Source organism: Bos mutus, chromosome X (genome assembly GCF_027580195.1).
Source record: "Bos mutus isolate GX-2022 chromosome X, NWIPB_WYAK_1.1, whole genome shotgun sequence".
Lineage (NCBI taxonomy): Eukaryota > Metazoa > Chordata > Mammalia > Artiodactyla > Bovidae > Bos > Bos mutus.
In genome coordinates this window covers 52164417-52452774 of record NC_091646.1, presented here as the reverse complement: position 1 = coordinate 52452774, position 288358 = coordinate 52164417, and the positions used below count along the sequence as shown (strand labels likewise).

Below are 288358 nucleotides of genomic sequence, written 5' to 3'. Positions count from 1 at the left end.
TTAAACAGATCACTGAAAAAGAGTATTATCCTATTTCATCAGGATACAGATTTCAGGCAGTGACAAACTACATTAATATCTATACATCTTTGGAAATATCAAGTCTACATTTTCATAGCTTAGGTCTTATTACTGTATCTTACATGGAAAAAATATATAATTCAAGCAGAGAATTTTAACTGAATTTTTTATTAATACTTTGTGATATCTATAACACACAAATGGAGGTTCGTGACATTGTACAGGAGGCAGTGATCAAGACCATCCCCAAGAAAAAGAAATGCAAAAAGGCAAAATGGTTGTCTGAGAAGGCCTTACAAATAGCTGAGAAAGGAAGAGAAACAAAAGGCAAAGGAGGAAAGGAAAGATATACCTATTGAATGCAGAGTTCCAAAGAGTAGCAAGGAGAGATAAGAAAGGCTTCCTCAATGATCAATGCAAAGAAATAGAGGAAAACAATAGAATGGGAAAAACTAGAGATCTCTTCAAGAAAATTAGAGATACCAAGGGAATATTTCATGCAAAGATGGGAACAATAAAGGACAGAAATGGCATGCACCTAAAAGAAGCAGATATTAAGAAGAGGTGGCAACAATACACAGAAGAACTATACAAAAAAGATCTTCATGACTCAGATAACCACAATGGTGTGATCACTCACCCAGAGCCAGATATCCTGGAATGTGAAATCAAGTGTGCCTTAGGAAGTATCACTACGAACAAAGCTAGTGGAGGTAATAGAATTCCAGTTGAGCTATTCCAAATCCTGAAAGATGATGCTGTGAAAGTGCTGCACTCAATATGCCAGCAAATTTGGAAAACTCAGCAGTGGCCACAGGACTGGAACAGGTCAGTTTGCATTCCAATCCCAAAGAAAAGCAATGCCAAAGAATGCTCAAACTACCACACAATTGCACTCAACTCACGAGATAGCAAAGAAATGCTCAGAATTCTCCAAGCCAGGCTTCAACAGTATATGAGCTGTGAACGTCCAGATGTTCAAGCTGGATTTAGAAAAGGCAGAGGAATCAGAGATCAAATTGCAAATATCCACTGGACCATCGAAAAAGTAAGAGAGTTCCAGAAAAGCATCTACTTTTGCTTTATTGATTATGCCAAAGCCTGTGACTGTGTGGATCACAACAAACTGTGGAAAATTCTTAAAGAGATGGGAATACCAGACCACCTGATCTGCCTCCTGAGAAATCTGTATGGAGGTCAAGAAGCAACAGTTAGAACTGGACATGGAACAACAGAATGGTTCCAAATCAGGAAAGGATTAGGTCAAGGCTGTATATTGTCACCCTGCTTATTTAACTTATATCCATAATACATCATGTGAAATGCCCAGCTGGATGAAGCACAAGCTGGAATCAAGATTGCCAGGAGAAATAATAACCTCAGATACACAGATGACACCAGGCTTATGGCAGAAATCAAAGAAGAACTAAAGAGCCTCTTAATGAAAGTGAAAGAGGAGAGTGAAAAGTTGGCTTAAACCCAACATTCAGAAAACTAGGTCATGGTATCTGGTCCCATCACTTCATGGCAAATAGATGGGGAAACAATGGAAACAGTGAGAGACTTTATTTTTGAGGACTCCAAAATCACTGCAGATTGTGACTACAGCCATGAAATTTAAACATGCTTGCTCCTTGGAAGAAAAGCTATGATCAACCTAGACAGCATATTAAAGAGCAGAGACATTACTGTACCAACAAAGGTCCGTCTAGTCAAAGCTATGGTTTTTCCAGTAGTCATGTATGGATGTGAGAGTTGGACCATAAAGAAAGCTGAGCGCTAAAGAATTGATGCTTTTGAACTGTGGTGTTGGAGAAGACTCTTGAGAGTCCCCTGGACTGCAAGGAGATCCCACCAGTCAATCTTAAAGGAAATCAGTCCTGAATATTCATTGGAAGGCCTGATGCTGAAGCTGAAACTCCAATACTTTGGCCACCTGACGTGAAGAACTGACTCATTAGAAAAGTCCCTGATGCTGGGAAAGATTGAAGGCAGGAGGAGAAGGGGATGATAGAGGATGAGATGGTTGGATGGCAATACCGACTCAATGGACATGAGTGTGAGTAAGCTCTGGGAGTTGATGATAGACAGGGAAGCCTGATGTGCTGCAATCCATGGTGTTGCAAAGAGTCGGACATGACTGAGTGACTGAACTGAACTGATATCTATATCAAGATTTTTAAAAACCTGAGCATGTATATTTTGAAACTACTGTGGGAAATACAAATTAGTATTTTGTATATAACATGGTAGATGCCATTCAGAGTAGTAAATGGGACAATTTATTTTTGCATGTTTTTATTTTCTATGTACTTGTCTTTTAAAATCTTGTTTCTTGGTTTTTGTTTTTGTTCGTGGGTTTACTATAACAAAATGATATTTGTGTAGTTTCCAAGTTCCTTCAGAAAAGTGTATGATGTTGTAATTTAAGGTACTGAACCATATTAGTTTTATCCAAATTAGTAGGTTTTTTAAGAAACATCATTCCAACATTTTAATTGAATATGGCAAATAGAGTGGCTCCTATGTCCAAACTAAAACAGAGTCTACAGAACTTGGAATTGATGGCATCCTGGAAATTAAATGTGTCAAAATCACTCTTTTTCCCAATTATTTAAATTTCCTATTTCAGCTCATGTTCATATGCTATCCCCATTCTCTTAGGCTCTTCTATGTGTCAGGAAATGTGACTATCACATCTATAGAGGCCCATCCTCACAGATGATCATCCAGGAGAACTGAGAATGCTTTCCCTTAATTTCTACCTTGGAAAAAATCCTGATCCCTAGGATCATTAGACTGACAAAGGGGCTAAGATACTATTATAGACCGAGACTGATCAAACAACTTTCTCTGGTTGTGAGAGGGAGTTTTCACAGAACCATATAGATTAGAGAAAGCTGAGTTCCTCAGAAGAATGAAGATACTAGTAACAAAAAAGAGAGGAGAAAATACTGATGTCCACTGTATAATCCAATAACAAAATTACATATATACAAGTATATATCAGATCAGATCCGATCAGTCGCTCAGTCGTGTCCGACTTTTTGCAACCCCATGAATCGCAGCATGACAGGCCTCCCTGTCCATCACCAACTCCCAGAGTTCACTGAGACTCACGTCCATCGAGTCAGTGATGCCATCCAGCCATCTCATCCTCTGTCGTCCCCTTCTCCTCCTGCCTCCAATCCCTCCCAGCATCAGAGTCTTTTCCAATGAGTCAACTCTTCGCATGAGGTGGCCAAAGTACCGGAGTTTCAGCTTTAGCATCATTCCTTCCAAAGAAATCCCAGGGCTGATCTCCTTCAGAATGGACTGGTTGGATCTCCTTGCAGTCCAAGGGACTCTCAAGAGTCGTCTCCAACACCACAGTTCAAAAGCATCAATTCTTCGGTGCTCAGCCTTCTTCACAGTCCAACTCTCACATCCATACATGACCACAGGAAAAACCATAGCCTTGACTAAATGAACCTTTGTTGGCAAAGTAGTATATACATATATATATGAATACATATATATATATATATATATATATATATACATATATATATGTGTGTATATATATGTGTATATATATATATATATATATATATATACACATACACATACATACACACACATATCTCCTTTTAGATCATCAGTAGATGTTTTATAGTCATGTTTATATAGATCCTATATACCTGGAGAAGGAAATGGCAACCTACTCCAGTATCCCTGCCTGGAAAATTCCATGGATGGAGGACCCTGGCAGGCTATACTCCATGGACTCGCAAAGAGTTGGACATGACTGAGCGACTTCACTTTCCAATGCAGGGGATCCCTGGTCAGGGGACTTAGATCCCACATGTTGCAGGGCAGTTCAGTCCACATGCCTCAACTACTGAGCCAGTGCACCCTAGAGCATGTGCTCAGTAACACAAGAAACCCACGCATGGCAACAGGAGAGGCCTGTGCCACAGTGAAGACAGAGATTAGCCAAAATTAGAAAGGAAAAAATGACTGGACTGAAAGTCCCTGGAGGTCCCTGTGAGATCTCTGGTCCCTGTGGCCTCACATTCAGCCCAGCGTATACAGTAAAAGGGACAACACTTCAAGAGTCTGAAGAATAACCCAACTTCCTCAGTAGGTGACATGCTGAAGAAGGAGGAGCAGGACAGGTTTATAAACCTGCAGAGACTGAAAACCGCACATCAGTCTAATTTGTTGGTTGGGAAAAAAATGTAAAATGTCTGTTTTCTGCTTTATACTCTTCTCTGACTTCATGATTTGCTACAGTGAACATGAAGAGTCCAAGACAAAATTACTTTTAAAGGAAAATACAAATAATCACTTGGCCACTTTAACCTAACCAGCTGGATCCACCATAAGTGGCAAGAGGAGGAAGGAGCAGCAGTTCTCCTGTGACTAGAAAGGAGAATCATCTGGGGTAGGGAAGGGGAAGGACTCTTTTAAAAATCCTAATGTCTGGACTTCCCTGGTGGTACAGTAGATAAGAGTCTACCTGCCAATGCAGGGCACATGGGTTCTGATCCCTGGTCTGGGAAGATCCCACATGCTAGAGAGCAACTAAACCCATGTGCCTGGAGCCTGTGCACCACAATGAAGAGTAGACCCCACTCACTGCAACTAGAGAAAGCTCGCGTGCAGCAACAAAGACCCAGTGCAACCTAAAATAAAATTAATTAATTAAAAAAAAGATCCTATATACCATCTAGTAATATATTTCTGATTTGTTTTTTATTGATGTATAGTTACAAATTAGTTTTTAACCAATTAGCTTTTTGTAGAACAATTTCTTGAATTGCTAATGAATTTTCAGCTTTCTACTGACACACATCTGTTTTCTTGTTAACAATAAATTTGGCTCACCACAGTGATTTGATAATTGACCCCCAATTTTTGCATACTGGTGTTACTGATGAGTAAATCAGGAAAAAAATTAACAATGAAGGTTTCAAAACATAACCCATTTTCTAAAAAAATAATTAGAAACTAGGAGACATGATTTTTTTAAAAGGAGAAACAATGTTATTATTAATGAAGTGGATATGACCTTTGTGATATCATATTAATTTTGTTTCCTTTCTATGTGTAATTTTGTTCTACATAAAATAATTTTGCTCTCTATAAAAAATTTATATTTCTGGATAAATCAGTTGTTGCTGTTTATAGACCATCTGAAAAATATATCTCTTTTAGGGTTCACAAGAGACTTAGAAGCTAGGTTACTTATTTGTGTCTTAGAAATGCATGAAGCAATATTGATTACTTTGAATTCTCTATTTGGCTTCTTTAATGTAAGTGCTGGTGTTTTCTAATGCACACCTCTCACTGTCATAATGCTTTGTCAGCCTTCACATATTATTTACTAACATCTTGGTATTTTAAAGATGAAAATATAAACCACAGATAAATTGGATGAATTAAACTAGATCGTACAGGGTAGGATCAGAGTGGGGGAGAGCCTTCAAGCTTCGAATTCCTGTCTTCTCTGCAGAAACAAAGTTAATCAGTTTTATAACCAACAGGAAAAAGCTTACAGTGTGAAGGAACTTAGCTAAGAAATTGTGAAGGCACAAGCTAATTAGAATACAGAGCTACTTGCACGATCTGACAGTTATTAATTACATGTTCTTGTCCTGGCTCAATTTCAGGCAATTTGCTGCTAAACAAAATTTTTTTAAAAAAATTTTAGTTTTCAGTCTTGCAGAGAAAAACAGTCCTTCAAAGCACCAACCAAAAAATAACTGCTCTATAAGGTGCAAAGGAAGATTTTAGATTTAAATTTTGGGGCCAGTGTTTTGGAGGTTTATTCTCTTTGCTATACATCACGACTTTAATGGAATAGTTTGGGAGCTCATGTGCTTACCTAAGTGAATAGCTGAACTTGTTTAAACACTGAAGTAGTTAATGGGAGATAAGTGTACATTTGCTTTCTTTTAGACAACAGATACACTTCTGAGAAGTTATATGTAACTGAATTTTTATTAAGTCATATTTTAAGTGCATAGAAACTGTCTATAGAACCTCAGGAGCCTCCTGGATTCACATACAAGGATTACTAGAAAAGTAGAAAGTTTCAGTTGCTCAGTCATGTTCAGCTCTTTACAACCCCATGGACTGTGGTCCTCCAGGGTCTGCTGTCCATGGGATTCTCCAGGTAAGAATACTGGAGTGGGTAGCCATTCCCTACTCCAGGATTACTAGAACTTCTTGCTAAAAAACAAAATTCAATTAAGTAAATTTTAAAGACCTAATTGGTTTTATGACAGCATTCCATCTAGCAGATAGAAAGGAGCTCCAATGAGTAGTACAAAATGGAAGCCTTTTATAGGCAGAAGGAAGGGGGGAGAAGTAGATTATTTCAGTTTGAGATAACCTACCTATGGGGGACTTCCCTGGTGGTTCAGATGGTAAAGTTTCTGCCTGCAATGCGGGAGACCCAGGTTCGATTCCTGAGTCTGGAAGATCCCCTGGAGAAGGAAATGGCAATCCACTCCAGCACTCTTGCCTGGAAAATCCCATGGACGGAGGAGCCTGATAGGCTACAGTCCATGGGGGTCACAAAGAGTCGGACACTACTGAACGACTTCACTTTCACTTTTCACCTATGGGGGATGGAAGAAGAGTATGTGGCAGATTATTTTACTGGCTCTGAAAATTCCAAACTGACCAGTTGAGATTACATTCCTGGGAGTGGTTGTAACTGTAGTTAGGTCAGGTATTAAGTCTTAATTTGCTGACCTAGGGCTTAGTACAAGTAACTCCATTTGGGGCCTATTATTTCTTTTTTAACACACTGAATTGTTCCCCTTTAATTTTTTCCCGCTAGAGTTTAATTAGATTGGCATCTTTTCTTGAAAATTAGTTGGCATATAACCTCCTTATAGGATCTGAAGGTTTTGATATTTGACCCTCTGTAGATAAGAGTTACATGCCTCTGCCAATAAAATAAGGACTGCTAGAGGCTTTGCGGTAATTCTTTTCTGAGACTAAAACTATTAAAAATTGGTGGCAACATATTGTAGAAATAAATGAAAAGTGAAAGCATACTAAGTAAAGTTTTAGTCCTCAAGGCTGAGTTTCTTCATTGTGCTTTGCCCATAGTTGTGAAGTAAGTGGCTGAGGGTCTTGAGGTATGGGCCAGACATATTTTGAGGAGAAAGTGAGTCAACAGAAAATGGTAGCTCAAATAACCCCCAAAGTAGATTCCCTATGAAAAAGCATTTCAGGTGGAGAGAACCAGAATACAGCATTTTTCAGGAAGGGACTGTGAGTAACTGGAGGGGACAAACACATGAAAACAGCCCATAGAAAAGCCTCAGAAAAGGCAGCACTTAATACTTCTGTTGTTTTGAGGGACAAAAGAATTTCCAAGCTGGTGAAAATAGACCCTGTTCTATTGAATGCCAAAAAACCAATTAACAGTTACGAAAGAGAGGAAGGAAGTATGAAGAAGTTCAGAAAGAAATGGAGGAAGAGAAATATAAATATCAGGTAGTGACAAGAATGGAAACTATGGAAGAAAATAGATACATTAGGGTGCATGTAGAGAAAAAAGTGCCTCAAGAAAACAACATGAAGTCAATAGCTCTATAGAGGAGAAAATAATACGAGAAAATATAATGGAAAACCCAAAAAACAGTCAGCATCTTCCCCAGGGAGACACTGAGGGAATCAGGAGAGCTATAAGAAGGATGAAAAGAGAAAAAAAACCTTAAAAACAAAACCACACATGAATGACAAAGAATTAGAGAAACAAGCTGCCCTAGTTGGAAGCCGACTTCAAAAGCACTAAGGGCAAAGTCAAGAGAATTTCAGAAAGTTTAAAGGAAATCTTGAAGAATTACTTAAAATCAGACAACCAAGTATAACACACTTAAAAGCATGTGAATGCATTGTGTAGTATAAGAATAAAAAAGGCAGGATTATAAAAATGCAAAATGTTGTGGTGGCTTATGCAATTTCAGGGCAATAAATCAGATTTAATAATAAAAATACTTTCAATAAAATGGGTGAATATAGATTATTTCTGAATGAGTCACTAGATTTTTTTTATGATACATACATAGAAGAGTCATTAAATATAGGAAATCTAGAAGGGATGATGGATGATTGTGGATGAGATGGAAAATAGGAAAACAGAAAATCAAGTTTGTGCATATTGTGCACCACAAAAAATGAGATTGCTTCTCAAAAGTTCCAAGAATTTTCCACTTCTTAAAACAAGAATACCAGAGAATATATTGCTAAAAGATTTTGTGTATGTTATTTATGTTTTAAGATTTACTACACTTCATCTTCAGATCATTGAAGAAGTAAACACTGGATAATTAAATTTTTGTATCATTTCAGGGAAATACTTTAATATCATATTCATTGACAAATACTGAGTGAAATTGTCAGAATTTTATCAGTTATTGAATATTTTTATGATATTCATAGAGACATCTTTGGATTCCTTTGTTTTTTTTATTAATTTTTACTGGAGCATAGTTGTTTCACAATGTTGTGTTAGTTTCTGCTATACAGCAAAGTGATCAGCTATATGTATATATATATCCCCTCGTTTTGGATTTCCTTCTCATTTAGGTCACCAGAGAGCACAGAGTAGAGTTCCCTGTGCTAAACAGTAGGTTCTGATTGGTTATCTATTTTATACATAGTAGTATATACATGTCAGTCCAATCTCTCAATTCATCTCACTCCCTCTTCCCCTTTGGTAACCATACATTTGTTTTCTATGTCTATGTCTCTTTTTCTGGTTTGTAAATAAGTTCATCTGTATCATTTTTCTAGATTTTACATATAAGCAGTATTATATGGTATTTGTTTTCCTCTTTCTGACTTACTTCACTCTTTATGACAGGGTAGACATAGCTTTGATTTGACCATATGTTTGAACATTTCTTTTTAGTGCATACCAAGTATTTGCTAGTGAAGGATAAACTGTCTTTAAGTTTAGGTTCTAGTTTCTGTCTTAGAAGCTGTAATAAATTTAAACTGACTTTACAGTTTTGTCTGAATCCATATAATAAGTTTCAAATTGCTTAGAATCACAACATTAAAGTCCTTTACACATATGTTTTTTCACTCAGAAGAACAAGTTTTCTAAGGTATACATGCACATTACTCAAGGCAGTCCAGATAACTTTAGAATCTCTTCTCTACATCAAAAAACAGTATTTTGGCAACATGCTTTGATTCTCATTTTCCAGTATGCACAAAGGTTTTTACATTCTATTTTAAAATCAGCATTTCTATTTTCTTCAGCTTAACGTATCTACAGGTACTTTGCTTAGCACTGTTCAGTTTGGTAATAGTTTACAAAATGCCTACTGTATACCAGGCATTATGTCAGATACTGGGGGCCCAAAAAGAGATTCAGTTATATTTGTTGTTAATCAATTGCTCCTAGTCTCATAGAGACCAATGTGCGGACAGATAATGAAAATAAAATGGCATGAAGGCAGTGGTGGAATAAGTATGAGATTCACAAGTACTGTGGAGAAGGGGATGGTTGGCACTTTCAGAGCAGGCATCACAGAGGATATGAAATCTAGCAGTTCACTGTGTCATGACTCTTGAGATGGCCAAGCATGGAAAGGGTCAAAGGTCACTCCAGACAGAAGAAAGAGCATGTGCCAAGACAAAGATGTCTTAAAACAGTGTAGTCTGTATAAGCGATGAAAAGCAATTTTCCCACTACCATTCTGAGTTCTTGGCTGAAATTCCCTGTAATAAAAGACAGATTAAGAAGTTTATTAACTTATATACCTACTGAATACATGAGAAATACTCAGGAAACTGAGTAACTCCCTCAGATGGCCCAAGAGACAACTTTAAATGCTGTCTTCAGCTAAAGACAAAAATGGATGTTGGGGTAGTGGCTTGGGACTTCAAAGGGGAGGAAGGCAATTAACAACAAAGTAGAAAAGAAAACTGTTTGGTAAATAAATGTTTCCTGGCCATGCAGAAACAATGAAACATATAGTGGACCCTGATCTCTAGGCCCTGTTTCTCCCCCACTCCCACCCCACTACCATCACATCTAGCCCATATTCTTTGCAGCTATCTGTGGTCATAGCTTTATTCTGGGGACAGGCCCGCTGTCTAAATTCTTTTAGGCAGTTAGTGGGAAGGTCAAAGTTTCTTCTTGAGTAGTTTCTCTTCTTTGGGGTATTGATTGTTTTCAGCTCGAAATAATCTGCATCCCAGAGACATTCTAGGGTAGTAAGTTTTGCTCCCCTAAAATACCCACAGTCCTTGGCTCCAAGGCACTAGTAATATATTAGTTTAGATGCAGGCATTATATTCTCCATTTTTCCCAATTATTTCATGTGTTTTCCACATATGATCATGACAATTATAGTACTAAATCCATAGTGCCTAACATGCTTTTCAAGCATTTTGAAGGAAATTCTATTTTCACTTATCAAATTCAAGTTTTTTCAGGACCATCTAAATATTATGCAGAAAGTATTAACAGTTGGGAGCACATTTTATCATTTTTGTCTGCTAGTCAACAATTCAAAGGGTAATTTTTATTCTTGTGGGCTTTTTCTTGATGATATATTTTGATTATTCCTAATATAATGACACAGCAGTCTTTTCTTTTAGTATAGAGAAATGGTTAGCACTTACTGTACTATAAATTCCATTTTTCTCTGAAAGAATGCTTTGTTTATTCATAGGTGGGGCATGGGTTGGGGAGGGGAGAGGATTTCAGTAGGGCAGCAACCTGAGGGGAAAAAAAAGGTAGTCTTTAAGCTTTCCTCTTTAGTTTTTAAAATTTTCTATATATCATCATTCAATCATTTCCTCATTGACAGGTGAGAAGTAGGAAACATGGTTTTATCTATATACAGAGTGGTTCAGGAACACTTTTGTGTGACTTCTGATGAAATGGAAATAGCACAAGACTGATTTGTTGGTCTTTTTTGGCAGATCTGCCTCTATATTGTAAATTCCATGGTAGCCAGGATCTTATCTGTCTTCTTCACAGCTATATCACAAGCAACAAGTATGAATATTTATTGAAATAAGAATGATAAGTAATAAAAATAGATCTCAACCAACTAATCGATAAACTCTTAGGTCTAGTTCAGGGTGGTGGAATTGGATAATTATGTAAGACAAAAGACTGAAAAGTTTCAGTGAAGATACACAAAGATGATGAAAGAGTTTTGCCATACATCAAGTAATTAACCTCCAATTAAAATAAATAAATTTATATTAAAAAAGATGATGAAAGGGTTAGAAAATAAAATCTATGAAGAAGAGAAAATGGTGATTGAATTGGAGTCCAGAGAAAGAATCTGTTAAATTGCTTGTTTTTTTATAGTTTACAGATCACTTTTTTGTGTGTAAACTCCCTTAATGTTTCATATAACAAATATGTAAACATGTTATTATTAATATGACCCATGTTTTAGAGGCATAGAAACTGTGACACAGAGAATTTAACAGACTTGTCACATAGTTGTAAAGTATAATGCATGTTTTCTTAGTCTCACGTCCAATATTTTTTTCCACGATACCACTTTTCGTTTAGTCTCAAAAACAAAGAATTTAATTTGGATGTAAAAAAGACATTTCTTATTACAGTTTATAAATTCTATTAAGTGTATCCCAGTTTGTTCATAAATATCTTTATATTACATTTAGAATAGATATACATCTGTCTGGTATGGTTTGGGAAAGGGTAGAGGGTATGGCTAGAAGGTAAGAGATTACTTTGATGTGGTTTCTTCAAGTGCTAACATTTTAGTATAGTCTTTCTGCCAAGTTTTCAACTTTCAAAATAAAAGTTATCTAACATTTAAAGTTTGACCAAATGATACTATGTTTTGAACTTTATGTCACAACTGGACTTGGCTCTAGGATGTGCTCATTGCATGAGCTGTGTATATTGTTATTCCATACCCAGAGCGTGCAGTGTGAACATAATAGAGATTGAAAGACAGCAAGAAGGGCTTAAAAAGTAACTTTGTGCTTCATGTAGATTTATTAACTCATCATTTTAACCTTTGTACTAAACCTGCTTCCAAACTTTCAGTTCCACAACCTAGATTCCAAACTCATAACTGGAATCTGCTAACTGCTTCTATTTTTATAATAGATTTTTTAGTCCTCTTTTACTTATGTTAAAAGTTTGTCATATATCAACATGAATCCGCCACAGGTATACATGTGTTCCCCATCCTGAACCCTTCTCCTTCCTCCCTCCCCGTACCATCCCTCTGGGTTGTCCCAGTGCACCAGCCCCAAGCATCCAGTATCGTGCATCAAACCTGGACTGGCAACTCATTTCATATATGATGTTATACATGTTTCAATGCCATTCTCCCAAATCATCCCACCCTCTCCTTCTCCCACAGAGTCCAAAAGAAACCAATAAAATATTGTAAAGTTTAAAAAAAAGTTTGTTAAAATTTCACATGGATAGTCAAAGCTAGCTTTCAGTAACAGAAACATTCTTTTAATAGAACCATAAAAGCACATTTGGAAGAACATAATTATTATGTTTTTTCATCATTTTATTGATGTTTCTTTTGCTGACATATAAGATGCTCTCTATTTACGGTTAATAATTGAAATCTCCATAGTATGATTTAATCCCATGATAATATCGGTGAACATATCATCTTGTGATTAGCTAAACAGATGGTTCTTTAACTACTTTGTTAAAAATTTTTCTATAATTTCCAAAGTTTTCCATAATGAGCTTCCATTACCTCAATAATTATAATAAATTAAGCTGAAATAGAAAAAAATTTCCTAGAGTATTAAAATGAATTAGTTTGATTTGAAAGCTGCATGATCTTTATATAAAACTCTAAATATAAAATATATGTGCTCCAATCATGACTGTAGCCCTCCTAATTAGAAAATTATTATATTATTCTTATTTTGGTGTCTCCTTGCTTACATTAAGAATCAAAAGCTGAAAAAAAAAAAAGAATCAAAAGCTGGACCCGAGACACTGAATAGCAAAATATATACTTACAAGTTCTTATTAAGTGACACAGTTCAAAAGGTGAATAAAAAATACTATAGAAAAATAACAAAAGTGCATTGAAATGAACCTATAAATAGAGATAGAAAATGGGCTTATAGGGAAAGAGGAATTTTAATAAATGTTCATTTGAAATATTGGAATATTTTCCATAATATTATTAAACAAAAGTATGGTGTAATAGTTTTAAAGAAAATGTCAGAATATATTCAACACGTTGTGTTTCTTCATGCCTGGCATATAGCAGGTCCTCAATAAGTATTTGTTGCAAGAATAAGAGAACCAACAAGTCTTATTTGAGCACCTGTTATGTGGAGGATAAAAAGCTACAACCCAAACAGAGCTTATGCTCTAATACGGGAGAGAAGAAATATAAGGCGGATCCACAGATGACCACCACATAAGTGTGTGATAAGAATAAACGTTATCTTGAAAGGTCAGAGGAAAGCCAGCCAGATCATTTCCCATCTAGGGAGGTTTTAGAGAGAAAAGGGGACTTGAACTTCAGAATTAGTAAAAACTAAGTGGGCAAAATTACTTATTGTAGAAATTTTAGCAAATATATAGGGATGACTAAATCAATATTACTGTAAGACAATTAATCAAAAACAAATACCAGATCATCAAGAAATCTTTTTATATAATCACCCATTCTTTAAAATTCCATTTGACTTTTGCTTCTTATAATATGAAATAGTCTAGGTTTCTGGAAGCCTCTTTGTCTCTTGGCTTTTTTTCCCCTAATATGTCACGTATATCAACTCTAGTGATGCATATGCAAAACATTTCAGTAATTACTCTGTCAGTCATCTTATTCTTCAGGTTAAACTTCTAACCTAAGTTATCAGAAATTAATTTAAATAACAATAACAGTGTTAATAGTCTCTAGTATAAAAACCTGGGGCTTCCCTGGTGGTTCAGCTGGTAAAGAATCCGTTTGCAATGCAGGAGACCTGGGTTCGATCCCTGAGTTGTAAAGATCCCCTGGAGAAAGGAATGGCTACCCACCCACTCCAGTATTCTGGCCTGGAGAATTCCATGGACTGTACAGTCCATGGAGTAGCAAAGAGTTGGACACGACTGAACAATTTCCACTTACACTTACTTATAAAAATCTGTAACTCTTTGCCTTCCTGGGAAGATCAAAGAGTTTACTTTTTTTATTTGCTCTTTGTCTATCTTTGTGAGAAGTACCTGGTATTAGGAAACGTTGATTTCATCAGAGTAGGGAGAGGTATTAGGAGTAAAGTAAGTTGATTGCCTTATCCAAGATATTTATGCCTATCATATGAATAATATGAAGATCACTTGGATTCTAATCTAGTTTTCTATCCCTTTCATGCATATTTCTCCTAACCCACTTTCCATTTTATCAGATAAAATTTAGCTATGCCTATATGGAGAAGGCAATGGCACCCCACTCCAGTACTCTTGCCTGGAAAATCCCATGGATGGAGGAGCATGGTAGGCTGCAGTCCATGGGGTCGCTAAGAGTCAGGCACGACTGAGTGACTTCACTTTTACTTTTCACTTTCATGCATTGGAGAAGGAAATGGCAACCCACTCCAGTACTCTTGCCTGGAGAATCCCAGGGACGGGGGAGCCTGGTGGGCTGCCATCTATGGGGTCGCACAGAGTCAGACACGACTGAAGTGACTCAGCAGCAGCATGCCTATTTAGCTATGGATTACCTGGCTTAGACGGTAAAGAATCTGCCTGCAGTATGGAAGATCCGGATTCGATCCCTGGGTCAGAAAGATCCCCTGGAGAAGGAAATGGCAACCCACTCCAGTATTCTTGACTGGAAAATCCCATGGACAGAGGAGACTGGCAGGCTACTGTTCATGGGGTCGCAAAGAATCGGACACGACTGACTTCACTTTCTTTCATTTACTTTTCCCTCTTTTTCCTTTTCTATCTCCTGTTTCTTCTTGTTCTTTGTTCCTTATTTATTAAGTGCACAGGGATCATGCAGGTTTTTTTCATTATTCTTTACCCAATTACTAACATAACCCATGGGCTTGAATGGGCATCCATATAAATATATGTTGAATAAATTAATAACTACTTGGTCTGGAAAAGAAAACCCAATTAAATATAACAATATAATCTAAGAATTAGATAGAATGAGATAGTTAGATATCATCATCGACTCAATGGACATGAATTTGAGCAAACTCCAGGAGATAGTGGAGGACAGAGGAACCTGGCATGCTGCAGTCCATGGGGTCACAAAGAGTCGGACACAACTTAGAGAATGAACAACAAAAATCTAAGAAACACAATATAGGAAGATTAATCTAACTCCTGAGTATACACAGTGCATACTAAAATAATATGTAAATAATTTTTTCTTTTATTAACTCTTTTTTTTTTTTTTACGTTGATAGTTTACCATGAAGAAATTAAGAAAAGAGAATAGTTTCTAATGTTTATCCATGTATTGACTGTTCGTAGTGCTCTTTACTCCTTCCTGTATTTCCCAGTTTTGTTTTGATATTATCATCATTCATAAAGGACTTTATCATTTTCTATAGCTCGTGCATGCTTCCTTAGCTTTCATTTCTCTGAAGGTGTTTTCACCCCCATTTCAAAAGATACTTTCAATAAATATCTATTACAGAATTGACAGCTTTAATTTTTCAGCACTTTATTATTTTTTTTTATTTGATAAATTTAACGCCTTTTATGGCCATACCTCATTTTACTGTGCTTTGCTTTAGTGAGCTTTATAGATACATGTTTTTGTTTTTTTTTTTTTTCCTTGTTAATTTTCTGTTTAGTTGATCTATCCATAAGTGTGAGTGGGGTATTAAAGTCTCCCACTATTATTGTGTTATTGTTAATTTCTCCTTTCTTACTTGTTAGGATTTGTCTTACATACTACAGTGCTCCCATGTTGGGTGGATATATATTTATAATTGTTATATCTTCTTCTTGGATTGATCCTTTGATCATTCTGTAGTGACCTTCTTTGTCTCTTTTCACAGCCTTTGTTTTAAAGTCTAATTTATCTGATACAGTATTGTGACTCCTGCTTTCTTTTGGTCCCAATTTGCATGGAAAATCTTTTTCCAGCCCTTCACTTTCAGTCTGTATGTGTCCCCTGTTTTGAGGTGGGTCTCTTGTAGACAACATATGTAGGGGTCTTGTTTTTGTATCCATTCAGCCAGTCTTTGTCTTTTGTTGGGGCATTCAACCCATTTACGTTTAAGGTAATTACTAATAAGTATGATCCGTTGCCATTTACTTTATTGTTTTGGGTTCGAGTTTATACACCATTTTTGTGTTTCCTGTCTAGAGAATATCCTTTAGTATTTGTTGGAGAGCTGGTTTGGTGGTGCAGAATTCTCTCAGCTTTTGCTTGTCTGAAAAGCTTTTGATTTCTCCTTCATACTTGAATGAGATCCTTGCTGGGTACAATAATCTGGGCTGTAGGTTATTTTCTTTCATCATTTAAGTATGTCTTGCCATTCCCTCCTGGCTTGAAGAGTTTCTATTGAAAGATCAGCTGTTTTCCTTATGGGAATTCCCTTGTGTGTTATTTGTTGTTTTTCCTTGCTGCTTTTAATATTTGTTCTTTGTGTTTGATCTTTGTTAATTTGATTAATATGTGTCTTGGGGTGTTTCTCCTTGGGTTTATCCTGTTTGGGACTCTCTGGGTTTCTTGGACTTGGGTGATTATTTCCTTCCCCATTTTAGGGAAGTTTTCAACTATTATCTCCTCAAGTATTTTCTCATGGTCTTTCTTTTTGTCTTCTTCTTCTGGAACCCCTATGATTGAATGTTGTAGCGTTTAATATTGTCCTGGAGGTCTCTGAGATTGTCCTCATTTCTTTTAATTCGTTTTTCTTTTATCCTCTCTGATTCATTTATTTCTACCATTCTATCTTCTAATTCACTAATCCTATCTTCTGCCTCTGTTATTCTACTATTTATTTGCCTCCAGAGTGTTTTTAATTTCATTTATTGCATTATTCATTATATATTGACTCTTTTTATTTCTTCTAGGTCCTTGTTAAACCTTTCTTGCATCTTCTCAATCCTTGTCTCCAGGCTATTTATCTGTGATTCCATTTTAATTTCAAGATTTTGGATCAATTTCACTATCATTATTTGGAATTCTTTATCAGGTAGATTCCTATCTCTTCCTCTTTTGTTTGGTTTGGTAGGCATTTATCCTGTTCCTTTATCTGCTGGGTATTCCTCTGTCTCTTCATCTTGTTTAAATTGCTGAGTTTGGGAGTCCTTTCTGTATTCTGGCAGTTTGTGGAGTTCTCTTTATTGTGGCGTTTCCTCGCTGTGTGTGGGTATGTAGAGGTGGCTTGTCAAGGTTTCCTGGTTAGGGAAGCTTGTGTCGGTGTTCTGGTGGGTGGAGCTGTATTTCTTCTCTTTGTTCAGTCGCGCTGTGGGGAGGGGAGGGAGGGATGCTGCAAACAAATGACACTGGCGCGTGCTCGCAGTGCCTCAGCCACACTGGGTCTGCCCCGCTCACGGGCGGCGTGTAGCCTCCTGCCCACACTGCTCAGGCTCTAGGTTGTTCCGCCGGGAACAATCCGAGGCTGGCCCTGGGTTGCATGCACCTCCCAGGTCCAAGCCGCTCAGGTTCAGGCACTCAGGTAGTCCTCAGAGGCGCAGACTCAGTTGGGGCTGCATTTTTGTGCTCTTCCCAGGTCCGAGCAGCTCAGGTGATGAGGTGTTTGGCGGCGCCAATGCTGCGACTTATCGCCTCCCGTCAGTTGGTTATCTGGGTGTAAAACTGGCGCACCTTCTCAGGCAGATGTTGACCGTCCAGACCCTAATAAGTTTTAGTTAGCAAAAAAGCCAGTTTATAGATAATGTCTCTCTGGGGCTGCAATTGCCCCCTTCCGACTCTGGCTGCCTGTCACCGGAGGAAGGTTTGCAGCCGGCTACCTCTGTTTAGTCCTTTGATCCGTCTGCGGGCTGGGCGTGTCTTAGGTTAGGGCTGGCTTTTTCGCATGGTAGATATCCCACAGTCTGGTTTGCTAGCCCAAATTATTTCGCTCAGATAATGCTCAGGGTATTCAGGCCAGATTCTTACTCTCAGTGATGCAGCCCGCGCCGTGCCTCCCTGCCCAGCCCCGCTTGCTAATGGCGGATGCAGGCGTCTGCGCTGCTTCTCCGCTGGAGGAGTTACCGTAGGGCTGCAATCTGCGAGTTTTAATTGTTTATTTATTTTTCTCCCTGTTATGTTGTCCTCTGTGCTTCCAAAGCTCGGCACAGATTCGGCAGTGAGAAGGTTTCTGGTGTTTGGAAACTTCTCTCTTTTTAAGACTCCCTTCCGGGACGGAACTCCGTCCCTCCCTCTTTGTCTCTTTTATTGTCTTTAATATTTTTTCCTACCTCCTTTCGAGGAGTTGGGTTGCTTTTCTGGGTGCCTGGTGTCCTCTGCCGGCATTCAGAAGTTGTTTTGTGGAATTTACTCAATGTTTAAATGCTCTTTTGATGAATTTGTGGGGGAGAAAGTGTTTTCCCCATCCTACTCCTCCGCCATCTTGGCGCCTTCCCCCTATTAACTCTTTTGAAATATTTCTACTACTCTTTCTCTACCCAGCTCTGCCTAAGAGCACAGAAGACTTAGGGTCTCTCTGCCTCATGCCCTTCAACACTTTTAGCTGTGTAACTTTGAGCCAGTGATTTAATATTCCTGAGCTTCAAGTTTTCTCAGTATAAAATGTGACTAATATCTTGTCTATCTGAAGGTAGTGGATTGAATGAGAAAATCTATTGATCCAACTTATTATGGATAAAAATGTGAATATAATTTTTAAAATTTATGTAGAAAAATGCATGTGGAGTTATTTACTCTTTGCTTATTACTTAAAATTAGTAAGTTACTGTAACTAATTTCACATGAAATTCTAATGCCCCTTTGCTTATTACTTAAAATTAGTAAGTTGCTGTAACTAATTTCACATGAAATTCTAATACCCCTAAATTAAAAATAATTCATACATAAATATTTAATAACAAAACTCATGACTCCTACTTATTAATACTGGTTAATATTATCATTTAGAAGTATGTAATCCATGAAATTTCTAAACACAAATTAAGATCAAAAGCTTTGTCATTCATGATTGCATCCCTAGATGTTTAATGATATGTTTTGAAGGATTAAAAGTTAAAGAACCATTATTAATGGCCCTTCAATTGCAGTCATTGTCAAATACTTTCTATTGGTGAGCTCCTTTTATTTTTTTAACTTGACCTGAACATTTACTCCATATTGTTCTTTTATTCTTTCAATAAAGTTGCACCTAATGTTTGCTATTGTGCTAGGAGCTGCAGATGTAATGATAAATAAGACCCAAGCCCTCTCCTCAAAGAGATCAAATTTTATTGGGAGAAGTGGGCAAATAAGCAATTAAGATATCATGTTGTAAGTGCTGTAGCAGGAGAACTCAGTATGCTTTGCAAGCACATGAAAGCTCTCCCAATCCAGTCTTCAGATGGGGAAGTCAATCAGGGAAGGCCTCCTAGAGGAGGTGTTATCTGTGTTGCATGTCTTCTGCCCATACATGTCCTTCCCAAGAAGGTTGAAATGCAAATTATTTAAATATTTAATGTCTAACTGAGAGATTAAAAAAATGAGAGATATAGTAAGAATTTATGGTTTGATTACTATGAGTTCTGTACTACAAGGAACTATAAAACCCATTTCTGCGACTAGAGGTGGAGATAAAAAGAAAAGAAAAGAAAAAACTAAGAAACAAAGAGGCAATTTTCACGAACCTAGTAAGTAAAGGATAAGGTATGGTGTGGAATCAGATGGTCACTGGTACAATTCCTGGAAATTAAGAATTACAAGGTTAAATGCAATCTGATAGGTGACAATACTAAGGATTTTTCTTAGAGGGTGACATACTTAGATTTTTTAAGTAACAAACAGGATACACATTTTTAGTTATGTGCATTATTAGGTTGTTTATAGAAATGAACATTGCTCTGAGGGCAATTTGCCATTGCACTACTTCTTTAGATGTGTTAAATGGTCTGGCAAATCACCTGTCTAGTCTCTTAGCTAAAATGTGTTAATGTTTTATAATGGTTACTTTTATATCTATTCTTAATTACATTCCTTCAATGTATTCTCAACCCATATTAGTGTATAACTAATGAATTATGTTAATATTCTTTTTTTGTATATGCACATTTCATAGTTATCATTTTTTTTCACTGTTCCTCAAGTTCTTATGTATTTTCAGCACACATCACTGACTAAGTGTTCCTTTACTATATTTTTACAAATAATTTTACAATTACCTCATGTACCGAGCCAAAAAATGTTAGTAAATGACTTGGTTTACTACCAACCCTAGAGAAGCTATATCTAGATCTGCCATTTTAAGGGACTGATGAGGCTACACATTGTACAATTCTTTTCTCCCTTTTAAATTCTTTCACTCCTTTCAGTGGATTCTTTTGGAAGATACTGTACTTTCTCAAGTTTTAATTGTGTAAAACTTTACTCATTTGAATTGACATGCTAATTAAGGTTGTAAAAATAACTTGCTGAATCAAACTACATTTATTTTGATTATTCCCATCCTGGTTTTCTTCATATTTTCATTATTATTTCAAATATGCATTTAATTTTTGTTTTCATGGTAATTTCAGCCAACTTACCTTCATTTAGATCACTTTGTACAAGAAAATGAATTATTTCATTGTTTTATCCATTTGATTGATTTCTGCTATTGTATATACTTTTGAACTGTCCCAGGTCTTTTCTGAGCTTCTCTATTATTTTTTCTGAACTTTTATCACAGATTCACCTATCATTGTTTTATATGCTCACTTTCTTTCTCTTAGATACTTGACCATCTCCCTGCTTATTATTTAACTAGAGAAATTAAATGGAGAGAGAAAAATAGTTCAATTTAATCTCCAAATTTCTTCCTGTCCTCTCTGCTTTTATAGTGTTTTTCATAAAGTATTGCTTCAATATGAAAAAATAATTATCATTTAATTATACATATTCATTTATTTTGTAACCATCATTAACACAATACTTCACACATAGTTGGTTAGAAATGAATGGATGTATCCATAGTTTCTTAAAGTAATAAAAAGTCCTATTCTCACTGAGTCAAGTTCTCATTTGCTTTACCTTAAACTCCTGAGTCTAAAAAGTGAGAAAGAGGGAGGGAGGAGGAGGAAGAGAGAGATATCAAGCATTGCTTAGAAAAAGTTTTCTTAAAGAGCAAATGAGAGAATGAATATATATACATATATATATATATATGTATTTCTAAGAAAGAGAATAAATAAATAAATATATATATATATATATAATATCAAGCATTGCCTAGAGTTTGCTTTAAGAGCAAATGAGAGAATGAATATATATATATTTTCTAAGAAAGAAAGAAAACTCTTAGAAAGAGTTTGCTAAAGTTGACTCAAGTGTCAGGTAATGTCAGGTAATTTTTTTCTGGAATAGATTTTACATTGAGCAAAAGGTATCTAATGTAAAAATATTCTATGTTTGAAAGTCGTTCATTATCATTGACCTTACACAGAAACCTCATGGAAATGAATACAGTTTTCTGAAGTCATTTTTAGATGTAGTCAAATTATATCAGGTCATATACCTTGAAAGTTAACAAAGTGATAATTTCATTTAATTTCAATGGTCAAAAAACATCTTTATCTAGAAAAGGGCATCTGGGAAAAACAAAAAATTAAATATACTTGTATCATGTTTAACTTTGTAGGAAAAAAGTCTAACTTATCTCGAGAAGTAAATATTATATAATAATGAAATAATAAATAATGTTTACGGTGAGACAGTCTTATCTCCAAAAATGAATTTTCAAGTGATTTTTTTTTTCTGAGTCACATCAGTCGTGTCCGACTCTGTGCTACCCCATAGACGCCAGCCCAACAGGCTCCTCTGTCCCTGGGATTCTCCAGGCAAGAACAGTGGAGTGGGTTGCCATTTCCTTCTCCAATCATGAAAGTGAAAAGTGAAAGTGAAGTCGCTCAGTCGTGTCCAACTCTTAGCGACCCCATGGACTGCAGCCCACCAGGCTCCTCCATCCATGGGATTTTCCAGGCAAGAGTACTGGATTGGGGTGCCATTGCCTTCTCCTTTCAAGTGATTATACAATATAAATAAATAGCTGTAGCTCAATGAAATTTAGAGGCGTATAGCTTCAAGGTAATTCAATTAGTTGCTATGTCTTTTGTCATGCTTCTTGATTTTTAAGATATTAGTTTAAAACAGAAATATTTTCATACATTTTCCATAACCTGATTGCTCTTTCATTTCAAAATAAGGATGGAATGGAACCAGAAAAAATAATCATCTTGTAAAAAATATTCAATCATGATATTTTATGTTTTTAAAGATCACTGATGTTTTAGGATATTTATCTAAATTATCTTTCACTTCTAATTGTTTGAATCTTTATTTGCTGGTAATCAACAGCAGGTTACATGCATAAAACCTGTTATAATAAGAATATGGGCAAAACTTTTCTACTTGATTTAATGCGTGCAAATTCAACAATGCACTCTGAAAATGCATTTTTATAACCTACATGTAATATGGAAAGCATTTAGTGCTATGAACAAGTAACCAATTTTAACAAATAGAAAAATCTGTTTTAATGTGATAAATCTACTTCCCTTAGAATATAGTTTATCTAGAACAGGCATGAATATATTTCTATACATTATGACCCACCTAATCAAATTCTTTAGGAGAGGTAATTATTTTATTTTTCAACTTGTATAGTTCATAATTTCCATTAAAAATTGATTATTGATAACTATAGTTTAGAACTCCTGAAGAATAAGCCAATAGCTTGTTCTTTTCTTTTGATACTTTCTGTATAACTACTGGCCCTTGTCAATTAATTCATCATGCTCTGAAGATTTAATCCATCTAGGCTAAAGACCAAGGTACCTTGGTTTAAATTCTCTTCATTACTACTGGCAAGGCCCTTGATTTACTTATCTGTGAATTTCTAGGACATAGAATAGTATATATTAGTTTATCATTAAATGTTACTGAGTGAATTAGATTAATTAGTTCCTTTCAGCAGGCAATTATAGGGCACTTGTTATTCTGTCTCAGAACTCCTATTACATTTCTTATTTGTACTGTTTGATTACTATTTTAATACATACCTTATCTTATGATTGTTTCCCTAGATAGTTTAACACTTTATTTTATTCATATGCAAATTATCAACAGAATTAAATTATATGTTCCTTGTAGTCAGGAATCAGGTCACTCTTTTTATTTGACCCTTTCATAAAGCCAGCACATAAACACACAATAAATATTTTGCTGATTAATCTGAACAGATTGAGAGAACATAGGGAAAATGCTGCCATATTGTCCTATACCACTCAACAAAAGAACACATGTTTTAAGGGAATAGAAATATATTTGTGCTATAAAGTGAAAATAAATTTTACTCAAGAATGTCAGTAATGCTGAAAACAAACCTTGCATAAAATAGTTTGTTCAAAAGAATTAATCAGTGTTGGGGGGGAGTCTTCCATTTTTTATCTTGCAGAATATACTTGCTTCGTAAATTTTGAGTTTGGATTTTATTTGAAATTGAGTTATAAATATGCTTATTACCTAATTTATTTCATGAATAATATCTTGCTCTTCTGTGCCTATTTACTTTCCAACTAATATCAAGACTAGACAGCAGTATGTGTGCACTTTGTCTTATGTTTACGACCTAATGTTTCTTCATTTGTTTACCAAAGAAGTTTCAATAATGTGAAAGTAATGTATTAGTGTACAGAGTTATTCCATGCATATTTTAATTACCCAATGCCAAGCCTGGAGATTCAAAGCATAGACTTTATACATTTAAACCTAGTAGGTTTATAAGAGTGCATAGCATCTATAATCTCCTAGGATACCCCAGCATGATACTCAGCAACAACAGTAGATAAGATTTACTTAATTTTTTCATTCTGCCGAAATCAATCAGTACTTGACACTTTTCAAGAAATCTAATTATAAATAAACCATCTATCTCTTATATCTCTATTCACATTCTGCCCTCATTTTGGCTTCTGGTACTCTCAAATCCCTAAGTTATTCAGGGACCACTACTGTAATGAATAACTGTGGGTTTTCTCTTGACTTTTGCATAAATCTCCCAAGCAAGTACACAATCAACCAAGTCTTACATTCCCTAGGTTTCATCAATGAGACAAGATTTAATTTGGTTTAACAAATTAATTTAATTAACAAGGTTTAATTTGCCAGTTATTCTTCAGTGCAATCTGCCTGCAATGCGGGAGACCTGGGTTCAACCCCTGGGTTGGCAAGATCCCCTGCAGAAGGGAATGGCAAGCCACTGCAGTATTCTTGCCTGGAGAATTCCATGGACAGAGGAGCCTGGCAGGCTACAGTCCTTGAGTTGCAAAGAGTTGGACATGACTGAGAGACTAACACTGTAGTAGTCAGCTTTTAGATCTTTCAGAAAGAATCTTACTGCAAACTAATTAGCCATTTCAAAGTGTTTAACTGTGTGCAATGAATGTTTATGTATTGTATAGTCAATATGTTGCTTCATTCTATACTTATTTTTCTTTACCTGCAGTTATCTTCCTCTTTGTGGCTAAAACAAATGCTGAAGTAATATACTGGCAGAATTTTTCAATATTCTCTGGGAATATGAGACAAAGAGACTGCCTTTTTGAAATAACAAAGCATCTTACTACCTCACTTAGTACTTCTTAATTTGATACTTACCACACCCATGTTAGAGAATGTTGACAAATATATAGAGTTACTGAATATTTTGATAAATTTTGTTTACATAGGTGTGGCATAAAATTACATCCTTCTTTACCTGGAAAAAAAAACTCAGTATGCCCTAAACTGCACTCAATTTACTTTTATATTCAAATACTTTCATAACCTAGAGTCAATTTGAGGTGATTCAGTTCTATAGTATGTTCTATCTATCTATCATCTATCTACCTGTCAACACACACATCAAGATGTAGATCACATATAAAGAAACTGTTCCCTTGATTTAAGACTTGAAATAAAATCAAGACTTAAGATGAGTAAATAATTCAAAAATAACTTTATAGGTCTTTGCACAAATAATATATCTTAGGGGTTTTATATTATAATGAATAATGAAATGCACTTTTTTTCCCCTAAATGACTATGCTGTGTATGCAAAATCCATTATATATGAAAAGGACAAATAACCTGAACTTATGGTGGTAATAACTCACATAGTCTATTAAATAATGCTGATCGTGCTAGAAGGAGAACACCTCTTACCGTTTTTGAAATGGTCAACCAATCAGACACTATATCTATTCTGTTTGGGGAATAAGTGAGGAATCACAAGGAGTAAGGGAGAAAAATCAATCTAAAATAAAATGTGTACAATAGCATTGCCTTTTATTTAAAGTACTTGCATAAGCAAGAAGAAAATCATGATACTTAATGTGAATTTCCCAACTATAAAGAGACTAATCACATGAAAAAGTACTATGAAGTTGGGGGGCACCTATTCAGACCATGGCAGATATGTAGTTGCATTCCATGTGAAGCTTCAAGTGAATATATATGGCAAGAAGAGGATCAAAAACAACTGACATTTGTGCTTGTAATTTTCATCCAAATCTCTCAGACAAGTCAATGAAACCAAACACACATTAAAAAAAAATCATTTCCATTTCCCTGTGGAAGTTTTTGTTTTGCTTGTGGTGTTGGTGGATTAGTAGTAGTAGTGTTAGTTGCTCAGTCGTGTCCAACTCTTTGGGACCCCACAGACTATAGCCCACCAGGCTCCTCTGTCCATGCAAGAATCCTCTGTCCAGGCAAGAATACTGGAGTGGGTAGCCATTCCCTCCTCCAGAGGATCTTCCCGACCCAGGGATCAAACCCAGGTCCCCTGCATTGCAGGCAAATTCTTTACCATTTGAGCTACAGGAAAGCTCCACTGGTGGATTAGTTTCATATGATACTAAGATCTCTGAAATCACAGGGTTATCTTCCAAATTTAACAACCACTAACTAAGGGAAAAGTGTTTCTAACAAATCTGTTTGCTTTTAAGTATTGATTTACTATGTTGGCCTTTCTCCAGAAGATAAATGGGAAGGAGAGTGCTAAGTCAACTTACCTTGTATGTATTTTTATCAGTTGAGCCAGAAGGACAGGTTGGATCTTTGTCTCAGCAGGTAAGACTCTCTAGGAAGAAGAATCACAGGAGATCAGGAGGGGTGGAGACAAGCTATTTACTAAGATCCTAATTAGTAAACAATCGGGGGAATATCTGATTAGGCACATTGTGAAGACTGACAGCAGCAACGGTCCAGGCGTATAGGAAGTTAATGTCAAAAGACCAAACCTATGTGACAGGTAGAAATCCCAGCCATTAGGCAATCGTGTTATCAATTGAGACTAGCTAGGTGTCTCTCTTCCTATTTGACGTATACCACATATGTGGCTGCCACTGGCTGTGAAAGTCATCTCACTTTACCCAAGTACTTCAAGCTGCTTCAGAGTTTAAGATGCAGCTTTCCACAATGCCGAAAAGTGTTCAGTTTTCTACTGCTAATTTTCATGTAAATTGGTGGTTACATTTTAAAACAGCCTTATTGAGATATAATTTAAATATCTGTTTAGTTTTTAAATTAATTTGTATTAGAGTATAGTTGCTTCACAATGTGTTAGTTTCTACTGTACAGCAAAATGAATTGGCCTTACATATACATATAATCCCACACTTTTGGACTTCATTCCCACTCTGGTCACCACAGAACACTGAGTAGAGTTCCCTGCGCTATACAGTAGGTTCTCAATAGTTATCTAGTTTATGCATAATGTCAGTAGTGTATATGTGTCAATCCCAATCTACCAATTCCTCCCACCACCTCACTTTCTGGCTTAGTTTTTTATATGCCTTTCTTCTTGGCACATATACCTTGTAAAAAACTAAAGGTCCCTTTCTTTCATTGTATCCATGACACATTTTCTCCTTTTCTTAAGAGAGAGTTTTCTTCTTAAAATGTATTCTTTACCTATCTGATATAATAGTTGTCAGTTTTCCATCTGTATCATTTATATTCTAACTATTTATTGGACTAAAGCCTGTTTATAAGGAAGGAGATATGTTCATCTGTTTCATGCTGCTGACAAAAGATTCATAGAGATGTAGGCAAAGCAACAGGTTCAGTTATCAATGAAATATAGTAAGGAAGGGGAAACATTAGAAATAAGATCTAATGGCCTAGAGACTAAGCAACAGATTGAAAGCACAAGCTAACGTTACGAATACTGAGCTCACTTCCGTCCTGAGCTTGTTAATTTTGCCTCAGCTGTCTCTGCAGAAATGGACTAAGCCATGCTAACCAACCTGCAGAGATCATTGTGAGGAATGTCGCCAAAAATAATAAAATGTAAGCATCACTAATTTAATTTTCTAGAGAAATTGAAATGAAAAGCAAACCGAGTATCTAGGACATAGTTTTATTAAGTTTATGCAGAGAACAACCTTTCTAACAATCATCTTATTTCTCTTTATGATTATCTAATTTTATCATATTAGTGTTACCAAGGTGCCATATTATATAGGATGAGTAGAAAACTTGAATTCTGAGTAAAAATTACATTTTCGGTTTTATAATAACATGAGGCAATTCAAGATAGGAGGTTTGTGTTTGGTTATTTACATCAATATTGAACACATTGTGTTTCTTTTTCCTTCTAGTAGACTTTATTTTTAAGGTCATTCACATTAGAGTTTTTTTTTTCCCTAATGCATAACTATAATTTTTTTAAAGTATAATCCATTGTACAGGCAAATTTTTAAACGTTTTGAAAAGAGTTTGAAAATATCTTAAATTCAATGAACAGCAGTATTGGATACTAAAATGCATTGGGTAAATTATTTGTGATAGAGCTTTATTTTTAAAGCATGGTTCATATTTCAGAAAATGTACAGGAACTAAATTACTTCCCTACTTTTCCTGAACAACCTTTTACTGTCTTTTATTTTTTTACTTTTTACTTAAAATGTTACACATCAATAGAGCTCTTTTACAACACTCCTGCATCATATGTTCATTTTCTACTGGATTTTATAGAATTCTATATAGTCTGTGGATTATCAAAATCACTGAGCTCTTTAAGTCAAAGTTTATTAATTCAGAGTGGACATATATTGAGGATGTGTGTGTGTTAAGTCACTTCATCCGTGTCCAACTCATTGTGACCCTATGGACTGTAGCCCACCAGGCTCCTCTGTCCATGGGATTCTTCAGGCAAGAATACTGGAGTGGATTGCCATGCCCTCCTCCAGGGGAACTTCCTGTCTCAGGAATTGGATCCACATTCTTTTACATCTCTTGCATTGGCAGGTAGTTCATTACCACTAGTGCCACCTGGGAAGCACTATGTTGAGGATGACTAAATAAAAATCAAAAGAAAGGTATGGGGTTTAGGAAATACTCTAAATTCCTTCACAAACAATAATGTTGTTCATTAGAAACTCCTATTTTTTTCCCTTGAAAACTTTTTTTTTAATCATGCAAGATTTCTTAGCAATGCAACTGTCACATTATATCAGAACAGACAACTGAGATTGATGGGGACTAATTTGACCTTGAATAATGATTTCAAATATTCTGTAGTATACAATGCTATCTATTGTTAACACAGGCAAGATCCTTGCTAGTTACCTCAATGATTACTTGCTATCACTATATAATTATGAAAATAATTGAACAGTTGTACAATTTTATAATTTATGGAATTACTGAACTATTAATCATTTGTTTCTTGAGTTTTAAGCGAACTTTGGGCTCTACTGAATAAATAGAGGTAAACATAATGTCACATTCTGGGAGCTTAATATATTCAAACCTTTAAGCAACAATTCTGTTATACTTCTGTTCTCTTTGTTTTTTGTGAATCTATTGTATGTTTTTGATTTGTGGTTGTAAGCAACAATTCTAAATAGTAGATTAGGAGATAATCTGAAAATAATACTATCGTTTATAGAATGTGTTGCTTTTTAACAAGAAAGATCTCTAGAAAACAATAAAATATTAATTATAGCAGTGCACTGGGGGCGGGGGCAGGGGCGGGGAGGGGCAGGTCCTGTGGATCTATCTCTTGCTTCAATAGTGTTTCCATGTTAGAGACCCAGAGACGACCCTTACTCCAGCCTCCCACAACCCTCCAACATTTTTTTCCAATGTTCCAACCTCTAATCAGCAGCCACTTAGACATCCTTGACCTCCAGGACCAGCCAACACCATTTTTTGAGCTTAACTCCTTTAATACCTGATCAACCATTAAGCTCCCAGACTCATCAGAATTATTACATTGAGCAGGAGGCTGCCATCAACATCTGGGTCACCCTACACTTATTTCTCTCTGGGCTGCCATTTCCACCACGGAGGATGTGACTCTGGACATGTCGGCCACTTTTCTGCGAATTGGCCAAGGAGAAGCACAAGGGCACCCAGCGTCTCTTGAAGATACAAAACCAGCGCGGTGTCAGCGTCGTCTTCCAGGAGGCACAGAAGACGTCCCAGGATGAGTGGGATAAGACCCAAAACGCTATGGAAGCTGCCATTCTCATGAAGAACCTGAGCCTGGACCTGTGGACCTGCATGCCCTGGGTTCTGCCCGAGCAAACCTCCATCCCTGTGACTTTCTGGAGAGGCGCCTCTTGGACGAACAGGTGAAACTCGTGAAGTAGATTAACACCACCCGATCGGCCCCAATCCCCCACTCCCACAGGCTGCCTGAATTGTGTTGGGGGCGGTGAGCTGAGCCAGTAGCTGAAACTCTAGTAAATGGCAACCACGTGACTAACCTCCGCAGGCTGGCTGGTCCCCTGGTTGGGCTGGGCGAATCTCTCTTTGAAAGTTTCACCAGGAGCTTCCGGAGCCCAGCAGTCTTTGAGAAGCCCTCCTGGTGTCAGGGCTGCAGCCTGAAGCCCCTCCCTGCAGCCACTAGGCAGCTTTTTAACCACCCTGGAGCCCTCTCCCAAGCCTCGCACCAAATGAAAACAATAAAGTTATTTGCAGCCAGAAAAAGAAAAAAAAAAGATAATTTACACATGACTTTAATTCTGCTCTTTCTGAAAGGATACCTGGTTTCTGTCTTTGTTTTCCTGAGATACTGAGAATAAGACAAGTAAATTTTGGAGAAGAGGATTTCTTTAGCTGTGTCTCATTTTTTAGAAAATATCTGTTACTGAACCTATTTGTAATCTGGCTTAAACAAGTGAATTATTAATCTAACAGGAGCAAAGACCAGGCATCTATGGTGGGAAACTAACTTTTAAAATTTCTCAAGCCAACACTCAAAGCTTACTCTTTCCTTCCAGTGTCTTATAAAAAAGGTATACTCAAATATATACTGACTTGTATTTTGAGGAGTCTAAGCTAAATGAAAAAAGGACTACTTCACGGGACTTTGGAAAGCTTATGAGAATAAGTTATGTTATTTATTACATGTTGAGGCCGTTGAAAGTGGAACTGGAACTGGGAATTAGATGGCATTGCAGTCAAATGCACCATTAATTTCTTGGAAGCTGGGGAATTAAATTGGACGCAATTAGTTTTTCTCAGTGTTGTGAGCACAGATTGCACACAGACCCCCCTTTCTAAATGTGTGTCACAGACCCAAGGCAACTATGGAAGGACTAGTCCAAGTGTATGTCCTGATCATGAGCCAGTCACTTGTCCTTTCTTTGGAAGGAATGATGCTAAAGCTGAAACTCCAGTACTTTGGCCACCTCATGCGAACAGTTGACTCATTGGAAAAAGACTCTGATGCTGGGAGGGATTGGGGGCAGGAGGAGAAGGGGATGACAGAGGATGAGATGGCTGGATGGCATCACTGACTCAATGGACGTGAATTTGAGTGAACTCCGGGAGTTGGTGATGGACAGGGAGGCCTGGCGTGCTGCAATTCATGGGGTTGCAAAGAGTCGGACACGACTGAGTGACTGAACTGAACTGAATGACATATAAGGACTTCCCAGGTGCCTTAGTGGTAAAGAACCCACCTGCCAATGCAAAATATACAGGTTCAATCCCTGGATAGGGAATATTGCCCCCTGGAGAAGGAAATAGCAACCCATTCCAGTATTCTTGCCTGGGAAATCCCATGGACAGAGAAGCCTGGTGGGCTAAAGTCCATGGGGGTCACAAAGTGTTGGAAATGACTGAGCAACTGAACACCACCAACAGCAATGATGACACATAATGGAGTGTTTAGACATTTCTAGAAATACACAAACTGTTTAAATGTTTGCATTCAAATAATTTTAGCTAAATTCATTTTACATACTTTCTTATTATGTATGGCAAAATTTACTTTCTTTTGGTAAAAATTATCACCTATATCTGCCCAATTGGAAGACAGGACATACTAGAACTTCACTGATAATGAAGAACAGTATATGCATATATTCAGAATATAAACACTACCTTAGATTTATTATGTATAGTAAATAAAGGAAGGGTTTTAATAGATTCTCAATAAAAAGTCTTATCATTTTTTTCTTTCTCAGAATTTATTCTGAATGAGAATGATAATGGGTTTATCCTCCTAACATAGATGCCTAGCCTGTGCTCCTTTTAGAGTAAAATACATCCTCTTAACAAGAGCCTTCCACAATAGGTTTGACAGTACTTTCTGAACACGTTTTAACAGTACTTGAAATTAATCATCCTAATTCAAAATGACAAGTACTCTGATTTACAATTCACCCACACATTTTTAAATTAAAAAAAATTATTTATCTCTCAGAGATGCTGTGAAGGAAACCAACCCCTAAAGGACCAAAATTCTATAATTATTTAAAAGATGTGTCAGTTCAGTTCAGTCACTCAGTTGTGTTCAACTCTTTGCGACCCCATGAACCGCAAGCACGCCAGGCCTCCCTGTCCATCACCAACTCCCGGAGTTTACACAAAATTGTGTCCGTTGAGTCGGTGATGCCATCCAACCATCTCATCCTCTGTTGTTCCCTTCTCTTCCTGCCCTCAGTCTATCCCAGCATCAGGGTCTTTTCAAATGAGTCAGCTCTTCCCATCAGGTGGCCAAAGTATTGGAGTTTCAGCTTCAACATCAGTCCTTCCAATGAACACCCAGGACTGATACCCTTTACAATGGACTGGTTGGATCTGCTTGCAGTCCAAGGGACTCTCAAGAGTCTTCTTTCTCCAACACCACAGTTCAAAAGCATCAATAATTTTGCACTCAGCTTTCTTTATAGTCCAAATCTCACATCATTACATGACTACTGGAAAAATCATAGCCTTGACTACACAGACTTTTCTTGGCAAAGTAATGTCTCTGCTTTTCAATATGCTGGCTAGGTTGGTCATAACTTTCCTTCCAAAGAGTAAGCATCTATTAATTTCATGGCTGCAATCACCATCAGCAGTGATTTTGGAGCCCCCCAAAATAAAGTCAGCCACTGTTTCCACTGTTTCCCCATCTATTTGCCATGAAGTGGTGGGACCGGATGGCATGATCTTAGTTTTCTGAATGTTGAGCTTTAAGCCAACTTTTTCACTCTCCTCTTTCATTTTCATCAAGAGGCTTTTTAGTTCTTCTTCGCTTTCTGCCATAAGGGTTGTGTCATCTGCATATCTGAGGTTATTGATATTTCTCCCAGCAATCTTGATTCCGGCTTGCGTTTCTTCCAGCCCACCGTTTCTCATGATGTATTCTGCATATAAGTTAAATGTGCAGGGTGACAATATATAGCCTTGACGTACTCCTTTTCCTATTTGGAACCAGTCTGTTGTTCCATGTTCAGTTCTAACTGTTGCTTCCTGACCTGCATATAGGTTTCTCAAGAGGCAGGTCAGGTGGTCTGGTATTCCCATCTCTTTCAGAATTGTCCACAGTTTATTGTGATCCACACAGTCAAAGGCTTTGGCATAGTCAATAAAGCAGAAATAGATGCTTTTCTGGAACTCTATTGCTTTTTCCATGATCCAGTGGATGTTGACAATTTGATCTCTGGTTCCTCTGCCTTTTCTAAAGCCAACTTGAACATCTGGAAATTCACGGTTCATGTATTGCTGAAGCCTGGCTTGGAGAATTTTGAGCATTACTTTACCAGCATGTGAGATGAATGCAATTGTGTGGTAGTTTGAGCATTCTTTGGCATTGCTTTTCTTTGGGATTGGAATGAAAACTGACTTTTTCCAGTCCTGTGGCCACTGCTGAGTTTTCCAAATTTGCTGGCATATTGAGTGCAGCAGTTTCACAGCATCATCTTTCAGGATTTGAAATAGCTCAACTGGAATTCCATCACCATCACTAGCTTTGTTTGTAGTGATGCTTCCTAAGGCCCACTTGACTTCATATTCCAGGATATCTGGCTCTAGGTGAGTGATCACACCATCTTGATCTTGTGAAGATCTTTTTTGTACAGTTCTTGTATTCTTGTCACCTCTTCTTAATATCTTCTGATTCTGTTCGGTCCATACATTTTCTGTCCTTTTTGAGGCCATCTTTGCATGAAATATTCCCTTGGTATCTTTAATTTTCTTGAAGAGATCTCTAATCTTTCCCATTCTATTGTTTTCCCCTATTTCTTTGCATTGATCACTGAGGAAGGCTTTCTTATCTTTCCTTGCTATTCTTTGGAACTCTGCATTCAAGTGGGTATATCTTTATTTTTCTCCTTTACTTTTTGCTTCTTTTCTTTTCACAGCTATTTTTAGGGCCTCCTCAGACAGCCATTTTGCTTTTTTGCATTTCTTTTTCTTGATCCCTGTCTCCTGTACAATGTCATGAACCTCCATCGATTGTTCATCAGGCACTTTGTCTATCAGATCTAGTCCCTTAAATCTATTTCTCACTTCCACTGTATAACCATAAGGGATTTGATTTAGGTCATACCTGAATGGTCTAGTAGTTTTCCCCACTTACTTCAATTTAAGTCTGAATTTGGCAATCTTGGGAAGAATCTAAAATTCAAAATGGAAGGGAGATTATAGTCACAATACCTCTTTGGAATCATTTAGCTATTTCAAGTAATATTACATACTTTACAAACAATCAACTTATACTTCAAATAAAACATATTATATATATGATACATCGTTCAGACTATTTTCTTAACCAAGTAATTTTTGCAGATTAGTGGTATTGATGACATAGTGTGGCATGAAGAGATATTTTCTTTCAAATGATTTAGGTTGAAACTAAACATGCCTGTTTTATGCAAAAAGTGTGTGTGGTATATTTTCTGTATTGGTGTCAATTTTTGAGATATACAAGAGTGCAGGACTAATTTGCCTTTTTTTAATCCATGTCCTTTCAATGTGTTTTTTAAAAAGTACTTTTTAATAGGTAAGATGTCACTGTAAAAACTGATAAAAATGATAGCAATTATAGGGTGGATTTTAATCTTACAAATTAAGCTAAGAATTATATTTCAGTTCAGTTCAGTTCAGTTGCTCAGTCCTGTCCGACTCTTTGTGACCCCATGAATTGCAGCATGCCAGGCCTCCCTGTCCATCACCAACTTCCAGAGTTTACTCAAACTCACGTCCACCGAGTCAGTGATGCCATCCAGCCATCTCATGCTCTGTCGTCCCCTTCTCCTCCTGCCCCCAATCCCTCACAGCATCAAGGTCTTTTTTAATGAGTCAACTCTTTGCATGAGGTGGCCAAAGTACTGGAGTTTCAGCTTTAGCATCATTCCTTCCAATGAACATCCAGGACTGATCTTCTTTAGAATGGACTGGTTGGAACTCCTTGCAGTCCAAGGGATTCTCAAGAGTCTTCTCCAACACCACAGTTCAAAAGCATCAATTCTTGGGCACTCAGCTTTCTTCACAGTCCCACTCTCACATCCATATGTGACCACTGGAAAAACCATATCCTTGACTAGACAGACCTTTGTTGGAAAAGTAATGTCTCTGATTTTTAATACGCTATCTAGGTTGGTCATAACTTTCCTTCCAAGGAGTAAGCGTCTTTTAATTTCATGACTGCAATCACCATCTGCAGTGATTTTGGAGCCCAAAGATATAAAGTCTGACACTGTTTCCCCATCTGTTTCCCATGGGACCAGATGCCATGATCTTCATTTTTTGAATGTTGAGCTTTAAGGCAACTTTTTCACTCTCCTCTTTTACCTTCATCAAGAGGCTTTTTAGTTCCTCTTCACTTTCTGCCATAAGGGTGGTGTCATTTGCATATCTGAGGTTATTGATATTTCTCCCAGCAATCTTAATTCCAGCTTGTGCTTCTTCCAGCCCAGCATTTCTTATGATGTACTCTGCATGTAGGTTAAATAAACAGGGTGACAATATACAGCCTTGATGTACTCCTTTTCCTATTTGGAACCAGTCTGTTGTTCCATGTCTAGTTCTAACTGTTGCTTCCTGACCTGCATACACATTTCTCAAGAGGCAGGTCAGGTGGTCTGGTATTCCCATCTCTTTCAGAATTGTCCACAGTTTATTGTGATCCACACAGTCAAAGGCTTTGGCATAGTCAATAAAGCAGAAATAGATATTTTTCTGGAACTCTATTGCTTTTTCCATGATCCAGTGGATGTTGGCAATTTGATCTCTGGTTCCTCTGACATTTCTAAAAGCAGCTTGAACATCTGGAAGTTCACGGGTCACATATTGCTGAAGCCTGGCTTGGAGAATTTTGAGCATTACTTTACTAGCATGTGAGATTAGTGCAATTGTGCGGTAGTTTTAGCATTCTTTGGCATTGCCTTTCTTTGGGATTGGAATGAAAATTGACCTTTTCCAGTCCTGTGGCCACTGCTGAGTTTTCTAAATTTGATGGCATATTGAGTGCAGCAGTTTCACAGCATCATCTTTTAGGATTTGAAATAGCTCAACTGGAATTCCATCACCTCCACTAGCTTTGTTCATAGTGATGCTTTCTAAGGCCCACTTGACTTCACATTCCAGGATGTCTGGCTCTAAGTGGGTGATCGTACCATTGTGATTATCTCTGTCGTGAAGATCTTTTTTGTACAGTTCTGTGTATTCTTGCCACCTCTTCTTAATATCTTCTGCTTCTGTTAAGTCCATACCATTTCTGTCCTTTATTGAGCCCATCTTTGCATGAAATGTTCCCTTGGTGTCTCTAATTTTCTTGAAGAGATCTCTAGTGTTTTCCATTCTGTTGTTTTCCTCTATTTCTTTGCATTGATCGCTGAGGAAGGCTTTCTTATCTCTTCTTGCTCTTCTTTGGAACTCTGCATTCAGATGCTTATATCTTTCCTTTTGTCCTTTGCTTTTCAATTCTCTCTTTTCATAGCTATTTGTAAGGCCTCCCTAGACAGTTTTGATTTTTTGTATTTCTTTTCCATGGGGATGGTCTTGATCCTGGTAATAAATTAGAGTTCTCATCATGTGAAATATTACCTTAATTTGATGAGCAGTTTTGCATATTAGAGCTCTTTCATTGTAGTAGAAAAACATAAAGTCTAATTCCCTGGTGATTTATATAATAGTGCCCAAACCATTACTAAATGCCCTCTTGGTCTATTAATTAGAATTTTGATGATCAGATGAATTATGAGTCATTGAATTGAGCATAATCAATCATTATGTAAGCCCGTATGAGCCATGCTATTGACATAATTATTAAGAATGCCAATTTCAAACTAATATAATATTATAAGTCAACTATACTTCAATTAAAAAGAAAAAAAAAACACAGTTTCAACTTTTCCCATTAAATGTTGGCCAAACAAGATTACATATTTTCTTTTTAAAGTTTTCCTTGCACAGAAAAAATAAATGGTGGGCTTGGCATAACAATAATTTATTACCAGGCAATTATTTATGTCTGAATGTAGTACTTAGCTTTATTTGTAAGATTAAAATTTTAAGAGATATTTTCTTTCAAATATCTTAGGTTGAAAGGTACATGCTTGTGTTATTTCCAGACTCTCCTAACCTAAAGACCATGAATTAGTTGAACCTCTGAGCTCCCAAACTTTCCTTGCAATCTTCATTTCTCCTCTATGTACTAGGAACCAAGTCAGTTTTTTAGAGACTTTTAGTTAGAATTTACTTTTGAGTAGTACTTTCAAGAAGATATAGTTAACTATTTAATAGATGAATATATACATTTCTATCTTTTAAGACCTGAGTTGAAAGAATACTTTTGTGCAACAAACTAGGAGTGTTTTGCACTGATAACAGCTCACATTCATTGTACATTTACTATATGCTCAGCATCATTCTAAGAGCATTACATGCATTTTCCATTATCTCTTCCAACAACCTTTTATAAGTTTTGCTAGTATCCCTATTTAAAAGATAACGAAATAATCACAGAGAGGTTAAATCACTGGCCCAAGATCATACAGCTTGTACACAGAAAAGCTGAAACAGCTCCTATAGAAATTTACTGCATAAAGTTTTCCATTTTTATGCTCAGAAAATCATTCTTTTGTGTTTGGTCTTCATTAACTATGTCAATATCATACTGACTTTTGCCCCAAAGCAGAGCATAAGTAAGTGAGTGAAAGTCACTCAGTTGTGTCTGACTCTTTGTGACACCACGGACTGTAGTCCATCAGGCTCCTCTGTCCATGGGGATTCTCCAGGCAAGAATACTGGAGTGCGTTGCCATGCCCTCCTCCAGGGGATCTTCCCAACCCAGGTCTCCTGCACTCCAGGCAGATGGTCTGAGCCACCAGGGAAGCCCAAAGCAGAGCATACTTACCCTGAAATAAGCACTTAAGCAGTTGTACAGTTAAAAGACAATTGATTTTTCTTCTTCTGAGTGCATGCAATAACATACTTTATGCTGTTTACTAATCTAATAGTGTGGATTCATTGTATATAATGACTGTGTATTGACCAAATTGAAATTTATGCAATATATCAAATTTCTCATTAAGTATATATATTTGTGGCAGATAGATGATTAATACCCCCTGCAACCAAACCCAGAGACTGCTATTATGAGTGGGCTATGTGTTTGCTTTTAAGCACTTTGCCTGAATAAAATGCATTCCAGACCAAAATATTCTTTTTTTTTTCCCCCACAAAACTAGTCTGTTTGTTTTTTTAATAATTAATGCATGAGTTTAACTGAGAACAGATCTGAATGAAGGATAGACTTAAAATGTTGCGCATTTAAAGTTACTGGATGCATTCAGTGAATATCTATTTTTGGTTTCATATATTTGCATGGTGGCATGCCACATAAACCATGGACTAGCCTTATCATCAGACTTGCTGCTGCTAAGTCACTTCAATCATGTCCGACTCTGTGCGACCCCATAGATGGCAGCCCACCAGGCTCTGCCATCCCTGGGATTCTCCAGGCAAGAACACTGGAGTGGGTTGCCATTTCCTTCTCCAATCATCATCAGACTTATGTCCTTTGATTTTTTTGGTCAATGATTTTAATTAAGATGTATCTAAAGTCTTTCATTTTGTGAAACTGTTTCTATACAGTTCTTAACACACCGTGGGAGGAATCTAGCTGAAGATTAACATTTAAATTTTCATGCATTTAAGTTTTCATGTATGCCCACTGGTATACACAGAAGGGAAAAAATCCTAGAATGCTTTCTTTATCAAAATGTATGAATGGTTTTTGACAAATTTCAACAACTTAAGATCAGTTTAAATGAAAATCTAATTAAAATGACAAAAGCAATTCTATGTAAATATATTTATAGTTATATGCCTTGTTCTCAGATCTCAGACGTCCAATCCCCAAATTACATAAAAATTATTATTAATCTCAATAACAAATATGAAAATGAGTATTTTTCCGTTACAGATTTTCTGTGCTTTTTAATTGATAGACTGAAAATTCAGAAGATTTGAGTTTGTAGCATAGACTGCTTTAGATTTCACATTTGCTTTAACTGTTAATTCAGTTATTTTTACATTTCCACCATGATTGACATTGTACAACAATATGGTGTTTATTTCTGTAGTTGTTAAGTTGGTCTATGATGGCTTAGAAAATATGCCATATTCCTTACTGTGTAGTTCTTTTGAAATACCATAAAACTTTTAGAATATTTCTTTGATCATTTAAATTATTAAATGTTAGTCATTGACATTATTGAGAGAGACCATATTTTTAAGAATTTGGCACATACAGTATCGGGCTCAGGCATTACCATTCTTCATATTTGGCAGTTCACTGGAAAGTAAAAAAATATTCAGATACCATTACCATCTCTTCTTTAAAAATACAGACAGTCCTCTAACTTAATGATTTTTTTCAACTTTACCAATGGTGCAAAAGCAATTCAAATTCAGTAGAAACCATAGTTCAAATTTTGAATTTTTATTTTTTACTGGGCTAGCAGTATATAGTGTTACCCTCTCTTGAGGCTGGGCAAGAGTCAGCTCCCATTCAGCCATCACCCATGATCACAAGCATAAATAACTGATATGCTTACAACCAGTCTGTTTTTCACTTTCAGTACAGTAGTAAGTTACATGAGATATTAAGCATTTTTTTATAAAATAGGCTTTGTGTTAGATGATTTTGCCCATTGCAGGCTAATGTATTTGTTCTGAGCAACTTTAGAGTAGGCTAGGCTAAGCTATGATTAAGTGTATTAGTAGGTTAGGTGTATTAAATGAATTTTTGACTTATAATATTTTCAACTTACAGTGTGTTTGGGAACATGACCCCATTGTAAGTTGAGGAAGACCTACATAGACAGTTGCATTCACCCGCAACATACTTGGCAATGAGACTGATATGCACTTGTCATAGAGTCTGTTCATAGAAAATGAGCGATGACAGGACCCAAACATTTATCTTTTCCTTTCTAAAGTTCAGAAATGAAAAAGGTCACTACTGATGTACATAAATATGTACCCTAAATGTCAGGATTCTGTTAGACATAGGCAAAGAAGAAACAAGGAAGAAAAAAAACTCATCAAGAGCATTTACCTTTATAAGAGAGAAGTGTTAAATCTGAAAAGTAAAGTAACTTGGACTACAGAATTAAAGTTTATTTGAAATATTCTGTAAAATAGTATTTCATATCACTTGGATAAAATCACTTAAAAATTCCAATTCCATTTTATATTTTGGATTAAGTAGACTCCTGGTGACCCCATGGACTGCAGCCCACCAGGCTCCTCCATCCATGGGATTCTCCAGACAAGAGTACTCTACTGGGGTGCCACTGCCTTCTCCAAAGTAACATCACACATTAGCATTTATTTATACAAAATAATTTTTAAAGTAATATGCTAGCTATATGAACTTAGGCAATTTACTTAGCTTTCCTATAAAATGAAATATTTCTCACCTTTAAAATGGGGATAACAGCTTTGATACAAAGATTAAATGAATATAATTACATACATAGTTTTAAATAGTTACAGGTAATATATACATTAAGAATATTAAGACTTAGAGAAGAAACATATGGATACCAAGAGTTTGATTGGGATTGACACATACATTGCTATGTATAGAATAAATAACTAATGAGAACCTAACAAAATGAAATAAAAATAACATGAACTTAGATGTTATGCAAAGAATTTTACTAAAATGACTTCATTTTGTCTCTACAACAAAAAAAGAGTATTCACAACATGTACAAGCAGCCTCAAATTGAGACACTGACACATGGCCCAGATGGTAAAGAATCTTCCTGCGATATAGGAGACCCAGATTTGATCACTGGATCAGGAAGATCCCCTAGAGAGGAAATGGCAACCCACTCCAGTATTTTTGCCTGGGAAATCCCATAGACAGAGGAGACTGGAAGGCTATATAGTCCATGGAGTCGCAGAGAGTCAGATACAACTGACCAACTAACACTTCCATACATATTCTGTGGATTTTCAAATATGACTTTGGAAAACTCAGCAGCCATACATACACATATATATTAAATTTAAAATGCTGAAGTTAAGATTATTGAACTGTGTTACAATTTGCTGTTCTTAGCTGGATTATTTGGTGTTTCCTGCCTTAAATTTTCATTATTAAAAGAAACATGAACAGCATAGCTATGAAGGAAGGTTATCTTCACTTAACTATTACAAGATTAATATGCATCAGGAGGCTTATCTGATTGCATCCTTAAGATCATCAGGAGTTAGTTAAAGTGCTAATTCCCCATGTGTAATTGGGCTTTAAAAATTCTATGATTCTCTATTGAAGTGAAGTGCAAGTCGCTCAGTCGTGTCCGACTCTTGGAATGCATCCCTTGGAATTCTCCAGGCAGAGTACTGCCTTTTCCTTCTCCAGAGGATCTTCCCAACCCAGGGATTGAACCCAGGTCTCCCACATTGCAGGCAGATTCTTTACCAGCTGAGCCACAAGGGAAGCCCAAAAATACTGGAATGAGTTGTCTATTCCTTCTCCAGTGGATCTTCCTGACCCAGGAATGGAACTAGGGTCTCCTGCATTACAGGCAGATTCATTACCAACTGAGATATCAGGGATGACTCTCTATTAGTGAGCCAGATATTTTCAGGGCAAAAGCTCTTCCCTAGCTGTCAAGTAGACAAACTTGAAAAGCTATATTAACTCTTAAGATTGCCAAAGAACTATAATTGGCCTAAGGTAATAATTCACTGACTCTCACTTTAGTGATCTAAATGAATTAGGAATTAACTTCAGTTTGCAGTAAACTTTATATTAAATGATAAATTCTAAGAAAATAAAAACACTAAGAAGTAAATTATTTCACTAAATTATTAAAATTTTTATTTTAAACTTCATTTGTATCTTTATGTTCCTATGACTATATTTAATAGATTTGATGGAAAATATATGGATTGATAAATTTGACAAATATGAATGCTCGCTTCAGCAGCACCTATACTAAAACTGATATAGAGACAATTAGCATGGCCCCTGCATAACAGTGACACACAAACTCATGAAGCAGTCCATGTTTTCAAGAGCTTTGGACTGTAAAAAAAAAAAAAAAAAGACATATATGATATTAAAGTAAACAAACCAAGACTTTGAAAGTAAGGTTAAGAAATCTAGGATTGTTACAACTCAACTTTTCCTTCATATAAACTCAAAAAAGCCCCCCAACCACTGCTTCATCTCAGGATTTCCATCCCTAATGGAGGGCATGCAAATAAGTTCAGAAAAGGAGAAAGGCATTCATCATTTGGCATTTGGTATTCTTGAATTCTACTATTCTTATTACAGACTGTCTAGCATCATATGACAATATGAGGTTTTATTTTCAATGTAAAATCTCAATGTTAAGTAGCAAATATGTAGAAGTTTAAAAGTCATTCTGTATGAGTGTTAAAATAACTTGGAATCTTTACATCCTTTCTCTTTTGTTTCTTAAATTTCACATGCTATATATGTATGTTATTTATAAGATTTACCACAAAGACCAAAAGGAGTCTCAAATCCTCTACTTTCATAACTAAAATGTTTGGTTTCTAGATATCTCAAAACATTTATTTTATATATATATATATATATATATATATATATATATATATATATATCCTAATAAGAAAACACACTAGCCTCTGGCTGCTTCAAGGCTATATTTGATGACTCTTTGAACTCCCAGCTTGTTACAGGCAATAGAGAGAATAGCTCTGTTCTCAGTAGTGTTTTTCCTGACAGTAGTTTTGCAGGGTAGTGCAGAGACATCTTTTAAACACACAAACAAATATATTTGTGGTTAAACAAGGACCAGGATCTGCAATGACAACCCAGCAAAGAGCTTCATGCCATATCTTTCCACCTATTTTATAGTCTAGTTTTACCAAGATATTCTCCTAAGAAAATCCTTATCAGGAGGGAAAAAAAAATGAGTTGTATATGGTTCATTCTATCCAGTGTATTAAGCTGTGTTTCTATGGCAACATTTAAAATTTGAAACTCTTCAAAGACTACCATTTCTCATGTTAAACAACAAACTTTTTAGGGAAACTGCTGAACTCACAGTAATGACTTTAAAAAAGAAGTGAGACATTTTTAAGAATTTGTTTTTCTCTATATCTGCAGGAGGCAGGAGAAAAAGGAAAAATGTATAATCTGGCATCCCTTTTCCTTATCCACTTTCTCACTTCAAACAGGTTTCTCATTGTGTTTCTACTCATATTTTCGTAAATTGAAAAATTTGAAATATATTTGTGGTAGGTTTTTGAGGCTGATCAATGTTCTTAGGTCAAAATGTATAGCACAATAAGAGATACTTTATACTACATAGTCTTAACCTTAAAAATTATATCTGTTATTTCATTTGAGCCCCCAGTAATCTTTTCAAGTATATATATCTGCTTAACAAATATGTGATTGAGTTATAATGGAGTGTTTACCTAAAGTCAAATGTGTATTAAAAGCAGTGGTGGTTCTAGAACCTATGGTTTCTGACTAAATTCTGCTCTCTACCAGGTAGTCTTCTTGATACTCTATTCATTACTGTGTTCTAAGAATGTGGTAGATCTTAGATCCCATTTCACAGTTTCATACTCAGTTCACCATGGACCCTGAGTGTAAAATCATAGTTATCTAAACTTTAGAGAAATATGGAACTATGGTTAGTATGATTACAAGTAAATATAGGAGGCACTGTGCTCATTGCTGCCTATATGCTCATTGCTTCTACTTTGTATCCATAAAACAAGCAGACTACTGGCTTTCTAAATATTATATTAACATTTTCCTCAACATAGATGTATTATAAATAATCTAGTGGGATAATTATGAGAAAAATTCATAATGTGAGTTTGCATATTCAGTAGCAGATTTTCTGGATTACTTAATATATCTGTTGTTAGCCAGTTGAAAAGGTTGTATACATGTGATATAGGTACAAACATATTCCTTCTTATAAATATTAGACAAATTAAGCTCAAAAAATTTCGACTTTCTTTAGTTGGAAGTATCTGGCAGTACAACTTGTCATTAAATCCTCTGTTTTTTTAGCTTCAGTGTTTGTATTTGTACATCCTTCTAAAATGCATGAGTCTTCTTGTTTTTATTCAAATATCTAATCTGTCATTTACATCAGTGGAAGAATTCCAAGGAACACCAAAGAGGTAACCAATCTTTATTTATAGGCTCAAGGGTAGAAAGGGACCCTTGGAATGGTCTAATTTTCTCTTAATGTGTTGTACTTAGTTTAGCATGTGCTTGTTGAAAGGTTATTTTGTTTTCTCCTTGACAGTTTCAGTTTAAGGACTTTTGGTACTTACATTATTCCTTTTATTCCCTTGAGTTCATTGTAGTACAGTGAAATAATGAGTCATCAAGTAATATATAATGACCTCAAATGGTTGTTGTAGCTTCCCAAGATGCCAGACATAGAAATAGTTTAAACCCTGACATCTTGATCATTTCACTGAACAAAAATCCAAAGAAGTAGAATTGTAAAAAATATGAAGAACTATTGTAATGCTGAGAGATTTTTAAAGTGTTTAAAGGGTGTTTTGATAATCAGATCTAACAGTGAGTAGGTAAATATTAACTCTGAAAATCATTTGCCTGCAATCATAAGTTTTGTCTGTGGATTCCTAAGATATATTAGGCAAAAAATCCATATAAATGAAATGGATTAATCTAGCAAAATGATTAAGCAAAACAGCTCTGTCTTTAACATTTGGAATTCTCCTTAACCTTGTGCTATAATCACTTTCACTTGTCCACAGCCATTATTCCATGCTAAAATTAGAAATGTGTTTCACTTCTGCTTTCTGAGGGAAGAAAAGACCCATTTTTGAAAAGGAAAATAAAAAGATAATCTGAGCTTTAAAATGCAAAAATATTTCCATTTTTATGCACATTGAAAAAAATCACTGCTAAGAAATCATTTGAAAACAAAATTCATTATGATCCACAGGTGTGACAACTTTTGAATTCCAATATAGACTTTTTTTCTTTCATGAGGATTTATTAATTGCTGAAAGAGTTACTCATGAGAGTTTTTAAAGAGAAATATGGAAAATCATGTCTCCCAAAAAAAGGGCTTATGAAATGCTGGGCTAGAAGAAGCACAAGCTGGAATCAAGATTGCCGGGAGAAATATCAATAACCTCAGATATGCAGATGACACCACTCTTATGGCAGAAAGTGAAGAGGAACTAAAAAGCCTCTTGATGAAGGTAAAAGAGTAGAGTGAAAAAGTTGGCTTAAAGCTCAACATTCAGAAAATGAAGATCATGGCATCTGGTCCCATCACTTCATGGGAAATAGATGGGGAAACAGTGGAAACAGTGTCAGACTTTATCTTTTGGGGCTCCAAAATCACTGCAGGTGGTGACTGCAGCCATGAAATTAAAAGACGCTTACTCCTTGGAAGGAAAGTTATGACCAACCTAGATAGCATATTGAAAAGCAGAGACATTACTTTGCCAACAAAGGTTCGTCTAGTCAAGGCTATGGTTTTTCCTGTGGTCATGTATGGATGTGAGAGTTGGACTGTGAAGAAAGCTGAGTGCTGAAGAATTGATGCTTTTGAACTGTGCTGTTGGAGAAGACTCTTGAGAGTCCCTTGGACTGCAAGGAGATCCAACCAGTCCATTCTGAAGGAGATCAGTCCTGGGTGTTCACTGGAAGGAATGATGCTAAAGCTGAAACTCCAGTACTTTGGCCACCTCATGTGAAGAGTTGACTCACTGGAAAAGATCTGATGCTGGGAGGGATTGGGGCAGAAGGAGAAGGGGACGACAGAGGATGAGATGGCTGGATGGCATCACTGACTTGATGGACATGAGTCTGAGTGAACTCTGGGAGTTGGTGATGGACAGGGAGGCCTGGCGTGCTGGGATACATGGGGTCGCAAAGAGTCGGACACGACTGAGTGACTGAACTGAACTGAATTTGTTATTACTGCCCTATGATACTCTGGTTTTCGGTTGTTTGCTTCCTTGGTTTTTTTTTTGTTTGTTTGTTTTTTTTTTTTTACTTTTAGATCAGAATGAATATGCTATATATGAAGTTTTTCTAATCCTTAGAAAACCATCAAAAGGCTGCTCTGGAATTATCTTCTTTGAGCTAAAAACTAGTCAGATAACAGGTGGCCTGAGTGGGTGAGTATGAAATTCAAGGGCTAGAAGGCAGAGATTTGCTTACTTAAAATCTTCCTCTAGTTCAGTGTTTGAACTCCTTAATTTAATTAAAATACCAAGCAGTTTTATTTGATTTCCTCTCTGTAATAATAAAGGCATTGACTAGTAAAATTCCCTGAAACATTCAAGAAATATATTATGATTTGTATTAAAGGTGTACGTGTGTGCATTTGTTGTGTGTTTGCAGGGCCACTATTGATGGTGGAAATGAGAAATAGGCTGTGTGAATTTTGTGAAGGACTAAAGAGTTTGCACTTTATTCTGTGGTCAATATAGATTACTTGAAGTGATGGATAACATGATCATATCTCAAACAGGAGTTAAGTTATAGTGGCAATATTGAGAAGAATGGGAACAAGTAAGAGTCCACAGGCAGGGAGAACTATGTGGAGACCATTAGAATAGTATAGACAAAATTGATGAAGGCCAACAGGAAAGGAAGGAACAGATGCAGTATTTTTGATAAGCTGATACTTAAGGCTAAGTCATCTGGAAAAACTACCAGTGTATAATATCTCAATGAAATATTGATTACTTTTGTCTTTTTCTTGGAGGTCAATCCTCATTTAAATACAGAAGATATTCAGCCCTAGAGAATAATGAAGCACTTACTGGTACTTTAACCATGACACAATGAGACAGTATATTGGACAGAGTTAAAAATTCTATTTCTCAGCTTCCTAATGACAGAATAAGGCTTTATATTTTAAAACAACAAAAGACTTGGATATTTAAAAAACTGAAGAGCTCAGAAAATAATCATTCACTAATAATAAATCACAATGGACTTTATGGTGGTTAAACAATCTTGAGCACTTGTCAATAAAGGAGAAAATAATGATAATTACAAACAGGCTAAACTTTTTACAATTATTACCTGCCTTCTTAAACATAACAGTCAAGCTCAATTCCATGTATCTGAGATTAAGAAAAAATGAAAATATTATTATGCCTATTTCTAATACTACCATTTTTCACTTTTATAGCTTGCCAAATTATCAAAATGATCCTCTAGGCGGTGGCTAAAAAAATAGGTATTCTAAAGCACTCTATTTTTTGTTTTCCAGAATTCTTATGACATATAAGGACATTAAGTACTGCTTTGAAGCAATGCCATTTTGCAATTAAAATTTTATTAAATTAGTTCTGAACCAGAAAGTCTGGCCATCTTCCTCTCCTTTTTCCTGTTCTTTGAATTATTTTTTGGACCTCAGCATAAATCAAGGAAAACAGACCCTGTGAATAGAGTATGGGCAGAATGTTTCTTCTTCTGAACACATATTGGGTTGGCCAAAAAGTTTGTTCAGGTTTTTCCATAGATGTTATAGAAAAATCTGAAGAAACTTTATAGTCAACCCAATGGTAATTTTTAAAGGTTGATCAGATAGTGTGTACTTGAGAAGATATTTTAAAACTGCATATTTAGGTTCAATGCACAAAGCACACATGAGTACACACACACACACACACACACACACACACACATTTATAAAGACTGGTGTAAAACAGAACTAAATTTAAAGGATCACACTAACCCCCACTCAAATTATGCCAACCTTCCCAGTTGTATTCTTACTTCCATATTCCTAACTCGAACTGGAAAAAAAGAAAGGTGATAGACATTACCAGAAAGTACTGTTGTTGATTTGGTAGTTAGGATGGAAACAAGAGAGAAAACACACATCTAGTGTTGCAATGATGTTGAAGATTAGCAGCTAGACCATACTGGGGAATGAATAGAGCCTTAATAATAATTATTTACAAGGAAAGATAGCATTTATTTATTTATTTTTTCCTTCTGTTTCAAATTCTGGTGGTCTCAATCTTGTGAGGTTCAAATGAAATGATGAATGTGAAAGTGCTTTGCATAAAGTATCATAAATTTTAGAACAGGATACATTTGAGTTTAGGTAACATTTCAAATGATGTAGGAATTTTCATCTCTCCTACTCAGACTTAGTTTATCAGCTACCCACTCATCACTTTGAAAATGTTAGCCTTAAGCCATTTCATTTTTATTATGTAACTACTTAAAAAAGCTATGAACTTAGCTAATAAAATGTGCTTGCTGCCTATGTAATCTGTCAATTAAAAGGGCTTATTTTAATCTATAAAAAGATATCCTCTTAGATTTCCACAGGAGTTTGCTAAAGAAAAAATAAATAAATAAAATTTAAATAAAACAGGCAGAAATATTAAATACTGGAAAAACATCTGCTAAACTATCAATTGGAAACACATTGTTAGACTTGTTAGTAAAATGATTATGTAAACGATTTTAAATTGAGCCCTTCTGTGTGCATGGGTTTGTTTATTCTCTCCTTTATTCCTTCCATACTTAATGTACAATTGCTACATGTCCTGTGTCCTTTCTTGGCAATCTGAAACAACATTACCATCATAGAATTTTTTAAATGAAAGAGAATTTAGAGACTATCCAGTAAGAAAATGACACCCATCTGGAATGTAAGTTCCATGAAAATAGAGGCCATTTTATATTTACAGTATAGCTGCATTCCTAAACCTAATCGCTTATCAGTTCAGTTCATTTGCTCAGTCGTGTCTGACTCTGCATACCCATGAATTGCAGCACACCAGGCCTCCCTGTCCATCACCAACTCCTGGAGTTTACTCAAACTCCTGTCCATCAAGTCAGTGATGCCATCCAAACATCTCATCTTCTGTTGTCCCCTTCTCCTCCTGCCCCCAATCCCTCCCTGCATCAAGGTCTTTTCCAATGAGTCAACTCTTTGCATGAGGTGGCCAAAGTATTGGAGTTTCAGCTTTAGCATCATTCCTTCCAATGAACACCCAGGACTGATCTCCTTCAGAATGGACTGGTTGGATCTCCTTGTAGTCCAAGGGACTCTCAAGAGTCTTCTTCAACACCACAGTTCAAAAGCATCAATTCTTTGGCACTCAGCTTTCTTCACAGTCCAACTCTCACATCCATACATGACCACTGGAAAAACCATAGTCTTGACTAGATGGACCTTTGTTGGCAAAGTAATGTCTCTGCTTTTTAATATGCTATCTAGGTTGGTCATAACTTTCCTTCCAAGGAGTAAGAGTCTTTTAATTTCATGGCTGTAATCACCATCTGCAGTGATTTCGGAGCTCCAAAAAATAAATTCAGCCACTGTTTATCCATCTCTTTGCCATGAAGTGATGAGACCAGATGCCATGGTCTTAGTTTTCTGAATGCTGAGCTTTAAGCCAACTTTTTCACTCTCGTCTTTCACTTTCATCAAAAGGCTTTTTAGTTCTTCACTTTCTGCAATAAGAGTGGTGTCATCTTATGCATCTGCATATCTGAGGTTATTGATATTTCTCCTGGCAATCTTGATTCCAGCTTGTGCTTCTTCCAGCCCAGAGTTTCTTATGATGTAATCTGCATATAGGTTAAATAAGCAGGGTGACAATATACAGCCTTGATGTACTCCTTTTCCTATTTGGAACCAGTCTGTTGTTCCATGTCCAGTTCTAACTGTTGCTTCCTGACCTGCATACACATTTCTCAAGAGGCAGGTCAGGTGGTCTGGTATTCCCATCTCTTTCAGAATTGTACACAGTTTATTGTGATCCACACAGTCAAAGGCTTTGGCATAGTCAATAAAGCAGAAATAGATGTTTTTCTGGAACTCTATTGCTTTTTCCATGATCCAGCGGATGTTGGCAATTTGGTCTCTGGTTCCTCTGCCTTTTGTAAAACCAGCTTGAACATCTGGAAGTTCACGGTTCACGTATTGCTGAAGCCTGGCTTGGGGAATTTTGAGCATTATTTTACTAGAGTGTGAGATGAGTGCAATTGTGCAGTAGTGTGAGCATTCTTTGGCATTGCCTTTCTTTGGGATTGGAATGACAACTGACCTTTTCCAGTCCTGTGCCCACTGCTGAGTGTTCCAAATTTGCTGCCATATTGAGTACAACACTTTCTCAGCATCATCTTTTAGGATTTGAAATAGCTCACCTGGGATTCCATCACTTCCACTGGCTTTGTTCGTAGTGATGATTTCTAAGGCCCACTTGACTTCACATTCCAGGATGTCTGGCTCTAGGTGAGTGATCACACCATGGTGATTATCTGGGTCTTAAAGATCTTTTTTTGTACAGTTCTTCTTTGTATTTTTGCCACCTCTTCTTAATATTTTCTGCTTCTGTTAGGTCCATACCATTTCTGTCCTTTATGGAGCCCATCTTTGCATGAAATATTCCCTTGCTATCTCTAATTTTCTTGACAAGATCTCTAGTCTTTCTCATTCTGTTGTTTACCAAGCGCATATCAGCATAATCCGATTTACCAAATGTATATCAGCAACTTGCTCAAGTTCACAAAACTAGAATCTGGATCTTCACTCCTAGCTTAGGGCTTTGCCTGCCATGCCACACTGAGTTTCTTTAAGGATGTGATGTCATCTTCAAATGAGAAAAATTTAAGTAGGAGGATAACAGTTTCTTCATTATTAATGCATAGGACCTATCACTCAGTAATGTCTGACTCTTTGTGACCCCATGGACTGTAACCTACCAGGCTCCTCTGTCCATGGGATTTTCCAGGCTAGAATACTGGAGTAGGTTGCCATTTACTTCTCCAACTCTCACTAAATTCATTACTCTTGAATCTGATTATGCTGATATACACTTGGTAAATTATAAATTATGCCTACTTCACTTGGTTTATAATTGGACAATATCTGATTACAATTTCTTGACTTAAATTTGGAACCATGGGAAAAACAGTAGAATTAAGTGACCAAAATAACAAAATGCGTATTGTCCTTTTTAAACAAGCTGTAATTAATTACTAGATCTAAAAACATATATAATCCAAGAAGTTTCTTCATTATCTTGCCAAGAATGAAAACTCTGGAAAAAACAGTTATGCATAAGATTAGTTGATAGATTATATTCTGTGTGGATTAAAAGTGTCTGAGATGTGTATATATGTGTATATATATATATATATATAGTCCAAAAAGACACATGTACCCCAATGTTCAGAGCAGCATTATTTACAGTAGCCAAGATATGGAAGCAACCTAAATGTCTGTCAACAGATGAATAGATGAAGCAGATGTGGTACATATATACAGTGAAATATTACTCAGTCATAAAAAGGAATGAAGTAATGTCATTTTGCAGCACCATGGATGGACCTAGAGACTGTCATATTTTTTTTAATTTATTTTATTTTACACTATTGTATTGGTTTTGCCATATATCAAAATGAATCCACCACGGGTATTCAGACAGAGAAAGACAAATATCATATGATATCACTTGTATTTGAAATCTTAAAAAATATACAAATGAACTTATTTACAAATAGAAACTAACCCACAGACATAGAAAACAAACATGATTATGAAAGTAGGGGAAAGATAAATGAAAAGTTTGGGATTAACATACAAGCTATGATATATAAAATAAACAAGGTCCTACTGTTTAGCACAGGGACTATATTCAATATCTTGTAATAACCTATAATGGAAAAAATCTGAAAAAGAATATATATATAGATAGATAGATAGATAGATAGATGGCTTCCTTGGTGGCTCGGCAGTAAAGAATCCACCTTCAAATGGAGGAGACATGGATTCAATCCCTGAATCAGGAAGATCCCCTGGAGAAGATAATGGCAACCCACTCCAGTATTCTTGCCTGGGAAATCCCATGGACAGAGGAGCCTGGTGGGCTACAGTATATGAGGTCACAAAGAGTCAGACACAACTTAGAGACTAATTATTTTGCAGACACCAAAAACTAAAACAACACTGTACATCAACTATACTTCAACAACAAAAATCAATTGTTTAGAATTAACAATTAACATTACCTTGCATTCAGAGAAAGAACTTAAAGATTAGGAAATTCACTTCATAAACTCACACTTATTTTTTCAATAAAATCAGAAATAAATACCTAGAACCATAAAGAGATATATGTTAAAAGTATTAATGGAAGAAAGATAAATTAATACCTTTAAAATGCTGACTGAGATTTAATTAGTGTAGATTAAACTTTGCCATTTTTTCTCTCAACAGTAACTTTTTAGATGTATTTTTTAAGTGAGCAGTACAATTTTAAGTAGAAATTGAATCTTTTATAAAGCTGGACTACTTAGTGTCTATAATTAGTGGGTGGCAACAAATTTACATTGAAATTTCTAGATGACATTTTCATATGTAAGTGTGCTTTTTATGTCATTAAAAATGCTGCTCTTTTTAAACTTCAAAATTCAAAGAAATGAGGTTGCCTTAGAAATGAGATTTTTCATTCTTTTAAAGAATATTTCATTAACTTTCAGCTGCTTATTAAGTTTTAGAGCAAGGGCTCCTAACATCTTCATTGAAATAAACCTTTTCTTTTTTTGCCTACCCAGAAAAAAAAATAGAAACTTACAATTCATTTAAAGATAAGATCTGTCTCCCTGTCTCCCTCTCCCCTCCCTAGTCCCCACCCCATACCTTTTCCTTATGACTGGGAAACCATATAAACTACTACCTGTGTATAGTAGGCGTCAGCCAGACTTCTCCTTAAGCGACCCCCCACCTTTTTTTTTTAATGAAGTAAAACAGTCCATTGCATATAACTATTTGAAAAGGAACAAAGAGTCAGACACAACTGAGTGACTGAACTGAACTGAACTGAGTATGCCCTTATTCACTTCATTCAAAGGTTTCCATTAATATTATTTGTATGTAAATCGAAGCTCCTCTTTCTGCCAAATTGGAAAACATGTACTCATATTGATGATACCAGTTAAGCAGAGCATAATATGAGACTATAATTATGGCAATAATATAAATAGACCAAACATTTCAGAGATGTCACAACTCTGTGTCACTTTTGGAAGTCTGATAAAACACTTCAGTATTTGAAACACAGGTTGACTTCTAAACTTTTTTTAATCCATCAGTGGTTATTACATATACAAAAGATAAACATTCTCTTGGTACTTTTCTTTTGTAATGCATGTGGAAATATAAATAATAAATATAATAGAGATAACTTATCTTTATACTGCTGCTCATCTATGCAAGTATATCATTTAGTCATAAAAAACACTTTTATAACACAAAATGTCACTTTTATACACTGAATGTCATATTTGTACCTCCAAATTTTGCATTCCAAGTAAATGTAAGCTGAAGTTTCACTGAAATAAGAGTTGTGGTGGGGGGGGGGGGAGCTTATTATTCTTAAAATTTATACACTGGCAAAGAAGAGAATAAGCCTTTAGAAATTTCAGACACTCTATATTCAAAGTGATGACTTCTGAATATATCTAATAAAAATTATATTTATAACACAAGAAAGCAGCTTTATATTGAAAACCCTTTGAGACAGTCTATACTAGCAAATTAAATAAGCCACCTGTTTATCATTAACTACTTACCAACTTAGTGTTTTTATATTTTTGTATCAGCTTTACTTTAGAATTCCACTGAAGTATTCTGACATACTTTGTATTATGACTTCTTCTCACATATTGTAAAATGACTTGCTTACCAAGACTGAAGAATGCAATAAGAGGAGATTATTCACTGACCTTAAGTAAAGACATTGCTCTAAGAGCTTTTTCAGTTCAGTTCAGTCGCTCAGTCATGTCTGACTCTTTGCGACCCCATGGACTACAGCACGCCAGGCCTCCCTGTCCAGCACCAACTCCCGGAGCTTACTCAAACTCATGTCCATTAAGTCGGTGAGAGCTTGTGGCCAAGCATATATGTAGCTGGACAAGAGTCCAAAGATTATACTTATTTAAAAAGAGGCATTGATTATACTAAAATTAAATATTCTTTGGGCTTCCCTAGGGCTCAGCTGGTAAAGAATCTGCCTGCAATGCGGGAGACCCTGGATTGGGATCCCAGGGTTCAATCCCTGGGTTGAGAAGATCCCCTGGAGAAGAGAAGGCTACCCACTCCAGTATTCTGGCCTGGAGAATTCCATGGACTGTATAGTCCATGGGGTCGCAAAGAGTTGGACAGGACTGAGTGACTTTCACTTTCACTTTCAAATATTCTTTACCAAGAAAAAGTATGCTTTGGAATGTGTTTTCACACATTTCTTCTTCCAAGCCAGATGTTTAGTAACAGAAAGTACCGCTCTTACTTCAGTCTTGAAATTTGTAAAATCTACTTTAATAGTTAACGCTGGTTCTCTTGCTTATTTCATCAAAGGGGGAGATATTTTTCTAAAGAAAGACAGATGATTTCCACTTTCTTGAGACTATTCAAAAACACACTAAGTGCAAAAGATTTTTGGCATAAAAAGTATTGCAGGTTTTTTTTTTTCAAAATATCAAATTTATGAAAATGGGGATGATAGTGGGAGTATTTTATTTCTCCTCACAGCCTTTACAAATGTTTTATATGAAAGAATATAAGATACCTCTTAAAATAACTGTGATATACATGAATTTGCTATTTTAAAAGTTTAAAATAGCTCTTTTAAAAATCAAAAACCTGTACTGTAAGACTTTCATCTCTCAGGCCAGACAGGTGATGTTTATATAAATATTTTAGATACAATAGGTTGAAAGAGTAAAATCTTTCAACAATAATGAGTTGTAATTTGATACACTGAAAACTAGAAGAGCAGTAATAGAATCTGTGTACTGCAGTCAGAACACTTTAGTAAAATAAATTTGGTGGGTATTATTTTTTTTTTCTAAAGGCAATATTCATGTTTAAAAAATTGTTATATTAATTCTACCACTTATATTATAAATGCCATTAATTTGTGTATAAATACCATGATAGTGAATTAGTGCACCATTGAGTAACAGCTCTAAGATTGATGAATGAATACTTAAACTTTTTAATAGTGTCTAAATGCCCTGGACTAATTAAATCTTCTCATCCCTCCAGAACAATGTTTAATTAACTTGACTCTACAGCTTATAAGCAAGATGTCAATACAGTATTCTTGTTTCACATATTCAGTGGTACTTTGGCACTTTAGTACCTTCAAAAGCTGTTAAGATGAATGCAGCTTAGCTCTTTATATCCTTTAATCATGGAGACCCTGTCTCCATGTAAATAAAACTATCACTTTGCATTGGTGCCACTTCATTGAACTGATCTCACAAATTCTGATTTCATCAATATAGTAATCTATTACTACAACTGACATAATTTTTATTATTACTATGTGTGATTATACATGCTGATACAGCTTTCAAGAGTTGATTTCTCTGCCTACAACAAATGAAACTGAAATTACCAGGGAGATTGTCAGTCCCTGGATTGTCAAAACAACACATTCACCTGAGAGAGGTTATAACAGTAGATTAGTATAGATTCCTAGGCTTCCCAGGTAGCTCAGTAATAAAGAATCTGAACCCCTGGAGTTCAGAATCTGAACCCAGGCTGAACCCCTGGGTCAGGAGGACCCCTGGAGTAGGCAATGGCTATCTACTCCAGTATTCTTGCCTAGGAAATTCCATGGACAAAGGAGCCTGGTCGGCTACAGTCCACAGGGTCGCAAAAGATTATAATACGACTTAGTGACTAAACAACAAGCATAGATTCCTAGGACTTTCTAAAGAATGTAGTCTAATTGTTTTATTTTACAAATGAGAATTCAATTAAGTGTTTTTACCTAGCCCCTACATTTTCCCCATTGTCACTATTCAAGTCAGTGAAGTGTAACAGTATTAAGCCTTCAATAAAGGAGAGTTGATATAAAGCAAAGTGTTTTAAAATCAACAATATAAATTAAGGTCATTTTGGTAATTCTCTGACAGCCTTTCCCTGTTAGCATTCATAATTTATTCTAAAGATTTTATAGTCCTCTGCTGCTGCTAAGTCACTTCAGTCGTGTCCGACTCTGTGCAACCCCATAGACGGCAGCCCACCAGGCTCCCCCGTCCCTGGGATTCTCCAGGCAAGAACACTGGAGTGGGTTGCCATTTCCTTCTCCAATGCATGAAAGTGAAAAGTGGAAGTGAAGTCGCCCAGTCGAGTATGACTCTTAGCGACCCCATGGACTGAAGCCCACCAGGCTCTTCCATCCATGGGATTTTCCAGGCAAGAGTACTGGAATGGGGTGCCTCAGACATGATAAAAATGAATCTTTCATTAAGAAAAAAAACTTTGTTATCTAAAATTTTTAACCCATTCAGGAAATGAGAATCTTGTAGCAGGAGGAAGAAGAATTTTTGGTTACTCTACAGCATGTTTCAGAAATAATTCTCCATTGGTTCCACATTCTCCAGAGTCCTTCTTCCAGGGACATAAAAACAAGGAATGTCAGCACTTTAATGCTACTGAGCATATACAAATTTTGTAACCATTTTCCTCCAGTCAGAAAGTGCTATCTACTCTTTCTTTGAAAAGGTATTTCCACTGATGATCTATTGCCAGAATATTCATCTTCAGTTGTGGCTGAAGCTTCAATGTGAGAATGTATTAGGGACTTATTTCTGAGAGGGCAATATGTCTTTTGGGGGAGGAGCAAGGTTGTTATTTCTAATTCAACCTCTTGTGAATTATTTTAAAATATGAGTTTGTTAAAATGTCCACAATTTAAAATGTTTTGTTTAATTTGGAAAGTAGGCAAAGGTAGAAAGGAAGGAAAAGTTTATCTGTATTACCTCCATCCAAAATAATTATATTTTTTATTAAAGAAACCTTTTAAATAACATTTTTAAAGCAGATTTATGATAAATATCAAGGAACATAACTGTAAGATGAGTACATTAATTAGCGGTCATGCAATTACATTATAGATACAACCTTACATTAAGTAAAAATAACAATATTTTCATAATATAATATTTCAGATAACAAAATAAAATAAAAATCTTATGAATTGCATTTTATTTTCTTTTTGAAAGAAGAATGAGAAATTAAAAAATTACTTTAATATTGGATGTATCTTATATATTCTTTTCTTAGGATAAATAAAATTTGTATGTAAATTCAGTACCTGAAATATCATTTTGAAAATACAGCTATAGTGGAATTCATGGCATTGACTTTATTATTCTGAGGTTCAGAAGAGATTTTGTGAATTAAAAAGACTATTCCTGTCATTTATACCAGTTATATTTTCTTCCAGTAAGCATTTAAACTTGTTTTGAAAAATTATATGAAGAACAGTTACTTGGTATATATTATAAGAGATAAAGTAGAAAATCTATATGAAAAACAATATTCTGAAAACGCACATTGTTCAGAAGGAACTAAGTCCCTGCTGGTTCATAGACACAATTATATTTGTACTTTCACAATACACTATTTTGTGCTCTTTTCATCATTTAATAATGTACCCATGTTTTTTTTGTTTTTTTATTTTTATTTTTTAACTTTTATTTTTTATTTTTTTCTAATTTTATTTTATTTTTAAATTTTACATAATTGTATTAGTTTTGCCAAATATCAAAATGAATCCACCACAGGTATACACGTGTTCCCATCCTGAACCCTCCTCCTCCTCCCTCCCCATACCATCCCTCTGGGTCGTCCCAGTGCACTAGCCCCAAGCATCCAGTATCGTGCATCGAACCTGGACTGGCAACTCGTTTCTTACATGATATTTTACATGTTTCAATGCCATTCTCCCAAATCTTCCCACCCTCTCCCTCTCCCACAGAGTCCATAAGACTGTTCTATACATCAGTGTCTCTTTTGCTGTCTTGTACACGGGTTATTGTTACCATCTTTCTAAATTCCATATATATGCGTTAGTATACTGTATTGATGTTTTTCCTTCTGGCTTACTTCACTCTGTATAATAGGCTCCAGTTTCATCCACCTCATTAGAACTGATTCAAATGTATTCTTTTTAATGGCTGAGTAATACTCCATTGTGTATATGTACCACTGCTTTCTTATCCATTTATCTGATGATGGACATCTAGGTTGCTTCCATGTCCTGGCTATTATAAACAGTGCTGCAATGAACATTGGGGTACACGTGTCTCTTTCCCTTCTGGTTTCCTCAGTGTGTATGCCCAGCAGTGGGATTGCTGGATCATAAGGCAGTTCTATTTCCAGTTTTTAAGGAATTTCCACACTGTTCTCCATAGTGGCTGTACTAGTTTGCATTCCCACCAACAGTGTAAGAGGGTTCCCTTTTCTCCACACCCTCTCCAGCATTTATTATTTGTAGACTTTTGGATCGCAGCCATTCTGACTGGTGTGAAATGGTACCTCATAGTGGTTTTGATTTGCATTTCTCTGATAATGAGTGATGTTGAGCATCTTTTCATGTGTTTGTTAGCCATCTGTATGTCTTCTTTGGAGAAATGTCTATTTAGTTCTTTGGCCCATTTTTTGATTGGGTCGTTTATTTTTCTGGAGTTGAGCTGTAGGAGTTGCTTGTATATTTTTGAGATTAGTTGTTTGTCGGTTGTTTCAATTGCTATTATTTTCTCCCATTCTGAAGGCCGTCTTTTCACCTTGCTAATAGTTTCCTTTGATGTGCAGAAGCTTTTAAGGTTAATTAGGTCCCATTTGTTTATTTTTGCTTTTATTTCCAAAATTCTGGGAGGTGGGTCATAGAGGATCCTGCTGTGATGTACATCAGAGAGTGTTTTGCCTATGTTCTCCTCTAGGAGTTTTATAGTTTCTGGTCTTACGTTTAGATCTTTAATCCATTTTGAGTTTATTTTTGTGAATGGTGTTAGAAAGTGTTCTAGTTTCATTCTTTTACAAGTGGTTGAGCAGATTTCCCAGCACCACTTGTTAAAGAGATTTTCTTTAATCCATTGTATATTCTTGCCTCCTTTGTCAAAGATAAGGTGTCCATATGTGCGTGGATTTATCTCTGGGCTTTCTATTTTATTCCATTGATCAATATTTCTGTCTTTGTGCCAGTACCATACTGTCTTGATAACTGTGGCTTTGTAGTAGAGCCTGAAGTCAGGTAGGTTGATTCCTCCAGTTCCATTCTTCTTTCTCAAGATCGCTTTGGCTATTCGAGGTTTTTTGTATTTCCATACAAATTGTGAAATTATTTGTTCTAGCTCTGTGAAGAATACTGTTGGTAGCTTGATAGGGATTGCGTTGAATCTATAAATTGCTTTGGGTAGTTTACTCATTTTCACTATATTGATTCTTCCAATCCATGAACATGGTATATTTCTCCATCTATTAGTGTCCTCTTTGATTTCTTTCACCACTGTTTTATAGTTTTCTATATATAGGTCTTTAGTTTCTTTAGGTAGATATATTCCTAAGTATTTTATTCTTTCCGTTGCAATGGTGAATAGAATTGTTTCCTTAATTTCTCTTTGTTTTCTCATTATTAGTGTATAGGAATGCAAGGGATTTCTGTGTGTTGATTTTATATCCTGCAACTTTACTATAGTCATTGATTATTTCTAGTAATTTTCTGCTGGAATCTTTAGGGTTTTCTATGTAGAGGATCATGTCATCTGCGAATAGTGAGAGTTTTACTTCTTCTTTTCCAATTTGGATTCCTTTTATTTCTTTTTCTGCTCTGATTGCTGTGGCCAAAACTTCCAAAACTATGTTGAATAGTAATGGTGAAAGTGGGCACCCTTGTCTTGTTCCTGACTTTAGAGGAAATGCTTTCAATTTTTCACCATTGAGGATAATGTTTGCTGTGGGTTTGTCATATATAGCTTTTATTATGTTGAGGTATGTTCCTTCTATTCCTGCTTTCTGGAGAGTTTTTATCATAAATGGATGTTGAATTTTGTCAAAGGCTTTCTCTGCATCTATTGAGATAATCATATGGTTTTTATTTTTCAATTTGTTAATGTGGTGTATTACATTGGTTGATTTGCGGATATTGAAGAATCCTTGCATCCCTGGGATAAAGCCCACTTGATCATGGTGTATGATCTTTTTAATGTGTTGTTGGATTCTGATTGCTAGAATTTTGTTAAGGATTTTTGCATCTATGTTCATCAGTGATATTGGCCTGTAGTTTTTTTTCTTTTTGTGGGATCTTTGTCAGGTTTTGGTATTAGGGTGATGGTGACCTCATAGAATGAGTTTGAAGTTTACCTTCCTCTGCAATTTTCTGGAAGAGTTTGAGCAGGATAGGTGTTAGCTCTTCTCTAAATTTTGGTAGAATTCAGCTGTGAAGCCGTCTGGACCTGGGCTTTTGTTTGCTGGAAGATTTTTGATTACAGTTTCAATTTCCGTGCCTGTGATGGGTCTGTTAAGATTATCTATTTCTTCCTGGTCCAGTTTTGGAAAGTTGTACTTTTCTAAGAATTTGTCCATTTCTTCCACGTTGCCCATTTATTGGCATATAATTGTTGATAGTAGTCTCTTATGATCCTTTGTATTTCTGTGTTGTCTGTTGTGATCTCTCCATTTTTGTTTCTAATTTTGTTGATTTGATTTTTCTCCCTTTGTTTCTTGATGAGTCTGGCTAATGGTTTGTCAATTTTATTTATCCTTTCAAAGAACCAGCTTTTGGTTTTGTTGATTTTTGCTATGGTCTCTTTTGTTTCTTTTGCATTTATTTCTGCTCTAATTTTTAAGATTTCTTTCCTTCTACTAACCTGGGGTTCTTCATTTCTTCCTTTTCTAGTTGCTTTAGGTGTAGAGTTAGGTTATTTATTTGACTTTTTCTTGTTTCTTGAGGTGTGCCTGTATTGCTATGAACTTTCCCCTTAGGACTGCTTTTACCGTGTCCCACAGGTTTTGGGTTGTTGTGTTTTCATTTTCATTCTTTTCTGTGCAAATTTTGATTTCTTTTTGATTTCTTCTGTGATTTGTTGGTTATTCAGCAGCGTGTTGTTCAGCCTCCATATGTTGGAATTTTTAATAGTTTTTCTCCTGTAATTGAGATCTAATCTTACTGCATTGTGGTCAGAAAAAATGCTTGGAATGATTTCTATTTTTTTGAATTTACCAAGGCTAGCTTTATGGCCCAGGATGTGATCTATCCTGGAGAAGGTTCCCATGTGCGCTTGAGAAAAAGGTGAAATTCATTGTTTTGGGATGAAATGTCCTATAGATATCAATTAGGTCTAACTGGTCTATTGTATCATTTAAAGTTTGTGTTTCCTTGTTAATTTTCTGTTTAGTTGATCTATCCATAGGTGTAAGTGGGGTATTAAACTCTCCCCTATTATTGTGTTATTGTTAATTTCTCCTTTCATACTTGTTAGCATTTGTCTTACATACTGTGGTGCTCCCGTGTTGGGTGCATATATATTTATAATTGTTATATCTTCTTCTTGGATTGATCCTTTGATCATTATGTAGTGACCTTCTTTGTCTCTTTTCACAGCCTTTGTTTTAAAGTCTATTTTATCTGATATGAGTATTGCTACTCCTGCTTTCTTTTTGGTCCCTATTTGCATGGAAAATCTTTTTCCAGCCCTTCACTTTCAGTCTGTATGTGTCCCCTGTTTTGAGGTGGGTCTCTTGTAGACAACATATGTAGGGTCTTGTTTTTGTATCCATTCAGCCAGTCTTTGTCTTTTGGTTGGGGCATTCAACCCATTTACGTTTAAGGTAATTACTGATAAGTATGATCCGTTGCCATTTACTTTATTGTTTTTGGGTTTGAGTTTATACACCGTTTTTGTGTTTCCTGTCTAGAGAATATCCTTTAGTATTTGTTGGAGAGCTGGTTTGGTGGTGCAGAATTCTCTCAGCTTTTGCTTGTCTGAAAAGCTTTTGATTTCTCCTTCATACTTGAATGAGATCCCTGCTGGGTACAATAATCTGGGCTGTAGGTTATTTTCTTTCATCATTTTAAGTATGTCTTGCCATTCCCTCCTGGCTTGAAGAGTTTCTATTGAAAGATCAGCTGTTATCCTTATGGGAATTCCCTTGTGTGTTATTTGTTGTTTTTCCCTTGCTGCTTTTAATATTTGTTCTTTGTGTTTGATCTTTGTTAATTTGATTAATATGTGTCTTGGGGTGTTTCTCCTTGGGTTTATCCTGTTTGGGACTCTCTGGGTTTCTTGGACTTGGTGATTATTTCCTTCCCCATTTTAGGAAGTTTTCAACTATTATCTCCTCAAGTATTTTCTCATGGGTCTTTTTGTCTTCTTCTTCTGGAACCCCTATGATTCGAATGTTGTAGCATTTAATATTGTCCTGAGGTCTCTGAGATTGTCCTCATTTCTTTTAATTGTTTTTCTTTTATCCTCTCTGATTCATTTATTTCTACCTTTCTATCTTCTAATTCACTAATCCTATCTTCTACCTCTGTTATTCTACTATTTGTTGCCTCCAGAGTGTTTTTTTAACTTCATTTATTGCATTATTCATTATATATTGACCCTTTTTTATTTCTTCTAGGTCCTTGTTAAACCTTTCTTGCATCTTCTCAATCCTTGTCTCCAGGCTATTTATCTGTGATTCCATTTTAGTTTCAAGATTTTGGATCAATTTCACTATCATTATTCGGAATTCTTTATCAGGTAGATTCCCTATCTCTTCCTCTTTTGTTTGGTTTGGTGGGCATTTATCCTGTTCCTTTATCTGCTGAGTATTCCTCTGTCTCTTCATCTTGTTTAAATTGCTGAGTTTGGGGTGTCCTTTCTGTATTCTGGCAGTTTGTGGAGTTCTCTTTATTGTGGCGTTTCCTCACTGTGTGTGGGTTTGTACAGGTGGCTTGTCAAGGTTTCCTGGTTAGGAAGCTTGTGTCGGTGTTCTGGTGGGTGAAGCTGTATTTCTTCTCTCTGGAGTGCAATGAAATGTCCAGTAATGAGTTATGAGATGGCTATAGTTTTGGGTGATTTTGGGCAGCCTGTATCTTGAAGCTCAGGGCTGTGTTCCTTTGTTGCTGGAGAATTTGCTTGGTATTCTTGCCCTGGAACTTATTGGCCCTTGTGTGGTGCTTGGTTTCAGTGTCGGTATGGAGGCATTTGATGAGCTCCTGTCAATTAATGTTCCTTGAGTCAGGAGTTCCTGGAGTCAGGGTTTGACTTAAGTCTCCTGCTTTCCGGTTATCGGTCTTATTTTTACAGTAGTTTCAAAACTTCTCCTTCTATACAGCACCATTGATAAAACATCTACATTAAAGATGAAAAGTTTCTCTATGGTGAGGGTCACTCAGAGAGGTTCACAGGGTTACATGGAGAAGAGAAGAGGGAGGAGGGAGTTAGAGGTGACCCAAATGAGATTGGTGAATCAATAGCGGAGAGAGTGGGCTAGCCAGTAGTCACTTCCTTATGTGCACTCCACAACTGGACCACTCAGAGATGTTCACGGAGTTATACAGAGAAGAGAAGAAGGAGGAAGGTGACAGAGGTGGCCAGAAGGATAAAAGGGGGGAATGAAAAGGAGGGAGACAGATCCAGCCAGTAATCAGTTCCCTAAGTGTTCTCCACCGTCTGGAACACACAGAAATTCACAGAGTTGGGTAGAGTAGAGAGGGGTTAGGGAGGAGACACAGGCGACCTGGTGGAGAAAAAGGAGAGTCCAAAGGGAAAGAGAGCGGTCAAGCCAGTAATCTCGCTCCCTAGTGAAAAATGGGTCCTGAAGATTGGGTCCTTAAAGGTACAAAATTGGTAACAAATACATAAAAGCAAAAATTAAAAATCTAGAGTAGAGTTTGGAATTTCAAAAATACGATGTTAAAGAAAAGAAGAAGGAAAAGAAAGAGAGAAAAAACGAACAAACAAAAACAAACAAGGTCGTGAAAATTATAAAGAAAGTACAGGTACAAAATTGATAACTAATACCAAAAAGCAAAAATTAAAAATCTAGAGTAGAGTTTGGAATTTCAAATATACAATGTTAAAGAAAAGAAGGAAAAGAAAGAGAGAAAAAACGAACAAACAAAAACAAACAAGGTTGTGAAAATTATAAAGAAAGTACAGGTACAAAATTGATAACTAATACCAGAAAGCAAAAATTAAAAATCTAGAGTAGAGTTTGGAATTTCAAAAATACAATGTTAAAAAAAAAAAAAGAAGAAGAAGAAAAATAAAGAGAGAAAACAAACAAACAAATACAAACAATGTCAGAAAAATTATAAAGAAAATACAGGTACAAAATTGATATCAAATACCAAAAAGCATAAATTAAAAATCTAGAGTTTGGAATTTCAAATATACAATGTTATATAAAAGAAGAAGAGAAAGAAACAGAGAAGAAGAAAAAAAGTCACAGAAATTATATAAAAAAACTTATAGGTACAAAATTGATAACATATACCAAAAAAGTGAAAATTAAAAATCTAGAGTAGAGTTTGGAATTTCAAAAATACAATGTTAAAGAAAAGAAGAAAAAAACAAAAACAAAAAAAAACAACAACAAAAAAACAAGGTCAAAAAATTATAAAATATATATATATATGAAGTTTGCTGAAGAAGAAAAAAATAGGGTTTTTTTTTTTTTGCAAAGTAATAGGTTATAAAAGTGAAAATTAAAGGAACAATAGAGGACTTAAATTTTTTTTAATTAAAAAAAAAAAGAAAGAATGATCGTAAAAATAATAAAAATATATCTAGGACTTTCTTGGTTTTTTTGTGGGTGTTGTGGGTTCAGTTCATTTTTGGCTAGTTCCTTGGTCAGACTTATATTTCTCAAGATCTATAGGCCCCTTCCTATGTAGTCCGTAGTAACCACAGGGTTTTGATCTATTGCCTGTAGCTTCCAAGGCGTTTCCCTCTGTTATATCTTCTTCTGTTTGCTAGTCTCTTCAATATCTGGTTTCCGCCCTGACACAAAGGGCACGGTGGAGGACACTTTTTTTTTTTTTTTAGGCTTACTTGTTCAGTCGCGCTGTGGGGAGGGAGGGAGGGATGCTGCAAACAAATAACACTGGCGTGGGCTCGCAGTGCCTCAGCCACCCTGGGTCTGCCCCCGCTCACGGCACTTGTAGCCTCCCTGCCCATACTGCTCGGGCTCTAGGTTTTTCCGCCAGGAACAATTCGAGGCCGGCCCTGGGCTGCATGCACCTCCCAGGTCCAAGCCGCTCAGGTTCAGGCACTCGGGTAGTCCTCAGAGGCGCAGACTCAGTTGGGCCTGCGTTTTGTGCTCTTCCCAGGTCCGAGCAGCTCAGGTGATGAAGTGTTTGGCGAGCGCCAATGCTGCAACTTATCGCCTTCCCGCCACTCGGTTATCTGGGTGTAAAACCGGCGCACCTTCTCAGGCAGATGTTGACCGTCCAGACCCCCAAGAAGTTTTAGTTAGCAAAGAAGCCTGCTTACAGTTTTATAGATAATGTCTCTCTGGGGCTGCGATTGCCCCCTTCCGGCTCTGGCTGCCTGTCACCAGAGGGGGAAGGTCTGCAGCCGGCTATCTCTGTTCAGTCCTTTGTTCCGTGCGCGGGCCTGGCGGTCTTAGGTTAGGGCTGGCTTTTCGCGTGGTAGATATCCCACAGTCTGGTTTGCTAGCCCAAATTATTTCGCTCAGATAGCGCTCAGGGTATTCAGGCCAGATTCTTACTCTCAGCGATGCAGCCCACACCGCGCCTCCCTGCCCAGCCCCCGCTTGCTAATGGCGGATGCATGCGTCTGCTCTGCTTCTCCGCTGGGGGAGTTACCGTAGGGCTCGCAATCTGCGAGTTTTAATTGTTTATTTATTTTTCTCCTGTTATGTTGCCTGCTGTGCTTCCAAAGCTCGGCACAGATTCGCAGTGAGAAGGTTTCCTGGTGTTTGGAAACTTCTCTCTTTTAAGATTCCCTTCCCAGGACGGAACTCCGTCCCTCCCTCTTTTGTCTCTTTTTTTTGTCTTTAATATTTTTTCCTACCTCCTTTCGAAGAGTTGGGTTGCTTTTCTGGGTGCCTGATGTCCTCTGCTGGCATTCAGAAGTTGTTTTGTGGAATTTACTCGACGTTTAAATGCTCTTTTGATGAATTTGTGGGGGAGAAAGTGTTCTCCCCGTCCTACTCCTCTGCCATCTTGGCTCCTCCCCTCAATAATGTACCCATGTTTTATATGTTTTGTGTACTTGCACTGATTTGGGACTTCCCTGTAGCTCAAATGGTAAAGAATCTGCCTGTGATGCAGGAGGCTAGGGTTCCATCCCTGGGTTGGGAAGTTCCTCTGGAGAAGGGAATGGCAATCCACTCCAGTATTCTTGCCTGGAGGATTCCATGGACAGAGAAACCTGGCAGGCCATAGTCCATGGGGTCACAAAGAGTCAGACATGACTGAGCAACCAACACACGTAACAGAACATCACTTCAAGGTATCTTCAGTTCAGTTCAGTCGCTCAGTCATGTCCGACTCTTTGTGACCCCATGAATCGCAGCACGCCAGGCCTCCCTGTCCATCCCCAACTCCCAGAGTTCACTCAGACTCACGTCCATCTTAAACCCTAGCAATTCGTAGTGCATTGCTTACAAAATGTTACTTTTACTGTATCTTTTCTGTAAAAGCCTTTATAATTCCTTTATTAGAGAGTAGATAAATACTTAAGATCTGTTTTTACTTTATTATGAATTTTGTATAGCTAACAATTAAGATTAGGTTTATTTAACCTCCAGACCTACCTGGTATGACCTCTACAGTTTAGCAGTATAATTTCAGAGTTATTTAAGTTTTTAAAAGTATTATATTTTAGTCAGCTAAATACTGAGATAGATGATTCATATATAAATGTAAAATACATTGGAGAATCTTAACCTTATGGTCTTTGAATGCAAAATTTATTTTATTAGCTTTCCTTTAAAAATAATTACATTCTTAGTTTTTAATGTCTCAGGCCTTTCCTTTTGTACTATGCTTCTGATCTTCATTAAAGTTAGGTTAGATTATGTTAAATGCTAAACTAATCATAAATATTAAACTCAATTCCAATTGTTTTCTAAATCACAGATCTGTTTTAAAAATCTTGAAATGAAATTCACATTAACATCTGGGGAAAGTGCTATATCATCACTAATACTTGGCCTACAGTGCACACAGCTGGTTAGAAAATGAATTATGGTTACCAATTAATGATAAATATACACAACATACTATGACATAATAAAAAGACCATCTTATAATTTAACAGTCAAGTTTAATGAGTAGTACACTTAAATTTAGCTGTTGTTACCTGGGAATAGAAAGCTATTTTATCATTCATTCTTTGATGAAGTCTTCACTGAAATAAGCAAACAATAATAGAAGAGGAGAATTCTAATTTCAGCATATTGGTATTCCTGGCCAGAGAAGTAGGGATGAGAATTTCATCCTCAGATCTACTTATTATGTGGAAACATACAATGCTGAAAGGGCAGAAGAGAAAATAACCACATTTTCAATCACACTCCTCACTCACACCCTAAGTCCTTTTTTCTAGCCAACTCTTGACCATCTTTCAAAACTCACTTACTGTAAGGAAGTTTTAAAACTTATTGTAAAGTAATTAGCCTCTAATTAAAATAAATAAATTTTAAAATAAATAAATAAATAAATTAAAAAAAAAAAAAGTCCCATGTCTCAGTGAGATGTGTTTTTTCCTGGCTCTTACAACACCTTTTAGGTACCTCCATCATAGTATGTAAGTCACTGACCTGCAATTGCCCACTTCATTTTCTGTTTCTCCTACTAGACATTTCTTTCAAACAGAATAATTTAATCTTATATTTCCAGAAGTTAAAGTAAGGACTTATAAAAATTGGTAAATAATTATTAATATCTAACAACCAAGTTTTATTGTACAAATCTATAAAATATCCATAAAGGGCTTAAATAATAACCTTTATTAGTGTGTTGTGGGGCACCATACTATCATCACAAACCACAATAGCTGCACTTGCCTAATTTTGATTAAGGGGATGGTGCTTCTTCATAAGGTAATGCAGAGTTTTTGAGGAATATTCAACTAGAGCTTTAATCAGCTCTTCTTCTGAAGCAATGGATTTTTTATTCAAGTGATTGAAAATGGATAAAAATTGATACCTTTATTCTGTCATGTTAGTAACTCACAACAAGAAAGTTAGATACTGAAAAGGACCACAGCCTTGTAGAATCAGAGCACACCTAGTAGCATTTTGTCTGAAGCAGGACTACCTTTCACTAGAATGGTTCAGTTTCTCTATATCAGAGGAAAATGGTATTTCTGACAATTATTTTTTAATAATTTAAAGGAGAAAATCTCTACAAATGCTTCCTTTCTAAAAAGCTTGAAAAATTTAGTCAAATGCACTTTTAAAAACATCTGCCCAACAGAGAGAAAGAGTTTAATTTTTCAAAAGCAAAATTTTTGGTCACAAGGGCCTCATATTCCCCAATAGTACTTGCCATACAAATTTATCCTCTAGGGTATGAGTATGAGCCAAACATGGTCTACTTAATCTGGATAGAAAGTTCATTTTGAGGCTAACGCAGTGTCATCAGTGTCATTCTGGTTCTATTCTAGTTAATATCACATCAACTTGGCTTCCAGAATGATTCAGTTCTTTGAAGTATGGAGACGTGAGTACATTGTCTTACTTTAATTTAGTAAATAAGCTTTTTGTTGGACAATCTGGACTCAGTTGAATTTGTTAGTATAATTTGGCTTGCCAGAGTCTTATTAATAAATGGAAAACTGGGAACACTTGAGTAATGTGCTGTTCCCAACTGTCATATCTGTGTGACTGCAGAGACAGACTCATTTTCTCTAAATGGAAGCAAGCTTAGGATTTGTAATACATCAAATAATTCATTATAACCAAAACAATGCATTAGACTAGAAGCTAATTTTTATTGGAATTTCAACATAATACTAGTCCCGATATTAATCAGTAACTTAATAGTTCCAGTGAACCACAATATGGCAGATTAAGTATGGTTTGTGATGCAGTAACTTTTAAAGTGAAATTAAGTTTACAGTTATTACTGGGAACATTTCCTGTCACTTGTAAGATGACTCCTCTCTCATTTAAAAAAAATCAGTTGTTTATAAAAGATACCAATTTGACAGCACTGGAGATGCACTTTGTATTTTTTTATTCAAATAATAGGAATAGCAATGCAGTAACTTTGCATAATTTCCAACTAAAGCATCTGTCATGTCTATCACTGTTTTGCAAAGTCTGTTTCCTGGTTGAGGAATTATTTTGGTCAACATATCTTAGCAGCACCCTGGGAAGACAGTCTTTTTTTCCTCAGAGCACTAAAGATGATCAAGACACTTTTTGACTCTATGAGATGCAGATGTATGTCTGCTTAAGAATTTCCAACTTGCAGCCCAACCATTTCTTCCTCTAGAAATTGATGGCAAGAATTAAATATCTTGACATGTGGATGTTCCTAATATAGTCCCTGGTATTTAGTACATGATAGTTTTCCTTTGGGCTTTCCTTGTGGCTCAGCTGGTAAAGAACCCGCATGCAATGTGGGAGACCTGGGTTCGATCCCTAGGTTGGGAAGATTCCCTGGAGAAGGGAAAGGCTACCCACTCCAATATTCTGGCCTGGAGAATTCCATGGACTATATAGACCATAGGGTTTTCCTTTTCCCCTCCAGAATATACCAAAAAGAAATGAAAACCAGCACTATATGATTTTGATTGCTTGACTGTTTTCCATGTGCTTCAATACCATTAAGATGTTTTTCTTTTTTCTGTATCATTTCCTTCTAATCTAACAAAAAAATCTATAAATAAGTGGAATACAATGAAAGAACTTTAACTAAAAGAATGTATTATAGGAAATACCTCACAAAAATAGCTTAACCATAAAGGATTCCTTTACACCATACTAAGTAAATTAGCAACTAAAAAGACAATCTATTGATTCTAGGATAATAGAGCAAGTGCTCTTTCTGAGGTGAGTATTGTAAAAACAAAACTCAGTTAATAGAGATTGAAAATTATAAGCAAGCAATGTTTTACTTATTCATTCTCTGTGATGAAAACATTAATTCTTTAAAACTGAAAAAATGTTTTAACATATTTATCAAGTTTATTGTGTTATAAAAAACATATAAGAAACGAATCACCAGTCCAGGTTCGATACAGGATCCTTGGGGATGGTGCACTGGGATGACCTGGAGGGATGGTACAGGGAGGGAGGTGGGAGGGGGGTTCAGGATGGGGAACATGTGTATGCCCGTGTCGGATTCATGTTGATGTGTGGCAGAACCAATGCAATATTGTAAAGTAATTAGCCTCTAATTAAAATAAATAAATTTAAATTAAAACAAACAAACAAACAAAAACATATAGCCTGCACCCTAGACTGAGACCCCTTTTGATACTACATTGCATCCTATTTATAGACACAAGTTGTCTCATTAAACAGGTATCCCTTGAATGGGTGTCACTATTTTTGCTTTTATCATCACAATCATATTAACAACAACAATAATCTTAATTTCTATCATTCTCAATCCTCATAAAACCCAATGAGATAGACATTATTATTACCTCTGTATTATAGAAGAAGAAATTGAGACTAAAATTGATTTAGTATCTTGTGGAACAAGGCCACACAGTGAGAAAGGAATGAGTTTTCTCTAAAAGAAATATTAAAACACTTTCTTCTTTGGCTTCCTTGGAAATTATTATATAGAGACCAATCATAATTACGTGGAAATCAATGGCAAACCATTGTGTGTGAACTAGAAATAAACACATGCTCTTCAGTCTTATACACAAGACTGTGGTGACATAGAAATCACACCAACAAATACCAGATGCTGAACCTTAGAAGTCACAATAGTGGTAACATACCCTTCTTAACATTGAAACTAAGTTTGTTTTCCTTTATCACAGACTGATGAGAAATGTGAGTTAGAAAGCATTTCTGTATAAAACCAGAGCTTACATGTTTATTATATAACGCTTTGCTTTGTTGTTAGCTCTATATTTTTGACAAGGCATGCTTTTGAGCAATTATTTGAAATTTCTTTCTTCTTAGGCATTTTCTATATTGTGCATGCCTCCTTAATTCTGCATAAATTCTTGAGAAAATCTCAACTTGTTAGAAAAATTTCAAAAGTTTCTTCATTGAAGAAATATTTACTGAATTCTTTCTCTAGGCCTGGTTCTGTCTTAAGGAATTTATTGTCAAATACTACATCGATGATCTGAGACATGGCTTGGATTCACTTTGGTATTTTTGCATGTTTAAGACAAATTACTTCCAAATGTATGGGTACAAATAAATAGGTTGTTTCATAAAATGTGTTTGTCCCAGATGGCTACTACTTGTTAGCAAAAAATAATGTCTGTATATCATGTTGATATCATCACTGTTAGCTTGGAATTCTTGAAACCTTAGGAGAAAAGAATGTAACAAAAGAAAAATGTTGAGGCTTTATCTGCTAATGAAAGACACCTCACTAAGAAAGAAATATTACATTTCTCCAAAATTACTATGTTTCACAGAAAGAACTCCTTCAGGAGAATTGACTATCAATGTTTTTGTATTTTTTTCCTCTCATGTAAGAAGAAATGAAACAGGAATTAAGCAATTGGGATTCCTATTACTGGTTCTATAGGTAGTAATATGTTCCAGTTAGACAAGTAGGAAGCTGGAAGTGAAAGAGTTGGACACAAGTGGTAAGTAAGAACTTTCTTTCCCATATAGTGCCAAAGGTCAACAGCTTATTATGAGAACCAAGAAATCTAAATCCTGCCTAGGGAATTAATGCATCTACGGTCCCAATCTATGCAAAGTCTTAAAACAGGAGAATTCAGGTGGAATTAAAGAATCTGAGGCATTCATTTTCAGAAGGAAATCAGGTTTGGGGCCAGTTGATAATAGAAGTATTAATGAAACTGGATGGGAGCAAGCTGACCCTAGTATTCAGCAGAAGTAAGGGTCCAGAATTCCAGAATCTTAGTTTAAGAAAGAAAACAGTATTCTGAGCCTTATAATTTGTTATCTGATCCCTTTTCCTGTTGAGTAAGGATCCCTAGTGCTGCAGGTACAAAGACAAAGTATTAATAGTAAGGGATTAGCTGGAGAGAAGAAACTGAAGGACTGTAGGCATACACTAATGTGACTCTAGGGGTGGTAGGAGATTGGGGATTGAGTCCAGGGATGATCCACTAGGGTATGGAGGATCTTCATACTGTCATTTTTCAAATCTCTTCAATGAATTCCCAAGCTTGTCTGTTTAATTATCTCATGGGAGTGATTGGAACAATGAATTAAAAATGTTTAGGTCTCTTTTGGTGAAGAGGTTCTTTGAGTTCAGGATATTTCGGTTAATCAGAAAAGTGTTAAATAATTAAATGATTTGAATTTTAAAACAGAAGAATGAGTTCAGGTACTTGGACTGTGACTTTTTTTGGGGGGGGTAGTAAGAGGTGGATTTATTTAGAGAGAAACACACTCCATGGATAGATTGTGGGCCATCTGAAAAGACAAGAGAGAGAGAAAGAGAGGGCTGTGGTTTTTTTAAATGCATAGTTATACTAGATGTTTTGCCTCACTTTAGCATCTCCTTCATTATAACACAAAGCAAAAGAAAATATTGATATATATTTTCATATTACTATACTGAAACATTTGTTCTTAGAGGAAGAATTGATTGGAAATAATTTTTTTCAACAATGTAGTTTTTACTTCCAGTATTAGGTAATCCCAGAAAAAATACTTCACTCTTACCTAAAATTTTGGTAAATTACAGGTTATATATTTTATTTCAAGGATATAATTTTAATATTCATCAGGCACCATTCTGAACACTATCACTTTTCAGCCATAAAGAAAATAGAGCATTTTAGAAATATATATTTCTATATTCTTATTTCATATTAAGACTTCAGATAAGTCACTGTCCATTATAAACCAATTAGTGAGTTCTATAGTCAGCTAGGAGCTTCCCAGGAGGCATAGTGGTAAAGAATCTGCCTGCCTATACAAGAAACGTTGGTTCAATCCCTGGCTAGGGAAGATCCCCTGAAGAAGAAAATGTCAACCCCCTCTGGTATTCTTGCCTTGGAAACCCCATGGACAGAGGAGCTTGGTGGGCTACAGTCCACGGGGTCACAACAGAGTTAGACACGACTGAGCACACAGCACACATAGTCAGCTAGACAGAAAATGCCTGTTCTTGTGAACTTTTCCAGAGGGGATAACTATGCTTAACTTTTTCTTTTCAAAAATTAGGTAGCTTTACCTTATCACATAAAGTTAAAAGAGTTAAGAATTTAGTGTAAGGTCTTTTCTCTGTATATATTTATTAACTAGAGAGGTGTGTGGTTTGGGCATCACAAACTGAGTGGGTATATTCTTTAAACTTCCTGCCTCTGCTTTTGTCACCTAATTACTATATGGCATGTTATAAACCTTCAGTTAAACTTTTCTTTCAAATTTAAAATAACTTTCTAAGTGCCAAATAACTTAGGCATCATAAGAATAAGGATTTCAACAGAACAACATCAGCAGAGATGTTGCCTAGAAATTTGAAAACTTAATTAGCACACCAAACATTGTTAGTCCATTTCAATCTTAAAATTCATAACTTGCTTTTTTTGAAAGCCAGTGGTTTATGGAAAACTTATTCAACAACTATTTCTTGAGTGTCTCTGTATACAAGGAACACTCAAGTTTCAAAGTTCTCATTTCCATAATTCTACACAGACTATTGAAATTGATGATTTCCAGTGCTAATGTTTGTGAAAAACCTAATTTGATTTAACCTACTTAGTGGTCACATAAGATCAGTGAATTCACTTGATGACAAGAAAAAAAATGAAGAAAATAGTCAAGAGATTAGTGCATTGGCCACCATATTTTGAAAAGAAGTAGGACTAACAGAGTGTTGTATTTAATCTTATGCTCATGAAAAATGTTGGGAATAAAATGACATCATTAGAGACATATATAATGAGTCATGAGAGAGAAGCACATCCATATTGAGAATTATAAATTAGCTTCAGATGACTAGTATAACACCTCTATGTAGAATGTTCCAGGACTTCATACCTCACAAAAAGTAATGGAAAATAGATTATAAAGAGCTGACACATATGAAATACATATTATTGAATTCAGAAACGTAAAACCTCTTGCTAAAGAATTACTATAAATGAAAAAGGACTAAGTCCCTGGCAAGGTACAGCTGGACCAGAGTTTCTCAGTCTTGGCATTATTGACATTTTGGGTCAAATAATTCTTTACTATGTAAGCTGTTCTATGCATTGCAGGTGGTTTTCCATCATTCCCAGTCTTAATCCAGGCTTCCCAGATGGCATAGTGGTAGAGAATCCTCCTGCCAATGCAAGAGGCACAGAGGATGTGGGATTGATCCCTAGGTGGGGAAGATCCCTGGAGAAAGAAATGGCAACCAACTCCAGTATTCTTGCCTGGGAAATCCCAAGGACAGAGGAGCCTGGTGGGCTACAGTCCATGGGGTCACAAAGAATTGGACACGGCTGAGCATGCATGTATCCAAATAGTTACAATTTGACCAAAAAAAAAAAAAAAAGTCATGCTTTAGTTATTCACTGTTATCAATTAGCCATCTTTCCCCCACCATGAGATACCAAGATGAATGTTTGAGGTTGGTAGCAGGAATAGAACGTGTTCAGTTCAGTTCAGTTCAGTTCAGTCGCTCAGTCATGTCCGACTCTTTGCGACCCCTTGAATCGCAGCAGGCCAGGCCTCCCTGTCCATCACCATCTCCCAGAGTTCACTCAGACTCACGTCCATCGAGTCGGTGATGCCATCCAGTCATCTCATCCTCTGTTGTCCCCTTTTCCTCCTGCCCCCAATCCCTCCCAGCATCAGTCTTTTCCAATGAGTCAACTCTTCACATAAGGTGGCCAAAGTACTGCAGTTTCAGCTTTAGCATCATTCCTTCCAAAGAATACCCAGGGCTGATCTCCTTTAGAATGGACTGGGTGGATCTCCTTGCAGTCCAAGGGACTCTCAAGAGTCTTCTCCAACACCACAGTTCAAAAGCATCAATTCTTTGGCACTCAGCTTTCTTCACAGTCCAACTCTCACATCCATACATGACCACAGGAAAAACCAGAGCCTTGACTAGACGGACCTTTGTTGGCAAAGTAATGTCTCCGCTTTTGAATATGCTATCTAGGTTGGCCATAACTTTCCTTCCAAGGAGTATGCGTCTTTTAATTTCATGGCTGTAGTCACCATCTGCAGTGATTTTGGAGCCCAAAAAGATAAAGTCTGACACTGTTTGCACTCTTTCCCCATCTATTTCCCATGAAGTGATGGGACCAGATGCCATGATCTTCGTTTTCTGAATGTTGAGCTTTAAGCCAACTTTTTCACTCTCCACTTTCACTTTCATCAAGAGGCTTTTTAGTTCCTCTTCACTTTCTGCCATAAGGGTGGTGTCATCTGCATATCTGAGGTTATTGATATTTCTCCCAGCAATCTTGATTCCAGCTTGTGCTTCTTCCAGTCCAGTGTGTCTCATGATGTACTCTGCATAGAAGTTAAATGAGCAGGGTGACAATATACAGCCTTGACATACTCCTTTTCCTATTTGGAACCAGTCTGTTGTTCCATGTCCAGTTCTAACTGTTGCTTCCTGACTTGCATACAGGTTTCTCAAGAGGTGTATTGTCCTTTATTAAAAATTAAAACAGAGAAAATAATCATAATGAGAGCATATTATTCTTTGGTACAGCTTGAAACACCTTATGTCTGAAACTTAGTCATTTTTTCCTACCTATGAAAAAAGTAGGCAAATAATACAACCAAGCAAAATGATAGAAAAAAAGAAAATTTTACTTTGTGTCAAAACATGGTTGTAATTAGCAATTAAAATTTTACTACTTTTTTTCCTGAAAGTTTTAACAAAGAATATCTTTGGCTCTGTCTCCAATTTTGGAATTATTTCATCTACCTTTTCCTTAACAACTTCATGTTGCTCATCTAAAGAAAAAATGGTGAGATAATTAATGAAAATGTTTTATTTTCCTTTACTCTTGAAAGTTTGAGGGAGAATTTGTTTTATTCTATAATTTTTTATTGGCTTCCATTTATTAGTGATTTCTACATGGTGAAATCCATGTATTTTACATAGAACTGCTTTATTACTGTGGATACCCAAATAAAATTCCATCTGCTTGGGCTTAATAAAACCATGGATTAAATGTGTTCCAAGCTCTGTTCATTTTATTCCATGACTACATATTTATCAGACACTTTTAGGGTAGAAATGCCCAACAAAAAATATAGACAGATCAGAGGGATATATTGTTGCCTACTGGACACAATTTTGCATGCTTAACTACCTGATCTATTCTGTTTTTTCATAAATCAAGTCTAGCTCAGTCATTTTTAATTTACTTCCATCACTTTTTCATTCTTTTTAGGCCATCTCCCAAACTAGTCACTTTAGAAATCATAGCCAACACAAGATGATTTATAAGAAACACAGATTGGGAATTGTGTAGTCAGAAAGGTGATTAATTTTTAGATGTAATAATTTGCTACTTCTTGAAAGAATTCATTTTCTCAACAAATGTAGTTTTCTTTCTCTGTCACTTTTGATCCAATTCAATGTATCTCTCTTGCTATGTTTACTGAGGGTCTAAATTTTTCCATCATGAAATAAATTCACAATTACTTGGATTATATAGGCTACTTTGGGAGATTTTCTTCTTATTATGAGTTGTTTTCTGTAGGTAGAGTATTTATTTGGCTCATTGAACAAACAAAATTTATTTTCATTATCCAAATATATATTTATATAAAGTATCTCATGTATAGGTTCATATATTTTGCATTATCTCAATATTTATGAAATCTTAAATATAATTTTAATGTGTGTGTGCTTTGCAGAATAATTCAAACACATGTATCATGCTAGCTTTGATGTAAGCACTGACTAATGGGAGATTTTTTTCTTGTAAGCATACAAATAAATGAACATTATCAGAACAGAGCATTTCTTTCTTCAAACAAAAAATTATTTTTTTGTAATTGTATGTGTTTTATGAGACTAATATTCAGTAACAATCACATTCATTACTTTTCCCCGAGCAGCTTCCTGAGAAGTAATACATTCAAAATGATAGCATCTGTGATTTATGTGTATCATCATGTATTTTCTGAAAACTGGTATATTCTGTTGACTGTAGGCTTAATTTTAAGCTATTAAATTTTTTTTTTCTTTATGGAGGACTAACTTTTGTAGGAACAAATGAAAAAAATAACACAGTTATCATTTTGGTTTGTAAGAAATAGTTTTATATCTCTGAATGTTGAGTCCTTAGATTATTTGCCAAGCCTTAATGAGTCACCTGGGCTTCCTAGGTGGCGCTAGTGGTAAAGAACCCACTTGCTGATGCAGGAGACATAAGAGATGCAGGTTCAATAACTGGGTTGGGAAGATCCCCTGGAGAAGGAAATGGCAACCCATTCCAGTATTCTTGCCTGGAGAATCCCCTGGACAGAGGAGCCTAGTAGGCTGCAGTCCATAGGGTCGCAAAGAGTCAGACACGACTGAAGCAAAGCAAGCAAGCAATGAGTCACAAAGTTAAGAGTTGAGGAATAATCTTAGGTTATTCTTGAACCCCTGTTTTGTTTACTACTACAATGTAGTCTTCTCTGTCTCCGTATACTGAATATTTTGAGAATCATATCTCTGCTATGGGCTCTGCCAGGTGTTTTGTCTGTTATTTCATTTCTTTACTTTCTCAGCCCCATTATAACTTGCTTGGCCATGATGAAGGATGTATCCTGAACTCAGCACACCTTCTAGGCAACAATCCAGGGACTTCTTCCTCTCAGGTTATTTGCCCCAATTATGTTCAGCATTCACTTATCTAAGCTCTGTGTTTTCTGAAGACACTCAAAAAGCTCTTGATCTGTGGAGAAAGTAATTCAGCTCAACAAATATCAGCAAGAATAGTGATCTTCACTATAAGTTTTTCACACAAGATGATCAACCCTTTGTTGATAAGGACTGTGGTTTATTTATATGTTGGTTCCCAGAAGTCTGACATTATGTACCTGGCACATAATGAGCAATGAATGGAGTGAGCTCGGTGTGAACATTTTTGTGGATACTTTGTTTAAAAATTATGCTAATATTTTTTCTGCAATTTTAAGAATTGGTGTTTGCAAATTTGGAAATGGCTTCTTGAAATTGTTTTTCCAGCTTTTAATCTTTGGACAAAATAGGTATTATCCATGTTTTATATATTGGGCAAGTCAAGGTATTTGACAGACCATACAATGTAGAATGACAAGATCATTTGTTGTCAGTCACTGCGTCATTGTATTGAATGTTATCATGGTATTCTCTAAGTAACCTTTTAAATTTCCTCTAATAACATGATGATCTTTGAAAACAAGTCTTTGAAAAGTGCTCCTGGAAAAGATGAGCAGAAAGGATCAGTCATTGTTATCCATGCATTTTGCGAGTATTATTTTATATATCTAATAAAGTAATGTTAGAACAAGCTTAGCTATTTTCTCTAGTCTGCTTAAAGTTGGCATTACAGTGAAATGTCAGCATTCTTCACCAAAAATATTTGTTAAATTATATATTTGAATAAGGATGCAGTCAAAATACTTGTACATGTGCTTCAATTAATGCCACCATTTAATTAACCTAGTAAGATCATCATTAATTCCAGATAAGAAAAATGCAGCTTCCCAAACTCATTTTTAGGCATATTTGGACTCCTCATTCTTAAATCAATATGATAGATTAAAAATAAGTAATCGATACAGTGACTTCACAGAACACTGCTCATTTATTTCATGAGAACTTTGGAGATCAGACAGATTTTCTCTACCAAGTCATAATTATAATTTTTCATTAAAAATTCATATTCAATATGGGGAAAAAAGATGAGGTGGTTAGAAATCTGTCTGGAAATATATTCCTAGTATTTAAGAACATTTTAATAGTAGTAGTAGTAATAGTCATATTATTCCATTTTAATTTGAATGACCTGTTTAAAACCAGCATCACCTATCTTCTTGGATTATACTCTGCCATCTTTGTAATAAAAGTTGGCTGAAATGGAAGGTTAAAATATAAAACAAAACAAAGAGAAAATTCATCAAAAATGGAGGCAGAATTTCCCAAGGAAATGTAAAGGAATTCAATGAGAGTTGATTTTTTAAAAACTGGGACGACCCAGAGGGATGGTATGGGGAGGAAGGAGGGAGGAGGGTTCAGGATGGGGAACACATGTATACCTGTGGCGGATTCATTTTGATATTTGGCAAAACTAATACAATTATTTAAAGTTTAAAAAAAAAAATGCTGTCCCAAGTCATCAGCAATTTTCAGGCTACAACCTGCTTCTTTTTTACTCTCCCTGTATTTTTTGATGCAATAACCATACAACCTAACATGGAAAGTGACCCTATGGGTGCAGCCACAAAATTTCAGTGAGAAAAATAATTGTTAAAAGACTTGCAGGCATCTCCAAATTTCTGGGACCAACAGTAGACCCCAGTGTCCTCCACAACTCCAGTTACATTCAGATCAAGCCAAAGTTAAAATTTTTAAAGACTCAATCACTGAAAAGATTAAGCTGCCTTCCCAGATAACACTTAGAAGGCAAAATAAAACCAGAAAGGCAAAATAAATATTTTAAACTGACAAGGCAACATAATTTAAGAATATTTTTAATGATGGATTAAATATTGCATAAACTCAGTGCAGAGACAAGATATCCCTTTACCTGATAACTTAAGGCTGCTGGGATGGTTTCTTTTAATTATCCCTAAAAGGGCTTCCCTTGTAGCTCAGTTGGTAAAGAATCTGCCTGCAGTGCAGGAGACCCGGGTTCGATCCCTGGGTTGGGAAGATCCCCTGGAGAAGGAAATGGCAAACCACTCCAGCATCCTTGCCTGGAAAATCTCATGGACAGAGGAGCCTGAAAGGCTGCAGTCCATGGGGTCGCAAAGAGTAGGGCATGGCTGAGCGACTAACACTTACCTACTTGGCACACTAAAACAAAGAATGCTTATTCTAGTTAGAACTATCTATTAATTTGGTTTTTCTCAAACATATTCTGTAAAATCTGTTATGTTTATGGTTTCTAGGACTGCTAGGGTTATAGTGTATTCACAGAAATGTTTCTGTTCTCCTTTGCCTTACAGGATCCCTTTCAAACCTCACTAGTAGTGCAATATACTCTGTATTTCTAACCAATAATCTAGAAATTACTTCTGGATCCTGGGAATGAGGGGTTGCCAAGGGATAGAAAAGCTTGAAGTATTTTTTATTTTAATATTTTCAGTTAATTTTGCAGTTTCCTGTTAAAGCTTTAAAATTAAAAGGCAAGGATTATTGTTACCTTGCCTCTCTTTAGGCTTGTTATTTAGAAAATTATACCTTTTGGCCTTTTAAAAATAAGTTTCCTATCTGGAATATCAGTCCCTAAGGGAAGTTTGTCATGCAAAGCAATTATCTTATTTATTAATGCTTTTAGAAATTTCATGTGTGTCTAACAATGAAAACAATTATTTGATGGGAAAATTTTAAATAGAAACTATCTTTTAGTTGCATTAGAAACTTGTAAAATGAACCACAAGAAGGAAAATATGCCAATTATTGTAGGATGAGAATATAGGTCTAGTTCTGAGTTTTGTTTTGTTTTTGATATTATAGATTCAGACTCCTTAGGTGAGATTAGGATTGGGAGTTTTAAAATATGTTTATTTGTGTATGAGTGGGGACAAGAGACAACAGAGAGAAAGAAAGCTCTTTAATTTTCCTAATATTGAATATCCATATTTCTTAAATAATCAGCTGTCCATCCTGCTCTATCTCAAAATCAATTATCTTCAACCTCATCATGTTTGTCTTGCTTTACTTTCACAAGTTTGTTGTAACAAAAACAAAGAAGTCATTTAAAAATATTGTATTATATAATTCCTAGTGTCATGATCTTTATTCACTGAGACATTTTTACGAGCTATGAATTTTTAATGGCAGAGTTACAAACATTAAGTCTTTTCCAAGTCAACAGTAAGCACTAGCTGGGAACTACCAGGGCTATGTAAATAGTCACTACAGTGAATCAATAATTCCTCCAAGGTTTTGTAAGCTTTTCAACTTGGTTAACTGAAATAGAGTTATGTGTTCACCCTAATGCCCCAAACTCAGTAAGAGAGTTAATATGAGGGTATTTGTCTTGTACCTTGCAAATATGAAGTGTCAGATAAATGCACCACGATAATAATGATGAGTCACAGTGAAGTTTAATGCCATACTTCCCATTTAATTATATCACGAGGTGGATCCATGTCAATGTATGGCAAAACCACTACAATGTTGTAAAGTAATTAGCCTCCAATTAAAATAAATAAATTTTTAAAAAAGATACCTAATAAAAATGAATCTTTTATTGCTTAAAAAAAAAGAGTTGATTTAGCAAACTTCCCTCTTTTCATTAACAGCAGGAATGGTACATTCACACTAGGAAACATACAAAGATCATTAATGAAACAGTTTTGTTCAAGTAGCATGCTTTCAGTATATGACTCAATTCTTCAAAGGCATATATATAATTGAGCATACTTTGTACCATGTTAAACAGGATTATATAGGCGTTAGTCCTTCTCTTTGACTTCAAGTAAGACCATACCATAAGATCACTAGAAAAAATGGAAATACATCCATTTTCTAAAGGCTGAGATAAAATGTGATTCACAAGTACTTCTTGTTAACTACAACAGTCAGGTCATCCGTTATCCCTTGCCATATAGTGAGTGACTTCTCTGGTATATCTGTATCTGCTTATCCTTCCCCTTTTCATCCCTCAGTTCAGTTCAGTCGCTCAGTCGTGTCTGACTCTTTGTGACCCCATGGACTACAGCACACCAGGCTTTTCATCCCTACTCGGAAATAAAATCTGTATTTAATCAATAGCACCTACTATGATGACGCTTCAAACTTAATGAGAAACCAGTATTTGCAGAAGAAAAATTAGAAGTCTTACATATGCTGCTGAAAATCATGAAATTAAGTGTAGCATTTACCTATACCACTTGGGTGTGGAAAATAAGTTTAGAAACTCTGGAAGCAATGCCAAAATCCATAAAGACAGACTGGAATAGTAGAAGCAAAACTGAATGAAAGTACATTCATAATATATTTTTTCATTTATCTTAAGTTCAAGTTGAGAGTGGTTTTATTTTCATTGTTTTGGATTCTGTTAAAGATTTGTGAAACAGGAGGAAAAGGATTTGATGATTAGTGATAAAACTATACAGTACTGATAACACTTCTTGTTCATCTTTCTTCTGTTTCCTTGGAGCATGAACCCTCTGTGAGCTTAGCATTTGCCCTCTTATTATATAAACCCCAAGGAGAAGAAAATAATGTCTTGTTCATAGTAGTTGCTTATTAATGGTTTTCTATGAGTTTTCACTGCAGGGAAAGGAATTAAAAACTTAATAATCCTCCTAGTTCTCTGAGCAGTTTAGAGAACAGGAGATATTTAAAATTTTATGGCAGTATCCTAGGAAGTCATCGTCTCTTTGCCTTTTCTCACATTTAAGATTTTAATTGCCTCAGTGTTTCAGTGACAATTACAGCCTATTCAGAATTTTTCTTTTCATGATCTAACAGCTCTGAGTTTTAGTTTATGGGAACCTTTCCTGAAGTAAGTTATATTTGTTATCTAAAGTCTCAGAAGAATATCAGTCTGTGCAATATGGGACCAATTTCCCATTTACTGCTTTGGAGCCATCAGTATTTTACCTGATTGTATCTGTACATTAAGCAAGCAAAGCTTTTCAATGTTTCCACTTCCTTTTGTGCCACTAATCTAACAATGTACTGACTTGATCACTTGACTTATTAGCCCACATCAATCCAAATAAAGTGTCTTCTGTTTTTTGGCATAAATTTAATTCAATTCTTATTCATGCTTGTTCAAATCCAATGGAGCTTCTCTATTAAGATGGATTATAGCAATATACAATTTCTAATTTTTCCCATTTTGAGCCTGATTTTTTCCCATTTCTATCAGGGAGAATGCCGGGGGGAAAATGAGTTAAATATAAATATTTTAAATGGGCATGAACTAATTTTCTCTAATAGAGAAGAAATAGTTCTACTTAAAGAGAACAAGACCTCACCTGCAATATCTTGCAGTTCTTCTGTTCCTCACCTCTGTTCTCCTCTAGTCATTTTTCCGAGACTCTACTTTTTGCTCATCCTGTCACCCTTACTCTTCTACTTTTCCTGATATATCACAATCACTCTTACTCCACACACTTTGATTCTATTTGTTCATGTCTCTACCACTGTAATAATTGAGCATTTCCCCCATACATCTTATATTAACTGTATTAATATATATTAATATATTAATTAACATATATTAATATGTTTTCTATTGCTGCATAACAAATTACCAAAAATCTAATGGCTTAAAATCATACCGATGTATTAGTTCACAGTTTTGTAGGTCAGAAATCCAGGGGCTTCACCTGGATTCTCTGTTTAAGGTCTTGAAAGGCTGAAGTCAATGTGTCTGCTGGGCAGTGGAAGCTCTGGAGAAGGATCTGCTTCCAGGTTCATTCAGATTGTTGGCAGAATCCGGTTCCTTAGGGCTATAGGACTGTAGTCCCTACTTTCTTGCTGGCTGCCAGCTAGAGGCCACTCTCTGCTCCTCGAGGCAACCCACAGTCCTTTTCACATAGCTCTCTCTATCTTCAAAGCTAGCAACTCCATAAACAATCCTTTTTCATGCTTTAATTCTCTTTAATTACAAACTGGAGAAAATGATCAACTTATAAAGCACTAGTGGGATGAGATTAGGTCTACCTGGATAATCTCTCTTGCCATATAAAGCAACAAATTCATGGAAGTGATAGCATGTATTTACATATTTCAGTCACACTGAAAATGGCAGGGATTATGCAAGGGTGAGTGTCACTGAAGTTATTCTAGAAGATTTGTCTACCATGCTAACCCATTATCATGGAAAGTCTTCCAGTGCCTTTCAAAAATTTTTGACTGATACCACAGTATTGAAATATATTGTGTGCACAACTCAGAATACACACACACTGTAGTTTCACAAAAGAGTATTCTTATTGTGTACAATAAATGATGTTATTTTCTCTTCTATTTCATAAAAAGAAAAGATTGGTTTAACCTACTAAATTTAGTGCAAAACTGTTTTTAGCCAAATTGGGGAAAAACAGTCACCTTTTCCCCCTTTTTGAAAATCCATTTGTAATTTCGGTGATCTGCAAAATTGATCTATGAAAATTGGAATGAGATAACATTTAAAATGAGTTGTCTTTTATTTTAATACTGCAGAAAGTGAAGAGGAACTAAAAGCCTCTTGATGAAAGTGAAAGGGGAGAGTGAAAAAGTTGGCTTAAAGCTCAACATTCAGAAAACAAAGATCACGGCATCTGGTCCCATCACTTCATGGGAAATAGATGGGGAAACAGTGGAAACAATGTCAGACTTTATCTTTTTGGGCTCCAAAATTACGGTGACTGCAGCCATGAAATTAAAAGATGCTTACTCCTTGGAAGGAAAGTTATGGCCAACCGAGATAGCATATTCAAAAGCAGAGACATTACTTTGCCAACAAAGGTCCGTCTAGTCAAGGCTATGGTTTTTCCTGTGGTCATGTATGGATGTGAGATTTGGACTGTGAAGAAAGCTGAGCACCAAAGAATTGATGCTTTTGAACTGTGGTGTTGGAGAAGACTCTTGAGAGTCCCTTGGACTGCAAGGAGATCCAACCAGTCCATTCTGAAGGAGATCAGTCCTGGGTGTTCTTTGGAAGGAATGATGCTAAAGCTGAAACTCCAGTACTTTGGCCACCTCATGCAAAGAGTTGACTCATTGGAAAAGACCGTGACGCTGGGAGGGGTTGGGGGCAGGAGGAGAAGAGGACGACAGAGAATGAGATGGCTGGATGGCATCACTGACTCGATGGACGTGAGTCTGAGTGAACTCCGGGAGATGGTGATGGACAGGGAGGCCTGGCGTGCTGTGATTCACGGGGTCGCAAAGAGTCGGACCCGACTGAGTGACTGAACTGAACTGAACTATCTTATTCTCCTTTTATGTTAATATCACTCCAATGTGCACATGTAATTACTTTTCAAATAATGAAAGATAATTGGGAATTCAATTCATAGATTGTTACAGTTCAGTTCAGTTCAGTTCAGTTACACTTAGGTAGGAGCATTTTAGTCTGTGTAAAAACCACCATATGACCTACCAATATAAATAATCTTTTTTTTAAGTAGTTATAGTGGTAGTCACTAGATGGCAGATGTGTGTTGCCAAAGTGAAAGGTGCCCACATAAGGAAGTCTATTATTAAGTATTAGAATTCTACCTCAGATTTTCTACGGAATCTTGAGATTGTTAAACAGTAAACAGGCCCTAACATCATATAATTTAATATCTTCTAGTTTTCCTTGAGAAATATTTATAATAGATTTTTTTTTATTTTAAGCCAAGACTTTTTAATATACTCATCATACAACTCCAGCACTGTAAGTGGCTTTGGATCCACTAAACTTGAGACCATACAATTTTCTTCCAATACTGTAAACTTATACCCTAACGGAAAACTGAATGAAACATGAATCCTTTCAATCCCAGTTAACTGTTACTTCTTGAAAAAGCCATATTTGACCAATGAATCTAAACTCTCTCCTAGCACCCTACCCTTTCCTTTCTTAGCACCAATCACTACCTCCAGTGATATGGAATTGGTGTGGTTATTTGTACGAAGTCTATTATCTGCAATAGACTTTCTTCTCCACACAAAAAGGGATCATGTCTGTTTTGCCTGTCACCATGTCACCAGCACCTAGCACCGTGTCTGATGCACAGAAGGTCCTCAAGTAAGGCTTATGCAATAAATTAGTGATGGATATGATTACAGATTGTTTTCTTTTTTCCTCATCAAGTGATTTTTTGTTAAGGACCTTGCTAACACTTAGGTACATGTGAGCTTTTCCTTAGGGAGGACCAAGGCTAAAGTGAATCACCTTTGCTACTATTGCAAAAAGAACACAACTACTCTAAGGTATAGTTTCAAAGTCTGCCTGTACAACATTTTAATGAAAATGTTGATTTAAAAAAATCCTCTTGTGCATATAATTTCATGGAGGAAGAGAAGAAATATCAAGCTGCTAGCCAATGTGTACTTTCTTGAAACTGTATTTTCTGTGATACATCTGATTCTATATGTCTGCTAGTTCCCTCATTAACATCAAAGGTTACTGCCACACATTAGTCTTTCCCATTTCTTATGATTCAGTTATGAATTTCGTGGGAAGGAAAGCATGAATCTAGATTTGAAAGCATATATAATATGAGCATAAGAAATATATATTTTCATTTCACTTTAGCAGTTTATACTGGCAGGTGATTTTGTACTCATTCACACTCTTTTTCTCTTATAATAACATAAGTAATATAATGAAGCATTGAATTATTCCTTGAAGTATAATATGAATTATAGCTAAGTGTAAATAGGATTGACATGCTACTCTAAATCATTATCAATAGATGTGAAGGCATGTGATTTTACCTGTCTTTGTCAATAAAAACTGCATTCTGTCATGTTCCAAAGTTTGATGAACATTATATACCTTCCCTAATTTACTGACTCTTCATTTATTATTGTTGTTTTATTCAAATAACAAAATCTCTGCTGAAATAGAAGCTTCAAAAATGTTTTGCTGATGTGCTTTGGATCCATATAAAGATTTAAATAGATAGGAGGTGCTCGTTTTTTCTATACTTGCTTGTCCTGATTTTTTGAACTGGAATGTAAAAATAACCCAGGTATTTGACACTTTTATGCTCATTTCAAGATTTAAGAACAAAGAATTGTTATCTGTTAAAATTGGTTCACATATATACACTTTCCAGTTGGTTTCATCCTCTAAAATAGGCTGGATTATAGTACCATCTTATGCTGAAGTCTATATTTTTGCATAATCCAGTCAAGAGAAAAGTAGTGACCAAATTAACACGTATAATGTATAAAAGTATTTGATGGTAATAAATTGACATGTAATCAATCAGTCATTTTAAATATAATAAGATTTTAATATTTGTCCAGGCTGTTTTGTTCTAGAGTTTATTTCAGTTCAGTTCAGTCACTCAGTCAGGTCCGACTCTCTGTGACCCCATGAATCGCAGCATGCCAGGCCTCCCTGTCCATCACCATCTCCCGGAGTTTACTCAGACTCATGTCCATCTACTCAGTGATGCCATCCAGCCGTCTCATCCTCTGTCATCCCCTTTTCCTCCTGCCCCCAATCCCTCCCAGCATCAGAGTCTTTTCCAATGAGTCAACTCTTTGCATGAGGTGGCCAAAGTACTGGAGTTTCAGCTTTAGCATCATTCCTTCCAAAGAAATCCCAGGGCTGATCTCCTTTAGAATGGACTGGTTGGATCTCCTTGCAGTCCAAGGGACTCTCAAGAGTCTTCTTCAACACCACAGTTCAAAAGCATCAATTCTTCTGCACTCAGCTTTCTTGACAATCCAACTCTCACATCCGTACATGACCACTGGAAAAACCATAGCCTTGACTAGACGGACCTCTGTTGGCAAAGTAATGTCTCTGCTTTTGAATATGCTTTCTAGGTTGGTCATAACTTTCCTTCCAAGGAGTATGCGTCTTTTAATTTCATGGCTGCAGTCACCATCTGCAGTGATTTTGGAGCCCAGAAAAATGAAGTCTGACACTGTTTCCACTGTTTCCCCATATATTTGCCATGAAGTGATGGGGCCAGATGCCATGATCTTTAGTTTTAAAAACAACTAAATAAAACAAAACAAAAATTTCAATTACTTCTGTATATACAGAGAAAATACAGACTGTCAAGGACTACCAGCCAGCCACTCTATCTAAACTCAGGAAAAAAATTTCTAAGAACTTGTTATCCTTAAAACTTCAACTCAAAAAGCTCAAGAACTATTTTTGAGTGCTCACTATGTTCTGCTAAAAAAAAAAAAAAAATTAAGTGATAGAAATTTCTTAAGGAATTCTTACACAAAAGAGCATTACAGACATTTATTTTTTTAATTTTTAATTTTTAATTTTTTTTTAAATATAAATTTATTTATTTTAGTTGGAGGTTAATCACTTTATAATATTGTATTGGTTTTGCCATACATCAACATGAATCCACCACAGGTATACACGTGTTCCCCATCTTGAACCCCTCTCCCTCCTCCCTCCCCCCCCGTACCATCCTCAGGGTCATCTCAGTGCACCAGCCCCAAGCATCCAGTATCATGCATCGAACCTGGACTGGTGACTCATTTCGTATATGATATTATACATGTTTCAATGCCATTCTCCCAAATCATCCCACCCTCTCCCTCTCCCACAGAGTCCAAAAAACTGTTCTATACATCTGTGTCTCTTTTGCTGTCTCGCATACAGGGTTATTGTGACCATCTTTCTAAATTCCATATATATGTGTTAGTATACTGTATTGGTATTTTTCTTTCTGGCTTACTTCACTCTGTATAATAGGCTCCAGTTTCATCCACCTCATTAGAACTGATTCAAATGTATTCTTTTTAATGGCTGAGTAATACTGCATTGTGTATATGTACCACTGCTTTCTTATCCATTCCTCTGCTGATGGACATCTAGGTTGCTTCCATGTCCTGGCTATTATAAACAGTGCTGCAATGAACATTGGGGTACACGTGTCTCTTTCAATTCTGGTTTCCTCAGTGTGTATACCCAGCAGTGGGATTGCTGGGTCATGAGGCAGTTCTATTTCCAGTTTCTTAAGGAATCTCCACACTGTTCTCCATAGTGGCTGTACTAGTTTGCATTCCCACCAACAGTGTAAGAGGGTTCCCTTTTCTCCACACCCTCTCCAGCATTTATTGCTTGTAGACTTTTGGATCACAGCCATTCTGACTGGCATGAAATGGTACCTCATTGTGGTTTTGATTTGTATTTCTCTGATAATGAGTGATGTTGAGCATCTTTTCATGTGTTTGTTAGCCATCTGTATGTCTTCTTTGGAGAAATGCCTGTTTAGTTCTTTGGCCCATTTTTTGATTGGGTCGTTTATTTTTCTGGAATTAAGCTGTAAGAGTTGCTTGTATATTTTTGAGATTAGTTGTTTATCAGTTGCTTTATTTGCTATTATTTTCTCCCATTCTGAAGGCTGCCTTTTCACCTTGCTTATAGTTTCCTTTGTTGTGCAGAAGCTTTTAAGTTTAATTAGGTCCCATTTGTTTATTTTTGCTTTTATTTCCAATATTCTGGGAGGTGGGTCATAGAGGATCCTGCTGTGATATATGTCAGAGAGTGTTTTGCCTATGTTCTCCTCTAGGAGTTTTATAATTTCTGGTCTTACGTTTAGATCTTTAATCCATTTTGAATTTATGTTTGTATATGGTGTTAGAAAGTGTTCTAGTTTCATTCTTTTACAAGTGGTTGACCAGTTTTCCCAGCACCACTTGTTAAAGAGCTTGTCTTTAATCCATTGTATATTCTTGCCTCCTTTGTCAAAGATAAGGTGTCCATAGATTTAAATACATCTATCATATTTTATAAAGATGTATTAACAGTGTATTGTTTCAAAGGGACTATAAACCTAAAGATCTAAACATCATAATGTTTATCGCAGCACTGTTTATAGCAGCCAGGACATGGAAGCAACCTAGATGTCCATCGGCAGATGAATGGATAAGAAAGCTGTGATACATATACACAATGAAATATTATTCAGCTATTAAAAAGAATGCATTTGAATCAGTTCTAATGAGGTGGATGAAACTGGAGCCTATTATACAGAGTGAAGTAAGTCAGAAAGAAAAACACCAATACAGTATATTAACCCATATATATATGGAATTTAGAAAGATGGCAATGATAACCCTATATGTGAGACAGCAAAAGAGACACAGATGTAAAGAACAGGACTTTTGGATTCTGTGGGAGAAGGAGAGGGTGGGATGATTTGAGAGAATAGCATTGAAACATATATATTATCATATGTGAAACAGATCACCAATCCTGGTTCAATGCATGAGACAGGGTGCTCAGGGCTCGGGCACTGGGATGACCCTGTGGGATGGATGGGGAGGGAGGTGCGAGGGGGGTTCAGGATGGCGAACACATGTACACTCGTGGCTGATTCATGTCAATGTATGGCAAAAACCACCTCAATATTATAAAGTAATTAGCCTCCAATTAAAATAAATACTGGAGAAGTCAATTGCACCCCACTCCAGTGTTCTTGCCTGGAGAATCCCAGGGGCGGGAGAGCCTGGTGGGCTGACGTCTATGGGGTCGCACAGAGTCAGACACGACTGAAGTGACTTAGCAGCAAAATAAATAAATTTTTAAAAACCCTACAGAAAACGCCTATCAATTTGAAAGCATGGACCTTTATAGTAAACCATTGTGACTGTTCATTATCACTCTTCTCTAGAACACTGGAGTGGGTTGCCATTTCCTTCTCCACGAATGTATTGCCAAAGACTATCAATTTCAGCTCAGGATGGTACTATAATCCAGAGGATTACAAAGAGGATGAAGCTGACTAGAGAGTGTATTTAGGCTGAACCTGCTACTAAAGGGGCTTCCCTCATAGCTCAGTTGGTAAGATTCTTCCTGCAATACAGGAGACCCTGGTTTGATTCCTGGGTCAGGGAGATCCCCTGGAGAAGAGATAGCCTACCCACTTCAGTGTTCTTGGGCTTCCCTTGTGGTTCAGCTGGTAAAGAATCCACCTGCAATGTGGGAGACCTGGGTTCAATCCCTGGGTTGGGAAGATCCCCTGGAGAAGTGAAAGGCTACCCACTCCGGTATTCTGGTCTGGAGAATTCAGAACTATACAGTTCATGGGGTCACTAAGAGGTAGACACAACTGAGCAACTTTCACTTTCCACTTGCTATTAAAAAGCTATTTTTTTCACCATAAGGATATCTCTTTTCAGTAGTTCATTTAGTCCTATATTTTAGTTCACAGCTTATGTGAGGTACTTTGTTTCTTTCCTTACAAGTGTAAATTCTCATAGTGTTTCTGTATCTCCTCATTTGAGTATCATAAAAACCCTAGAGAGTTCAATTCTAGTTGAGCATAAATACATCAATTCAGTCTTTCTGATTTCAACATTGTCCTTTTTTTTTTTCAAGGTAAGACTACTTATATAAAGGTATTATAACCATTTCTAACTAACTGGTTTCCCTCCCAGTCTTTGAAGACAAAGAAAAAAATCCAGATGCAATAATTTTTTATTGGGAGACATTTCATTACAAATATATTTTGTTAAAGTTGCATATTAGGAAAGCAATCAACATTAACTAAAATAGTTTGGTACCTAATCATATTACTCTGATCATGATTTTAAAATAATTAGATGATTCTATTGACTAATTTCAGAAAACGCACTTGTTCATTAAATCAACATACCTCTTCAATATCTGCTAATCATTTAGCATTCTGTAGAGCAATTTCACGGAGAAGGCAATGGCACCCCACTCCAGTACTTTTGCCTGGAAAATCCCATGGATGGAGGAGCCTGGTGGGCTGCAGTCCATGGGGTCACGAAGAGTCAGACGTGACTGAGCGACTTCACTTTCACTTTTCACTTTCATGCACTGGAGAAGGAAATGGCAACCCACTCCAGTATTCTTGCCTGGAGAATCCCAGGGACAGGGGAGCCTGGTGGGCTGCCGTCTATGGGGTCGCACAGAGTCGGACACTGCTGAAGCGACTTAGCAGCAGCAGCAGAGCGATTTCACATAAAATCAACATACCTCTCTGATATCTGCCAATCATTCAGCTTTCTATAAAGCAATATCAGCTTTTTGGCCACACACTAGATTTTAAAAGGCACAGAAGGATTAAATGAGTTGCCCAAAGCTATAATGTTCAGAAGTAAAAGTTGTACTCAGCTTTCTATCCTTGAACCACAAAACTCAATGTTCATTGAAATGCAATATACTTCCATCTTCCTTTAATAATGAAGTTAGCTTTCCCCACTATTTTATCTTATAGGTTTAGAGACAAAATGTCCTCCAAAAGTTGATTACCTGACTCAAAAATTTTAGTATTATTCAACTTCACATGAAATGGACAAAAGACTTTTTATATGTAGTTAACTACATGACCCAGAGGAAGAAGACATTATTTGGCAACTGTAATAGAACACTTCATTGCCTGAAGAGTCTCTGCTTTCAAAACTACTGATGCAATTAAACAGTGTAATCACTTGGGTTAATCCTAGTTCACCAAAGCTAAAAGCTATCTTTCCTTTATTTTAAACCTTGGCCTATAACTGTGTCAGTTATGCTAAATTCACAAATTGTATTAAAGTAATAATCTAGAACTATTGGTTGGTGGGATTATCTCCATACTGCTTGTTCAGATACACAAACTAGTGTGTTTTCCAACAGAACAAAATTGCCTTCTTTACATTTTTACTCTAATCATGGAACTGTTAATAACTAACAGAAGAAATCACTTTGTCCCTTTGCTATTGTTGTGAGTAAATTAAATGATTGAGAAAGCAACTGTGAGATTTAACAAAGTTTTGCATAAACAACTTATGTTTGAGAATAGCTCTGCCAGTTATTCTTGACAGAGTTAGTCCCTGGAACAGTATGTATAACAGAACCATGTGGGGCTTCCAGACATCTAGGAATTAATACAAATTTGAGAACAATTTTCTTTCCTCTTCTTCCTTCTGTTCCCTTCCTCTCTCTCCCCCTCCTTCCTTCCCCTTCTTCTCTCCTTCTCTTCTTTTTCGTGCCTTTCTGCCTGACTTCCTTTTATTGAATATTTCAAGAGTGAAATATTCAGGAATGCATTCCAAAGTAGCTTTCTACTGCATTTAATTGTGCAGTCTGTGACAATGTCTTCACTTCTTTTATTTAAAGGGAAGATATAAGACACTGATAATAGTAAGACTTTAAACATTTGTGACTCTTAGAGGCCATTTGCTCTTGGCAAGGCTGAACATAACAGGACTGAAAAGAGAATAGGAGACTTGCTTCTAATCTTGACACCAATAAGAATTAACAGCAGGACATTGGACAGGTCATTTATCCCTTCTGGATCAGTTGCTTCAACTGTCAAAACAGGAAGGCAGATGGTCTTTGAACGTCCCTTTCAGTACCTTCCCTGAGAGTGTACATTTTAAGACATAGAAATTGACAGGTACAATGTTGAACTTGGAGGATTTTATACTGGGTTGGCCAAAAGTTAGTTCGGGGTATTCCCTAAGATCATACGGAAAAACCCGAACAAACTTTTTGGCCAACCCAATAGTTTCTTACAGGACTCAACGAACAATTGCAAGCATTAATGGTACAGAGTGAAAGAATATAGACATTGGAATGAACAATTTTTAAATTGAATCCATCTCTACCATTTACAATCTATATGTGTCATTTTAATATCTCAATATATTTTTTAATTTGGTATTGCACTGTTGCCATGGCAACAATTGAAAAAAGTATATAAAGTATTTCTCACAGTGTTTGACATATAATAATAAATTAGTAAATGGAAACAATTATTATACTTTCATTTTTCATCATCTTTTCATGTTGAGAAATTTCTACAGGAATTACTTCATCAGAAAGATCCTTTATTCTTCTCTCTACATATCTTAGAGTGACATTTGGTGATTTACATAGTAACACTTACCAGGGTATACCACAATGACAGATACAGTGGCATGAAATTTAAAAAGTTTTATACTAAGAGCTTTTCTACTGCCAGATGCAAAGTATTGAGCCAAAAGGTATGTGGGAAGCTGGTGAATAAGTTTCCACAAATATTGGCAAGAACTGGGTACTTCTTTTATGAATGTACATTCTCAGTTTTTGGCAAGTTAATTGCAATGACCATTTAGATAATTTCTGGCATTCTCTGAGAAGCAGGCGTTCTGTGGAATCTGTAGAATTTTTCAAGCTATATATATGCAATGTGATATGATTAGTTATGAAGGCACTATATTGCCAACTCCTCTATCTTTGGCTTTTATTTTTTTAAGTTGTTTTTCTATACAGATGGTTTTAATTTAGACCAAAATATTTTAGTAATTTAAAATAAGATCTTAAAACTCAAGGAAACTTTCTTATAATAACAAGTAATTCAATGATAACTGATTTTGTTTCAGAACTCCAATACCCAGCAGATGGTGGGAAAAATTAAATTTCAATCGAGAACAGCAGTGGGTATAAAGTCACAAATATGCTATTCAATAACCTTAAGAACTGAGGTAATTTCCAAAAGTAGCTTCAGAACTTTTATTCCTTTATTTATAGAAGAGATGAGTAAAATCTTAAAAACGTTTAGAAATTATACCAATTTATTTTATCATATATGCTTCATTAATGAAGAACAAGGAAGAACAAGAACAGAGAACAAGAATGCAATCACTACATAGGCAGGAGTCTTTGATTTACTGTTGCATTCCAAGTGTCTAGAATATTGTCAAGTACATACTAGGCATCAAATAATTGTGTTAAATGAACAATACCCTGATGAGTACATAAACTCTCTGCTTATACTGTCTTTCTAAATGTGCTGTTTTTTTGTTTTTTGTTTTTTTTTTTAAATGCCCAAAATGTTCTTTTAGAATCTTGACTTGCTATTTACTAGGAAAAACTGCTTAACCTCTTTGAATCTAGTGATTTCTTTTTCTGTAAAATGACTTGTGGACCTTAAAATTAGATGAAACTAATGAACATCATGCCTGGGACACAGTAGGTGGTCATTAAATGTTTGTGAATTTTATTAGCACTGTACCTACACTTTGAAAAAAATAGGCGCCTATAACTTTAACCTAGAAATTATTTGCAAAATAAGAAAATAGAACTCCCTGTGCCAGTTTTTGAAATGTAACAACAGAAGTAACACTGCCTATGATTTACTACTTAAAGAAGAACAAATGTTCATGTTGATACATGTATTTTTGTTAAACAAATGCATAATTTAGTCAGTGTCATATGCAGTTTGGAAACGTAAAGCATTGTTTAAATGCCATTTCCTGTGATATCATGAAATACTGAGTCCATGAAAAGAGAAAAAAGAATAAAATACTCTCATTAACTTATTTCCCAGCATAATTTCAAAGGTCTATAAAAACCACATATGAGGCAAAGGGATCACCCAGTACCTTAGTGAGGATTTGCACCAAATGTACTTTCCTTTATAAATTTGCTGAGTGAACAGAGGTTTCCAATGAGAAATGAATACCTTTAATCAATGCAAATTTTCAATATATCTAGTCACTGATATTAAAAATTATGTCCAGTTATGAATGATGGAACCAATTTTGAATCTACAGCTGCTAGAGAAATCCATAGCAAATTTAAATATAATATGCATACTACAGGGGAAACTGTCAGAAACCCTTATTTACATTCATCTTCCTCTAAATTATCACCATTGTTATCCTGCAAGATTTTTAAGCCTTTTACCAAATTAGAGCTACGCCCTGTATTTAGTGTCTCCCTTGAGAGCTTAGATGAGAGCTTTCAGTTGTTGTAAGCCATTGTTAAAGTTCAGAGGGTATACTGATGAAAAGACCTTAATGAATTAGTATTGGAAATATGGTTCACTCAAGGACTACTTTTCTCAAGATACGCTATTGTAACACCCACTGGGAAGAAAGCTATCATTGAAGACATATGCCTATATAATTTTACACTATCTAGAAAGATCAACTTTTTTTCTAGAGAAAATGCGCTATCTTCATTATTTTAGAGATAGTTAATGTTTGTGTGTTTTGTTTTTAACAACTAGACTGGTAGCACATTACAGTGCTAAAAACAAAAACTGGGTAGAGCATAAAACAATGAGGTCTTCCATCTTTGAGAAAGCTAAGTATGTTTCATGCTATATAACCTGAAAGCATATATCATTTGTAGTCATAATTTCTTTTGAAAAATTTTCAAATCTACACAGTAGTAGAGACAATTGTATAATGATCCTCTATGTACCCATCACCCTGATTTAATAATGAATAAGATTTTTCAAAGTTTGATTCATCTATCACTTTCTCTTCTACTCTCTTTGTTGAATTATTTTAAATCATTGTGCTTTACTTCAGTATGTGTTTCTAAAATTGTGGATATATTCTTACATACCCATGATGTAATTACCGTATGTAATAATTTTAAGAATAATTCATTGGTACCACCTACTATTCCAGTCTATATTCACATTTTCAACATTGTCTCAGAAATACCTTTTAATATTTTTCCTCTTAGATTTACTTTAATTTTGGGTGACACTGTAGAATAACACGGTGATATTTTAGCAAAGTTGCCTAGAGTTAAAACTAAGTAGCACATGAGTGGGTGGAACAGCTGTGACTGCCTATATATAAAATAATTTTTCAGTGAGATGTAAAAACCGGTGTTACTGTTACTAAGCAGCTGTTATCTCATAAACTGCTTATTTTTGTCAAATTTACAGTGATCAATATTTCATAGATTTTTAACATTAGGTAAATTAATTATCTTCCTTGAAAACATGAATGAAATATTCAACCACTCAAAAGGACTTTGAATCATTATGAAATGATTTCCACTTGTGAAATTATGGTGTTACGGAGGATCATAAAATTTGTATATCCATGGCACCTTTCTTTTCATTCCCCAGCCCCAAAATGCCACACACAAGCACACTTTGAAATCATGAGCAAAAGAATTTGAGGGTTTATGTTGGTTTTGAACTTCTTGACATACATAGGGTATTTTTGTAAATTGAGTTGTACAGGAGGTACTCTGGGAGAGTAATTAGCAGAATCTTTCATGCATTTAGTTAGGAAAAAAGTGAAACCATATCACACGTCATTTGTGGCCTGATATTTAACTTTAATCTCACAGAGATGAGTTATAAAATAGGCATCTCCGTTACATCTCTAAATATTGACATCATATGATATAAAGTTCACAGAGTTGGTGCAAGGAACAGTATTTTCAAAGGTGTTGAACTGATGTACTACTTTTCTCCATAAATAAATAAAATGGAAGAAGAGTACACAAAGGAACAATCAGGTTTAGTTGAGCATTAGACCAGTAAAACAGAAGTAAAACTTTAGATAGATGTGAAACTGGCTAGTACTTCTTATAATTCACTTTTCTGTAAAGTATCCCAGGCATAAGACTTTATAAAATCAGAAAATCACAAATAATTTTGTTTTAAAATTTGTGTGTCTGTGTAGTCTCCTAATCCTCTGAGAATGCGGCATGCATTTAAGAATCATTTAAGGAAGCAGAAAGAAGACATGGGGCAAAAAACGTGCATATTAATTTGTAGGCTGTGCAGGCTGTATCATGAGAATACTCAAGGTAAAAACCACTTTCACATTCAAGTCAAGAGACTTTCTCAGATGAATGTCGTGCCTTACATTTAATTGACAATAACAAGAGGTAGAATGTAGTTGCAACCAAACTTAGCTATTTAGAAGCATCTTATATGTAAGATAGCATAGAATAATGTCCAATATTTATGAAGAAAGCCAGAATCACAGCACTTCAGAGTCAGAAAGGATAGAGATACTTTATCATAACCCTTTCATGCCATGGTTGAAAACACTGAGGCCCAAATTGATTCAGTGACTTATCCTAAACCACACATCAACTAAGTGATAAAAATCAAGACTAGAACCTAGGTTTTCTGCCTCTCAGCCTCATTTCCTTCTTCCTATACCTCACATATTTAACACCTAGGGGACTGAATGGTACTACAGTGATGTATACATTATATGTTATTGGTTATACAATTAATTTTCAATTTGTCTCAATTTTTTGTACTTGTGATAAACTTTATTTTCACATTATTAATTTGTTTTTTAAAGGTATTGCTCAATTTTAGGAATTTATGTGCATTGTACAATAATAAGTTATAAAGCAATAGTAACAGTTGCTTATTTTAGATGGGACAGCAAAACCAGCCCTAGACTGAGCCTTCCAATCCAAAGTGGCTTTTTGTTTGTTTCTCTTCCCATTATATAGGTGATTCTGAAGCTGTGAAATGAAGAGCTGTTGCAAAGATGAGAAGTTAAGAGTTCATTCGGCTGTCCAGATGTATCCAAGTACCCTGATATTTGGCAATAAATACATCTGGGCAACTGATTGAACTTTTCGCTTTTCGGACTCGACTGGATCCCTCTACAGCCAAGAGGGCCTGCTATAATAGCCAAAAGTTTGTGATCTCAACCTAATGAGATGGGAAATGGGAGTTGCTTATGGGAGAAAAGACACCAATGTATGATATAAGTGGGAACACATTTTAATTTGCAGCTGAATTGAATGTTAAGTATCTTTAAAAAGACAGTTTCCCCTTCTAGTTTGTGAAATTAAAATCAGACTAAGAAAATTTTGAACTGTTACCACCACTGACACATGTGTGCTTAACTCACCAGTATAAAAGGACTGGATTTTTTTTATTGTGATTGACAAGACCCAACAAATGCTGACTCATATTATTAGTATATTATAATATTTTAAAAATATCTAACCTCAAGCTATGGCTACATACATAGGTCCATCTAAAGTACTTCTCGCAGTCACTCTTTATCTGACTATGCCATTCCATTTTATTCATAGCAGTTTTTACTATCTGAAATTATCCTACTTATTTAAATGTTTATTGTCTGTATCTCTTACTAGAATATAAGCTCCCCAAGAGCAGGGTCCTGGTCTACTTTCTTTGCTACAGTGCCTAGCAGAATACCAAGCACATAATAAGCAATCAATAAATAACTGAATTCATGAAAGTACTATCATACAGACTATTATACAGTCCTGCAAATCAGTCAAAATTGGTCTCCAACACAGAGATTTAGCATATGATTTGCTCCATGAGTTTCCCTGTTTAAAAGCCTTCACTTTATTAAATGGATTCTTGCATATGTGCTAAGTTGTTTCAGTCTTTGCAACCCTATGGACTATAGCCCACCAGGCTCCTCTGTCCATGGGATTCTCCAGGCAAGAATATTGGAGTAGGTTGCCATTTCCTGCTCCAGGGGATCTTTCCAACCCAGAGATTGAACCCAGCTCTCTTGAGTCTCCTGCATTTGCAGCCAGGTGCTTTACCACTAGCACCACCTGGCAAACCCATGTGGATTCTTAGGTTGAGATAATTCTGGGATAGCTTTCAGGGAGAAAGCAGCTTCAAATTGCTGGGCACTCTGCCCACTAAGGCAGATTCTCTGAATATCTGTTACTACTGTCAGGGAGAGGGAAATTTAACCCCCTACACTTCTTGAGTTCTTGTTGCTGGACTAATAAAATTGAGGCAAGACAAACTAACGGGAGAAAAAGAAACAAATTTTAATTCATGCATATGGAGGACTCATAGAAATAGGACCTAAGAAGTAGCTAAACCAAGAAGTTTTTCTAATTTTTAGACAAAAAAAAAAAAAAAAAAACACATAAATTTGTAAGGAATTGAGAGGACAAAGAAACTTAGGCTTTGGGTGGTTATTTAGTGAGGTAAATTTTGGGCTCCAAAAATCACTGTAGATGGTGACTGCAGCCATGAAATTAAAAGACGCTTACTCCTTGGAAGGAAAGCTATGATCAACCTAGTCAGCATATTAAAAAGCAGAGACATTACATTACCAACAAAGATCCATCTAGTCAAAGCTATGGTTTTTCCAGTAGTCATGTATGGATATGAGAGTTGGACTGTAAAGAAAGCTGAGCACCGAAGAATTGATGCTTTTGTACTGTGGTGTAGGAGAAGACTCTTGAGAGTCCCTTGGACAGCAAGGAAATCCAACCAGTCTATCCTAAAGGAAATCAGTCCTGAATATTCATTGGAAGGACTGATGCTGAAGCTGAAACTCCAATCCTTTGGCCACCTGATGCAAAGAACTGACTCAATAGAAAAGTCCTTGATGCCAGGAAGGATTGAAGGCAGGAAGAGAAGGGGGTGACAGAGGATGAGATGATTGGATGGCATCACCGATGCAATGGACATGAGTTTGAGTAAGGTCCGGGAGTTGGTGATGGACAGGGAAGCCCAGTGTGTTGAAGTCCATGGGGTCACAAAGAGTCAGACACGACTGAGCGACTGAACTGAACTGATCTGAAAACTTGTTAAAAAGTCAGACAAGAAGGATATCAGTTGACTGTCTATTCAATATATATATATTTTTTACAACATTAAGGGTCAGACATAGGCTCTTGTGTATCAGAGAAAACCATCTGCTGCATCACCAGGATGAACTCATACAATTTCCAGAAATCTCATGTAAAGTATGTCTTCTTATGAGTTACTTTATACTCCCCAAATTTTGTTAAAACATCAAGATGAAACGCTAGCATTTTAGTCTCATCAATATCATGTTTGAACAGGTCTGGGAAAGAGAGAGTAAGAAACAGTCTGAGGACAGAAAATATTATTGAAACATGAGCAATGTTTCTTCCAGGTCAAAGGTGGAAAAGGTAATGGTAAAAATGAATAATAAATGGTTATCTTTAGAAGATGCAAGGAAATGTCCAAGGACTCTTATCCTCTCCAAAGACAATTTGGACAAAACAACAGCTCTTCCTTTATTCTTAGGTTTTTTTGATGTCTGTCACATCTTAAATCACTTCAATTTTCTCCCTTTCCCTTTCCTTCAGTCAACTGGTTTATACCCAGCACTTGGCCAAGGAATGTGGAAGTAACCTAGAAAGTACACATAGATGATTCTTCTGCTCAAAAAGTTGTCTCTAGTATACCTTTAGTATACATCTGCCTCTACTGCATCAGACAAAACTTTTTGAACCTTTTCCATTTCTTCACCAAGCACCTCCTCTAATTTGGCTAGCTCTCTCTCTCCCTCTCATCCAACTATATTCCAGACCCTTTCCACACTACTTTATTGAAATGGTGCTAAGGTCACCAGCAGTCAATCTCCTTTTAGACAAATCATACGGTATGCACTCTTGTTCCTTCTCAAAATACATTTGCTTGACATTTTCCCTTTTGCCTATTATTTCCATTTTATTTACTGCCCTCTTCCTTTATTTTTTCTCTAATATCTACTCTCTATTGGTTCAACAGTTGACTCTTCAACCTGATCCTCAATTATGACTTTGCATGTATGTGTGCTGAGTCGCTTTAGTCGTGTCCAACTCTTTGCTATCCTAGGGACTGTAGCCCCTCAGGTTCCTCTGCCCATGGGATTCTCCAGGCATGAATACTGGAGTGGGTTGCTGTGCCCTTCCCCAGGGGATCTTCCAAACCCAGGAATCAAACCCAGGCCTACCACATTTCAGGCGGATTCTTTACTGCTGAACCAACAGGGAAGCCACAATTATGACTTCACTGGAGTCCTAAATCATGTTTTTTTCTTCCCCCTTGTTGATGGTCTTGTTATTACTTTTATCTTTGAATAGACAGCAATGTAGATACTCTCTTAAAAGCTAAATTTAATATGTGTAAAACTGAGATAATGTGGAAAATTGATTTCCCTGCCTCATCTTTGTAGTTTTCACAAATTAATTTAATAGTGTTCAATGGACCACAAGGATGGTCATATATCTCCCACCACTTGGATGGCAAATTGGCATAGAAAATTAGATATTTCTTAGAGAGAGCACGGTACTGGTCTCCCAAGTGAATCATCAGCTTATTTTCCAATAAAGGCAAGAGGTGTAGCATGACTAAACTCATGACCATGCAAAACCCTTATAAGGTCACTAAAAAGAAGTCAGAATTGGAGCTGTATGCTAAAGAAATCTAAACCAGGTCCCTTCATAGTCATTCTTAATATTAGAGCTAAATAAGAATCACACCAATTAGGTATGAAATTAACAAATTCCCAAATCTAACTTTTCATACTGTTCATGGGGTTCTCAAGGCAAGACACTGAGGTGGTTTGTCATTCCTTTCTCCAGTGGACCACACTTTGTCAGAACTCTCTGCCATCTTGGGTGGCCCTCCATGGCATGGCTCATAGTTTCATTGAGCTAGACAAGGCTGTGGTCCATGTGATCAGTTTGGTCAGTTTTCTGTAACTGTGGTTTTCATTCTCTCTGCCCTCTGATGGATAAGGATAAGAGGCTTATGGAAGCTTTCTGATTGGAGAGACTGACTAAGGGGAAAACTGGGTATTGTTCTGATGGGCAGGGCCATATTCAGTAAATCTTTAATACAATTTTCTGTTGATGGGCGGGACTGTGTTCCCTCCCTGTTGCTTGACCTGAGGCCAAACTATGGTGGAGATAATGAAGATAATGGTGACCTCCTTCAAAAGGTCCCATGTATGCACTGCTGCACTCAGTGCCTCCAACACTGCACCAGGCCACTGCCGACCCATGCCTCCACCAGAGACTCCTGGACACTCATGGGCATATTTGGGTCAGTTTCTTGTCTGGGTCAGCTCCTTTCTCCTGAGTCCTGGTGCTTCCATGAACTTCCAAATATTCAAGCTGGATTTAGAAAAAAGCAGAGGAACCAGAGATCAAATTGCCAACATCCACTGGATTATCGAAAATGCAATTGAGTTGCAGAAAAACATCTACCCTTGCTTTATTGAATACACCAAAGCCTTTGACTGTGTGGATTAAAACAAACTGTGGAAAATACTTAAAGAGATGGGAATACCAGATCACCTGACCTGCCTCCTGAGAAATCTGTATGCAGATCAAGAATCAACAGTTAGAACTTGACATGGAACAACTGACTGGTTCCAAATCAGGAAAGGAGTAGGTCAAGGCTGTATATTGTCACTCTGCTTATTTAAATTATATGCAGAGTACATCATGTGAAATGCCGGGCTAGATGAAGCACAAGCTGGAATCAAGATTACTGGGCGAAATATCGATAACCTCAAATACACAGATGACACCACTCTTCTGGCAGAAAGTGAAGAACTAAAGAGCCTCTTGATGAAAGTGAAAGAGGTGAGTGAAAAAGCTGGTTTAAAACTCAACATTCAGAAAATGAAGATCATGGCATCTGGTCCCATCACTTCATGGCAAATAGATGGGGAAACAATGGAAACAGTGAGAGACTATTTTGGGGAGGCTTCAAAATCACTGCCAGAGAAGGCAATGGCACCCCACTCCAATACTCTTGCCTGGAAAATCCCATGGATGGAGGAGCCTGGTGGACTGCAGTCCATGGGGTCGCTAAGAGTCAAACACGACTGAGCGACTTCACTTTCACTTTTCACTTTCATGCACTGGAGAAGGAAATGGCAACCCACTCCAGTGTTGTTGCTTGGAGAATCCCAGGGACTGGGGAGCCTGGTGGGCTGCCATCTATGGGGTCACACAGAGTCAGACACGACTGAAGTGACTTAGCAGCAGCAGCAGCAAAATCACTGCAGATGGTGACTGCAGTCATGAAATTAAAAGACGCTTACCCCTTGGAAGAAAAGCTATGATCAACCTAGACAGCATATTAAAAAACAGAGACATTACTTTGCAAACAAAGGTCCATTTTGTCAAAGCTATGGTTTTTCCAGTAGTCATGTATGGATGTGAGAGTTGTACTATAAAGAAAGCTGAGCACTGAAGAATTGATGCTTTTGCACTGTGCTGTAGGAGAAGACTCTTGAGAGTCCCTTGGACAGCAAGGAGATCCAACCAGTCTATCCTAAAGGAGATCAGTCCTGAATATTCATTGAACGGACTGATGCTGAAGCTGAAACTCCAATACTTTGGCCACCTGATGCGAAGAACTGACTCACTAGAAAAATTCTTGACGCCAGGAAAGATTGAAGGCAGGTGGAGAAGGGGATGATAGAGGATGAGATGGTTGGATGGCATCACCGACACAATGGACATGAGTTTGAGTAAGCTCCGAGAGTTGGTGATGGACAGGAAAGCCTGGTGTGCTACAGTCCATGGTGTTGCAAAGAGTCGAACATGACTGAGTGACTCAACTGACTGAAGTCTAACTTATAGCCATGTTGGAAGAGTCAAAGAAAGCTTTTTCTCTTTTTAATTCATGCCAGCCTTTCTTCCCCATAGTGTTTTTACTTTTTTAAAAAAGATTTTCACTTCCAAGATGACTATTAATAATGGCTTTCTTTGAGTGATCCTGATTCTGATAGTTTGAAATTTAGCAGTTCTGAATATACAGTGAACTAGAGAGCCTATTTGGGGCCACTTGTTTTCAACTGTTCACACTATTTTTGATGATGCCATATTTTATATGACATATGTTAACATATGGGCATAGATTTCATAGGCATCAATTAAATATAATGCTCAGGGTATGAGTTTTGATTAATTATAATGTGACATTAATTGAGGTTATTCTGCAATATCTTGTGTACTATCAAGAACTATATGAAAACTAATATTTGTCCCCAATTTTGCCTTAGCAAATGTAATAACATTGTTAACTGAAGATCTTACAGAGATTTAGGGAGAGCATGAAAACGTTTGAAATTTATGTTTCAGAAAGAAATAAGAGATCATTCTAAATGGGTATTTACTGATCCTAAATTTATTTCTGTGGCTTAATCTGTAATTTTCTCATCATGCTTGAGACAATTTCATGTTAATCAAAGTTTTTCCTCTACACAAAATTATGTATATACACATGCACACACAAATACACATACATACCTACACACATGTATGTGTATATGTATTCTTATAACACTATTATGTTGTTACATGATCAAACAGTTTCTATGAGAATAATATAAATTCTCAATAAAAATCAATCATTCTGTCAGTTATTCCATAAAAGATTCCTTTTCTTTATTTTATAAAACATAAACATTTGACATTCTGTCAAATTTGAATAATTGAACTCACAGGTATTTCTTGTTTCTCTTATTAATTTACCTTATCCAAGGCTCTAAGAGATTTTGTATCCCTTCCCCTTGTAGAATTATGCACAGAACATTTCACATACTGTAAGGCGATGATTTGGGGGCAGATTTTTATGTAGATATCCCTGAAAGATCTCACAGTGAGAGTTGAGGGATAAGAAGAGAGAATAAATTAAATTTGTAGCTTGACTGACTAGAATAACAGTGTTATTGAGTAAGATGGGCAACATAGGGAGGCAGTTTGTTCTGGTAAAAATTTTATTTCCATATTTCTAAAAGGAACTAGAAAATATTAAAAAAGATTACTGACAAATTTTTATCATATCCCTTGAAAATATTTACAAATTAGACAAAAGAGATGACTTTTCAATATTATTTCATGTTCTCGAGCTATTCAACTCTCTCTCTTTCTCCCCCACCCCTCCCACACACACAAACTAAATTTTTCTCATTGACATCCCAATACATACAAACTTAATATCACAATCTTGACTCTTAAAATAGCTCACAATCCCCCAAAAGAATACAGTTACATGTTTGGCATGTATGGAAAGAGAGTTTAATCAAAATCCAGAAAGAGAAGATATAGAGAAAGCAAGATGAAAAATAGAGAACTTTCCCCGCTCTATTCCCAATTAAGAATTGCCACACAGAAAAACCAGCGGGTCTCTATGTTAATCATTAGAATTCAAACTGAGTCTTTTTTCTTTATCAATGTAAAAATTCAAAGTGACATGTTTCACTCTGTGTAAAGATGATATTTCCACAAGGAGCACAGCAGAGATCCTCAGCAAATTTGCATTCAGTCTACTCTTGGCCAACATTTTAGCACACTGAATATAATGAGTGCTAAGCGGTGAATAATCTGTTACATAAATATTTGATAGAGCTTTGCAATGCAACAAGTATCTCCTTCAAAAATAGCCTACAGAAATCAAAGGTACTCACTCTGAAATTCTTTGATTTTTACAGAGTTGTCATGTTTTCTTCCTAATTCCTTTGAAGATGAATTGTCAGTTCTTAATAAATGAAACTAAAACTTTTTCTTTCAATCACCTAGTGCAACTGCACTTTTGTTTGCAATTTTCAACATTATTCCATGTGCCCCGACTGCAGCATACTATCTGTTGGATACCAACTAGTTGGTACATAGAGCGGTTGCTATATTTACTATAGTTAATTTAATCAATTCTTTTTTTTTTTTTTTTTTTTTTTTTTTGGTATAAACCCATTGCCACTCTTGGATAATATTACTGGTTAACACAAATGTATTAATAAAGCTTTCTATGAAAACACAGATTGCTTCACTGAAGGAAAAAAGTTAGAAACATTGTATAAAATAGGTTCACTTTATAAAGAGGCTTAAAATTTTAGTTTTTCATGTTTCTATAAGATGAAACCTTTTTACTTTATACATGCTACTTAATTATTAGATCACAGACTTTCTCTCAATGGTTTGCAAATTAAAAAGACAATATTCTTAATTTATTTTTCAAAACACTAATTTGTACTCCAACAGGGTGAGATTCAGTAGAAGTTCCATATAAAGAAAGTGTATATAAGAAATTTTAGAACAATTATGATGGTTGTATATTGGTAAATAAATGAAATATCTATTCTCTTTGCTATTTTTATCACTTATATGACAATATTTGTTGCTAAATTTAGTATTGATTGTTTCTTATCACTTAATAAGTATATTTGCTTTTATTTAATTAAATGTTATGCAAGTTATTTCAAATTTTAGTAATTCTCTTTTTTTTTCTCTCCCCAGAAAGGATGGCATAGTGAATCCAGTCTGTTAAATTTCCTCATCTCAATTTTAAACTTGGTTGCTTAAGACTGAAGCAATCATGGTGAACCTGAGGAAAGCAGTGCACTCATTCCTGTAAGGATGTTATTACCTATTATTTTTGAAAACTAACTTTTCAGAGTGGTTTGCTCAAAAATGTTAAACAGGTTTTTATATGATTATTCCACTATATTTCCCTCAACATGCATAAATGACTTGCATACCAATAGACTAACATTGGTGTTTTCTATTCAAAATCAGTAAATGGGGAAAAACAATAATTTGAACTCCAATTAAACACAACCACTCAAATGTTCAAACAAGTAAAATTAATCCTGATGTTGTGGTTGCTGTGGTTGCTTTTTCTATGGCCAAAATGTAGAAATGAGAAAAGGTTCTTTCCTTCCTAGACGAACTAAACAGCCAAGAGAATAAAGCATTTTTATAAGTCTCTGGTTTTATGAAGAAAGTTGAGATTTCAAAAGAATGGATCAGAAGTCAGGGAGTAGCATTTGGAGAATGTAGCTGGACAGAGAAAAGTAATACCATTCTCAGAAACCTTGAGACAATGAACTAATAGTTAAAATCAATAGAATAACATAAAAGAGATAAGGAAGAAATTGAATTCAAGTACTGAGCAATTCTAAATGTGATCTAATCCAGGTATATCTTCTTTTTAACTTAGTAAAAAGTTGGATTGTTTTCTTCTAAACTTACACTTTGAGGAATTGGGGGCATGGCAAAAAAGATCCAGGGCTCTGTAAACTCTGATCAGTACAACTGAGAGGCCTTGAATCGCTCTACTCCTACACGATCTCCTCTATGATTTCTACAAAAGTGCTCACTAAGGAAAAAATTTATAGAGCAAGGTAAACACAAAGTACATCAATGTTGGATTCTCTATAATATGTGCATTATAGTCCATCTTGGATGCCGCTGTACATTGCAGTGACGACAGTCTCAAGGATTTGTGATTCCAAGTAAACTAGAGCAGGAAAGAGTGAAGGACAGTGATAAAGAAGGGGAAAGAAGAGCCAGGTGTGGGGAAATGAAAGGACCAATGTTCCCACTCCATGTGGCTGTGTCAACTTAGTATATAGCCATTGTTCCACATACCAAAATATAGGGATATATTGTGTGCTTAGTCACTCAGTAGTGTCCGACTCTGTGATTCCATGGACTGTAGCCCGCCAAGCTCCTCTGTCCATGGGGATTTTCCAGGCAAGAATACTGGAGTGGGTTGCCATGTCCTCTTCCAGGGGATCTTCCCAACCCAGGTATCCAACCAGGGTCTGCTGCTTTGCAGGCAGATTCTTTACCAGCTGAGCTATCAGGGAAGCCCTAGGGATACCTTAAAGGGCACCAAATTATTCTGGTATGAAATGAAATAATTTGTGGTTCAATGGTAAAGAATCTTCCTGCCAATGCAGGAGACACCAGAGATGCAGGTTCAATCCCTGGGTGGGGAAGTTCCTTGGAGAAGGAAATGGCAACCCACTCCACTATTTTTGCCTGGGAAATCTCAAGGACAGAGAAGCATGGCAGGCTATGAACCAGGAGGTCAAAAAGAGTCAGACACTACCGAGCACCATGCTAGAGAAATAAGGGCCCATTCATCTCTGCTATTAATGCCCATCGTCATATGCCATGCAAAAACTCAGTAGATTTAAAATGTACTCAGACCTTTAAATCAAATTATCATTGTTTATCTACTAAGAATGTGAGATTATATTTTCATTAAATATTTAGTAGCAATGAATCAATTATTTGAATTGTTTGGACAGACACTGTGATTTTTGTGTACATACTTTATGAGAATTTTGTGGGCTTAATAGCAATTAATGTAAGCTTTAGAAACAAGACTCAAATCACTCCTCTTTTGTAAAAGGACTATACATTTTTCATTAAGCATGTAAATGTTAGAAATTAAGTTTAATTAGAATGCAGCTGATTCTTGATTACAATACTATAGAAAATAGGATTTACTGCAGTAAAAATCATAAAAATTTGCTCATAAGTAGTGCTCAAAGTGAATTTATTAAATTAAATTTAAACTAGGTAAAAACTTGTCAGGATTATTCCCAATAATATTAATTTATTTAATAATTCACAGAAGATATATTTAGATTCTATAAACTTCCTCAAGAATTTAATATTTGTCTCTTGGACTCTTGAATAAAAAATAAAAATATATTTGACCAATAGAGGTAGGCCAAATGTTTTGAATATTTTTCTATCCTAAAGTTCTAAGATACTCAAATTTTAAAATTCATAATTGAATGTAGTTTTCACGTACATTTGTTACATACAATTTTATTCTGCATTATTTTACCATTGCTACAGAAATATGGAATTACTTAGATGTTTTCACAATTTACTTTGAAAATTTGAAGTTGCACTGCATATCCTGTTAGGACCATATTCTATAGGCATAGGAATAAATATATTTGTGGTTCTGCAACTGCCAATTGAGGATGTAGGATATTATTTTGAGCAGAAAGTCTTATGGGACTACCTGAAATGGTCATCAACTAATAGAAACTAGATTTGTTTTTTTTAATTTCAGAAGAACATATTTTTCATCAGTTTGGCCAGAAAAGACTTCGGATTTAAAATGACTATCTGAACCCAGTTCTGCATAAATATCTTCTTAAAATAAAACTAGGACTTAAATTTTTGACAAATTTTGAAGTACACTGAGTTAGGGTATAGCTACCACAAAATACTTTTTTTTAACTTTGAAGGCAGAAAGAATGTTTGCTCCAACATTTACTGAGGGCCTATTAAGGCAAAGGTATTATTTTGAGACTTTACATTATCATTTAATTTTCACAAAAATAATGTCATAAAGATCATCCTTGTTTTAGAGATGAGGAAATAGATGTTCTGAAAGATTAAGTGACTGGTCAAAAAAATCATTAAGATAATATAGCCAGGACATTGGTCACATGCAATGTCAAATGCCAAATGCAGCAAATAATGTGACAGAATAATCAAAGCTGAGCAAATACCTTGCTTCTATTTATTTGGGTCTTTATTTCAATAATTTCTACACACCTTAATCACAGATTAATTATGCTATAGATTTTTTTGAATCACATATTATTTTAGCTTATTTTTATGTTCCAGGAAAAAATACATCCAGCATTTGAAAAAATTGAATGAGTATCTCTCATTATTTGAAAAAATTACTATGTATATCTCTTCCACAAACATGATGCTTAGGATATCAGGTAGCTTTGAATAATGAGGAAGTAGTTTTAAGCTAAATGTCTGAAGTACTAGTTTTCATCCCCTGTAGAATGAGAAAGTCAAAATATGTTCATTATTTCTTCATTATCTTAAACTATGGAAAGTATATTCACAAGATATTAAGGGAAATAATTTTTAAATATGGTATAAAATTATTATAATATTTTATTTAAGGTTAAACAATGCCAAAAAGTTTTCAGGTTCAGTGTTCAGTTTTGGTGGTTCAGAAAGTGTAGTGTGTGTGTATATATTATAGATACAATTATGATCATAATCATCTAGTGTTAACTACTTCAAATTTCTCTGGGCATTGATAATAAGCAATAGTCAAACCATACGTATATTTTCCCTGTATAGAAATAATATTTTTAGTTCAAAGAACAAGTGAATGAGACAATGAAATAAAAACATTTACATGGAGAACTCATAGACTCTGGATTTTGTAACATTTTATGTTCCATCACCCCATGCAATTTTCTTGCATAGAAAATTTTTTAGCACATGTTGTACCAATAGAGGAAATTTTCTTCTCTATAAATAGCAGGGTTTAACAGCTAGTACATATAGTGTACTTGTTGCTTAATATTAAATAAATATTACTGAACACAGAATACACATAAGAGTCATTAGCAGATAATAATTCTTGCTTTAAAGCAGGAAATATTGAATATGCTTGTCTTTGTCTATTTTGTTAAGGAAAATTAATGTTAGTTTTATTAGACACTTTTGGGACTTACATTGATGTATGTAAACTGAATAAATCTTATGTCACCATCAGGGCAAATTAATTTGGAATGTACAAAACAAAACCACATCTGTGTCTCTTGCATTAGTCTGCCACTTGGCCTGAAATCCTTATTAGTAAAAGTCTACATAAGTACCATCATGAGAAATGTACATTTTAAATGACTTTAAGAAATTTCGTTTCCAGCATAGGAAAGCATCAAACCCATAGGAATTAATTATCACCAGAAATCATCTTCTAGCCTAGAACTGGACCCAGAAAACACAGGACAGAAATGGGGAGAGTATCAGATAGAAGGAAAATGTATAGGACAGCTATTAAAGATACCACGAGCCAGCATAAAGTCACTCAGCAAGTCAAATAATACTGTGGTTTCAGATTGATTATATAGAGTAAAACTAAAACTCAGGCTTTGTAATCAGTGAGACCTGAGTACAGACCCTGCCCCTGCTACTTACTGGCTGTATTTCCTTAAGACAGTTACTTAACTTCTCTGAACCTCAGTCTCTCCATATACATAATAGTCAGTACTGACCTCATGAGGATGTCGTATAAGATCAAATGAGATTACTTAAATATATATATATATATATATTTCAGTAAGTTAAGAACCTGACTCATATTAAACACTCCATAAAAGGATAGAAATAAGAAATACTGAAATTTAATTAAGAGAATAAAAACAGTGATGTGATAATAATTATTGTTAAAGGAAAAACAGTTGTTTTATATAAATAATTTATTAGGTACAAGCAATATAATATGTACCTGATTTTTTTTTTCTTAATTTTCAGTGTGCACCTGATTGGCCTATTGGTTTGGCAATGTGATATATCTGTGAGCCCAGTAGCAGCCATAGTAACTGACATTTTCAATACCTCCGATGGTGGACGCTTCAAATTCCCAGACGGGGTACAAAACTGGCCAGCACTTTCAATTGTCATAATAATAATCTTGACAATAGGTGGCAACATCCTCGTTATCATGGCAGTAAGCTTGGAAAAGAAACTGCACAATGCCACCAATTACTTCTTAATGTCCCTAGCCATTGCTGATATGCTAGTGGGACTACTTGTCATGCCACTGTCTCTGCTTGCAATCCTTTATGGTAAGTACCATTTTATTAGTTTTTCCATCTCAGGCCATGTCATAAATTTCTGTCAGGTATTGTAGTAAACACAAAGTTAACTATCCTATTCATATCATTTGGAAAATTAAGGAAATTGTGTGACAGAAAAATTGGACATATCATATTTAAATAAATCAGTAGCAAATCAGTATTCAAAAAGCAAAACAAGTGTTTTATATTAAAATCATATATAGATACTCTATTGCTTAGTGTCATTTCTAAACAATGACAGTTGCTTTCCAATGTACAGAATGTGATAGTGAAAAAAACACACACCGACCCCTATGTTCTGGGCATAACACATACCTAGTATCATCTTGTATAAAAGGAAGATGAAAGAAACTTATCATCATAAAAAAAAATTTAAGTAATCTTAAAAGTTGGCAAACTAAGTGCTTGCCACATAATAAGCTCTCAATAACAGCTATTCTTCTTCTTCCTAGAGACTATAATTCATATTTTTTACAAGGAAACAGGAATAAAAAATTAACAACTAATTATATAAGTGCAAGGTCACATTATCACAATAAAAATTCAAGCATTTGGAAGTTTTGATATAGGATTTTAGAGAGGTTTTATTTTTCTTTTGATTTTCTGCCATATCTTTGCCGTATTCATTTTAACACTAACTTTTGTTTGTATGTAATATTTATAAAGAACAATCAAAACCACTTATACTAAACTGCTAAGTATCTTTGCTAGGAAGTTGGAGAACCCAGTTTGAATCTCATTGCAGATATACTCATCTCACAAGGAAATGAAATAGACTCCGTGTTCCCTGGAGAGTATAATGTAATTAGACTGGAAGGACTAATACTGGAAATGGATCTAGTTCTCAAATTCTAAAAGAAGATTATTGCATTTAGAAAGTAATCTTCCATGGAACTTAAAAATTAATTATCCTGTTCTAAATACACAGTAGTAATAGATTATCTCAATAGGCATTTTATAAACAGTATTCTCAGGAAATATACTTTCTTATAGTTACTGAGTTTTCATGATGCATTAATTTCGAAGTATACACATTTTACCTTCTCTGTGAGCATTTTACCACACTGTAGCTCCAAATTATGTAAGAAAAGGTCACTGGAATGAATGTACTTTAGAAGACATGCTTTGTTTTCTGGTATCTGTTTTATTTTGTCAGTTTCTCCCTTAAAAATATATGGGTGATCAAAATATAGCATCAGCTGAAATCCAAATCTAACACATCCATCGCCAGCCCTCCCCCAAGCAATAAAAAACAACAAAAACAAACTACACAATATCAACCCCAAATTTGGAGAACATCCACATTCCAAATTATCTGTAAGCAGAAAATAAATAGGAGCTCACAATAGCTCTCTCTTAGGTTCCTACCATGTGCTATTGTGAAGAGGAAGGCCAGTCCAATAAATACTAAATGAGAAAGAAAGAGAGTAGAAAAGCTAGTAGGAGGCCTAAGATTGATCTCAACTCATCACAAGAAAGAAAGTTTACCACAAGTATGAACATTCTGAAAAAAACTTCTCTGGAAGCTCATCCTTCAGGGAAGTAACTTGGAAGTGTACTCAGAACTCAATAAACCAGTGTCAAGGAAGGAACTCTTTGCAGGTTGGAAAGGGTTAAAGGGGAGAGTCCATGGGGTCGCTAAGAGTCAGACACAAAGCAAAGCAACAGTGAAACAATATTTTATTTAAAGTCAACCACTTATGTGATATTCTTTCAAAAGCAAATTTATAAAGACAGAAAACAGATCATCAGTTCACAGGGTCTGAAGGTGGGATGCTGGTTCCAAAACAGCATTTACTTTGGTTCTATGGAACTGTTCTACATCTTGGTTGTGGTGGTTTTATATATATATATATTTATTTATATATATATATATATAAACTTGAAACACTATATTCTAGTATGCAGTTTTAAAAGGTAAATTTTACTGGATATAATTATACCTTAAATTTAAATATAGAAAAATACCTAAATAAAGTTTGAAACAAAGATTCTGTATCCAGACAAATTGGCCATCAATGCTATAAAAGCTTATTATTTTTTTTTAACTCAGGAATTCTGAAACTTTAAGTCCCTCTTAAGAAACTGAATATTGAATGAGATTCATCTAACAAAGAGATGATTGAGAAATTTTCCTCAAAATGATGGATCATAATCATTTAATATATTTAATTTTAGAGCAAGGACAAAAATAAAGGTGGTATAAGGGCATAAGAATACTGTCATATGTTATATGATATATATTATTTGTTATATACACTAACAAATTAGAAGCAATGCAACTAAAAATTGAGAAGAAAAGAGAAAGGGGAAGAAGAAAGAATAATTTCATTCATTTTTCTCTAAAGAAAAGATGGATGTTAAATTATACCCCCGCAAAAAATGGCAGACCAGAAAGTACCAGATTTTATAAGAAAACAGAGGGCTAAGAGTATTAAGCAGGATTTAAATAAAACATGACATAAAGTTAACAACTAGAACAAAGAGACAAACCTATCTAAAACTAAAAGAAATGCAATTAACAGAAAAGCAAAGAAAAAAAAATAAAGCAGAGGAAAAAACAAAGGAAAATAAAGCAATGTTTTTAAAATTATACCATTGTATAATAAGACAGAGTTGAAAACAAACCTAACAGTAAGAGCAATACATGTGTAAGAACCTAACTTACCATTAAAAAAAAAAAGATTTCATGTTGGCATACAAAGAAAAACCTAATTATACTCACTTTATAAGAGAACTCAAAACCCAGTGAATCATAATAGTTTAAATAAAGGGATGAGTGAGCATAGGTATGCTGCTGCTGCCAAGTCACTGTCCGACTCTGTGCGACCCTATGGACTGCAGCCTACCAGGTTTCTCCGTCCATGGGATTCTCCAGGCAAGAACACTGGAGTGGGTTGCCATTTCCTTCTCCAATGCATGGAAGTGGAAAGTGAAAGTGAAGTTACTCAGTCGTGTCTGACTCTTAGCGACCCCATGGACTGCAGCCTACCAGGCTCCTCCATCCATGGGATTTTCCAGGCAACAGTACTGGAGTGGGGTGCCATTGCCTTCTCCCTAGGTATGCTAAGCGAATAGAAATACTAAGAAAACAGAAATCGTGATGTTGATATCTGACAAAGTGAATTTCAAGTAGAAAAAAAAAAACAGTAATAGTTTAAATTCATGATCCATTTTTTCCCCCAAAAAAGATGCTTATTTATGATAAAAAGCTGCAATTAACAACTAATATTTAGTGGTTAGGAATATCTATGACCCCAATAATACAGCAATGCTATTTTTTAAAGGAAAAACTAAAGAAAATGGAAGAATACATTTGTGGATTGTTTTTGTTTAGTTGCCAGTCATGTCCGACTCTTTTGCAACCCCATGGACTGTAGCCCACCAGGCTCCTCTGTCCATGGAATTTCCCAGGCAAGAATACTGGAATAGGTTGGCATTTGCTTCTCCAGGAATCCAACCCCCATCCCTTGCATTGCAGGCAATTCTTTATCATTATGCCACCAGGGAAGTCCACATTTATGGATACATTCTACTAATGGGGGACTTTAATATATCATACTCAGAACAAAAAAATATTGGACACGTAGATCTTATAGATGTATGTTAAACTTTATATCCTTATCATAGAAAGTACACCTTCTTCACAAGTGCACATGGAATGCTCACAAAAATTAATTATTAGGCCACAAAGAAAATATTAGAAAAGTAGAACTATTACAAAAAAAATACTTTCTGATAAAAACACAGTTAACACTAGAACTATTAACAACAATGGTTTAAAGACCATCTGAGATTGAGATATAACAAATTCTAAACAACTGTTGGTTAAAAAGACAAATGCAAATTGAAATTACAAATTTCTTTAGAAATTTGACAGCATAAACACTGCATATTAAAATCTATAGAATATATTTAAAGCAGTGATCAAATGAAAATTCATATCTAATCACATTTATAAGTAAAAATGAAAGTATACAAATGATTGAATTTCTAGAAAGCAACCTTGAAAGAAAAACTGCAAAGTAACCCAAAAGAAAGCACAAAGAAAATAACTAAAGATAAAAGTAGAAATTAATTAGAGAATAAAAAACAATATACCTAATTCGTAATTCAAAATCCTGTTTTTTAAAAAGAAACTTTAAAATAAAAATACTAGGTAACTTAAGCAAGGAAAAAGGAGGAAATATAAATATTCAAAATAAGAAATAACAAGGAAAATAACCATTGAAGCAAAATACATTTTTAAATCATTAGATTACTTTGTAGGTTTATTTGCAAATCATGTGAGCTCGTTAAAAAAAAAACACAGGTAATTTCCTGGAGAAAATCAGGTTAGCAAAATTGACCTCATTAGGTATAAAAAGCAACAAAACAATTTCTGTAGAAGAATTAAAGTTATCAAGGACCTAAAATGGACTTCCCAGGTGGCACTAGAGATAAAGAACCCGCTTGCCAATGCAGGAGACGCCAGAGATGTGGGTTCAGTCCCTGGGTTGGGAAGATCCCCTGGAGGAGGGAATGGCAACCCACTCCAGTATTCTTGCCTGGAGAATCCCATGGAGAGAGGAGCCTGGCAGGCTACAGTCCGTGAGATCACAAAGAGTCGGACATGACTGAAACAACTTAAGCATGCATGCATCACACACAAAAATCATCAAATCCAGATAGTTTCACAAGGGATTTCTATAAAACCTTCAAAGACTGGGTAGTTGTTGTAATGTTCCATAAATTGTTTAAGACCATTGAAAATAAAAAAATTTAAAAAAAACTTCTAATTCTTATATGAAGCATGCATAGGTTTAACATATAAACCAAATAAAGACAGTACAAAGACAGAATATTACAGACTAACAGTTAAGACAGAAATTCTTTATAAACAACTGGCAAACAGAATTCAATGCCACATTAAAAACATTATACTATGAACAACTGTAATTATTTCCAGTAACACTATGTTGGCCCAATATTAGGAATCCCTCAATAAAATATATTAATATATAATATATTATTAGTGTCAACATTATCACTAATTAATATTTGTTAATAGTTAAAGCTAAAATATTATCAGTATTGATACAACTATAATATTTACAGCATTGTATTTATAACATTAAAATATAATTTTTAAGTTATGCGCTTTAGCTCTAAAGATATTGAGTGAAAAAGTCTTTATCCTAAACATTCTAGAAAAGCTATAGTTAATGGAAGTAAACATGTGATAAATAGAATCTTCCTGATTTCTTTGAACTGGTTAACAAGTAGTAGAAGTTCATCTTCTGAAATATATAACACATCTCCAAAATTTGTATACCTGGTTTTTTACCTAACCAATGATTTTTAAACTTTGTAAATTAAATATTATTTATTCAATTGTGTATGGCTTCCAACTTTGCTGTGTTTCTCCCTCTTCTGATTTTCTTACACCTAACTGCTGACTCACTGATTATAAACTTGCCTGGTCCCTAAAAGCATTTAAGTTTGTGACAGGCCTCAGAGCTTGTGGGCACAAAAAAAAGAACCTTGGTATCAATACCCTAAATTCACTGGCTTGTTTTCCCCATGTGCTAACGAAGTTACTTGAATCTCCTAGAAAGATACACATCTTCCCTCCAAATACCTCTAGAAGTCCCTAGGAGTTATCACACATGTGATCATGAATAAAGTCAATGTGCATCATTTACTGCTGCAATTGTTCTGGGCTTTCATCGAGCATGTTTATATTTACCCTCACCTGCCACTACTCACTGTATCTGCTCATCATCCATCCCTCACTGGACATCATCACCTGCCCCTGAGTATCCATCATCATATGCTGGGCATCTGCTGAGTACCGCCATGTCTGTTGGGAATCCACAATCTCCCACCAGGCATTGTGGTCTCTGCTGATGCTCTGCCATTTCATCACCAGTGCCTTCCATGAGAATGCTGCTTTATCTGTCTTGAGTGCTATCACTTGGTACAGCCAAACCTACAAACCCTCAAGATACCTCAAGACAGTGCTGCCTTTGCTTCTGTCTCTATTTTATTTAGTATTCCTCGGGAAAATTAGGAATATGGAGCATGCTTTGTTATCTAAACATTGAAAAAGCAATGCTTGTCCTTGCCCTCTTCACAAAACCCCTCTGTAAAACAACTCTACTTTTTTTTTCTTTTCTACTTAATGTAGTCTCCTCAGGATTTACACATTCTATAGGGCTGGTCTAAAGTATATTTGCTGAGACCTTAATTTCTGTCCTCAGGCATCTACATAAAATACCTCCTGAAAGGCTAAGCAGTGACATTATCAGTCTTATAGCCTAGCACTTATCCCTATATCTGGTATTTTTAAATGAATAAATGAAGGCTTCTTTCTCTCCTGCAAATCAGTTCATGAGGTTAGATACTTTGGATTTCCCAGCCCCACACATTTACACCTGTGAATCTTTACTTACAAAAGTCTACTCCCAAAATTCCCTTTCCCAATGTACTTAGTCATTTCATTACAGCTCTTCATCCTGGGGATGGGGAGAATTTTCTTTACCAAGTACATTTCAATTACAAGTGTAAAAGGGAAGAGTGGCACTCAGTATATTTATAGAAAATTACAGTGACACATATTAAGGAACATGATCCAGAGGTCCTGGTTGTTATTCTTTATACCTTGCTAGAATTCTTTGTACTTCCTCTCTCTTTTTTCATCCTTAGAGCAACTTTTGCAGATTAATTACATCTTTAATTCTCCAACAAATTCATGATGTAATCTTGCTTAACATTCCAGTTCTACTTCCAAAGGTCATTTCACTACAGGCAGATAGGCAGCACTGAGTGCTTACTCAGTGTTGAGCCCTATTCTAAGTGCTATATATTTACAATCTACATTTAACAGGTAGGAAAATCAAAGCACCAAGAGTTTAAGTACTCCCAATGTTCTATTGTCAACTCGAGAAAAAGCCCCCTACATTTTCAACATTAAGAGGAAACTCTTGTCTATCTTCTCAAGTTGGGTTTGGGTTTCCTGGTGGAAAGTCCATTACTGACGTTTTGAATTTTCACTTCACTTTATCTTTTACTTCTATTTGGCTAATCTCAAACATAATTCCTGGTATAGGTATTTTTTGACTTTGGAAAATCTCATTTTTTCATGGAAACTTTCATAGTTTTTTTTTTTTTTTTTTATCATCTTCAATTCAGTTCAGTCGCTCAGTCATGTCTACCTCTTTGCGACCCCATGAATCACAGCATGCCAGGCCTCCCTGTCCATCACCAACTCCCGGAGTTCACCCAGACTCACGTCCATCGAGTCAGTGATGCCATCCAGCCATCTCATCCTCTGTTGTCCCCTTCTCCTTCTGCCCCCAATCCCTCCCAGCATCAGTCTTTTCCAATGAGTCAACTCTTCACATGAGGTGGCCAAAGTACTGGAGTTTCACCTTTAGCATCATTCCTTTCAATGAAATCCCAGGGCTGATCTCCTTCAGAATGGACTGGTTGGATCTCCTTGCAGTCCAAGGGACTCTCAAGAGTCTTCCCCAACACCACAGTTCAAAAGCATCAATTCTTCGGCGCTCAGCTTTCTTCACAGTCCAAATCTCACATCCGTACATGACCACTGGAAAAACCATAGCCTTGACTAGACGGACCTTTGTTGGCAAAGTAATGTCTCTGCTTTTCAATATGCTATCTAGGCTGGTCATAACTTTCCTTCCAAGGAGTAAGCGTCTTTTAATTTCATGGCTGCAGTCAACATCTGCAGTGATTTTGGAGCCCCCAAAAATAAAGTCTGACACTGTTTCCACTGTTTCCCCATCTATTTCCCATGAAGTGATGGGACCAGATGCCATGATCTTCATTTTCTGAATGTTGAGCTTTAAGCCAACTTTTTCACTCTCCTCTTTTACCTTTATCAAGAGGCTTTTTAGTTCCTCTTCACTTTCTGCCATAAGGATGGTGTTATCTGCATATCTGAGGTTATTGATATTTCTCCCAGCAATCTTGATTCCAGCTTGTGCTTTTTCCAGTCCAGCGTTTCTCATGATGTACTCTGCATAGAAGTTAAATAAGCAGGTGACAATAAACAGCCTTGACATACTCCTTTTCCTATTTGGAACCAGTCTGTTGTTTCATGTCCAGTTCTGTTGCTTCGTGACCTGCATGCTAATTTCTCAAGAGGCAGATCAGGGGATCTGGTATTCCCATCTCTTTCAGAATTTTCCACAGTTTATTGTGATCCACACAGTCAAAGGCTTTGGCATAGTCAATAAAGCAGAAATAGATGTTTTTCTGGAACTCTTTTGCTTTTTCCATGATCCAGCGGATGTTGGCAATTTGGTCTCTGGTTCCTCTGCCTTTTGTAAAACCAGCTTGAACATCTGGAAGTTCACAGTTCACATATTGCTGAAGCCTGGCTTGGAGAATTTTGAGCATTACTTTACTAGCATGTGAGACGAGTGCAATTGTGTGGTAGTTTGAGCATTCTTTGGGATCGGAATGACAACTGACCTTTTCCAGTCCTGTGGCCACTGCTGAGTTTTCCAAATTTGCTGGCATATTGAGTGCAGCACTTTCACAGCATCATCTTTCAGGATTTGAAATAGCTCAACTGGAATTCCATCACCTCCACTAGCTTTGTTCGTAGTGATGCTTTCTAAGGCCCACTTGACTTCACATTCCAGGATATCTGGCTCTAGGTGAGTGATCACACTATCGTGATTATCCTGGTCGACCTTATAATGTGTCAATTCCTAGAAAGTTAAATTTTCAGCCTTATTTCCAAGAGTCTTTACCCTAAGCCAGTGTATATAATCCAAGAGCCTTTTAACTTGGTTCAATAATGATGTTAGAAATAATGACAACAATAATTATATAGCTAACTTTAATTGAGCACTGTATAGGAAGGAAATCTTGTCTGGGGCCCTGCAAATTAAATTGGCAAAGGATAGTTTAACAGGAGACAGTTAAGAGGAGAAAGACAGTTTAACAGGAGAAAAAGGTTTATTACTTATGCATACTGAGTTCTTAATAGAAAATAAGTGAAAACCCAAAGAAGCAGTTAAACCTGGGGCTGTAAATATTTTAACAAAGAGCAATAAATTATGGAGAAGTGACAAGACAAAGGAAAAGCAGTTTAGGCTTCTAAGTGTGGTAAATGTGGGACGGTAACTATATGTGGGAAACTAATGGAAGATAAGGGTTATGTTAAAAAGGTTTGTTATGAAGCCTCAATCTTGTGTAATCTGGGGGATACCTGTGTGTCTCCAGAGACTGAGTCATCCTCCTCTTACTGGTATAGATTAGGAGGCAAACACCTTCACAAAGGGAAATTTATACCCTGCCTTTAAGCAGAAAGGGGAGGGTGAAGAGCTTTACCTGTATTGGCTAGTTTTCATTTGCCTCAGTTCAAAATAATCCTATGCCAAAAATGTATATTTTGGGGTGATGTGCTCTGATCCCCTTCAGCATTAATTCTGTGTCTATTACCTTGTTTAATTCCCACACCAACATGCAGGTAGAATTTTACATTTTCCCCATTTTACAGATAAGGAAAATGAAAACACAAAATTTACCTGACTTTAGGATCATGAATGGAGAAGGCAATGGCACCCCACTCCAGTACTCTTGCCTGGAAAATCCCGTGGACGGAGGAGCCTGGTAGGCTGCAGTCCATGTGGTCACTAAGAGTCGGACACGACTGAGTGACTTCACCTTCACTTTCCACTTTCATTCATCAGAGAAGGAAATGGCAACCCACTCCAGTGTTTCTGCCTGGAGAATCCCAGGGGTGGGGAAGCCTGGTGGGCTGCCATCTATGGGGTTGCACAGCGTCAGACACGGCTGAAGCGACTTAGCAGCAGTAGCAGCAGCAGCAGGACCATGAAAGGCTCATCATATTCATTCTTACTTAGATCAGTGATATTAATGGCCCCATTCTGGGACTCACCGTGTGGCTCAGTGGTAAAGAATCTGCCTGCCAATGAAGGATACCCATGAGATATGGGTTCCATCCCTGGAGCTGGAAATGGCAACCTACTCCAGTGTTCTTGCCTGGAAAATCCCATGGACAGAGGAGCCCAGTGGGCTACAGTCTATCACAAAGAGTCAAACACAACTAAGCACACATGCACACATGCACCTCCCCCTGCTACTCAGACTGATATTTTTGCCACTCATCCCTGGAAATGTGAAACTTAGTATATCTTCCTGAAAAAACAAATGCTGATTCTTGTTTCCTATCTTGATTAAAGCTTTAGAGATACAGAGCTCCACAACTAAGAAAACAATCTTTTTTATATCCAGCAGTAATTTCTCCCAGCCCTACAATGATGATAATAGTTCACAGTTCTTTTTACATATACCAGTACTATACAATATCTTGGGTGATAAATACTCTTTTAGATCCATAGTTTTGCTCAAAATAATTTATTTTCAGTACATTTTAGACTCTATTAACATCTCCTTCAGACACAGAGTTTAAAGATCCAGGTTTCAATGCCTTTGTTGCCATGAGACTAGAACATAGAATTAAGGGGGTGTGGGGGAGGGGCATAATATATCTTCAAATAGTTGAAGGATTTTCATGGCTCCAAAAGGAGAAACCAAATAAATGATAAAAGATACAGAAAGAAGCAGATTAGGGTTCATTAAAATGTTCTTTAATGAAAAGCTTTATCTTTCAAAGAGAAGAACCACCACATTACTGGAGGTTATATAAGGAATTTCTGTTTGAGTAGGAGGTTGCACTAGGTATTTTCTGTGTTTTCTTCTATGTTTTCAGACTGTATACTTAAATTTCTACAGATGTCACTTTGAATAATTTATATGGAGTCTTAAATTGTCATTACAGAAGTAGAAAGACAGTGCTTTTGTGAATGATTATTGTTGTTTGTTGTTTAGTTGCTTCATCATGTCCAACTCTGTGTGACCCTATGGACTGTAGCCTGCCAGGCTCCTTTGTCCATGGGATTCTCCAGGTAAGAGTACTGGAGTGGTTCCCATGCCTTCCTCCAGGGGATCTTCCCAACCCAGGGATTGAACCCAGGTCTCCCTCATTGCAGGCAGATTCTTTACTGCTGAGCCACCAGGGAAGCCCTGTTGTGAATGATAGGTAGATGAAAAGAATCACTATTTCATACAACAGGGTTACATTTCACATGTGCTTTCAAGAGACCTTGGGTGAAAAACCTACTCATTAATTATATATTATTTTAACAACTCAGAAGACATTTTCTCTCTTGTTGCCATCTAAGTGAAAAGGAAAAAAAAATTTGCTTAGAATGAATGGACTGAATACTCCAAACCCTCACTTTTAAACATTATGAGATGAATAAGAATAGCCTACTTAGACTTTATCTCAAAGGGTAGTAATTCAATCTTGAATGCTGTCTTTCATATGCTAAACAGAATATCTTACAACAATTCTCATTTACATCTCTGTATTCCTAACACAGTGCTTAAACTGTGTAGTATCTAGGTTTTTGGACTAGTTAAAATTGACTTATTTCTTTTCCTCCTTACTCAAATTTATATACTCTGCAAGTGCTGAAATTTGTTTCATGTTCCAAGATAACAGAAATCTAAAATCTTTGCACTGTAACTCTTCTGCACTCAAAATATAGCAAAGGGAAGCTGATCACATAACACTATATTCCAGATATACACTTCATAAATTGTTTTTCCATGACTTGACATCATCATTTTTTTAAGTAAGAGTATCACCAAGACAATCAAGGTTAAATAAGTTTTTTTTTTTTTTCAGTGTGAATCTTCTCACTGAGAAATATTTAATAAAATAGGAAGTTGAAGCAGAATTTTAATTACCAGCCTATATATCTCTATTTTTATTCTTTAATTACATGGCAAGAGATATTTGAGTGTCTTTATGGAAGTGTATACAATTTCAAATGAACCCAAACCATTGAAGATCTATGTAATTATGAGATCAAAGCTACTGTGGATTTTAACGCTACTCAGAACGAAGCAGGAAAGGAAGCATTCTGAATTAGGTACACACGAGATAACTAGGTCAGGACATCTTCTGTACAGAAAAAGTATTCCGTATTCTAGATCAAGTTCATTTTGGAGCCCATTATCTGCTAATACACACACACACACACACACAAACAAACGGAGTTTCTCCTCAAAATTATTTGGCAAAAACCTTGAAAGAGAACTAAAGGAAAGGCATTTAATGTTCATTAGGCACTTATTCATTTCTCAATTTTACTTTAACCCCATCTCATACAGTCTCAGCTTAAAATCTTTGTATTTGTAGACAGAAGGACTTTTCTGGATTTCCTATTTTAGGAACAGGCATAGAGGAGGAAACTAAATATGTGCTATTAGGCTAATAGATGAAGCTAACTTTCATGCATTCAATTTCAAATGGAAAATATATGCAAAATAGAGAACAGATATATAATGAAAAGTGAATTCCTTATGTTCTTTGAAGTTTTTCTTGTGATGGGAGAGAGTGAAGTTTCTAATTTTCAATTTCTCAAAAACCTAGGATTATAATCTCTGTACATACATGAATTTCACCAGTGGGTGGCATATAAACCACTGTAATCAATCTGTATGTTCTCTGAGAGGGAAACTGGAGTAAAAATTAAATGATTTCAAAAATTTGAATTATAATTTGCTTAAGTTATGGAAATTGTTTATTAAAAAAATCATATAAAAGCTGAGCATGAATATGTTAGTCATATATATATATATATTTGAATTTTGATGGTTTTATGTCCTAAGCTCCAATTCTAGCTAAGAAATACTGTGCTTTAGCTATATCATTTTGATCAAATGACTCAAATAATGCCATATAAATCTTGTGCAAATGTTAGTCACTCAGTCATACTGGATTCTTTGTGGCCCTGTGGACTGTAGCCCACCAGGCTCTTCTGTCCATGAATTCTCCAGGCCAGAATACTGGAGTAGGTTGCCATTCCCTTTTCAAGGGGATCTTCCCAACTCAGGGATTGAACCTGGGTCTCCTGCATTGCAGGCAGATTATTTACCATCTCAGCCACCAGGGAAGTGACTCTGGGAAAATCAATAGGTATCTCTAAGAATTAGATTTTCCTGCATGAATAATTAGTTTTTATTGTATATCTACCATGTTAATATTTTAACCTTCATTACCTCACTTGGCATATACTTTAAAGGTATTTGTGAATATTAATGGACTATTAAAGACTGAAAGTGAAATTATTTAATAAACTGCAAGCCTCTATATGATTTTAATATATTATTTTTAGTATTACATTAAATCAAGCTTCTATATAAAGTTAAATATATGGTATATATGAAAATATAACTATGTATTTTCACATCTGGCTGCCGTCTATGGGGTCGCACAGAGTCGGACACGACTGAAGTGACTTAGCAGCAGCAGCAGCAGCAGCAGCAGCATTTTCACATCTACCAAAACAAAAGTTCTGGAAATATTTTCTTGGTTTATATATAATATAAAATATAATGTAAATCTTCTGTTTAATTATAATGAAGTAAAGGTAAGCTTCTTATCATTTAATTATAGTAGGAATATTAAAGGACCACTTCAGTTCAGTTCAGTTCAGTTGCTCAGTCGTGTCTGACTCTGTCTGACCCCATGAATCACAGCACACCAAGCCTCCCTGTCCATCACCAACTCCCAGAGTCCACCCAAACCCATGTTCATTGAGTCAGTGATGCCATCCAATGATCTCATCCTCTGTCATCCCCTTTTCCTCCTGCCCTCAATCTTTCCCAGCATCAGGGTCTTTTCAGATGAGTCAGCTCTTTGCATCGGGTGGCCAAAGTATTGGAGTTTCAGCTTCAGCATCAGTCCTTCCAATGAATATTCAGGACTGATCTCCTTTAGGATAGACTGGTTGGATCTCCGTGCAGTCCAAGGGACTTTCAACAGTATTCTCCAGTACCACAGTTCAAAAGCATCAATTCTTTGGCACTCAGCTTTTTTTATAGTCCAACTCTCACACCCGTACATGACCACTGGAAAAACCATAGCCTTGACTAGACTGACCTTAACCAAAATTTATTTCATTAAAAAATCCAAGAGAATTTTTAAAGACCAATATTTCATAAATAATTTTTAGCATGCAAAACAATAGTAAATTACTCAATTAACTTTTATGGTGGTTTATTCACCTAAAAGTTTGATTTTAGGTTAGTCACAATATTATTTTACACATAATTAGTGAACTCTAATTAAATTAGTTATATAATAAGCAAAAGTTATATAATGAATAGAAGAGGGGCAATATAGTGACAGAATCTGACTGTATTTAATTCTCACATGAAATACTGTGACAATGTTATTAAGGACTAACCTACTTTTTTTTTTTTTTTTTACTGTGAAACAAAAAATGAGTAAAAATATGATACCTATAGCCCTACATGATATTCTCTTAGAATTTGTTTTTCAGACACATTTTAGGATTATTTGGGGAAAAAAAGACAATTTAAACAGTACACAGAGGTGAAAGTAGGAAAAATAAAAGAATATAGAAAGTAAAAGTGGTAGGTAGACTCACATTGCTTTCTTACCTATTGCTTTTTTAAATTTATGCCTAATAAGGCAAAGTTATGGCCTAAGGAAATTGTTATATGCTAACAAAACAATAACACAAATAAGACTAATAAAAGGTTGTTGCTGAGGCATGAAAGATACTAGGATTCTTGGCCTCCAGAGAAGAGAAATTCAATCTGGGGCCAGTTGATGATGCTTGATTGCTCAGAACTTTTGTGTAATAAAGTTTCATTAAAGTATAAAAGAGATAGAGAAAGCTTCTGACACGGACATCAGAAGGGAGCAGAAAGAGTGCCCCCCTGCTAACCTTTAGCAGTATGTTATATACCTATCAGCAAGCTGTTAATTAGAGAAAGGAGATGTCTCAAAACTGTGGCACCAGGCCTCTCACACATAACATGCATTTTAAGATGACATTGGCACCAGGTGAGTCATCCTGGGCCATAAAATGATTGACATGAATCTAGAAGAAAGGCAGGTTTCCAAGTAAATATATAGTTTCATTAACATAGATTAGGAGAACAATGAATGAGTAAAATATACAGGTTTGAGCCATTATCAGTTCTGAGTCTTAAGCTGAATTGACTTGAAGAAAGTCAGAGTCTAGGGTAAATACATAGTTCATTAACATATCTTAAGAAAAGCATTTCCATAAGAAAAACATTGGTTAGCTCAAGGTTTGAGAAAAGTTAACTTCTGGTGGAGCCAGGTGTCATCATGGCAACACAGAATTTTTAAAGAAACCTCTTTTTAAATTTGTATAGAGAAGGGGGAAAAAAATCTAACACTTAGAGTTTGTTTCCTCCTGCCGCTTGAGAGAGAGAGAAAAAATTTCTGACACTTGCAGCCTATTTCCTCTGTTTGGAGACCCCTGGCCTTCCTGCCTGTTACGCTCTCATGTGGATCATAATAAACTGTGGAAAATTCTGAAAGAGATGGGAATACCAGACCATCTGACCTGCCTCTTGAGAAATCTGTATGCAGGCCAGGATTCAACAGTTAGAACTGGACATGGAACAACAGACTGGTTCCAAATAGGGAAAGGAGTACATCAAGGCTGCATATTGTCACCCTGCTTATTTAACTTATATGCAGAATACATCATGAGAAATGCTGAGCTGGATGAAGCACAAGCTAGAATCAAGATTGCTGGGAGAAATATCAATAACCTCAGACATGCAGATGACATCACTCATGGCAGACAGTGAAGAAGAACCAAAGAGCCTCTTGATGAAAGTGAAAGAGGAGAGTGAAAAAGTTGGCTTAAAGCTCAACATTCAGAAAACGAAGATCATGGCATCCGGTCCCATCACTTCATGGCAAATAGATGCAGAAACAGTGGAAACAGTGTCAGACTTTATTTTTTTGGGCTCCAAAATCACTGCAGGTGGTGACTGCAGCCATGAAATTAAAAGACGCTTACTCCTTGTAAGGAAAGGTGTTGTAGCCACACGTTCCGGGAAACAAACTCACTCAGAAGGACAATGCAGATAGTGGAGTGCAGTTTATTACACCAGTGGGCTGAAGGCAGAGTCTCCTCTTAGCCAAGGACCCCAAACAGCATTTGTGAAAATCTTTTATACCCCATGTATTTGTGTCTGAACCGACCACTCCAAATTCCTTGAGACTTACATAAACCAAGGAAAATACAATCCCAATAACCCCATCATTCACGTGCTATGTGCTCATGTGGTCAAACAGTCAAACAATTAGCCAATAATCAATAAACCTGAGGTTACACTCTGATAGGTACAGAAAAATTTATGGCCTGTCTGGAGGAAGGGATGATTAGTGTATGTTTTCTCTTAGGCGATGAGTAACCTAGATACGATCTTCAAGGTTCCCCTGTCTGGAGGGGGGTCTTATCCTTCTGTGGTTGTTTTCATAGGCACTAAACACAGAGTTCAGAGTCCATTGGAAAGGTGGCCGAGCATGATCAGCATGAACAGGCCTAAGATGGAGTCCAGGCCCTATGAATTCCTTCTTCAACACAACAGCAGTTTTTCAGATTTCATATTTCTATTTATGTGCATGCTGCACACTCAGTCCTTGTCCTACTTATATTATTTATTAAAACATCAAAACATTCCTTTGTTACAGGTATTATTATCTATACTTAAAGCTGAGAGGGAAAAAAATAATGCATATGTGGTGATGTCAAAAAATATTCAAACAGGTAAAAATTATATAAGAGGTTTAATCATTTTTTTGCCTTAAAGAGGAAACGAACACCTTCATATACACCACATAAGGAATGATGTGCTTGGGAAAAAAAAAAACTGCAAGTGATTATTTTTCTGCTCAATTTCTTAGCAATATAACAATATTCTTCTGGATTTTGAAAGGCCAACTACTGCTACTCACAAAAGATTCTTAATTATTTTTTACCTTTGTCAACTAAATGGAAATGATAGATATTTTCTACTGTACCATTTAAATTACTTTGTTGAATTTTTCTACTATGTTTTTTGAATTTTCTTAGCTGTTGTTATAAGTCTTGTGATTTGCATATTTTTATTTTCATTCCTCTAAAAAATTTTGAGATGTCATTCATAGGACATAAAATTCATCCTTTTAAGGTATACAATTCAGTACTTTTTAGTATATTTACAAAATTGGGCTTTCATCATTATCTATTCCAGAATATTTTCATCACCTTAAAAAGATGTCCTAAACAAATTAGCAGTCACTCCTATAATATGCATTTTAGCTTAAAGCAATAGAGGAAAACAATGGAATAGGAAAGACTAGAGATCTCTTTAAGACAAATAGAGACACCAAGGGAACATTTCAGGCAAATATAGACACAATAAAGGACAGAAACAGTGTGGACCCAACAGAAGCAGTAGAAATTAAGAACAGGTGGCAAGAATGCATAGAAGAATTATACAAAAAAGATCTCAGTGACCCAGCTAATCACAATGGTGTGATCACTCACCTAGAGACAGACATCCTGGAGTGTGAACTCAAGTGGGCCTCAGAAAGCATCATTACAAAGCTAGTGGAGGTGATGGAAATCCAGTTGAGCTATTTGAAATTCTAAAAGATGATGTTGTTAAAGTGCTGCACTCAATATGCCAACAAATTTGGAAAATTCAGCAGTGGCCACAGGACTAGAGAAGGTTAGTTTTCATTCCAATCCCAAAGAAGGGCAATGCCAAAGAATGTTCAAATTACCTCACAATGGCACTCATTTCAAATGCTAGCAAAGTAATGCTCAAAACCTTCATGCCAGGCTTCAACAGTATGTGAACTGAGAACTTCCAGACGTACAAGCTGGATTGGCAGAGGAACCAGGGATCAAACTGCCAACATCTGATGGATCATTGAAAAAGCAAGAGAATTCCAAAAAACATCTACTTCTACATCATTGATTACACTAAAGCCTTTGACTCTGTAGATCACAACAAACTGGAAAATTCTTAAAGAGATGGGAATACCAGACCACCTGACCTGCCTCTTGAGAAATCTGTATGCAGGTCAAGAAGCAACAGTTAGAACTGGACATGGAACAATGGACTGGCCCCAAATTGGGAAAGGAGTATGTCAAGGCTGTATATTGTTACCCTACTTATTTAACTTACATGCAGGATACATCATGCAAAATGCTGGGCTGAATGAAGCACAAGCTGGAATCAAAATTGTGAGGAAAAATATCAGTAACCTCAGATATGCAAATGACACCACCCTTATGGCAGAAATCAAAGAGGAATTAAAGAACCTCTTGATGAAGGTGAAAGAGGACAGTGAAAAAGCTGGCTTAAAACTCAACATTCCCAAATAAAAATCATGGCATCTGGTCCCATCGCTTCATGGCAAATAGATGGGGAAACAGTGACAGACTTTATTTTCGTGGACTCCAATATCACTGAGGATGGTGACTGTAGCCATGAAATTAGAAGACATTTGCTACTTGGAAGAAAAGCAATGACAAACCTAGACAGTGTATTAAAAAGTAGAGATATTACTTTGCCAAAAATGTCCATATAGTCAAAGCTATGGTTTTCCATTCGTTATATACATATGTGAGTTCTGGACAATAAAAAAGGCTGAGTGCTGAAGAACTGATGCCTTCAAACTGTGGTGCTGGAGAAGATTCTTGAGAGTCTCTTGGAGAGCAAGATCCAAGTCCAATCCAGTCCATCCTAAAAGAAATCAATCCTGAATATTCAATGGAAGTACAGATGCTGAAGCTGAATCTCCAATACTTTGGCCACCTGATGCAAAGAGCTGGCTCATTTGAAAAGACCCTGATGCTGGGAAAGATTGAGGGCAGGAGGAGAAGAGGATGACAGAGAATGAGATGGTTGGATGGTATCACCAACTCAATCGACAAGGGTTTGGGCGGACTCTGGGAGTTGGTGATGGGCAGGGAGGCCTGGCGTACTGCGGTTCATGGGGTTGCAAAGAGTTGGACACGACTGAGCGACTGAATGGAACTGAATTTCAATAGTACAGAGAAATTTTGCTCAAATATATCTCCATTCTTCCCCACTTCTTTGTGATATTATCATGCATATTGCATCATATACATTAAAATACATCAAAATTGCTTTGTAATTATTGCTTTATGTAGTTGTATTTTGCATAATCTTTCATGTCTTTCATTTAGGATTCAGTTCAGTTCAGTCAGTCATGTCTGACACTTTGCGACCCCATGAATTGCAGCACGTCAGGCCTCCCTACCATCACCATCTCCCAGAGTTCACTCAAACTCACGTCCATCGAGTCAGTGATGCCATCCAGCCATCTCATCCTCTGTTGTCCCCTTTTCCTCCTGCCCCTAATCCCTCCCAGCATCGGAGTCTTTTCCAATGAGTCAACTCTTCGCATGAGGTGGCCAAAGCACTGGAGTTTCAGCTTTAGCATCACTCCTTCCAAAGAACACCCAGGGCTGATCTCCTTTAGAATGGACTGGTTGGATCTCCTTGCAGTCCAAGGGACTCTCAAGAGTCTTCTCCAATACCACAGTTCAAAAGCACCAATTCTAAAGTGTTTCAATTCATATGAATTCAAATTATGATTTAGCCTTTAAATTCAGCTGGAGGATTCACTTAAGTAGAATGTGTAAGTCAAGTATGTTGATGATAAATTTAAATTTTGTTTATCTAGAAATGTATTTATCCTTCGTATTTTAAGGGTAGTTTTACTGGGTATAGAATTCTTGGTTGACAGATTTTTTCTGTCAGAACTTTGAATATGTCATCCCAATGCATTCCGGACTTGTTGATTTCCAATGAGAAGCCAGCTGCTAATCTTTTCTGGGTCAGCTTGTAAATGTTTAGTGATTTATTTCTAACTATATTTAGAATTTGAACTTTGCCTTTTGAATTTGATTATGAAGTGTCTCTGGCTAGAACTTACCTAAATTGTTGAATAGCAGAGGTGAAAGCAGCCATCTTTGTCTTATTCTGTGACTTTTAGGGAATCTTTCAGTCTTTTATCATTGATTATGTTAACCATGAGGTTTTTAAGAATCAGCTTAGTTCAGTGGCTCAGTCATGTCCGATTTTTTGCAACCCCATGAACCGCAACACGCCCGGCCTCCCTGTCCATCACAAACTCCCGGGGTTTACCCAAACCCATGTCGATTGAATAGATGATGCCCATCCAACCATCTCATTCTCTGTCATCCCCTTTTCCTCCTGCCCTCAATCTTTCCCAGCATTAGGGTCTTTTCAAACAGTCAGCTTTTCATATCAGGTGGCCAAAGTAATGGAGTTTCAGCTTCAACATCAGTTCTTCCAATGAACACCCAGGACTGATCTCCTTTAGGATGGACTGGTTGGATCTCCTTGCAGTCCAAGGGACTCTCAAGAGTCTTCTCCAACACCACAGTTCAAAGCATCAATTCATCTGTGCTCAGCTTTCTTTATAGTTCAACTCTCACATCCATACATGACTACTGGAAAAACCATAGCCTTGACTAGATGGACCTTTGCTGACAAAGTAATATCTCTGCTTTTTAATATGCTGTCTAGGTTGGTCATAACTTTCCTTCCAAGGAGTAAGCATCTTTTAATTTCATGGCTTCAATCACCATCTGCAGTGATTTTGGAGCCCAGAAAAATAAAGTCAGCCACTGTTTCCCCATCTACTTGCCATTAAGTGGTGGGACCACATGCCATGATCTTAGTTTTCTGAATGTTGAGTTTTATGCCAACTTTTTCACTCTCCTCTTTCACTTTCATCAAGAGGCTCTTTAGTTCTTCTTCACTTTCTGCCATAAGGGTGGTGCATATCTGCATATCTGAGGTCATTGATATTTCTCCTGGAAAACTTGATTCAAGCTAGTGCTTCATTCAGCCCAGTGTTTCTCATGATGTGACAATATACAGCCTTGACGAACTCCTTTTCCTATTTGGAACCAGTCTGTTGTTCCATGTCCAGTCCTAACTGTTGCTTCCTGACCTGCATACAGATTTCTCAAGAGGCAGGTCAGGGTGTCTGGTATTCCCATCTCTTTCAGAATTTTCCATAGTTTATTGTGATCCACACAGTTAAAGGCTTTGGCATAGTCAATAAAGCAGAAATAGATGTTTTTTTCTGGAACTCTCTTGCTTTTTCCATGATCCAGCAGATGTTGCCAATTTGATCTCTTGTTCCTCTGCCTTTTGTAAAACCAGCTTGAACCTCTGGAAGTTCACGGTTCACGTATTGCTGAAGCCTGGCTTGGAGAATTTTGAGCATTACTTTATTAGCATGTGAGATGAGTGCAATTATGTGGTAGCTTGAGCATTCTTTGGCATTGCTTTTCTTTGGTACTAGAATGAAAACTGACCTTTTCCAGTCCTGTGGCCACTGTTGAGTTTTCCAAATTTGCTGGCATATTGAGTGCAGCACTTTCACAGCATCATCTTTCAGGATTTGAAATAGCTCAACTGGAATTTCATCACCTCCACTAGCTTTGTTCATAATGATCATACTGAGGAATTTTTCTTTTATTCCTAGTTTCCTAGGAGTTTTTATCATGTAATGGTGTTCATTGTTGTGAAGTTACTTTTCTGAATCAAGTGACATAGTCATGTGTTTTTTTTAAAAAAAAAACAATTTTATTAATTGATGTATTATTGATACCTTGATTTTATTGAAATATAATTGTTATAAACATTAGTTTCCAGATACATCATATTGATTCAATATTTATATATATTGTGAAATAATCATAAGAAGTCCAATTGGAATCCATTACCACAGTTTTTTTTTCTTTTGATGAGAACTTTTAAGATCTGTTTTCTTAGCAACTTTCAAATATATAATATAATGTTATTAACTATAATTCCCATGCTGTACATTATATCCCCAAGATTTATTTATTTCATAACTGGAATTTTGTATCTTTTGATCTTCTTCACCCATTCTGGCATTCTCCCCCTTCCCACTGCTGCTGCTGCTAAGTTGCTTCAGTCGTGTACAACTCTGTGTGACCCCATAGATGGCAGCCCACTAGGCTCCTCTGTCCCTGGGATTCTCCCACTGCTAGTAACTACCAATCTGTTCTCCATATCTAAAATTTTGGACTTTTTGTTTTTGCTTTGGATTCTACATTATAAGTGAGGTCATATAATATTTGTCTTTCTCTGACTTATTTCATTTAATATAATGCCCTCAAGGTCCATCATGTGGTTATGAATGGAAAGATTTCCTCTTTTATGACTGAATAGTATTCCATTCTATGTATATGTTTGTGTTTATATATGTATGTGTGTGTGTATATGTATACCACATTTTCCTTATCCATTCATCCATAATTGACATTTAAACTGTTTCCATGTCTTAGCTTGGATAAGGAAATGGCAACCCATTTCAATATTCTTGCCTGGAGAATCCCATGGACAGAGAAGCCTGGCGGACTACAGCCCATGGGGTCACAAAGAGGTGGACACGACTGAGCAACTAACACACACGTGTCTTAGCTATTGTAAATAATTCTGCAGTGAACATGGGGTGCGTGTATCTTTTCAAGATAGTGTTTTCATTTCCTTTGGAAATGGTAGTTATCAGGCTTTCCTGGTGGCTCAGCTGTAAAGAACCCACCTACATTGCAGGAGCCACAAGAGATGTGGGTTTGATCCCTGGATCGGGAAGATCACCTAGAAAAGGACATGGCAATGCACTCCAGTATTCTTGCCTGGAGAATCACATGGACTGAGGAGCCTGGTGGGCTATGTTCCATAGGGTCCCAAAGAATCACACACAACTGAAGTGACTGTGCAAGCATGGATACACCCACATGAAATGTCTATATGTCTTTATCCTAATCCCATGAGCTTCTTAGATGTGTAAATTAATCAATTCAGTTCAGTTGCTCAGTCATGTCTGACTTTGTGACCTCATGGAATGCAGCACACCAGGCTTCCCTGTCCGTCACCATCACCCAGAGCTTGCTGAAACTCATGTCCATCCAATCAGTGATGCCATCCAACCATCTTCTCCTCTGTTGTTCCCTTCTCCTGCCTTCAATATTTCCCAGCATCAGGGTCTTTTCCAATGAGTCAGTTCTTCACATCAGGTGGCTGAAGTATCAGTGTTTCAGTTTCAGCATCAGTTCTTCCAATGAATATTCAGGATTCATTTCCTTTAGGATGGACTCGTTGGATCTCACTGCAGTCAAAGGGACTCTCAACAGTCCTCTCCAACACCACAGTTCAAAAGCATCAATTCTTCGGCTCTCAGCTTTCTTTATGGTCCAACTCTCACATCCATACATGACTACTAGAAAAACCATAGCTTTAATTAGACGGATATTTGTTGGTAAAGCAATGTCTCTGTTTTTTAATATGCTATCTAGGTTGATCACAGGTTCTTCCAAGGAGCAAGCATCTTTTAATTTCATGGCTGCAATCACCATCTGCAGTGATTTTGGAACCCAATATTTTACATCAAATCTGAGAGTTTTTCAGCTGTTATTTCTTAAAAATTTTTTTCTGTCTCTTTTTTTCCTCATTTTCTAAGACTCCCATTGTACATACATTTGATGGTATTCCAGAGGCTCTATTAATTTTTCTTTTCTTTTTTTCTGTTCTTCAGACAGGATAATCTCTTGACCAATCTTCAAGTCTATTGATTCTTTCTTCTTACAGCTAAAATCTATTGTTAAATCCACCCAATGAATTTACAATTTCAGTTATTACACTTTTCAACTCAATAATTTCTATTTGTTTTTGGTTTTGTTTTAAATATTAGATTAATTTATACCCCTCTATGGATTTTCTATATTTGTTGAGATATTTTCATCATAGTTTCCTTCAGTTATTTTAAATATAGTCTACTTCTTTAAATATATTTTTATAGTTGATTTAAACACTTTGTCCAATAACTGTAACAACTGAACTCCCTCCTGTATACAAGAATGTGACTGCTTTTACTCCTACTTGTAGACCATAGCTTCTATTTTCCTTGTTGTCGTGTGTTTTCTTGTTGAAAACTGGACATTTTAAATAGTATATTGTAGCAACTTTGGAATTAGTAACCTTGTCTTTTTTTGTTACTGTTTTCTTCTCATTGCTGCTTGCTTTAGTGACCTTCCTAGATTAATCTTACAGATTCTATATTCCTTGCAATGTGGAGGTGCTAGATAGATAGATACATATATAGATATTACATCTTCTTTATCCATTCTTACATGGATAGACACTTAGGCTATTTCCATATCTTAGCTATTATAAATAATGCTTCAATGAACATGGTGTTGCATATATCTATTCATATTAGTGTGTATATTTTTTTGGATAAATACCCAGAAGTGAAAGTGCTATATTACTATATTACATGGTAGTTCTATTAATTTTTTGAGGCACCTCTACACTGTTTTTCATAGTGGTTGCACCAACTTACTTTCCCACCAAAAGTGCGCAAGAATTTCCTTTTTTCCACATCCTTGCCAACACTTGTTATTTGTTTGTATTTTCAATAATAGTCATTCTAACAGGTGTCAGATGGTTATTGTTTTGATTTGCATTTCCCTAAAGATCAATAATGTTGAACATCTTTTCATATACTTTTTGGCCATGTCTTCTTTGGAAAAATATTTATTCAGTTCTCAGCTCATTTATTAATCAGACGATCTTTTTTTTTTTTTTTTTTTTGCTATTGAGTTTTATGAGTTCTTTATATATCTTAGATATAATTCCTTAAGATATGTGATTGCAAATATTTCCCCCCATTCAGATATTCACCCTTTCATCTTGTTGATGACTGCTTTTGCTCTTCAGAAGTTTATTTAGTTTGATGTATTCCCACTTGCTTATTGGTGGAGGGGGGAGTTGCTTACCGGGGTCCAGCCCCAGTAGGATCCAGGGATTCCCTCGGGAGGACGGCATTGGCAAAAAGAATAGCAAAGCAGAGAGATTAGAGGCTCATTATAACTGGTTTACACAGAAAGTCAATAAAACCCATGACATCAGGTTTGCTCTGACCGTGGAGGCCACAGGCACCCTCTCGAATCGCTGAAGGTGCCCCACCTTAGGCACCTTCTCAAGTGGGTCTTAGAAGCCCAGGCAAGTAGTGGTCCCAGAGGACTCCCACGCTCCAATTAAATGTCCTGAAGGAAGAACAGAAAAGAAAAGGAGAGAAAAAGAAACAAGAAAGAACGACATGGGGAGACCAAGCTTTGAGCAAGGCCCGTAGCTTTATTTTCAAAGGGAGTGTATATACCTTAAGTTGTGCATGGAGGATAATAGGGGGTGTGAAACCATACAATGTCAGCAGTCTTTGATCCTTATTGAGACCAGGCTTTCTTTTCTGCAAACTTATCGTATACAAATGGTTTAGGTGATTTACATCATCTTCTGGCCAGAAGGCCTGTTAACGTTTTATGACTCTGATAAAGGTTTGTCAACCATAAGATTTACTTTCTCTTAGAGTAATTATTTTAAAGTTTGGCGCCATCCTCTGAAGGTGTTAGATAAAGTTGCATTCCTATAGGGCAAAGGTGCAGTGGGCTTATAACAAAGGAAAGAATTTATTACCTTAAGGGTCTAAAGTTGTTAACACCAAGGCCACTACTTATTTTTTCTGTATACCAACTCTATTAATTAATACACTTCCAAGGATACAATACAGGGGATGTGGAAACTTGGCAGCAAGCATTGGCTCAACAATGAAATCTTCTACTAGTTCTATTCTAACAATTTCTAACTCTCCGAGAGGCACTATACTATTTGAATATCTTAAGCCTCCCATGCCTCTCGCGCTTGGGAGGCTGTATGCGTAGCTGTAGGAGTCCGGGTAAACCTGTCAGGCAAGTTAGAAAGCCACCTGAGAGGTTTGGATTGAAACACTCCTATTATGCCCAGGAGGCTAGAGCTCTAAGTTGATTTCCATCAGAGAAAGGTGGTCGGGGATAGCCCCCCGTTAATGTCAGAGGAGTTGGTGAAAGTCTTAAAATAGTAAAACAGACAGATTCTGGTTTTGGGGTAGACACTCAGGCAGATCCAGGGGGTGCCCCTTGAGTCCTGACTTGCCTTGCCCGTAAGGGCTCTCCCGCATGACCTTGTCATGGGTGGGAACTCCCGTGCTGGCTCCCGGCAGTTTTTTTTTTTTTTTTTTTGAGTCAGATTTTTAAGAAATGGTTAAGACCAATTTTAAGGAGTTACCACTCATGTTTCCTTCCAGGAATTTCATGGTTTCAAGTCTTACATTCAAATCTTTAATTTATTTTGAGTTAATGTTTGTATGTTATGTAAAGTAGTAGTCTAGTTTCATTCTCCTGTATGTGGCTGTCCAGTTTTCCCAAAACCCTTTATTGAGGAGACATTTCTCATATCCTTACCTCATTCACTATAAATTAATTGACTCTCTCTCTCTCTGTGTGTATGTATATATATATATATATATATATATATATAAATATAAAATTTTGGGGCTTTCTGTTCTGTTCCATTGATCTACATCCTGTTTTTATGCCAGTACCATACTATTTTGATTACTGTAGCTTTGTAATATAGTTTGAAATCAATACCTCCAGTTTTATTTTTGTTTCTCAAGATAGCTTTTGCTATTTGGAGTCTTTAAGTGTTTCATATGAATTTTAGGATTCTGTGAAAAATGCCACTGGAATTTTGATAGGGCTTGCATTGAATATGTTGATTGCTTTGAGTGGTATGGACATTTTCACAATACGAGTTCTTCCAACATGTAAGCATAGAATATCTGTCCATTTATTTTTGTCTTCCTCAATTTGTTTCATCAATGTCTTATAGTTTTTGGTATACAGATCTTTCAATGTCTCTGTTAAATTTATTCCTTAGTATTTTATTCTTTTGGTGCAATTGTAAATGAAATTGTTTTAATTTCTCTTTCTGGTAGTTTATTGTTAGTTTATAGAAATGCAATAGATTTTTGTATATTGTTTTTTTATATTGCAACTTTACCAAATTCACTCATTATTTCTAACAAATTTTTGATGGAGTCTTTAAGGTAGGTGTATACTATCATGTAATCTGCACATGGTGACAGTTTTACTTCTTCCTTTCCAATTTATATGCCTTTCATTTATTTTCTTGCTTAATTGTTGTCACTAGGGCTTTCAATGACATGTTGAATAAAAGTGGTGAGAGTGGGCATCCTTGTCTTGTTCCTGATCTTAAAGGGAAAGTTTTCAGCTTTTCACTGCTGTGGATGATGTTAGTGTGGACTTGTCATATATGGCCTTTATTATGTTGAAGTACATTCCTCTATTCCCACTTTTTTGAGAATTTTTACCATAAATGGATGTTGAATTTTGTCAAATGTTTATTCTCTATCTATTGAGATGGTCATATACTTTTATCTTTTTGTTGATATGGTTTATTACACAGATGGCTTTGTGGCTGTTGAACCATCCTTGCATCCATAGAACAAATTCTACCTTATCACAGTGTTGATTCTTTTAATTTATTGTTGAATTTGGCTCACTAATATTTTGTGGGGGGTTTTCACATGTACATTCATCAGGGATTTTAGCCTGCAATCTTCTTTTCTTGTAGTGTATTTCTCTGGTTTTGGTATTAGAGTAATTCTGGCCTTGTAAAATGAGTTTGGATGCATTCTCTCCTCTCTTGTTTTTTAGAAGAGTTTGAGAAGGATTGATCTTAATTATTCCTTGAGTTTGGTAGAATTCACCAGTGAAGCCATCAGTCCTGGACTTTCAAGTATTTTTATTGCCTTCATGAGAAAACATTTCCCAAGTCCCTCATTTTGCCACTCTGGAATTCCTGTCCTTGTGAATACTTCTTTATAAGTCTTTAATTATAAAAACATTTTAAACATAACATTGTCCTATTTAATAAAATTAAATGGTTACTTAATATTATCAGCCACCTAATCTATATTCAGTTTTCTCAACTGACTAAAATTAAGATCTAAACAAGTTGCTTCATTTAAATTAAGACCCCAAAACAGCCACACATTTCATTCATTTCTTATGAAACCATTCTTGGAAAGGCTTGGTTCTAACCCTTAGGAGAGGGAACATTTATCAGAAGAAAATACAAAGTCAAGGAAGTACTTTAATTGCAGATGAGAGACTTGCACATATTTTTAGGTTCAAAGGAAATCAGTATGGTTTATGGCTTATAAAACAACCCTCCCCATGTTCAAAGGTCTAATCCAACAGTGGCTATTAATTCCAGTTTAGCCTGGGGTTCAGGAGGAAAAGCAAAAGCTCAGACTGGGAAGAATGAATTTAGAATGGTACCAGGTCAGTAAAAAAGCTGGAGGAGAAAGGATGAAAGTTCTTGGGCAAACCATCAATAATGTAACTTGGCCTTACTTTGGGATGCCAGACTTTTGGTGAATAACTCTTATTTGTGAACTGCTTTTCTATTCTGAATTTTAACACATCTTTCCACTAGTTAACACCAAGGAATAGTATAAAAATCACTGAAGGCCTAGTCTCTATTTTCAGCTTTGCCAGTAACTGTGATTTTCTGAAGTCACTTGACTTCTTTGGGCTCCTTTTCATAATTTGTAAAATGAGAGGACTGGATTAGATGTCTCTAAAATTGCTTTTCTCTCTAAAATATGATTATTCTAAGGCATTCCTTAGGTGTGTGTATACACGCATGCACACAATAAACTGAGATTATCATCAATGACTGAGTGTATCTTTTTTGCTTTCCTTACCTGAAAATCAAGTCCACAAGAACTTTCTTTCCCCATCTCTCATCATAATCTGTTTTATGGAAAGACCCTAAATTTAAAGACTGATATAAACTAATTAGTAGGAAAGAAATATTACCCTTTTTTCCCATTCAAATTCAAGATAAAACATTATTACTATGACAGGTTGTATCTGGTTTTTGTAATAAGAGCTAGTATCATAAGTGAAACTACCTGAAAAAAAAAAAAAATAGCTCTGAGGGAGTGGAAGCAAAATAGTATATTGTGATTGAAAATAACCATATACAGTTTCCAAAAGTTAAATTGTGGAGTAAGCTTTGTCAAATTGAAACATAAGCTCTTAAATCATCTTTAAATTGAGATAACTTTGCAGATATCATGGAGTCATACACTTTTGCAAGAATAAAAGTTATGTTTATCAATGTACTTTTGGGATATGAATCAGATATTTCAGAGATCACTTTTCTTGAACAATATGATGGCTCCATTCCAAAAATTTTAATTTCATATTCATTTATATCATACTTTTTAGCCAACCAAATAAGATAGCTGAAACCACAGAGTCCACCCTCTGACTGAAATTAAACATTTTCTTTTATAAACTGACTACATAAATCAGATAAATGCTAAAATGCCTTTCACTTTGTGCATCTAATCAAATAGCTATCAGATTTGGTTTCTGTGTCCTGTCTAAAATATGCATCTAAACTAAAATTAAAACCTTTATTTTACTCAGAGGTCTCCCCATACTATTTTATTCTGTGACCAGCTTCACTGTATTTAACACCTTAAACATGTTCTTATGGATCCAGAAACAACTAGTAAGTCACCAAGATGGAAATGTCATAACGATGATAAAAAAAGAAAAGAAAAGAAAACAAAGGTCATAGTTAAAATATTCTAACTCATGGGCCAAACCACAACCAATTGAAAAAAAAAAAAAAAAACTACTGAATATCCGTTTTTGTCCAGCATTGAATAGAACAAAGTGGGATATAGAAAAGTGTTAGTTCCAATCTGTGCCTACAAGGGAATTTTTCATATAATTATGTGTATGCATGCATGTGTTTGTATGTGTTGGTGGGAGGCAGAAATTTACATAAAGAGATAATGAACAATGTGAGGTTATGTGCTAATGATGCAAGTGAAGGGAAAGTCACTCAGGCGTGTCTGACTCTTTGCAACTCGGACATGTTCCATGTCCCCATGGAACATATGGTCCATGGAATTTTCCAGGCCAGAATACTGGAGTGGGTAACCTTTTCCTTCTCCAGGGGATCTCCCCAACCCAGGGATCAAACCCAGGTCTCCCAAATGGCAGACAGATTTTTTACCAGCTAAGCCAAAAGGGAAGCACAATGATGCAATGTACTGAACATATAACAAGTAGTGCAGAAATTCAGAGGAAGGACATGTCTCTGTGGTCAACTCTGAGGTCTGATGATAATAAGGTTCACAAAGACAACATTTCAATGACAATAAAATTGACTGCATATTCTCCCAGCTTCTGAATTACCATATAAGTGGTCCCTTTCATACTTTAAATATGTTATTCATAAAGTCCACTTAATTTTGAGGAGAAAGAGAGAAACACAACTTAATTAAACATGCTTTCAGGAGAGCATCTTTTTATTAATAGTTCATTTAAATTACAAGTGGTTATATCTCTGTAACTTTTAGATATATATTCTTAACACACTACTATCTAATTATTGTAAAGGAAAAAATAGATGTAGTTTAAAATGTTGTGACAAATGCTATGGAACTGAACCATGATGGCAAAAACATTATGATAAAGATTTACTAATATTTTGAAAAGTTTTCCCTCAATTGTCATCTGCTACATTAAAAAATGGCGCCAAAATATAAATAAAATGATCATGAATAAAGTGGCCAATAAATGTACAACTGCCCTTATAAGGGCCTCCTCTAAACAGAGACATTACTTTGCCAACAAAGGTCCGTCTAGTCAGGGCTATGGTTTTTCCAGTAGTCCTATATGGATGCGAGAGTTGAACTGTGAAGAAAGCTGAGAGCCAAAGAATTGATGCTTTGAACTGTGGTGTTGGAGAAGACTCTTGAAAGTCCCTTGGACTGCAAGGAGATCAAACCAGTCCATTCTAAAGGAGATCAACCCGGGGTGTTCTTTGGAAGGAATGATGCTAAAGCTGAAACTCCAGTACTTTGGCCACCTCAAGCGAAGAGTTGACTCATTGGAAAAAACTCTGATGCTGGGAGGGATTGGGGGCAGGAGGAGAAGGGGACGACAGAGGATGAGATGGCTGGATGGCATCACTGACTCGATGGACGTGAGTTTGAGTGAACTCTGGGAGCTGGTGATGGACAGGGAGGCCTGGCGTGCTGCAATTCATGGGGTTGCAAAGAGTCGGACACAACTGAGCAACTGAACTGAACTGAACTGAACTAGTCCTTATTAATTATAATTTAAAAGTGTTGAGATTAAGTACTATAAAGTTAACTTATCTCTATACTTTTTCTGAAAATTTTGATTGCCCTTCTCTGCTTTTAGTCCAATCAGTTTTATGTTTATAGATGTTCATTCTGAACAGTTGATAGGGCCTAAAGGGAGAATGGCCTTTGAAGATGCTTTCTGGGGTCATGTGTCAACATTTCAGGTCACCAAATATTTATTGAATTCTCTTTCTGTATTAGGCCCTGTTTTTAGCATTAGGAATACAGAAGTAAATAAATAGGGCTCTAGCCCTCAGGGAATATATTGACATTCAGAAAAATATTCAAATAATTTAAACAAGTCACACAATCTAGTATTTTATTTTTTAATTAGTGTCACTAGATAAAACATTAATTTTCAACATAAGCCTTGAATAATTTCTGGAGGATTTTCAGAATCACACTGTCTAAATTCAGTGACTCTGACTAAGGGAAGCTAAAGGAGAGTTGAAATATCTGGTTCTAATTAAATTTCTTGAGGCAAATAATGGCTTCATAACATTCCTTAGGAAATAAGATTAATTTTTACAGAGATATATAATGCCTGTGACTATGTGACAAAACATTTTTGGAAGGAAATAAAGTGCTGCATTGCTTTTGGGTGTTACTGTTAATGTAGGAATGGGTATCATTCCTTTTCCAAAGGATTTTTTTAATAATGCAAGTATTAGAGATGACTTGTCAGTCTATTTACATTGACAACTGTCAACAAACAGTGGCATTTTTTTAGGTGTTGTAGTGCAACAGAAAGTAGGCTTTGAGGACTTTCCAGGTGGTCCAGTGGCTCTAATCCCAGGCTCCCAATGCAGGGGACCTGGGTTCGATTCCTGGGCAGGGAACTAGATCCCACATGTCATACTAAGAGTTTGCATGCCACAACTAAGACCCAGCAAAGCCAAATAAATTAATTTTTAATAAATAAATAAATCTATTTAAAAAAATAAAGTGAGCTTTGTACCAGATGAACATGGGTTTAAATCCATATATTACCATCTTCTCACCTTAGGTAAGTCATCTTTTATTTCTAAAAAACAATTTATTCACCTATTAAATTGGGAAATAAATATCTAGGTGGTATGGCACTGAGAGAGGCTGTACACAAAGAATATCTGGTACTGAGTATGTGTGTGATATTTTACTTAATGTTAATAAAATAACTCTTAGGAAGGAATGGATTTTAGTAGAATCTTATTTTTAAAGACTTGAATAAAAGTGATCAGGCAAATTATATTGAAGTTCACATGTCACAAACTTCTGAGAATCTGTCCCAGATGAATGATAGGTTAGTAGAATGAGATTTTTAAAAATAGAAAAAAAGACTACACTATCTCATAAGTCAGATTACAAGTGGAAGTGTCTTACAGCTTTGTGAATTGTACTGGATTAGCATATTTGTGTACAGCATATATGACTTGGTGGAGTGGGAAATGATCATACATAGTTCATGCTTTAATTTATATATATATATATATATCTTTGCTGCCTTTTCCATATTTAAAAAATAAGTTTGTATCTGTCATTATGAAAATAGAGCTACATAGATTAAACTTCCTTCATAAGAGACAGTGGCAGACCCTCTGGGACATAGGTGGAGGGTTGGCTCTATAGCATGCAATCTTTGCTCTCCCAGGTCAGGCTTGGAGGACTAACTTTCAGGCTAGTCAAACACTTCCCATCTTGAATTTCTTTACTATCTCTTCAGACTCCACATAAACAAACCAAAATATGGAGAATAAAAAAATATATAGGGCTAAATAATCAAAGAGAATATTAGAAGTTTTGTGTCTAAATCTTGTATCCTTAATCATTGACTGACCAACCTCCCCAGGATTCCATTTGCAAAGACATTTAACAAAACATAAAATCAACACTTGTTGCAGCATTCATTTACAGAACATGGAAAAAGCAAGAGAGTTCCAGAAAAAAACATCTATTTCTGCTTTATTGACTATGCCAAAGCCTTTAACTGTGTGGATCACAATAAACTATGGAAAATTCTCAAAGAGATGGGAATATCAGACCACCTGACCTGCCTCTTGAGAAATCTGTATGCAGGTCAGGAAGCAACAGTTACAACTGGACATGGAACAACAGATTGGTTCCAAATAGGAAAAGAAGTATGTCAAGGCTGTATATTGTCACCCTGCTTATTTAACTTCTATGCAGAGTACATCATGAGAAACGCTGGACTGGAAGAAGCACAAGCTGGAATCAAGATTGCGGGGAGAAATATCAATAACCTCAGATATGCAGATGACACCACCCTTATGGCAGAAAGTAAAGAGGAACTAAAAGGCCTCTTGATGAAAGTGAAAGTGGAGAGTGAAAAAGTTGGTTTAAAGCTCAACATTCAGAAAACGAAGATCATGGCATCCAGTCCCATCCCTTCATGGGAAATAGATGGGGAAACAGTGGAAACAGTGTCAGACTTTATTTTTGGGAGCTCCAAAATCACTGCAGATGGTGACTGCAGCCATGAAATTAAAAGACGCTTACTCCTTGGAAGGAAAGTTATGACTAACCTAGATAGCATATTCAAAAGCAGAGACATTGCTTTGCCAACAATCCGTCTGGTCAAGGCTATGGTTTTTCCTGTGGTCATGTATGGATGTGCGAGTTGGACTGTGAAGAAGGCTGAGCACCGAAGAATTGATGCTTTTGCACTGTGGTGTTGGAGAAGACTCTTGAGAGTCCCTTGGACTGCAAGGAGATCCAACCAGTCCATTCTGAAGGAGATCAGCCCTGGGATTTCTTTGGAAGGAATGATGCTAAAGCTGAAACTCCAGTACTTTGGCCGCCTCATGCGAAGAGTTGACTCATTGGAAAAGACTCTGATGCTGGGAGGGATTGGGGGCAGGAAGAAAAGAGGACGACAGAGGATGACATGGCTGGATGGCACCACCGACTCGATAGACGTGAGTTTGAGTGAACTCTGGGAGATGGTGATGGACAGGGAGGCCTGGCGTGTTGTGATTCATGGGGTTGCAAAGAGTTGGACATGACTGAGTGACTGAACCGAACTGAACTGAAGCTTTTTTGAACAATCTTACCAAGCAAGTATAAGTAAGGAATTATCAAGGCAAAATTTTAGTCAGGAGTGGAACCCACACATAGACTCAGGAGTTTTGCAGAAATTTGCTTAAAAAGGGAGTTTGGAGTATTCAGACAAGAATTCAAACAGAAGATCATGCCCATTTTAAACTGGCACCCTAAAGGACTATACTGTGGTGTTAGAGTAAATAAGAGATAGACCAGAATCATACCCTAATTCCTAGCATCTTCCAAGAAAGGTGACTTGGAATTGAGGGGAGGAAGGAACCTGTCCCTAATCACAAATAATCACAAGCCAGAACTCACAGAGATTTTCAGTGGTCCAAAAATTCAAGCTATAAACTGAGCTGATAATCATGGAATATTATCCAACCCTCCATCGATGTCCCAGAGGCTCTGCCACTGTCTCTTATGGAGGAAGTTTCATCTAGTAGCTCTATTTTCATGATGACAAATACAAACTGTTTTTTAAACATGGAAAAGGCAACAAAGACATATGATAATATTGACATGAACCAGTGCCCCTGTGCAACAATTGTTTGGTTCAGTTGGTCAGTCATGTCCGACTCTTTGTGACCCCATGGATTGCAGCACTCCAGGCTTCCCTATCCATCACCAATTCCTGGAGCTGACTCAAACTCATGTCCATTGCATCAGTGATGTCATCCAACCCCCTCATCCTCTGTCATCCCCTTTCCTCCTGCCTTCAATCTTTCTCAGCATCAGGGTCGTTTTCAATGAGTCAGTTCTTCACATCAGGTGGCCAACGTACTGGAATTTCAGGTTCAGCATTAGTTCGTCCAATGAATATTCAGAACTGATTTCCTTTAGGATCGACTGGTTGGATGTCCTTGCAGTCCAAGGGACTCTCAAGAGTCTTCTCCAACACCACATTTCAAAAGCATCAATTCTTTATTGTTCAGATTTCTTTATGGTCCAACTCTCATGTCCATACATGACTACTGAAAAAACCATAACTTTGACTAGATGGACCTTTGTTGGCAAAGTAATGTCTTTGCATTTTACTAAGGTATCGAGGTTGATCATAGCTTTTCTTTCAAGGAGCAAGAGTCTTTTAATTTCATGGCTGCAGTTACCATCTGCAGTGATTTTGGAGCCCCCCAAAATAGTCTGCCACTGTTTCCACTGTTTCCCCATCTATTTGCCATGAAGTGGTGGGACCGGACGCCATGATCTTAGTTTTCTGAATGTTGAGCTTTAAGCCAACTTTTTCACTCTCCTCTTTTACTTTCATCAAGAGGCTCTTTAGTTCTTCTCCACTTTCTGCCATAAGGGTGGTGTCATCTGCATATCTGTGGTTATTGATATTTCTCTCGGCAATCTTGATTCCAGCTTGTGCTTCATCCAGCCCAGTGTTTCTCATGATGTACTCTGCGTATAAGTTAAATAAGCAGGGTGACAATATACAGCATTGATGTGCTCCTTTTCCAATTTGGAACCAGTCTGTTGTTCCATGTCCAGTTCTAACTGTTGCTTCCTGACCTGCATACAGATTTCTCAGGAGGCAAGTCAGGTTGTCTGGTATTCCCATCTCATTAAGAATGTTCCACAGCTTGTGATCCACACAGTCAAAGGCTTTGGTGTAGTCAGTAAAGCAGAAGTAGATGTTTTTCTGGAACTCTCTTGCTTTTTCGATGATCCAGCGGATGTTGGCAATTTGATCTCTGGTTCCTCTGCCTTTTCTCAATCCAGCTTGAACATCTGGAAGTTCACGGTTCTCGTACTGTTGAAGCCTGGCTTGGAGAATTTTGAGCATTACTTTGCTAGTCTGTGAGATGAGTGCAATTGTGCAGTAATTTGCACATTCTTTGGCATTGCCTTTCTTTGGGATTGGAATGAAAACTGACCTTTTCCAGTCCTGTGGCCACTGCTGAGTGTTCCAGATTTGCTGGCATATTGAGTGCAGCACTTTCACAGCATCATCTTTTAGGATTTGAAATAGCTCAACTGGAATCCCATTACCCCCACTAGCTTTGTTCATAGTGATGCATCCTAAGGCCCACTTGGCTTCACATTGCAGGATGTCTGGCTCTGGTGACTGATCACAGCATCGTGGTTATCTGGGTCCTGAAGATCTTTGTTTAGTTCTGTGTATTCTTGCCACCTCTTCTTAATACCTTCTGCTTCTGCATCAATAAGGAGATAGCAAACAATGCATTTGACAAAAATACAAAATTGAGTAGGTATTTCATAAAACAAACCCAAATGGCCAATAAACATATGTGAAGATGCTCAAACTTACTCATAATCAGGGAAATTAAAACTACAGTTGTGAAAGTCACTCAGTCGTCTCTGACTCTTTGCAACCCCATGGACTGTAGCCTGTCAGGCTCCTCTATCCATGAAATTCTCCAGGCATGAATAATGGAGTGGGTAGCTGTTCCCTTTTTCAGGGAATCTTCCCAATTTAGGGATTGAACTGGGGTCTCCTGCATTGCAGGCAGATTCTTTACCAGCTGAGCTACCAGGGAAGCCCCCCAAAAGCTACAATTAAATACCAGTAAATACTCAGCAGACTGGTAAAAATTAAAATGTGCCTATATTTGTGTTAGCAAGCATCTGGAACAACAGGAAGTCATACACTTGTGACGGGAATGTAAATTGACACAACTATGATGAAAAACAATATATGTACCCTATGATTCAGAAGTCCCATTGCTGTGTATGAAACCTAGAAAAAGGCTTACTCCTGAGCACCAAGATATGTGTAAAAGAATCATTTATAGCAGTATTGCTTGAAATTACCCCAAATTTATACAAACTAAATTGTACAAACTAAGTTACCCCAAATTTGTGCAAACTAAATTGTACAAGTACAGTAAAATGGATACTTAAATTGCTACCTTTGGTGATATAACCGAATACTATACAGATGAGGAAGTTTAGGCACAAAGAGGTACAGATATTTACCCAAAATCAGGCAAATTTTAAAGGACAGAGTTGGGGTTTGCCTCCACACAATCTAACCCGAAAGTCTTTAGCTATTATACTATGCTGCCTGCGTTAAATCTGTTTTGCAGGAAATGAATACTATTAGGTTGAACTGTATGAAACTGAAATTTTTGTAAATCAGGTGTTATTACCAAATTTATATGGTTCAGCCTAATAGTTCTCTTAAGTTCTAATCCAGATGGCCTGAAATCACCTTGCTCAGTGTATCAGCCTACTTCTCCCTAGCTTTCTCACTCAAAATGACTCACTAAGCTGTTGTTTATCAGTGAAAAAAGTTTTCTTTGCTCATAACTTAAAAGCCAACATTGTTAAAGGGCTGTGCTCAATTCTTTATTCTGGTTTTCATTTTACTAAATGACTGTGGAACAGAACAATCTGACTAACCATGGAGAATGGAAATGATGAAAGCAATTACAACTGTCAACCTCTGACAAGAATCTTTGGCATATATTTATACTAGTCACCCACTTCTGAGAAACAAAATTTAAAATTTAAAACCCATAAGAATCTTTTTTTGGTCCACCCTATACTCTGAATGGGGCTTCCCAGGTGGCACTAGTAGTTAAGAATCCTCCTGCCAATTCAGGAGACACGGGATCAATCCCTGGGTTAGGAAGATCTCCTGGAGAAAGGAATGGCTACCTACTCCAGTATTCTTGCCTGGAGAATTCCATGGACAGAGCAGCCTGGCAGGCTATAGTCCCTGGGGTCACAAAGAATTGGATGCCATTGAGTACACACACACATTCCAAATGAGGGTAAATCATCTGTCCCTGGATCTGGTTCCCCCAAAGGAGTCTATACAACAAAATCCCACCAAGTTTGAAAGATCCTTCCAAAATTTCATGGACGCAAATAAGAAAACCCAGGGATCAAAGCCAGGTCTGCCACATTGCAGGCAGATTCTTTACCAGCTAAGCCAAAAGGGACGCCCAAGACTTCCCTACTGGAGTGGGTAGCCTATTCCTTCTCCAGCAGATCTTCCTGACCCAGCAATCAAAATGGGATATCCTGCATTGCAGACGGATTCTTTACCAACTGACCTATCAGGGAAGCCATAAGAAAATATAGAACATTTATTTTTTTATACACACAGAGAAATTTCTCTCAGAATTTTAGTTCAAGGTTTTAAGAAGATAGCAGAAGATAAAGAAAGATGACAAGCAAGTCATGAAAAATTTGGTCACAAGAAAGTCTTTATGATTTCACAGACCAGAAATATCTATTTGTTGGGTATGGGAAAAAAATGAATTAGAAGATCATAGATGCTTGAGACAATGTGTCTTAAGTATAAGAGATTGAATCAAATAATCTGGAAAAAGAAAGCTACAAAGCAGTCATGTGATTTTGTTCTAAAAAGTGTATCTTTTTCTAATGATTCAAAGCTAGGGTTTTCTGGGATGTTCCCTGGTGGTCCAGTGGTTAAGACTTCATGCTTCTAATGCAGGGGGCTTGGGTTAAATCCCTGGTAAGAAGCTAAGACTCCACATGCTAAGCAATATAGCCAAAATAATAATAAAAGCTGGGGTTTTTCTTTTCATGCAGAAATAAACACATCAAAGCTAAATTATAAAATCCTCATATATTCCTTACAATAATGAAGAAATTCATTTATATATATATATATATATATATATATATATATATATATATATATATACATATTGCATTTAGGTTAGTGTTTGGAGGATGAGAACATTCTGTTCAGGGATTAGTCCTGCATAATTCATTTAATAGTATTCATAAAACTAAGAAAAACTAGGGAACTCCCTGTCTCTGCCCCACATGCCCTTGCCCCTACCTCCAGAGCATTTGTAAATCTTTATGAACTAGATAAATTTCAGATTCTAAAGAGGTTTTGTACTTCATCAATATAACCTTCCCAATTTAGATGAAATCAGGTATAGATTAGGACAGTGTCAGGAACATTTTGGGAAATTTTTGTTATGTCTCAAATTCAAGTTTTCATCTTCCTGCTTATGTCTGGGGAGGAAGTAACCTTATTAATATCAGTTTCCTCAAAGTACGTTTGCTCTGGTCTCAAAATGAAGTTCTCAAGAAAGCTCCCCCTGAGTGATACAAGCTCAAGAAGAAATTTATTTATTTTACTTTTGGCCAAAGGAGGGTTTTGAGGAAAGATTTCTGAAACAGTTTAATCACCCTTTTGTGGTTATTAAAATGGAAAACTGCTTGAGATTCTAACTGTGCTGCAGAATACCAAATATTTTAGTGTAGTCATTATTTTGTTGTTGTACAAGAGACTTATGATTCATGCTTTATCATACTTTACACTTACAAGGAATCAAAAATTCCAATGTTTCTCATTAACTGAAGGCATACACACCATACAATGCTGAGTAAAATCCTCTCCATCTGCAGCTTCTTCTTGGAAATGAAAGCCTTTAAATATGTCATTTAATTCTTTCTCAGTTGATTCCTGAAAGGAAGCTAACCTGTTACAGGCCTTTCTCAGAAACAAAATAATTATCAGTAATTATAATTATTAGTGATCTTCATTAGAAGTTATCTTAAATATTACAGTAAAAATAAAGTTACAAAGGACCTCTAAGAACTTGAAAAGTTAACTCTGAGCTTAGCAAAAGCAGTGAAGTAAACTCGCTCAGTCGTGTCCAACTCTTTGCAACCCCATGGACTGTAGCCTACGAGGCTCCTCCATCCATGGAATTTTCCAGGCAAGAGTACTGGAGTGGGTTGCCATTTCATGGGGGCCACAAATGGGAAATACTGCTAACACACCCACAACCAAGGACAATATTGATAAGAAGGGGACAAAGGAAGAAAGTCTTCTCTTATATTTAGATAAGAGTTTGGAGGATGAGAAAATGGCTCAGATATACTCTAGATTCTTCATCTGTAAAATGGGATGATAACAGTAAATATGTCACATGATTTAAGGACTAACCAATGTAATAAACAAAGCTCCTAGAACAGTGCCTGACACATAGTAAGCAATATATGTTACCCACTGAAAAATGAAAACAAGAAAATAAAAGCGTTAGTTGTTCAGTCACCTCTGACTCTTTGTGACCCCATGGACTGTTGCCCTCCAGACTCCTCTGTCCATGGAATTTTCCAGGCAAGAATAGTGGCAAGAATTCCCTTCTCCAGGGGATCTTCCCGACTCAGGGATCAAACCCAGGTATCCTACATAGCCACCAGGGAAGCCCATATTATGTACTACTGATATAAATAGTATTTCAAGGATTTTCTTTCCTACCAAGGTTTTATATTTATCTCTAGGGCCTTAGAGTGTCTTTTGAACAATGCTGAGTTATGTTTGCACATCTAAGTACTTATATTTTGGCTACATTTTGAAAAAAATAAATTGCTTTATTTGTTGATTCTAAATAGACGATAATAGATTGGTTGGTCTGTGAAGGACATAACTGCTTTTTTTTTTTTTTTTTTTTGCTTTTTAGTCATGTTTTTAAAAATATCTACATAATATATACAGTTAGAAGTTTGTCCTATTTTTGAAGATATTTAGGAACAAAGATCCTACTGTTCTTTTTCAGGATAGTCAAAGACCTTGTGATATTAAAAAAAAATTCTACAGTAGGTATAAATGTGGATATTTACTTCTATGTCTTTCCAAGGTCTCATTCCTTCTACCCATTCTATTGTCCGAATAATCCATTGGAGATACAATTCCTTTCCTATCAAATGGATATGTTTTGTGGCATGAATCTCCATAAGTATTGAATTGTTTGAGGGAAATAAAGTCCAAAAATACCATTATGTTGAAATGTTTTACAAAAACAAAGATTTTTGAATCTCAGCCAATGAACCACTTGGGTTAGACAATATCAGTTCTCTATTGAAAAAAAATTTTTCTATTTTATGGAAATTAATTGTGATAAGATATATGATATTACACTGTACTTATAAAATTTCAATTTAGAAGCTAAGTTGAAAAATAAGCACTCAAACCAATAGACATTTTTGTTAGAGATACAGAGTAGAAAATTACCCTTTCCTTTCTCTAATTTAGAATATAGCACTGCTTACCTTCCCACAAAGATATTGTTCTCTATCACGATCTCAGTGTTCTCTGTCAGATCTTTCTTTCAGAAAGACCGTTTCTAGTACTAAGCCCCATGGTCCATCCATTATTTTCCAGACATATGAGAGCAACAGCACAATAATTTTCTAAGAGTCATTCTTGCTTTTTTATCTTCTTGACCAAAGTCCCATACAGTAATATAATAATCTTAGCCAGTGCAGAGAGAAAGAGAGAGTTTGTACAATATTTTTAAAAACTGATAATTAACAGTCAGGTTCTTAGGAAGATAGTGATGTTTAACTGATCTAATCTTTATGCTTCACAAATATTGAAGCTATGTCTCACCAGCTTCTTACTGTTCCTTGAGCTTAGGACAATTAACTTTTGATAAGAAAAATTACTCTATGAGTTAATAATCTTCAAAGAATAATCTTTTCATTATATGTATCACCTGTACCATCCATGTTTACCTTTCTATAAGGGGACATTATGGATTTTCATAGTTATCTTTCTCTTTCACTGATCAGCCTCAAGCATGGTGTAATAAAAAGAGTACAAGATTGAAAGAAGATCTGCATTCTAGGTCTGGCTGTACTAGAGCCCAGCTGTGTCTGACTCCAAAGCTTGAGCTTATTACATTATTTAATAAACACAGTGACACAGAGGTACATGGTGGAAGCAGTATCATTATTCTCATGTGTTAGGATATGATGGAGAATTAAGTGCAACATCTACAACCAAATTGTTTTTCTTCCTTCTGTTGACAATCAGAGGGTAATATGCTTATGACAGTTAATTGTTATTACTGGACCCACAAGCCATGTGTCACCCTTGACCCTGTTCTCTTTCCACTATACCAGGGGTTTCCAACCTTTATGACACCATGGACCAGTTTCATGGAAGACAATTTTTCCATGGACTGGGGAGGGGGTGGTTTGGGGATGATTCAAGCACATACATTTGTTGTGCACTTTATTCCTCTTATTATTACATCAGCTCCACCTCAGATCATCAGACATTAAATCCTGAAGTTTGGAGACCCCTGCACTATAACATTCTTTCTGCCAAATTGTGGCCCTCTTAACTCCAATCCACCTGTAGGTGGCCTAAGGTAAATTTTGGTGAAGACCATTTAATGTAAGGTTTTCTTTTTATTAAGAGTTCAGTTTCATTGAACACAGACAACAGTGTATTTAAAGTTTTTAACCTAAGCTACAGTATATATAAATTAAACCTTCTGGAGCATAAAAGTCCCTACAGATTTTCCTTCTTACCCTTAAATTAATTAATCAGTTAATTGCTGTGCTATCAGGATTAAGTAGTGTGAATGGCTTATGTCCCATAAGTGCTCTCACTTGAGAAGTTGGCAATAAAGCCTAATCAAACTAAAGAAAATTTTGCCAAGGCAGACAGTGTGTGACTGGAATACCCCTAGTAAGACTAGACAAGGTCTATTCTCATAAATAGAGCATCTGGGTACAGCCCAGAATGGTATGTATTAAAGGGGATTTATTTCTGGGATACAGGGAGTGAATTATCATCAGGGAAAGGGGACAAGCGATGTTCCATTGGGACCCAGTAGTAAGATTAACATTGTACTTGTCACTTATATGAGATGTTATGGTACACATGTGCTAAGATAGGCAGGGATCTTTGGAAATCACATATATGAAACAGTCAAATTACAATAAGAATATTTGCTTCCTTCATGGGATTCCACACAGCTCTGAGTGTTAATCTTGCTGTAAATTATGTTAGTATTAACACTGCCCTGTTAATATCATTTCAATAAGCCTGAAAAAAATGGTTTGGACACCTCCATAGTCCCCAGATAATTAGGAAGACAGCTACTAGTTTATACCCAGGGTCTGAGGACTAAAAGAGACCTTAAAATGCAAATATCTCAGCTTCCTTCATTTTACTAGCTTGGAAACTAAGGTTCATTGCCATCAATTGATTACTCTAGACACAAGGTAAGTAATTTGAGATCAAGAAGTGGAGTGTCTTGAACTAGACGGCAGTCCTTTAAAACCAAGAGAACCCTAGGCACTTAGGGCTTCCCAAGCATACCTGGTCTTGATTCCACCAGGAACTGATTAATCTGACAGAGTCACAGTGGCTGGAGTTTTAGTATTAGGAAATGATGTGTGTATTTCAACATGGGTCTTTAATGACTAAAGAATTCAATTGCACATTATGATTTTATTAAATGGGAATGTGAACAGAAGGATGTATAACTTTTTGACTGATGTGTCAGGACAGTAATATGTTCCCTATACACAAAGAACTTTCAAGTAGTGTTTCTATTCTTCAGATTACAATTAAGTGAAAACTCATATTTCCTATACATAGTTAAATATCTTGTGGTGTTAGTTATCACATTAAAACACTAATTAACTGTAATATGTTATTGTTGGTCATAGTAAAGACAATGCATTATTATAGTACTGAAAAACTCTTTCTCACTGTACGTATCTACCTTTCATTTCTAAATCCTTGACTCTGAAAATATTAAGAAACATCTGTGAGTTCTATATTTAATTACTGAATAAAGTATTTTGAGAGATATTTACCTAAAATTAAACAGCCCATAGTAGTGTGTAAATATGTAAATATGTAATATATACTATCTATATATGCTATATATGTAGTATATGGGCTTCCCTGGTAGCTCAGCTGGTAAATAATCTGCCTGAAATGTAGGAGACCCTGGTTTGATTCCTGGGTTGGGAAGATCCCCCGGAGAAAGGATTGGCTACCCACTCCAGTATTTTTGGGCTTCCCTAGTGGTTCAGACAGTAAAGAATCTGCCTGCACTGTGGAAGACCTGTGTTCAATCCCTGGGTAGGAAAGATCCCCCAGAGGAGGGCATGGCAACTCACTCCAGTATTCTTGCCTGGAGAATCCCCATGCATAGAGGAACCTGGCGGGCTACAATCCATGGAGTCACAAAGAGTCAGACAGGACTGAGCAAGTAAGCACAGCATGGCATATATAGTGTATACTTATTTTCCCCCACAAAAGGAAAGCATTGCTCAAGTCTTCAGTACTCTATAGTGCTGAATTAGTTATATTTAAAATTGTCTCTCCATTCTAAATTTCAGTATCATCTATATAGTCTAACATGTATACCAGTTTATGACTCTTTCCTGCTATTAAAAACACGAGAGAGAGAGAGAGAGAGAGAGATCCCCCTCAATTACTTTCATTCTTCTCCCCTTCAAATGATTAGGTACCTAAGCTTAAGTGACACAGAGATACAAGGCATGATCCCTACACTTGATGTTTATAGAAAGAGATTTAAAAAATGCAAAGCAGTTTAGACCAAGTGACACATATACAATAAGTGTCATGTGAGGTGAGAAAAGGAATAGATGACTAAGGATTAACAGAGAGGGACTCATTGAGACAATATCAAACTCAAATGACATTTTCTAGAACCTCAAAGTTGCTATTAGTGAATTTCAAAGGCTAGAAAATTTAGTTTCAGTGTGTTAATTTCTCCAACAAGATGGTATTCTTGGATAAAGAGGATGTGGTATATATGCACAATGAAATATTACTCAGTTATAAATAAGAATGAAATAATGTCATTCACAGCAACATGGATGGACCTAGAGATGATCATACTAAGTGAAGTCAGAAAAAGACAAATGTTATGTGATATCAACTATATGTGGAATCTAAAAAAAAAAGACACAAATAAACTTTTTTACGAAATAGAAACAGACCCACAGTCTTCAAAAACAAACTCATGATTACCAAAAAGGAATTGGGGAGGAGTTGGGGAGAGGGATAAAGTAAGTGCTTGAGATTAGCAGATACAAAATGCTATATATAAAACAAACAACAAAGTCCTATTGTATAGCACAGAGAACTATACTTAATATCTTGTAATAATCTATAATGCAAAAGAATCTTTTGCAAAATATATGTATATTCTGAATCACTTTGCTGTACACCAGAAACTAACACAACATTGTGAAACAACTATACTCTGGGCTTCCTACATGGCACTAGTGGTTAAGAATCCACCTGCCAAAGTAAGAGACTCGGGTTCAATCCCTGGGTCGGGAAGATTCCCTGGAGTAGGAAATGGCAACCCACTCCAGTATTCTTGCCTGGAGAGTCCCACAGACAGAGGAGCCTGGCGGGCTACAATCCACAGGGTTACAAACAATCGGATATAACTGAAGTGACTTTAGCACGCATGCATACTTTAATAAAAAAAGATGGTATTTTCAGATAAATAGTGTCTGTACAGCTCTCTAGTAAGGAATGCCATTCAGAATAATAAAATGACAATAAGGCAAATCACAACATTATGCATTCTTTGGTAGTTATAGCATGACTTATATCACTACTTGTGAGTTTCAAATGGATGGCATGAGCTATAAGTTCAATAGTCACTAAAATCCCTCCTCCCTGAAAAATGAAAAAAATTATTTTAACTACAAAGTTTCTCTCCTTTTTTGAGGGATATTTGGAAGTTTTAGTACATATTTTTCCTAACACGAGGGGCAGAAAATTAAGTCTTCAATATCTAAAAATAGACTACAAAATTTATTTAATGAAAATACAAACCAAGTATTATAGACTTGAATTTAGCAGTAGATGCATTCATTAATTCAACAAGTTAATACTAGGTAGAACCCTGTATTTTATATATACATATATAGTGGACTTATATTTATAAGTATATCCATGTTTATATACATTCCATTATGATAATGTTTAATAGATTTTAAATTAGAAGCATACCCAAACTTCTGAGAGGAATATATTAGCTCAGTAGTTTCATTCACTAATTCATTCATTTATTCAATGACTAGTATTCACTTGGGATCTACTGTGTATGAAGCATTATTCCAGATGCTTGCTAAGAAAGTCTTTAAAATATAATTGGGATTTTGACTGGCAGGGAAGGAGTAGGGCTGAACATTGCAGGTAGTAGGAATTACATAAAAAGAAGTGGTGAATATGAATGCATGATGAGATCCAGGAAATTAACCTTGTGTGGTAGAACAGTGGCTGTGTCAACATTAGAGTAAGCTCTAAAGCATGGGTAGACATCAAATTATAACCTGCTTTGAATTTCAAGTGAATTTGGGGTTACTGTCTGGGTAATATATTTTACCCATTAAAACTATTGAAAGCATTTGATTTTTATTATACAAAAATAAGTTTTATAAGATTATTGGATTCAAGTAGATGAAGATTGGAGGAGGCTGTCTTTTATATACACCCATCCCTAATTCATTTTCTCAAGCTTTCCCAAGTCACTATCATACCTGTAGGACATTTTATGCCCTAAAAGCAACTCATAGCATCAGACTGGTCCTGGCCACACTTCAGATTGTTGACGATTTTAAGCATTATCATTTACTTCCTCAGCATTTTTTGGCGATTGACTATTCCTTATTTTTCTTTTATATTATGCCAAAGAGCAAACATGCATCCTAGATATCAACAGTGAGTACTAAATTGAAGGTGCTCTATGTGTTACTGCAACATTTACATAACAACATGTTACTGGCAGAAGTTTTTAAAGGATAGCCATGGCCTTTGTGGTAAAGACAGAGAGTAATTTGGTTTAGAAGTTAATCAAGAGTATTATTAATCATAAAATACATACTGGAGCACCCATTCCATAGGAGCAAATTTTTCTGGCAGCTTACTTAGCCCTCTTATGACTGAAGCAACTCTCACCTCGATATGAGATGGCTCAGTAGGCCTTTCTATGTTTGTGTCAGCTCATGTTGACACACAGGGACTCAAGGCAGCCTATCAAGCAGTGGAGAATGTAATATAAGAGTGAAAGAACATGGGGGACCCTATTCAGTAACTGAGAATATTTAGCTGTCCTTATTAGGCAGAAAAGAGCAAACAGACCTACACATTAACACAGATGCCAAGGTCCCAGTGTTAATTTTTTTCCTCTGGCCTTCCTCTGTTGCCATAAAACATTAAACAATAAGCTTTTGACAACATCAACCTAGATCATAGTAGAGATTCTACTCAGAATCATACATGTTCTCCCTGAAGTTCATCATCATTGCATCCAAGAAAAAGCAATTTACATAGAATCTAGGCTAGAAACAAATGCAAAATCATTTGTCACCATGGATAATGTTGTGTCTAGATGTGGTAAAATGAGCTCCAATCATGATTACCTTTTCTGCTTTGTTCTTTACCATGGTTGGGGATATATTTGCCTCCATGCTAGCAAGGCATACTTTTATTTTATTTTATTTTTTCTAGAGATAAAAAAGGAAGCCATGATTATGTTTATTTTTATTTATTTATTTTTTTTATTTAGAGGCTAATTACTTTACAATATTGTATTGGTTTTGCCATACATCAACATGAATCCATATTAGGTGTACCTGTCTCAGGGCAAAAAAAAAAAAAAAAAACACAAAACAGAAGCAATATTGTATTAAATTCAATAAAGACTGGAAAAATTGTCTACATGAAAAAAATTAGACAAATCTAAAAGTATGCCTTCCTTCTGGATTATACAGAGTGAAGTAAGCCAGAAGGAAGGCATACTTTTAGATTTGTCTAATTTAAAAAAAAATTTTTTTCATGTAGACAATTTTTTCAAGTCTTTATTGAATTTAATACAATATTGCTTCTGTTTTGCTTTTTTTTTTTTTTTTTTTTTTGCCCTGAGACATATGGGGTCTTAGCTCCCCCTGCATTGGAAGGTGAAGTCTTAACCACTGGATCACGAGGGAAGTCCCAGATTTGTCTAATATTTCTAGTTAGTTCCTACCAAATTAAATATCCACTGTCTGATAGAATTTGAGCATTTGTGAACAACTATAAGGTGATGGCGTCCCACTCCAGCAATCTTGCCTGGAAAATCCCATGGATGGAGGAGCCTGGTGGGCTACAGTCCATGGGGTCGCTGAGGGTCGGGCGCGACTGAGCGACTTCACTTTCACTTTTCACTTAAATGCATTGGAGAAGGAAATGTCAACCCACTCCAGTGTTCTTGCCTCGAGAATCCCAGGGACAGGGGAGCCTGGTGGGCTGCCGTCTATGGGGTTGCACAGAGTCGGACATGACTGAAGCGACTTAGCAGCAGCAGCAGCAGCATAACTACTTTGACAAGCTCTAACTGCAAAGAACTCTATCATCAGGAAAACCTGGTTGTGTGCAATATTACATATATATATATATATATATATATATAGTCAAATGAATGATCTTAATTTTAAAAGACGACTGCAGTTTCCCTAAATTTGGGTGCATTTTCTAAGTCACAAAGTTTCTTTGATGAAAGTAGTAGTGAAGTGAGGTTTAGGGACGATAAAGAATTTCCCTATTCCAAAAGGTCCATTTATGAAACTTCTGTACCATATTCCTGAGAGAGATGTCTAATAAATTGTTTTAAATTGATGCATTGTAATTTTGGAATCAGCAACCAGGGATTTTACAATACAATGATGGGAGCTATCTAGTGAATATTTAGCACTAGCTGTGATGTATTCTTGTATGATTTTAGCTGCATAAAGTTCCAAATACAAGATAATGAGTTTTCTCATCTGTTTCTTTTACTTGAGCAAATAGTCTCTATGGAAACCAGATTCAAAGTCTGGTCTAATGATGCTATTAGACACAGAGATGTGAAATCAGAGTTAGGTCAGGTGCTTTTGCATGGAGTTTCTGTGTTGTTTCATGACACGTCCATTAGGAATATGAGCTAATTAAATAAAAAATGGGGCAGTCATCTTAGAATGTGCCCTGCTGCTGCTGCTAAGTCGCTTCAGTCGTATCTGACTCTGTGCGATCCCATAGACAGCAGCCCACCAGGCTCCCTCATCCCTGGGATTCTCCAGGCAAGAACACTGGAGTGGGTTGCCATTTCCTTCTCCAATGCATGAAAGTGAAAAGTGAAAGTGAAGTCGCTTAGTCGTGTCCGACTACTAGCAACCCCATGGACTGCAGCCTACCAAGCGCCTCTGTCCATGGGATTTTCCAGGCAAGAGTACTGGAGTGGGGTGCCATTGCCTTCTCCCAGAATGTGCCCTAGAGTTTCACAATTCAGCTTCTTCTCAGAAATATGCTTCATTATTTCCAAAGAGCCAAATTAATTGTCAGAACTTCTGTCTCCCTAATCAGACTCAAGCTATTATGTAGCCCATGATGACAAGAAGAGATCAACATGAGGGTCCCTACTTACTTCACTGAGTTTTGCTCAGAATAATGCCTTTTAGCTTTCACTTTCTGGTCTTATTTTACTGACACACTATGCTTAGGTTCTTTTTATCCACAAAGCTGAAAAAAAAAAATGTTACCATCCCTCTCTTTTTATTCTTCCTGTAAGAAAAAGATAAATCAAACGTGAATACTATCTATTCATCTGTCTCTTCAAACATTAAAAGGAACACCTAAAGTGTGCTGGGCTCTGTGTTGAATAAATATATTGCTTTGCCTGTTAGGAGTTGTAATGCAGGAAATGGACACAGTAGCTGATAATTTTAATACATGGTGGCATAATTGTCAAGTTAGATCTATGTCAGTTTCTTGTGAGAGGCTTCCTTCATAGCTCAGTCGGTAAAGAATCTGCCTGCACTGCAGGAAACCCGGGTTCTATCCCTGGGTCAGGAAGATATCCTGGAGAAGGAAATGGCAACCCACTCCAGTATCCTTGCCTGGAAAATCCCATAGACAGAGGAGCCCTGTGGGGTGCAGTCAATGGAGTCACAAAGAGTCAGGCACAACTGAACAACTAACATAGTTTCTTGTGAAGACAAAATGTAGCTAAAGGCTTCATGGAGGTGGTGACACCTAAGCTAGTGATATTGTGTCTCAAACTCACATTTGTCTAGTTTCAAAGTCCATGTTCATTCCATGATAGTGTAAGATTAGAGGATGTACAAGGCTGAACTAGCAATTAAATATTGCTGGAACTAAGAATAGTGAGCTTCTATTTTATATAAGGTTGCTGAGATAAGAATGAAAATCATTAAATAATTCCTGCCAAAATGATGTAATGTTAAAATTGTATATAATTACTTTCTGCTTTTGCAAAATTTTGCAATAGCTAACAGACATTCAAGTGGTCAAAAGGAATAAAATAAAAATTTAGAACCCTTCAGCTTTAGTATATAGATTATGGAGTAAGCTTTGGTAATCTACATTTTAGAAGGAGAAAATCAGCCTTTAACTGATATTTCTAGGGACTTGTTTCAGTAACATAATTTCAGATAAAAAATTATTCAAAAAAGATATCAAAGTCTTAGTGTCTGTTTCCCCTACATTCTTTCCCTGGGCAACACATCTACTTTCATATTCTCAGCTACCATCTGCAATGATATCCAAATCAAAAATCCAGGCCACATGCTTTTGCTACACTTTGAGCCCTTTGTCTTCAGATCTTATGAATATTTTTATGCCAAGAGGAAAGCTTATCTGTTTGTGAAAGAGGCATGACAAGGAAAAAGGAAGCTGATCAGCACCCAGGGAAAAAATACAAAGGTTGAAAGTTAGGTATGTAGCTAGATAGTACATTTAACCTGAGGGAAATAGGCAGGACAAGAACTGGGATTTACCGATGGGTTAAAGGAAACATTTCCCTGTTTATCCTATATCCTGATGAGTCCCCTGGGGTATCACAATTGCTCCATTTTACTTTCCAACCATTTCTTCTTGCCTTTTTTTCCCTCTGATTTTCAAACTTTAGCATATGAGTCATCTGTTCCTCAAGCTGTAGATATAACAGCTTTATTTCCTGATTAACCTTTGCTGACTTCTTAACCATGGCTTGGAGCTTCCTCTTATGATACAGTTTTCAAAAGCCATCCACTATTTTCAACCCTTAAACCTGTGTCAACACCCTATCCTTTGCCATTTCATGTCTTCAGTTTCAATTTTGAAGACTTTCATCACTTAAAGATAAAAAAGCTAGAAAAATTCTTATACTTCATCCTAAAGTGATTATCTGATGGTGATAGTTCAGCTAAAATTTACAGGTTCCGTTTTTAACAACCAATTTATTAAAATATTTTATAGTATATTATATTGAATATTAATAACAGACAAAATGTGGCACCGTTAGACTAACTGCTTATGTCATAGAATGGCTAAGTGTGTTCTTAGAATTCTTTCTTATACTTTCAGAGGAAGCCTTTTATGAGGTGTGATTTGAGGGTCATGTGTTGTTAGTCACTCAGTTGTGTCCGACACTGCGACACCATGGACTATAGCCCACCAGGCTCCACTGTCCATGGGAATTCTCCAGGCAAGAATACTGGATTATGTAGCCATTCCCTTCTCCAGGGGATCTTCTCAACCCAGGGATCAAACCTGGGTCTCCTGCATTGCAGGCAGATTCTTTACCATCTGAGCCACCAGGGAGGGCCCCTGTGATTTGAGGGACACTGCTAAAGTTGCTTTGTCCTCCCATACCACCGAAAATTGTTCCATTATCACTTTCTCCCTATTGCTTTGCCTTTCCTATAATTCTAATCATTGAAATCTAATTTTAATTCAAATTGCTTAATTAAACTATAGGTACTATTAATGGGAGAAAGAGGTTTGAAAGTAATGAAAATGCCCAAGGACCAATTTCATCTTTTCATAATTTTACCCAGACCCCACTCGATGTATTTTTTAGAAGATTAATATGCTAATGTTCAGAGAATACTTTAAGGTCTTTGAACAAAAAAGATATTTAAGTAGTACAATGATGATAGAAATATAAGAAAATATCCAAAGAACATATACATGTCACACATATGGAATACTCATATTGCAGAAACCCTTAAAAATTTCTTCTTTACCTATACATGACATTTCTTGTCACTTTAATCATGGCAATATCTACCTGACTGAAAAAAAAAGCAGGAGTCAGGATAATATTCCCATTGCAAGCACTCATTCCAAAAATTTAATTCACTGAGAAATATATTAGCATATTAAATCTGCAGTTTGCCTATAGAAGCTAAATGTTTGGGTCACTGTACTTCTAAATACACAGTCTGAATAGAGGATTGGAGAGGAGTTATTGCAGGAAGCCTCTTCATGGGAATATTTTTGCTTTCTGGCAAGCTATCATTTGCTCCAAGCATGTGTCTTCACCAGTCATTTATTAACAAGCACCAGTTCATACTCCAAACATTCAACGTTCCTCATGGTAGAACAACCATTTCTCCCTAGTGTCACTTTTTTTTTCCTACTGTTTCTATGTGGCCACAATTTTTGAGATATTTTTAGTCCCACTACTTTCTCTCATATCCCTTACTATTTTGTGAGTGGTTATTCACTCACCTAAATTGATTTTATATAGAAAGCATTATCTAGAGTGGGAGCCACCCCAAAACTCTGTGACTCCTTCCTTGGTTACCCCAATTTTGTTCCCCATCACTTATATGGGTTATACACTTAACAAATCTGCGTTATGGAAACCAGGCCATATTCTTTGAAGACATTCACCAGTAGCTAAGACAGATCCAGAATGTTTAAAGAGAATGATGAAAAGGCCATCTTGTTAAACTCAAATAACCTGTTAGTGAATTGAAGTAGCTGATACTAATTTCCAATTTCCCTGAGTAATATCAACTTATAAATTATTATAGTAAATAGTAGATATTTTGTTAAATAAAACTAAAAAACATGAAATAGTAAAACAAGTATTTGAATATCTTTACCAGACAAAATATCCTTTGATAGTTAAGTTTATGATTAATTTTTAAACATATTCAGGCTTATGAAGGTCTTTATAGTTTCCTATAATTAAATTATTCACATTCATAAAATAGACATGCTCCCCCATAGATGAAAACCTACCCCAAATCCATCGACATCAAAAATATCTTTCACAATCTCCTTTATTAATGCATACAGACATTTAAAACTACATCCTTGATGATTAAATAATGTCAGAAACAGAGTCAAGAAATAAGGATCTGGAAACTCTTGACGATGAGTTGGTGGAGGAGGCCCATTAATACCTTCATAAATTTCTTCTAGGGTAGGATAAAATAGTCGAGCAAAAAATGCTATCCCCATCCTGGTGACTGGTTCATCAGATTGAATCCAAATTCACAACTCTCAAGTACCAAACCACAGTTCAAACATGGAGTATCTAGACAGTCCAAGGAAGCTTTCTGTGCTGGTAGTGATGTAACTTCTGGTGTTTCCACTACTCTTGATAGTCAGTCTGGAGATACAACACAGGACAAGATCTTAACACAGTGAAATCTAGACCTGAGATTAAATGCGGAAGTCTAGAAGTAGATATGCTCCTTCCCCACAAGTTATATCATTCCAGAGTGACAAGTTATGTCTCTACCAAAGATCTTTTCCTGTAGCAAGAATGTTGGAAAACTTAGGTACCAGGAACCCACACAGCGAGACCAGCTGTTACACAGCCTGGCTACAGAAGGCAAGAGCTTGTTGTCAGGAGCTCCTAGTATACTAATAGGTCTGTCTCTCATTGGTCCTAAATCTGGGTGGGGCTGATTATGTCAATAATCAGGAATTGTGACATCATAGAACACATAGAGACTGACATCTGTTATTAAATGAGCTATGTGAAACATTACACAGTACTAAGGCAGACTAATTTCAAGAAGTTTACAGTATACCAGAAGAGATAAAAAGAACAATTAGAGCAAAATATAGATACTAAGATACAGATTTACTCAAGGTACTATGGGAAGATATAGGAAGGGATAATTAACTCTGTATGTTAATAACTTAATAAACTACCAAACTCTGCAGTTTTAGACAGGGCTTCCCAAATTAAACACTGTCTCACCTGGGTCTTTATGTGTAGGAGTTTGTCTAGTGGAGCAGGAAAAGGATCTGAAGAAGAGATATTTTACAGATGTCACACTAGGCAAGAGAGTCAAAATGTACAAAGGTATCAGAAGCTGAAAGCAGGAAGATGGCTAGACAAGAGATTGGAGTACAAAGTGAGATATTAGATTTCAGAGAAATAAGTTTTCATGGCGTAGTTATGACCTCTTTACCCAGGTTTTATACTTAACTGGATGAGGAATATTAATATCTGGCCATGAACACTTTTAAACCATAACGTTTTATTTCTTAGAAAGCTAAGCAAAACTAGCTACTTAATGAAATCCTGAAGATTTTTATAATGCATGTAATAATCTTGGTGACTCTCCTAGAAAGATGTGTAACCTAAAACTATACCTAATGTGCACCAAGCTAGTGCTACAAATTTGTAGGACAGATCATTTTATATGGTTAATTAGCAGAAAGTTACAATGTGACTTGAGTACTAAGAATATACAGTGATATTAAATAATGTAAAATGTTACAACAATGTAATAACAAAACAAATTCTCCTAATCCAAAATGGAGCCATTTATTGTTCAAATCATTGACTGAAAGCAATCTTGTGTTCATCAAGTTCCACAAAGAGAATTATATAATAAGCACTATTTTGTTTTGTAAACAGTTCTTTCCCTAACTAAAATAAAGTTTTATTTACACTTGCCAGGTTTCCTAGAGACTACAGTCAGTCCTTTGAGCTGTTTCTCCACAGATTCGACCAACCATGGATCAAAAATATTTTTTAAAAATTCCAGAAAATTCCAAAAGCAAAACTTGAATTTGCCACACAACAGCAACTAGTTACATAGCAAGGATTATATTTATAACTATTTATATAGATTGATTATATTCTTTGCAGCCAAAGACAGAGAAGCTCTATACAGTCAGCAAAAACAAGACTGGGAGCTGACTGTGGCTCAGATCATGAACTCTTTATTGCCAAATTCAGACTTAAATTGAAGAAAGTGGGGTAAACCACTAGACCATTCAGGTATGACCTAAATCAAATCCCTTATGATTTTACAGTGGAAGTGAGAAATAGATTTAAGGGACTAGATCTGATAGACAGAGTGCCTGATGAATGATGGATGGAGGTTAATGACATTGTACAGGAGAAAGGGATTAAGACCATTCCCATGGAAAAGAAATGTAAAAAAGCAAAATGGCTGTCTGAGGAGGCCTTACAAATAGCTGTGAAAAGAAGAGAAGTGAAAAGCAAAGGAAAAAAGGAAAGATATAAGCATCTTAATGCAGAGTTCCAAAGAATAGCAAGGAGAGATAAGAAAGCATTCCTCAGTAATCAATGCAAAGAAATAGAGGAAAACAACAGAATGGGAAAGACTAGAGATTTCTTCAAGAAATTTAGAGATACCAAGGGAATATTTCATGCAAAGATGGGCTTGACAAAGGACAGAAATGGTATGGACCTAACAGAAGCAGAAGATATTAAGAAGAGGTGGCAAGAATACACAGAAGAACTGTACAAAAAAGAGCTTCACGACCCAGATAATCACGATGGTGTGATCACTGACTAGAGCCAGACATCCTGGAATGTGAAGTCAAGTGGGCCTTAGAAAGCATCACTATGAACAAAGCTAGTGGAGGTGATGGAATTCCAGTTGAGTTATTTCAAATCCTGAAAGATGATGCTGTGAAAGTGCTGCACTCAATATGCCAGAAAATTTGGAAAACTCAGCAGTGGCCACAGGACTGGAAAAGGTCAGTTTTCATTCCAATCCCAAAGAAAGGCAATGCCAAAGAATGCTCAAACTACCGCACAATTACACTCATCTCACACGCTAGTAAAGTAATGCTCAAAATTCTCCAAGCCAGGCTTCAGCAATACGTGAACCATGAACTTCCAGATGTTCAAGCTGGTTTTAGAAAAGGCAGAGGAACCAGAGATCAAATTGCCAACATCCGCTGGATCATGGAAAAAGCAAGAGAGTTCCAGAAAAACATCTACTTCTGCTTTATTGACTATGCCAAAGCCTTTGACTGTGTGGATCACAATAAACTGTGGACAATTCTGAAAGAGATGGGAATACCAGACCACCTGACCTGCCTCTTGTATACAGGTCAGGAAGCAACAGTTAGAACTGGACATGAAACAACAGACTGGTTCCAAATAGGAAAAGGAGTACGTCAAGGCTGTATATTGTCACCCTGCTTATTTAACTTCTATGCAGAGTACATCATGAGAAACGCTGGGCTGGAAGAAGCACAAGCTGGAATTAAGGTTGCCGGGAAAAATATCAATAACCTCAGATATGCAGATGACACCACCCTTATGGCAGAAAGTGAAGAGGAACTAAAAAGCATCTTGATGACAGTGAAAGAGGAGAGTGAAAAGGTTGGCTTAAAGCTTAACATTCAGAAAACTAAGATCATGGCATCTAGTCCCATCACTTCATGGGGAATAGATGGGGAAACAGTGGAAACAATTCAGACTGTATTTTGGGGGGCTCCAAAATCACTGCAGATGGTGACTGTAGCCATGAAATTAAAAGATGCTTACTCCTTGGAAGGAAAGTTATGACCAACCTAGATAGCATATTGAAAAGCAGAGACATTACTTTGCCAACAAAAGTCCATCTAGTCAAGGCTATGGTTTTCCCAGCAGTCATGCATGGATGTGAGTTGGACTGTGAAGAAAGCTGAGCACCAAAGAATTGATGCTTTTGAACCGTAGTGTTGGAGAGGACTCTTGAGAGTCCCTTGGACTGCAAGGAGATCCAATCAGTGCATTCTAAAGGAGATCAGTCCTGGGTGTTGTTTGGGAGGACTGATGCTGAAGCTGAAACTCCAATACTTTGGCCACCTGCTGCAAAGAACTGACTCACTGGAAAAGACCCTGATTCTGGGAAAGATTGAAGGCATGTGGAGAAGAGGATGACAGAAGATGAGATGGTTGGATGGCATCACCGACTCAGTGGACGTGAGTTTGAGTGTACTCCGGGAGTTGGTGATGGACAACGCCAGTGAACTCCTGGCGTGTTGTGATTCATGGGGTCACACAGAGTCGGACACGACTGAAGCAACTTAGCAGCAGCAGCAAATATTATAAGTAAACTAGAGATGATTTACCCTTACAGGATGATTATATGCAAATACTACACCATTTTATGTAAAGGACTTGATATTCTGCCCAGAGTCCTGAAACCAATCTGAACCCCTACTCCCAATACCAAGGATGACTATATTAACTAGTAGAATACTTTATCTGTAAGTCTTTTTTATATGCTTCTACTTGATAGCACAGCCTTGGTGCTGGTGGTTTAGTCACTAAGTCATGTCCGATTCTGCAAGCCAAGGACTGTAGGCCACCAGGCTCCTCTGTGCATGGGATTTCCCATGTCAAAAATACTGGACTAGGTTGCCATTTCCTTCTTCAGGGGATATTCCTGACCCAGGGATCGAACCCGGGACTCCTGCATTGCAGGCGGATTCTTTACTAAGCCAAGCCCTTAACAGTGCCTTATTTGGGGTTATTTTACCATAAATTTTTATTCTATCTCCTTTCAAAATCAATTTGTAATGTTTAGAAAGGCTAAAGAGATATATGGATGATGACTTGAAAAATATTCTACATCAGGCAATCAGGCCCACTTTCTCTTTGATACTTTTCCTCAACTCTAAGCTAAAGCTAAAATAATACATTTTAATGAATAACAAACAAGGTCCAACTGTGCAGCAGAGAAACTCTGCTCAATGTCATGTGGCAGCCTGGATAGAAGCGAAGTTTGGTGGGGGGGGGGGCGGCACGGGCAGAGCCATGAAATTAAAAGACGCTTACTCCTTGGAAGGAAAGTTATGACCAACCTAGATAGCATATTCAAAAGCAGAGACATTACTTTGCCAACAGAGGTCCATCTAGTCAAGGCTATGGTTTTTCCTTTGGTCATGTATGGATATGAGAGTTGGACTGTGAAGAAAGGTAAGCACTGAAGAATTGATGCTTTTGAAGTGTGATGTTGGAGAAGACTCTTGAGAGTCCCTTGGACTGCAAGGAGATCCAACCAGTCCATTCTGAAGGAGATCAGCCCTGGGATTTCTTTGGAAGGAATGATGCTAAAGCTGAAACTCCAGTACTTTGGCCACCTCATGTGAAGAGTTGACTCATTGGAAAAGACTCTGATGCTGGGAGGGATTGGAGGCAGGAGGAGAAGAGGACGACAGAGGATGAGATGGCTGGATGGCATCCCTGACTCGATGAACGTGAGTCTGAGTGAACTCTGGGAGTTGATGATGCACAGGGAGGCCTGGCGTGCTGTGATTTATGGGGTCTCAAAGAGTCGGACACGACTGAGCGACTGATCTGATCTGATCTAATAAAGGAATGATGCTAAAGCAGAAACTCCAGTACTTTGGCCACCTCATGTGAAAAGTTGACTCATTGGAAAAGACCCTGATGCTGGGAGGGATTGGGTGCAGGAGGAAAAGGGGATTACAGAGGATGACATGGCTGGATGGCATCATCGACTCAATGGACGAGAGTTTGAGTGAACTCCAGGAGTTGGTGATGGACAGGGAGGCCTGGCATGCTGCAATTCGTGGGATCACAGAGTCGGACATGACTGAGCGACTGAACTGAAGTGAACTGAAATGTATGCCTGAGTTCCTTTGCTGTACACCTTAAATTACCACACTGTCAATCAGCTATACTCCAATATAAAACAAAAATAAATAAATAAAAGAATATATTTTTCCTTAAAGTAACAGAATATGTAAAAATGCTAGAAACTGATCTTATCATTTCACACAAGTCCTATAATATCAAGCAAAAAGAAATCTAAAACTCTACCAGAAATTAATAAGGAGTACTCAATGTATGGTAGAACTTTTAAGTGTTTATAAAAACTACAATGATGTGACTAGAATGAAAAACAATACTAAAGTTTGTCAACCCAAAGGACCACAAACTATAAAGAGGCCAAAAGACAGTTTATCTGGAGTCTTAGAATTGGAATTCTGGGATCACAGTTTCCAGAGGGACACAGAATAGTGTCCCACTAGAGGAAATGGATAGGGTTTTTTATGTAAAGTGAGAAGTTCATGCCAGCTTATATAAGTTGTTTCCCAAGACTTTGGATTGGAAGATAAATTTGTTACATAAATACAGTTGGGTTATTGAGCATATCTCATCTATTACTATGGAAAGATATGTTTTCTCTAGTTCAGAAAAAAGTACAGATCTCAACATTTTTCCTTTCTTTTGGCAACTTAGCAACTATTCAGCAGTTTTGTTTAGACTGTTCAGCAGAAGTTCAGCACAAGCAGCGAACCTGGAGGTCCTCAGGGCATGTCTCAGTCTTCCCTGACACTGCTTTTTTTCACAACTTCACCCTAAGTGCTCTCTCCTTGGTTAGGATGGAAAAGTGGTAAAAGGAGATCCTAACTCACTCTCAGTCTTGCTTTCCAACTTCCCGTTACAACGAGGGAAGCTGGAAGATAGAAAATCTGTATTCATCTAAAAAATTGACAGTAGAAAAAGTATAGGATACTATATAGTTGGTATATATACCAAATAATGTGGGAATAAACATTTTTTAAAGCACAACCTTCCTGGAAATTCACAAAGCCACATACTTTTTATCATTATTCCTATAATTTGACAAAAATTAAGAATGGGTATACTTCTGTAACCAATTGCAGGCAGATTCTTTACCATCTGAGCCACCAGGGAAGCCCAATCAACTTCCTAATGTTAGTCATTCAGTCATGTCTGACTCTTTGCGACCCCATGGACTGTACGCTCCTCTGTCCATGGGAATCTCCAAGCAAGAATACTGGAGTGGGTTAGTCATTCTCTTCACCAGGGGATCTTCCTGACCCAAGGATCGAACCCGAGTCTCCTGCATTACAGGCAGATTCTGAGCCATCAGGGAAACCCCAATCAACTTCCTACATCTAAATATAAAGTACCTCCTTCCAGCTTTTTAACTCTTCCATTCACAAATACTATATTCTATGACATCATTGCTGATCTCCTTGACTTTTTGTCCAGCTCTCTTACTTCCTCCAAACTTTACTTTCTTCCCTTTCCAGCCTTCTCTGAGGAGCCTTATCTTATAAACCTGGGAAGAGTTAAGTTTGTTATACTCAATATTTCCATGTATATTACCTCGGTCATGGCACTTATCTCATTGTACTGAAATTTGTTTGCATGTTTGTCTCTCCATTATACAGTGAGTAAGAGTTATTAACATAGAAAAATTCTCAATAAATCACAATACAGATTGTATTAACAGGGTGAAATCATGGCTTTGATATGTATATTCAAATACAAATTATCAACTACATCACTTTGAGTATTAACATCACCAAACCTTAGGAGTTTTGGCTTCGATCTGTAACTAATCTACAAGGCTACTGTGATACATAAGTAATATAATCTATAAAGTTTCCTGGAAAAAATTATACTTTAATGCTAGTTTCTTTTTATCTAATGAATTTAAGGATTTTTAAACATATTATGAAATATATAAATATGGCATTGCAGTAGCTTAAATACAATAAACTCATCCTGGTAAAGGCTGAAAATCATTTAATAAATTCAATGCATATTTCTAATAAACATTTTTCAAAGATGGAAATAGAAAGCTATTTCTTAATATATTCTAAGAGCCAGTATAATAATAATGTGTGGATGTAGGATTAAACATACAAAAACATTAAAAAAGTTAAAAGCCTAGTGGTAGGCTTTTAAATGAGACATCAAAAATCAATGAAAAAGAAAACATGTTAGATAAATTTAAATTCTCACTTCATTTCACACATGAAAATAAATTCTATGAAAGATTAAAAACTTGACTAAAACCTATCCAAGTAAAAACAAGAAGAAACTGAAAAGGAGAAATTGAAAAAGAGAAATTGAAAATATCCCAAGTATGGGATCTTTACCTAACATTTAAGATGAAGAAACCATAGATGATTACACAAATGAGAATGAGATATTTGGCTACAAAAAAATATAACATTTCTGACTATGGCAACATTTTTTAAAATATAAAGTAGAACATTACTAATTATCAGAGAAATGGAAAACTATAATGAGATATCACCTCACACCAGTCAGAATGGCCACCATCAAAAAGTCTACAAACCAAAAATTCTGAGAGGGTGTGGAGAAAAGAGAACCCTCCTACACTGTTGGTGGGAATGTAAATTGGTACAAACACTATGGGCAATAGTATGGAGGTTCCTTAAAATACAAAAAATAGAACTACCACATGATCCAGCAATCCCAATACCTGGGCAGATATTCAGAGAAAACCATAAATCAAAAAGATACATGCACCCCAATGTTCATAGCAGCACAATTTACAATAGCCAAGACATGGAAACAACATAAGTGTCCTTTACCAGAAGAATGAATAAGGAAGATGTGGTACACACACACATACACACATGCACACACACACACACACACACACACATACACACACACCCCATGGAATATTACTCAGCCATTAAAAAGAATGAAACAATGTCATTTGTAGTAACATGGGTGGACCTAGAGATTATTATATGCTAAGTGAAGTTTTTTAGTCAGAGAAAAAGAAATATAAAACATCACTCTTATGTAGAATCTAATTTTAAAATGATACAGGGACTTCCCTGGTGGTCAAGAGGTTAAGAATCCGCCTGCCAATGCAGAGACAGGGGTTCAGTCCCTGGTCTGGGAGGATTTCACATGCTGCAGGACAACTAAGCCCATGTGCCACAACTACTGAGCCCCTACTCTAGAGCCCAGGAGCGGCAACTAATGAAGTTGGTGCTCCCTGGAGCCTGTGCTCCGCAACAAGAGAAGCCACCACAATGAAAAGCATATGCACTACTACAAAGAGTGACCCCAGCTCACTGCAACTAGGGAAAGCCTGAACACAGCAAAGACACCCAGCACAGCCAAAAATAAATAAGATAAATAAATTTTTAAAATTCAAAAAAATAATAAAAATGAACTTATTTATAAAACAGAAACAGACTTACAGATATCAAAAACAAACTTATGGCTACCAAAGGGGAAACATGGTGGGGGGGTAAATCAGGAACTTGGGATTAGCATACACACACCATTATATATAAGATAGATAACCAACAAAGACCTACTGTGTAGCACAGAGAACCCTACTTAATATTTTGTGGTAAAATATATGAGAAATAGTCTGAAAAAGAATGAATATACACATATGCATAGCTTAATCACTTTGCTGTACACCTGAAATTAAAACATTGTAAATCAACTATACTCCAATAAATTTTTTTAAATTTTATTTTATTTAACTTTACAATATTGTATTGGTTTTGCCATATATCAAAATGAATCTGCCACAGATATACATGTGTTCCCCATCCTGAACCCTCCTCCTTCCTCCCTCCCCATACCATCCCTCTGGGTCATTTTTTTTAAAATGTAAAACAGACTGGGATAAAAGAATTGCAGTAAGGAACAAACATAAGCAAAATTATAAGATAAAGCAATGATTGATATAAACTATTTGAGACAATTATGTTAAAATACTCTATTATAAAATACACCTATAGTTTTATTTATAAGAATAGTATATAATGCATCCCCTAGATACTGGGTAATTAATATGGATATGATGTTTCCATATTCTCGTTTATACTTCTATTCAAAATCACCATTTCCATTCTCTGTATTAATAATACGATCTGTGTGAAAAATTTTTTACAAATTCTAAACTATATAAGATTATAAAACTTTAAGATGTGTTAATAACACAGAAACTACAGGTAAATCTCAGTCTTTATTCCTTCCAAAATTCTATCTTCATTAAAAGCAACAAGAAATTTTATAAAAACTGTCAGAACCAACTAATCTGGGACTCTGGAAGTTACCTAAAAGCTCAAAGCAAGCCAGGGAGTGCTTATTCAAGAAAAATGACTGAATTTTATTAAGAACAGCAGTCTCTGTAGCATTTTATCTTGCCTAATTTCATGACCCCTCTCAGGCTCCAGGGTAGCCTTGAAAACCAAGAGCCTGCAATCTCAGTGCAAACTAGCAGCCTGATACCTACCAGAGTGCAATAGAGTTAGCAAACTCCTTCAGAGTCTCATTTCCAGACAGTTGTCATTGTTTGACATGTCTGGTGAGTCCCTGGAAGAATTACCACCAACTCTTCTAATACTTTTTCAAAAATTAAAAAAAAGAGGAATTCTTTCCTACTCTTTTTATGAGACTGATATTATCCTGATACCAAAACCAGACAAATATAGCACAAGAAAAAAAAAAGAAACTATAGATCAACAACTTGTATGAATATAGATGCAGATACCCTCAACAAAATACTAGCAAACTGAATCCAGCAAGATATGAAAAAGGTTGGACACCAAGAAAGTGGGTATAATCCCAGAAATGCAAAATTGGGGAAGTGTTCTCAGGTGGAACCGTGGATCTGTCTCTTGCTTCAACAGTGTTTGGACAGAAGGGACCCAGGGACACCCCCCTTTTCCAGCTGCCAACAACCCTCCAACCTTTTTTCCAGTTGTAACCTCTGGAACCAGCCACTCAGCCATCCTCAGCCTCTGGACTAGCCAACACCGTATTTTGAGCTTAACTCCTTAAGACCAAACAACCATGATTCCTCAGAATTATTTCACTGAGATGGAGGCTGCCATCAACCACAGGGTCAACGGCATCTGGGTCCCCCTACACCTACCTCTCTATGGGCTTCTATTTCCACTGCCAGGATGTGGCTCTGGACAGTGTGGGCCACTTTTTCCGAGTTGGCCAAGAAGGAGCAGGGCCCCTAGCATCTCTTGAAGATGGAAAACCAGCACGGTGTCCCATGCCCTCTTCTAGGATGTGCAAAAGCCATCCCAAGATGAATGGGATAAAACTTTGGGCAATAAGGAAGCTGCCACAGCCCTGGAGAAGAACCTGAGCCAGGCCCTTGTGGACCTTCATGCCTTGGGTTCGGCCCCCACAGACCCCCATCCCTGTGACTTCCTAGAGAGCTACTTCCTGTAGGAGCAGCTGATACTCATCAAGTAGATTACAACTACCTGATCAGCCCCATCCCCCCACCCCAACAGGCTGCTGGAGTAGTGGAGGACAGGGGGAAGGTGGGGAGCTGAGCCAATAGCTGAAACTCATCAAGTAGATGGCAACCACCTGACTAACCTCCACAGGTTGGCTGGTCCCCTGGTTGGGCTGGGCAAATATATCTTTGAAAGGTTCACCTTCCAGCACCACTAGGAGCCCAACGGTCTTTGAGGAGCCCTCTGGAGTCAGGGCTGCACCTGAAGCCCCTCTCTGCATCCACTGTGCAGCTTTTTAACCACCATGGAGCCTTGCCAAATCCTTGTACCAAATGGAAACAATAAAACTTTTGCAGCAAAAAGAAAAAAAAAAAAAAAAGCAAAATTGGTTCAACCTGAGAAAATCAATCAATATAATTCAGCTTATTAACAGAATAAAATTTAAAAAATAACCTCACTACCTTAATAGACTCAAAAAAGCATTCAACAAAATCCAACCCCCTTTTGTGATAAAAGAACAACCTAGAAATAGAAGGGAACTTCCTCAGCCTGATCAAGAACTTTGTGTAAAGTGAAGGATACATGTGTATGAGCTTGTGTTCACTTGAATTACAGGTCTTTGATTCCTATTGAAAATGGAGGATCTCAGTACCTAATGAAATGAAATTTCAAATGTTCAGATTCACCATGAAATTTTCTTAGTGACTTGAGTGAAATGTTGTTTAAATTTCCTTCTCTTGAGTACTAATGTCTTTCAAGAATCTAATTAGGATCCCCACTAACATGCTCATTTTATGCAGTTAAAGCAGAAATCTTTTTTGTGTACCTGGATTATTTTTTCAATTCCCAACCTGACCCTAATATAGAGAGAATTAGCTCTATCCCTGATAATGCCAAGCAGCAGCATTGAAGATAACACTAAATCATCTCCATCAATCCTCAACCACATCAGTTCCCCCTTCCTAGCTCTCAAGGTCAGGGGTTGACTAACTATATCCATGTGCCAAATTGTGCTGGCTACAGCTAATGATACATAAAGTTTTCTTGAACATAGTCATACCTATTCTTTCAAAGATCGCTGCTTTCACCCTACCAAAGGAGAGCTGAGTAGTTACGAAGACTAAAATACATATTTAGTTCCTTACAGAAAATATTTGCCATTCTCTCCAGTTAAAATAAATAAATTTAAATTTTAAAAATGCCATTCAAAAATCCCAAGTTTTTGTTTGCTTTTTTGGTTTTGTTTCTCCTTTGGCTTTCTTCTCTCAATTGCTGCATGTGAAAAAAATGCCCTTTTACTCCATGTGTGCTTCTATTTTGCCCAGTTTAGATTTTTATCTTATAATATTTCTCACTATACTATAAAATCATGAGAACAAATATAATGTTTGCCTTCTGTATCATTATCTCCATCTACCTATTATGTATTAAGAACTTAATATTTATTAAATACATATTTCAATGCCACATCAGTAAAACACCTTAAACTTATTTTGGAACAAGGGAGAGAATAAACCCAAAATTAATAAAATATACCAGTTCTCCTAAAATTCATTTCAACATATATCTATAATACTAACAATTCAAATAATCTGAGTAATGTATTACTATGAAAAGAACATATCTGTTATACAATGTAGTAGTTACTTCATTACTTGGCTCCTGAAACACATTGTCACTGGTTTTATGTTTTTTAAAAGCAAACTTGTGAAATTTTAGGGAAATATTTTCAAATGGCAATATTTTCACTGTAAACCACATTTTAGTCATATATACATACACACACACACACAGAGAGAGTTTGTCTTTATGAAATTGTATTTCAGTATTGTCAATATTGCTTTCTGGACCCCATTAAGAAGCTTTAGAAGGAGTTTCTGTTTTCTGTTAATTAAAATTTCACAGTAACTTTTAATCTACTTACATTTTCTGCAGAGTGAACCGTTTGAATAGAGAATAAGTAAAAACCAAAAAGCTTTAGTAAACCTTAGGATGTGGGGATGTTTGAAAATTGGGCGTATGAAAAGTACTGATTAAATATTGGTTTCAATCTGTGATATAAAAGAAGGGAGTTCATGGGGGCATTCAAGGTTAATACCTGGAGTTCACTTGAAGATGTATTTCTAATCCTTGGGTATTCACTGCAAATAATCAAGATGATTACTAACTAGAGAGAGCAGATAATGAGTATGGGTTACAAGTTCACAAGCAGCAGTTACTAAGGTGCTCTAAATAAGGCTATAGATGGTGTCTTTTTGACCTAGCTACTGTGAGTGTTTTAAAACCATGATTCCTACTCAGGGCTTTAAGAAATCTGCCAAGTATCTGGCAGCATGTTGCCGATACTAATATCAGTAGCAGTTAATTCAGACTTGACTAGATATTTAGTAAATATTAACATATAAATGTAAGATAAAATAAATTGATTTTATAGATTTTGTGCTATATCTTTAGCTTAAATGTATTGTAGAAAATGTATCCCACCAAATAGTAAATTAAAGAGTAGCAACCAAATAAGTTAGAAACACTGACCTAAAAATTTCTGCTGCTGCTGCTGTTAAGTTGCTTCAGTCATGTACTACTCTGTGCAACCCCAGAGACGGCAGCCCACCAGGCTCCCCCGTCCCTGGGATTCTCCAGGAAAGAACACTGGAGTGGGTTGCCATTTCCTTCTCCAATGCATGAAAGTGAAAAGTGAAGTCTCTCAGTCGTGTCCGACTCTTAGTGACCCCATGGACTGCAGCCTACCAGGCTCCTCCACCCATGGGATTCTCCAGGCAAGAGTACTGGAGTGGGGTGCCAGTGCCTTCTCCCAGTTAGGGATGAGTTATTCATTATTTGGAATCCTAATTGTTAATAAAAAGTGCATTTTAGTATTAATGAATATGTTATAGAAATCTAAAGGTCTGTTATTAAAAATTTACTCGAACATTTTATGTTTACTTTGGTCTTTAGTGAACGTCAGAATGATGGAGTGGTCATGATACTTATCACTCAAGTATCTAAGAATTATCAAAATTTAATCCTGCTAGTATCATCAAGATGATAAATTATGAATACTTAATACATTTTAAAATATATTTTCCCCTATGATTTAGCAATCACCTTACATAAATGATACAAATAGGCTTTTCCTCCCTTTGGAATGTAAAGTACCATATTAGGGGTGAACTTAATGAATTAAAATGAAACCAAAACCAAAAAAAATCTAGAGGCATAAATTTAAGGCCACAACAATATCTTACTCCCTTATGCGCATTGTTTCTTTTTCTTCCACTACTGTGCTAGAGTGGTCCTTCCAGGTGTCTCAGTGGTAAAGAATCCTCCTGCCAATGTAGGCAGGGGTTGCAGGAGATGGGGGTTCGATCCCTGGGTCAGGAAGATCCCCTGGAGGAGAATACTCCAGTATTCTTAGCCTAGAAAACCCCATGGACAGAGGAGCCTGATGGGCTACAGTCCTTGGGGTCACAAAGAATCAGACACGACTGAGAATGAAAAATACCTAATACTTACTCTACTAGAGTAGAGCCCATAATACAAATAACAAAAATTCTCATTAATGTATACTTGGTTAGGCAGAGAGCTCCAGGAAAATATTCATCATTTCTTCTTTGTCCTTCTCCCTTTCCCACCCAAGATACATGAAATTGTTGAGTCTTCCATTCTCTGGAAAAAATATCAACAGAGAAATGGAAATCTTTGCCATATTCCCCTAGGAAAAGACTTGAAGTCAACTCAAAAGTAACTAGCTCTATTGCAAATCATGTGGGAAACTCCAGGGTAGATGGGTTAAAGGACTATTTCAGGGGAGCAAGTCCAGGATGTTTTTTAAAAGATATTAAACATCATATTGAACCTTTCAGGTGTTAGGTGCTGGTGAAACTGAAGATTCATGAATTTTTACAGGTATAAAAGTTCTCAGAGCTGAGAGGCTTGAGATAGGATAGTACATAAAGCAAAATTTGTTCAGCTAAAAGAATGAGGCTGACAGAATCTGTCTTTAGCTAAGTTTATTTATTTCAGAGTGTGGTGATCAGATTGCATAGCCGTGGAGCAGTGAGTCTCAGGATGTTGCTTCTAGACCTATGCTTTCTGCAAATAACTTATGATACATACAAGATAGTTAATTTCAACTGGGATAATCTTGGATAACTGGAATAAGTGTATGTAGCCCAACTAGGGTCTTCGAGGAATAGAATTGCTTCTACTGTAGTATAAGAAGTCTACGTTTATATTATTTAGAATGGATTATATAATTCAGAGGTTTATGTTATTTATTTCATGAAGGTTGACAGAATTGGGAGCAGAATTGGAGAGTGTTTGTAACCCATGATATATCTTGGCACCCATGTCAAGAGAATTTTATCTTTTAATTTGATAGAAAATTATATTGTTAGAGATACTAGGCTTAAGTTTGAGTATGAGGTGGGTTATCAGTTACCAGCCTTCTAGATCATTTAGGCTATTAGTAGTCATAGCCAGTTTACCAGGAACAGATGACCAGTTTGGAAGAGGTCTTCCTGAAATGATTCACACAAAGATGCATCAAGTTACAAGCCCTTCGACAGAAACTGAAACTTCATGATGCAGTAGCTAACCTTCACATGGGCGGGGAGGTTGAACATCCTGCATAGTGCTGCCAGGAAATCCCTATTTTATACTAAGGGGGGGTTGGCTGGTTGCATATGTAGGATGTCCCATCTCCCCACCCACATCATCAGGACATATACCAGAAACATCACTCTTCCTCACTGAAGAAGCATAAAATCTATGTGCCAAGGAAGTACAGATGCTGAACTACATTGCTAGAGAGGCATTCTGACAGATCTTCGTTAGGGGATAGAGTACTGTGTTCTATGACCTTGGCTTGTAAGAGACAGTGGTGTTTGAGTGGATCTGTAAGCCCGGGGTCAATAGGAAATCATTGAACATATTAGCCTGCAGATGAAGGCTTCCCTGATGGCTCAGTGAGTAAAGAATCTGCCTGCAGTGCAGGAGATACAGGAGACAAGTGTTTGACCCCTGGGTCAGGAAAAATCCGCTGGAGAAGAAAATGGCAACTCACTCCAGTATTCTTGCCTGGAAAGTCCCATGGACAGAGGAGCCTGGCAGGATACAGTCCATGGGGTCACAAAGAGTCAGACATGACTTACTGATAGAGAAGGGCCTGCAGAGTTGCCAGCAACTCTACAGCATACGGGTAATACTTCCAGAATTGCAGCTCCTCCTCTCAGCACTACCAAGTTAGTGGAGTTTTAATAGTTGGACAAATTTACTTAGGGTCAATTTACTCAGAGTAGATAGAAGGAGAGAGAATTTATTTTCTACTGCAGAAAGAAGCAAAGGTTATAGCCTAAAAGGCAGCCCAGAATTTCATGTCTGGGTGTCAAGGTAAAATTTGTTTAAATGTCTGAATTTCAGAAGCAAAAGAAGATCCAGTAATTCTAAATCAAGTTCAAGTAGGTGGAAACACAGTCTAGGATCAGATAAGAATCAAGTTGCAAGGGGGTGGGTGTGATTACAAGGGAGAAAGTTTGTGGCATTCCCTGAAAGCATTTAAAAGAAATAATTAATGTAAGATGCAGAATGCAATGATATCCAGGGTATTCTGTCAAGAGCAAAGTGGTAGGAAACATCAAGAATGTGCTGAGTCCTCAAAAACATGGGATCAGGAATAAAATAGTAAAGCAAAATTCAGCCAATCATATGGGCTAGACCCTTCTACTTCTGGATTCCATAAGGAGGATAATTTCAGAATTTTTTTTAAAAAGTCCATATATTTATTGAATTTATTTATTTAATAAAATATATTTAAATGGAATAAATATAGCTTTATTAAAATTACATTGTTATACTTAATTTCTCAATTTTCTCCATGCACCTGTGTATGGAAATTACTGATCTATAAGAGATGTTGCTGACAGTCAATTCTGTCAATACCATCAACTTGAGTGACAGCCTAGGATTCCATTAAGTTTTCCAGACTTTAAGTTAGGGTGGAACTGTTCCCTAACTTAAAAGACTGGCCATCTAAAAAGACTTTGGGGTTCTAAAAAGGCTTTATTCAGATGAATTCAAATCTAGGTTAAGTTTCCAATAAACTGTCCTGGTTTTGGCAGTCTTCACAGAGTGCAAGTGAGCCAATGTTAGGCTGAGGAAAAGGCTGACTCAGGTTTGGGGATTTAGAAAACTTGTATCCTTCTTTTGTTGTTTTCATTTTTTCTCAGGAGCACAGTCTCCACTGAGATTCTTGCCTCAGCGCATTGCTCAGAAAATTTGTGATTTCATATCTAAGGACACCAAAACCCTACAAAATTTATGGGCAAATCATTCTTCATTTTTTTTTAATTGGAGGGAAATTGCTTTACAATGTTTTGATGGTTTCTGCTGTACAACAACACAAATCAGCTATAATTATACCTATATCCCCTCCCTCTTGAGCCTCCTTACCCTTCCTGCATCCCATCCCTCTAGGTCATCACAGAGTGCCAGGCTGGGCTCCTTTTTTTATATAGCAACTTCTCATCAGCTATCTATTTTACACATGGTAGTGCTGTGCTGCTTTCTCCATTGGTCCCATCCTCTATTCCCCCACTGTGTCCACAAGTCCATTCTCTCCATCTGCATCTCCATGCCTTCCCTGCAAATAAATACCATTTTCCAATATTCCATGTATATGCATTTATATATTTGTTTATAATTATAATCCCCTTATAACTGTTTGTGGAGTCTACAGAGATATTTCTTCTTTCATCACTGATATTGGTACTTTGTGTCTTCTACTTTTATTTATTCCTCAATCTGACTAGAATTTTATCAATTTTATAAAATCTTTTCAAACAACCAACATTTCATTTCATTTGATCTCATTGAATTTCCTCAATTTCATTAATTTCTGCTTTTGTAATTATTACCTCATTTCTTCTGATACTTTGGATTTAATTTTTACCCTTCTTTGTCCATTTAATATAGAAGCATAGATCATGGATTTTAGATTTTTTTTTTCCTTTCTAAAATAAATCATTAATGTTAGAAATTCCCCTCTGAGTACTGCTTTAACACCATCACACAAATTTTCATGCTTTATTTTAATTTTCATTTAGTTCAAATTATTTTCTGATATAATTTGTCTTCCTTTTTGAAACATGGATTGTGGGGAACTGTGTTGTTTAATTGACAGATACTTTGTCTTTTTCAAGGTATCTTTTTGTTACTGGTTTTTAGGTTTATTCTGTTGTGGTCAGAGAATTATACATTGTATAGTATCAATTATATTAATTTCTTAAGATTTAATTTATTGTGTTTCTTCCCATGAACTCTTGCAAAGAATGTGTATATATCATTGTTGCATGGAGTGTTCTGCAAAAGTCAATTTGTTGTAGTTTGTTCTTAATGCTGTTCAGTTCTTTCATACCATTAGTAATTTTCTGTTTGCTTGTTATATCAATTACTGAGGAAAAGATGTTGAAATCTCAAAGTATAATTGTGATTGTACTTTTTTCCCACTAAGGAGTGCACTCTTTATTTATAGAGCTATAAAGAAATGTTGTTACTAATTACTGTAAATGCCAGGACTGTGGTTAATTTGTGGAGGTGAAGAGTTTACAATTCAGTCGGACCACACGGAAGGGCTTCTAAGGTGGCTGGAAAAGTGCTATTTACTTTTTTGGTTATCCTTTTAACCATTTTTAAGCATATATTTCAGTAACATTATGTATATTTACACTATTGTGAAGCCATCACCACTATCCATTTCCAGAATTCATCATTTCAAATTGAAACTCTGAACTCATTAAACAATAACTCCTCATACGCCCTTCCCCCAGCTTACCATTCTACTTTCTGTCTCCATGAATTTGACTATTTTAGGAACCTCATGTAAATGGAATTGTCCCTTTGTATCTGACTTATTTCACTAAGAATAATGTCTCTTAAGTCTCCTCCATGTTGTAGCATGTATCTTAATTTCATTCTTTTGAACATGAAATAATATTCCTTTGTACATATGTTTGTGTGTATGTGTAGCGATTGTACTTCTGATTTCTTTCTTTTCTATCTTTTTTTGCTTCATGAAATTTGAAGCTATGCTATTAGGTACATAAATATTTAGTATGGTTATATCCTCTTGAGGAATTGACACCCTTATCATTATAAAATGGTCTCTGTTATCCCTAGTAACATGCTTTGATCTGAAATTTACTTTGTCTAATATTAATATATAACCCCAGCATTCTTTTGATTAGTATTTTCAGAGTTTATCTCTTTACATTCTCTTACTATATACCTATCTACATTAAATTTAAACTTGTAGGTTTCTTATAGACAGTATATAGTATTTTTATACTTTGTTAATCCAACATGGCTAGTTCTTTAAATTGATACAAATTACACCTTATATCATTTACATTTAATGCAATTATTAATTTGTTTGGAATTATGTCTACTATTTTATCATTTTCTATTTTTCCCTTCTCTTTTTAATTACTTTTTTTCTCTTCTGAATTATTTGGTGGGTCCTGCATTTTATTTTAGTATTCCATTTTCATTGATATATTGATTTTTTGCTATATTCTTTGCACAGATTTTAATGATTGTGTTTAGATTAAAATATACATAGCTAATCTGTCATCATTTCCTAGTAATTAATGTTTTATTCACTTCAAGTGAATATAAAAATCTTACAACCATATAGGCTCCTTAAGCCTTTTGCCTTTTTGTTTTAATTATAATATGGAATTTACCTATATACATTGAGAACCTTCCCAGATGATGTAATAATTTTTGTTTTTGACAGTCACATATCTTTTAAAAACCTAAGAAAAGAAAAATAATTTATTTTCCCAGATTGTTTACCATTTCTGTTGTTCCTCATTTATTCTTAAAGTTTATAAGTTTTCTTTCTTTCTGAAGAACATCATTAAATTTGTTTAAAGTAAGTCTCCTGGAAATCAATTTCTTAGTTTCCTTTCCTAAGAAAATCTTTTTATTTCACATTCATTTTCTGAAGATAGTTTCACTGGATATAAAATTCCAAATTGTGATTATACCTTCTGGTCTCTCATGAAAAAGTCATTTTTCTCAGCTGCTTCAAGAATTGTTTTCTGTATCTTTTTTTTTTTCACCAGATTATGATGTATCTAGGCATGATTTTCTTTGGTTTAACCATTTGGGTTTTGAAGAACTTTGTAAATTTGTAAATTTATTTTTCATCAAATATGAAACTTTTTAGCCCTTTATTTTTTCACATGGTTTTCTCCTGTACCAATATCTCCTCTCTCAAGATTTCCAAGGCAAAAATATTAGGTGTGTTCCCATAGTTGTCGTCCCATAGTTTCTACTGTGCGCGTTTATTTTTAATTTTTTTCTCATTCTTGTTCATTTGGATAATTCCCTTTGATCTACATTCAGTTTTAATGACTCTTCATCTATCATATCCATTCTTCTATTGAGCCCACCCAGTGATTTTTTTTTTCAGCTCTAAACTCTTCATTTGTTTCTTTTTCATAAGTACTACTTCTTATTTGTGAAGTTCTCTTTGTTAATTTCAAGAATATCCACCCCTCCTTCATTGAGTATGGCTATGGTAGTTGCTTTAAAGTCTCTGTAAATTTCTGCCCTGTCCAATTTTTAAATTTAATGTACTTGAAATGTATTTAATGCATTACTGTTTATATTTGTTCTTGGTTTTTGTAAGTTATCAAATTTAAGGGGGAATTCTATTTATCTCTATATAATTAAAGTTTTAATTAGGAATGGCTCCTGTATTTTATAGCATTTTATAAAGATATTCTTAAGAATAAAGCTCATAAACTTTCTTTACAAATGTTAATATAAGAGACTATATTGGCAGATTTTTGTGATATTAAATTATCATTACATTCTTGAACTAAATTTTGTTTTACTGTGATGTTTTACTCATTTTACTCTTTGCTGGGTTATATTTGTGACTATTTTGTTTGTAATTTCAATTCTATATCAGTGAGTGCTATTTGTCTCTAGTCTCATTTTTTCAGTATTTTGTAAGTTTTGATACTGACACTGTATTATTTTATGAAATGAACTGAAGAAATGTTTAAACTTTTTTATGTTTGTTCATCTTTTCATATATGTTAACTTAAAGACATCAATTATAACTTCTCATTTCCATTTTAGCTGTGGGATTATTTTACAGTCCAACATTCCACATGTCTTAATCATATTATCAGAATATTAGAAAATTGGTATTTTATCTGTGGTGGGGTTATGATCTGCAGGGTAGGGATATTCCTTTATACAAGTAACAAATATTTATTGTACCAAGCAAATGTTATCTCCAACATTTCATAGGAATAAATCCCTTTTATTTTTTCATTTCAACAAATGAACTGAAATTCTACAGTGTCTATTATTCAGTCTTTGCCATTATTGTCAATATTGGTGGTGATGCCTGTGAGTTTTGGTTTCTAATCTTGTAATCTGATGTAATCTTTGAATGAATAAATGAGTGAATATAGGAAAATGTCTTATGAAACACTGTGCAATTTTTGCCTCTGAAAACAAGATTTTATCTCTTTTGACTCACTGATCTCCCTCATGGAAATTATGTTATATGGCCTTTTTGCTATGCAACTTCCAACAAACTTTTCACATATTTCTTCTCAGAAATTTATCTAAAGAAAATACACTTTAATTCCATTGAGACAACTTGAAAAATCCATTTGTCTTCTTACAAAGACAAACAGAAACTAAATTTTCACTGAAATTCTAAATATTTTGAATTAAAATGTCTGTAGTTAAATCCAGGAAAAATATTTTTGATAAAAACCTTAGGGAATAATTATAATCAGACAAGTTTGAGAAAACTTGGCTTGCATAAATTCAGAGAAAGTTTTTTGCAATTACTTTTGATAATGAAGTTAATCTAGAAATCAATAATTTAACTCATTCTGATATTTCTATTTTTGGGATAGTTTTTACTTTAGGTGCTTGTTCATTCCCTTTGTTTTTGGATTTTGCTGTCTTATAGGTTTGGAAGTAGACTTCTTGAAAAACCTGCACAAGAAATATTGTCCTGTATTGTAAAAAACAATTGTATATATTATTTAATAAATACTGTATGGTGAGAAGTACCTTTGTGTTTGGGGGAAAAAAATGTCAGATTTGGAGCAAAATTCTGTAGACTTGAACAATTCTGAGACTTTGAGACACATTTTCCTCACACTGTAGGGTAATAGAGTTGACACTACAGCTATATGGAGTAGAACTAAAAATGAAGTACTGAACTAACATTGCTAACACTGTGCTTGGTATAAGACACTGTATAATAGCTATTGTCATTTTTGCCATTATTAAATATGCAATTGCTGAGAACTGAGAACTGACTAGATAGTGGATCTGCAGAGTGGATATGCACCCTACTGAGAATGTATATTGGCATATGATGAAGTTGGGGCTTCCCTGATAGCTCAGCTGATAAAGAATCCACCTGCAATGCAAGAATCCTGATTTGATTCCTGAGTTGGGAAGGCCCTCTGGAGAAGGGATAGGCTACCCACTCCAGTATTCTTGGGCTTCCCTGGTGGCTCAGACAGTAAAGAATCAACCTGCAACATAAGAGACCTGGGCTCAATCCCTGGGTTGGGAAGATCCCCTGGAAGAGATCATGGAAACCCATTCCAGTATTCTTGCCAGGAGAATCCCCATGGGCAGAGAAGCCTTGAGGATTAACTCCATGGGGTCCCAAAGAGTGGGGCATGACTGAGTAACTAAGCACAGCACAGCATGATGAAGTTGGATTTAGGGTGACGTTATAATCTGTTGAGGGGGATATATTTGTTTACAAATTTAATAAATATTTATTGAGTACCTGCTTTGTGCCATGCATTGACCTATGTATCATGAATTAAATAGTAGAAAAATAAAACACAGAGAACAACATTGACCTAATGCATCTTATATTCCAGTGGTTTTAGCAACAAAATTCTCTACATAATGCAGTCAGGTGATACTTGTGTATTTGAAACAAAATTGGAAAAGTAATTTCTGGCATCACTGACTCAATGGACAACAGTTTGAGTAAAATTCAGGAGTTGGTGATGGACAAGGAGGCCTGGCATGCTGCAGTCCATGGGGTCACAAAGAGTTGGACACGACTGAGCGACTGAACTGAACTGAACTGCATTTCTGCAAATTAAACAGGTTGAGAATACACAAACTCTCAATACAATCAACTTCTGGGTGGATACAACAGAAATGAACATTCATCAATATTTTGTTTAGAATAATTCTTAATAATGTCTCTGATTTCTTTGTTTTGCTCCTTGAATTCCAGTGGTTGTTAGTTACACTTCTGGTATTGCCAGTGGAAAATGAAAGTGAAAGTCTCTCAGTCGTGTCTGACTCTTTGCAACCCCATGGACTATACAGTTCATGGAATTCTCTAGGCCACAATACTGGAGTAGGTAGCCTTTCCTTCTCCAGGGGATCTTCCCAACCCAGGGATTGTACCCATGTCTCCCGCATTGCAGGTGGATTCTTTACCAGCTGAGCCAAAAGGGAAGCCCAAGAATACTGTAGTGGGTAGCCTATCCCTTCTCCAGAGGATCTTCCCAACCCAGGAATTGAGCCAGGGTCTCCTGCATTGCGGGCAGATTCTTTACCAACTGAGCTATCAGGCAAGCCCATCAACTCTAAACACAATACAAAAACAACTCTAAACACAATACAAAAACAACTCTAAACATACTGGAGAAAAACCTAAAACAAAGATTCTGGGGTTTCTTAAGACTTGGAAGAAGTGAACAACACTGGCTGAGTTTACAAATTTCATGACTTATTAGCCAAAGTGGAAGATGCAGTCTATGCCAGGTAAAATACTAAACTTCCCAAAAATCTGTAGTTTTAGTAGTTCAGAGGAACTGAAGACAGAATTTGAGGAAATCTCAAAACTAAAAGTTGAGGGAAAATCTAGGAAAGGATAGAGATGGAGCGAACCACAGATTCTTCTCTGGGGAACCATAAACTCTGCTTAAATCTCTAGCTGACCTCTGAACCATGCATGTCTAGGGGGAGAAAAATCTAAATTCCTGAGTTGCCACATTATGAAGTTCAAAATATTCAAGTTTCATCAAAGGTAAGAAGAATGCAAAGAAACTAGAAAGTATGACTCCTTCATAGTAAAAAAAAAAAAAAGTAGAAAATGATACTGAGGAAGCCTAGGCATTAAACTTAAATAGACAAAGGCTTTAAATCAACTCTCAAAATGCTCATATAGCCAAAGGAAATCATGGACAAAGAACCAAAGGAAATAAGGAAAATGTCATGTCAACAAAGAATAGCAATAAAGGAATATAAATTATAGGAAAAAATCAAATAGATATTTGGAGGATGAAAAATGCAAAAACTGAAGTTAAAAATTTACTAGACTGATTCAACTGCAGAACTGAGCAAAAAGAAGGAAAAATTGAAGAACTTTGAGACAGATTAATTGAGCTCATCCAGTGTGAGAAGAAAGAGAATAGATGAAGGAAAATGAACAGCACCCTAGAGACACGTGAGACACTATCAAGTTTACTAACATATGCATAATGATAGTGCCAGAAGAGGAGGAGAAGGGGGAAAACACACAGAAAGAAATTTAAGGAACTATTGGCCAAAATTTTTCACACTTTGAGGAAAGATATGAATCTATATGTATAAGAAGCTCAATGAACTCTATAAACATATATTATTTCAAGGGGTCCACACCAAGACATTATGGTCAAAATTATACAGGATCTTTAACAAGATTAATAATGGATTTCTCTTTAGAAACCATGGGGGCCAGAAGGCTATGAGATTGCAGATTTAAAGCACGCAACAACAACAAAAATTCTGTCAACCAAGAATTCTGTATATGGCAAAACTATAAACTCTACTTCAAAAAATGGAGAAATTGAGATTCAAGGCACAGTAAAGTCAACAAAGCTGATAAACCTTCAACTAGAAATACTATGAAAAAAAGAGAGAAGACACAAATTTCTAAAATTAAAAATGAAAGTGGTGAGGGGCATTATGATTGAACTTAGAGAAATTAAAAGAATTATAAAATAATAAGTGAACAATTGTACTCCAACAAACCACATAACCTAAACTAAATGAACAAATTCCTAGAAACATGCAAACTACTAAAAGTGTCTCAAGAAGAAATAAAGACTCTGATAACAAGTAAAGACATTTTATCAATAATCAAAAAACCTGCCAGCAAGACAAGTTCTGGACCAGATGGCTCCACTGGAAAATTTTATCAATCATTTAAAGAAGAATTAACACCAGTATTTTTCAAACTCCTACAAAATAAAAGATGAGGGAACAATTGTAACTCATTCTATGAGATCAGCATTATCCAGATACTAAATTCAGATTACAAGAAAAGATAAGTATAGACCAATGTCACTTTTGAATATAGATGCAAAAAATCCTCAACAAAATAAAAGCAAACTAAATTTGGCATCATATTATACATCATAACCAAGTGTGACTTATCCCAGGAATGAAAGATGGCTCAGCATATAAAAGTCAATTAACATAATACATCACATTAATACAATAAAGGTAAGAGAAGCACAGGATCATCTCTACTGATAGAGAAAAGGTATTTAGCAAAACCCGTCACTCTTTCATGATAAAAACATGCAACAAACTAGGTATAAAAGGAATCTTCCTCAACACGATAAAGGGCATTTATGAAAAACCCACAGTTAACATCTGGCTCAATAATGAAAGAATGAAAGATTACACTTTAAGATCAGGAAAAAGACAAGACATCTGCTTTAACTACTTACACTTAACATTGCACTGGAAATTCTATCTAGAGAAATCAAACAAGAAAGAAAAGGCAGAGGAAAACTGGAAAAGAAAAAATAAAATTACCACTTTTCACAGATGACATGATCTTTCATATGGAATATCCTAAAGAACCCACACATAAAAATATAGATCTAATAAATGAATTCAGCAAAGTTGGAGGATACAAGATTAATACATGAAAATTAATTATAGTTCTATACAGGAGAAATGAGAAAATCATAAATGAAATTGAGAGAACAATTCCATTTATAAGAGCATCCAAAAAAAAAAAAAAATCTCAACTGATAAAAGCATCAGTGATAGAAAAGAATGAAGTACTGATAGAAGCTACAAAATGGAAGAACCTTAAAAATACTGTGCTAAGTGAAAGAAGTAAGACACAAAATGTTGCCTACTGTATGATTCTGGTTATATGAAATACCCAGATTAGCTAAATTCAAGAGATAAAAAGCAAATAAGAAATTTTCAGGGGCTGGGGAGGGGGACGGGTAGGAGGGTGAAAAATGGGAAAATGGAGAGTGACTGCTTAATGGGTAGAAGTTTCCTTTTGCAATGATGAAATGTTTTAGAACTAGAAAGAGGAGATGGTTACATGATGATGTGAATGCACTAAATGCTTCAGGATTGCACAATTTTAAATGATTAATTTTATAATATGTAAGTTTTACCTCAATAAAAAATAATATATGTAACACTGAATGCATTATTGTTATTGTCATCATTGTCATCATCATTACTATGGAAAAACAATGCATACCAAATTTCACTTCCTTTTAAAAATTTAGATTATGAGAAAAAATAGACTAAAACTATAGTCAGTATAATTTGCATAACATGTTCTTCTTGTCTTCTCTCTGTTCTCTTTCAGATTATGTCTGGCCACTACCTAGATATTTGTGCCCCGTCTGGATTTCTTTAGATGTTTTATTTTCTACAGCGTCCATCATGCACCTCTGCGCTATTTCGCTGGATCGGTATGTAGCAATACGTAATCCTATTGAGCATAGCCGTTTCAATTCACGGACTAAGGCCATCATGAAGATTGCTATTGTTTGGGCAATTTCTTTAGGTAATTAACTTTCTTGGCCAGTAGAATTGCAGCGGCTATGCTCAATACTTTCGGATTATGTACTGTGAACAACGTACAGACGTCGACTGGTAACATTTGCGTTTAATCGGGATTCTTCTAGTTAATGATTATTCTTAACCTATTTATCTGATATTTAGGTTAACAATAATGAAAGAAATGTAAAGCATATGCATATGCAAAAGTAAAGTTCACATTTATGCTGCTAAATTATTTTGTGAGTCAAAGTGCCAATGAATTCTGCAACACAGACACATACCTGTGAGATATTTAAAATGATTTGAAGATGACAAAAATATATGGCAAAGTTTAAATTTTTAAAATAGAGCATTTAAATCTTGGAAAAGATCAATCTATCCCAGAATATTAATCCTAGCATTTTTATTCTAACTCTGTATCTTCAGTAGAAAATTTTATAGTGCAATACAAATCTTCACAAAGTAAACATGTCTAAATTTATACTGTTAATCTATGTAAAATATACTATTTACCCCATATTTTTTAATGTATCCTTGAATTCTGGTTATACAAAAAGAAAAACATCTATTGGTTTCTTTGAAGATTTGGGGGAGGTTGAAGGGATAGAAATGATCTTATTGCTTATATTTTAAATTTGCATACCTTCAGTTCAGTCAGTCAGTTCAGTCACTCAGTCATGTCTGACTCTTTGCAACCCAATGGACTGTAGCACACCAGGCCTCCCTGTCCATCACCAACTCCTGGAGTTTACTCAAACTCATGTCCATTTAGTCGGTGATGTCATCCAACCATCTCATCCTCTGTCATCCCCTTCTCCTCCTGCCTTCAATCTTTCCCAGCATCAGGGTCTCTTCCAATGAGTCACTTCTTTGCTTCAGGTGGCCAAAGTATTGGAGTTTCAGCTTCAACATCAATCCTTCCAATGAATATTCAGGACTGACTTCCTTTATAATGGACTGGTTGGATCTCCTTGCAGTCCAAGGGACTCTCAAGAGTCTTCTCCCAACACCACAGTTCAAAAGCATCAATTCTTCAGTGCTCAGTTTTCTTTATAGTCCAACTCTCACATCCATACATGACTACTGGAAAAACCATAGCTTTGACTGGACAGACCTTTGTTGGCAAAGTAATGTCTCTGGTTTTTAATATGCTGTCTAGGTTGGTCATAGCTTTTCTTCCAAGAATTAAGTACCATTTAATTTAATGGCTGCAGTCACAATCTGCAGTGATTTTGGAGCACAAAAAATTAAAGTCTCTCACTATTTCCATTGTTTCCCCATCTATTTGCCGTGAAGTGATGGAACGCTAATATTCAAGTCACAAAATTTAACTGATTGGCATATAATCCATTTTTTTCCTTTTGTTTTTTCTCTTCCAGTTGGAATTTAAAGTTAGAGTTTCATTAAATAATTCTTCAAAGTTATGTTTCTGTAAAAGATTTCAGTAAATTTTACAAGATCAAGACCATGTTTCTAATATCATTGAAAGATTTTTGACTCTGGATTTATTGATAAAATAAATTTAAGTTTTAAGATTGTTCTATTATAGGTGGCTACACACACACACACACACACACACACACACACCTTTAGATAAAAAGCAATGAAACGTCTTCCAGAAAGAAAAGTGCATCTATATACACAATTTGAACTATATGTCCAAAGGTTTACAGATTTTTACCATCTCCATCCTGAAGAGCTTCTCTAGGAAGATGCTAGTTCTTATGGTGCTTACAAAAGAAATACACAGCTAAATTAAATCAGAATATTAGAAGCATTCAGTTCAGTTGAGTTGCTCAGTCATGTCTGACTCTTTCCAACCCCATGGACTGCAGCATGCCAGGCTTCCCTGTCCATCACCAACTTCCGGGGCTTACTCAAACTTATGTCCATCGAATCAGTGATGTCATCCAACCATCTCATCCTCTGTCATCCCCTTCTCTCACCTTCAATCTTTCCCAGCATCAGGGTCTTTTTCAATGAGTCAGTTCTTCACATCAAGTGGCCAAAGTATTGGAATTTCAACTTCAGTATCAGTCCTTCTGATTATTATTCAGGACTAATTTCCTTTAGGATTGACTGGCTGGATCTCCTTGCAGTCCAAGTGACTCCAAGAGTTTTCTCCAACACCACAGTTCAACAGCATCAGTTCAGTTCAGTTCAGTTCAGTCGCTCAGTCGTGTCCAACTCTTTGCGACCCCATGAATTGCAGCACACCAGGCCTCCCTGTCCATCACCAACACCTGGAGTTCACCCAGACTCACGTCCATCGAGTCAGTGATGCCATCCAGCGATCTCATCCTCTACCATCCCCCTTCTCCTCCTGCCCCCAATCCCTCCCACCATCAGAGTCTTTTCCAGTGAGTCAACTCTTCACATGAGGTGGCCAAAGTACTGGAGTTTCAGCTTTAGCATCATTCCTTCCAAAGAAATCCCAGGGCTGATCTCCTTCAGAATGGACTGGTTGGATCTCCTTGCAGTCCAAGGGACTCTCAAGAGTCTTCTCCAACACCACAGTTCAAAAGCATCAATTCTTCGGCGCTCAGCCTTCTTCACAGTCCAACTCTCACATCCATACATGACAACAGGAAAAACCATAGCCTTGACTAGATGGACCTTTGTTGGCAAAGTAATGTCTCTGCTTTTGAATATGCTTTCTAGGTTGGTCATAACTTTCCTTCAAAGGAGTAAGCATCTTTTAATTTCATGGCTGCAGTCACCATTTGCAGTGATTTTGGAGCCCAAAAAGATAAAGTCTGACACTGTTTCCACTGTTTCCCCATCTATTTTCCATGAAGTGATGGGACTAGATGACATGATCTTCGTTTTCTGAATGTTGAGCTTTAAGCCAACTTTTTCACTCTCCACTTTCACTTTCATCAAGAGGCTTTTTAGTTCCTCTTCACTTTCTGCCATAAGCTTCTAATAATTACAAAAGTATTAACTTCCAACAATTACAGCCTGTGTAATTTAGACAGATTCTTGTGCTAAAGACAACAAAAATATGGAAAAAAATTATAAGCATTGAGAAGATAATAAAATAGTGAGACATCCAGAAAGACAGAGATCCAGAAAAATGAGTATGACTTTTGGGTCGTGTCTGCTAATGAAGCATTTGCAAACCTGAAGATGTGATAAAAGGTTGAGAAGCTCATTCTAATCTCATGAGCCTGGCAAAGGTCAATCAACTTGAGCTTATTTTTGGATCCCAAAGGCCTGTACACTAGAAATACAGATGAAGCAGAGTTAAACAACCATTGACATGGAGTTCAGGCTTCATTCAAGTCACCTATGTAACCAAAAAAATATTGAGCCTGAAAATTGGAATAAAATGATTTCATATTTTTGACCTTTCTAATTTTCTTGATAGAAGCAAAAAAAAAATTATCCTAGGTTTGAAATTATTTCTTTCAATTATTTTTAATTCCTGTAACTGAAATACAATGATAAACAGGCACATGAAGAAACAAGACAACATGAACCATATCAGTTCAATTCAGTTGCTCAGTCGTGTCAGACTCTTTGCGACCCCATGGACTGCAGCATGCCAGGCTTCCCTGTCCATCCCCAACTCCCAGAACTTGCTCAAACTCATGTCCATTGGGTTGGGGATGCCATTCAACCATTTTATCCTCTGTTGTCCCCTTCTCCTCTTGCCTTTAATCTTTCCCAGCATCAGGGTCTTTTCCAATGAGTCAGTTTTTCATCAGGAGGCCAAAGTATTGGAGTTTCAGCTTCAACATCAGTCCTTCATTGGAAGGATTCAATGGAAAAGAAGAAATAAGACAACATGAAGAAAACAAGACAGTGTGTTTTGTTTGTAGTGTGCACATGGAAATTAGCGCTTCCCTGGTAGCTCAGCTGGTAAAGAATCTGCCTGCAATGCATGAGACCCTGGTTCAATTCCTGAGTTGGGAAGATCCCCTGGAGAAAGTATAGGCTACCCACTCCAGTGTTCTTGGGCTTCCCTGGTGGCTCAGATGGTGAAGAATTTGCCTGCAATGCAGGAGACCTGGACTTGACTCTTGGGTTGGGAAGATCCCCTGGAAGAGGACATGGCAACCCACTCCATTATTCCTCCCTGGTGACTTCCCATGGACAGAGGATCCTGGCAGGCTATAGTCCACAGGGTCGCAAAGAGTCAGACACAACTGAGTGGCTAAACACAGCACAGCACGTGAAAATTATAAGCTAAACTTAAATATTTCAGCAAGAAACTGCAAACTATAAAGCATGACATTTAAGATACAATCAATAAACAATGAGAAAATGTGGAACTTAAGCACTGACATGAAAGCTTTAGAACTCAAAGGCAGATTAGACAAGAGAAAGCATTACTGGATGAGAAGACTAAGAGAGCATTACTGGATGTCAGTTACAGGAAACTGTGATGAATGAAGCAAGGAAAATTGGAAGATTATAAAAGAGAAAATAAGAAGATAATAGACATACAGTATAAAATTAGAAGAGTTCCACAAGGTGAGAAAAGAATGGTAGGAAAACAAGATTTGAAGAAATAATGGCTTTTCAAATTGATGAAAGACATGGATACTCACATTTAAAGAGCTCAACAAGTCTCAAGCAGAATGAATAAAAAGCAGTCCACATTTAGAGTCTTCATAGTGACATTGCAGAAAAAGAGAAAATATAAACCTTAAAGAAAAAAAAGATCAAGTTTAGTTCAATAAAGCAATGATAAGATGGATGAATGCCTTCTCAACAACAGTGAGAACTACCATTCAACACTACCTTCAACACGACCATTCAAATGGTAGTGTCAATATATGTATAACTGATATATGTATAACTGAGTCCCTTCACTAATCGTCTGAAATTATCACATTATTAATCAGCTATATCCCAATACAAAATAAAGTTTTTAAAAAGTGAATGCTAAATTAGAATCATATATTCAGCAAAATTATAGAATCACTCAAGAATCAAAGTGAAATAAAGACATTATCAGACAAGCAAAAACTAAGAGAACATGACAAAAGCAAACTCTTAATTAACAAAATAATAAAGGATATCTTTAAACAAAGGAAAATGGCCACAAATGGAAGGCTGGAGATGCAGGAAGTGACTAAATGCAATGCAAATGGTAAATGTGAAGTTAAACATAAACATTGACTTATAAAACAATAATGATAATTTTTATAGACTCAGCATAATAATGAAACCAAAATTCACAAAGCAATAGCATATAAGAACAGAGGGTTGAAAGTAAACTTTTTCATTGTCTAGGAGAAAAATAAAAATGATATTTAATATTAAGCTTTGATAACTAAGTATAACATGTCCATTCAAAGGTAATCACTAATAGAAAAGAAATGTTTAACTTCCAAATTTATAGAAAAATATTAGAGAATAATATAATAAATCCAAACGGAGGCAATAAAATATTAAAAGAAAGGAAATACAAATCAGGTGGCAAAATATAGAAACATGTACTAAGATGGCAGAATTAAAACCAAATATATCTGTAGTTATATTCATTGTAAATGGAAGTAAATATTCTAAGACTCTCAGGCAAGAGTTGAAAAAATAATCTATGTGTTTGTTTATAAGAAGCATATACAAATTACAAGGAAAGTAAAGGATTAAAAAGGTACCCCACAAAAGCACTAACCAATGGAAAGACCGTGTAGCTATGTTAACAATTTACCAGGATATATTTTTCAGCAAAAAATAATAATTTTAAAGAACAGTTACTTCATAATGATGAAGGATTTAATTCACTTGAAAGACACAGCATAATAAACATGTATATGTGCAATAATATGGCCTCAACATTACTAAGTAAAAAATGGACAGAATTGTAAAGACAGACAAATCTGCAATCATGGTATAAGATTTTAACACACTCTTTTCAGTGATTGTATGAGGACAATGAAAAAAGCTGAACTCATTGACAAGTGAAAAATACATTTTTATGTTATTTTCAAGAAATATTTCTCAAAATTGACCATATATTTGACCATAAATTAATTCTCAATAAATTTCAAGTGTTGTAATCATAAAGTGATTCAAATTAAAATGAAATAGAAATGTTTACCAAAAGGTAAATAGAAAAATCTACATATATTTGTAAATTAAGAAATTATTTCCCAATAAGCTTTAACCCAATGGACTTAGAATCCACTGATGATTCATCTCCGAACCATTTATTATTATGTGATGGTAGACTGATAATTTTTCTCACTTTATTATTCTTTCTTCCTTTATTAGTTGGCATACTCTACGGAAGGATTTTCTTGCCCACTTTGTTATTCATTGATTTGTATTGGTAAAGACTCCTGAATTCTTTTGTAATCAATATAACTTAATTCATTCTTTTTTTTTAATTTTATTTTTTAACTTAAAATATTGTATTGGTTTTGCCATATATCAACATGAATCCGCCACAGGTATACACATGTTCCCCATCCTGAACCCTCCTGCCTCCTCCCTCCCCGTACCATCCCTCTGGGTCGTCCCAGTGCACCAGCCCCAAGCATCCTGTATCGTTCATCGAACCTGGACTGGCAACTCGTTTCATATATGATATTATTCATGTTTCAATACCATTCTCCCAAATCATCCCACCCTCTCCCTCTCCCACAGAGTCCACAAGACTGTTCTATACATCAGTGTCTCTTTTGCTGTCTCGTATACAGGGTTATTGTTATCATCTTTCTAAATTCCATATATATATGTGTTAGTATACTGCGTTGGTGTTTTTCTTTCTGGCTTACTTCACTCTGTATAATAGGCTCCAGTTTCATCTACCTCATTAGAACTGATTCAAATGTATTCTTTTTAATGGCTGAGTAATACTCCATTGTGTATATGTACCACTGCTTTCTTATCCATTCATCTGCTGATGGACTATTGTAAACAGTGCTGCGATGAACATTGGGGTACATGTGTCTCTTTCAATTCTGGTTTCCTCACTGTGTATGCCCAGCAGTGGGATTGCTGGGTCATAAGGCAGTTCTATTTCCAGTCTTTTAAGGAATCTCCACACTGTTCTCCATAGTGGCCTGTACTAGTTTGCATTCCCACCAAAGTGTAAGAGCGTTCCCTTTTCTCCACACCCTCTCCAGCATTTATTGCTTGTAGACTTTTGGATCACAGCCATTCTGACTGGAGTGAAATGGTACCTCATTGTGGTTTTGATTTGTATTTCTCTGATAATGAGTGATGTTGAGCATCTTTTCATGTGTTTGTTAGCCATCTGTATGTCTTCTTTGGAGAAATGTCTATTAAGTTCTTTGACCCATTTTTTGATTGGGTCGTTTATTTTTCTGGAATTGAGCTGTAGGAGTTGCTTGTATATTTTTGGGATTAGTTGTTTGTCAGTTGCTTCATTTGCTATTATTTTCTCCCATTCTGAAGGCTGTCTTTTCACCTTGCTTATAGTTTCCTTTGTTGTGCAGAAGCTTTTAAGTTTAATTAGGTCCCATTTGTTTACTTTTGCTTTTATTTCCAATATTCTGGGAGGTGGGTCATAGAGAATCCTGCTGTGATGTACATCAGAGAGTGTTTTGCCTATGTTCTCCTCTAGGAGTTTTATAGTTTCTGGTCTTATGTTTAGATCTTTAATCCATTTTGAGTTTATTTTTGTGTATGGTGTTAGAAAGTGTTCTAGTTTAATTCTTTTACAAGTGGTTGACCAGTTTTCCCAGCACCACTTGTTAAGGAGATTGTCTTTAATCCATTGTATATTCTTGCCTCCTTTGTCAAAGATAACGTGTCCATAGGTGTGTGGATTTATCTCTGGGCTTTCTATTTTGTTCCATTGATCTATATTTCTGTCTTTATGCCAGTACCATACTGTCTTGATGACTGTGGCTTTGTAGTAGAGCCTGAAGTCAGGCAGGTTGATTCCTCCAGTTCCATTCTTCTTTCTCAAGATTGCTTTGGCTATTGGAGGTTTTTTGTATTTCCATACAAATTGTGAAATTATTTGTTCTAGCTCTGTGAAGAATACCATTGGTAGCTTGATAGGGATTGCATTGAATCTATAAATTGCTTTGGGTGGTATACTCATTTTCACTATATTGACTCTTCCAATCCATGAACATGGTATATTTCTCCATCTATTAGTGTCCTCTTTGATTTCTTTCACCAGTGTTTTATAGTTTTCTATATATAGGTCTTTAGTTTCTTTAGGTAGATATATTCCTAAGTATTTTATTCTTTTTGTTGCAATGGTGAATGGAATTGTTTCCTTAATTTATCTTTCTATTTTCTCATTACTTATGTATAGGAATGCAAGGGATTTCTATGTGTTAATTTTTTATATCCTGCAACTTTACTATATTCATTGATTAGCTCTAGTAATTTTCTGGTAGAGTCTTTAGAGTTTTCTATGTAGAGGATCATGTCATCTGCAAATAGTGAGTGTTTTACTTCTTCTTTTCCAATTTGGATTCCTTTTATTTATTTTTTTTTTTCTGCTCTGATTGCTGTGGCCCAAACTTCCAAAACTATGTTGAATAGTAGTGGTGAAAGTGGGCACCCTTGTCTTGTTCCTGACTTTAGGGGAAATGCTTTCAATTTTTCACCATCGAAGATAATGTTTGCTGTGGGTTTGTCATCTATAGCTTTTATTATGTTGAGGTATATTCCTTCTATTCCTGCTTTCTGGAGAGTTCTTATCATAAATGGATGTTGAATTGTGTCAAAGGGTTTCTCTGCATCTATTGAGATAATCATATGTCTTTTATTTTTCAATTTGCTAATGAGGTGTATTACATTGATTGCTTTGCGGATATTGAAGAATCCTTGCTTCCCTGGGATAAAGCCCACTTGGTCATGGTGTATGATCTTTTTAATGTGTTGTTGGATTCTCGTTGCTGGAATTTTGTTAAGGGTTTTTGCATCTATGGTCATCAGTGATATTGGCCTGTAGTTTTCTTTTTTGGTGGCATCTTTTTCAGATTTTGGTATTAGGGTGATGGTGGCCTCATAGAATGAGTTTGGAAGTTTACCTTCCTCTGCAATTTTCTGGAAGAGTTTGAGTAGGATAGGTGTTAGCTCTTCTCTACATTTTTGGTAGAATTCAGCTGTGAAGCCATCTGGACCTGGGCTTTTGTTTGCTGGAAGATTTCTGATTACAGTTTCAATTTCCATGCTTGTGATGGGTCTGTTAAGATTTTCTATTTCTTCCTGGTACAGTTTTGGAAAGTTGTACTTTTCTAAGAATTTGTCCATTTCTTCCACATTGTCCATTTTATTGGCATATAATTGCTGATGGTAGTCTCTTATGATCCTCTGTATTTCTGTGTTGTCTGTTGTGATCTCTCCATTTCATTTCTAATTTTATTGATTTGGTTTTTCTCCCTTTGTTTCTTGATGAGTCTGGCTAATGGTTTGTCAATTTTATTTATCCTTTCAAAGAACCAGCTTTTGGCTTTGTTGACTTTTGCTATGGTCTCTTTTGTTTCTTTTGCATTTATTTCTGCTCTAATTTTTAAGATTTTTTTCCTTCTACTAACCCTGGGGTTCTTCATTTCTTCCTTTTCTAGTTGCTTTAGGTGTAGAGTTAGGTTATTTATTTGACTTTTTTCTTGTTTCTTGAGGTATGCCTGTATTACTATGAACTTTCCCCTTAGGACTGATTTTACAGTGTCCCACAGGTTTTGGGTTGTTTTGTTTTCATTTTCATTCGTTTCTATGCAAATTTTGATTTCTTTTTTGATTTCTTCTGTGATTTGTCGGTTATTCAGCAGCGTGTTGATCAGCCTCCATATGCTGGAATTTTTAATATTTTTTCTCCTGTAATTGAGATCTAATCTTACTGCATTGTGGTCAGAAAAGATGCTTGGAATGATTTCAATTGTTTTGAATTTACCAAGGCTAGATTTATGGCCCAGGATGTGATCTATCCTGGAGAAGGTTCCGTGTGCACTTGAAAAAAAGTGAAATTCTTTGTTTTGGGGTGAAATGTCCTATAGATATCAATTAGGTCTAACTGGTCTATTATATTCTTTAAAGTCTGTGTTTCCTTATTAATTTTCTGTTTGGTTGATCTATCCATAGATATGAGTGGGATATTAAAGTCTCCCACTATTACTGTGTTATTGTTAATTTCCCCCTTCATACTTGTTAGCATTTGTCTTACATATCACGGTGCTCCTATGTTAGGTGCATATATATTTATAATTGTTATATCTTCTTCTTGGATTGATCCTTTGATCATTATGTAGTGACCCTCTTTGTCTCTTTTCACAGCCTTTGTTTTAAAGTCTATTTTATCTGATATGAGTATTCCTACTCCTGCTTTCTTTTGGTCTCTATTTGCATGGAAAATCTTTTTCCAGCCCTTCACTTTCAGTCTGTATGTATCCCCTGTTTTGAGGTGGGTCTCTTGTAGAAAACATATAACAGATCAGATCAGATCAGATAAGTCACTCAGTCGTGTCCGACTCTTTGCGACCCCATGAATTGCAGCACACCAGGCCTCCCTGTCCAGTATCAACTCCTGGAGTTCACTCAGACTCATGCCCATCAGGTCAGTGATGCCATCCAGCCATCTCATCCTCTGTCATCCCCTTCTCCTCTTGCCCCCAATCCCTCCCACTATCATAGTCTTTTCCAAAGAGTCAACTCTTCGCATGAGGTGGCCAAAGTACTGGAGTTTCAGCTTTAGCATCATTCCTTCCAAAGAAATCCCAGGGCTGATCTCCTTCAGAATGGACTGGTTGGATCTCCTCACAGCCCAAGGGACTCTCAAGAGTCTTCTCCAACACCACAGTTCAAAAGCATCAATTCTTCAGCGCTCAGCCTTCTTCACAGTCCAACTCTCACGTCCATACATGACGACAGGAAAAACCATAGCCTTGACTAGATGAAACTTTGTTGGCAAAGTAATGTCTCTGCTTTTGAATATGCTCTCCAAGTTGGTCATAACTTTCCTTTCAAGGAGTAAGTGTCTTTTAATTTCATGGCTGCAGTCAACATCTGCAGTGATTTTGGAGCCCCCAAAAATAAAGTCTGACACTGTTTCCACTGTTTCCCCCATCTATTTCCCATGAAGTGAAGGACCGGATGCCATGATCTTCATTTTCTGAATGTTGAGCTTTAAGCCAACTTTTTCACTCTCCACTTTCACTTTCATCAAGAGGCTTTTTAGTTCCTATTCATTTTCTGCCATAAGGGTGGTGTCATCTGCATATCTAAGGTTATTGATATTTCTCCTGGAAATCTTGATTCCAGCTTGTGTTTCTTGCAGTCCAGCGTTTCTCTGATGTACTCTGCATATAAGTTAAATAAACAGGGTGACAATATACAGCCTCGATGTACTCCTTTTCCTATTTGGAACCAGTCTGTTGTTCCATGTCCAGTTCTAACTGATATCTTAGATATCAGTTAGATATGTTGCTTCCTGACCTGCATACAAATTTCTCAAGAGGCAGAACAGGTGGTCTGGTATTCCCATCTCTTTCAGAATTTTCAACAGTTTATTGTGATCCACACAGTCAAAGGCTTTGGCTTAGTCAATAAAGCAGAAATAGACGTTTTTCTGGAACTCTCTTGCTTTTTCCAAGATCCAGCAGATGTTGGCAATGTGATCTCTGGTTCCTCTGCTTTTCTTTTTTTTTTTTTTTTTTTTTTTGTGCACAGAAAATTGTTCAATTCTCATCCATCTACTCTTGTTAAACTGCTTAATGATACAATCTCCCTGGAAGACCCTCATTCCCATAAGGGTCAGCTTACGTGACTGTTAAAATGCTATAATGATAGTGATATTTACAGAGAGCTCTATGGTCTATGAAGTGCTTTCACACATACAATTTTATTTTATTTTATTTTATTTCTAATGTTTGACATTTCATAGAAAGAGGAATCATAATTTCTATTTACTGCTATTTCATTGAAATGCTTTTTTTTTTTTTTTTTCAAGTAAGCTGTTTTTTTTTTTTTTTTTCCATGTGCGCTTGAGAAAAAGGTGAAATTCATTGTTTTGGGATGAAATGTCCTATAGCTATCAATTAGGTCTAACTGGTCTATTATATCGTTTAAAGTTTGTGTTTCCTTGTTAATTTTCTGTTTAGTTGATCTATCCATAGGTGTGAGTGGGGTATTAAAGTCTCCAACTTTTATTGTGTTATTGTTAATTTCTCCTTTCATACTTATTAGCATTTGTCTTACATACTGCGGTGCTCCCATGTTGGGTGCATATATATTTATAATTTTTATATCTTCTTCTTGGATTGATCCTTTGATCATTATGTAGTGACCTTCTTTGTCTCTTTTCACAGCCTTTGTTTTAAAGTCTAATTTATCTGATACAAGTATTGTGACTCGTGCTTTCTTTTGGTCCCTATTTGCATGGAAAATCTTTTTCCAGCCCTTCACTTTCAGTCTGTATGTGTCCCCTGTTTTGAGGTGGGTCTCTTGTAGACAACATATGTAGGGGTCTTGTTTTTGTATCCATTCAGCCAGTCTTTGTCTTTTGGTTGGGGCATTCAACCCATTTACATTTAAGGTAATTACTGATAAGTATGATCCCATTGCCATTTACTTTATTGTTTTGGGTTCGAGTTTATACACCATTTTTGTGTTTCCTGTCTAGAGAATATCCTTTAGTATTTGTTGGAGAGCTGGTTTGGTGGTACAGAATTCTCTCAGCTTTTGCTTGTCTGAAAAGCTTTTGATTTCTCCTTCATACTTAAATGAGATCCTTGCTGGGTACAATAATCTGGGCTGTAGGTTATTTTCTTTCATCATTTTAAGTATGTCTTGCCATTCCCTCCTGACTTGAAGAGTTTCTATTGAAAGATCAGCTGTTATCCTTATGGGAATTCCATTGTGTGTTATTTGTTGTTTTTCCCTTGCTGCTTTTAATATTTGTTCTTTGTGTTTGATCTTTGTTAATTTGATTAATATGTGTCTTGGGGTGTTTCTCCTTGGGTTTATCCTGTTTGGGACTCTCTGGGTTTCTTGGACTTGGGTGATTATTTCCTTCCCCATTTTAGGGAAGTTCTCAACTATTATCTCAAGTATTTTCTCATGGTCTTTCTTTTTGTCTTCTTCTTCTGGAACCCCTATGATTCGAATGTTGTAGCGTTTAATATTGTCCTGGAGGTCTCTGAGATTGTCCTCATTTCTTTTAATTCGTTTTTCTTTTATCCTCTCTGATTCATTTATTTCTACCATTCTATCTTCTAATTCACTAATCCTATCTTCTGCCTCTGTTATTCTACTATTTGTTGCCTCCAGAGTGTTTTTAATTTCATTTATTGCATTATTCATTATATATTGACTCTTTTTTATTTCTTCTAGGTCCTTGTTAAATCTTTCTTGCATCTTCTCAATCCTTGTCTCCAGGCTATTTATCTGTGATTCCATTTTAATTTCAAGATTTTGGATCAATTTCACTATCATTATTTGGAATTCTTTATCAGGTAGATTCCCTATCTCTTCCTCTTTTGTTTGGTTTGGTGGGCATTTATCCTGTTCCTTTATCTGCTGGGTATTCCTCTGTCTCTTCATCTTGTTTAAATTGCTGAGTTTGGGAGTCCTTTCTGTATTCTGGCAGTTTGTGGAGTTCTCTTTATTGTGGCGTTTCCTCGCTGTGTGTGGGTATGTACAGGTGGCTTGTCAAGGTTTCCTGGTTAGGGAAGCTTGTGTCGGTGTTCTGGTGGGTGGAGCTGTATTTCTTCTCTTTGTTCAGTCGCGCTATGGGGAGGGAGGGAGGGATGCTGCAAACAAATGACACTGGTGTGCGCTCGCAGTGCTTCAGCCACACTGGGTCTGCCCCCGCTCACGGTGCGTGTAGCCTCCCTGCCCACACTGCTCGGGCTCTAGGTTGTTCCACCGGGAACAATCCGAGGCTGGGCCTGGGTTGCATGCACCTCCCAGGTCCAAGCCGCTTAGGTTCAGGCACTCAGGTAGTCCTCAGAGGCGCAGACTCAGTTGGGCCTGCGTTTTGTGCTCTTCCCAGGTCCGAGCAGCTCAGGTGATGAGGTGTTTGGCGAGCGCCAATGCTGCGACTTATCGCCTCCCCGCCACTCGGTTATCTGGGTGTAAAACCGGCGCACCTTCTCAGGCAGATGTTGACCGTCCAGACCACCAATAAGTTTTAGTTAGCAAAGAAGCCAGTTTTTTAGATAATGTCTCTCTGGGGCTGCGATTGCCCCCTTCCGGCTCTGGCTGCCTGTCACCGGAGGGGGAAGGTCTGCAGCCGGCTATCTCTGTTTAGTCCTTTGTTTCGTGCGCGGGCTGGTGGTGTCTTAGGTTAGGGCTGGCTTTTCGCATGGTAGATATCCCACAGTCTGGTTTGCTAGCCCAAATTATTTCGCTCAGATAGTGCTCAGGGTATTCAGGCCAGATTCTTACTCTCAGCGATGCAGCCTGCGCCGCGCCTCCCTGCCCAGCCCCCGCTTGCTAATGGCGGATGCAGGCGTCTGCGCTGTTTCTCCGCTGGGGGAGTTACCGTAGGGCTCGCAATCTGCGAGTTTTAATTGTTTATTTATTTTTTCTCCCTGTTATGTTACCCTCTGTGCTTCCAAAGCTCGGCACGGATTCAGCAGTGAGAAGGTTTCCTGGTGTTTGGAAACTTCTCTCTTTTTAAGACTCCCTTCCCGGGAGGGAACTCCGTCCCTCCCTCTTTTGTCTCTTTTATTGTCTTTAATATTTTTTCCTACCTCCTTTCGAAGAGTTGGGTTGCTTTTCTGGGTGCCTGATGTCCTCTGCCGGCATTCAGAAGTTGTTTTATGGAATTTACTCGATGTTTAAATGCTCTTTTGATGAATTTGTGGGGGAGAAAGTGTTTTCCCCGTCCTACTCCTCCGCCATCTTGGCGCCTCCCCTCCTCTGCCTTTTCTAAAACCAGCTTGAACATCAGGAAGTTCATGGTTCACATATTGCTGATGCCTGGCTTGGAGAATTTTGAGCATTACTTTACTAGCATGTGAGATGAGTGCAATTGTGTGGTAGTTTGAGCATTCTTTGGCATTGCCTTTCTTTGGGATTGGAATGAAAACTGACCTTTTCCCACCCTGTGCCCACTGCTGAGTTTTCCAAATTTGCTGGCATATTGAGTGCAGTACTTTCACAGCATCATCTTTCAGGATTTGAAATAGCTCAACTGAAATTCCATCACCTCCACTAGCTTTGTTCATAGTGATGCTTTCTAAGGCCCACTTGACTTCACATTCCAGGATGTCTGGCTCTAGGTCACTGATCACACCATCGTGATTATCTTGGTCGTGAAGATCTTTTTTGTACAGTTCTTCTGTGTATTCTTGCTATCTTTTTTAAACATCTTCTGCTTCTGTTAGGTCCATACCATTTCTGTCCTTTACTGAGCACATCTTTGCATGAAATTTTCCTTTAGTATCTCTGATTTTCTTGAACAGAGCTCTAGTCTTTCCCATTCTGTTGTTTTCCTCTATTTCTTTGCACTGATTGCTGAGGAAGGCTTTCTTATCTCTTCTTGCTATTCTTTGGGACTCTGCATTCAGATGCCTATATCTTTCCTTTTCTCCTTTGCTTTTCGCTTCTCTTCTTTTCACAGCTATTTGTAAGGCCTCCCCAGGCAGCCATTTTGCTTTTTTGCATTTCTTTTCCATGATGATGGTCTTGATCCCTGTCTCCTGTACAATGTCACGAATCTCATTCCATAGCTCATCAGGCACTCTATCTATCAGATCTAGTCCCTTATATCTATTTCTCACTTCCACTGTATAATCATAAGGGATTTGATTTAGGTCATACCTGAATGGTCTAGTGGTTTTTCCTACTTTCTTCAATTTCAGTCTGAATTTGGCAATAAGGAGTTCAGGGTCTGAGCCACAGTCAGCTCCTGGTCTTGTTTTTGCTGACTGTATAGAGCTTCTCCATCTTTGGCTGCAAAGAATATAATCAATCTGATTTTGGTGTTGACCGTCTGGTGATGTCCATGTGTAGAGTCTTCTCTTGTGTTGTTGGAAGAGGGTGTTTTTTATGACCAGTGCATTTTCTTCACAAAACTCTAGTAGGCTTTGCCCTGCTTCATTCCGTATTCCAAGGCAAAATTTGCCTGTCACTCCAGGTGTTTCTTGACTTCCTACTTTTGCATTTCTGTCCCCTATAATGAAAAGGACATCTTTTTTGGGTGTTAGTTCTAAAACGTCTTGTAGGTCTTCATAGAACCATTCAACTTCAGCTTCTTCAGTGTTACTGATTGGGGCGTAGACTTGGATTACTGTGATATTGAATGGTTTGCCTTGGAGATGAACAGAGATCATTCTGTCGTTTTTGAGATTGCATCCAAGTACTGTATTTCGGACTCTTTTGTTGACCATGATAGCTACTCCATTTCTTCTGACGGATTCCTTCCCGCAGTAGTAGATATAATGGTCATCTGAGTTAAATTCACCCATTCCAGTCCATTTTAGTTAGCTGATTCCTTGAATGTCAGCATTCACTCTTGCCATCTTTTGTTTGACCACTTCCAATTTGCCTTGATTCATGGACCCGACATTCCAAGTTCCTATGCAATATTGCTCTTTACTGCATTGGACCTTGCTTCTATCACCAGTCACATCCATAGCTGGGTATTCTTTTTGCTTTGGCTCCATCCCTTCATTCTTTCTAGAGTTATTTCTCCACTGATATCCAGTAGCATATGGGGCACCTACTGACCTGAGGAATTTCTCTTTCGGTATCCTATCATTTTGCCTTTTCATACTGTTCATGGGGTTCTCAAGGCAAGAATACCGAAATGGTTTGCCATTCCCTTCTCCAGTGGACCACATTCTGTCAGATCTCTCCACCGTGACCCGCCCATCCTGGGTTGCCCCACAGGCATGGCTTAGTTTCATTGAGTTAGACAACATATATAGGGGTCTGGTTTTTGTATCCATTCAGCCAGTCTTTGTCTTTTGGTTTGGGCATTCAACCCATTTACGTTTAAGGTAGTTATTGATACGTATGATCCTGTTGCCATTTACTTTATTCTTTTGGGTTCGAGTTTATACGCCCTTTTTGTGTTTCCTGTCTAGAGAATATCCTTTTGAAAGGTTGTTGTTGAATCACACAAAGACACCGGTATTCTTGACCCCCAGAGGAGAAGAATTCAATCTGGGGCCAGAGACGAGGCTTGATCGCTCAGAGCTTTTGTGTAGTAAAGTTTTATTAAAGTATAAAGAAATAGAGAAAGCTTCTGACATAGGCATCAGAAGGGGGCAGAAAGAGTACCCGCTTGCTAGTGTTAACCATGAAGTTATATAATCCAAAGAATGTCTGGAGGTTGTGAAGACTTCATCAGACCTACTCCCATAATTTACATTTTAAGATAACAGAAGGTTTAATCCAAAGACTGTGTTTAGGCAGGATACATTATTGTTATATAATCCTAAGGAATGTGGAGAAAGGAAAAAAAGTTTGTCCTTTCTTCCTCCTTGAGAATTCCAGACCCCTCTCTCCTTGGGGACCCCTAGACTCTTTATCAACCTGCTTAGGAAATGACTCTCTCACTTTAGTATTTGTTGGAGAGCTGGTTTGGTGGTGCTGAATTTTCTCAGCTTTTGATTGTCTGTAAAGCTTTTGATTTCTCCCTCATACTTGAATGAAATCCTTGCTGGGTACAGTAATCTGGGCTGTAGGTTATTTTCTTTCATCACTTTAAGTACGTCTTGCCATTCCCTCCTGGCTTGAAGAGTTTCTATTGAAAGATCAGCTGTTATTCTTACGGGAATTCCCTTTGTGATATTTGTTGTTTTTCCCTTGCTGCTTTTAATATTTGTTCTTTGTGTTTGATCTTTGTTAATTTGATTAATATGTGTCTTGGGGTGTTTTGCCTTGGGTTTATCCTGTTTGGGACTCTCTGGGTTTCTTGGACTTGGGTGATTATTTCCTTCCACATTTTAGGGAACTTTTCAACTATTATCTCCTCAAGTATTTTCTCATGGTCTTTCTTTTTGTCTTCTTCTTCTGGGACTCCTATGATTTGAATGTTGTAGCGTTTAATATTGTACTGGAGGTCTCTGAGACTGTCCTCATTTCTTTTAATTCTTTTTTCTTTTTTCCTCTCTGATTCATTTATTTCTACCATTCGATCTTCTAATTCACTAATCCTATCTTCTGCCTCCATTATTCTACTATTTGTTGCCTCCAGAGTGTTTTTGATCTCATTTATTGCATTATTCATTATATATTAACTCTTTTTTATTTCTTCTAAGTCCTTGTTAAACCTTTCTTGCATCTTCTCAATCCTTGTCTCCAGGCTATTTATCTGTGATTCCATTTTGCTTTCAAGATTTTGGATCATTTTCACTATCATTATTTGGAATTCTTTATCAGGTAGATTCCCTATCTCTTCCTCTTTTGTTTGGTTTGGTGGGCATTTATCCTGTTCCTTTACCTGCTGGGTATTCGTCTGTCTCTTCATCTTGTTTATATTGCTGAGTTTGGGGTGTCCTTTCTGTATTCTGGCAGTTTGTGGCATTCTCTTTATTGTGGCGTTTCCTCACTGTGTGTGGGTTTATACAGGTGGCTTGTCAAGGTTTCTTGGTTAGGGAAGCTTGTGTCGGTGTTCTGGTGGGTGGAGCTGGATTCCTTTTCTCTAGAGTGCAATGAAGTGTCCAGTGATGAGTTATGAGATGTCTATGGTTTTGTAGTAACTTTGGGCAGCCTGTAAATTGGAGCTCAGGTCTGTGTTCCTGTGTTGCTGGAGAATTTGCTTGGTATATCTTGCTCTGGAACTTGTTGGCCCTTGTGTGGTGCTTGGTTTCAGTATAGGTATGGAGGCTTTTGATGAGCTCCTGTCAATTAATGTTCCCTGGAGTCAAGAGTTCCCTGGAGTCAGGGTTTGGACTTAAGCCTCCTGCTTCCGGTTTTCAGTCTTATTTTTACAGTAGTCTCAAAACTTCTCCTTCTATACAACACCATTAATAAAACATCTAGGCTAAAGATGAAAAGTTTGTCCACAGTGATTGACACCCAGAGAGGTTCACAGAGTTACATGGAAAAGAGGGAGGAGGGAGTTAGAGGTGACCCAAATGAGATGAGGTGGAATCAATAGAGAAGAGAGCAGGCTAGCCAGTAATCATTTCCTTATGTGCACTCCACAACTGGACCACTCAGAGATGCTCACAGAGTTATACAGAGAAGAGAAGAGGGAGGAAGGAGACAGAGGTGGCCAGGAGGATAAAAGGGGGGAATGAAAAGGATAGATACAGATCCAGCCAGTAATCAGTTTCCTAAGTGTTCTCCACCGTCTGGAACACACAGAAATTCACAGAGTTGGGTAGAACAGAGAGGGGTTAGGGAGGAGACACAGGCAACCTGGTGGAGAAAAAGGAGAGTCTAAAGGGGGAGAGAACAGTCAAGCCAGTAATCTCGCTCCCAAGTAAAAATGGGTACTGAAGATTGGGTTCTTAAAGGTACAAAATTGATAATAAGTACCAAAAAGAAAAAATTAAAAATCTAGAGTGGAGTTCGGAATTTCAAGAATACAATGTTAAAGAGAAGAAGAAGAGAAAGAAAGAGAGAGAGAGAGAAAAAACAAAGTCACAAAAATTATAAAGAAAATATAGGTTCAAAATGGATAACAAATACCAAAAAGCAAAATTTAAAAATCTAGAGTAGAGCTTGAAATTTCAAAAAATAGCATGTTAAAGAAAAGAAGAAGAAAAATAAAGAAAAAAAAGTCACAAAAATTATAAATATATATATATATATATATATATAGGTACAAAATTGATAATGAATACCAAAAATCAAAAATTAAAAATCTAGAGTAGAGTTTGGAATTTCAGAGATACAATGTTAACGAAAAGAAAAAAAAAAAAAAAAAAAAAAACAAAGTCACAAAATTATAAAAAATATATATGTGAAGTTTGCTTTTAAAAAAATAGGGTCTTTTTTTTTGCAAAGTAATAGTAGGTTATAAAGGCGAAAATTAAAGGAATAATAGAGGACTTAAAATTTTTTTAAAAAATTAAAAAAAAAGGAAAAATGATCGTAAAAATAGTAAAATTATATCTAGGACTTTCTCTGGTGTTGTGGGTATTGTGGGGTCAGTTCATTTTTGGCTAGTTCCTTGGTCCAGCTTATATTTCTCAAGATCTATAGTCCCCTTCCTATGTAGTCGGTACTAAAGACAGGGTTTTAATCTATTGCACCTGTGGCTCCCAAGGTGGTTCCCTCTGTTTTAGCCTCTTCTGTTTGCTGGTCTCTTCAGTGTCTGATTTCCACCCTGACACAAAGGGGGCAGTGCTGGACACTTTTTTTTTTTTTTTGGCTCACTTGTTCAGTCACGCTGTGGGGAGGGAGGGATGCTGCAAACAAATAACACTGGCGTGTGCTCGCAGTGCCTCAGCCACACTGGGCCTGCCCCCGCTCACGGCGCGTGCACCCTCCCTGCCCACACTGCTCAGGCTCTATCTAGGTTGCTCCGCCGGGAACCATCCGAGGCTGGCCCTGGGCTGCATGCACCTCCCAGGTCTAAGCCGCTCAGGTTCAGGCACTCGGGTAGTCCTCAGAGGAGCAGACTCAGTTGGGCCTGCGTTTTGTGCCCTTCCCAGGTCCGAGCAGCTCAGATGATGAGGTGTTTGGCGAGCGCAGTCACTGCAACTTATCGCCTCCCCGCCGCTCAGTTTTCTGGGTGTACAACCGGCACACCTTCTCAGGAGGATGTTGACCGTTCAGAACCCCAAGAAGTCTTAGTTAGCAAAGAAGCCTGCTTACAGTTTTGTAGATAATGTCTCTCTGGGGCTGCAATTGCCCCCTTCCAGCTGTGGCTGCCTGTCACCAGAGGGGGATGGTCTGCAGCCGGCTATCTCTGTTCAGTCCTTTGTTCTGTGCGCGGGCCTGGCGGTGTCTTAGGTTAGGGCTGGCTTTTCACGTGGTAGTTATCCCACAGTCTGGTTTGATAGCCCAAGTTAGTTCGCTCAGATAGCGCTCAGGGCATTCAGGCCAGTTCCTTACTCTAAGCAATGTAGCCCGCTCCTCCCTGCCCAGCCCCCAATTGCTAGTGGCGGGTGCAGGCGTCTGTGCTTCTTCTCCACTGGGGGAGTTACTGTTGGGCTCCTAATCTGTGTTTTTTAATTGTTTATTTATTTTTCCTCCCTGTTTCCTGGTGTTTGGAAACTTCTCTCTTTTTAAGACTCCCTTCCCTGGCGTGCTGCGATTCATGGGGTCGCAAAGAGTTGGATACAACTGAGCGACTGATCTGATCTGATCTGATCTGATCCTGGGACAGAGCTCCGTTCATCCCTCTTTTGTCTCCTTTTTTGTCTTTTATGTTTTTTCCTACCTCCTTTTGAAGACAATGGGCTGCTTTTCTGGGTGCCTGATGTCCTCTGCCGGCATTCAGAAGTTGTTTTGTGGAATTTACTTGGCGTTTAAATGTTCTTTTGATGAATTTGTGGGGGAGAAAGTGGTCTCCCTGTCCTATTCCTCTGCCATCTTCAATTCATTCTTATCCTTAATTATTTTGATGCCCAAGTCACCCCAGATTTGTCCAATGAGAACCCCTTTGATATGTTCCATCAGTACTCTGAGCATTTCCTTACTTTCTGCCAATGATTTTACCAGGTTTACCTTCTGTTTTCTATGTCCCAGTTTTGAAATCAGTTATTTCATACAAGAAACCCCCCACCTTTTTTTAGTGGTCAGATGTTTTATAAACCAATAAGAAATCTTGGTATAGTCATTGCTACTAGGATATGTTTACTTCTATATATCTATGCCTTTAATTCCTATCCAGTAACACAAGACTCATCCACTACTTTCCCAATTCCTTTTTATTCCTCATTTTTCTCACAGTGAGTAATGTGGTCCTCAAAAGCATCAATAAATAAAAGTATATTTATTTGCTATTTATATTTTCTAAATCCTGCAATATAAAAATTCATTTCAGAATTGCTATCCTCATAACACTCAGTAAATAAAATGCTACATTTATAATTGCATTACAATATTTTCTATCTCTAGAATGTTTCCCACTGAGGATATAGGTCAAAGCTTTGTGTCCAAACTGCTAGAATTAGGATGAATTTTTTTCTTCTATGTGGTTCTGTTACCAGTTCTTTACAGTTACGGATTGCTTTGGTTTCTGTATACATTCAGTATTGATTTACCCTATCTTGTTGCCTTTGTTTTTTAATACATAAAACCTCAGAGGTTTTTAATATGTAAAAACTTAAAAAGAAAAAAACACCTTAATATAATGTTCCAAAAGTCGAAAGTATGCAAATGGTATACTCAGAGAAATGTCACTCTTTCTTTTCTCTTTTGGTTAACCCATTCACTGATTTCTGGAATATACTTTGAAGTTTATTTTTGCAAAAAAAAACTATATACATATTTCTGTTTATCCTTTCTTAAATAAAAGATAAAATATTACATACATGTTAACACTTTGCTGTTCTTTACTTGGTAATATGTCCTGGGAATCACTCTCTATCAATTCATAGGAAGATGGTAGATGTAAACCCAGATATCATGTAAATGATCTATACACTCTATTTAATTCATTTTCCTAATACTCATTAGGACTGTATTTTACAGATATATCATAATTTATTTAATCAATCTCCTGTGTAATGTGAGTATTTAAGTTGTTTCTAATATTTTGCAATTACCAATAATTACACCAGAAATAATGTTCATACCATTCTCTCTCTAACTCTGTGTGTTTCATATTTTTGGAAGTTTAATTTCAGCAAAAATTCCAAGAAGCAGAGTTGATTTATCAAGAGATAAATGTACACATATACATTTCATTAGCAGTTGAGCTGATTTTTTTACTTCTAAGAGAGCGGATTTGCCCAAAATCTTGTTAATGAAGTGTAATTTAAAACTTAAAATTTTTGCCAATCTAATAGGTGAGATATGCTATCTAAGTACAGTTTTAACTATTTTATTATAGCTGAAGTTGAGCTTATTTTTATGTTTGTCACTATTAATTCAGTTTTTCACAAAGTGTGTGTTTTGCTCATTGTTCTGTTTTTCATATCTTTAATTCTCAATTTTGAAACTCTTTTTACATCAAAAAATAATACACATTTCACATGTAAATGAAAATACTGTATTTGCTATTGCTATATCTCATGGTGCTTTTGCCAAGCAAAATTATTATTATTAATTTGCAGTTCATTTTATCAATCAAATTTCCTTTCTATGTTCAGGTGTAGTTATATATTCTCTTCTCATAGTCAGGTTAAATAATAAATTACTTATGTTTTCCTCATTTTTTTACATTTAGGCCCCCAATCCATTTGGAGTTAATGTTTATCTGTGGTGAGATATCCATTTAATTTTATCTCCTTCCATATAACCATTCATTTGTCTCATGCTTGTTATTTAAAAAGTCTATCTACTCTGATATATGATGCCATCTTTATAGCATGTGAAATTTTCTTACATATCTGGGCCTATCTCTGAAGTTTATATTCTATCCTATTAGTGTATCTCTTTGTGTGTTAATTCCACACTGTTTTAATTATGAAAGTTTTATAATAAATGTTATCATCTGATATAATTAATCGCCATTCATTGCTCTTGCTTTTCAGAGCTTGTCTAGAAATTCCAAGATGTTTAATTTTCCCTATGAGCTTTAACATTAGCTTTACTTTCATTTTAAAAGCTTGTTTGTATTTTGATAGGGGTCTGTCTATAAATTTAGAAGAAATAAACAACTGAATTAAAAAAAAAATACTTTCTAGGTTATGGCCATGCTGTCTCTCAGACCATACAGCAATCTTATTATATAGTCACTCTTATGTCCTCCTTATCACTATAATCTATCTCATAAGAATTAATCTTGCAAGTTTGTCACTCTACTGAAACTGTCTCTGTGAATTCATTAGTGACTTCTTAATCATTTATTAAATAATTGTTACTTATCAAGGCTTTTGGTCTCAGGATTTCTGTACACACTTAAATGTTATTCAAGATCCAAAAGAACTTTTGTTTATATGAATTATATTTATTTAGAAATAGATATATATCTGTCTATAAATTTAAATTGAGAACAATTTAAATTATGTGTGGATTTATTTAAAAATATTAAACCTAATACATGTTAACATAAATAACATAGCTCTATGAAAAATAGCTATATTTTCCAAAGAAATGAAATTAGTGAATAGAGTAGCATTGTCAAACTTTTTTCAAATCTCTTTATCTTCTGGCTTAGAAGACAGTTAGATTCTCATCTTTGCTACTGCATCTAATCTGTTGTAATGAGCTGCTTTGGTTAAATTATGTAAATAAAATATATAACCTCATTCCAGATAGATAGCTTCAATACAGTAAAATGTTTTAATAATATTTTCAGATAATAGTGGACACTATTTTTTTTTTTTGACACTACACTAAAATTCAGTAAGTGGTAGTTTCTTAAGTTTAGTTGCAGTGTGGAATCGGAAGCCATATCACTGAACTTTTCATATGCTGTTACATTAAAATCCACTAATTTGTCTTGCATTTTGAAGAATATTTTATCCATGCTTTCTTTAATAACATCAAGTATAGATATTTTGGAAAATTATTTCACTGAGTTGTGCAGATTTTTAAAATGTTGATACAATACTAAAAATCATATGCATTAATAATTCCTACCAATCTTATCAGAAAGCACTCTAAACATAGAGAAAGTATCACTTTCCTGGACAGATACAAGTTTCTCAAAGTTCCAATATTCACCTGAAAGCTCAAGCTTTATCATGGTAGCAAATACCATTTCCTTTTTCTTGACGCAACAGATTCAACTCATCCATCTTTGAGGAAATATCTGCCAGTTATCCAAGTATGAATAACCCTAGTGTGTCTTGCAGTCATCTTTCAAATGAAAATGTTATTCCATGGGAAAAAAGGCTAGTTTATCTTCCAATTCTAACAATTGTTGAAGTGCTTTTCCGCAAAGCAACCATCTTATGTCAATATGCAACAGAAGTGCTCTATGAATACTTCCATTTCATCACATGGATTATTAAAAGGGTCAAAATTTCATAAAATTAATATTTGTTTCTACTGCTTCATCAAAGGCATTCTTAAGTAAAATTGGCTTTTTCCCCCGCTGAAAGTATGTGGTGGTAAGCAATACAAGGACTACTTTTACAATTCAGTATCACTAGCTTGACTTCATGCTAAGGTATCAGCCTGGTGTTCTGCAGTCCATGGGGCCACAAAGAGTCAGATACGCATAAGTGACTGAACAACAACAAATCAGCAGTTTTACTCACCATTATTTTGCAGCATGTAACTACACAGTGAAAACAGCAAATAAAATATTAGTATTATTATGGAAATAGTTTGACTTCACAAAACCACTGATATTCTTAGAGACATTGAGGTACCCATGGACCAAATTTTAAGAACTATGTTTCCAACTCTAGCTCTCCCTGTGTCATTTGAAACAATGGAAGATGCTTTCCTAATTCTCTCATCCTTTGCATTCTACATCAGTTTTCTTTGGTTTTCTTTTCTTCCATCTTTCTGTCTGCTCCTATCCAATTCATTTTCCACTTTACTCTCACTCTTCCTAGCATCCTGTCCATTCCAATTGCTTATACACTTTTCCTGGATTACTTCATCCACAGAAATATCTTAAAATCTATCTACGGATGAATCTCAAATAAATACTTCTATTTATTGCTATTAGATTATCTATCCAGATCTCTAGCTTAAACTGTATTGAGATGAATGTTGGGTATGTATATTTCAAATGCCATCTCACCAAGATTGTTCTCATCACCTTTCTCTCTTTTCCATTTTTCCCTCCTCCTACACTTTTGTTTCTCAAATGTGTTCTCAAAGTAACAGCATCTCCCATATACCCCCAAAAAGTTTGAGGATTATTTTAGACTCCTTCTCTTACTTCCCATAGCAAATCAACATAACCTGTTCTTAATATTTCTCCTTAGTATTTCTCACATTCCAGTTTCTCCATTCCCTCAGTTACTTTCTTTGTTTAAGCTTTTATTGTTAATCATTCATGCACCCACAACTCCTTCTCTCCTATCTCTGCAGCAGACATAGTTCTTAGCATATCCAAGATATAGCTTCATTTCCTCAAGTGAGCTAGGTACACCCATGACAATAAGAACTAAAGATTCTTCTCCAAATCTTCATGTTCAATTATTGAGAGTATTTCTTTAAACGTTGCTTTTCTGTCATTTCCTCTGTGCCTTGTTTTATGCTTTGTTTGATTTCCTAATCATCTGGCTTTTGCATATTGATTCACCCTTCTCCTTTAGCCAGGGCTGTTTTGAATTGCTACACAAAATTCTCTATCATATTAATGATTTAATTATTTGAACAGTCAATAAGGAATTTTGTCCACCTTCATGATTCATTAGTAGCCATAGTCCACAAATTTAATTCATGCCCTCAGGATATCCCTTCTTTCAACATCTTCTCAACATATCAGTAATACATGTTGGTTGATAGTGTTGTTCAAGTATATTTTTTTGTTTCTTCTACTAGTTTTATGAATTATTGATTGATCAACTTTTTCAGGTTTACTGACATGCAATTTACATATAACATTATGTAATTTGAAGGTGTTCAACATGATAATTGGATGTACACTTATATTGTGAAAAGATCACCATAATAAGGTTACTTAACACATTCATTATCTCACATAGTTACCTTTTGTGTATCTGTGCGTGTAGTAAGAATCTTTATGATTTTCTCTCTGAGTAACTTTCAAATATACCATAAGTATTGTTAACTATAGTCACCCAATGTTGTGCATATGATCTGAGAACTTATCTACTTTACAACTTGAAGTTTGTACCCTTTGACCAACATATCCCCATTTCCCTACTCCTTGGCCTCTGGCAAGCACCAGTGTACTCTTTGGGGGCTTCCCTGGTAGCTCAGCTGGTAAAGAATCCACCTGCAATGCAGGAGACCCTGGTTCAATTCCTGGGTCCGGAAGATCCCTGGAGAAGGGATAGGCTACCCACTCCAGTATTCTTGGGCTTCCCTGGTAGTTCAGATGGTAAAGAATCTGTCTGCAATGCAGAAGACCTGGTTTTGATGTCTGGATTGGCAAGATCCCCTGAAGGAGGGCATGGAAACCCACTCCAGTATTCTTGCCTGGAGACTACCCATGGACAGAGGAGCCTGTCCATGGGCTATAGTCCATGGGATTGCAGAGTCAGACATAACTGAGCAACTAAGCACACACAGCACAATGTACTCTTTGTTTCTATGAGTTGTCTTTTATAGATAACATCTGTAAGTGAGATTACTTTTCTTTCTCTCTCTGACTTTTTTTTTCAGTAAGCTTAATGTCATCAAGGCTCATCCATGTTGTTGCAAGTAGCAGGATTCCCTTCATTTTTAAGGCTAAATAATATTCCATTATGTGTGTGTGTGTGTGTGTGTGTGTGTGTGATAACTTCTTTATCCACTCCTCCACCAACATACACTTAGGTTGTGTCCACATCTTGGCTATAGTGAATAATACTGCAATGAATATAAAAGACTATCTTCAAGATAGTGATTTCATTTCCTTTGCATATATGCCCAGAAGGTAGATTGCTGGTTCATATGATAGATATATGTTTAATTATTTTTGAAGAATCTCCAGACTGTTTTCCATAGTGGTAATATCAATCTAACTGACCTTTTCCAGTCGGACACGACTGAGCGACTGAACTGAACTGAATTTCAATCTACACTCCCATCAAAGGTGCAGCAGGGCTCCTTTTTTTCCCCACCTCTTTGCCAGCACTTGATATCTCTTGTTTTGCCTTTTTTTTGTTGTTGTTGTTCTAATAAGAGTGACATATCTCATTGTACTTTTAATTTGCATTTCTCTGATGATTAGTGATTCTGACCACCTTTTAAAGTATTGATTGTCCATGTACATGTCTTCTTTGGAAAAATATCTATTCAGGTTCTCTACCCATTTTTTAAAATTTTAAATAAGCTTCTTGAGATAATTTTAGATTCATATGTGATTCTAAGAAATAAGATAGAGAGATCCTTTATATTCTGTTCCCAGTTTTCTGAATGGTAGCATCTTTCTTAAACCATTTTAATTGGATTATTTGGTTTTTGTTTTGCTATTGACTTGTATGAATTCCTTATTTATTTTGGATATTAACCCTTATCAGCTGTAGGGTTTACAAATATTTTCGCCCGCCTTATAGGTTGTCTTTTCACTCTATTTGTTGTTTCTTTTGCTGTGCAAAAGCTTTTGAGTTTGATGTAGTCCCACTTGTTTATTTCTGCTTTAGTTGTTTGTGCTTTTGGTGTCATATAGAAAAAATTTGCCAAGACCAATGTCAAGGAATGATTTCCCTACATTTTATTCTGTAACTCTTAAAAGTTTAGGTCTTACATTTAAGACTTTAATGCATTTCGAGTTTAATTTGTGTAAATGGTATAAAATAAGGGTACAAATTCATTCTTTAATGTATGAATATCCAGTTTCTCCAGCACTATTTTTTAAAGAGACTATCTTTTTCACAGGGAGTACTCTTGGCTCCCTTGTCAAATATTAGTTGACTATACGCATGGATTTATTTCTTGGTTCCTGACTCTGTTCCACTGGTATATGTGTCTGTTTTTAAGCCAATACCATCCTGCTTTGATTGCTATAGCTTTGTGATACAGTTTGAAATCTGAAGCATAATGCTTCCCCCTTTGTTCTTCTTTCTCAAGATTGTTTTGGCTGTCTGTGATCTTTTGTGATTCCTTACAGGTTTTAGGATTTTTTTTTTCTATTTTTTGTGAAAAATGCCATTGAAATTTTGATAGAAATTGCATTGAACCTATAAATGGATTTGAATAGCACAAGCATTTTAACAAAATTAATTTTTCTCTTCCATGAATATGGGATTTTTTTTTTCATTTGTTTGTACTTTCTTCAATTTCTTTCACCAAAGTCTTAGAGCTTCCAGGATACAGTCCTCTTACCAACTTAGTTAAGTTTATTTCTGAATATTTTATTTCCTTTACTGCTATTGTAAATGGGCTTATTTTCTTTACTTCTTTTTAAAATAGATTATTTTTAGTGTATAGAAGTACAACTGATTTCTGTAAATTGATAATATATTGTGAAACATTATTAAATTAGTTCATTAGTTCTAATAGTTTTTTGGTAGTCTAGAATTTTCTATGTATAGATCTGTTTCTGTAAACAGAGACAATTTTACTTTCTCCTTTTCAATATGAATATCTTTTCTTTCTTGCCTAACTACTCTGGCTAGGACTTCCAGTATTACGTTGAATATAAGTAGTTACAATGGGCACCTTTGTCTTATTCTTAATCTTAGAAAAATATTTAAACCTTTCACCATTAAATATTATGTTAGGTCTGGACTTGTCATAAAGAGCCTTTATTATGTTGAGATACATGTCTTAATTTTTTTTTTAAAGATGTATTTGTTTATTTTTGGCTGCACTGGTTCTTCATTGCTGTGGGCTGGCTTTCTCTAGCTGTGGTGAGTGGGGACTACTCTGTAGTTGCAATGCACAGGCTTCTCCTTGCGGTGGCTTCTTTTGTTGTAGCACACAGGGTTAGTTGCTCCGAGGCATGTGGGATCTTCCTAGATCAGGGAACGAACCCGTGTCCCTGGCATTTGCAGGCAGAGTCTTAATTTCTGGACCACCAGGGAAGACCTGAAATACGTTTTCTATACACACCTCCTTGAGAAGTTTTATCATGAAAAAGTTTTCTAAATGCTTTTTGGGCATCTGTTGAGAGGATCATATGATTTTTATCCTTGATTATATTAATGTGGTGTATCACATTTATTAATTTGTGTATTTTCAACCAACTTTTCAGCCCAGCTATAAATCCTACTTAATCATGGTGCATTTTCCTTCTAACGTGCTGTTGAATTCAGTTTGCTAGTGTAGATGACCTTGAAACATCATGGGGGTTAGGGATGCCAAACTCTGCACAGTCAAAACCTCATGTATACCTTTTCAATCAACACTCCATACCTGCGGTTCTGCATCCACATATTTAACAACAAAGTTGCATTCATACTAAGTCACTTCAGTCATGTCCAACTCTTTGCGACCATATGGACTGTAGCCCACCAGGCTCCTCTGTCCATGGGAATATCCAGGCAAGAATACTGGAGTAGGTTGCCACTCCCTTCTCCAGGAAATCTTCCTGACCCAGGGACCAAACCTGCATCTCTTACATCTCCTGCATTGGCAGGCAGATTCTTTATCAGTAATGCCACCTAAGAAGCCCACAGTTGCATAGTACTGTATTTTTAAAAAAATTCTATTGAGATATAATTGATTTACAATATGATGTTAGTTTTAGATGTACAACATAGTAATTCAAATTCTTTATAGATTATACTCCAACCAATACAATATTGTAAAGTAATTAACCTCTAATTAAAATAAATAAATTTAAATTTTAAAAATATAAAAATAAATAAATTTACTAGAAAATGTTGGCTATAATACCTGTGCTGTACAATATGTTCTTGTAACATATCTATTTTATACATAGTAGTTTGTACCTCTTAATCCCCTACCCTATCTTGCCCCTCTACCCTTCCATCTTCCCACTGGTAACCACTAGTTTGTTCTCTATATCTGTGAGTCTCTTTCTGTTTTGTTATATTTGTTTGTTTTATTTTTAAAATTCCACATAGAGGTAATAACATACACTGTTTGTCTTTATCTGATTATTTCACTAAGCATAATAACCTTCAGGTCCATCCATGTTGTTACAAATGGCAAAATTTCATTCTTTTTTGGTTGAGTAATATTTCTGTGTGGAGAAGGCAATGGCACCCCACTCCAGTACTCTTGCCTGGAAAATCCCATGGATGGAGGAGCCTGGTGGGCCGCAGTCCATGGGGTCGCTAAGAGTCGGAAAAGACTCAGCGACTTCGCTTTCACTTTTCACTTTCCTGCATTGGAGAAGGCAATGGCAACCCACTCCAGTATTCTTGCCTGGAGAATCTCAGGGACGGGGGAGCCTCGTGGGCTGCTGATATAGGGATATATCCATATATATATATATATATATATATATATATATAGGATGCATATGTCTTTTTGAAACAGTGTTTCATTTTCTTTGAATAAATACCCAGCAGTGGAATTGTTGAATCACATGGTAGTCCCATCTTTAGTTTTGAGGTGAACCTCCATATTATTTTCCACAGTGACTGCACCACTGTACGCCACCAGTGTACAAGTGTTCCCTTTTCTCCATATACTCACCAGGGTTTGTAATTTGTCATCCTTTTGGCAATAGCCATTCTGAAATGTGTGAGGTAATATTTTATTGTAGCTTTTATCTATATTTCTCTGATGATTAGTGATATTGAGCATCTTTTCATTTGACTGACATATATATTTTCTTTGAGAAAATGTGTCTGTAGGTTTCCTCTTTTTTATTGCTTTTTGATATTGAATCATATGAGATGTTTATATATTGTGGATATTAACCCCTTAATGATCATATTATTTGGAAATATTTTCTCCGATGCAGTAAGTTCCTTTTCATTTTCTTAGTGGTTTCCCATGCTGTGAAAAAGCTAAAAAGCTTTTAATTAACCAAGTACTGTCTGTTTATTTTGCTTTGGATTTTTTCTTTCTTTCTTTCTTTGCGTTATGAAGCTGATTCAAAATACTTTGCCATGATTCATATCAAAAAGTATTCTGCCTATGTCTTTTATAGGAAATTTATGGTTTCAGGTCTTACATTTAGGTCTTTAATTCATTTTTCCTTTATTTTTTATATGATGTGAAAAAATGTCTAATCTCTTTTACATGGAGCTGTCTAGTTTTTCCTAACACAACTTATTGAAGAGATTCTTTTCCCCATTATATATTCTTTCCTCCTTTGCTGTAGGTTAAAGTGTGTGGCTTTATTTCTGGGTACTGTATTCTGTTCCATTAATCTATAGGTCTATTTTGTGATAGTACCATACTGCTTTGATTACTGTAGCTTTGTAGAACAGTTAGAAATCTAGGAATGTGGTGTCTCCAGCTTTGTTCTTTTTTCTCAAGATAGTTTTGGCTATTCATGGTCTCTTGTGTTTTAATTCAAATTTTTTAACTATTCTAGCTCTGTGGAAAAGGCCATTGATATTTTGATAGGGATTAGACTGAATCTTTAGATTGCCTTGAATAATATGGTCACTTTAACTGTTAATTCTTCCAAACCACGAACAAGATATATCTTCCCATCAGGGTCTTATAGTTTTCCAAGTACATATCTTTTACCTCCTTAGTTAGATTTACTCATAGGCATTTTACTATTTGTGATGTTATTATAAATGGGACTGTTTCCTCAATTTCTCAATGTTCTCATTCCAGTCATCCATTTTACCCTCAAGTTCTTTGACTACCTTTAAAATATCTTGAACTCTTTATCAGGGAGATAGCCCCTTCATTTAGTTCTTCTTCTGGGGCTTTAATTTGTTCCTTCTTTTGGAACTTGTTCCCATGTCTCCTCATTTTGCTTAATCTGCTGTTTTATTTCTAAGTATCTGGTAGGTTTGTTACATTTCCTGATCTTGAAGAAGGTATCTTTTATAGAAGACATCTTAAGCATCCCAGCAGCATACTCCCCTCTGGTCACTAAAGCTATATGCTATATGTGGGCTTCAGTTCCTTCCTTCTGTTGTGGTGGGCTGACTACTGTGGGCAGTCTGGTAGGTGTGGCTGGCCACTAATCTAGTTGGCTACCAGGACCTGCCTTGTGTGGAGTCTGCTGACCATTGTTTGGCAGGACCAGGTCATGAGGCATTGGGCTGTGGATCCCTGGGTAGTCGTGGGGCTAATGCTAGCTCACTGGTGGACAAAGTCATGTTCTGAGGTGGGTTCTGTTGTGGAGCCATTATTCCTGGATCCAGCACTGGATGGCTGGTGGATCAGTACTGACACATCTGGCTGAAAGTTCTGAGGTGTCCCAAAGCTGGTGTTGGCCTACTGATGAATTGGGCTGGATCCTGATTTGGCTGGCTGAGGAGACCAAGATATCTCAGAGCTGATGTTGGCCTGCTGGTGAGGTTTGGCTCAGGGGTTCCAGGGCTGGTACCAGTCTGCTAGTGGGAAAAGCCAAGGCCTAGGGTGTCCCAGTGCTAGTGTCATCTCACTGGTGTTTGGATCTGGGTCTTGAGGTCCTTTGTTGCAGGGCCCAAGATGTCCCAAAGCTGGTGTCAGCCACCTGGTGGGTGCGGTTAGATCTGGGGACTGCTGGCTGAGGAGCCCAAGGTGCCCCAGCACTAGAAATGGCTTATTTCTGTTTAGGGCCAAGGACTGGGGGGTCCTGGGGATGGTGACTGCCTGCTGATGGGTAGGGTCAGAATCCAGATCCTAGGAAACATGCCTGCCCACTGGTGAGTAAAGCCATGTCCTGGGCCTAGTGCTAGTCAGCTGGTGAGTAGAACTGTGTCCTGGGGTCTCTGATTACAGGGCCCAAGGGCTCCAGAGCTGATGTCAGACTACTGGTGGGTGGGGCCATGTTCTGACATAGCTGGCTGTAGGATCCAGGGTGTCGCAAAGCTTATATCAGTTTACTGGTGGGTGGAGTCTGATCTCAGGTCAGCTGGCTATGGAGCCCATGGTGTCTTGGAGTTGGCACTAGCCTGTTAGTGGGTGGGCTGGGTCCTGCTACACCAGGCTTCAGGATTATAGTGGTCCTGGAATTAGTGTTGGGGGCCCAGAGTCCTGAGGCAGTGACTGCCCACTGGTGGGTAAGGCTGGTCCCGAGTCTAGAGCCAGCTTTCTGGTGGGCTGGGCTGGGACCCAGGATGTCCTAGAGCTGATGCTTGTTCACTAGTAGCCAGAGCTGGGTCCTGGGTTCACTGGCTCCAGAGGATCCTGGGGGTCCCAAGTCTAGTGCCTGTGTACTGGTGTGTGGAGCTGGATCGTGGGCCCTCTGGTGGACAAGGTTATGTCCAACAGTGGCTGTGGGCTCAGGGTGTCTTAAGGCAGCCTGTTTGTTGGTAGATGGGGCTGTATTCCCACTCAGCTAGTTGCTTGGCCTGAGGCATCCTAGTACTAGTGTCTACAGGCTGGTGGGTGGAAGTGTGGCTTGTTCCAAGGCTAAAAAACTAGAGGGAGGATTCAAAAATTGTGCTTGCAAATGTCAGTGTCCACATGGTAGAAAGTGACAGAGCTCTCAAAAATGGCTGCAACAAGTGTCTGTTTCATCAGGGTGAGCTCCTATTGCCTCTTGCCTCTTCAGGAGATTCTTCAAGATCACCAAGTAGGTGTGACCCAAGCTCCTTTCAAATTACTCCTGCTCTGGGTCCTGGAGCATGTGAGATTTTGTGTGCATTCTTTAAGACTGGAGTCTATTTCTCACAGCCTTCTGGGTCTCCCAAAAGTAAGCTCTACTAGCCCAGTGATCTGGGGGCTCATCCTTCTGGTGTAGGACCTCTGTTCTGGAGAACACAATGTAGTGATCAGACCACTCATTCCTTGGGGAAAACCTCTGCAATTGTAATTATTCTCCTGTTTATAAATGTTGACTATACTATGACTCCACTCCTGCTACCAATCTTGCTGTGCCACGTATGTGCTCTGCTGTGCTTAGTCGCTCAGTCATATCCAACTCTTTGTGACCCCATGAACTGTAGCCTGCCAGGCTCCTCTGTCCATGGGGATTCTCCAGGCAAGAATAGTGGAGTGGGTTGCCATGCCCTCCTCCAAGGTATCTTCCTGACCCAGGGACTGAACCCAGGTTTCCCGCATTGCAGGCAGGTTCCTTACCATCTGAGCCACCAGGGAAGCCCAATCTTGCTGTGGTTCCTTATTTATACCTTAAGTTGTAGAAAATCTTTTCTGGTAGATTTCAGTCTTTCTCATCAATAGTTGCTCTGTAAACAGTTGTAATTTTGGTGTGTCTGTGAGAGGTGAGCTCAGGGTCTTCCCACTCCTGTATTGTCATACTGTATTTATCTTTAAAATTCCACATATAAATGGACACACACAGCTCAAATTCATGTTATTCAAGAGTCAATATTCAAGAAATCAATAATGATTTCTGCATCTATATTCATTAGTGCTACTGGCTTGTAGTTTTCTTTTTTGTAGTATCCTTACATGGCTTTGATATCAGGGTAATGTTGACCTCATAACATGGTTGTGGAAGTGTTCTCTCCTCTGATATATTTCAAAGAATTTGAAAAGGATTGGCCTTGATTTATAAAATGTTTGGTAGAATTTACTAATGAAACCATCTGGTACTGGACATTCCTTTGTTGAGAAGTTGCTTTATTACTGTTTCAATCATCTTACTCATTACTGGTCTGTTCAAATTTCCTATATTTTCATGATTTATCTTGGTAGGTTGTATGCATCTAGGTTATTTAATTTGTTGTCGTATAAATTATATTCAATTCTATTCTGTTGACCTACAAGACTCTCCTTATTTCTGTTTTACACAATCTTAATTACAATAGCTTTGTAGTATGTTTTGAAATGTGGAAATGCTCAAATTTGTTCTCTTTGTCCAATATTGTTTGGTTATTGGGTCCCTTGAAGTTCCAGATGAATTTTTTAAGCAGTTTACTAATTTTTGAAAAGCAAAGCATCTACTATTTTGATAAGTAAGCACTGAATTTGCTGCTAAGTTAATAGAGCATTGTCATTTTAACAATATTAAGTCTTCCAATCCATGAATATGAGATATCTTTCCATGTATTTAGATTTTTTAAACTTTTTTTTCAAAAAGTGTTTGCAGTTTTCATTGTACAGGTCTTGCATTTTTTTGTGAAAGTTATTTCTAAATGCTTTATTTTTGGATGTTATTGAAATTTGAATTATTTCATTTATAGACTGTCCATTGCTACTATATACTACTACAATTGGTTCTTTTCTATTGCTCTTGTATCCTGAATACTTGCTGAACTTGCTTAATAGTACAAGATCATGTATCTTCAAATAAATATGGTTTTACATCTTCCTTTAAAATCTAGATATCCTTTAATTTCTTTTCCTCTCCTAAATCCTCTGCTTAAAATCTCCAGTACAAAGTTGAATAGAAGTGGTAAAAACAAAATTGTTTGTTCTGATCTTAGGAGGAGCTCATTCAGTCTTTCATAATGAAGTAAGATTTAGCTGTTAGTTTTTTTGTAGATATCCTCTGTAAGGTTGAGAAAATTCGCTTCTATTTTTTGTATGGTCATTATTTTATCATAAAAGCACATAAGATTATGTCTTTTATTCTAGTAATATCACATGCTGCTGCTGCTGCTGCTAAGTCGCTTCAGTCGTGTCCAATTCTGTGCGATCCCAGAGATGGCTGCCCACCAGGCTCCTCTGTCCCTGGGATTCTCCAGGCAAGAATGCTGGAGTGGGTTGCCATTTCCTTTTCCAGTGCATGAAAGTGAAAGTGAAGTAGCTCAATCGTGTCTGACTTTTAGCAACCCCATGGACTGTAGCCTACCAGGCTTCTCCATCCATGGGATTCTCCAGGCAAGAACACTGGAGTGGGTTGCCATTTCCTTCTCCAATATCACATGCTACATTGATCAATTTTTACATTTTCATATGCTGACACAACCTTTCATTCCTTGGATAAATCTTACTTGGTCTTTATGTATACTCATTTTTATATGCTGCTGGATTTGGTTTGCTAGTGTGTTGTTGAGCATTTTTGTATTTATATTAAGAAAAAGTACTGGTCTGTGGCTTTTTAAAAAAATATAATGTCTTTGTTTTTGCTATTAGGAGTAAAACTGACCTCTTAAAATGAGATGGGAAGTAGTCTTTCTTCTTCTGTTTTGGAAGTTTTTGAATGATTGGTGTTAATTCTTCACATATTTGATAGAATGTACCAATGAAGCCATCTGGGCCTGAGCTGTGCTTAGTGGAGTTTTTTAAATGTCAAGTGGGACCTCTTTACTTGTTATAGGTCTAATTCAGATTTTCTTTTTCTTTGTGAATTAGTCTTCATCAGTTCAGTTCAGTTCAGTCACTCAGTAGTGTCCAACACTTTGAGACCCCATGAATCGCAGCACGCCAGGCCTCCCTGTCCATCACCATCTCCTGGAGTTCACTTAAACTCATGTCCATCAAGTCGGTGATGCCATCCAGCCATCTCATCCTCTGTCGTCCCCTTTTCCTCCTGCCCTCAATCCCTCCCAGGATCAGAGTCTTTTCCAGTGAGTCAGCTCTTCGCATGAGGTGGCCAAAGTACTGGAGTTTCAGCTTTAGTATCATTCCTTCCAAAGAACACCCAGGGTTGATCTCTTTTAGAATGGACTGGTTGGATCTCCTTGCAGGCCAAGGGACTCTCAAGAGTCTTCTCCAACACCACAGTTCAAAAGCATCAATTCTTTGGTGCTCAGCTTTCTTCACAGTCCAACTCTCACATCCATACATGACCACTGGAAAAACCATAGCCTTGACTAGAGGGACTTGTTGGCAAAATAATGTCTGTGCTTTTCAACATGCTATCTAGGTTGGTCATAACTTTCCTTCCAAGGAGTAAGCGTCTCTTAATTTCACGGCTGCAGTCACCATCTGCAGTGATTTTGGAGCCCCCAAAAATAAAGTCTGACACTGTTCCCACTGTTTCCCCATCTATTTCCCATGAAGTGATGGGGCCAGATGCCATGATCTACACAGAAGAACTGTACCAAAAAGATCTTCACGACAAAGTTTTCATTCCAATCCCAAAGTCTTCATAGCTTGTGTATTTTTAAAAATGCATGTATTTCCATACATTACAAATTTTTGTTCTAACTTATGAAAAATGTCATTGGTAATTTGATAGGTATTACTTTGAATCTTTAGATTCCTTTGGATAGGATAGTCATTTTGACAATATTGATTCTTCCAATCCAAGAACATAGTATATCTCTCCATCAACCCTTAATAGCCAAAGCAATCTTGAGAAAGAAAAATGGAGCTGAAGGCATCAGGCTTCCTGACTTCAGATTATACTACAAAGCTACATTAATCAAAATCTTTGGTTCTGGCCCAAAAACAAAAATGTAGATTAGTGTAACAGGATTGAAGGTGCAGAGATAAATCCATGCACCTGTAGTGCAGTCTCTTCAATAAGTGGTGCTGGGAAAACTGGACAGCTACATGTAAATGAATGAAATTAGAATACTCCCTAAATCCCTTGTGTATGGTGTATACTCCACCATACACAAAAATAAACTCAAAGGAGATTGAAGACCTAAAGTTAAGGCCAAACAATGTAAAACTCTTAGAGGAACACATAGGTAGAACACTCTCTGACATAAATTGCAACAATATCTTTTTGAATCCACCTCTTAAGTAAAAAAAATAAAAACAATAATAAACAAATGGGACCTAAACTTAAAAGGTTTTGCATAGCAAAGGAAACCATAAACAAAATGAAATGATACTCCTCAGAATGGGAGAAAATATTTGCAAACAAAGTGACCAACAAAGGATCAATCTCCAAAATATACAAACAGTTCATGCAATCCAATATCAAAAAGCTAATAATCCAGTCAAAAAATGGGTAGAAGATCTAAATAGATATCTCTCCAAAGAAGACATATAGATGGCAAAAAAGCACATGAAAAGATTCTCAACATCATTAATTATTAGAAAAATGCAAATCAAAGCTATAATGAGGTATCACCTCACATCAATCAGAATGGCCATCTTGAAAAAGATCTACAAACAATAAATGCAGGAGAGGGTGTGGAGAAAAGGGAACTCTTCCTACACTGATGGTGGGAATGTAAATTGGTATAACCATTATGGAGAACAGTATGGAGGTTCCTTAAAAAACTGAAAAATAGAATTACCATAAGATCCAGCAATCCCACTCCTGGGCGTACATCCAGAGAAAACCATAAATCAAAAAGATACATGCATCCCAATGTTCATTACAGCACTATTTACAATAAACAAGACATGGAAGCAACTTAACTGTCCATGGACAGCAGAATGGATAAAGAAGATGTGGTGTGTATATACATATATGTATATGTATATATATACAATGGAATATTACTGAGCCATAAAAATAACAAAGTAACATCATCTGCAGCAACATAGGTGGACTTAAGAGATTGTCATACTGAATGAAGTAAGTGAGACAGAGAAAGACAACTATCATGATATCACTTAAATATGGAATCCAAAAAAAAAAAAAGGTACAATTATACCTATTAACAAAACAGAAATAGAATCACAGATGTAGAAAACAAACTTATTGTTACCAGGGAGATGGGGAGGAGGGATAAATTGGGAAATTGGGATTGATATATGCACACTACTATATATAAAATAGATAACTAATAAGGACTGTATACATCTTCCCTAGTGGCTCAAAGTGTAAAAATCTGCCTGCAATTCAAGAGACCCAGGTTTGATCCCTGGATGGGGAAGATCCTCTGGAGAAAGGAATGGCTACCCACTCCAGTATCTTGCCTGGAGAATTCCATGAACAGAGCAGCCTGGCAGGCTACAGTCCATGGGGTCACAAAGAGTCAGACATGACTGAGTGACTAACACTTAAGGACTGTACAGCATAGGAAACTCTACTCAATAGTGTAACAACCTATATGGGAAAAAAAATCTAAAAAAGAGTGCCTGTATGTATGTATATAACTAATTCACTTTACTATACACCTAAAACAAACACAGCATTGCAAATCAACTATACTCCAATAAAAATTATTTTAAAATTCATGTAGATTTTTTTGATTAGCTGGCATGCAATTATTCATAGTATTTCCTTATATTCAATTTTATTTGTCACGTATCCTCTTCTATTCATGTTTTTAGTACTTTGTACCTTCACTCTTTATTCTGCTAAGTATAGTTAGTTTTAATAATGCTGACTTTTTCCCCCTTAAAATCAACTTTTGTTATTTTTCATTTCATCCTGGAAGACTCCTAATAATATAACTTGCAGGGCACATTTGCAAGCAACAAATTCTTAGTTTTTATTTACTGGAAACATTTAATTTAACTTTCATTTTTAAAGAACAGCTTTGCTAAACATATTGTTGGTTGATAATATTCTTATTTAAGGACTTTGAATACGTTACCTCAATGCTTCTTGGCCTCCATGGTTTCTGGTGAGAAAACAGTAAAATTTAGGGATTTCTTTTAGGTGACACATTGCTTTTCTTTTGCTACCTTCAAGATTCTCCTTTTGTCTTTGGATTTTAACAATTTGACTGTGATGTTTCCATATATGGATCTTTGTGAGTTTAGTATACTTGGAGTTCTTTGATCTTCTTGGGCATGCAGATGAATGTTTGCCTCCAAATTTGAGAATGTTTTGTCATCATCTTTTCAAGTATTCTTTCTGATCCTTTCTGTTTCACTTTTCTTTTTGGGACACACATTTTGCATGTGTTGGTACACTTGATGGTGTCTCACAGGTTTCTGAGGCTCTCTTCCTTTTTCTTTATTCCTTCTTTTCTTCAGAATGCATTAGCTTATGCTTCAAGATTCTCTGCCAGTTCAAATCTGTTGTTGAGCTTCTGTACTTAATTTTCATTTTAGTTATTTTGGTCCAGAATTTATATTTAACATTATTTTATAATTTCTATATATTTACTGGCATTCCTCTAATTCTTTTGATAAAACTTTATCTCTTTAAACATATTTAAAATAAATTCCTTAAAATCTTTAGCAAGTTCACTGTCTGTGGCCTCCTCAGAAGCAGTTCTATTAATTGCCTTTTTTCTTTGTATAGGTCGTACTTTGTTTATTTGTATGTATCATAATTTTTGTCACAACCTATACATTTGGCTGTTGTTCAGTCGCTAAGTCATGTACAACTCTTTGCCACCCCATGAACTTCAGCACACCAGGCTTCCCTGTCCTTCACTATCTCCCTGAGTTTGATCAAACTCATGTCCATTGAGTTGGTGGTGCCATCCAACTACCTCATATTCTGTTGCCCCCTTCTCCTCTTGCCCTCAATATTTCCCATATTGGGGTCTTTTCCAATGAGTTGGCTCTTTGCATCAGGTGGCCAAAGTATTGGAGCTTCAGCATCAGCCCTTACAATGAATATTCAAGCTTTATTTCCTTTAAGATTGATTGGTTTGATCTCCTTGCTGTCCAAGGGACTCTCAAGAGTCTTCTCCAACACCACAGTTCAAAAGCATCAATTCTTTGGCACTCAACCTTCTTTATAGCCCAACTCTCACATCCATATATGTCTACTAGAAAAACCATAGCTTTGACTATACAGACCTTTGTAGGCAAAGTGGCATGTCTGCCTTTAAATACGTTTCCTAGGCTTGTCATAGCTTTTCTTCCAAGGAGCAAGCATCTTTTAATTTTGTGGGAGCAGTCACCATTCTCTGTGATTTTGGATCCTAAAAAATGAAATCTGATGCTGTTCCCACTTTTCCCCATCTGTTTGCCATAAACTGATGGGACCAGATGTCATGATCTTCTTTTTTTGAATGTTGAGTTTTAAACCAGCTTTTTCACTCTCCTCTTTCACCTTCATCAAGAAGCTCTCTAGTTCCTCTTCACTTACTGCCATTAAAGTGATATCATCTGCATATCTGAGGTTGATAGTATTTCTCCCAGGAATCTTGATTCCAGCTTGTGAGTCATCCAGCCCAGCATTTTATATGATGTACTCTTCATATAAGTTAAATAAGCAGGGTGACAATATACAGTCTTGACGGACACCTTTCCCAATTTTGAACCAATCCATTAAAAGGCTAATAGAATTTTGCCAAGAAAACACCATCTTCCAACAACACAAGAGAAGACTCTACACGTGGACATCACAAGATGATCAATAGCGAAATCAGATTGATTATATTCTTTGCAGCCAAAGATGGAGAAGCTCTATACAGTCAGCAGAAACAAGACCAGGAGCTGACTGTGGCTCAGATCATGAACTCCTTTTCGCCAAATTCAGGCTTAAATTGAAGAAAGTAGGGAAAACCAGTAGACCATTCAGGTATGACCTAAATCAAATCCCTAATGATTATACAGTGGAAGTGAGAAATAGATTTAAGGGACTAGGTCTGATATACAGAATGCCCAAAGAACTATGGACAGAGGTTCATGACATTGTACAGGAGACAGGGATCAAGACCATCCCCAAGAAAAAGAAACGCAAAAAAGCAAAATGGCTGTCTGGGGAGGCCTTACAAATAGCTGTGAAAAGAAGAGAAGTGAAAAGCAAAGGAGAAAAGGAAAGATATACCCATTTGAGTGCAGAGTTCCAAAGAATAGCAAGGAAAGATAAGATAGCCTTCCTCAGAGATCAATGCAATGAAATAGAGGAAAACAACAGAATGGGAAAGACTAGAGATCTCTTCAAGAAAACTAAAGATACCAAGGGAACACTTCATATAAAGATGGGCACAATAAAGTACAGAAACGGTATGGACCTAACAGAAGCAGAAGATATTAAGAAGAGGTGCAAGAATACATATAATTATACAAAAAATGATCTTCATGACCCAGATAAACACGATGGTGGAATCACTCCCCTAGAGCCAGACATCCTGGAATGTGAAGTCAACTGGGCCTTAGGAAACATCACTACGAACAGAGCTAGTGGAAGTGATGGAATTCCAGTTGAGCTATTTCAAATCCTATAAGATGATGCTATGAAAGTGCTACACTCAATATGCCAGCAAATCTGGAAAACTCAGCAGTGGCCACAGGACTGGAAAAGGTCAGTTTTCATTCCAATCCCAAAGAAAGGCAATGCCAAAGAATGCCCAAATAACCACACAGTTGCACTCATCTCACATGCAAGTAAAGTAATGCTCAAAATTCTCCAAGCCAGGCTTCAGCAATACATAAACAGTGAACTTCCAAATGTTCAAGCTGGTTTTAGAAAAGGCAGAGGAACCAGAGATCAAATTGCCAACATCCGCTGGATCATGGAAAAAGCAAGAGAGTTCCAGAAAAACATCTATTTCTGCTTTATTGACTATGCCAAAGCCTTTGACTGTGTGGATCACAATAAACTGTGGACAATTCTGAAAGAGATGGGAATACCAGACCACCTGACCTGCCTCTTGAGAAATTTGTATGCAGGTCAGGAAGCAACAGTTAGAACTGGACATGGAACAACAGACTGGTTCCAAATAGGGAAAGGAGTACGTCAAGGCTGTATATTGTCACCATGCTTATTTAACTCATATGCAGAGTACATCATGAGAAACGCTGGGCTGGATGAAGCACAAGGTGCAATCAAGATGGCCAGGAGAAATATCAATAACTTCAGATATGCAGATGACACCACCCTTATGGCAGAAAGTGGAAAAGAACTAAAGAGCCTCTTGATGAAAGTGAAAGAGGAGAGTGAAAAAGTTGGCTTAAAGCTCAACATTCAGAAACTAAGATCATGGCATCTGGTCCCATCACTTCATGGCAAATAGATGGGGAAACAGTGGAAACAGTGTCAGACTTTATTTTCTTGGGCTCCAAAATCAGTGAAGATGGTGACTGCAGCCATGAAATTAAAAGACACTTACTCCTTGGAAGGAAAGTTATGACCAACTGAGACAGCATATTAAAAAGCAGAGACATTACTTTGTCAACAAAGGTCCATGTAGTCGAGGCTATGGTTTTTCCAGTAGTCATGTATGGATGTGAGAGTTGGACTATAAAGAAAGCTGAGCACCGAAGAATTGATGCTTTTTAACTGTGGTGTTGGGGAAGACTCTTGAGAGTCCCTTGGACTTCAAGGAGATCCAACCAGTCCATCCTAAAGGAGATCAGTCCTGAATGTTCATTGAAAGGACTGATGCTGAAGCTGAAACTCCAATACTTTGGCCACCTGATGCGAAGATGTGACTCATTTGAAAAGCCCCTTGATGCTAGGAAAGATTGAAGGCAGGAAGAGCAGGGGATGATAGAGGATGAAATGTTTGCATGGCATCACCGACTCAATGGAGATGAGTCTGAGTGAACTCCGGGAGTTGGTGATGGACAGGGAGGTCTGGCGTGCTGTGATCCATGGGGTCGTGAAGAGTCGGACACGACTGAGCGACTGAACTGAACTGAATTTTTCCATGTCCAGTTCTGCTGCTTCTTCTCCTGCATACAGGTTTCTCAGGAGGCAGGTCAGATGGTCTGGTATCCCCATCTCTTTAAGAATTTTCCACAGTTTGTTGTGATTCGCACAGTCAAAGGCTTTAGCATAGTGAATGAAACATTTTCTTTCTTTGGAATTCCTTTGCTTTTTCTATAATCCTCAGATGTTAGCAATTTGTTCTCTGGTTCCTCTTCCTTTTCTACATCCAGTTTGTACATCTGGAAGTTCTCAATTTGCATACTGCTGAAGACTAACTTGAAGGATTTGGGGGCATAATCTTGCTAACATGTGAAATGAGTGCAACTGTATGGTAATTTGAATATTCTTTGGCATACATTTTATTTTTTTTAATTTTATTTTATTTTTAAACTTTACAATATTGTATTAGTTTTGCCAAACATCAAAATGAATCCGCCACAGGTGGCATACATTTTAAATACTGTAATTTAGTGGTAAAGAACCCATCTGCCAATGCAGGAGACATAAGAGATACGGATTTGAACCCTGAGTTGGGAAGATCCCCTGGAGAAGAGCATGGCAATCCACTCTAGTATTCTTGCCTGGAGAATTCCATGGACAGAGGAGATCGTGAGCTACAGTCTATGGAGTTGCAAAGAGTCCGACATGACTGACGTGACTTAGCACAATTTAATAACTTTAATATCAGTTTCTTTCTCCCAAGGGTTCAATGTTATTGCTGTTTGTAATTGTTGCTGATTTTTTCTTTTGTCACTTCTCTGTACTAATTCCGTAAAGCAGGCATTCTTTGCTATATATAGCCACTAAAGTTTTTGCTAAGTTAGTTTCATGGTCAGCTAATGATCAAGAGGGGTTTTCTGAAGTGTCTGGACCTATAAGTCTCCCAATCTTTGTCACAAGGTTCTTTAATTCTTGCTTGCACAGAGCCTCAAGGCAAGCTTTAGTTGAGCATGTAGGGCCCTCATAGATTTTCCTTAAGTCTTCATTACAGCACTACCCATGCATATGGCCTTCTGGATTCCCAGAAGTATTTTATAACTTTGAAAATACCCCTATGGAAATCTCATGACATGGATTTTCCTCATAAGTTTTTTGTTCAGTATGTTTTCTACCTCAAGTTGTATCACCACTTCAAGTAAGTGCAATACTTAACAATTGTCACTGATTGTTTTTCATAAATGACTCCCAGAAAAAATCTGTTTGCAATGAATGAACACTAAGTCAGGTCAAATAATGACAAACTCTGCAAGTGGGGTTTTCCAGGAAATGGACAAAGATGTCAAAAAAAAAAAAAATTCTTGGGAATGGGGTTTTGGAAGATCTCCAACTCTTTTCTGACCTTTAAAGTAGCTGCTAAGCTGCCAATCTTCAGTGTGATTGCAGAACCTCTATTTCCCAAGACTACTGCAGAACTTGGAGAGAAGGAATGAGAATAAGGCAAGTTTAAATGCCAAAAGTTTTTATGGAAATAGAACTTTTTTCTTGAATAATGCTCCCCAAATTATTGAAAGCCTTTGGCTTATTTCCAGAGTTCTGATAGGTTGATTTTGACAATATTTTCCAGTGTTCTCATTGTTTTTATAGATAACAGCATTTTTATGTCTTTATTCCACCATTTCCACCTCTGTCACCTCCAGTTGTACCATCATTCTTTAATCTCTTTTTGTCTTTATAATTAAGCTAGGTGTCTTATAGATAGAATATAGTTGAGTCATTTATTTATCTAATCTTGCAATCTCCACTGCTCATATTTACATCTTTTATATATTAATATAATGTGATTATTCGTATAGTTGAATTTAAATCTAAACTTTTGCTATTTATTAATATTTGTCCCATTTGTTTTAGTGTTGCTATTTTCTGTCTTTGTTGTTGTTGTTGTTCTGTCTTTTTTTCAATACTTCATAACTTCAAGGTCTCTTTTATTAACTCTTTCATTTCCTGATCAGCAATTGCTGCTTCAAGGTTCTTTGCATATCTAATACTTTTAATTGTACTCCCAGCACTGTGGATATTATGTTATAGAACACCTTGATTTTGTCCATTTTCCCTCATAAGTATTAAATTTTATTCTAACTGAAAATTAAATAACCAGCATATCACCTGTGTACTGTGTCAGACTTTGTTTGGGCAAAAGGCTATTTCACGTTACTCTTACTCCTAGAGAATATTTCTTATTCCTAGGGTATGGCCTTACTTTAGTCTCAAAGAAAGGCTCTGAGTATTTTCCAAAGGCAGTCCATTATGCTTGTACAATCTCTAAAACCTCAGCTTTGCTTTCCAACCTTCCAATGTCTGTTATATGCTAGGACCCCAAGAGGCTTACCTAGGTCATTTTCATTTCAAGAGTTGGCCAAAGTCATGAGCAGAAGTTTAATGAAAGTTTTAAAGAATCCCCTGTGTCTGTGCATTCTCTCCTGACATAACACCCACATTTATGTCTCCATTTACTTCTGAAATGTTATTTCTGTCTCAACTTCCAGCAAAAGTGCTACTCTTTTATTGGGCTCTATTTCCTTAAAAGATGAAGTTGTTCTTCAGGAGGAAGTGCATGTGAATGTGAGCTCAAATATGGGCTTCATTTCTCTTAAAGATTGTAGCTTTGCACTTTAGCTTATCCAGTGAGTAGAAACAATTGTTCAATGTATTTGGTGTGGCCTTGTATTCTCCCTTTTGTTGCCGAGGTATAATTTACATACAATAAAATGTACAGATTTTAATGTATAGTGATTGATGAGTAAAAATAAAAGATAATTTTTATGTGACCACCAGAAAAAAAAAAGTTTTAAAATAATTCAACCACTCAATAATTGTCCCCCATTCACTTTCCAGGCAATATACCTGTAATGGGATAATCATTGTTCTTATCTTTATTACTAATATTTAGTTTTAACTTTCCCAGATATTCAAATAAACATAAATATTGAATTATTCTATGTGTTTATCATCTCTTTTCAATATAATGATTTTGAGATATATCCATCTTGTTGCACTTATCATTAACTTGCTCTTTCTTATTGCTAAGTAACTATCATCACATGAATATAGTACCATTTGTTTATTCAATTATCTCTAGATAGATATTTAATTTCTTTTCAGTTTGGGACTATTAGGAATAAAATTGATATGAGAATTCTTTATCAAAGTCTATTTTAGGTTCTTCATTTTTATTTCTCTTGGGTAAATACCTAGGAGTAGGATTGCTGGGTCAAAACAAAGATGTAAGTTTATCTTTACTTTTTTAAAAAAACTACAAAACCAGTTTTCAGTAACAGTACTGTTCCCACAAGCAATATATGAGGTCTAGTTGCTCCATGACTTCATTGCCACTTGGTAATGTCAGATTTTACTATTCTTTAGTTGATTGTAGACCAAACCAGTGTCTCCTGCTTGGTAAGCAGATTCTTTACCATTGAGCCATTACCCAAGGCCTAACACACACACTAGTTGCTCCATGACTTCAATGCCACTTGGTAATGCTAGATTTTATTATCTTTTAGCTAATTGTAAACTTACAAAAAAGCTGCAGAATAGCACAGAGTCCCCCTTACATCCCTCATCCTACTTCACTGAATGTTAACATTTTGTATAGCCAAAGTAAAATTATCAAAAACAGGAAATCAACATGTGATACAGTATTATTAACCAAAGTACAGATTTTGTTCAAATTTCACAAAATTTTATGCTAGTGTCCATTATTTGTTTTCATATCTTATTCAATATTACACATTGTATTTAGCTGCATTGAGCAGCTTCAGCTGCATGCAACAAATTCTGATAAATTCTCTTTTTCATTTTTATTCTGCTACAAATATTTTCTAATTTTTCTTGTTATGGCTTCTTAGATTCACCCAACATTTAAAAGTGGATACTTAATTTCCAAATACATGGGGTATTTAAAGTATCTTTTGATATTAATTTATCATTTAAATGCTTTCTTCTCTGCAATCACCTTCTGTTTTTTCAGTTTTGTAACTTTATTGAGGCTTGCAATGGCTAAATCAAAATGTCTTTTGGTAAATATCACGTTGCACTTGAAAATATGCAAGTTATTTTCAAATATCTTTTGATATTGATTTCTAACATAATTTCACAGTGATAAAGTCTATGATTTCAATACCTTTAGACCATGAAATTTTGCATTTTGTTTTCTGTCCCTGGATATGTTCCAGTGTCTCCTGGTTTAAAGTCTATGGGAGCTTGAATAGAATTTGCATCCTGCTGTTGTGTTTAAGTTGTATAAATTTTACTTATGTTGAATTGGTTCATAGTGCTTTTCAGGTCTATTATATCTTTCTACTTTTCTGTCTATTCATTCTAATTTTTAAGAGTTTGATAGTGAAAGTTGCTCATGTTCGACTCTTTGCAACCTCATGAATTGTACAGTCCATGGAATTCTCCAGGCCAGAATACTGGAGTGTGTAGCTTTTCCCTTCTCCAGGGGATCTTCCCAACCCAAGGATCGAACACAGGTCTCCTGCATTTCAGGCAGATTCTTTACCAGATGAGCCACCAGGGAAGCCCAAATTCCAACTAAAAATCTTAATTTATTTACTTCTTCATTTCTGCTGGTTTTGTTTTATGTATGGAACTATGCTATTAGCTATATATATATATATTTTTTTAATTATTTCATCATCCTGCTACATTAAACCATTTATAGTTTTGCAATCTCCTCTTTGCCTCTGATAGTAATCATACTATTATATGGTATCTGAACTTAATATCTACTACAATGTTTTATGCATACCGTTTCATGTAGTATATATTTCTTTCTTTTTTTTATTTTTTTTTTAAATTTTATTTTATTTTTAAACTTTACATAATTGTATTAGTTTTGCCAAATATCAAAATGAATCCATACAGGTATACATGTGTTCCCCATCCTGAACCCTCCTCCTTCCTCCCTCCCCATACCATCCCTCTGGGTCGTCCCAGTGCACTAGCCCCAAGCATCCAGTATCGTGCATCGAACCTGGACTGGCAACTCGTTTCATACATGATATTTTACATGTTTCAATGTCATTCTCCCAAATCTTCCCACCCTCTCCCTTTCCCACAGAGTCCATAAGACTGTTCTACACATCAGTGTCTCTTTTGCTGTCTCGTACACCGGGTTATTGTTACCATCTTTCTAAATTCCATATATATGCGTTAGTATACTGTATTGATGTTTTTCCTTCTGGCTTACTTCACTCTGTATAATAGGCTCCAGTTTCATCCACCTCATTAGAACTGATTCAAATGTATTCTTTTTAATGGCTGAGTAATACTCCATTGTGTATATGTACCACTGCTTTCTTATCCATTCATCTGCTGATGGACATCTAGGTTGCTTCCACGTCCTGGCTGTTATAAACAGTGCTGCGATGAACATTGGGGTACACGTGTCTCTTTCCCTTCTGGTTTCCTCAGTGTGTATGCCTAGCAGTGGGATTGCTGGATCATAAGGCAGTTCTATTTCCAGTTTTTTAAGGAATCTCCCCACTGTTCTCCATAGTGGCTGTACTAGTTTGCATTCCCACCAACAGTGTAAGAGGGTTCCCTTTTCTCCACACCCTCTCCAGCATTTATTATTTGTAGACTTTTGGATCGCAGCCATTCTGACTGGTGTGAAATGGTACCTCATAGTGGTTTTGATTTGCATTTCTCTGATAATGAGTGATGTTGAGCATCTTTTCATGTGTTTGTTAGCCATCTGTATGTCTTCTTTGGAGAAATGTCTATGTAGTTCTTTGGCCCATTTTTTGATTGGGTCATTTATTTTTCTGGAGTTGAGCTGTAGGAGTTGCGTGTATATTTTTGAGATTAGTTGTTTGTCAGTTGCTTCATTTGCTATTATTTTCTCCCATTCTGAAGGCTGTCTTTTCACCTTGCTAATAGTTTCCTTTGATGTGCAGAAGCTTTTAAGGTTAATTAGGTCCCATTTGTGTATTTTTGCTTTTATTTCCAATATTCTGGGAGGTGGGTCATAGAGGATCCTGCTGTGATGTATGTCAGAGAGTGTTTTGCCTATGTTCTCCTCTAGGAGTTTTATAGTTTCTGGTCTTACATTTAGATCTTTAATCCATTTTGAGTTTATTTTTGTGTATGGTGTTAGAAAGTGGTCTAGTTTCATTCTTTTACAAGTGGTTGACCAGATTTCCCAGCACCACTTGTTAAAGAGATTGTCTTTAATCCATTGTATATTCTTGCCTCCTTTGTCAAAGATAAGGTGTCCATAGGTGTGTGGATTTATCTCTGGGCTTTCTATTTTGTTCCATTGATCTATATTTCTGTCTTTGTGCCAGTACCATACTGTCTTGATGACTGTGGCTTTGTAGTAGAGCCTGAAGTCAGGTAGGTTGATTCCTCCAGTTCCATTCTTCTTTCTCAAGATCACTTTGGCTATTCGAGGTTTTTTGTATTTCCATACAAATTGTGAAATTATTTGTTCTAGCTCTGTGAAACATGTAGTATATATTTCAATTTTTTACTTTCAACCTATATGTGTGTTTGTAATTAAAATATATCTCATGTTGTATCACATCTTCTTTATCCATTCATCTATCATTGGACATTTGGGTTTCCTCCATGTCCTGACTATTGTACATACTGCTGTAGTGAACATTTTCCCAAGTTTGATCCAGCAACTTCTGAAATATTTTTAAAAGTAATATTTGCATATAGAGGTCCATAATCTCTTCTCTGGAATATTTGCGGTCAAATGTATGTTGAATTCTGCATGTTTCTGATTTTAAGGAAGTATTACTTTGTGTAATGACATCCAAAAGAGCAACTTGCAGTCAAATGCATTCTTATACCTGTGAAGATTAATAAAGCTTCTAAGGAGTGTCACATCAGTTTAGATCATATTGTCTACTGGCTGAAAATATTCCAGCTCCTCAATACTGACTTTGTTCGGTACCATTGGGGTTTCAGTATTTCATATGAAAGACTGTAGAGCTATATACTGTGGATAAGAGTGCCTCAGTACTCTGGAGTCAGATCAGATTTTAGTTGTGATTCTTACTAGATGTGTAACAATGTAAATCTCAGTTCATACATTGTTGTGAAGATAATTTATGCAAAGTGCTTAGCAGAATGCCTGGCCCACTGTAAGAAGTCAAAAAGCAGTAGCTATTATAATACTATTAGTCTTATTGAGTATAAAAAAGGTGTGAAAAGCATTTCTAGTCTTTTAAGTTGGTCTTCAGGTCTTTTTGTCTCTGTGTTAATTTCTGGATAGTGTGTGCAATTGGGTCCAAGCTATTAGATAAATTAAACTCTAGAATAATGAAAAAATAAATAAAATAATATATACCTCATGTTAGCAGCAAATAATTTAGTCTTTCTTCTTTTTAAAACTAATAACTTTTATCATTGATTAGAGGGTTTAGTAAATTTACATTTGTATTGATATTGCTTTTGACATTTGTTTTCTATTCAGCTTAAATCTTTATTGTTTCTCTGTTCTTCTTTTCCTATTTACTTTTTTTGATCATAATATAATTAGTATACCATAAAATTTACCTTTTAAGCTGTATGATTCAATAGTCTTTAATGTACACACTAGGTTGTACAGCCATCACCATTATTTAACTATAGAACACTTTCATGATGCCAAAAAAGAAAGTATTTAAAGGAGTCATTCCCCATTCCCTCTCTCCCTAGACCCTAGAAATCACCATTCTACTTTTTATTTCTATGGATTGGTCTACCTTGGACATTTCCTATAAATAGAGTCATACAATATGTGGCCTTCTCTATCTGTCTCCATTCAAATGTTTTCAGTGCTTCGGTGTTGTAGTTTACATTAGTACTTCATTTATTTTTTCTTTTGTCAGTTTTATCAGTTAATTGAGATATAATTCAGATGTGATACAATTCACTGATTTAAAGTGTACAATTCAAAGATTTTTAATATTTCATAGATGCACGTAACTGTCACCTCCATAAGTTTTAAAATATTTTGTCACTACAAAATACCTTATAGCTATCACCATCCCTATTTACCCATCCCCCATGCTTAGGCACGGAGAAGGCAATGGCACCCCACTCCAGTACTCTTGCCTGGAGAATCCCATGGATGGAGGAGCCTGGTAGGCTGCAGTCCATGGAGTCGCTAAGAGTCGGGCACGACTGAGCGATTTCACTTTCACTTTTCACTTTCATGCATTGGAGAAGGAAATGGCAACCTACTCCAGTGTTCTTGCCTGAAGAATCCCAGGGACGGGGGAGCCTGGTGGGCTGCCATCTATGGGGTCACACAGAGTCAGACACGACTGAAGCGACTTAGCATGCTTAGGCAAGAACTAATCAACTACCTATAGATGTAACTACTCTGGCAATAGATGGAATATCATGTAGTTATGATCATATAATATGTGGTCCTACATGATTGTCTTTTTCACTCAGTAACCTTTAAGGTTCATCCATATTGTGGCAGTTACTTATAACTCCAAGTGTAAATAAGATTCTGTTATATGTGTGTGTGTGTGTGTGTATATATATATATATATCTACCATCATTTATTTTTTCATTCTTCTGCTTATGGGCATTTGAGTTGTTTCTAGTCTTTCTGAATAATGAATAATGCTGCTGTAAGCATTCATGGAGCAATTTTTGTTTGAATACTTGTTTTCACTTCTTTTGCCTATATAATGATGGAATTCCTGGATCATGTAATAACTGTCAAATTGTTTCCAAAGCTGATGTACCATTTTAAATTCCCATCAACCATATAGGAGGCTTCCAATTTCTTCACATTGTTATCTACACTTTTTGCTGTCTATAGTGAAAGTGAAAGTGAAGTTTGCTCAGTCGTGTCCCACTCTTTGCGACCACATGGATTATACAGTCCATGGAATTTTCCAGGCTAGAATACTGGAATGGGTAGCCTTTCCCTTCTCCAGGGGATCTTCCCAACCCAGGGATCGAATCCAGGTCTCCCACTTTGCAGGCAGATTCTTTATCAGCTAAGCCACAAGGGAAGCCCAAGAATACTGGAGTGGGTAGCCTATACCTTCTCCAGTGGATCTCCGTGACCCAGGAATCAAACCGGGATCTCCTGCATTGCAGGTGGATTCTTAACCAACTCAGCTATCAGGGAAGCACTGTATATGTTATTATATCCGTCCTACCGTGCATAAAGTGGTGTCTCATTGTGATTTTGTTTTGCATTTCTGTAATTGGTATGATGTTGAGCATATTTTCATATACACTTTGGTCATTAGTATTGACATATCTTCTTTGGAAAAGTACATATTTATACCATTTGCCCAATTTTAATTGGGTTATCTGTTGCTATTGAGTAGTAAGCATTTTCATATATTCTGGTTGAAAGACACTTAGAAGACCTCTATGACTTCTAAGTATTTTCTACCATTGTGTAAGTTGTCCCTTTACTTTCTTGATGATATCACTTACAAAACTTTTTAATTTTTATGAAGTTCAATTTATCTATTTTTCTTTTGTTGCTTACTTTCAGTGTCATATTTAATGAAATATTGTTAGGTCTAGAATTATAAAGTTATATCCCTATGTTTTCTTCCTAAAGGTGTATAATTTTTACCTCTTATGTATAGATATTTGATTCATTTTTATTTAATTTTTGTAAATGGTGAAAGGTAAGGGTCCAATTTTCTCCTTTTGCATATTGACATCCAGTTATTCCAGCACCGTTTAAAAAGACTAGTCCTTCCCCCACTGAATTGTTGTCTTAGTTTGTACAGCCTGCTACAACAAAATACCATAAACTGAATGGCTTATAAACACAAAATATTTGTTACTCACAGTTCCAGAGGCTGGGAAATCCAAGATTATGGCACCGACAGGTATGGTGTCTGGTAAAGTTCCACTTTCTAGATGGCCATCTTTTCACTATAATCTCACATGGCAGAAAGGCAAGGAGCTTCCTGTAGCCTCTTTTATAGGGCACTAATCTCATGCATGAGCACTCTGCTTTCATGACTTAACCACTTCCCAAAACTCCCATCTTCTAGTAGCCCTTTGGGGTTTAGGATGTCAATATATGAATTTTAAAAGGGACACAATCATTCAGATCATAGCAATGGTCCTGGTACCTTGGTTGAAAATTAGTTGATTATAGACATATAGGTCTACTTGTGCACTCTCAATTCTATTCTGGTGATCTGTACATCTATCCTTAACATCTGTACCACATAGTCTTGATTATCATTATCTTGTAGTAAGTTTTAAAATCAGGAAGTATGAGCTCTCATACTATGTTTTATTTCAAGATTATTTTGGTTATTCTAGGTCCATGTGAATTTTAGAATTGGCTTGTCAAAGAAGTCAGCTGGGATGCTGACAGGAATTGCATTGACTCTTGAAATCACTTTGAAGAGTATTGCCATCTCAACAAATTTAAATCTCTGACCCATAGACATAAGCTTTTTTCCATTCATTTAAATTCTGTACTTTCTTTCATCAATGTTTTATACTCTTCAATTTAAAAGTTTTGGATTTCTTCTGTTAAATTTATTCTTTAGTTTATTCCTTTCAAAGCTACTGTAAATTACATTTTTTCTTAATTTCATTTATTGGATTGCTAATTGCTAGTATATAGAAATATAATTGAATCTTGTATATTGATCTTGTATTATGCAAGTAAAAACAGTTAATTGTGGGCTTGTCATATATAGTCTTTATTATCTCAAGGCATGTTCCTTCTATATGCAATTTGTTGAAGGTTTTAATCATGAAAGAATATTATAATTTGTCAAATGCCTTTTCTGTGTCTATTGAGATGATCATGTGATTTTTATCTTTCATTTTATCAATATGGAATATCACATTTATTGACTTGCTTTTATCTACAATCCCTGCATCCTAGTCCCACTTGGTCATGATATATTATCTTTTTAAATTGTTGTCTTCAGTTTGCTAATATTTTGTTAAGGATTTTTGCATGTATATTCATCAGAGATATTGGTCTATAGTTTACCTTTTTTGTAGTCTCATTATTGGCTTCAGTATCAGAGTGATATAGTCCTTGTGACATAAGTTTGGAATTGTTCCCTCCTCTTCTATTTTTTAAAAGAGTGTGAGAAGGATTGGTATTCATTATTCTTTAAATGTTTTGTAGAATTCACAGTAAAGCCACCTGTTTCTGGACTTTTCTGTGTTGACAGGTTTTGATTACTGGTTCCATCTCCTTACTTTTTATTATCTGTTCAAGTTTCCATTTCTTCCTGAGTGCATCTAGCTAGATTGTATGTTTCTAACACTATATTTCTTCTAAGTTACCCAATTTGTTGGCATATAATTGTAATGATAGTTTCATAAGCCTATATATTTCCATGGTATCTGGTTTAATGTCTCCTTTTTTTATTTCTGATTTTATTTATTTGAGTTTTCTCTCTTTTTTTCTTAGTTTGTCTAACTGTTTGTCAGTTTTGTTTATCTTTTGAAAAAACAGATGTTTGTTTGGTTGATCTTTTCTATTGTTTTTCTGGTTATCAATTCCATTTACTTCAGTTCTAATCTTTATTATTTCTTTCCTCATGTTAACTTTGGCCTTAATATTTTCTTATTTTTCTAGTTTTCTGATGTATCTATTTAGATTATTTATTTAAGATCTTTATATTTTCTTAATATACGCATTTATTGCCATAAATTTCCCTCTCAGAACTGCTTTTGCAGCGTCCCATAAATTTTGGCATATTATGTTTCCTTCTTTTTTAGACTTTTAAAAATTCCCCTTTTGATTTCTACTTTGACCCGTTGGTGGTTCCAAATTATGTTGTTCAATTTCTACATATTTGTAGATTGTCCAGCTTTCCTTTTTTCTAGTTTCATATCATTGTTCTCAGAAATGATACTTGATATGATTTTAATCTTTTTAAATTTGCTAAAACTTATTTTGTGACCTATCATATGACATATCCTGGAGAATGTTCCATGTGTGCTCAAGAAAAATGTACATTCTGTTGCTATTGGATAGCATGTTCTATAAACGCCTTCTAGGTTCATTTGGCCTAATATATTGTTCAAATATAGCATTTCCTTGTTGATTTTCTGATGATATATCCATAACTGAAAATGCAGTATTGAAGCCTCCTACTATTATTGTATTGTTATTTTCCACTTCACATGTGTTCGGTTTGGTTCAGTCCCTCAGTCGTGTCTGACTCTTTGTAACCCCATGAATTGCAGCACGCCAGGCCTCCCTGTCCATCACCAACTCCAGGCGTTTACACAAACTCATGTCCATCTAGTCGGTGATGCCTTCCAGCCATCTCATCTTCTGTCATCCCCTTCTCCTCCTGCCCCCAATCCCTCCCAGCATCAGGGTCTTTTCCAATGAGTCAACTCTTCGCATGAGGTGGCCAAAGTATTGGAGTCTCAGCCTCAGCATCAGTCCTTCCAATAAACACCCAGGACTGGTCTCCTTTAGGATAGACTGGTTGGATCTCCTTGCAGTTCAAGGGACTCGCAAGACTCTTCTCCAACACATTTGCTTAATATATTTAGGTGTTCTGATCTTATTATTCTAAAAATAACTTTTCTCTTGTTACCTTTTTTAGCTTAAATTCTATTTTGTCTGATATAAGTATAGCTAAGCCTGCTTTCTTTTGGTTTCCATTCACATGGAATATCTGTTTCCATCCCTCCACTTTGAGTCTATGAGTGTCCTTAAAGCTTAAGTGTGTCACTTACATATAGCATACAAGTGTCTTGTAGCTTTTGGTTACATTTAGCTACCCTGTGCCTTTTGATTGATGAATTCAATCATTTGTATATGGAGTAATTATTGATGTGTGAGTATTGGCTCACAAAGAATCAGACATGACTGAGCACACACACACACACACACACACAAAGACTTAATAATGTCATCTTATTAATTGTTTTCTGATTGTTTTGTATTTCCATTGTTGTTTTTTCCTCTACTTCTGCCTTTGTAAATTGGTCATTTTCCATGGTGGTATGCCCTATTTTGCCTTTCTTTATTTTTCTCCTTCTTGTCTAGGCTTTGCTTTGTAGTTACCATGATCCTTATGGAAGACATCTCATAGGTAAAACAGTCCACTTTAAGCTGATGGCAACTTAACTTTAATCAAATACAAAAGCTTTACCCTTTTACTTCCCCCTTTTATTATCTCATATCATTATTTACCTCTTTCTATGTTGTATATTTATTAACACATTGTGTTGTTGTTGTTCAGTCACTGAATCGTGTCCGACTGTTTTGCAACCCCGTGGACTATAGCCCGCCAGGCTCCTTGGTCCATGAGATTTCCCAGGCAAGAATACTTGTTGCTGTTGCTGATTAGTTGCTAAGACATGTCTGACCTTTGTGACCCCATGGACTGTAGCCCACCAGGCTCCTCTGTCCATGGGATTTCCTGGGCAAGAATACTGGAGCAGGATGCCATTTCATTCTCCAGGGGATCTTCCCAACACAGGGTTTGAACCCATGTTTCCTGCATCTCCTGCATTGGCAGGTGGATACTTTACTGCTGAGTCACCTGGGAAGCCCTAACACATTATAGTAGCTATAATTATCTTTAATACTTCTTTCTTTTGACATTAATGCTATAATTAAATGATTACCACCAACTTACTACAGATTTAGTTTTCTAAGTCTACCTGTATATTTAGCTTTACCAGTATATTGGATATTTCGGGGTTCCCCTGGTAGCTCAGATGGTAAAGAATTCACTCATTTTCATGTCACTGATTAGTGTTTTTTAGCTTCTGCTTGAAGAACTTACAGTATTTCTTGTGAAGTCTAGTGGTGATAAACTCCCTCAGCTTTTGTTTGTCTAGGAAAGTATTCTTCCTTCATATCTGAAGGATAACTTTTTGTAAAAAGTATGCTTGGCTGGCTATTTTCTCTTTCAATAATTTGAAAATGTCTTTCCACTCTCCCCTGGCATGTAGTGTTTCCTCTGAGAAATCTGCTAATAGCCAAATTGTGGGGTGGGGGGTGGGAAGTAGGCAGTCCTTTGTAGGTTACAATCTTTACTTCTCTGGCTGCTTTATCCTTGGGTTTTGACAGTTGCATTGTAATGTCTGAAGAATGTATTTTTGCATTGAGATAAAGGGTGATCTATTAAGCTTTGTGAACTTGAATGTCCAATTCTCTCCCTGGAATTAGGACATTCCCAGTTATTATTTCTTTAATTTTCTGCTCCTCTCTCATTTTTTTTCTTATTCTGGAATCTCAATTATTCTAATATTTACACTTTTGATGGGACCCCATAGATCACATAATTTTTCTTCAGTTTTTCATGTTTTTCTTTGTTCTCCTTTAACTTGAATATTTCAAAATTCTTATTCTCTAACTCATTTATTTTCTCTTCCATTTGCTCTATTCTAATGTAGACGCTATTACGTTTTTTCATTTCATTCATTGAGTTGTTCAATTCCAGAATTTTAAAACATAATTTATATCTCTTTGTTAAAATCTCATTTTGACCATGCTTTTTTTTCCCCCAATATTTTATCGAATTGTCTTTTTGACGTTTCTTGTAGCTAGTTGAATTTCCTCAGAATAGCTATTTTGATTTTTTTATCACAAAATTACTTGCCTTTGAACTCAGTTATTGGAGAATTAATTTTTTGGTGTGTGTGTGATGGTATATTTCCTTGATTTTTTTTTATGTTGTAGTTTTGCCTTGCTGTTTTCACACTTGAAGTAATAGACACATCCTTAAATATTTGCTAGGTGTCTACAGATGCAGTATTCTGTTAAATTTTGTTATTATGTGGAGTTTTCTATGCCTTTATAATATATAGGTACACCTGCTCCACTCTTCACTCCCTCTTATGCCAGAATTCTTAAGCATTTTTGCCTTACCTGGTTCTTACCATTCAACAGGCTGGCTACTTAAAATTTCTTTGTTTTCCAGGAGGTGGCACTATAGCTCAAGTTTGTGGTTTCTACCTTCAGATCAGATCAGAACAGTCGCTCAGTCATGTCCGACTCTTTGCAACCCCATGAATCGCAGCACGCCAGGCCTCCCTGTCCATCACCAACTCCCGGAGTTCACCCAGACTCACGTCCATCGAGTCAGGGATGCCATCCAGCCATCTCATCCTCTGTCGTCCCCTTCTCCTCTTGCCCCCAATCCCTCCCACCATCAGTCTTTTCCAATGAGTCAACTCTTCACATGAGGTGGCCACACTACTGGAGTTTCAGCTTTAGCATCATTCCTTCCAAAGTAATCCCAGGGCTGATCTCCTTCAGAATGGATTGGTTGAATCTCCTGGCAGTCCAAGGGACTCTCAAGAGTCTTCTCCAACACCACAGTTCAAAAGCATCAATTCTTCGGCACTCAGCTTTCTTCAAAGTCCAACTCTCACATCCATACATGACCACAGGAAAAACCAGAGCCTTGACTAGACGAACCTTTGTTGGCAAAATAATGTCTCTGCTTTTGAACATGCTATCTAGGTTGGTCATAACTTTCCTTCCAAGGAGTAAGCGTCTTTTAATTTCATGGCTATAATCACCATCTGTAGTGATTTTGGAGCCCAGAAAAATAAAGTCTGACACTGTTTCCACTGTTTCCCCATCTATTTGCCATGAAGTGATGGGACCAGATGCCACTATCTTAGTTTTCTGAATGTTGAGCTTTAAGCCAACTTTTAACTCTTCTCTTTCACTTTCATCAAGAGGCTTTTTAGTTCCTCTTCACTTTCTGCCATAAGGGTGGTGTCATCTGCATATCTGAGGTTATTGATATTTTTCCTGGCAATCTTGATTCCAGCTTGTGTTTCTTCCAGTCCAGCATTTCTCATGATGTACTCTGCATAGAAGTTAAATAAACAGGGTGACAATATACAGCCTTGATGAACTCCTTTTCCTATTTGGAACCAGTCTATTGTTCCATGTCCAGTTCTAACTGTTGCTTCCTGACCTGCATACAAATTTCTCAAGAGGAAGATCAGGGGGTCTGGTATTCCCATCTCTTTCAGAATTTTCCATAGTTTATTGTGATCCACACAGTCAAAGGCTTTGGCATAGTCAATAAAGCAGAAATAGATGTTTTTCTGGAACTCTCTTGCTTTTTCCATGATCCAGTGGATGTTGGCAATTTGATCTCTGGTTCCTCTGCCTTTTCTAAAACCAGCTTGAACATCAGGAAGTTCACGATTCACATATTGCTGAAGCCTGGCTTGGAGAATTTTGAGCATTACTTTACTAGTGTGTGAGATGAGTGTAATTGTGTGGTAGTTTGAGCATTCTTTGGCATTGCCTTTCTTTGGGATTGGAATGAAAACTGACCTTTTCCAGTCCCGTTGCCACTGCTGAGTTTTCCAAATTTGCTGGCATATTGAGTGCAGCACTTTCACAGCATCATCATTCAGGATTTGGAATTCCATCACCTCCACTAGCTTTGTTCTACCTTACCTACAGATGATTCCTTGTTTTCTGAGCACGCTCCCTAGCCACCAGAGGTCTCCCTCACCAATACATAATGGAGCACACACAAGGAGTTGTCCACAGTGGGTGGACTTGTGGGTCAAGCATTTAGGGCACTGGAGGTGCCTACAGATCTGGTAAGAGACCCCCAGGTGTGGTAATACCAGAGACTTTCTCCTCAATGCAATTCATTTAATACCCTTTAACAGTTTTATTTGCCTCTCTCCAGTCTCCTCCCTCCCCAAGTCATGGAGGTTTGGCCTCATTACTCTGGGTGCTGCTGGAGAAACCTGTTTCTCCAGTCACATCTGGCATAACTGGGGTAGCCAAACACTCACTCATTGCTCTTCTTTCCCCTTTGCAAGGGAGGTCAGTTTGGGGCTGCACTGCACAGGCCTACAAGGCCAGCACTTTCCCAGCTTTAAGACTGAAGAAAGAACCCAAAGTGAGCAACAGAGACATCAGTGGTTTAATGGATGAGGTTGCTTATGCATCTGAAGCAAGGTCCTAGACAGACATCCTGCCTTGTGTGGCAGACAGCAGGCAGGAAATGATGGCAGTCTTTGCTCCTAGAGGAAAGGGGAGATTCCCAGTTGTAGGGGAAGTTGATATATTTGGGCTCATTAGTTACCAGGGAAACCAGCAGAGGGCCACACCACTCAGTAACCCCTTTATAAGAACAATCATCACCTGGGGCCTGGGGCAAGTGTGTAGGAAAGTCAGTCATGTGAGTAGGGTGTAAGTGAAGCAGGTATTGGTTGGGCAGGGGATGTACAGAGAGCAAGAGAACAGCCATCTTGAGTGACCTGACCATAGAGTCAGCTGTTACTTCTTTAAACATTTGTCCTGTTCTTCTCTCTCTCTCTCCTCTCCATCTGATATTTCTATTATATTTATTTCAGGATACTTAACAGCATCCTGAAATTAGATATTTTAAATACTATATTGTAGTAACTCTTAGTACCTGCCCCCCTCCAGGGTTTGTTTTTGTTATTTGCTTTTTTATTTACTTAGTGATTGGTTGGATTACTTTAGTGAGGTCTATTTGGGTTTCCCTGGTAACTCAGCTGGTAAAGAATTCACCTGCAATGTAGGAGACCCTGGTTCAATTCCTGGGTCAGGAAGATCCCCTGGAGAAGGGACAGTCTACCCATTCCAGTATTTTTCAGCTTCCCTGGTGGTTCAGATGATAAAGAATCTGCCTGCAATGCAGGAGACCTGGGTTCGATCCCTGGGTTGGGAAGAACCCACTCCAATATTCTTGCTCGGAGAATCCCCATAGATAGAGGAGCCTGACCGGCTATAGTTCATGTGGTCGCAAAGGGTCAGACAGGACTGAGTGACTGACTATGCATGAACAGCATTCTCCCCCTGCAGTGTTTAACTTCTTATGTTACTCCTCAGGGGCACACAGCCTTTGGTTTGTCCAAAGTCACCCTGGATGGCAATGCTTTTGGCAAGGATCTTTTTACCTTAGCCACATCCAGCTGTTAAGCTCCACTAACTGCTCACTGATTGCTGTATTGTTTCCAACAAGGCAAGGGGCCTCAAGGTGCTCTAAGGACTAATTCAATTAAATTTGGGCTCCTTCACAGCAGCAGTTCTGAGGTCAGTGTTTGAAATTCTGTCTCTAGGCAGGATCCTCCCAACTGTCTCTCACCCAATTCCTCTGCTTTCTCCCAGGCAAAATCTCTGTTCCATTACCTGTGTAGAGGTGGACATACTGGCATGCTCTTCTCTGAGCAACAATCTTGCTTGGGAGCTACACACTCTGTTGGATAAGGGTAGGCCATATCCTGAAATCTTATTGACTTGTCTCCCCTGGTGTGGAACCACCACCTTATGGGCCAGGGCAAAGGCAATTAGTACCCAGAATTCTCAGCAGTAATATACCCATAGTAAAGCCTCCATTCAATTCAACACTCAGTTAAGTTTATCTTATGTGGGAAGTGTTTGCGATGCCCCCAAACAATTACAATAGTAACATCAAAGATCATTGATTACAGATCATCATAAAAAATATAATATTAACATAATTTTGAAATATTGTGAGAATTACTGAAATGTGACACAAAGCAAGCAAATGCTGTTAGAAAAATGGCACCGACCATCTTGCTTGTAACAAGGTTACATACAACAACCTTCAATTTGTGAAAAACACAGTATCTGTGAAGAGTAATAAAACAAAGCACAATAAAACAAGGTACACCTGTGTGTTGAGTTACTTGGTATTGTCTCATACATCTCATACTTTCTTAATCCTGTTTTATCTTTTTAGTCTGTGCTCACTGATTCTTCTGGCCCTTGAAATCTACTGTTTTGCCATCCAATGACTTTTTTGTTGTTGTTTATTGAGTTTCATAAACATTATAATTTCCACTTGGTTTTTTTACAGTTGCCATTTTTCTACTCATTATCATTCCAACCATGAATATATTTTCCTCTAATTCACTGAACATTTCAAATACTTCCTTTGAGATTCAATCCTTAAAAAAAATTTGTTGAGATATAATTGACATTAACATTATATTAGTTTCAAGCACAAAATATGATTTGACATTGGTATATATTATGAAATGATCACCACAATAAGTTAACATCTGTCATCAAACACAGCTATAAATTTTTTGTGATGAAAACATTTAAGATCTCAGATCTAGTCTTTTAAATCCAATATTTGTGGCCAATAAATATAGTTTAGTTATATTGACTTCTCTTTTCACTAATTGTGTTTCCCACCTTTCTGTTCCTTTGGATAGCTGATAATTTCTGATTTAAAACCAGACATTGTTGTATTTTGTGATAGTCTAGAGTTTGTTTTCTCTTGTGAAGATTATTGTTTTTGCCTTATACTAAGCAGTTATCCTTCTGGACTCAAACTATAAAACTTGTGTCCCCCACATTATGCAGCATCTAATATCTCCATTCATTTTCTTGACTTCCAGCTCCTTTGTTTTTAGTGTATTCTTCCAATATTTCAATGCTGCCTGTGTAGTTTAAAGATCCATGAATAATTGGGGCAGAGTTTATATACAGATTTACAGGTTGCTAACATATTACTGAAGAATTCTACATCTATCTATCTATCTATCTATATATATATATACACATATATATGATATTGTTCTATAAAAAGTTCTATCAGATAAAGTCCTTATCACATTATCCAGGTTTTCTTATCAGGGTTATACTGGCCTCATAAAATTCAGTTAAGGATATTTCTTCCTTTTTTATTTTCTGAAACCATTTGTGTAAATTTGGCATTTCTTAAATGTTTGAAAGAATTCCTAAGTGAAGCCATTTGGATCTCAGATGGGATTTGGAGAAGATTTTAAATGTTAATTCAGTTACTTTGATAGGTGAAATTTCGATTTTCTATTTCTTTCCAGTTTGACTCACTCTAGTTCATAGCCAGTTACATAAGGCAAAGATAAATAATAAAGATAACATAGATTAGGGGAAAGGTTAAAACTTTTTAACTTGAAGATAACAACCGTCTATGTGGAAACAAGGAATCTACTAAAAAAAAAAAAAAAAAAAAACTACTAATATAAACAAGTAAATTTAGCAAGGTATACCTGTATGTGTCTTCATATTTAAAATTTATCTCTTTTATTTGCTGAAGAATTGATACTTTTGAACTTTGTGTTGGAGAAGACTCTTGAGAGTCCCTTGGACTTCAAGGATATCCATCCAGTTCATCCTAAATGAAATCAGTCCTGAATATTCATTGGAAGGACTGATGCTGTAGCTGAAGCTCTGATACTCTGGCCACATGATATGAAGAACTGACTCATTGGAAAAGACCCTGATTCTGGGAAAGATTGAAGGTGGGAGGAGAAGGGGATGACAGAGGATGAGATGGTTGGATGGCATCACTGACTCAATGGACATGAGTTTGAGTAAACTCCGGGAGTTGGTGATGGACAGGGAGGCCTGGTGTGCTGCAGCCATGGGGTCACAAAGAGTCAGACACAACTGAGCAACTGAACTGAACTGAACTGAACTGAGTCTTGCTTTTTAATCCTACTATAAAAAATGTTGTCTTCTAACTAGAGTGGAGAAGGCAATGGCATCCCACTCCAGCACTCTTGCCTCGAAAATCCCGTGAACAGAGGAGCCTGGTGCTAAGAGTTGGACACGACTGAGCGACTTCACTTTCACTTTTCACTTTCATGCATTGGAGAAAGAAATGGCAACCCACTCCAGTGTTCTTGCCCGGAGAATCCCAGGGATGGGGGAGCCTGGTGGGCTGCGTCTATGGGGTTGCAGAGTTGGACATGACTGAAGCGACTTAGCAGCAGCAGCAGCTAACTAGAGTATTTGGTCCAATTACATTTCATGCAATTATTAATATTATGGATTTAAGTCTGACATCTTTTTCTTTGCTTTCTATCTGTTTGATTTTTGATCCTCTGTTCTTTTCTTGCCTTCTCTTCTCTCTTCAACCCCATGGACTGTAGCCCTCCAGGCTCCTCTGTCCATGAGATTTTCCAGGCAAGAATACTGGAGTGGGTTGTCTATTCCTTCTCCAAGGTATCTTCCCAACCTAAGGATTGAACCTGGATCTCCTACACTGCAGGCAGGCTCTTTACTGTCTGAGCCACCAGGGAAGCTCTGCTCTTCTGTCTACCAAATATTATTAGCATTACATTTCAATTCCTTTATTTTTTTTTAACCATACATCTTTTAAATTGTATTTAGTTGATCTAGGTTGATCTAGGAATTACTGAATGCTTTCTTAGCTCATGACTATCCCTAAATGTAATAATACACCACTTCAGACTTCAGAAATGTAAAAAACTTAAAATAGTACAATTTCATTCACCAAGTATTTTCTTTTTGCTTTTTTCATATATGCTATTTCTACATATAGTATTGACATAACCTTAAATTTAAATTATTTTTGTTTCCAAGCTTCACTTATACATTCCAAGAAATTAGGATAAAACAAAAAGTAGTCTTTCATATTTAGTTACATATTTACCATTTCACATGCTCCTCTTTCCCTTTACATATCTGAATTTCCACCTGGTATCACCTCCATCAACCTCTAAAGACATTCTTTTAATGAAAATCTATCAGAAACAAATTATTCCAGCCTTTAGTTTATTTGAAAAGCATCTTAATTTTACCCTTATTTTTGAAGGATCTGTTCACTGAATATAAAATTATGGGATGATGGGTGTGTTTTGTTTATATTTACTCTCTCCCATCACTTCATGGGAAATAGATGGGGAAACAGTGGAAACAGTGTCAGACTTTATTTTTCTGGGCTCCAAAATCACTGCAGATGGTGACTGCAGCCATGAAATTAAAAGACGCTTACTCCTTGGAAGAAAAGTTATGACCAACCTAGATAGCATATTCAAAAGCAGAGACATTACTTTGCCAACAAAGGTCCATCTAGTCAAGGCTATGGTTTTTCCAGTGGTCATGAATGGATGTGAGAGTTGGACTGTGAAGAAGGCTGAGCACCAAAGAATTGATGCTTTTGAACTGTGGTGTTGGAGAAGACTCTTGAGAGTCCCTTGGACTGCAAGGAAATCCAACCAGTCCATTCTGAAGGAGATCAGCCCTGGGATTTCTTTGGAAGGAATGATGCTAAAGCTGAAACTCCAGTACTTTGACCACCTCATGTGAAGAGTTGACTCATTGGAAAAGACTCTGATGCTGGGAGGGATTGGGGGCAGGAGGAGAAGGGGACAACAGAGGATGAGATGGCTGGATGGCATCCCTGACTCGATGGACGTGAGTCTGGGTGAACTCCGGGAGTTGGTGCTGGACAGGGAGGCCTGGCATGCTGCGGTTCATGGGGTCGCAAAGAGTCAGACACGACTGAGTGACTGAACTGAACTGAACTGAAAAAGAAAGTTTCATTGTCTTCTGTTTTCCGTGGAATCTCTGTGAAAGTTCTTGGATATTTCTCTATTAATTCTGTCTATGAAATGTGTCATTTGAGTATAATATTGTTACATTTTATTTCCTTTGGGTTTATTTTACTGAAGATTTCTTGAGCTTCATAGACCTATAGTTTAATACTTTTCACAAAATTTGAGAAGTTTTTACCATTATTTCTTCAAATTTTTGCCTGTCCCATCATTTATCCTCTTCTTCTGATACTCCAATTACATGTGTGTTAACTTAGTGTCAGTGTTAGTTGCTCAGTCATGTCTGACTCTTTGTGACCCTGTGGACTCTAGCTCACCAGGCTCCTCTGTCCATGGAGTTCTCCAGGCAAGAATACTGGAATGGGTAGCCATTCACTTCTCCAGGGGATCTTCCTGACCCAGGGATCAAACCAGGGTCTCTCACATTGCAGGCAGCTTCTTTACTGTCTGAGCCACCAGAGATTTTGTGTTTTACATTGTCCCACAAGTCACTGAAACCCTATTTTTGATTTTTTTTCTTTTTTGTTCTGATTAATTTGTGTAAATATCTCCTAGTTCATGATTCCTTTCGTCTGCCATCTCCACTTATCTGTTAAACTTGTCCAGTTTATTTTTTACTGGGACCGCATTTGCCTTTAAGTCCTTAAACCTCTTAATAACATTTGCTATCAATTCCTTATCTGATTTCTTACCCAACATTAGGTGGTCCATAGAGTCTTTTTTTCATTGACTACTTTTTTATGTGATTAATATAGTAATTTCCTATTTCTTAGCTTAACTATTTTTTTTGTAATTTTATGCACAGCAGTGTAAATGATGCATTGCAAAGAATGTGGAATATATTGTTTCTTTTAAAGAGTGTTCAATTTGGGGCTGGCATACTATTAATTTATTGTCTGTTCTTCTCGATCCTGCTGAAGTTCAGTTTTAGGCTTTATTATGGTGTATCTTTAAAGGCATGGTTGTTCTTTTGTTTCAACTGAATCCTCAAGATGTAAATCATGTGTTAATGTAGTTTCTTCCTTCTGACTGGGCCAGATTCTAACTTCTAGGACTATATAACTTCTAGTATCTTTGTTCTATTCTTGTCCCCGTAGCTACCACTTTCTGCTAGGCATTATGGAGTCTCATCTGTGGATGTGCAACCTAGTCCTCAATCAGGTTCCTGGGAGGTATGCTCATAAATAGTTCTTGATCTCCTCTTCTGCATGGTTCCCTCTTCTTTTATACCCTTCCCAGGAAGTCTCAGATGCTTTGGCAGCCCTGAACTCTGATTCTGCCTCTTAGTTCAGCAGGAGAGTCAATCCCTTTTTGGGCTCCACATCTCTATGTCAGAGTCAAGAAACTATCTCCGGAAAGAGAGGAGTATGATATATAAAGGATTTATCTCGTGTTTCCCTTAACTTAAAAAGCAAAATTATCCACCAACTATTGCCAAATGCCTGAAAAAAATTCTCATATATTCTGTCCAATTTGATCATTGTTTTTGTAAGGGTGGCGTGTCTGATGCCAAAAACTCTGTCATAGCTGAAAAGAAAAAAAAAGTTGAATTTAAAATAATTTATTTCATCATTTTGATTAATGTGAATGCTATATATTGACTGTCTTCAAGTTCATTGGTCATTACTTCTATTGATGCCATTTCTTTCTCCAGGGTATCTTCCCAATCCAGGGTTTGAACCTGGGTCTCCTGCATTGCTTGCAGATTTTTTAACATCTGAGCCACCAGTTCAGTTCAGTTCAGTCGCTTAGTCGTGTCCAACTCTTCGCTACCCCAAGGACTGCAGCACGCCAGGCCTCCCTGTCCATCATCAACTCCCAGAGTTTACTCAAACTTACGTCCATTGAGTCGGTGATGCCACCCAACCATCTCATCCTCTGTCGACCCCTTCTCCTCCCCCCTTCAACCTTTCCCAGCATCAGGTTCTTTTCAAATGAGTTAGTTCTTTGGATTGGGTAGCCAAAATATTGGAGTTTCAGCTTCAGCACCAGTCTTTCCAATGAATACTCAGAACTGATTTCGTTTAGGATGGACTTGTTGGATCTTCCTTAAGTCCAAGGGACTCTCAAGAATCTTCTCCAACACCACAATTCAAAAGCATCAATTCTTTGATGCTCAGCTTTCTTTATATTCCAACTCTCACATCCATATATGACTACAGGAAAAACCATAGCTTTCACTAGATGGACCTTTGTTGGCAAAGAAATGTCTCTGCTTTTTAATATATTGTGTATGTTTGTCATAGCTTTTCTTCCAAGGAGCAAGCATATTTTAATTTCATGCGTACAGTCATCATCTGCAGTGATTTCTGCAAAGATGGGTACAATAAAGGACAGAAATGGTATGGGCCTAACAGAAGCAGAAAATATTAAAAAGAGGTGGCAAGAATACACAGAACTATACAAAAAAGATCTTCACAACCCAGATAATCACGATGGTGTGATCACTCACCTAGAGCCAGACATCCTGAACGTGAAGTCAAGTGGGCCTTAGGAAGCACCACTATGAGCAAAGCTAGTGGAGTTGATGGAATTCCAGTTCAGCTATTTCAAATCCTAAAAGATGATGCTGTGAAAGTGCTACACTCAATATGCCAAAAAATTTGGAAAATTCAGCAGTGGCCACAGGACTAGAAAAAGTCAGTTTTCATTGCAATCCCAAAGAAAAGCAATGCCAAAAAATGCTCAAACTACCACATAATTGCACTCATCTCACACGCTAGTAAAGTAATGCTCAAAAATTTCCAAGCCAGGCTTCAACAGTATGTGGACTGTGAACTTCCAGATGTTCAAGCTGGTTTTAGAAAAGGCAGAGGAACCAGAGATCAAATTGCCAACATCCATTGGATCATCGAAAAAGCAAGAGATTTCCAGAAAAACATCTACTTCTGCTTTATTGACTGTGTCAAAGCCTTTGACTGTGTGGATCACAACCAACTGTGGAAAATTCTTAAAGAGATGGGCATACCATACCACTTGACCTGCCTCTTGAGAAATCTGTATGCAAATCCAGAAGCAACAGTTAGAACAGAACATGGAACAACAGACTGTTTCCAGATAAGGAAAGGAGTACGTCAAGGCTGTATATTGTCACCCTGCTTATTTAACGTATGTGCAGAGTGCATCATGAGAAAGAAATGCTGGGCTTGATGAAGCACAAGCTGGAATCAAGATTGCCGGGAGAAATATCAATAACCTCAGATATGCAGATGACACCATCCTTATGGCAGAAAGTGAAGAAAAACTAAAGAGCCTCTTGATGAAAGTGAAAGAGAAGAGTGAAAAAGTTGGCTTAAAACTCAGCATTCAGAAAACTAAGATCATGGCATCTGGTCCCATCACTTCATGGAAAATAGATGAGCCACCAGGGAAGCCCTCTATTGATGCCATACAATGATTTTTTTTTTTTTAATAATGAATATTTTCAGTTTTATAGAATTTCCTCTTTTCTTTAGTTTCCACATCTATCCTGAAATTCCCACATCTATAATCATGTGTTTATTTTTAGTAGATTATTTAATATTTATCATAGTTAAAGACTTTGTTAATTTCAATATCTTGGTCATGTGTGGATCTATTTCTATTAACTTATTTTATTCTTGACTGTGGGTCACATTTGTCTGTTTGTATACTTAGTAATTGTATAAACATATTCTTATGGAGGCTTCGTTTTCTGTTTTTTTTTTTATGGTGGGTTCCAGGTTTGCTTTTATTCCTAAAGTAAATCCTTCAGTCTTAAGAATTTGGCTTTTTTCCTAAGGCATGCTCCATCTGAGTATAGATGAAAACTATAAGTTGGTGTGATGCAAACTCCCAACTCTATTTTTTCTGCAATAGAAAGCTATTGAGATCTCCGTTAAATATTTTCAACCTCTCAAATGTTGCTTACTCCATGAGATCCTTGGAGAGTCACCAATAAAGGACTCAGGTGCCAAAAAAGAATGTGAAGGAACAGAAATGTTAAGACCCCTCCTCCCTGTAGCTTGTCCTTTTTCTGATTGCACAGTGCCCTGTAGTTTCTACCTGCTTTTTATTCACTATCAAGTATCTTCAAATGTTGGGTTTTTTAAATTTTGTTCAGATTTATGACTGTGGTCAGCAGGAGAGCTAGTCTTCTATAGCTTAGGCTTCCATAGCTAGTCTTCTATAGCTATTATTAGACTTAAAACTGGAAGTTTGTAACTTTTGAGACTATCTTGATTCAATTCCCCCTCCTTCCAACTCCCACATCTGGTAACCACAAATCTGATCTCTTTTTCTATGAGTTTGTTTATGAAATGTAATTGACTTACAACACTATGTTAGTTCCTGGTACACAACATAGTGTCTCAATATTTCTATACATTTCAAATTCATCACCGTGAGAAGTCTAGTTACAGTATGTCACCATACAAAGACATTACCTAATTATTGACTATATACACTGTACTCTACATTTTTATACCCATAACTCATTTATTTTTAACTAGAACTCTGTACCTAATCTCCCTCACCAATACTCCCCTTCCCTACACCCCTCCTCTCTGGAAAAAACCTGTTTGGTCTCATGTCTGTGACTCTGTTTCAGTTTTGTTACATTTATTCATTTTGGTTTTTATCCACATATAAGTGAAATCATATGTCAATTTGAAAACAAATTGACATTGTACGACTTTTTTCACTTAATATAATACCCCCTAGGTCCATCCATGTTGTTGCAAATGGCAATGTTTCATTTTTTTTTTTAATTTATGGCTGAGTAATGGCTCATTCTCTGTGTATATACATATACCACATCTTCTTTATCTATGCATATATTGATGAGCACCTGGGTTGATTCCATTATTTTGGCTATTATATACAACACTGTCATGAACATGAGATGCATAAATCTTTTCAAATTAGTGTTTTATGCTTTCTTTAAATAAATACCAAGGAGTAAAATTGCTGAATTTTACAGTAGTTCTATTTTTTTTTTTTTTTTTTAAGGAATCTCCATAATGTTTTTCAGAGTGGCTGCACCAATTTACATTCCCACCAAGAGTGCACAATTGTTCCCTTTTCTCCACATTCTCACCAACAGTGATTATTTGTTGTCATTTTGATAATAGCTATTCTGACAGGTGTGAAGTGATATCTCATTGTGGTTTTGATTTGTACTTCCCTGATGACTGGTGATGTTGAGGATATTTTCATGTGCCACTTAGCCATCTGTATATCTTCTTTGAAAAAATAAATGCTTAGGTCCTCCCCAATTTTTTAAATTAGTTGTTTATTTTTGATTTGTGTGAGTTCTTTGTGTATTTTGGAGATAACCCCTTATTAGTTGCATCATTTATCTTCTCCCATTAAGTAGGCAGCCTTTTCATTTTGTTGATAGTTTCTTTTGTTCTGCAAAAGCTTTTTAATTTGATGTAGTTCCGTTTGTTTTTCTTTGATGACCTTGCCTGAGGAGACTTATTCAAAAAGTATTACTAAGACCAATGTTATTAAGCACACTGTCTACATTTTCTTCCTGGAGTTTTATGGTTTCAGGTCTTACATCTAAGTTTTCAATCTATTTTGAGTTTATTTTTATAGATGGTCTATGAAAATAGTTCAGTTTCATTCTTTTACATGTAGCTGTCCAGTTTTACCAACACCATTTATTGAAGATGTCTTTTCTCCATTTTATATTCTTGCTTCCTCTATCATAGATAAACTGACCATATAACTGTGGATTCATTTTTAGGCTCTCTATTCTCTCCCATTGATTTAAGTGTCTGTTTTCTGAGCCACTACCACACTGCTTTTATTATTGTAAATAGTAATGTAGTTAGAAATCAGGGAGCACGATATCATTGGCTTTGTTCTTCTTTCTCAAGATGGTTTTGACTCTTCTGGATCTTTTGTGTTTCCATACAAATTTTAAATTTATTTGTTCTAGTTGTGGAAAATGCCCTTTGGTATTTGATAGAGATTATACCAAATCTGTCCTTTATCGAGCCATCTTTGCATGAAATGTTCCCTTGGTATCTCTAATTTTATTGAAGAGATCTCTAGTCTTTCCCATTCTGTTGTTTTCCTCTATTTCTTTGCATTGATCGCTGAGGAAGGCTTTCTTATCTCTTCTTGCTATTCTTTGGAACTCTGCATTCAGATGTTTATATCTTTCCTTTTCTCCTTTGCTTTTCGCTTCTCTTCTTTTCACAGCTATTTGTAAGGCCTTCCCAGACAGCCATTTTGCTTTTTTTATTTCTTTTCCATGGGAATGGTCTTGATCCCTGTCTCCTTTGCAATGTCAGGGACCTCCATCCATAGTTCATCAGGCACTCTATCAGATCTAGTCCCTTAAATCTATTTCTCACTTCCACTGTATAATCATAAGGGATTTGATTTAGGTCATACCTGAATGGTCAAGTGCTTTTCCCTACTTTTTTCAATTTAAGTCTGAATTTGGCAATAAGGAGCTCATGATCTGAGCCATAATCAGCTCCGGGTCTTGTTTTTGCTGACTGTATAGAGCTTCTCCATCTTTGGCTGCAAAGAATATAATCAATCTGATTTCGCTGTTGACCATCTGGTGATGTCCATGTGTAGAGTCTTCTCTTGTGTTGTTGGAAGAGGGTGTTTGCTATGACCAGTGCATTTTTTTCACAAAACTCTATTAGCCTTTGCCCTGCTTCATTCCGTATTCCAAGGCCAAATTTGCCTGTTACTCCAGGTGTTTCTTGACTTCCTACTTTTGCATTCCAGTCCCCTATAATGAAAAGGACATGTTTTGGGGTGTTAGTTCTAAAGGGTCTTGTAGGTCTTCATAGAACCGTTCAACTTCACCTTCTTCAACGTTACTGGTTGGGGCATAGACTTGGAGTACTGTGATATTGAATGGTTTGCCTTGGAAATGAACAGAGATCATTCTGTCATTTTTGAGATTGCATCCAAGTACTGCATTTGGACACTTTTGTTGACCATGATAAAGGACAGAAATGGTATGGACCTAACAGAAGCAGAAGATATTAAGCAGAGGTGGCAAGACTACACAGAAGAACTGTACAAAAAAAGATCTTCATGACCAAGATAATCACGATGATGTGATCACTGACCTAGAGCCAGACTTCCTGGAATGTGAAGTCAAGTGGGCCTGAGAAAGCATCACTATGAACAAAGCGGGTGGAGGTGATGGAATTCCAGTTGAGCTATTCCAAATCCTGAAAGATGATGCTGTGAAAGTGATGCACTCAATATGCCAGCAAATTTGGAAAACTCAGCAGTGGCCACAGGACTGGAAAAGGTCAGTTTTCATTCCAATCCCAAAGAAAGGCAATGTTATAGAATGCTCAAACTACCACACAATTGCAATCATCTCACACGCTAGTAAAGTAATGCTCAAAATTCTCCAAGCCAGGCTTCAGCAATACGTGAACTGTGAACTTCCAGATGTTCAAGCTGGTTTTAGAAAAGGCAGAGGAACCAGAGATCAAATTGTCAACGTCCATTGGATCATGGAAAAAGCAAGAGAGTTACAGAAAAACATCTATTTCTGTTTTATTGACTATGCCAAAGCCTTTGACTGTGTGGATCACAATAAACTGTGGAAAATTCTGAAAGAGATGGGAATACCAGACCCCCTGATCTGCCTCTTGAGAAACCTATATGTAAGTCAGGAAGCAACAGTTAGAACTGGACATGGAACAACAGACTGATTCCAAATAAGAAAATGGGTATGTCAAGGCTGTATACTGTCACCCTGCTTATTTAACTTCTATGCAGAGTACATCATGGGAAACACTGGGCTGGAAGAAGCACAAGCTGGAATCAAGATTGCCAGGAGAAATATCAATAGCCTCAGATATGCAGATGACACCACCCTTATGGAAGAAAGTGAAGAGGTACTAAAAAGCCTCTTGATGAAGGTGAAAGAGGAGAGTGAAAAAGTTGGCTTAAAGCTCAACATTCAGAAAACTAAGATCGTGGCATCTGGTTCCATCACTTCATGGCAAATAGATGGGGAAACAGTAGAAACAGTGTCAGACTTTATCTTTCTGGGCTCCAAAATCACTGCAGATGGTGACTGCAGCCGTGAAATTAAAAGATGCCTACTCCTTGGAAGGAAAGTTATGACCAACCTAGATAGCATATTCAAAAGCAGAGACATTACTTTGCCAACAAAGGTCCGTCTAGTCAAGGCTATGGTCTTTCCCGTGGCCATGTATGGATGTGAGAGTTGGACTGTGAAGAAAGCTGAGTGCCAAAGAATTGATGCTTTTGAACTGTGGTGTTGGAGAAGACTCTTGAGAGTCCCTTGAACTGCAAGGGGATCCAACCAATCCATTCTAAAGGAGATCAATCCTGGGTGTTCTTGGAAGGAATGATGCTAAAGCTGAAACTCCAGTAGTGTGGCCACCTCATGTGAAGAGTTGACTCATTGGAAAAGACTCTGATCCTGGGAGGAATTGGGGACAGGAGGAAAAGGGGATGACAGAGGATGAGATGGCTGGATGGCATCACCGACTCGATGGACATGAGTTTGAGTGAACTCTGGGAGTTGGTGTTGAACAGGGAGGCCTGGCGTGCTGTGATTCATGGGGTTGTAAAGAGTTGGACATGACTGAACGACTGAACTGAACTGAACTGGTACCAAATCTGTAGATTGACTCGAGTAGTGTGGTCATTTTAATAATATTAATTCTTCCAATTCATAAACACAGTATATCTTTCCATCTGTTTGTATCATCTATAATTTCTTTCATCAGTGTCTTATAGCTTTCCAAGTACAGGTCTTTTACCTCATTAATTAGACTTCTTGCTAAGTATTTTATTCTTTTTGATGCTATTATAAGTGGGATTGTTTTTTTTACTTTCTCTTTCTGATAGGCTTTTATTGGTATATAGAAATGCAATAGATTTCTGTATGTTAATTTTATATCCCACAAATTTACCAAATTTATTGGTGAGTTCTAGTAGTTTTTAGTGTTATCTTTAGGATTTTCCACATATGGTATCATTTCATCTTCCAACAATGACTGTTTTATTTCTTCCTTTCCAATTTGGATTCCTTTTATTTCTTTTTCTTATCTGATTGCTATAGCTAGTAATTCCGATACTATACTGATTGAAAGTTGTGAGAGTGGGCACCGATGTTTTTGTTTCTGATCTTAGAGGAAATGCTTTCAGCTTTTGATCACTGAGCATGATGTTAGCTGTGGGTTTGCCATATATTGCCTTTATTATGTTGACTTACGTTCCCTCTATACTCACTTTCTAGATAGTTTTTATAAACGGATGTTGAATTTTATCAAAAGCTCTTTCTGCATCTATTGAGATGATAAAAAAATATAATTTTTTTCTTCGATTTGTTAATGTGGTGTGTGACATGATTGAATATGGAACCATCCATGCATCCCTGGGATAAATCTCATTTGATCATGGTGTGTGTGCATGTTAAGTAGCTTCAGTCCTGTCCAACTCTCTGTGACCCTATGGACCATAATCTGCCAGGCTCCTCTGCCCATGGGATTCTACAGGTAAGAATAATGGAGTGGGTTGCCATGCCCTCCTCCAGGGGCTCTTCCTGACCCAGAAATTGAACCTGCATCTCTTATGTTTCTTGCATTGGCAGGCAGGTTCTTTACCACTAGTGCCACCTGGGAAGTCCTGATCATGGCGTGTTATTTTTTAATGTATTGTTGAATTCAGCTTGTTAATATTTTGTTAAGAATTTTTGTATGTATGTTCATCAGTGCTATTGGCTGTAAATTCCTTTTGTGTGTGTGATATATTTTCTGGTTTTGGCAGCAGGATGATACATATCTTTTAGAATGAACTTGTAAACATTCTTTGCTCTTTAATTTTTTGTAATATTTTGAGAAGGATAGATGTTAACTCTTTTCTAAATGTTTGGTAGAATTCCCCTTTGTCACCATCTGTTTTAGAAATTTTGTTTTATTACTGATTCAATTTCATTACTCAAAATTTTTCTGTTCATATTTTATATTTCTTCCTCATTCAGTCTTGGAAGGTTTTAGCATTTCTAAGAATAGGTCTATTTCTTCTAAGTTGTCCATTTTATTGGTATATACTTATGGTAATCTTTTTTGATCCTTTGTAGTTCTGTGATGTCTCATTTTTCATTTCTGATTTTATAGATTTGAACCCTCTTTCATTTTCTTTCTTGATGAGTCTGGCTAAAGGTTAATCAATTTTTGTTATCTTTTTGAAGAACCAGCTCTTAGTTTCATTCATCTTTTCTATTGTTTTTCTAGTTTCTATTTTATTTATTTATGCTCTGATCTTTATGATGTCTTTCCTTCTTCTGACTTTGGGTTTTGTTCTATTTCTAGTTACTTCTGGAGTAAGATTTGGTTGTTTATTTGAGATTTTCTGATTTCCTGAGGCAGGCTTATATTATTATAGATTTTCCTTCTTGAACTGCTTTTGTTTCATCATATAGATTTTGGATCATTGCATTTTCATTTTCACTTGCCTCTAGATATTTTTTGATCTCTTTGATTTCTTCACAGACCCATTTTTTTTTTTTTTTAGCAGCATATTGTTTGGCCTCCATGTATTTCTGATTTTTTCAGTTTTTATCTTACTGTTTTCTAATCTCATAGTGCTGTGATGTGATGTAGCTATGATTTAAAGCTTCTTCAGTTTACTGAAGTGGAGTGTTAAAATCCCCTATTGTTATTTCGTTCCTGTCAATTTCTCTCTTTATGTTTGTTAATGTTTGCTTTATGTGTCTAGGTGCTCCTATGTTGGGTGCATATATATTTACAACTGTTACATCTTCTTTTGGATTGATCTCTTGATCCTTATGTAATGTCCTTCTTTGTCTCTTAAAACAGTCTTTATTTTAAAGTCTATTTTCTTGGTATGAGTGTCAGGAGAATGTGTAATTTTCTCACTTCTGTCTTGCTGCAACAAAGATTTGAAATGGCAGACCAGTGTTACAGTTCGGTTACAGCTCAGAACTTTATTTGGTAAACAAAGAATATTACACCCTTGAGGCATGAGGGTGGGCTGACCCCAAAGGAGAGGCCCCAACTTGACTTGGCTCCCCCTTTTTATACGCTCTGTTTCCTCCCCCTGAGCCTACCCTATGCAAATTAGGGCTAGCCAGGAAGGGGGTGTGTTGTTTCACCTGAGGTTCTCACTCTTGTCCATGGATCTTCCCTTTGTTCCCTTTTTGTGGGCTTTTCCCCTTTCTTTGTGTGTCTTTTAGCCACTGCCATTACAGAAGTATTTGTATGCAAGCTTTTTTGCATTTCTATTTGCATAGAATAACTTTGTCTATCCCCTCAGTTACAGTCTCTGTGTGTCTTTAGATCTAAAGTGAGTCTCTTGTTGGCAACATAGAAATAAGTCTGTTTTCTGTATCTATTCAGCCTCCCTTTATCTTTTGATTGAGACATTTAATTCATTTACATCTAATTATGTATAGATATGTACTAATTGGGCTTCCCTGGTAGCTCAGTGGTAAAGAATTTTCCTGCCAATGCAGGAACCACAGGTTTGATACCTAGATTGGGAAGATCCCCTGGAGAAGGAAATGGCAACCCAGTCTAGTATTCTTGCCTGGGAAATCTGATGGACAAAGGAGCCTGGCAGGCTATAGCCCATGGGGTCTCAAAAGACTTGGATATGAGTTAGTGTCTAAACAACAACAAATGTACTTATTGCCATGTTTAAAAATTGTTTGGTGATTGTTTTACAGTTCTTTTTTATTTATTACCATTCATTTTTATTCATTTACCATGAACTTTATATGTATACATATGATTATTTTAAAGTTGTTATCACCTATGTTCAAATGCATTTTGACAAAACTGAATTTTTATGCCCCTCTTATGCTTTCTAATGAGTCTTTTCTAATGAGTTGGCTCTTCGCATCAGGTGGCCAAAGTATTGGAACTTTAGCTTCAGCATCAGTCCTTTCAATTAATATTCCAATGAATTTAGTCTTGACTGGTTTGATCTCAAGAGTCTTCTCCAACACCACAGTTCAAAAGCATTAGTTCTTTGGCACTCAGCCTTCTTTATGATCCAACTCTCACATCCATACATGAATACTGGAAATACCATAGCTTTGACTATGCAAACCTTTGTCAGCAAAGTAATGTCTCTGTTTTTTAATATGCAGTCTAGGGTTGTCATAGCTTTTCCTTCAAGGAGCAAGCGTCTTTTAATTTCATAGCTGCAGTCACCATCTGCAGTGATTTTTGAGCCCAAGAAAATAAAGTTTGTCACTGTTTCCATTGTTTCCCCATCTATTTGGCATGAAGTGATGGGACCAGATGCCATGATCTTAATTTTTTGAATGTAGAGTTTTAAGCTAGTTTTTTCACTCTCCTCTTTCATCCTCATCAAGAGGCTCTTTAGTTCCTCTTCACTTTCTGCCATAAGAGTGGTGTCAGCTACATATCAGGTAGTAGGGGTAATGGTGGTTATGATGACCTCCTTCAATAGGACTTATGCCAGCACCCTCCAGGCCACTCACAGGCAAGTCTGGCTTAGTCTCTTGTGGTGTCACTGCTCCTTTCTCCTGGGTCCTGGTACACACAAGGTTGTTTTTTTGTGTGTGTGCCCCCAAGAGTCTGTTTCCCTAGTCTTGTGGAAGTTCTGTAATCAAATCCCTCTGGCCTTCAAAGTTAAATTCCCTGGGGATTCTCAGTCTTTTTGCTGGATCCCCAGGTTGGGAAATCTGTTGTGGGCCCTAGAACTTTTGCAATGGTGCAAGAACTTATTTGGTATAATTGTTCTCCAGTTTGTGTGTCGTCTGAACAACTCTGTTCTTTTGCCACCTAACACATTCTTCTCATTTCTCTTCTACATTTCTGTATAGGGCCTGATAATTTCTGCCACCCAGTCATGCTATTAGGGCTTCCTCCATGTCTCAGATGGTAAAGAATCTCCCTGCAATGCTGGAGACATGGGTTCGATCCCAGGGTAGAGAAGGTCTCCTGCAGAAGGGAATGGCAACCCACTCCAGTATTCTTGGCCAGAGAATCCTATCGGCTATAGTCCATAGGGTCACAAAGAGTCAGACATGACTGAGTGACTAACCACCACTACCAGTCATATTATTTCTTCTCACAGCAAAGAATAACTATTCTTTATTGCTAGTGTAATTTTTCCAACTATTTCTGACTTTGTCTCCTCAGAGATCTTTACCTATCATCTTCACCTTTCTTTTCTGTATCTTTAAGCTCTTCCACTCTATTTGTTTTCACCTTCAATGTGTAAGCATATTATTGTATCTTAAATATAATCTTAGTTTCCTCAGTCTTCATTTGCTTATGAGTAATGTAAGAGAGGAAAAACAATTTTCCCCTCTAACCTTCTGAGTTCTTGGCTTAGACTCTTATAATAAAACACAGTTTAATAAGAGAAAACAAGCAAGTTTATTAACATGTGTATGTTATGTATACACATGCATGCATATACATGAGAGATATCCTAAAAAAACTAAATAATTCCCCCAGATGGTGAAAGGCACTACTTAAATACCATCTTCAGCTAAAGACAAGTGAAGATGTGAGGTGGGGAAAGGCCGTTTATGGCAGATTACCAGGAAAAGCTAGGTAAACAAGAGTTAGGTTTGCCATACAGATTTAAGTGGACTCCTTCTCCATGAATAAGATTCTCCTGGGGTTTAGTCATTTTTCTCTTCCCAGTAAAGAATCTGCCTACAATGCAGGAGACCCCAGTTCGATTCCTGGCTTGGGAGGATCCACTGGAGAAGGGATAGGCTAACCACTCCAATACTCCTGGGCTTCCCTTGTGGATCAGCTGGTAAAGAATCTGCCTGCAATGCAGGAGACCTAGGTTCAATTCCTGGGTTGGGAAGATAACCTGGAGAAGGGAAAGGCTATCCACTCAAGTATTCTGGCCTAGAGAAATCCATGGACTATACAGTCCATGGGGTCACAAAGAGTCAGACACAACTGAGGGACTTTCACTTTCACTCTCTCTTCCCAGTACAGAGAGGTTGAAATTTACAAATGGAGATTTCATTTGTAAATGCAAATTTCTCTTTGTTAGTTTTCATAACTTTTCCTGTCTTTGCCATGTTTCAAAATAATCAACTCAAAATAATCTTTATGCCAAAGAGTCATATTTGGGGGCAGCATATTCCATAGTAATGTTTCCATATTTGGATGTTACTTCAAATTTTACTTCTTCATACCTTCAGCTGTATTATAGTTGGACCTCCCTAGGACCTCCCCCACTGTTAAAAAACAAAATTCAATTGAGTAAATTTGAAAATTCAATGATTCATGAATTTTTTCCCCAGTAGTCAGGTACTGGTCTTTCTGGTAGTCATGTACGGATGTGAGAGTTGGACCATAAAGAAGGCTGAGTGCCAAAGAATTGATGCTTTCAAATTGTAGTACTAGAGAAGACTGTTGAGAGTCCCCTGGACAGCAAAGAGATCAAACCAGCCAATCCTAAAGGAAATCAACCCTGAATATTCATTGGAAGGACTGATGTTGAAGTTGAAGCTCCAATACTTTGGCCACCTGATGTGAAGAGCCAAGTCATTGGAAAGGCCCTGATGCTGGGAAAGATTGAGAGCAGAAGGAGAAGGGGGCAACAGAGGATGAGATGGTTGGATGGCATCACCAACTCAGTGACATGAGTTTGAGCAAGCTCTGGGAGATGGTGAAGGACAGGTGAGCCTGTTATGCTATAGCCCATGGGGTTACCAAGAGTCGGACATGACTGAACAACAACATGCCTTCAGCCATATAAAGTTGGACTTCCCTAGGACCTCCCTCAACATCCAACTTTGTAAATTTGAAGATCTAATTGGATTTATTTAGCAATTCATAAATTGGGTAGCATCCCATCTAGTGAACAGACAGGCACTGCAAGGAACTGGACAAAATGGAAGGTTTTTATAGGCAGAAGAGTGGGACGAGGAAGTTATTAGCAAAAGAAAAGAATTCTTTCGGGTCAGGTCATCTTCTTTTATAGAGGAAGGTAATCGGAGGAGTCTTATTATGCAGGTACCTCACTAGTGCTGATCAGGAAATTTCAGATTGCTTAAAAGTCACCTTACAGGGAGAAGCTGGGACTACTATTAAATCTTGGTCCACTGTCACAGAGGCAGATGACTCCACTTGCTGATTGCTACTTCTTTTTAACATTCAGTTCTCCATAAACTCTCACCCAAGTTTAACTTATAAATCCTGGGTATTCTTCTTGTCACCTCATGAACTGTTTTCTTTTAGAATCTTCTATTAGTTCAACTTCCCTTGAAGTCATTTAAGGTCTTTTCCTTACTCAATATCCTTTATTCATGCATGCCTAGGTTCCTATTCTTCCCAAAGGTAATAACTACTTGAATTCAAAGTTAACTCTCAACGTGATTCTGAATTCCTTAAAATTCCCACTGCATCAACACAATCTATCTGCCAAAGTATATGAAGTATTGCTCCAGCTCTCAGTCACACTTTATTATCTGATAGCTGAGGCAGCACTGCTTGTGTTTGTTTTGTCTTCTGTGTTCTTCTTTGAAAATAGTTTCTTCATATTCTGCTGTCAATTCCCATGTTCAAGGGACTCATTTATTACTCCAAGAGGCAAGGGACCACTCCTGCCAGCTTAACATTGTATGATCCTCCTTGAAAAAATTCCTTTCCATGAAAAACTCATGAAAATAGATACCTAGGAGATAGCCCTGCAGTTTAGTAACAAATTCCATAATCTATGTTTTCATTTTGATGATGGCCAGTCTGTTCCAGGAAATGTAGTTTATAATCTTTCTCTCTTTTATCTTATTATCATTTACTATTCATCTCAAGAAAGGCAATGCCAAAGAATGCTCAAACTACCGCACAATTGCACTCATCTCACACGCTAGTAAAGTAATGCTCAAAATTCTCCAAGCCAGGCTTCAGCAATATGTGAACTGTGAACTTCCTGATGTTCAAGCTGGTTTTAGAAAAGGCAGAGGAACCAGAGATCAAATTGCCAACATCTGCTGGATTATCGAAAACTCCAGAGAGTTCCAGAAAAACATGTATTTCTGCTTTATTGACTATGCCAAAGCCTTTGACTGTGTGGATCACAATAAACTGTGGAAAATTCTGAAAGAGATGGGAATAGCAGACCACCTGACCTGCCTCTTGAGAAATCTGTATGAAGGTGAGGAAGCAACAATTAGAACTGGACATGGAACAACAGACTGGTTCCAAATAGGAAAAGGAGTACGTCAAGGCTGTATATTGTCACCCTGTTTATTTAACTTCTATGCAGAGTACATCATGAGAAATGCTGGGCTGGAAGAAGCACAAGCTGGAATCAAGATTGCCGGGAGAAATATCAATAGCCTCAGATATGCAGATGACACCACCCTTATGGCAGAAAGTGAAGAGGAACTAAAAAGCCACTTGATGAAGGTGAAAGTGGAGAGTGAAAAAGTTGGCTTAAAGCTCAACATTCAGAAAATGAAGATCATGGCATCCAGTCCCATCACTTCATGGGAAATAGATGGGGAAACAGTGGAAACAGTGTCAGACTTTATTTTCGGGGGCTCCAAAATCACCGCAGATGGTGACTGCAGCCATGAAATTAAAGGATGCTTACTCCTTGGAAGAAAAGTTATGACCAACCTAGATAGCATATTCAAAAGCAGAGACATTACTTTGCCAACAAAAGTTCGTCTAGTCAAGGCTCTGGTTTTTCCTGTGGTCATGTATGGATGTGAGAGTTGAACTGTGAAGGCTGAGCACCGAAGAATTGATGCTTTTGAACTGTGGTGTTGGAGAAGACTCTTGAGAGTCCCTTGGACTGCAAGGAGATCCAACCAGTCCATTCTGAAGGAGATCAACCCTGGGATTTCTTTGGAAGAAATGATGCTAAAGCTGAAACTCCAGTACTTTGGCCACCTCATGAGAAGAGTTGACTCATTGCAAAAGACTGATGCTGGGAGGGATTGAGGGCAAGAGGAGAAGGGGACGACAGAGGATGAGATGGCTGGATGGCATCACTGACTCGATGGACGTGAGTCTGAGTGAACTCCGGGAGTTGGTGTTGGACAGGGAGGCCTGGTGTGCTGCGATTCATGGGGTTGCAAAGAGTCGGACAAGACTGAGCGACTGATCTGATCTGATCTGATCTGATTCATCTCTTGGCAATTTCCTATCTTCACCATTCGACTATAACTACCAGTTTAGTGATAATTCCACCTTCACACTGAAGACTTCCAGAGACTGTTAATGAATTTAAAAGCTGGGGATTTTCTCTGATGCCTCATTGCATATGCTTGTTACATTAAGATGCTAATGAGGGATCTGTTGGATGGAGGTGCTGGAGCTGGACCAGGGACCAGGGTATAATTACCAGTGTCCTATAATTACCAGTGATTTCCTTATTTTCAAAGACAGAGGAAATGTTTCAAATTCTAGATTCTTCTGTAGCATTTGATGCTGTTGAAGTTACCTTCTTCAGAACATTTCCTCTTTGTGTGTATTATGACATAATTTTTTGTTCACAGTGAACTATTACCATGCTCCTGATACTCATTTTGTAAATTTTGCTGCTGGTAATGTTGATCTTACCAAAAAATATCAAAAGAAGGTTTTCAGACCAGGCTCACACATGCACAGACAATGATGACTATATAATGACTGCTATCTGGCTAACACTAATTGTAAGATAGTATCAATTGTAAGACACATAGCACTTTTGAAGATGTTAAAATCTGAAAGGAATGGACATCTAAGAATTATGGGCATATGATATTATTATCTGATTGCTTGAAGAGAATTGATCTGTGTTGCTTGAATTCAAGGCTTTAAGAGATAATGCAAACATCATTATACATTTTCTAAATGTACTTGCCTTATCTGATGTAAAATAACCACACCAAGTTATTTTACATCTTTTATGAGGCTAGAATAAGTCGCTCAGTCGTGTCTGAATCTTTGGGACTCCATGGACTGTAGTCTACCAGGTTCCTCTGTCCATGGGATTTCCCAGGCAAGAATACTGGAGTGGGTTGCCATTTCTTTCTCCAGATCTTCCTGACCCAGGATTGAACCTGGGTCTCCTGCATTGGAGTCAGACGCTTTACCGTCTGAGCCACCAGGGAAGTCTAGAATAAGATAATGCATGTAAAATATGTACTGCAGCTAAAGTACCAAAATCAGTAAGCACTCAATAAATGATAACTAGTAGTCATAGTAACACATATTTTCAATAAAAACTTGAACTATAGCTGTTATTGAATTTAATGTTCTTAAAACTCTAAGACCCCATATGTTTATTGAAAGTATTTTTTTCTCCCTTAGTAAACTTAATGAATAATAATCAATTTTACAGTTTTTTTTGAGATGCAAATGAGACAATGCATGCAAAATATTTGTTTATTGGTTGAAGTAGTACCTGATATTTTCAGCAGAACATGAATTATAACTTATTTTTGTTGTTTCTAAAATTCTAGAGATGATATACATTTTTTCAAAGTTAATTTCAGAAAGATTAAGTGATTCTAGTTAATAATTCCTTCTTTTTATGTTTTTTATCTGGATTAAATAATATATGAAAGTATATAATAATTGTAAAACATTTAAATCAGTGTGTGACAAATAAAAAGCACTCAGTAAAAAGTAATTATTATTACAATTGTTGTTATTTATCCCTGATATTATCTATGGTAGTTCATTTTCACTTTTTCTCCTTGGTCAAGTTAAAGATTTTAAAATATCAAAGACTTCTCAATTATACTTGCTAAGCTAGTTTTCTGAAGTTAACATCACCAAATAGTATATACCTTTCATAATTTTTATGACAATGAGTGAGATAATGCATGTAAAATATTTGGTTGCTATTATTGATAGTTTGTGTTTACTTGATATCACTTGAATTTCTACTAATTGACTAATTAAAAGTACTGAGAAACACTTTATACATGGCTGAATTTAACTTTCCAGGGTTTAAATAACTTCATCCACTAATATAGAACAGCAGTTCTCAAACTCTTTGGTGTCAGGGCCTATTTATACTTTTTAAAACAAATGGAGACCTCAAAGAGCTTGTGTATATATGGATTATATCTATTGATATTTATTATATTAGAAATTAAAGCTGAGAAATGTTTAAAGTATCTATGAATCATTTTAAATAACAATAATGAATCCATTTAATGTTAACATAATGTTTTTTTTTAATAAAAATTAACTATTTTTCCAAAAATAATTAAGAGAGAAGACAGGCATTGTTTAACAGTTTTAAAATCTCTTCAATATTTAGTTTTATGGAAAGATAGTTGGATTCTCATAGATGTATCTGTGTTCAGCCTGTTGTGGTACGCTATTTAGTATGAAGTTTATAAAGAATATGCAGTTTTAAAGATGAATAGTTGGAAAAGGGAAATCTAGCAAACTCTGTAAAAGAATCTCAGAGGCCCCTCTGGGTCCTTGAACCACACTTTGAGAACTGCTGACATATGCTTTTAATTTTTTTAAGTATTGAATAAGATAATCTATATAATAGATACTGTTTTTAATGCTGCTTTAGTTGCTGTTAGTATTATTTGTATAATTTCCAGATACTGTCAAAAGAAACTGAGTTTCTTGTTTTGTTGACTGCATTCACAGTTTCTATAAAAAAAAAAAACAAAAAACAAATGACAATGTAGATTTGGTAAAATGGTTAAGCTACTTCACTAAATAATATCTCTATTACAGGAGTTTTAATGAAATTGAGATAATATATTTTATATTTTTAATGTCAGTAATACACATGGCTCAGTGCCTGGCACATAAGATAGACTCAATAAAAGGCAGCTTTAGAATCACTCTTTGTTCAATGTACAAAAGATTATGCAAATAGATGCCAAGGATAAAATTGATCTCATACACACAATAACATCATTAGCTTATCTGGAATCACTCTGCTACCCTCTCTTGTCTCTAGACAAGGCCTACTTTTAGGCCCGAGATTCCCTTAGGAAAGTAAATAAATCTTTAAACAGAAACAAGCTAATACAATTCAGAGCTGGGCTCTGAGTAATGCTGACTTCCACTGATATGGTCAGTGTGTGAGGCCTTCCCTAGAAATTTCAGATATCTAGGAATACCTAAAAGATTGTGCAGCATTTCCTTGGGGAAATGACTCTCCACTCCAGCACTTGTATCCTGAGTGTAGATATGTCTACCCTTGTCAGAATTTTTTCAGAATGAATACAAACTCCCCAGATTAAATTTCTAGCCTCAGGGTCTGGTTGCCACATTGTTGGATGGCAGGGGAGGGGGACAGTTTGGAAGGGGAGCCATTCCACTTTGCCCCTCCTCTGGTCTTGCTATAGGATCCTGAGAAAGTATAACAGTTTTCTACCAACATTTTGTTAGAAAATGGCCTTCTTCTCTACATTTATATCAAAATGGTAAGTGTTTCCACTCAGGACCGCAAGACTTTTGCTCTAGAAGTAATCAGTTCCAAAGTTAGCAGTGGTAGTAAATCTTACAGACTTTTATCATCTGGGGTCTAACAGCCATTTCTTTCTATGTTTCAGAAAGAACTTCTGTTTTATTTTAATTGCTTCCATTTTTAAAATATTAAACTTTTGGTATAAAGACTTTAAAAGATTATAAAATTAGGTAGAATTATATTATAAAGAACCATGTACTCATTATCCAGCTCCAAGATTTATCAATTTATGGACTGTCTTGCATCATCTGTACTTCTGTCCACTTCTCCCTCCCATATTATTTCAAAACAAACCCCAGAATCATAATAATTTATCCATAAACACTTCAGTATATACATATCTAAAAATATAAATTTTTCCCCACATAACCACAATATCAATATCACTTTTAAAAACTAATGAATGATAATTATTTACTATCATCAAAGGCCAGTTATTATTCAAAATAACACATTTCCACCTGTGTCATGAATATTTTTAAAAATTTGTTTGTTTGCATCACAATTCCAAGAAGATCCACATATTAACATTGCTTGATTGGTATTTTAAGACTCTCTTAATATTATGTTCTCTAATTTTTTCTGTTGTAAATGGTTTGTTTTTAAGAAACCCTTCCCTCTTTTCTTAATCTCATATTAGCTTCCTTAACTCCAGAAAACTTCCTACAACCTTATCCTCACTAAAACATTTCATGAAGGATAAGCCAATACTGGCTTCTTTCAGGCAAGCTTGACCTATGCTCTTTCTGCATATTCCCTCATATTTATGGCTTTTGGAATAAAGATTATAAGAATACAAGATGGCAGCATTCTTACCTATCATTTTATAACTCTTAAGAAATGTAACCTGTGTGGTTCATCAAATTTGGTGACTATTACCTTCTGATACTTGCCACTCTTCCCATCTAGAGTTCAAAGGTCGCTTCACCAGATCCTGTACTGTATTACCTGAGGACACTTTCTGTTTGCAGTGTCTCCTAGTTTTCACAGCCATTCTTGCCTTCTTAAATGGCATGCCTAGGTTGAGAATTGCAGGTATGTACCAATATGCCAAGAAATCTTGTCACATCTATTGATGCTTCTCATACCATCACTTGGTCTCTTTCTCTAGGGGAAAAAAAAAACAGGCATGTAAGAAATTCAGGGTCTAAATTAGAAGGCTTAAAGATAACTTTTCAAATATTCTTCCTCATGTCTTCCCAGAAATTAAATACCAATCAACATCATCAACAAGCTCTTAGCAAAGAAAAATATTTTCCCCTCTTGATCATCAAACACTCTATACCTGACAAAGCATGTTAAGACAATCTATAGGGACTTTCAGATTTGTCATGGTTCCCTGTGTGTTCCCTAAAGCCAGCAATGATCTTTGAGAGTGTGTTTCTATCCTTTCTCACAGTTCATAGTACAAATAGCCACCAGCCCAGGAATCCTCATAATGATCTCTGATAGAATCCTAGAAGTGCAACCTGAATTGTCCCAGGCTTCAAGTTCTTGTGGACACATGAAAAAATAAATTAACAGTAAAATTTGAATTTTATTTGTGCAAGTTATCTCTGCTTATTGATGATAGACCTCTTCAAGATCTGCCAAAATGATTTACCACAATGATTTTCAAACATTTCTAGGTACATTACTTATGGTCAGGCACAAGATTCTGCTCCCATCTTCTTATTGATATTTTCTGCCTGTGAGCTTCTTTATTAGTGGAGGTGCTTACCTAGATGAACACCTCTCAGTATTCTTTGGAGAAGGCAATGGCACCCCACTCCAGTACTCTTGCCTGGAAAATCCCATGGATGGAGGGGGCCTGGTGGGCTGCAGTCCATGGGGTTGCTAGGAGTCGGACACGACTGAGCGACTTCACTTTCACTTTTCACTTTCATGCATTGGAGAAGGAAATGGCAACCCATTCCAGTGTTCTTGCCTGGATAATCCCAGGGAGGGCAGGGGAGCCTGGTGGGCTGCCATCTGTGGGGTCGCACAGAGTCAGACACGACTGAAGCAACTTAGCAGCAGCAGCAGCAGCAGTATTCTTATCCAGGGAGGGAGGAGGGAGGGGGGTTCAGGATGGGGAACACATGTATACCTGGGGCAGATTCATGTTGCTATATAGCAAAACCAATATAATATTGTAAAGTCAAAAAATAAACTAAAATTAAAAAAAAAAAAAAAACAAATGAGTTCAAAACTCCACACGTAAATTGGAGGACTGTATCTCTCCCAGAGTCTCAGGAAAATGCTTACTAAAAAGACAATTCCTTCAGTTTCTGCATAGAGACTATGTCTGCATTGTGGTCAGATCTAATTCCTATTTGAGGGGCATACTATCCTCTTCATCTCCAAAAAACTCCAGAGCTTCCAGGCTCTGTCTCCAAAGGACTCACCCACAGAAGTTCCTCTTCTTGACCACTTTCCTCAGGAAAGGATTTCCTTAGCTAAAAACTCATCTCAAACTCAGTCTAGTCAATGCTGATATGCAATTACTCCTAGGTGGTATACACATCATTTTTATTGCATTTGGAATGTTAAAAATGAACAATTGAATTTATTGATGTCATTGAATACAGACACAAATTTATTCATTCAACAAATATTTAGTGAATGCCTTCTATGAGCTGGGACATTTCTAGGAATTGGAGCTAAAACAAAAAAGACATGTTCACTGTTACGTATAACCATACTTATAATTATCTCAGTAATGGTAATTCCAAGTCTTTTACAGAAAATTGGTGAGAAGGCATTACTAACTTGAAAAAAAGCTGTCATTTTCTGATATCATACTGTTACTCTTTCATGTGACTATCACTTTATGCTGTGAATAGCTTTCAACAAATATCAGATCTAAATTTTCTCCAGTGATATTCAATTGAATGTATCCCACTGTACAAATCTGTTCAATGCTTCCATATGCTGTAACAATGTCATATCTTCTTTTTTTGTTCCTGTAGGTGTATCAGTTCCTATCCCAGTGATTGGACTGAGGGATGAAGACAAGGTGTTCGTCAACAACACCACCTGTGTGCTGAATGACCCAAATTTCGTTCTTATTGGGTCCTTCGTAGCTTTCTTCATACCGCTGACAATCATGGTGATTACCTACTGTCTGACGATTCACGTCCTTCGCCGACAAGCTCTGATGTTACTGCACGGCCACACTGAGGAACCGCCTGGAATAAACCTGAATTTCCTGAAATGCTGCAAGACAAACACAGATGAAGAGAACTCTGCAAACCCGAACCAAGATTTGAACCCACGCCGAAGGAAGAAGAAAGAAAGACGGCCTAGGGGCACCATGCAAGCTATCAACAATGAACGGAAAGCCTCGAAGGTCCTTGGCATTGTTTTCTTTGTGTTTCTGATCATGTGGTGCCCGTTTTTTATTACTAATATTTTGTCGGTTCTTTGTGGGAAGGCTTGTAATCAAAAGCTCATGGAAAAGCTTCTGAATGTGTTTGTTTGGATTGGCTATGTTTGTTCAGGAATTAATCCTCTGGTGTACACTCTTTTCAACAAAGTTTACCGAAGGGCTTTCTCCAACTATTTGCGCTGCAATTATAAGGCAGATAGAAAGCCTCCAATCAGACAAATCCCGAGAGTTGCTGCCACTGCTTTGTCTGGGAGGGAGCTTAATGTTAACATTTACCGGCACACCAATGAACCAGTAATTAAGAAAGCTGATGACAAGGAGCCTGATATAGAGATGCAAGTTGAGAATTTGGAGCTACCGGTTAATCCCTCCAATGTGATTAGTGAAAGGATTAGTAGTGTGTAAGAAAGAGCAGCACAGTCTTTTCCTATGGTAAAGCTACAAATGTAGGAAATTGTTCTTTAATTCTGCCAGTCATAACTAATGTAAATATTGCCGTCTGAAAAGTGTGTTTTATATATAGCTTTGCAATCCTGTACTTTACAATCATGCTTACAATAGTGAGATTTAGGGTTCTGTATTTACTGTTTATAACAGATTGAGAATAACTTATTTTGATTGATGCAAAAATGTTGATTTTCCCCCCCTTCCATCTCTCCTTCCCTCCTTCTTTTTCTTTCTCTCTCTCCTCTCTCTTTTTCTTTTGCATATAAGGAAACATTGATGTTCATCTCAGGTGGCATTTGCAGGAGACCAGAATGATACACATGACAGCGGTTTTCAACCACACCAAAATTGAACAAATTCGGTGGACTCTTTTTTCCAGGTTAACAGTAAATATGCACTTTAAATTCTTGCTCTGCTCATCTACACACATAAATACGGTAAAATAGGTTCTGCCTTCTGAAACTCTACCACAACTATTAGTGAGTCAAAGGCAGAACTTATTTCTTGTCACACACAGGGGAAATTTTGACATTGTCAGAATGTTGTGTTGATATTTTACTGCAATGTCTGTCCCCAAACATAGTGGCATTTTAATATAGCAGCTAGTTAACCGGAACTACAGAAGTGGAAGGATGACAAGAGATATACACACCAACAATAGCTTTTCACTTCTTATAATGTTCAAATTCTGATTATAATGACAAGCAAACTGGAATTAGTGTCTTCATTCTGGTCCTTAGTAAATACCTAATTCCATGATTAAACTGGGAAACAAAATCCCAGAGTTATTTCCCAATCCAGGATTCAACATCAATTGGGTTTTGATATCAGGATCCTGGAAATTTGTGTGCTACACACAAAATGAAATTAGAATTTTTGAGCCTTATTAAAATAGTATATTAGTTATGGTACCTCTATCTATAGGACCTAATTTAGCAGTCCATTTTTGAGTAAAACTTGAGTTGGAAGCAGATGCCGAAGACGTTGGAAGTTTTACTTGATTAAGGACTACAGAACTGGGCCCTTAGAATGTGAAAAAAAAAAAAAAGTAATTAAAGAAGCTTTTACTGAACTCTAGAAAAAAAAGAAATACAGAGTTTCCATTTGGATTTTAAACAAAATATCTCATTTTCAGATCCTTCCAAACTCTCTAGTGCAGGGAAAGGCTGCAGCTAATTTGTGAAAGTAGCAAGCTCTTCATTGTACTGCAATTACGTACCAGAAGTTTAAACCTTTGTTAAATATAGTGTTGTGTTACAATCAGTGTTGGCCATTATTTCATCCGTGGGCCTGTTGCTCTCTAAGAATTCAGTACCGTTTTACTAGTTTGTTAACCGTGAAAGGTTTTCAAACATTACTAAAGTCAGACTATTAAGTCTATGCTGTGTGCAGAGTATACAAGTGTTTCCAGTAACTATATTTCCATGTGTGTCCATTTCACACAATTGTGGATCTATTTCTGAAGATTTCATAATGCTATTTTTTATGCCTGACAGTTACTTACACACTTTAGAGTATCTTGAAATCGGTGAAGGCAGAATCCAAATTTCTAAAATCCCCGGTGTGTGTCCTCAACACGCAGCATAGATAAATCCAACAATCTGCCACAAGGGCAGTGGGAGAGATGCTGTATTTGAGGAAACTCATACAGTCCCTAAGTGGTTTGCAACACTGCCAAATGCCAGTCAATTGCTTGAGCATGCCCAATTATAACATGAAAGTAAAGTCTACCTGCTCTGTCGAACTGCATGTTAAAAACAATTATATGAAATTGAATGAGACCTAATTCTTACTGAAATGAAAATGTCTGAAGAAACATAGCATGCATTAAGCATGAGTTCTGCACATATATGGTGTCCTGCATGTATGCCATGTATGTTGCATAAATCCATCAATTTGTATTAATGTAAGGCAGAGTAGGTGTTATAAGAATGACTTAAATGCACATCCTTTGGCAGTCTTTAAAAAGACCATGCGATCAGATCTGAAGTATTGTGAGTATAGAGAAAACTGGAAACATCTGATTTCTTTCCTGAACTATCAGGGCAAGCTCATAGCACATGTTTTACAAAGAAAATATAAACCACTGATTTTCAAAAGCACTAGCAATAAGTTGAATGATAATAGCTTAGAGCACATTTGTTAATAATTCTTATGTCATCAAGCAGTAGTACTTATTAGTACCCAACACAGTAATTATTCTAAAATCATGTGCTATTCGTAAGTTCTGTGCAGTTTGGTATGAAATAAGTATATTCATTTGGATATAAATCTTACAGTTCAATGTTAAATCTACAACTTTTATAAATGTTTTAAAGTCCATGTGATAAGTGTAAACATGGTGAATTTATTGTCAAACAGATCATTTTGATGTACTATTATATATATATATATATATATATATCTGTTTAAGACACGTGCAATGGACTGCCTTATATTATTTCCTGTAAATCTTCCTTCATCAAGTGGTACTTTTTGAGAGTGGTTGCAAAATGTTGTCTTATTCCTGATTCCTGTATGTTATCCATTCCAGGTTTTTGTGATATTTCCTATTAATTTATTAAATTTATTAAATGTTGCCTAATATGTCACATGCCTTTTTCTCCCCTGCATCTTTTGAGGGAAAAATATACCACTTCATTTCTTAGAAAATTAAATTGTAACTGGTTAAATAAGTTCACAAAGACAAATACAAGCAGAGAATATTACCTTTTTCTGTGTACTCAAAGACTATGACACTAGAAAGACAAGAGGTGTAAATAACAGAAGCAATATTAATAACAGCATCACTGATTCCTCATGAACAGAATAACTGGGCTCTGAAATATTCCTATCTTCCTTAACCTGAGCAGGGGCCTAGAGTGGCTCACATACTCTCTTTGCTATAGGATTGCTATCTTATCCCCTTCAGACTCTAAGCTCTCCAAGAGCAGAGAGGACCATGTCTATACTGTTGATGGTTTAATTTCCAGTTGATAGTAGTCACTCTGTGTTCAATACGTATGTATTGAGCATCAATATTTGTGGGCATTGTATTATCTGTTCCTGTTGCCAAAAGAAGCCTGGCAACACCCCACTGTTCAGTCATGTAGTATGACCTGATCACTTTAATGGACCTCTATCCCAAATGGCCTTGGATACCTATGCTACCATCAAGGTCACCATACTAAGTGCCTCTGTTCCTCCATACCTGGAGCCATGTGTGACAAAATCCATTGGCCTTTTCTTGCATCATGTATACCTTTCTGATGCTGTGTGAGCTACTGGCATGAGTTCAGTTCCCTGAGAAGAAAGTAGGAGTACCTCATTCCTTTGCAACCATGACTAGATTGATTCCTAGGAATGGGTCAAGTAATAAAGGCTGAAGTGCCACTTTGAAACCAATGGGGTCACTGCTGCCCATGGCTTCAAATATCTTATACCACTGAAGCTAGGGACTACTCTTGCCCAATAGTGAAGCAAAGGAGAGAGGTTGAAATTTCTGATGGCACAGAACTGAAGTCATTATTACCAGTAAAAGGCAAGGAGGGTCAGAAGGAAGACTGGAATGTCTTATCCCATAGCACTGGAAGGTCTTTGTGGTCTGAGGAGAAAAACATACTTCTTGTCATCAAGCAGTAGTAAGTTTCTGTTTACTGCAGAAACACAGTTCCCACACAGTTAATCAGTTCCCTCTTAGGTCAATACAGTCTCCATGGTTGAGGCCCGTTTCTCCTTGCATATTCCCCTAGACATATGTTAACATATCACCCAGAAAGCTGCATGTATTAGAAAGAGGTATTTTTATAGGCAATGCCAACAAGAGTAGGTAACAGCATAGTGGTTCTCAATATTATGTGACTCATAGCTCACTTATAAATATAAATAGTTCTAAGAGGTAGAGTGGGTTCCCTAGGATATAAATTCTGAGATGGAAATAAGTGTACAGGATGTGATTAGGAAAGGATCTTGGGATCCATCTGCATGGGGGAATGGAAGAAAGGAGGAATGAGCAGAGGGAGAAACTGGGCTCTGATGTAGTCACAATAAGGACTTATTCCCCATGAAACTTTGGAGGGAAAAATATGCAATTTAACCTCATTTTCTTTGAAAGTTAAATTGAATTCTGTAAAATAAGTTCACAAAGACAAACTCAACCAAAAAGTATCATCCTTCCTCACTAATTCTGCATGTAGTCAAAGACTATAACATCAAGGGAAAGACAGTTGAGAGCTGTGAAAAACAAAAACAATATCACACTTAGCTGACTTCCATGGGAAGCTTCATAGTTGTTCCAAGTTGAAGCAGGGGACCAATCCTCCATACTGCTACTCTCCCCAAGAGAAATATACAACCTTATGCCAAGTCACTTTCTTCATCAGAGGCAATTCCCAAAGACAGCTTATACCTGAAAGTTGTCCAGTCTACAATTTCCCATCACCTGGGAAATAAAGCCTTCAGCCCTAAAGGTGGAATCTTGTCAAGATAGCATAGCATCTATAACAAATAGCATATTTATTGAATAGAAAAGATTCACCACCTAGTTCAACATCTATATAAATAAGACAAGAGAACCTGGATGGCTGTCACTGAAGGAAAAATCAAGGGAAATGGAGGTGAAAGGAAATATATGTTTTTATATATGATTTCTTTTCTTATTAAAGGTGTTCTCAATCAACAGCTTACTAGAATTCTTAGATTTATGAATCCATCTTGATAGCTCAAGCTAAGAAGGCAGTAAAAAAACAATCCCAAAGCCTCAATGGCTTAACAAAACAAACATTCCTTTTGCGGTCACACTCAATTTCCAATGAGGTTTGCCAGGAAATCTCTTCTCATCATGGTTACTCTGGGTAAAAATGGTGATAGAGGCTTTATACTTGCTACCATGTAGCTGAGGGAAGGAAATTCAGTGAAGCTATTTCTTACACTAAAGCTAACCCTACCTTTAACTTTCAAATTAATTCTGATTCTATCCATATCCTCACACCTTACCTATAATATTATTTCTTTTCTTAATTTTATCTTTAAAAATTTCTATGTGTAATCCTGTCCTGCTCTAAATTTATAGTTAATTCTAACCCTAACTCTTGTTTCTAAATTACCTCTAACTACGATCCTGCCTTCTGCAAACTCTAATCTTATTCAAACCTCTAACCTCACCCTTATTATTAACTTCAATGCGTGTTCTGTTTTTAATCCTCCTTAAGGGGCTAATTCTGAACTTACTTCTAACCTAACATCTGGGCTGCCCTAGTGGCTCAGATGGTAAAGAATCTGCCTGCAATGCAGGAGACCCAGGTTCGATCCCTGGGTTGAAATGGCAACCCTGGAGAATGAAATGGCAACACACTCCAGTATATTTTTTTTTGTAAATTAATTTATTTATTTCAATTGGTGGCTAATTACTTTACAATATTGTAGTGGGTTTTGCCATACATTCACATGAATCAGCCATGGGTGTACATGTGTCCCCCATCCTCACTCCTCTCCCACCTCCCTCCCCATCTCATCCCTCAGGGTCATCCCAGTGCGCTGGGCCTGAGCACCCTGTCTCATGCATCAGACTTGGACTGGCTATCTATTTCACATATGGTAATACACATGTTTCAATGCTATTCTCTCAAATTATCCCACCCTTGCCTTCTCCCACAGAGTCCAAAAGTCTGTTCTTTACAGTTGTGTCTCTTTTGCTGTCTGGCATATAGGGTCATTGTTACCATCTTTCTAAATTCCATAAAGATGTGTTAATATACTATATTGGTGTTTTTCTTTCTGACTTACTTCACTCTGTATAACAGGCTCCAGTTTCATCCACCTCATTAGAACTGATTCAAATACATTCTTTTTAATAGCTGAGTAAATATTCCATTGTGTATATGTACCACAGCTTTCTTATCCACTTGTCTGCCGATGGAAATCTAGGTTGCTTCCATGTCCTAGCTATTGTAAACAGTGTTGCAGTGAACATTGGAGTACACGTGTCTCATTCAATTCTGGTTTCCTCGGTGTGTATGCCCAGCAGTGGGATTGCTGGGTCATATGTCAGTTCTATTTCCATTTTTTAAGGGAATCTCCACACTGTTCTCCATAGTGGCTGTACTAGTTTACATTCCCACTAACAGTGTAAGAGGGTTCCCTTTTCTCCACACCTTCTCCAGCGTATATTGTTTGTAGACTTTTGGATGGCAGCCATTTTGACCGGCGTGAGATGGTACCTCATTGTGGTTTTGATTTGCATTTCTCTGATAATGAGTGATGTTGAGCATCTTTTCATGTGTTTGTTAGCCATCTGTATGTCTTCTTTGGAGAAATGTCTGTTCAGTTCTTTGGCCCATTTTTTGATTGGGTCGTTTATTTTTCTGGAATTGAGCTGCAGGAGTTGCTTGTATATTTTTGAGATTAATTCTTTGTCAGTTGCTTTGTTTGCTATTATTTTCCCTCATTCTGAAGGCTCTTTTCACCTTGCTTATAGTTTCCTTCATTGTGCAAAAGCTTTTAAGTTTAATTAGGTCCCATTTGTTTATTTTTGCTTTTATTTCCATTACTATGGGAGGTGGATCATAGAGGATCCTGCTGTGATTTATGTCAGAAAGTGTGTTGCCTGTTTTCCTCTGGGAGTTTTAAAGTGTCTGGTCTTAT

The 288358-nt window shown here is 36.6% G+C and overlaps 1 protein-coding gene and 1 non-coding gene across 2 annotated transcripts; both read left to right on the top strand.

The window, feature by feature from the left end:
- The first annotated feature begins 41844 nt into the window (after positions 1-41844).
- On the top strand, positions 41845-41946 carry LOC138986538 (U6 spliceosomal RNA). Its single transcript, XR_011463353.1, has one exon. It is a non-coding gene; the product is annotated as a U6 spliceosomal RNA (small nuclear RNA).
- Positions 41947-106468: 64522 nt separating this feature from the next.
- HTR2C (5-hydroxytryptamine receptor 2C) lies at positions 106469-281695 on the top strand. Its single transcript, XM_070366214.1, has 4 exons — positions 106469-106503; positions 111199-111512; positions 191166-191366; positions 280872-281695. Exons 1-4 carry the CDS (start codon positions 106469-106471, stop codon positions 281693-281695), a joined length of 1374 nt encoding a protein of 457 aa, XP_070222315.1.
- Positions 281696-288358: the final 6663 nt, after the last annotated feature.

Bases quoted from the DNA above. Each gene is read 5' to 3' on its own strand.
- HTR2C (XM_070366214.1), top strand. From the start codon at position 106,469: ATGGTGAACCTGAGGAAAGCAGTGCACTCATTCCT. The intron at 106,504-111,198 runs GTAAGGATGTTA...CTTAATTTTCAG, and splicing joins AAAGCAGTGCACTCATTCCT to TGTGCACCTGATTGGCCTAT. The intron at 191,367-280,871 runs GTAATTAACTTT...TTGTTCCTGTAG, and splicing joins TGTTTGGGCAATTTCTTTAG to GTGTATCAGTTCCTATCCCA.